Raw genomic sequence first — 226,229 nt, 5'->3', positions numbered from 1 at the left:
TTTCTACCTACTGTAAAATTTAGGCAGGGAGGACTCCAAGGCCCCTTTCTGCCCAGGGATTACTTTCTTGAAAATACTACCATTAATAAAAAGGTTTGTGTTTATGCAACAACTCTTACCCCCAAGCAAAGCACTCATGACTAATTAAATCCCATCTGGCAAGAACATGGCTGTTCAGCCATCATTGTACTGCAAGGTAGCAGAGAGAGTTCTCAACAGCTTCTTTCCAAACCAGGAACACAAACACCCATGGTAGTCTTCCTGCAGCCACAGGCAGTTTGTCAAGGTAAGTGACCCCACTGCAGTGCCACAGTTAAGTGATTGCAGGACCCATGCTCCTCTAACGCTACTTCGGGCATCTCTCTGCTAGTCACCTCACCACATGCTCAGTGTTCTTTGCCTGGACATTCAGCCTTCATCTATTAAAAACAAAAGAATCCATGTCCAGAAAAGCTCACAGTTTGATATTTAAAGGTAATGAGAGGGAAGGGAGGAGCTACAAGCAGTAGGTGGAAGGGTGAGGCAGGAGAGAGGGTTGCACTCTCCTGCGTGGGCCCAGGGACCGCAGTGTTCACCCATCCTCAGAGCTTATGTCGAAGGCATCTTGTGCGCACTTGCTTTCACAGTGGGCCCAGCAGTTGCTATGCAGGAAACATCGGGGCACAAACCCCTCCCTGCCTCCTCTCTACTCCAGTGTGTGGTGACTCACTGCCTGTAAGAGCAGAGCATTACAGTAACCCTAAATTAGTATATATGTACAGGCTGGTAGAGTTTTGGAGCATGCATGACCAGACTCTGGCTCTGCCATGCTCCTTCCTGCCTCTCTGCTTGATGACAGGAGGCAGCACTCATTCCTGCGTCACACGATCCAGGTAGGGCACAGGGAACGTTGTGGGTGGGGGGAAGGCTGGTATCTTACACTGATTTTAAAAATAAAGTCTTCTTCATATCAATGAATAATTCGCTTCATGCAGGTAAAGAAAGTAACCTTGCAAACTACAGCAGATACCACCCAAATGCACTCCTCAGTCCCACGGAGGCCAAAGCAGTTCTGCACAGGGGAAGAGAAGAGGTATTCGTCCAAGGAACTCCACTGGAGTAAAATCCTCTTCTGACACATACGTTGCATCCTTCTATGTTGATGTCTCATGAAATGACTGCTGGGAAGGTCTCATGCAATCTGGTAGTTTCCATCTAAAGCATTTAATAACCTGCTGTGGTCAGTTGACCCTGGCTGGAGGCTACATGCCTGACCAAAGCCGCTCAGTCACTCCCCACCTCAACCACACAGGGGAGAGAAAACATAGCAAAAGGCTCATAGATTGAGGTAAGGACAGGGAGAGATCACTCACCAATTACTGTCATGGGCAAAACAGATTCAATTTGTGGAAATTCATTTATTACCAAATTGGAGTGGTGTAATGAGACATAAAACCAAATCTTAACACACTTCCTCCCACCCCTCCCCTTCTCTCAGGTTTAACTTCACTCACAATTCTCTCTGCCTCCTCCCCACCCCCATCAGCACAGGAGGACAGGGAAAAGAGGTTTTGGTCAGTTCATCACACACTGTCTCTGCCGCTCCTTCCTCCTCAGGAGGAGGACTCCTCTCAATCTTCCCCTGCTCCAGAGTAGGGTCCCTCCCGCAGGAGACAGTCCCCCATCAACTCCTCCAACGTGAGTCCTTCCCACAGGCTGCAGTTCTTCACAAACTGCTCCATCATGGGTCCCTTCCACAGTGTTCTCATCAGATACGGAGTCAAAGCCAAATGGCCCAAAGCTAAACCTGAAGCATCTGAAATGCTCCTTGAAAGAAAGACCAAAAGATATTTCCAATGGGCGTGAGAATATATACCCTAAAGAAAAAGTATCATCTCCCTTAACTTCTCTCTTTATTACTTTATATCAGTGTTACAGCACTTATGAACAAATTCAGGTGGAGCACTCACAGCTGAGAATCATTTACTTGTGCTCTTGCAAAACTAGTCTTTCCAGCTTTTGAGAGAGGAATGCTTCCCTGGAAAAATTCCAGTATTAAAATTCATTAAAAATAATGTCATCATTGCCATACCCAAAACATGTTCCAATATAATTCTTCCTCTCCTCCTGCTCATGACCACCACCAAGTTTTGTAGCTGATGTTGTCTACCCTTAACCGCTGCTTGTTGAAGCCTCACAAGAAGGCTCTGGAATACAGTATCTGCAAAGCTTTCTGCAAGCCAATAATCATAGAATCATAGAATCATAGGGGTTGGAAGGGACCTCGAGAGATCATTGGGTCCAACCCCCTGCCAAAGCAGGCTCATCTCAATTACCCTGTTGCAAGCACTAGTTTCCCCAGCATGATCTTCAGATAAGCATATATCTAAGTGCAATAGGAGGCAGGTAGCAATAATAGCTGCATCCAATATCCCACAACTATCTCACAGGCCACTTTGTCACCTCCTGATAATCCAGGACTATAGAAATGCATGACTAATAGGGGATTTCATACCCTTGCAAGAGAAAAGTCTCTCTGTACCACCTGTGGGATGACAATGGGAGTTGGTCATCATTTAAATGCCTTAAACACAACACGAAAGGTAAATAACCAAGAACACAATAGAGGTGTTACAAAATGATAGCCAGGTGTCACATTAGAAATGCTCAGAATTAATAAATAAAGCAAATCAATAAACAAATGTAGTGTCAGATCTGTAGCTGGGGTTTTTCCCTAGCTCTAAGCCTTTCAGATTGTTTCCCTTTTTCTTTTCTTTAAAAAAAAAAAACCCAAACCAACAATTCCTTAAAACACAAAGCCTAAACAGACCTCCTCCTGCTGATCAAACAGGAGAGCAAACAGTTCAGATCAAATTCCAGTTGCACAATGGACCTAAACACAATCTCAACACACAAGGAGATCTACCAGGGATGGAAAGTGTCACTTCCTTCCCCATGGTAACAGATTTCAGTCCTAGATAAATTCAGCTTTTGCTGGATATTTTTTGGCATGCTATGAATTTAAAGCAAGTGTCTGGCATTAAAAAAAAAAAAAGAAATAGCTATAATTTACATTAATATAGAGGCATTTTATTTTCATATTTATCCATACAACACTTAAAATATCTCTGTCCTACAATACTCTTCAATAAACTTGATGTTTACTATCACATAAGGCCCAGAAAAAAGGAAAATCATAGAAGATGCAAACTGGACTTCCCAAGAAAACACTGTTGGAGAAGGTGATGGGGCACAGATTCAAAAAAACTACCTGAAAGTTTTTCCATCATCTATTTGTGAACAGGAAAGACCTTCAATCTGAATCTGAACCCCATAGAATGAAAGGTACATAATTAGTCAACTGGGGAGAGAGATTGCTCCAATTTATCAGGGCAGGGAGGGATTACGTGTTCTCTTAAGGCACTATTCTGATTATGATATATATGAAGGAGGACTTCTGCCTTCAAAAGACTATTAGGAAACTTGATTAAAATGACTCCACATGCTTTTGATAAGCTTTGGAGAGATAAAAATCTCACTCTGCCTACTCACTCATCAGAAGCAATTGGACAGTTTTGCCATCCAAAAACCATCGGTGAAGTATTGGCCCAGCCATCCCAAATACACGCAATCCTGCCTTCAGTTTTGTTGCAACAGAACTTCCAATGCAATCCTTGTCTCAAAAAGCATAACTCACAACCTTCATCTCTGTCTCTCACTCCCCCTGTGCTCTGCAGATCTCAGCATCCAGCAGCATCTCATTACCTTTGCAGGGCTACGAAGATGAAGGGCCTGGAGCATCTCCCCTATGAGGAAAGGCTGAGTGAGCTGGGACTATTCAGCCTGGAGAAAAGAAGACTAAGGGGGGACCTTATTAATGTTTATAAATATCTCAAGTGTGGCACACAAGGGGAAATGGCCAGCCCCTTTTCAGTGGTCTGTGGGGACAGGACAAGGGGCAATGGCTGCAAGCTGGAGCACAGGAAGTTCTGCACCAACATGGGGAAGAACTTTTACCCAGTGAGGGTGAGGGAGCCCTGGGACAGGCTGCCCAGGGGGTGTGGAGTCTCCTTCTCTGGAGAGATTCCAGACCTGTCTGGACGCCCCCCTGTGCAATATGAGCTGGGGAGCTGATTTGGCAGGGGGGTTGGACCTGATGATCTCTGGAGGTCCCTTCCAATCCCTGTGATTCTGTGAACAGTCTGAGGTCGCCTGACCTTCCCAGGTTCGTTTGCCACTTCACACACTGTTTCAGTAGCTTGCTCTCTTCTCTAACCCCATCACCCCACAGGAGTGAGGAATGACAGCAGTGCCAGCCCGTGCCAGCTAATTAGCCAATAATTCCTTTGGCACAAGTGTGACAAGACACGTAACCCAGGACCTTTACAGGGAAATCTTGAGCCAATTTGAATCAGAACCAATTCTCAGAATATCAGGAAGTCATCTCCTGTCACCAGCTATTTAAGGGGGTAACTTCATCTACACCCAGCCTGAGAGTTGTTTTGAGTCCTAACAGGAACTATGAAGATTCACAGCTAATTGCTTACAGGATCATGCCATTACATTTAGCAGAGCTTGTGTGACAGGTCACAAACAGGTGTTTTCAAAAAAAAATTGTTGTTGACCTACCTGGATCTTAAATAGAACAATTATGCCAATGCTGAATCAATTTGTAAAATCCAGCTGATACATCACCGAGCATCAGCTCCTTCCTTAAAAAAAAACAACAGCAGTGGTACTGAATGTCTTTCTTGTTATTTTTGATTAATAGCTGGCACACCACTCAAACATCGTTTCCCCTGTGCTTTTACATTGCCTTTCACCATCACATCCCAGGCAGGATCCTGAGGTACCACTGCAATGCAAACAACATGAACAGGTTTTAATAGGAGAGAACAAGAAACCTTTCCTCCCTCAGACAAGAAACCAAGTGAGTCCACTGTGGAGAAAACTCACAAGCCACCAAGGTAAGACCACCAAACTGGTGAGCATGAGCCTCATGCAGTGAGCCAGGTCCCACCTCAAACATCAGCATTTGTCTTACTTCCCTTCAAGTCTAAATTTCAACCTGCTAAGGCAGGCAGTTTGGGCAGCCTGAGATTCTTCAGTGACTTGCTCAACAGGCCAGGATTTCTTAAAATGTACTCCCTTTCCTTGGCCCATTGTAAAAGCCACCCTAATTTTCTGGATCTGATGCCAAAAACATATATCATCATCACCACACCTCAGGTGAGTAAAGCTGAAGACCCAGTGCCAAGTGTTGCAACCACTAAAAACCAGTCAGTGGCATACACCGGACACAAACAGCACTGGTACATCTTCCTGGAGCTGTGAAAGTGACTCTTGAAAATCTTTAAAATACTTAAAAGATACTTAGCAAAAAAAAATATATATTAATCAATTCTTTGAAACCTCATTTCATAATTGTTTAAAACCAAACTTTTTATTAATAAACTGAGCCATCAAAGTGACATCATCCTTCTTTGCTCACAGAAAATGGTGCCGTCTTACTAGTGAGACATAACATCACCAAGGGCAGGAAAAGAAGGTGAAAAACCAGCTTCCTGGTTAAGAAAGTCAAGTTGAAAAAGAAGTATTTCTCAGTAATGAAAAAAAAAACAACTTGGCCTTGACCTCAGTGCAAGAAGCAAGAAGTATTTGTTCCCAGATCACCTAACTAGCTGAGCTGAGTCCAAGAACTTAAAATAAAACCCATACTTCAATGATTGCATCTGTAAGACTCTTATTTTTAATGAGATTATGCACGGGTACCCATTGTTTCATTGGTAGCTATTACATTGTGTGTATATTAAGATCTACAAGAAAAAATAAGATCTAAGGAGCACCAGTTAAATATACTTTATTAAACAAGCATTTATCTAAAACTAGAATGAAAATCCCATGGCCACTCCCCTGTCTGTGTTTGGATGGCGGTTGAAATAAAACTGTAGTGGCAGCTGCACACTGATCATCGAAACATTGCAGAAGTCAAAGAAGATGACCAAGCAAATTTTTATACCATCACAAACATCTGTGAGCTTGCAGCAGATTAATAAATTAAGACATGGTTAAAACTGCTTTGCCAAATCCACTAAGTGTAGGAATTGAAACCTTAACTGCCCTCCTCAGCTTCAAAATCTACTTGGTAGGGAATAGTTCATAGAGAAGTTCAGGAAAAACAGATGCAGTCAAATTATTTTTATCAGAGAGTTGGCAAAACCATCAGGCTGCCATATCTGGATAACTCTGTGGTAGTCCATCAAAAGCATAGACTCAGTGACAGCCAAGCAGTTAAATTCACTGAAGGTCAGACTTCTGCCTAGCAGATGGGTACTGAGAAAACAGAAGGCATCATGTGCAGTTCCATTCTTCACTACCCAGCCTTTCTTTCCCTGGTGCAAATATTTTTGGTATCTGGTTTACTCCTGACTGTCACAAGCAGAGATGTGTAAACAAGGCAAGGCTCTGCGTGATCTTTGCTTTGGGTTGTAGTTCAAAGACCACATACAGTCATAATTCACATCCAAATCTAGCACAGACTTCTGTGAGGTTGAAGTCTCATTCTTTCACAGCCGCCTATCCAAATAGGACTCAACTGCTCTACAACTGCCTCTCCATTCCCTAAAACAGTGAAGAGAATTTTTAACCATAACCATGATTTGCCAATGGTTTTCATGCCAGAACCAGCATTAGTCCTCAAGTTAAGATGGATGCTGATTCTGTATGAATTCATGAATAATAATTAGTCCATTACCCAAACATTTGTCTATCTCCTGATGAGATTTGTCACAACATACTTTAAGATTTAGGCAACTGAGATGACAAACAGTTTTTACATCGCTTCTTTCGCTCCACTGCAGTTCGCAAAGCCTGAAGAATTAGATGTTTATTGTTCAAGATGTTGTAGCTGCACAGGTTCAGCAACTTGTTGAAGTTCTCTTCGGTATACGTAAGCAGCCCTGTGCCATAGGGAGAAATACAGTTGGACACATCTACTCTTCCTTGCTCCATCTCCGTGGGACTGCGCTCCACATCTGTTGAAGACAGAAAAGTTCAACATGGCAACGTTACTGAAATCACAGAATCACAGGGGTTGGAAGGGACCTCCAGAGATCATCAGGTCCAAACCCCTTCCAAAGCAGCTCCCCAGCTCGTATTGCACAGGGAGGCGTCCAGATGGGGCTGGAATCTCTCCAGAGAAGGAGACCCCCACGCGCCCCTGGGCAGGTCCTTCTCCTCAGAGCTCCTCTCCATCAGGTCATCCCCAGCCTTTACTCATTCAAATGGGAGACTCCTACCAGGCATTGCAAGATACACAGCAACAGCCAGGAGAAACTGAATTATCTCGGAAAATAGTTTGAGATGTAATTACTGTGTAGATACTGCATCTGCTGCACTAATAAAATCCACTGTTTCAACTGCTTGACTACGGTCACAACTGATCCAGAACTGACTGGCAGAACAACTTTTCCATGCAACACACTTTCATCTCTAAATTAAAGCTTTCCATCAGAGTAGTTCACTTTCACAGATTCAGAATTCAGTGTTTTTAACTTTTCCGTTGGGTACTGAGATGGCAACTGCTAAGCTGTCAACTGGTAGAAAATGACACCAGGAACCTACTGGATTGGGAATTCTCCATCTCAGGTGGCTGAGGTTTTAAGCGTGTGCAGAAATACGGCTTTTCCAGTAGCCTGGCACATGGATTTTTGTTCAGTTTTTGTGGAAAGTTTCCTGGATCATACTAAATTAGCAACAAGAAAATTGGAGTTGACACATGCAAAAGTATTTGCAAACTGAGTTTGGCACGTACTTTTTTCTGGTAAAACAAAAATACCATGATTTATTCTATTGCTGAAGTGAAGAACTATTTTTCTGGCAACATTTATTTTTAAATATATCAAAGCAGCTTGTTACCCTGGCAAATCCTTTGCTTCACTTTTTTCAGCACTTTCTAGTCTCAAAAGCAATGGGAGGATTCCAGCTTTGTTAACAAAATACACACAGTAGCTCATCACAAGACTCTTAAGTGACAGTATTATCTACCAGTGCATATAACTTAATAGCTGCCTCCTGTCCTTTATTATCAAAGGAACACAAACTGTTCCAGATGCCAGATAAAGGTGTTTACCTCAAGCTACAGCTATTCATGCTTTTAATTTTGAAACTCTTCAGTTCAACCCTAGATTAGTTGGCCAACACTATATCCACCACAGTAGGACTGGACCTATGGTAAAACTCAGAATCACAGATACACAAGGATGGAAAAGACCTTTAAGATCATCAGGTCCAACCATTCCTGTCCTAAGCTAAACCATATCCCTGAAGTACCTCATCTACCTGTCTTTTAAATACATACTCATCATATTTAAACTCAGATGACTAAGAAATCTGCCAGTCTCTTGTTTTACAAGAGGAACAAAAATCAATGGATAAAGGGCTGATGCTGCTGACTTACTCGGTGCCTTGTATTTTTGGAATGTATCACACACCAGTGGGAAATAGGCCAAGACAGGGGCTTCTAAGGTGTCCTCAAACACGTAGCACTCCTTCAGGTGTTCCCTCTCTTCCTGGCTTAGCTCTGTGCCAGGGAATGGGATCCCACGCTCCAAACAGTACTCTGAGAACAGGTCCAGCGGCTGGCTCAACAAACAGGAGGGTTGCAATCAAAAGAGAGGTTGGAATAAGGCTACCAAGCCCCATAACTGGTATTTTGCTGCACCAGACAATCTGTGATTGATTTATTTGTTTACAAATAAGGCTAACTATGCACTGGAACAAGCAAACCCCTCTCCATTTTCTTAGACTCTGAATAATAGAAATTTGGTTGATTTGCCAACATTCTAAATTTTTAAAGTAAGATTCATGTTTGCTGAAATTTATATGACTTTTGGATTTTTTTTATGGTTTAGGTACACAGTAGAGGAAATTTTGGTTACGTGTATCTCAGATCACAGGTTCTTGATTATTTGCATTCAATGTATCTAACAATTAATGCATTCATGTCCTCCTATAAATAAATTACATTAGCTTCAGGCATATAAGCCCCTCAATGTTTCTTCAAATACAGCAAAACAAAAACCTAACTGAAACTTAGGCAAACACCAAGAGTAAAACAAAAAAAATCCCTCCAAATTTTCATTCAAAAATAGCATGTGTTAACTAATCAACCTGTAAAAGTTATTTAACTATCAAGGAACTTGCCACCACAATGACAAATCTGCACAGATATACAAAATAGGCAATCTTCTATCTGTCTGTGTCCATGTGTGTCCCAGAAAGCTACAGAAAATATCCCTGATAAAGACAGTGACATTATGATCATGGGAAGTACTATCACTGGTATAATCATTTCAGTTAATAAAAACAGACCATTTTCTGGAAAAGAAAAGAGATAAATGTGATAATTCAGCTGCTGGAGTCATCTAGATAAAGATAAAGAATCACTATTTCAATACATCACCAGAGTCTGTGATCCTCCACTGTAATTTAAATGCAAAATGACATCCACTTTCCTCTCTGGCCTCAGAATGGGTGGGCAGCTGGTGTTGATGAAGAAAGCTGTGTCTACCAGCTTAAGGTAGTCACTCATTTCAATCAGCTGGTTAGGAGAAGAATCAAGCACTGTGTCTGAAATTCAAAAACTTATATTAAATTAATTACTGCAGGAGCAAGTCAAATATTTTTTCCAAATCAGTGTAACAAGGAAAGAAAGGAAAGACAGCCCACACTGTCACAAAGCTCACAGTTAGATGTTTCTTTGACACAACTTTAGCACCTATAGCTCAACTCTGAGGTCAGTAAGATGTAGCAGTTCTGAGACTCAGCTCCAAAGCAATATATTAAGCCACTTTTTCAACTGGTGTAAATCTGTGGTTATTTAGGTTCAGTGGAAGCTGCAAGTCATTCTTTTGCAGTCTTTCTTAAGAAGAGAATTCAAGCAATCCTGCTGTAGTTTCTCCAAGGCAGAAACAAGACCAGCTCAGCAATACCAATTCCACAAGCATATAAATCAAATTATATAATTCAAACTTTGCCTTTATGCTAAACCTTATCAAATACTTGTCTTCAGCACATATCAGCACTCAAATGACTTTCAAAGACTCATCTAAAGTCAGTACCTTTCCACATGGAAAAGCTCTCATTCTCTAAGTATTTGTTATGGAGCTGGAAGCCCTTGAGAAAGTTATGGTACGTTGAAACCACTGGCCGTCCAGTCATCATTTCTCGCAGAGTATTGGAAAGGCATCCTTTGGGAATGGATAAGCCAGTTGTGCATTCATGAGGCTTCCTGGGCAGAGCAGGCTGTTCCTCTGCAGGAAGAACGAGAAGAGGTAATATGTCTGTGGACGTTCAAAGCATTTCTCAGATTCTAACAACAGCTAAAAGAGGAGCTGGACAGCTAAACCACAGCCCCACCTGTGATGGAGTGTGTGCACTGACATGCAGACTATTCTGGACAGAGGTGGGTTTGAGCGTCACAGAATCATCTTGTACATCATCTGGCCTCTTCCTCCCCAAAAGGCCCGTGGTAACCCCCTTGTGACTAACAAAATTCCCCAGGGATGTTGCACAGTGAGCAGTGTGATATGTTTTCCTGTTTTCCAGCACAGCTGTTGCACTCCCATTTCTCCTTCATTCCCAAAGGCTTGGTGTCCCCTAACCCATAAAAAAGACACAAAAATAACCCCTTTACAGAATGTCATGTTTGACATTTCAGAGAGATGTGAAGATAATTCAGATGCAAGTGAAGAGTAGTCCCATTAACTAACCGATGTCATGCTCAGTGCCTCTGGTCCATCTGTGCCAGTAGTCCTCTGAACGGCCAGAGAGGTAGACAGCATCCATAAAACTCTGGGAAAATATATTACTCCATGTGCCTCGAATGTTAAAAAAAAAAAAAAAAAGGACATGCTTAATAACTTCGAATTTTCGAGCACAGTTATGGCAACGTGCTTGGATTCAGTCTCTGTGATTATTTAAATTAGCAGTTATGAAACATAAAATTTAGTACAGCAAATGCCATGCCACATCATGTCTGGCTTGCAAACAGGCCATTTTAGAAAGCTGGCTGTTTAGAGAAGTCAGACTGTGATTTTAACTACTTCAAAACATCAGTTGTAACGTGTGCGCTCTGTTTTGGTCTAACCTAAGATGTTTAGAAAATTAATTGTATCTGTATCAAGAATCTGCTTCCTCTTTTGTCCCTTTTGGCTGGTTCATTTGTGATTTAAATTGCATCAGATACATCATTTGGTATACAAGTTACTTGAAGGCCAGGAGTTATTAGATGCCAAGTCTGTGTAGGTATGTGATTATAAAGGAGATGTTTTTTCTGAGGTTGTAAATCACCTTCCAAGAAGCAGACGTTGGACTCTGGGATCTTCTTTACCAGGTGACCCATGAAGAACTCACTCCCAAAATCCTCAGAACGAACAAAGGCCCCGTATTTCAGGAAGCCAACTTCATATGGTGTGAACTCCACCCACTCTGCAAATAAGGCACAAAGGAGGACTTACTTTTATATGTGTTCAGACATCTGCAGTAACAGCTTAGAGGTTCAAAAGCTGGAAGACCAAGGCTCATAGCTTCAGCATGTTGGCAGCAGACAGTTCAAACCACCATGTTGTGAAGCTAACAGGTACCCTCCCATGTACTGTGTGTTAGATTGATGAATGCAAAAGCTAAATTCACCTCCTCCACTAATGCTGTGAAATTGCCCCTCCTCAGATCCTTCTCTGTCTGTAGAGAGCAGCTTCCTACTCTCCCCATTCCACATCTTCGTTTCTACTCCCTTCCCTCCTGCCCCAGCTCTTCACAGCTCTCATTGCCTAGGCAGGAAGTCCAACAGCTGAAAGAGGCTGTGAAGAGCAAGTGGGGATGAGACACAAAGAGCAGGTCCCAAGTGGTGGCTCTCAAGGTTGCCAGCAAAAGCCATCTCCATCCCTCAGAGGTATCTCCCAACCACATTATGAGGATGCATGAGTTTTGTCAAAGTAAGAAACCAAATGTGAGAACAGGGAGAGAAAAAATATTTAAAAGGCTTGGATTTACAGTTAAAGCCTTTTGCTTTTACCCAGTATCAAGAGAAAACTCCTTAGCTTTATCTAGGTGTGTATAACAACATTACCTTTAAAATCCAAAGTGCTGTATTCATCCTTGACATTCAGGGACAGGTATATGGGCAGCGGATTCTGCCCCTGATTTACTGCCAGTTGCTGATCAGAGAGCTTGTGAGTACTTTCCTGTTTATAAAGAACAGAAATCATCATAAAAGATGCATGGTCTTCCTATGGCCTATGGCATCTGAGCATAGGCTATCAATGAAACGCCTCCTAAGCTTCAGCAGACTTTCTTCCACATACTTCAGCTCTTTGACCACACAAATGTATTCATGTGTTATCTATCATCAAGCTTGGCCAAAGCATTATCAGTGAGGCTTCCAGGAATTTTGGAATGAGGGACAGAGTGAAAATGGCAAAGCTGTCTGCACAGTCACTAGGATATGACTTACTTCAAGGAAAGTTATTTATCTACCTTGCAGTGCTGCAGATAAAAGTCAACCAGCTTTGTTTGCTGGTATGGCTACAGATCGCTCTGCCTGAACTTATCTCAGTCAGAGCCACCTCTGTTCTGTATGTTACTAGAATCCTCATTTGATCTGAAGTTGAAGATGTAAAATCAGCTTCAGACATTTCCCCTGGATTCTCACATTTCCACAACAGAAGGAAAGGAAGCCATGCAGAATGATCTTGACAGGCTGGAAAGGTGGGCCTGGGTGAACCTAATGAGGTTCAACACTGCCAAGTGTAAGGTCTTGCACTTGGGCCGGAAGAATCCCAGACACAGGTACAGACTGGCAGAAGAGCTCCTGGAGAGCAGCCCTGCTGAGAAGGACCTGGGTGTCATGGTGGATGAGAAACTTCACATGAGCCAGCAGTGGCTCTTGCAGCTCACAAGGCCAATGGTATCCTGGGCTCCATCAGAAGAGGGGTAGCCAGCAGGGACAGGGAGGTGATTGTCCTTGTCTACTCTGCCTTTGTGAGGCCCCAGATGGAGTTCTGTGTCCAGAACTGGGGCCCTCAATACAAGAAAGATGTGGAACTGTTGGAGAGGGTTCAGAGGAGGGTCAAAAAGATGATCAGAGGGCTGGAGCAGCTCCTCTACAAAGAAAAGCTGAGGGAGCTGCACTTGTTCAGCCTGGAGAAGAGAAGGCTGCAGGGGGACCTCATTGCAGCCTTCCAGTCCCTGAAAGGAACATATAAACAGGAGGGAAATCAACTTTTTAAAAGATCAGACAATGGCAGGACAAGGGGGGTGGATTAAAGCTAAAGGAAGGAAGGTTTAGATTAGATATTGGGGAAAGATTTTTTTACAGAGAGAGTGGTGAGGGGCTGGAACAGGCAGCCCAGAGAGGTGGTGGATGCCCCATCCCTGGAAGTGTTCAAGGCCAGGTTGGATGGGACCCTGGGCAACCTTGTATAGAGCCAGGCCTGGACGTTGCCTGTGGCAGGGGGGCTGGAACTCTCTGATCCCTGGAGTCCCTTCCAACCCAGATCATTCTATGATTCTATGATTGGAGGCTGTGCTATTTTTCTTCTAAAAAGTCAAATGAAAGACTCCTCAAGTTTTGAGAGCCCTTCCTATTGCCGAATTTAGAACATCAGGCATGAAAATCTAGAAATCCTCTGGAATAAAAGACAGATATAGAATACCTGATGACGTAGCATACAATCAATGAAGAGTCCCCACAAATCTGTAAAGGACACCTTGTGACCCTCTTGCTTTCTTTCACAAAGCTCTTTTTCATAGTATTTCAGGTGATCCAATGAAAAACAGCACAGCTTGCTCTTGATCACATGCTTCCTGATATCACCAACTGGTCCTCTGAGATCTTTCTGTGACCACTTTGCGTCTTCATACAACTTTGCCATGGTCCTAGTAAAAAGAAACATACCATAGTTCCTCGCTGGGTACATGACAATTCATGAGCTCATACCACACAAGTGTTTTGTTTCAGGAGACATGGGGCTCTTACCCTTCAATTTTTACATAGGAAGACCAGTTCAAAGCTCAGGGAGAATTAAGACTCTACAACAGTATTTTTCTGCAGGGATACATTCAAAATCATCCTAGCTTGTTTCTTCACAGCATCATACATTAATAAAATGACACCCATAACGTCACAGAAGCTTTTACCATCATTAACATTTAATGTTCCGGCTTCAAGCCATAGCTTCTGTCCAAGGCCAATTCCATCTTCTATTTCCAACACTGTGAAACCTTAAGCAGGAGTTCAGCAGAAAACAGTAATTGCAACAAGTGCAAGAGTTCCCCTGCTTGGGTGAGCAGCAGGCAGGTCACCTCAGGCTCACGGTCACACACAGGGCCAGTCTACTTGAAGTTTCAGTTCCCAGAGCTGGAGCAGATTCCAGTCACCCCTGCTCATCCCCACCCCATTTTTTTCTAGTTCTGTCTCATATCCTTATTAGAGCAGCCCTCCAGAGGCAGAACATTTTAAAGCCCTAGAGCCCTGTTAGTCACATAAGGAAGTCACCGCTGTGTGTGACACTGTGTTTCTCAGGGCTTTTCCTTTAGATTCTCCTTTTCAGAGCTGCCTAAGAGTTGAGCCAGAGAAACAGTCCAAGAGGATTTCTGAAGTGTTACATGCACCTAGATGACCCAAGATATACGCAAAGGAAGGCAAAACAGCATTTCCCTACTTTCATTTCCTCATTGTTCTCAAAAATGCTTGAGGATCACATCCCTCTTCTTGCAGAGAGTCAAGTCCTGAGGACTCCAGCTGCATTGCTTCTCTTGCATATTTGCAGCACCTTCTGACTCATGATTAACATATAATTAACACCTGCACTGGCAATCAAAAGGTTTGCTTCTCCCCTGGGAAGCAATACACATTTCTTACATTTCCAAGAAAAGGCCAGCTTGTTGGCCTCTCAGGCCCCGTTGAATCCCTTGTTGACAGCCATAAACTACCACTCTTTGTTTCAAGTCAAACATTAAGATGCCTCTACCCCCCATCTTAACACAGGAATCTTTTCTCCCAGGTATTGGTGAGGCTGCACCTCGAGTGCTGGGTCCAGTTCTGGGCTCCTCACCATAAGAAGGACATTGAGGTCCTGGAGCGAGTCCAGAGAAGGGCAACCAGGCTGGGGAAGGGGCTGGAGGGCAAATCCTACGAGGATCGGCTGAGGGAGCTGGGGGTGTTCAGCCTGTAGAAGAGGAGGCTGAGGGGAGACCTTATCACTGTCTACACTGACATGACAGGAGGGTGCAGAGAGGTGGGTGATGGTCTCTTCAGCCAGGTGACAGGAGATGGGACAAGGGGAAATGGCACGAAGCTGCCCCAGGGCAGGGTCAGATTAGATGTTATGAGAAAGTTCTTCTCTGAAAGAGTTGTCAGGGCCTGGAACAGGCTGCCCAGGGAGGGGGTTGAGTCACTGACCCTGGGTGTGTTTAAAAAAAGGGGTAGATGAGGTGCTCAGGGATAGGCTTTAGCACAGGACAGGAATGGTTGGACTTGATGATCTTAAAGGTCTTTTCCAACCTTGTGATTCTGTGATTCTATAACTGGGAAATGAGAAGTGAGCAGTCATACAGATTTTTTGTTAAAAAATAACTTTTCCCACCTGTTCTCTGCACCAGGTACTGAATTAATGACAGAAGCAAGTCCAGCCCCAGGAGAACACAATTTGAATCTTGTATCTAAAAGAAATAAAGGCCACAGCCCTGGGCAGTCCCATGAAATGGGTGAGCAGCAGAAGGCAGCCAAGTCCCAGCCAATATCACACCAAGTAAAATCCATCTGGAAGGCAATATGCTTCACTAGGTTATCACTGTGCTGCCACAAGCCCAACTCTCCTTACCATGTTGTGGCAGATAAGCCACTGATGTATGAGATGCAGTCCAAAACACCTAACTCCTGGAGAGCCAGAAGACTGCCAAACATAGCTGTCATGGACCGCACTCCCCCTGCTGCGGTCGTGACTGCCACCACCGGCACCTGCTCAACACACAAGAGCACAGAGACGTTCATTACCAGACGGACTCAAGAAGCGATGGGCATGCAGAAGAACTAACAGCAACACCCTGATTCAGGTAGGTTTGGACTCAATTCATCCTCTTCATGGTAGTGCTTGGGTGTACGTTGAGTTGTGCAAACTTAACGTATGCTCAAAGCATCCTTCTGACCAGTGATGCTTTGGTAAGTCAGCAGCTGTAAAAGCATGGCCCTTACAGGGCATAGCCTATTTTCAGAGCTGTAAAGAGTCTGTTCTGGATGTTTTTAATTTTTTCCTCATGCCTTTCCCTCAAAACACCTTTTAAAATTGTGAGTAAAACTGAGGTCAGAAGAATAGAGCAAAAGCTGCCTGTGTAATTGTTTCTTCCATTAAGTTTCTTTACAGTATTTGCTGTTCTTCAAGCAGACAGTGACAAGCTTTGTAGATTTATTTTAGCATTATCTTTGTTACCGAGATTATCTCTACCTTCCCTGACATCAATGCTATATGCTATGGGGTCTCACTTCCCTCAGGGATTCAGCAATTCTGTTAGTCATTCTCCCTTAGCACTAAAGGTAGCCCTTAACAAAAACTAGGACAACATATTTATTTAGTTTTAGGAACATATCCTGCCATTACCTCCTATCTTGTCTTCATCGTATTCTATCATATATTTTGGGAGCTTTGATTTTTGGTCTGTTTTCTTAGTTTTTGTTTTTTAATGACTGTGACTCAATAACCCTTTATTTTAATTTAATAACAAGTCCTATCCTACTTGTTCTTTAAGTTCACAAGCACTTGGACTTGGTTGACAAATGCTGTCCTGTGCACAGCATCAAGGGACAGGTGTGCTGGGAGCCAAAGAAAGCAGCAAAGGAAATTGCATGCAGGCACATTCAGTTGTAAGAGGAGTGTCTGCCTGATTCCTGCTCCCAGCACCACAGCCCCATAACAGATTGTCCTGCAGCAACAGAGACCTCTGGGTCCAGGGATCCCCAAAAAAGGAGAAAGCAAGAGCTAACACACCAGACAGATGCTCCTGCACCAGAGTGCTAAGGAAGAGTCACAGCTTTGCTCTCTGAGTCTTGAGTGAGGATGGAGGTTGGCAGAGAATAAAGGAGCTATGATTGACCTCTTAATAATTACTTTTTCATCCTGTGCCAAAAAATCTTGGATTTGGTCTTAGGTCTAAGTGATAATCTGTTCTATACATTTTAGTATGGAAGATGTGGAAGAACTATATGGATATGGATAGGTCACGAGAGTACATCACATCCACCTTGTTCAAAGGTCCCAAGATGCTGTTCCACACACCTCATCCTCCTGCAGGTCTTCATCCAGCTGAAGAACATTTTTCAAGGCAGCAGCAACCACCTTCTTCCTTTTACAGATGAAATCTCTCTCCTCTGCACATAGATCAAACCCCAGCCGCAAGTCTAAATTCTTGCAACTAGAGCATGAGAACAGAGCAAGACATGTTACCTGCAAGCTTGAGGCATCAAGAAAAACCAGCAACAACAAAAGCCAGTTTAAAGAAAGGCTATTTCCATGCACAGGAAGGTTCCACTATGCTAATCAAAGTGGGTACATGGGTTTCACAGGCCCTGTATTTCTGCTGTCCTGTGGAGGTTTTAGACCAGAATCACATCCTGAACTATTTCATGCAATGACAAGGAAGTCAAATCAAACCATCTGCTGATGAAAACCAAGGAATATAACTGAATTCAAGCTGTTTCACACTGAGCTCTGAAATCTGGACACTTCACATTTGCCTGCTATGCACTTAAACTTAACGTGCTTTAGGCAAAATGGCCCCAACACCATTAGACTTATCTCTACTTGTGCTGTAAATACTTCAGTTAGAAGATGCCTCTTAAGCATATCCCTTCATACCTGTACATGATTATGAACATCACATGCATCATTAATTCTATAACTTTTATTTTCACAGGGATACTCTTTCAGGGCCTTTTTTTTTCCCAGCCAAAACATAATTTTGTCCCTTCTGTGACACAATTAAATCAGAGGTTTGTACTGAATATTATCATCTGGGTGCAATTAGTGTTCGCATTGTGGCTAACCAATCAGTAGGGGGCAATGATGCCCTCCGGAAAACTGCATGCCAGTCTACATTAATCACTACCCACTTCTTTAATTTACTAGAGAACTTAAGTATCAAAAGTAGGAAGCATCAACATTAGGAAAAACACTGTCACTGGTTATACCCCACGACTACCTACCACCTATTCTATGTTTAAGTCTTACCAACCAATTTTAAAGTGTAGAGCATTTTATTGGCCCTTCCCCATATTTTAGCCTTCTTTAGCCAAGTATAACCTTTATTCCTGATTTCAAACTTAATTAAAGCTGTAGCTTCCTTTCATCTAAAGACGATACTATGAAAGGATAAGAGATAGCCTAAGTAATCATTCAAAAGTAATCATTTACCCATCTTCTTTCTTCACAGACACCTCGTAAGATTCACCCTGAGAATCAAGAATGAAAACCCCATCAATATGAAATGGAATTGAGTGTTTGCAAAAGCAAGTCTGACATTACTACCAATTATTCAGATATATAGTCTGTGATAAATCTTTGGTCTCTTTGCAGACCTTGCACGCAAAGAGAGGCTGAGGGAGCTGGGCTTGTTCAGCCTGGAGAAGAGAAGGCTGCATGGGGATCTCATTACAACCTTCCAGTCCCTGAAGGGAGCAGAGAAACAGGAGGGGAACCAACTTTTTAAAAGGGCAGACACTGGCAGGACAAGGGGAATGGATTAAAGGAGGGAAGGTTTAAATTGGATATTAGAGGAAAGTTCTTTACAGAGAGAGTGGTGAGGTTCTGGAACAGGCAGCCCAGAGAGGGGGTGGATGCCCCGTCCCTGGAGGTGTTCAAGGCCAGGTTGGATGGGGCACTGGGCAACCTTGTGTAGATCCAGGCCTGGAGGTTGGTGGCCCTGCTTGTGGCAGAGGGGTTGGAACTCTGTGATCCTTGGGGTCTCTTCCAACCCAGACTATTCTATGATTCTATGATCACTCAGACCCTGCTTTTAAAATACTTCTAAAGCAATCAGCAATTCTGAAAATCACAGGAAAAAAAATAAAAATCACAAAATGCTGCTTTTTTCCCCCTGGATGGTAGTTATACTTTCAAATGTATGCAGAGCTGAGCAGACACATACTCAGCTGGTACATTTCTAATAACAAAATTAGTAGTGCATCAGGGATCACACAAATCTAGCTTATGCTTGTTGAAATAATTCTAAATGCTGTCAAAGGATACTCACTTTCATCACTCTTACTTTCTTTCCTGAGTCCAGAGAATGCAGAGGCACAGGGATTTCCCTCCTTGCTGAGCCACGCTGAAATAAAGTGAGGGGAAAAAAATCATTATAAGGAGAAAATTATTTACAACCCATAGGTACAGACCTACCAGACAAGGGCTAATTCATTGTGCTTCTTCCAAAAGTTACTTTAGCCACTGTCACTGTCCACAAGCAAAACATACACCACAGTATAAACGCTCCTTGGGCAGCATCACGTGCAGTCTGGGTTGACTGTGCTTGATGTAGTGGAACATGGTGATTTCGCTGCCTCCGGGGCAGCAGTGAGGACCTATGGAAATATCCTGGGCTTCTTCATAGGATCCTTTCATTGTGAAGATGAAATCTCTCCCTAAGAGCATCAAGCAAACCGCAGAGAAACATTAACTGCATCCAGCCATGAAAAACAACTAGAACACCCCATGTTTCAGCCTTAGTGCAGTCAATATTAAAACTGGGGGACAACTTTTTTCCTCCCCCATAATCAGTGTGAACAGCTTGAAAAGCAAAGAAGAAACCAGCACAGCAGGACCAAGTAGCACGGAACATGTGTTGTCAGTGGATGCCACTGGCAGCATTCACACCACCCAAGTTTCCACTGTAGTCCTTTTCCACTCCTGATAGCTGCATCTCCCCCCTTCCATTTTTCTGTTCTCAGAGGTATTTCCATTCCATCACATCACTGTGATGTTTCTCAGTGTCTCGGCCACCTCCACAGGCTACACAGTCCCATGACTGTGGGAGCCTATTAGCTCCCTATTAGCAAGCAGGGGACAATTCAGGAAATGCCTCAAAGCCCAAGGAGCCCTGTTACAAACAGAGCCTAAAATAGGTCAAGTACTTTGCTGCATCTCCCACAGCACAAAAAGCAGTGACCAATTATTTAAACCAATAACCTCACTTGAGTAAGGGCTCTTCCTTTTCATTTCAGCCACCTGTACTTCCAGACAGGAAACTTCACGAGCCTGAAAGAGTTAAGGAATAAAATCACCTATCACAGAAAACAGTTCAGGCTCCTCACTGCAGATCAACAGGTCCTGTGGAGACACCAGGCTTGGCCACGATGTCTTGTGAACAGGAAGAAGTCACAGAGGCCAGGTTGGATGGGGCCCTGGGCAACCTTGTGTAGCTCCAGGTCTGGAGGTTGGTGGCCCTGCCTGTGGCAGGGGGGTTGGAACTCTGTGATCCTTGGGGCTCCTTCCAACCCAGACCATCCTATGATTCTATGACATGGGATCCACTCCTTTACAAAGTTTCCTTGCTTACTGCCATTTCCTCAGTGACCAGCCCACTGGCACTGTGGCAGAGTACTGGTCCAAGCCCAATCCAACCCAGAGTGTGCTACAAGCATGACCAAACTGAAAATCTTACAGCCACACCTGTGTCTTCCCTGGAAAAGAATAAAGTCTATACCTAAAGGCACAGTTCTTACAACTACATCCTTCAGTTCTGCCCTACCATAAGAATATAAGCATTAAAAAAAATTATAATTAAAACAATTACCACTAGTACTCCATTAGTAGTGATGTTTTCAGATACACCTGGACTGCAAAGTAAAAAGGAAAAGGCTTATTTAAGGATGGGTATAGGAGCAATAACCTTTTATATGCATTTAAGTTTTGAGCTCAGCTTTTCTTGTTGTCAAGTGCACTTCTATCTTTCACCTCCATCTTGTGCTTGCTGCCAAGTCTCATTCCCACAGCTCCTAGGGACACTCCCTCCCCTTCTTAACTCCCCTGAGCAGCATCGTCTCTCTTTAGGCTGAATTATAAAATAAACACACACCTTCACCTATAAATAGTGAGGCTGTCACTCAGGGGGGGGATTGCACCAGATTCAGGAGAGAAAAGCAACCATGAGGAAGATGCCTAAGTGGGATGTCTGAGCACAGGTACATGGAGCTACTTCCCCAATGCTGCATTATCGCCCTCTAAAATGTCAAGCTTCCTGATGAAAAGTCATGTGACATTTAGGCTTTACTCACATGTTTTCTAGTAGAAATTCCACTTCTAGTTCTTCCTGTTTCTGAAAATAAGATTTATTTGTCATTTTAGGAAAAGGAACAAATTGGAAAGCTGGGGAGAGACATTTTCCAATTGCAAGCAGCAATACTGCTCCCTCCCTGGCAGTGTTCAAGGTCAGGTTGGATGGGGCTTTGAGCAACCTGCCCATGGCAGGGGGGTGGAACTGGGTGATCTTTAAGGTCCCTTCCAAACCAAACCATTGATTCTATACTTTTTCCTTTGCTAGAGCTCTGATGATTTTGCATAACCCTCCCTTGCAAAGCTTTGCTATTCCCACACCCTGTGTTGAAACAAATGGATGGAGTCTTCTTTGGCTACCCTTCTCTCTCATATCTCTCCACAGCTCTACTGTTTACAAACCAACTGTCACCACAAGGAGGAGAGAAGGTTGGTATCATGGAATACGGGATGAATGTCCCGTTATTCATTTATTAATAGGATGAGACACAGGTCAGTGTCAAGGATAACAGGTGAATAGTGTAGGAGAAGATACTTGAGAATAAATTGACTCAGGTGGTGAGCATGCCTGGGTTAAAACAAAAGCATTGGCAGAGCATAGTAACTAAATATTTTTTTTAAAGGGGGGAAAAGAGACCAACTTGGAAAATGAAAATTGCCAGGGTGAAGGGAAGATGGATGAGTGAAGACTGAAGCTGTGAAGGGAATACAAGGGAAAGAGGTCACAAAGGCTGAATAAAGATGGAAAAGGGGGAAGAACAAGGAACAGCAACAGAAGAGAGTAACACGTCAACATCATAAGAGAGACTGAGTGTGTTACTTCAGCCATGTGCTGGATCAGTACGTATGGGACTCAGCCAATCCAGAAAAGACCACACGAATAAATACACCAGAGAGATCTCCTGTATCACCCACAGGGAGGAAAATACTAATTAGTGGAAGATACAGATCTCTTTCTGACAAGTTGCAGTAAAATTTTTCATTCATCCTCAGAACAACTAACGTTTACTGCCAAACATTCTTTCAGTCTGGCTGCACAGCACAGTTGAACTTTGTGAAGAGACCAAGTGCCAAGTCGATAACACAGCTGCCAAGGTAATCAGCAGGGCAGGAAAGGTGAAAAATAGAGTATTTTTGTACCTACTGGTTCATGTCAGTAAATGAGACACCTCAGCTGGCTCCCCTGAGAGCTGGATCTATGGCATGTAACCCAGCAGCAGGTGGCTGTTTATTTCTCCCAAAGTCTCCAATTCATGAGAATTGGGGTTGTTGCAACAGTTTGTAACAGATGGCTGAGGAATGGAATTTAGAAAGCAGCCACCTTACAGAGATGCAAGACAGACTTTATCAAGCATTGGATTGTGACTACTTTGTGCTATTCAAACTCACTGACAGTCTGCTCCAATTTTGTCCAAAGAACAGCTGAAAGAATATTCAGGAGATTTGGGTTCATAAAATCTACCTAATTCTGCCTGCCTTATGTTCACATCCTTCTTATGCTGTTGTACACACACTCGTGCAAATTATATTTCCATTAAGCTCCATTCACATTCTTTTTGGTGAAAAACCTGGAGCAAAGCAATGGAAAGACTTACTGAACTACATGGTGAGCCAAGAGGTGCAGCCAGAAGCAATCCTGATGCTCTGATGTTGCCCATCCAGCCTCCTCAGTCCTCCTTTTTGAGACACTTTTGTAGATGAAACAAATCATTCAAGGCAGAGGTGGCAGTACTGCCTAAGGCTGCCCAGCACGTTCTATTTTCAGGTCACTTTATTAAAAAAATAACCCTAAGTGTTCTAAAAAAAAAAATCTTTGTACAGACCACAACCTGGAATGTCTCACGTGCACCTGAGTAGGAGTCACAATCCAAATAAGGATGGCTTGGCCAAGACGTTCCTGAAGCACAGCTCACCTTGTCTTATCTCCCCAACTTCCACTTGGCTAAACTGGTGGGTTAAGCCAACTCCACACATGCCTGGCAACAAACTCATGGCTTGAATCACACCTTGTTGGCCACAGTCACGTGAGGCTTGTTCTGCAGCAGGTATACTGAAATACTTAACGAGGATTTGCTTTCTAGAAGAGCAGGTAATAAACACTCTCCAAAGAAATAGCAACATATAAAACAGGCAAGAGTGAGGTTTCTTCCCAGATAGTGTCTGATATGGTGGTTTAGAAGTAAACAGAGCACACACAATTCCTAGGAGCTGTAAACTGCAGCCATTGTCACAAGTGTGAGAAAGCCTGAGTCTTGTTACCATGTAACCCCCCAGCAGAGGTGTTATATTTTGTGGAAAAAGTAATCTGAGTACGTGTTTTGCTCTCTTAAAAGAAGGGGGTGGGTCTTTTTGAAATCTCAAAAAATTATTTGGAATAGAAAAGACATTTTGCATCTGATTGGAACTGCAACAGAGGTGTGACTGTTTCTGATCCCTCCTAAACCCTAAGTAGTTAGTTAACTCTGGGATTTAATAAAGTCCTTTTAACAAAGTCTTTGCACATGAGAACACTGGTATTTCACATCAGTAGTAAAACAGGTCAAAATTCTGATCAAGAGTATTCTTTCTCTCCACTTAATTTCACTCATCTTTCCATTTCTCACCTCTGGATTCAACTCAAAATTCAGATGAACTTTTTCTCCAAGTTGGATTTTAGCTACATCAAAGCAAACAGTCAGAAGCTGGTCATCCGGTGTGAAAGTATCCTCATCGCAGACTGTCAGCTCCAGGACGTTCTGAGAAGAGAGGCAGAGAAGGACACAAGTGCTATACTCTGGGACTACTGAGCCCAGAAGGGAAGCCTATCAAGAGTCTGCACATAGCCACCTCAGTGTTAAATGTGACGGTGTGGTGCTCAGATGGCTGCAGGAAGCCTTCACAACCCCCCTGGCTCAGACTACAAAGTCAGGGACTAACCCTGGAAGAGGTAAAGCATCAGATTTGGCAACAAAGAGGAGCTCAAGTGAAAGGCTGTGTGACACGTGTGGTGCTCGTGTGCACTGGACAGAGTAGAGATCACACCCGCTGCTCATCACGATCCTTTGTCTGTGGCAACCTTGTATAGAACCAGGCCTGGAGGTTGGTGGCCCTGCCTGTGGCAGGGGGGTTGGAGCTCTGTGATCCTTGGGGTCCCTTCCAGCCCAGACCAGTCTATGATTCTACGATCCACATATATATACATATTTATACACAGACGAAGAGCAGATAGATATAGATATATATATATACACACACCCCCTATCCCTCAGCATAACTGAGACCAAGCTTCTACATAAACCTCAAGGCCTTCACAAAGAATCTGCTGCCAGTAGGTGACAGTGTCCCCTTAGTGAGCAGAGACTTTCTAATCTCAAGTGCATCTCCCACCTTTACTTCCCTTTGGATCAGGAAGTGGAAGGCTTCGTTCCAGACGGGGTTTCTGCAGTTGCGCACAGTTCTTGTCCGGGCTTCCTCACACGAAGCCGTTGGCAGCCACAGCTTCACATAGCAATCAGGGAGGCTCACTGCATTAACAGGATTTTGTACTGAATTAGCACAGCAGCATTTATTTTACAATGTTTTTTGCCCAGCCATGAGAAAAAAAAATTTACCTCTGAAGACTCCAGAATATTTCATTAGACACAAAGGAAAAAGCCTTCTAAATTTAGACTCATTTAGCTTTTCTATCTAAATTTATGTTGAATTTTTTTTTTTACCTAGCACTAGTGACAATGTCCAAGTCATTCCCAGTGAGATAGCAACGAACAGACACAGAAGCACCCAACACAATTTCCTGACTTTCCCTATGTCTTTCACAGAGCTGCCCCTTGCACAAAGGAAACGGGCAACCTGGGGACGAAGGGGCACTGAAGAATTAGGGAGCTAAGGAGTACAGAGCAGTCAGTGAAAGAGGAAAGGGGGGAAATGGCACAAAGCTGTGCCAGGGCAGGGTCAGATTAGAGATTAGGAAAGAGTTCTTCACTGAAAGAACTGGGTCTGGAACAGGCTGCCCAGGGAGGGGGTTGAGTCACCAACCCTGGGTGTCTTTAACAGATGGGTAGATGAGGTACTTAGGGATATGGTTTAGCACAGGACTGGAATGGATGGGCTCAATGATCTTAAAGGTCTTTTCCAACCTTGTGATTCTGTGATGAGCAGAACGTCATCTTTCCCAAGACAGAATTTCTACTGTATTTCATTTCTATTGTTAGCTGTTTCCTAAATTAATGCAATTGAGTCTAAAGAAAAGCTACTATAACCCTCACAGCATTATATTCAGATGACAGTGACTTCCTTGCTCTAATTATAAACACGCCATCAATACACCTGGGAAGAAATAACTGCTTGTATCAGTACAGACTGGGGGATGACCTGCTGGAGAGGAGCTCTGCGGAGAAGGACCTGGGGGTCCTGGTGGGTGACAGGTTGGCCATGAGCCAGCAGTGTGCCCTAGGGGCTGAGAGAGCCAATGGGATCCTGGGGGGCATCAAGAGGAGTGTGGCCAGCAGGTCAAAGGAGGTGATCCTCCCCCTCTGCTCTGCCCTGGTCAGGCCCCACCTGGAGTATTGTGTCCAGTTCTGGGCTCACTGGGATAAAAAAGACAGGGATCTCCTGGAGAGAGTCCAGAGGAGGCTACAAAGGTGATTAAGGGCCTGGAGCATCCCCCCTATGAGGAAAGGCTGAGTGAGCTGGGACTGTTCAGCCTGGAGAAAAGAAGACTAAGGGGGGACCTTATTAGTGTTTATAAATATCTGAAGCATGGGATGCAGGGGGAAATGGGCAGCCCCTTTTCAGTGTCTGTGGGGACAGGACAAGGGGCAATGGCTGCAAGTTGGAGCACAGGAAGTTCTGCACCAACATGTGGAAGAACTTTTCCCCAGTGAGGGTGAGGGAGCCCTGGGACAGGCTGCCCAGGGGGTGTGGAGTCTCCTTCTCTGGAGAGATTCCAGACCCATCTGGATGCCGACCTGTCCTAGGGAGCTGCTTTGGCAAGGGGGTTGGACCCGATGATCCCTGGAGGTCCCTTCCAACCCCTGTGATTCTGTGAATACTTACACAGGTCTGCTTTGCGGAGATTTCTCATGCTTAGAACTTTCACAGTAAGCCAGCACAACTGAGGCACTTCTGGCTGCAGAACAATGAGGAAAACACCTTCATTATTAGCAAGTAGCTCAGATGCAACTAACATCACCTATCCTATAGCATAGCAAAGGGGAAGACACCTGGAAAATAAGTAACAATAGGTCATTTTCACATTAATGCACTAAGTATATATTTTCACTGTAATTACTTGAGGCAACTTCTGAGAAGAGATTATTTCTCCTGATGCCACATAATGTCAGATTCCAGCTTTGTTCACTGACTGTTGTTTTTAAGGGTTTTTTTTGAAGGACTTAGGTTTTAGAGTTTAAGTTTCAATGCAGCGAGTAGTTTCCACAAATCATTGCATAGTTGCCATTGTAAAATCTGGCTATCTTCAAACTACAGAGCTTGCTCCTCAAATTTCAAGTTGAGCACAAGAGATTACAGTACAGCACCTCCTGGTGTGCCAGCTTGGAGACCATGGGTTGCCCTCCTTCATCTGGCAGAGACAGCTGCCCATCTGCCATGTGACATTACTGCAGAACAAGACACACACCCTCCTTTTTAGAATGCTCAAGGTATCACTGCTACTAGCAAATCTGGTTGTGTGATGGATGACATCAAAGCATCCTTCACCTTACCAAAATACAGGAGCCTTACATAGAAAAAGAAATATGAGTAAAAGGAGGACAGAATCGTTCTGGAAGTGAACAGCCCAGGATGGGACTCCACAGCTCGGGAGGAGGAAGGCTGAAGAGGGAGGCTTGGGATAAACATTCTTCCATTTCACACATCAGTCCAGCTCCCTAGAAGGCAGCTCTAGCATTTCAGTGCCACATGACATAAGGCAGAAGAACTTGTATTTTTAGATTGACATTGAGTAAAGATATCCTGTCATACATAGATAGGGTCTACATTAATTGAAACCACATTACCACAACGTGCAGAACTGATTTACGTACACAAACCAGGGGCTGGAGGAAAACCAGAACCAAAGAACGTAAGGAAATGGCAAGTCCCAAACACAAACTGAATTCCATATTTGATAGGTTGAGAGTAAACCCACCAGCATGCTAGACTGTGCAATTACACCAAAAAAGCAAGAATAAAAGCTGTCATTGTTCAGGGATTTTGCAACAATGAATGATTTTTAAGATAGGGCTGATCTCACTGATTTATCAAGGAGAAACACAGAGGTACAGTAATATACTGACATCCCATAGCATAGGGGTCTACAAAGGTGTATTGTGAAGGCTGCACAACCCTCTCCATTTTCTGTTTTCTCCCTCACATTTCTTATCACAGCTACACACAACCCTATGCTTGGTTACAGGAAAAACAAGACAAACTTGAAAGCATCAGAAATAAAACACTACATGCAGAAGCAGTAAGTCCATTAATTAGATTGAAAGGAGCAATTAAACTCTCAAAGCATCATGATTGCTGAGAAACTGTCTCCTTAGGATCTCCTAGCATACCTCTTATTTTGTTACGCCAGTCTCCTGACAGAAGATTAACCATCTAAAAAGTAAGTCATCAGGCCAGATGCTATTTAGAGCCCACTGGAAAATTCCCAACCCAACAGTTTTCTCTCAAAATATCATTTGAACAAAACCAGCAGGTTTAGAAGAAACCCAACAAGCTCAGCAGAATTTTTGGCAGCAGAGTTTATGAAACAAGAGAGAACGACGGAAGTCCCTTCCAACCCAGACCATTCTATGATTCTATGATTCTAAGTAGGTAAGAACTTTTCATCAGCTCAGTTTTTCATCCCAAAACCAGAGGATTAACATTTTATCCTTAGTTTTAGTAGCATTCATAGCCAGGAATTTGGAGAAAACTTAGTCCCTCAGCCATCTCAGAAATAATACACAGACACAAAACCAATTATTCCACAGTGCTTGTAGTGAGTTCGCTGCTGTCTTAGATCAAGTAAAGACTTAGCCTCGTACCTCTGCACTGAATACAGCCAGAGAAGAGATTCAGAAAACTCAGGGGCAAAACCCATCACATTTTACAGTTTGTCATTATTTTAGGCTATCATTTACTATCATTTAAACAGAGCATGACTAAGAAAAAGGAATAGTTTGCTACATATCCAGTACATACCACATTCAGTAACTTCCAACACCCTGTCACCAGTTCACTTTCATAAAAATTAGTGATCAGTAGTATTTTAAGTGAAAGACACCAAACAATCCATTTTATCTACTGATCTGTATCCATAAAAACTATTTGAAGACTAAGCCTTGGGTGTTATGAGGTATGACTACTGTCATGTAGTGAGGTCGCAATAAAACCAAGACTAAAATCCAGCCCTTCCAGTTCTTTGCCCAGCATCTAAACCACAAGTTTGTCACCTTCCTCCCCCTCCCAACCTCCAAGTCACAGTGAATGCTTTCCACTGTAGAGAAGGCACTCACAGAAGAATTAACTATTCCCCTAACTAACCATTAAAAAAATATCACATCTCATAATAAGAGGTAAGCTCAGGGCAAGATGGGAAAGGCTGATTGATGGAGAACTGCAGGTATCACTCATAACCTGCAGCCTTTCCCCACAGCCCAGAAGCTGCCCTCTGTACAGTACCTCCTCTTCAGCACCATGCAGTCTTTCATGATTCTTCCTCCTGACTGCAACCTTCCTGTGGGGGTTTGCTTGGATAAACCGATCCTGGGGACAAAGACGCAAGAGAGGGACCAGTGATGAAAGCCAGCAGCCAACAATTCCTAGTTTTTGATTTCTACTCATGTTTGCCATGGCAGCGGTAGGGGACCCTACCATTTCTCCTCTTCATGATGGGATCCCATCTCCATCACACCAAGACCATCTATCTGCTGCTCTTACTAGTAAATCTGCCCACTCCAGACCTATTAGATATTTAAGCACTAAAGTTCCCCGAGCATTTGTTTTCCATAAACCTCAACCAAGACAGCTGAAGAGCTTCTCCTGCCCCACTGACGCTTTTCTCTTACCAAAGGAGAATAGGCTGAGGATCCCATCAATGTCTCCGGTTCATAAAAGGCAATACTATAATGGTCCAGTCCGTGTGTCTCTCAGCTGGCAGGTGCTCCTGGACCACACTATTTTCCAACCAACTGAGGCAGGGAAGAAGAGCAGTATAGATTGACTCATAGCTCCACCTCCCACTGATTCAAAAGCATAAATTATGCACCTGTTCTATGCCACATGAAGTATTATTTTTGTTTGGTATTGGGGATTTTTAACCACAATGATTTAGGGCAACAGAAGGAAAGAGTCAAACACTTTATGGTACGCTAATCCCAAAATAAAAGAGCTATCCACCATCATAAGGTTTGAATAACCACACACCAAGCAACAGCCTAGAGCAGCTGCAGCTCTCATGAGCTAGAGAAGACCTGTCAGAACACTACAACTACTGATACCTACCTTTACTGTCTGTAGTCCTAAAATCCATACCTGCACTTTGGCAGCACCATGCACAGTGATCTGAACAGCTGAACAGCAGCATTCTATATCCCACCAGCTCCTCCAGCCAGATGTGCAACTGCATGGGTTCTCACCAGGCTCCCTACAGATTACAGGCACAGCCTGAAGGCTGGCTCTCATGGACTCGTCTCTATTACAGAAGGGATATTACAGGGTAAGCAGAGCCAGCAGCAGCTTTAATTATCAAAATGTTTTTAGCAAAAGTTCTAGCTTCAAGTAAATTCTCTAATTCTCTTAGAAACCCATGTAAGCATTAACACAAATAACCACAGGTGATTTTTTTTTTCAAAACATGAACATTCATGTTAAAATTAGCAAGCCTGATTTCTTTTTCACTATAGGAGTAATCCCACATTTTTTCCATGATAACACTCAAAACCTAGCAGCAAAAGTACTCAGTCCCATTACTGAAATACGATAGAAGCCAGCTATTGCCATAAACATTTTTAAAAATCTCTAACGCCAGCTGTTATTTAAGTGATAAACCACAGTTAAAATAAACCGTTTTTAAAAAATGAGCTTATTTTTTTTAGAAATCCCAAGTTTCTGTGTCAGCCAGAAAAACCCTTTTTGAAACAGAAGGACAAAATAATAATAGCAGTAGTAGTAATAATAATAATAATCATCATCATCTGGCTTTCAACCATTTCTAATATAAGTATCTGACTTAGTCCAACTGTCTTGTAGAGGTGAGCTGCCCAGAAAAAAGCTTCAAACAATAAACAATCATTGCAATTAGTCTGGTCTTTCATAGACTCGGGCACTGAATACACAAGAGCTCCTGCCTTGGGTTGTACTCTCCTTTGTGGAAGAAAGTGTGATGAGCTCCCAGCTACAGAGTTTTTTCTTGGGTTGGTTTCTTTAATTTTGCAGAGTAGTCTTATCACAACAGAGATCTATTTCACTCTGATTAGATGATAAAGCTTTCAAAGTAACACTCCCTGAGATTCAGCTCGTGCCGTTACGAGGCGGAACATGGCAGCTGTCACACTACTTACAGGCTCTGAACCAGTTTAATAACAGTAGAATTGCTCCAACTCTTCAAGAATGAGTTACCTGCCCAGTTAAATAATATACCATGCTCCCCACTCAAGTCCCATACTTTCCACAATCTCCACATCCAGGCCTTTTGTGGATCATCTAAATGAAATCAAGCTGTATTATCTGCTCAAGCAGCCACACTGCTATACTACACACACTCGATCTGCACATCATGATGAAGAGGAAATCCAGCTGAACAGCTCTCCTGTGCAACAGAAAACATACCCCAGCAGTAGTAGGAAGTCACTTGGTAACATGAAGTGTGCATCACAAGCCATGGTGGAAGCAAGCCAGAAGTCAAGGGCCTGCAGAGCAGAAGACAAGATAGTATCTCACCAACAGCACTGTGACAACAGAAGCCTTCAGCAGCACTCATATGGCGATAGGAGGGCTGGAGCCATAGACACATACCATGTAACTAACATCACATGTGGCTGGTGTGGCAGAGGAGCAGGCTGCTTGCACCAGTGCCAGCACGGGGTCTGCAGCCTCCAGGGGCAGCTGCGAGAGCTCGAGACTCCCAGCTACCACCAAGACCCCAGACCAATTTTGACAGAGACTCAGGATCACCTTCCTCACACAGAAATCTGAGACTGACAACCAGTGGTATCTCCAAATTCTCAGAGGGTTTCTACAGCCATTTAACACCTAATGTGAGCAAAGGGGGGAAAAGCCCTCAAAAGTCTGGCTCACAAACCTTGCAAGACTGCTCACTCAATCTCCCTCCCCAGCAGTAGCACAGGTGAGAGAAAACAAGGGACAAAAATCAAGATGACCCTTGGGTTGAGATGAAAACAGTTTAATAAGTGACAGGAAGAGGAAAAGGAACAGCTGATCCAAAGGCAATCACTCACCATTTCCCACAAGCAGAGTGATGCCCAGCCAGTCTCAGAGCAACTGCTACCTTGGACTACTTCACTCTCAAGCAAGGATAGATCTCCAGACCAGTGTGTCTTAACCTGCAGAGCCAGATTATCCACCTGACTTGAGAACAGATGCTCCCTAGCATTGAAGATTTCTGCAGGTGACAACAGTTAGAGTAATCCAAATAAGATCTGCATGAGTATCTAATGAAAAGACAACTGCTCTGAAACAGTAAGCATCAAGATTGTTTTGGCTTGAGGTCCAACTTCAGATGTCCAATGTTAAATAAAGAAAAATACAATTTTAAATTGGTGAAGGTTTTTTGGGGGGGATTTTCCTCATCTGGAGTGAAATGAAACATCACATCCCTAAATTCTTCTGCTTTAGGGTCAGAATTAAAAAGATACATCACTCAGAAAGATACAAGCTTTCCAGAATTGATTTCAGTTATTGTGACATTTCTTCCGTTCAAAGGCCACAAAAAAAGCCTGGAGAATCCAGTCTGGTATTCTGGGTATTTACAAGAAGCAGCCAGAGAAAATAATCCTCAGGGTGAATCATAGAATGGTCTGGGTTGGAAGGGACCCCAAGGATCAGAGAGTTCCAACACCCCTGCCACAGGCAGGGACACCAACCTCCAGGGCTGGATCTATACACATCATATTCATGTAACTATCTGGAGAGCATCAGCCAGCAGGAGGTACCAATTCTCCTGCTCCACTGCTACCAAAGGGAGAAAACAGTCCTGTTAGCAAAGTTTCAGAATTCAAAATGGTTGCACAGGTAGCATTAGTCGCGACAGGACCTCTGCTTGTGACTGCCACAGACAGTGCCTTGTAAAATGGCTGCTTTGTGGAATATTTTTAACATAACCACCTCAAAATTGGTACTCAAGAAGTTATCAAAAGGACAAAGTGATGCTCGTGCTTCTCTCCTCCTTCAGGAGCAGTGGATGATGGGTGCTAATGAAAGACAGAATCAATAAGGCAAAGTTTATTTTCCAGGAGTGTCAGTTAATCAGGGAACAAGTGTAGCTACCTGTCAGGGAGACAGGCACTAGCACTGCTAGAGAGCTGGTCTGAACCCACCTTCACTGGCAAGGGAATAGAGATACCTCAGCCCTCCAGACATGAGGAGCCATGGATGGCCATCTCCTCTGCCCCTTTACCCCACCCTAGAATAAATTCCCTAGAGTAAATGAGAGACTTCGATTTATTACAGCAATTTCAATTTTACCACAGTGAAATAGGTGACATAAAAGGAGAATTTAAGGAAAAAATTCAGATAGACTCAAGTGGTACCACAATTCTCCCTTAAAAATAAAGCAAAATCCACCGAAAATTTCCAAAATGCCACATAGTTTTCCCCATTATCCCACTAGCATTCAGTATATTCATAAATTCCTTGGGGAAAATGTCATCTGTTAACCCATATGTAATTTATAAACTGGTAGTAATGAGCTGATCCAATTTCAAAAGGGACAGTTTTCTTCATTTGTTAAACAATTATCACATCTCAGCCACCACTCAACCAGAATTTGCTTAATGAAGTCAGAGTGTGACTTCACATCTTACTAATTTTTTTAAAAAAAGAATTCTTGGGAGATGCAACCCCAAATAATTTATTTCTACAGAACTGAAGAATACAGACAGCATTTGTCATAGGAGGAGCATCTGGATTAGATACTCTGGACAAGCCAAAGTGTAAGACCTCCAAATAAAAAGCAGCATCTCTGGAATGAGGTGGGGTGAAGATCAGGCCCTCTGAACGAGTGCCATCTAAAGGCTGATTATAGGAAGACAAAGTGCCCAGAAACAAGAAGCATTTACGTGGCCTCAGAGTATCATGAATGATGTAATTTAATGACCATTGGGCTGAAAACAATTAGTGGATTCACCAGTATTTCAGAATCCTGCAAAGACATACTGTAGCATTCTCCTTGGGGATGGGCCATCATCAGCAATGGGAGCATTAATCAAAAGTCTCAGTCCTCTATTCAGCTATTTCCACAGGACTTCTAAGGATTTGTCTTTAATAAATAAGTCAAATTAAGTTGGGATCAGCCACAGATTAACTAAGTATATATTAGAGTAGAATACAAACACACAGGGAACATGATCTTGTAAATTGTGATGCCTTAAAAAAAGTCAGGAGAAAAAAAAAAGGAGAGAAACTCTCACAATTTCTTGGGGATTTCTTTCAATTTAATCCTATCTGTATTCCTAAAGAAAACAGCATCCACATAACAAGGCTTCTTGGGACACTCCCACAACAGAGCCTGGGGATTTCACATTGACCTCTGAGTCAGGGTCAACAGTAACAAGCAAGGGGCAAATACCAGATACTAAGGTTTAAGGTAGAGGATAAGCATACATCTGATGGAGAAGTGCATTAAGCATATATGTGTATATGTACTTTTGTGCCACCTGGAATAGAGCAGGATCCAAAGTACTTCTGACTTCCTATGATCTTTGAGCATATTTACAGAAACACAGTGATGGAGGAAAAATAAAAAGTTGTGTAGAGTCTTGCACCTGGGGAGGAATAACTGCTTGAATCAGTACAGGCTGGGGGATGACCTGCTGGAGAGGAGCTCTGTGGACCTCCTCTGACCTCCTTTGACCCGCTGGCCACGGTCCTCTTGATGATGCCCCCCAGGATCACATTGGCTCTCTTAGCCCCCAGGGCACACTGCTGGCTCATGGCCAACCTGTCATCAACCAGGACCCCCAGGTCCTTCTCCACAGAGCTCCTCTCCAGCAGGTCATCCCCCAGCCTGTACTGATTCAAGCACTTATTTCTTCCCACGTGAAAGTCTCTACACTTGCTTTTGAACTTATACTTGAAGGAGCTGATTTCCATTTCCTGCTGCGTACTGTGACCTCCACAGGACAGGGGTCCTTGTGCGTAACCCCACGTACGTGCCATCTGGCATCAGGTCAGACAGAATAAATGCTTTTCTGATTTCCCTACTGCCCTGCCCTGTTTCTTCCTGAGGCACTGCTTTAGTCCTATTGACATGTTTCAAATGAACCTAGGGTGTCAAGTTTTCCTTAAAGCATCATAATGCATCGCTACGCAGTTTCCAGTAATGGAGCCACAGCAAAGGCCAAGGTGAAATTCGCAGGTAAAACAGGCTTCAGCTTGTTGCATTTCACAACACAGGAAGGAATGCAGCTGTCCACATGCCATTTTATAGAGCTCGTTACAAAACGCAGGGTAACTTCTGCAGACAAAGCACTCATTAATTAGTTGTTAAATACATTCCCATCCTCTCAGAAGCTACAGAATCACAGGGGTTGGAAGGGACCTCCAGAGATCATCGGGTCCATCCCCCCTGCCAAAGCAGCTCCCCAGCTCATATTGCACAGGGAGGCGTCCAGACAGGTCTGGAATCTCTCCAGAGAAGGAGACTCCACACCCCCTGGGCAGCCTGTCCCAGGGCTCCCTCACCCTCACTGGGGAAAAGTTCTTCCCCATGTTGGTGCAGAACTTCCTGTGCTCCAACTTGCAGCCATTGCCCCTTGTCCTGTCCCCACAGACACTGAAAAGGGGCTGGCCATTCCCCCCTGCATCCCATACTTCAGATATTTATAAACATTAACAAGGTCCCCCCTTAGTCTTCTTTTCTCTAGGCTGAACAGTCCCAGCTTACTCAGCCTTTCCTAAGCCTACTCCCACACCAAGGTTCTCATTTCCAGCTCTGCTTTTCAACTACCCTATTTGCTAGCAAGTAATAAATAAAGTAAAAGCCTTTCAAGTTGGGAAATACCTTAACAGCAGGGATGCTCCATTCCTCTAGTGCTGGCAACTGTCTGTGTGGTGGAATGCTAGAGGAAAAAAATATCCCCACACCCTGCATTTAAAGCCTGAAGATGCCTGCAGTGAGTCTGACAGCTCTGACAGGGCATAATGATGCTGCAGTGGTACAATGGTTGCATTAAAGCTTGGGTTGAGATGTGTACAGCCGCTCCACGATGGGAACCCTCAGCGCTGGAGGTGGAAAACAATGTATTGTGAAAGTTTAGAGACTGGTGAACTTCAAGGCAACATTGAGGAAACCTGATTTAATTTCCACTTGTTACAAAGGAGGAGGAAATGTTTGTGGTGGTGGAGTTGCTCTTTATGTGAGGGAGCGGGTAGAATGTGTTGAACTCCACCTGGGCGAGGGTTATGTACCCATGGAGAGTGTGTGGGTGAGAATCAAGGGGCAGGCTAGTACTGTTGTGGGTGTGTACTACAGGCCCCTTTATCAGGAGGAGAAAGTTGATAAAGCCTTCTACAAGCAGCTAGAAGTAGCCTTGTGATCCCAGGCACTAGTTCTTATGGGGGACTTCCAATTCCCCAGACATTTGTTGGGTAAGATGCATGGTCCAGATGGTCTCTATCAGAAAGTTATCTCCAACACATTGCAGAGATGGTGTAGGAGCCAATGTGGAGGTGGGGATGGTATTGTATCTTCTTCTTACTAAAAAGGATGGGCTTGTTCGGGAAGCAAAGTTTGGGGGCAGCTTGGGACATAGCAACAACGAGATGGTGGAGTTCAAAATCTTGAATGTAAGAAGCAAAGCAAAAACAAGTAGGATTCTGTGGTCAGGTTTGGCAGGGCAGTAACCATAATGAGCCTTTTACTAAAATACTTCCCCCCCTCACCACTGGGGTATTGTAATGATATTTTTGTTTGTTTTAAAAATGAAGGTTGCATGTAAAATTTAATTACCTGTTTTGTCGTTTGGTTTTCTTTTTGTTTTAAGAGAAAATGGTTTGACTTTTCCTTTGCCCATAAATTTCTAAGCAGCTTCTATTCTCCTCCAAGTTATCACACCTAGTTAATTGAGCTTTGCAGCCCTACGTGTTTACCCTTAAGGTAAACCCAGCCTGATATTTACATCAACACCCTTGGTTGAAACTACATGAGGAATGAATCATAGCCTCCGTGGAATTCCCATCACAATTTCTGGTTTGGAGGACGTTATACAACTCTCAACAGAGCTAACTAGGGTGATCAGCATCCCAATAGCCAGTTCACAAAACCAAAAAGCAACAAAAAAAAACCCCATACACACTAACAGCACTGCTGAGCTGCTGAACAAAAGTGTAACAGTTAAAATCATAGTCATGATTACACACCCACAAAGCTAAAGCAGGGAAGACGGGGTGCAGACAGAGCTGGTAGGTAGTGATTTACAATACTTGTAGTCAGTAACAGAACATTTCCCAGGTCTCTCCAGTATTAACCCCAACTCTGAAATCCTTTGCCCTGAAAATTAAAGGTTCTTCTGTCAAATACAGTTCACTCCAGAGAGATTTGCTCAGACATTTGCAGGAGATAGAAGAATAATGAATATAATTTCATCATACATCCACTAAATACAGCACCCTACTCTTGCAACAGGCTACTGTAGTCACTGTTCCTGTAGCTCAAGGTCTTGCCTTATTATATTTTAAGATTATAAATACAGCAGGTGATGTTTGTTGAAGAGTGGGTGGAGAGTCATTGCAGAGTCATGTAAGAGAGCACTATCTCCCTTCAAAGCATTTGAAAAGATGTGATGGGTATGAAAGAGCATGCAGGAATGTGTGTCAGTGCTACAGCACAGACTGTATGATCCAAGGACTTCCAGGACAGTTTCACTCAACCACCACCAAACACCAGTGGTGGTGGCCTTGATGGGGGCATCTGTGCTGTGAAAATGAAGGGCCAATTTTTCTCCCCTCCTCCCAGTTTGATATGTAGGGAATCCACAGTCAGAAAATATAGTGTCACAAAGAAAAGAGTTAACAATATTACCTTATGAAAGATTGGAGGAGCAATCTCATGCTTTTATGCAGCTTTACTGAGCTCTGTTTCTGTTTCACCAGGAGAGACAGAAGTGGAGGAAGAGTTATTAGATATAATCTAAGTATTAGAATAGGTAAAGAGACATTTTCAAGTGCACTAATCTGCTCCTTAGACCACAAGAACCACAAGTCCTCACAGCAGTGCTTTAATTAAATAGTTATACTTCAGAGGGAGCAGCAGTAGGATATGCAGGATCACATTCCTTTGGATGGCAAGCAAGCTTAGCAGCATCACCATAAATTGCAAAACATAAGGTAATAAGTAAATTTACATTCCACAGCACTTGGAAGGCTCCTTGGCCTTCACCCAAGAAAAATTCCACATCCAACTCTAACACTTCTACTTTCTCTTCAGTGACATACACAAGCCACCTGAATACACGGTGCTCAACCTCAGGGATTTTCCAGACAGGACATGCTCAAACATATCTTTTACATTGGGTCTGGTCATCTGCTGGCGAAGACCCACTCCTGACACAGACATTATCTGATTTACATCCATTCCTTACTTATGGCCACGTCTCAACCTGTCGCCATCAAGAGTATCTTGCCTCTGAAAGACAGAGCAGGAAGGCAAATGAAACTGCCCTAGCGTATTACTAGATGAAGCAGTAGTAGTCTCTTTCCTCTCCATCATTCAGAAGGCAATACTTTCACCAAAAGAATCCCACCCAGCCACTCTGCAAAGACAGCACTCCTGAGATTACCCTCATCTAACGCTTCACATGCAGGGGCCACTGCGCTGTAGGAGGAGTATATTCACCAACTCGTCATGGCTGCGATTCTTAAACAGGACTAAGCTGAATAAGACTGGAAAGAGAGGAAGTACTGTCCTCAACCTGCCAAAAAGCATCCCGTTCACCCTATCAGCCTGCAGTGAAATGAAGCAGGAGCAAAAACGTGACTGAATTTCCATGTTAGAGCACAACTGAAGCAGTAAAATAAATGTTCATTTTAATTCCTGAACAAACCTTGCAGCAAGCAGAGACTTGCCCTAAAGCATCATTAACTCTACCAGTGTGAGAGATTTATATCTGAAGGCCACTGGAGCTGCAGATGCCTAAGCCAATACTCAGGCTTCCACTGACTTTGTTTCGCAACCCATCTCTCCCAATGGAAGCTAAAGCCCTCATACATACACTGCTGAGATAGACTACAAAGAAACTGGTGTGATTAAACATCTCATTTCTTAAAAGTACTATATTATATAGGAAGTAAGCCTTCCTACGTAAGAGTAGTCTGAGTAAAACCTCATCTTCCAAGTCCCTGGTCATCTATAGCTACCAAACATGGCCTTTTTTCTTACAGCAATAAAACCACTTTTTCCTGAAAACTCATGTTGGGCATTCGTATCTTGCTTCAGCTCCTGCAGTAGTCTATTTTAAGGAGGCTTCCTTTACTTATATAGACCCTAGGGAGATAACAGCATTTCTCTTCCTACCAATTGTTGATCTCTGATCATAAACCCAGAAGATACACAACAGAACACAGCTTAGTAACACTGACATACCTTTGTATAAACCATGTTATATCAACTCATCAGCTTCTACTCTAGATTAACAATTGTCAAGTCTTTCATCGATGCCACAAAACTCTGAAACTCATGTTCAGCTTCAGTTTCTTCCTTAACATATTTGTTCTCAGACTGATGTTGGCCGCCCAGCTTTATCTCCCTTCTCTAGACTGCTTTTATGAAGAGCAGACTTTTGAGGTCTATCCTCAGTTACTGCTGTGACATGCAAATCAACCTACAGTCATCTGGTGTCCTGTCAAATGGCAAGTTTTCCCTTTCCCAGACTTCCTCCTCCATGCACTTGCTATGAATGCATTTTCCTCAGACACAGATCAACACGCACTGTTCAACATGAGACCTTACCAGAATTTTCTTCAACAGTATTACTGGTTCCCTTTTTCCAGTGGAAACGTTTCAACCTCCAACACCTCTGGATCTCACTGCCAGATCGTATTAACAACGAGATCTAATTACATACTGCTGCCTGTGTTTGTCTTTTTCCCTTTTGAGGTGTTGAGAGAAATGTCTCACCAGGAGTCTGCCCTCTCCACTACCCCTTTGCACAAGATTCTGCTCCCTCCATTGCCCTGGCTCTGCTGTTTATCCAGTGCTGCCCTGAACAGAGGGAAAAGCTATCCTGAAGAACTGGTACTTCTTCCACATAAATTAAACTATTTTGGTGTGTAAATCCAGGTTCATTTAAAGGTTGATCATTTACACTGATCGTTCACTCTGAACATTTCTGAAGAAGTAGAATAACCGAAGTTATCCTGCCACAGGGCAAATACCAAAGTGGTGTAAAAACAAGTTGCTGTAACTTACAACCCAGTTTCTCCACTTCCTTTGACATCTTTAGTTGATTCCCAGAGTGCAGCCAGCACCCCTTCCACAGCTGTACAGTGGTGCAAACCTCTTGTCTCTATCTGCTGCTCTGACAACTGGCTCTGTCCCACTCACACAATTTTTGCCTGCAATCGTCAGGCATGCACAGCTCAGACCTTGCCTGCACTACAGACTTGCTTGGCTAGACCTCGAGCCCATAGCATGAATAAGAGTAAATGTACGTAAACCAGCCAAGTTTGAGAGCACTGTTTTCTGTTTGGAGTCCCTTGATGCCCTGGAGCTGCCCCAGCAGTTTCTGTGAGCCCAAAGCCAACCACCAGAAAAATTGGTCAGAGCCTGGACTACACGAGAACAGCCACCTTGCACTGGCCCTCGAGGTGAACTAGAAACTAGATGCCATCACCTGCTCTCCTTGAAACTTAGAGGCCTTGGCTTTTTCCTCCAGCGTGGTTCAGACTGAGATTTTGAGCAACACTTTTGAAAGAAAGGCAGAAGCCAGTTGAGTGAGGCTGCTTCCAGGAAGATGTAACAGTCAGGATTCTGTGCCCATTTCTGCAGCAGTGTTGCCATATGAATGACAGTAAATAAATTAGGCTTTTAATACTATTCACTATCAGCATTGTTGCAGAAGCCACCCCTGCAGCACCCCTGCAGCACCTCCTTCTCCACCAGACCCCAGCCACACAGTACTACAACACAACCCTATATGACTCACGAGCTACACACAATTTGTTCTTCTGAACCATGTGAGATGCAGAGGAGAGGAGGGGTAAGAGAAACTGAAACGAGAGCTCGGGAAGCACTCCTGGGCTACCAGTTCATAAAACAGTTCCAAGTTTTACTCTCTAGGGTAGATTATATGTAATACTTTGGATTATTTCACAGGATTCATCTGAAGACAAGGATGCTTAAACGGTCCAAGTTCCCTTCACTGAGAATACAGAGACAGTAAAAGATTTTTTGTGAGGTTTTTCCCCCCATTATCCAGCAATCTTTCAATGTCTATGTATCTACTCACAGACACATAAACACATTCAACTGTAGAATACAGAAATTCCCCTATGATAAGCCCTTTATGAAAGGCTTAACAAAAAGTGTTTCAATGGACCCTGCATTATATATATTTAAAAAAGACGGAAGGGAACATTATCAGATCCACTAGGTACACGCAGTGACACAATAATCTTAAAGAACAGTTACAGGAGCTTCTCTTTCCCTAAACCATCACAAAGCAGGGCCATAAAGCGTTTCCCAGAACCTCATGCTGTTATCTGCTTAAAATCAAGTCACAATTACAACATAGCAAAAGCTACAAACACACCATTTCATATACTACATCTTAACAAGATAAGGAAATTTGGCAAGTAAAATTCCACGGTGTTCCCAAGTAGTTCATATCCTACAGGACTCCATAGGACAGTGACCAAAATAAAGCTTCACATGTTAGGAAATTGCCTTTTGAACATTAACATGATGAGCTGTTAAGAATTCTTAGCAACTAGCCATTGTGGATCATGAAAGGGTATGAATCATGAGAAATTCACCATTAGCAGAGTGTGCTCTATCTCAGAACAATCAATTTTTACCAACCAGGCTTTCCTCGGAGTAAAACCAAGATATTCTAAGACAGGTTATCCTTCAGGTTATTTTTGTACAGGTCTTGTTTCACAGAATCACAGAACTTTAGGGGTTTGGAAGGGTCCTTAACAAATTTCCAGACTAACATGCAGCCTGCATGTTGCTCACACCTTTGTAGGCACCTCTGAGTTCTAAGACAAAAAAAAAAGAACTGTGCATTCCTCCCACTTTCAGGGCTCCTTTCCCATCAATACTTTTTGGAGAGAACTCTAGCCTTGGGGCTCAGAGGAAAAACAAAACAACAACACCTCAAAACAAAAACCCACAACCCACCCCACCCCACCACCCCCCCCCCCCACTCAATGCACACAGCAAAAAACACCAACCCCCAACTTACCTACTTCCCATTCCTTATGAATGCTCCTTTGACTTGGGATGCCAGGCTGATTTCTCCTTAACAACTTGGCTTGAATTTCAACGCCAGGACAAGAGACACATCCTCCTACAGGACAGGAAGCATTTTAACAAGACTGAAGAATGTGCTGTACAAGGAGTGCTTCTGAAATACTGTCCTGCCATAACATGGAGTTTCAAATGATGTGGGTACTTACACATCAGTTCAGGAAATTAAAACTATTAGGGCCCCATTACTTATTCCAGAAGAAGCCCTGGCACTATGGAAGATCTTACAGAGCAGCTATGCCTTCAAAGACTCCATTGTCTCCAGAGTGACATAATCACAAGGTTGGAAAAGACCTTTAAGATCATTGAGTCCAACTGTTCCCATCCTAAGCTAAACCATATCCCTAAGTACCTCATCTACCTGTGTTAAACACACCCAGGGAAGCTGACTCAACCCCCACCCTGGGCAGCCTGTTCCAGGCCCTGACAACTCTTTCAGGGAAGAACTTTCTCCTAACATCAGATCTGACCCTGCCCTAGGGCAGCTTCGTGCCATTTCCCCTTGTCCCATCGCCTGTCCCCTGCTGAAGAGACCATCACTCACCTCTCTGCACCCTCCTGTCAGGTAGCTGTAGGTGGTGATAAGGTCTCCCCTCAGCCTCCTCTTCTCCAGGCTGAACACCCCCAGCTCCCTCAGCCGCTCCTCATGGGATTTGCCCTCCAGCCCCTTCCCCAGCCTGGTTGCCCTTCTCTGGACTCGCTCCAGGACCTCAATGTCCTTCTTATGGACATACAGAGTTTTTGGTGAAGAAACATTTGGCTTTTCCATCTATATCCTGGTATCTAAGTACCTCTGTCTACAGCATCCATGCACCTCTGTATAAAGAAAATACCTCAAAACCAAGAACATCTACGTAAATCCATGTAGAACAGGGAAAAAGGAACAACTCAGGAGAAACAAAGGCAACTCTCATCTTACTACAGACATTCAAAGGCATGGCTCAGCAGCAGGTTGACAGGCAGCTGAAGCAAGAATCCTTGAAAACCTTGTGTGGAAAAACATACACAACTGACTCAGGAAATATGACAGATGTCCAAATCCTACAGAGCAGGTAACTGTGCAGCACAAGTTATGAAGAAACATGATAATATTAAGCTGCTGTTTCTCTGATTTCACTTTAACTACCAAGGACTACATCCTTCCGAATATCAAAAGGAAATTTAGTTATCCAGATGAAGTCAATGTTTAAAATATATCTAAAAATTCAGGTTTAGCCACACTTCCTCAGGGAGGAATCTCACAAAGAGGAGATTACTTTCTATAGCTGTGCAGGACCAGTCCGAGACGGACTCGGTAAGTCACTTTGCCACTGCCAGGTATCCCAAGGCAATAGAAGCTATGCAATGTAGTATTAAATTGACCTTTTTCCCTTATTTTTTTAATTGGAATAAAGAAAAATATATCCAGACAAGCGTTTATAAGAAAAACTGCCAAAAGCAATTAGCAAAACTAGTATTTATTAGAAGAGGAACATAAAAAAATACAACAAGAATCATACCCATTTGTAAATCTTTACATCATTTCAGAAAAAACACATTTCATGTCTCCACTGTTAAAATGCAGAGTCAGCATTCAGCTCAACCTAAAAGCCCCAAAAGTAAACAGCTCGTTTGCCACGCTGTGGCATTAGATCTTTTCCAACTGCTTAATTCAGTACTGTTCTCTGAGATTTCTGCAGAGTAACGTGAATTCCACCTCGCACAGTGGCATCAGCACACACAGAAATTCCTTGAACAAAGGTCTGGCTCCAAAGAAGCTTTCCTTCCTCTTACATGGAAAGAGGAAGATGAGATTGTTTACTCAAAAACATGTGGTTACCAAAGTAAGGCTCTCTTTATTGAACTTCTGGGAGACCAAAACCCATTATAATCCTTCAGAAGGAAATATCACAGGGACCTTTGAGACCATGAATTGCAGAACTGGAAAGCAGGTAATGACTGATCAGCCTTGAAAGTACATGGGCATCAGCCCAGTAGCAAGTTGAAAGCAAAAGGACACATTTCCTCTCCTAGTGCATAGTTACAATCTGTGGAGTTCCTTGCCAGATGATGCTGGAGTTCACGGAGGGAACTTCAACAATAGAGAGATGGAAGCACAGTAGTAGTCACCGTTTCCTCAAACACTGCTGCACCTTTGACAAGAAGGGGTGCTTCACTGAACAGAGTTTGAAAGGCCATTCTTCAGATGCTTAAACTGTTCAAATAGACCTCCACAACAGCAGCCACAGCAAGATGAAGTACTGGGCAAGAAAATTCCCTACTCTTCCCCCCATGACAAATTAACATCCACATGGTACTGCACATCCCTTTGGTATATGTAAGAACAACTGCATCTGGAATGAATTTTCAGTGTCACATGGGCTCCTCCCTTCCCAAGATGACAGTTTCCAGCTATTAGTTTTCAGCATTCTATCTTGAACAACGTGGGTTTCATACACCGCAGCTTGCCTGTATCCTCCGCTATGAAAGCTGCTCATGTATTGGATGTATTGAGGACTTTCTTCAACTTTCTCCTTTGCAGTGCCAAGCTCAGGCTTTTGAAGAGAGTGTCCTTGCTGTTCAGAACATTGTAGCAATTCACTTCCACCAACCTGCTGAAATCCAACGGCTCAAAGGTGAAGTTTAGCGTGCGGTAAGGAGAATCTGTTGCCTCAATGACAAAGTCACCAAAGGATTTCTCTTCTTCTGACTCGCGTTTAACCCCTGTAGCAAGGCATGAAAATAAAGAGGCACACAAGGAAAACCCAGCTGTGGTAGACTTGTTTTAGTTGGATTCTGCAGGGAGGGTATCACAGATAACTTTGTTGAACTTTAATTTTCTCCCTAAAGCTCCTCCTCAGAGATTTCAGCTCCTTCAGGATCAAAATGCTTGGAACTGAAGATAAAGTATTTATTCTTTCTACTTCCACTAGACTCCAAAATACAGGACTAAAACCCATTTTCACTGTGATAAATTGTTAGTGCATCTGTGATTATCACCATAAGATCGTGATAAGAATGTCAAAAAAATTCTTCCTGGAAGTGCTTTCCACACTAAAATACACCAACACCCAGAATTAAACTGATTTTAGGAGATTAAAGACTATTTAAAAATACTCTTTGAAATATGTAACCTGTGTTTTTAGCACCTGTCCAACTAAATTTAAATATTAAATCTTGAAGGATGAACATTAAAGTAATTTGCTAATCACTCTTCTGCTTGTTGCTATTAGAGAAATAGTATTCTTGAGCCATATTGAAGGCCAACACATTGAAACTCTTCATTGCTGATAAGGCAATGCAGCCAGGGCCTGGCATTCATTCTAGCATCAATACAGAGAGCATAAACAGAGTGCCTTACATGTCCCTTGCCTATGCCAGTCCTGCACATTCTTGTCTATGTATCCCAAAGGATTTCTTCAGGATGTTGCTTCCTCTGAGCACATAAGAAATAGGACAGTGCCTTTTTTGTCTGTCTCTTCTCACAGTACAGCTCAGTGTGCCACACTGTTGCTTGATAGACTTTGGTGGGCCTTACAGTCTACACTAATCACATGAAGTGAAACAAGGATCATTTATGACATGACATTACACTACAAGAGTGCAGGCCAGCTAGCACCGAGTCACATGACCTGACAGACTGGTCTCCAACACTTTGCTGCTTAGTGACGTTTTTATATTCAGTAAACAATTTTATTTAATCAATTTATAGCATTTTCCTATATATTCAGCGTAACTAGAAGTAAGCAAATTGGGTATTAAGGCAGAAAGGCCCTTAAAGAAGCAAAAACACTGCCTAATTTTTATTCTATTTATTCTAAACACTGCCTGATTTTAAAGTAACAATTTCATAATTACACTGTAATACTAAGAAAAACAAAAGGAGGGACACCAAACCCACTGAATTTTCCCCGTCAATACACCCAAGAAATCATAAAAATAGCTCTAAGATACAGCTCCCTCACCTGGAGCTTTGTATTTCTGGAAGGTGTCATTCACCAACGGGAAATGGAGCACAATTGGAGCCTTTGGATTATCATCATCCATAAACACGTAGCACTCTTTTGGCTTCTTTTCATCTTCCTTACTCAGTTTGATTTTTGGAAAAGGGATTTCCCGCTCTTCACAGTACTTCTGAGTCAGCTCCAAAACCTGTTGTCAAAGAACAAAAGGAGTGTTTATAGAATATCACCTAACACCTTGAAGATCATCTAACTACAATCCTTGAAGGGAGAGAAACATTCACAAAAAGAGTGACAGAAATCCAATTTCAAATTGGCAGAGAATAAATATATCTCTGGCTGATGACACAGAAGAACAAAAAAGCAGACCTGAAAACTGCTACCAAACAGCAACAGCTTGCAGCTGAAGCTTTTAATGTTTTGTTGCCCTAGATATATTCACCTTGACAGGTCTGAACTTAAAAATAAATATTCTTTTGTACAGGAAATAACTCGTTGGCATAAAGAAAAACACTTATAGCCACTTTACCATTAGAAGTGTGGATGTAAGTGAAAAAGGATCATATGAGGTGAGAAAATACTCTTAGGCAGCAATCTATATTGGCTTCTGAAAACTTGAATCTTACTGCGAGTAAGTCCAGAGGTGGGCCATGAAAGTGATCAAGGGGCTGGAGCGCCTCTCCTAAGACAACACCTTTCGAGAGCTGGGCTTGTTCAGTTTGGGGAAGGGAAGGCTCTGGGGTGACCTAATTACAACATACCACTACTTAAAGGGGTCCTACTTTAAGTGAGAGAGGGGCTGTTCACCAGGGAGCATAGTGATAGGACAAAGGACAATAGCTTCAAACTGAAAGAGGGTAGGTTTAGATTAGATGTTAGGAAGAAATTCTTTACTATGAGGGTAGTGAAGCCCTGGCACAGGCTGCTCAGAGAGACTGTGGAAGATCCATCCCTGGAGGCATTTAAGGCCAGGTTAGATGGGGCTTGGGGCAACCTGGTCTACTGGAGAGTGTCCCTGCCTGTGGCAGGGGGGTTGGAACTAGATGGTCTTTGAGGTCCCTTCCAACCCAACACATTCTGTCACTTTCCACCTTGTCAAGACATTCACAGTAAAAAGCATAGTACAATCATGTTTGAAACAGGTAAGGATTTACTTTAATGCCATCTTTCATTAGTGTTTGTTCTCAACATCAACTGAACTGCTGCCATAGTGAATGACTCTTTTCATGCAATTCAGCTAAATGTTTCACCTCAAATGGAGCTTCCCAGGAAAAATTGAATGACAAGATAACATCCACATCCCTCTCTGGCTGAACCACCAAAGGAAAGGGAGAGTTGATAGAAAAGCCACCATCCACTAAGTACAAGCTCTCTTCCATTGGGGTCAGCTGGTTGGGAAACGCATCCAGATGAGTTCCTGGAAGACATGACAAGTAATTATGATTCATTACACACCTCTTGGTACAAGCAACAAACAAAGCTTATGCTGGGTATATAAGAATAATAAAAAGAGATATTTCAACATACACTTTCAAATGAGACTGATGACTAAATTATGATGATGAGGTTGCTTTATATGATAGAACAAATATATTTCCATGGTGTAAGCAGGAGTAAATTCCCTGATTTCAGTGGAACCAAGACAAGTTCCCTTACTTTCCAAATCGACTGTTACAAAGTATTAACACACTATTTGATGTCCCAAATACAGGTTCACAGTGTGGCCAGCAGGGCTGGGGAGGTGATAGTGCCCCTGTACTGGGCACTGGTGAGGCTGCACCTCGAGTGCTGTGTCCAGTTCTGGACATTGAGGACCTGGAGCGAGTCCAGAGAAGGGCAATCAGGCTGGGGAAGGGGATGGAGGGCAAATCCTATGAGGATCACCTGAGGGAGCTGGGGGTGTTCAGCCTGGAGAAGAGGAGGCTGAGGGGAGACCTTATCACCACCTACAACTACTTGACAGGAGGGTGCAGAGAGGTGGGTGATGGTCTCTTCAGCCAGGGGACAGGCAATGGGACAAGGGGAAATGGCATGAAGCTGCCCCAGGGCAGGGTCAGAAAGGAGAAAGTTCTTCCCTGAAAGAGTTGTCAGGGCCTGGCACAGGCTGCCCAGGGAGGGGGTTGAGTCACCAACCCTGGGTTTGTTTAACAGACGGGTAGATGAGGTGCTCAGGGATATGGTTTAGCTTAGGATGGGAACGGTTGGACTCGACCTTTAAAGGTCTTTTCCAACCTTGTGATTCTGTGATTTACCTTTCCAAGTTACAAATTTCTTGATGTTAACATAATCTTTATGAAGATACAACCCCTGCATGAAATTGAAGGTTTCTCCACACGTGACCCGGGACTTGAAGAAATCCTGAAAGATTTGTAACAAGGGGCCCCCAGGTGTCACCAAGCGAGTCTTCAGCCGGGTTGGATCTCGGAAGTGGAACCTTCGGCAGTCATCTGCAGAAGCCACAGAAGAACTCAGAACACACAGAAAGGGCTTGTCCAGCTCAAACACTGCAAACAAACTTTTTTTCTCCAATATTTAACCTGTTGTCCTAAGGCTGAATTTTGCTTCTAATAAAAAAAGGATTGTAACGAAGTTGAAATGACCTGAATGTTCTGTAGTTGGATAATTTCACTTTGCTGCTTGAAGGGAATAGCGTTACTCATAAATCATTGTCTATATTTATTTCAAACAAATAAACCCCTTGTTACCAGATGGCAATCAATTCTCTCATAAAACAAGTCATCCACACACAGTAGCATTTACAGTTACAACAGAAGCGGAGGAGGGAGACTAGGGCTGCAAAAGCAAAGCAGGAAAATACTACCCCCCACGACTTAGGCTAAGGCTATAAACATGCACCTCAGCGACTCTCAACCTTTAATACGCTTCCTTTCCAATCCTAGGGACACACTGTACAAATGGAGAACAATAAAATCAGCTTATCCAAAATAACAAAAAAATAGGCCAAGGTGGAAACTGAAAACCTATTTTCCACCACCTCTTGTTTAGCAGTCCAGCTTCTATTCTTCCTCTTCTCATAATTAAGATCCCTGTACCACAATATGTGTAGCTCCCAGTACTAGCCCAATTTGATAGTTAGTCAGAATATTTTTTTAAAAAGTGAGGTAGTGAAGAACTAGAGTTATTCTCTTCACTATGCGTGTGACAGAAGGGAAGAATACATAATACAAAAGAGATCTTTCCAAATCTTGAAAATGATACACAACACATTTGAGTCATGTTATTTTATGATCATTTCAAAACCAGGAACCCTGTGAAAAATGCTACTGTTTTTATGTATATTCTTACCTACAACTTTGATAACGTCTTTGAAAGAATCCAGAAAGCTCAGTCCTATTCCAACCACCTTCAGGCAGATATCATCCAAGCTTGCAGCGAAGGCACTACCCCACATTCCTGCAGGAGGAACATGAAAGAATTTAATATTCAAAATGCTTTTCACAGTGTAGCTGGAACACCTAGTAAATCAGCTATCATGTGTCATGGGAGAGAGCTATTCTAAGGGGTGATGCTTCAATTTAAACCTTAGAGTTTATCATCGGACAAATTCTAATGCAATGCCATAATGCAAAAGCTTCTCCAAGAGAAAGGTTCTTACCCTCAAGGGAAAGATGGCAAGAGAACAAGAAGACTTAAAGCAGAAGTTTTTGAGAGGCAGCTTATAACAATCTTCGTTGAGCCTCTGGTCATGAGACTGTAATACTATGAACCTACACCCAAACCTCTGGAGAAAGACATTTTTTCTTTCATCAAATAATTTTGAAAAGATACAAAAAAGCATGGGTTTAATTTGACGAATCCAAAAAGCAGCATAGCTTCTTCCCCTTTCCCCATTTCATTTTCTTCATTACTGCAAGATCATACCTTGGAGAAAACAAATCCTAGGCTCTGGGTGTTTCCGGACGAGCCGCCCCATGAAGAACTCACTGTCAAAGTCCTCTGTTCGGACAAAAGCTCCGTATTTGCGAAATCCAACTTCATAGGGAGTGAACTCACACCACTCTAAGAACAAGCCAACAGGATTCCTTCTCATCTCAGTAAACAAAGACTGTATCAAGCATGACAGAAGGGAGTCTCCCTCCACTTCCACCGTCATTATTTCCCTGCTATTCTTTGCAGCGAGCCTCTTTCTTACACAGGATTAATAAAATCTCTTGCATGGGCTTTCACAGACCAAATACAACCTCCCTTCTTCCTGACTTTTCAGGGAAAAAAAACAAACACCAAAAGCATCTTGCTCCATCTTGACTTTGTTTCTGCAGAAATAGCCTGCCTATTTCACTTCCACTTTAAATCATTCCAATGGCTCCCTCTTCCATCAGAAATGGAAGCTACCTCACATTTCTCAGGCTGCTAAATCCAAATTAAATGATACATACTGTAAGGTTGACAATCGTTATTTCACATGGATCCTACACAAATTGATTATCTGAGACCATAAAAGAAATTCAGTCACCTAATTACCAAGGACTTCAAATATCTGATTCAGACACAGACTCAAGCTTTATCAGAATCTTTCATCTCAGTTCCTGAAAAAACTTCAGACAATTTCTAGCAAAGCACATGGAGTTGAACTTCTTTTCTCTGTTAAAGCCACGATGAAGAGATCTGTGCTCAGCACAGTAACACCATGCCAATCCATAACCTATTGCTTCTTGCAGTACCAACTGTTTGAGCCATACTTCCTGTTGTTGCTACACACTGCGCAAGGAACTGGATGAAAGGAATTTATGGATTCTAGCAAATAACAATAAGTTTGCCATGTTCATACCTGCAAAGTCACCGCCACTAATGTTGGGCCGCACATTGACCGCGGCATAGATAGGATAGGGGTTCTGGGCCCACTTCACTGCTGCTTGCTGATCAGACAGCTTTGATGGATCCTCCTGGCCACAAGCAAGGAAGGAGAAGCACACTTTAGTCAGGTTAAGTTCTATACCCATACTTGGAATGATAGTTTGAAGCTGTTGCTTAGCATTTCTTATCAACAATGCTACCAATTCAAAATCCCTTTTCCTCTCTGTCACACACATGGTTAGATTTTGCCAGAATATTTCTGCACTTGCATATTTAGAATTTCTTTTGTTATTAATTAACTAGTTACCCCTCTGCTTTCGATTAGCATAGCACATACTGTACAGACATGTCATTTTGCAAAACCAGCACTGTTCTTTCAGGTTTAACCTGCCCAATCCAAAAGCTATTAATTTAGTAACAGTAATTCTGACAACACACTAGGTTTTTCTTTAGCACTGCTTTATATGAATTCAAAATTCTTTAATAAAGACGGTGCTGGGAAATGCCAGACAGGAGGAGAGGAGAACTCCCTATGTTTACTCACACCACCATCTCTGCCCTGGGAACAGCTCACTTTGATAGAGAGTAATTGGTTTCTTGACACACACAATACATCAAGTGGGCAGAGCTCCCACCTGGAAGACAAAGAGCAGTACACATCCAAACATGAACTCTCTTACCTTCTGCTGCAGGAAATATTCCACAATAAGGCCCCACAAATCCGTAAAGGAAACTTTCCGACCACTTGTCTCCATCACATTCAGCTCCTGGAAATAGTATTTCAGTCGTTCTGGGGAAAACGCCCCTGCTTTGCTGCTGGACACAATACCCTGAGCTCTTCTGATTGCACCTTGAAGGTCCTTCTGTGACCAGTCAGGGTCTTGATACAATGTTGATAAACACCTGAAAATGCTTATATTAACGTCATCAGTCATAATGACCCCTGTGTAACAACCATTTTAGCTAGTTCTAATTAGTGCTGCAGCACTGAACTAAAAGCTTGAGACATCTAGCTAAAAGATATGACATTGCAAAGAGAAAAGAGTCCCTAACAGATCTCTGAATGCTAAAATGTGCTGAAAAACCTTAACACCTACAGGATAACTTCATCCTGATTGCTAACCTACCTTACAAGGACGTTCCAAGCACCGTATCCTAGCACGTATGTACCAATTCATCTATGCGAGTTAACTGCTGACAGCAAGAGTGCTACTGGATACAGCAGCAGAGGCCACAGGCTTCAGCAGAACGCAGGTCTGATTAAACAGAAACTCATGTGGAGTATTGGCTGTCCACAAGAACAGATGCCTACATTTGTTCAGAAGCCTGTCTCTGACTCAAGAGTGTCTGCCAGATCACAATGTAGTACCTAGATACAAGGTACGTAGGAGTTAATTTATCACACAAGGCACTGGAAGGGAGAATTACACTGTGAGGTTGCACAACTCCTCAGCGAAATCATTTCACAAAAAACAAAGTGCACTTATGAGGGGTGATCTCACCAGAAACTCCAAGAAACTGAATGACTGAAACATTTTAGCCATGCCTGATATTCAGCACACAACTCCAGTCTACCAAGCTCCAGGGCAAGCTGGTGCTATTCCTCCTGTCAGCCACATAGACTGTTTTGGAAGCTGGTGACATTGTGGCCCATGCAGATGTTTCCAGTGACTTGTACCACCTTAGTTATCTCCTCAGCAAGAGCAAGGAAATGGGGAAAGTTTTGGAAGTCAGAGCTCTGAAGGAACACAGAGCAGTTTTATTCATGTTCTAATATTCAACTGCCAAGCTCAAAAAAGCAGCAGATTCATAAATTTCGCCAGTAGTTGTATGGCTCAGAAGTGATTATGAATCTCTTAAACTCTTTAGGGTTCCCATCAGAACTCACAGGGTAGAGCCAATACAACATCTGACTTTGTTGTCTATCCACAGCACAAATACCATTTGGGCCTTATTTTACACCAACACTACTACACTCACCTGTAAGCTTCCGGAATCAACACTGCATGTAACTTACCACGTAGAGCCAGAAATCCCACACACATATATTGCAGCATCCAGAAGGCCCAGCTGCTGAAGCCCAGCCAGACTGCCATAGAATGACGTCAGTGCTCTCATCCCACCTCCAGACCCCAGTATCGCTACGACTGGAACCTGCAGACAGCAAACTCAGGAGTCAGTGCCACAGACTTCTGAACTGCAAATAAATTAACACAACTAATCCTATTTAATTCTTGTTCTTATAAAACTAAGAGACAAAAAATTTCTATTTCTATTTACATACCAAGTCATTTCAGGTTTGATGTCAACCAGAATTCCTTTATAATTGACATATATTGGTTACAATAAAACATAACAGCGTCACCTTAGAGTAGGTACAAGTAGAATACTACAACACTGGATTATTAACCAAGCACAAAGGATTTTACGTATCTCGCTATAGCACTGTGCTCAATACCTCATCTTTTGGAGGGGATTCTTTTAAGTGAAGAGTCTTCCTCAGTGCCTCAGAAACAATTTTCTTCCTTTTGTCTAAAAATTCTCTCTCCTCTTTACAGAGGTCAAAACCCAGGCGTATATCAAGATCCCAAGTGCTGAAATAGCAATTAAGACAAATTTTGAAGGACATGCATTTACCAGCAATAAGCAATTTCCACAAGCACAATTTAGCTGCTGATTTGAATCACTGGATCAAACTGTTAAATGAAGTTTCAGTGTATGTCTGTGCACCAGGTATTTTGTAGTTTAATTTTTTTCAGTCCCAAAAGCTCCTGATCACATTTTTCCCTTAGTGTTTAAATACCGAAAACTTCTTTCGAATTGTATTTGGATTAAGCTTCGGAAGTTTCACAAAGGAAGAAAAGATCCTCAGTAGGGGAAGACAACTGTATGAGGAGCAACTAAGATCACTGTATTGACATGGATGGAGAAATGAGAAAAGCAATTTGAAAACACAAGCTTCTGAATTTAAGAGACAGACAGGGAAACTGAATATCAATAAGCTTGATATTAATTTGTAAAAGGGAAGCTGGCTCTTCAGTTAGCGACTATGTAGAAAATTACTAGAACAACTTACTAGCTAACTGCATGGTTGTGTTATTCTTTCCTTATTACTCCTTTCTTGCATCCTTCCTCTATTTTATTGTTCAAGCTCTTCATACACTGAAATATCTTTTCCTATTTGCAGTAGCACTGCACGTATTCTGGGAACCATCTGTACCTAACAAAGCTCCTGCATAGTCACATCAGCTATTTTACACTGAAGCATTAGGAACACAAAATTTGCCCAGGTCAATGCCAACAGACAGTATCTGCAAAGTGAAGAGTCACAGCCTTCAGAAGAAAAATAACTACAATGCTTTTCTTTAATCTATCCCAAGATATCAGTGGAGACAATGGACCTCCCCAGAACAGCAGGGAGAGTCAGAGTCACTCAGCTCCTTTGTTATGAGATAAAGGCCTTTGGTGTTCCCACTCACCTCTCTTCAGTTTTCAAGCTCATATCCAAACTTTGTCCCTGTGGAAAGATAGAACATATCTTGTAATTGCTGTCAGCTACGTAGGTGGAACTACTAACTATAACTTTTGACATCAACAGGGTCACTAGATACTAAGCAGAACAGCACCCTGACCCACAAAACTATATCTCTGGAACAAAATGTGCTCAGTGAGCTGGGTGATAAAAGTTATTTCTTCCACAGGCCTCTTGCCTTTCTCCTCTGATATTTTTCTTTCACCCCCTAACATACTTTTTCCTTTGGGAAGCTATGAACTTTATACTTATTTTGCAAGACCCAGCTATGAAAACATTTGTGGAAGAACCGCACTGAGTAATCTCAGTATTTCATTCTACACATCTCGATGGAAACAGCACTTTAAATCACATGCAGCTTAACTTGCCAAATGCCTACAGGCATTGGGGGAAAATTAACCCAAGCATGTTAAAACAAGTGCAAAATACTGATGTTACCTCTCCCAGAGAAATGACTTTATCAACTTTTTGTCCAAGAGGAAGGGAATTGACTGGTAGAGTCCCAAATCCCAGAACTGTAGAGTGCTTTTCAATATCAGGGTTCACACCATCCTAATAAAAAACAAAATGTTATTTGAGCTCTCCAGACAAAAAGTTAAGGATATGACTTTCACACGTAAAACCAACAAGCAACCCTTAAGATCACTGTAACTAAGCATTTCCCAGAAGTCTAAGGATTTTCAAGATCATCCTGTTCTCTGACAGATCTTTGCTGGCATTATGTCTGACATTCAAACAGCTGCCCTTTTTTTTTTTTTTTTTGCCTTTCTTTTCCCAAATACAGCTGTCTGCCACAAGCAAAAAAAAAAAAAAAAAACCAAACCCAAAAAACCCCCTTCATTTCCATATACAAAATTTCCTCCCAAAATAGTTGTGCTCTGACACATGTTTGAACGGAACAGAGACACAGGAGGGGAATCAACCTTTCAAAAGGGCAGACAATGGCAGGACAAGGGGGAATGGATTAAAGCTAAAGGAAGGAAGGTTTAAATTAGATATTAGGGGGAAGTTCTTTACAGAGGGAGTGGTGAGGTGCTGGAACGGGCTGTCCAGAGAGGTGGTGGATGCCCCATCTCTGGACGTGTTCAAGGCCAGGTTAGATGGGGCCCTGGGCAACCTTCTGTAGCTCCAGGCCTGGAGGTTGGTATCCCTGACGCCTGTGGCAAAGGGGTTGGAGGTCCATGATCCTTGGGGTCCAATCCAACCCAGATCATTCTATGATTCTATGTCAGAAAGCTCACAAGCAACCTTGCATTCTGTCATCCAAGCAGGATTTGGAAAAGATTTCACAAGGTAACAGCATTAGACATTCAGAAAAGGTACCACAAAGTAGGAAATAATAGCCCTAGGAAGAAATGTGAGCATGTATTTAAGAAGCAGAGCAAATTAAACTTTGCCAGGAAATCTTTGTGTTTTCTCCCATGTTGTCCTAGCAAGTAGCAAGCTCTCAATGCACACTCATGTGCAGGTTTATAAAGGCACTTGTTTCTGAGCGGATTTATTCAAAAGGGGGTTGTGAAGTCTGTAACAGGCAGATGCTCTACCTGTAGGACAGATATTGTTTGCTCCAGCTCCACTTGCAGTTCTGGATGCATTTCTTTATCAGCATGAAAGACAAAAGAGGTTCCATAATCCTTCTCATCGTCTGGCCTCAAAGGAATGCACAACTGCTTCTGATACGCACCCGGAACAGACAGCTTGACCTCACAGCTCCCTGTGTGTTATGAAGAGAAATTCAGACCAAATTCAAATAAGACTTGAAAATCAGACACTTGTTAAGTGTAGCTGGAAGTACGAAAACACAAGCAAAAGAACTCTCACATGGTACCCAGTGGAAGCGACCCAATGTTATTTAGTATTAAAAAGAAAAGAAAAGATAATTTTAAGCAGCCCATTTTGTGGGCAGGAAATAAAACTGCACTCTGTATACAGAGCATCAAGTTTTCCCTCATTAAGGAATAAACATGCCGAAAAGTAGATCTGACAAACTCTGCAGGGCAGCCCTACCTTGCTGTTTCTCTTTTGTTTTTCCCTCCTTGTTGACAGTGCCTTGCAGAGACAAGCAAGGGTGAACCTATGAAAAGAAACCACCAGCTCCAGTTATAAGACTTTAGTTCACCTTGGTGAAGCTTAGTCCATCTACTACAACAGGTGCACGTTTACAGCTTCCAGAAAAAACCTCTAAGGATTATTTTGATCTTTCAAATAAAAAGTTCTGTTTCAGTAGGACAGGATTATTTACTCGTTTCAAAAGCAAAACCACCCCTGCCTATTGCAGTTATTTAATTTGGGGTGGGGTTTTTTTTGTTTTTTTTCTTTCTTTTGCAACCACTCCTTGGGAGTTACAAGTTCTCAGTACCTGAGCATCTTCTGTTGTTCCACCTTATTTCAACACACATACGAGTACCTGTCCAGAACCTTTTCAGATCTAAACAAACACTTCATAAATTCCACCATGACTTTCTGTCCTGGACTGTCCATGTCCTCATGAAATTCAGCATCTCACACCAATCATCAGCTTCCCTTCTAGGAAGCAGATGAGCTACTTCATTGGCCATAGTTTATCTAAAAGATGCAGAACTACTCCACTGCTTGAATGTAAGACTGATTTACTAAGGGGAAAAGGAACACAGAAAGACTTTCCCCTGTGAAATAGCTTGAAGAACTATGCTCTTGAATCACATCAATTTTCCATGAAAAAATGCTAAACTTGACATTTCAATAACAATGAACGCTTTCCCACCCTTTTCTCATTATTAAATAAATTCATCATTTCATTTGCTATCCTTTGGGGAGGAGAAAACAGGTGGTAACACCTGTATTTTTCATGTATAACGCACCAATTTTCTTAGACTGATTGCCTCAGGGGCACAGGCAAAGCCCTAAAGATGAAGCCTCCTATTCTCAGACCCAAGAGTTATCACTTACTAATGGCACTGAAAAAAGGTTAGAAATTGTAAGTATTGAGGAGGGGCACTATACCTGGCCAGCATCTAAGCTAGAAAAGAGTTCAACCTGCAAGACTCACTAGCCTCCCCCCCAAAAAAAATCCACAACCCTTTCTGTGAGCTGATCCCAAGTTTTTAAAATTGCTTTTTAAATCAGCAAACTAAAAACAGAGAGGCAGATGCTGGAGAATAGGAGCAATCTGGATGCAGGAGTTGAATTCTCAACAGTTCTTGTCCTCTCACCACTGAAAAAAAAAAAAAATCTTCCTCCAGGTCTAAATCCCAACACATAGGCAACTGAATTCCATATACTCACCACAAGGACTCCATTGGTCAGTACCTCTGTGGGAGCATCTGAGCTGTGTGAGAGAAAGACATTAAATGAAAATCAGTTTGTTTTAATTTGCTTCAACCTACTTTTCAAACTGCTTGAGTAAGGTGTGGAAGAAAGGTCCTCACTTTGAGATATCAGTGCGAAACTGGAACCAAATATATTTTCCTTCACAGAACAATAAGGGGGGGGGGAATACTAAAGAAAATATTTCTCTGCAAGAACAAGCATATGCTATGAGGTGTCCCATCTCAGTTATTTTTATAACATACAGAAAAGCTGAGGTCAGACTATCAGATTGATGAAGCTTTCAATTATTTATATTGCAAGCTTAACTGTGTAAGCTTTCCATTCTTAAGTAACTCACCCATAAAGTGTTCATTTCCTTTATAGCACTGCCAATCTCATGAGCTCTAACAAAATTTTATTCCTCTTGTGGTACACCAAAATGTTGGTAACTGGAGCTTAAGGATATTTGGGAACCATTAGCAAATCAACTCTAGCACCACAGAGAATTGTAAAGCATTCGCCTTTTTAGAGGCAACACTGTCCTTGTGCAGAAACAGCAACTAAGAAAACAGAACACAAGTAATCTGCAGAGCAGAAGTTCATGCAACTCTTCAGGTAAGACTCACCATTTTTCCAGGTAAAACTCCACATCCAGCTCTTCATTAGCCTTTGAAAATAAAAGTTGGACACGGGTGACCCCTGATCTTGAAAACAATGACAAGAAGTCTTTCCAAGAGAGAAAGCTTTCTTCCTGCTACAAACTATAGTAGCTAGCTTAACTGTAACTATTTAACTATGAAAAAAGCTCTCATTATATTTGGAAGGTTTAAAATTTTGCCTTTTTTTGCTCTTTAAACATTCCACACTTCCCAGGCATACCCTATACGAACAGCACACCTATGTTTAAGGAGACAAGCACACGCAATTCAGAGTTGACTCTTAGATCCATTCATTAGAAAACGCTCCAGCCTCTTCTAGCTCAAGTGCCACTGCAGCACCGTCACTGCAAATAGCTCCTACATGAGGCTTTGTGCTTTTATTGTTTCAGCAGGTTGCACTCTCAGCTCATCGCTATCTTGGTCTCATACAGACTTTGATCCAGCCATCTTGCCCCCAGCCACAGCATACAGTAAATCCTCAACACCAGACCTAACATACCTTTTAAATAACTAAGTAGAAGCCAGTTTGGGTAATTCTCTTCACTGAAGTTGAGGTTTTTGGTTCCACAATTACCAATCAAGATGATTAAGCATTCAGCAAACAAGATAAGAGTGTGAACAAAGGTGTTACTAAGTCTCTGTGATCAGAAGTCATAGAATCATAGACTGGTCTGGGTTGGAAGGGACCCCAAGGATCACAGAGTTCCAACCCCCTGCCACAGGCAGGGCCATCAACCTCCAGGCCTGGATGTAGATGAGGTTGCCCAGGAACCTTGGCCTGTGACATTGACCAACACTTCCCTGCTAACCAAATACCAGTTAGCTTCTCACCACACCAAAGCCAAATTTCTCAAGAACACTCAACCAGCTCACCTTTAACCCAGACCTACTGTAGCAACATGTCTGAGGCAGTTACAGAAAAAGATAAGGCTTGCAATACAGTTTTAGCTACATAAAACAAGCTGTCTTGTTGCAAGCCCAAAGACAGGTTGGTGCACAGGGACTGAGAGAAGCTGATATGCACCACTATCTCCCACATGAAGACAGCTGAACGCAACTGAGGGAAAACAAGGGTTTTTTTCAGGCTTTTGACTTATCAGAGGTAACCTTTGCAGCAACAAACTTCTTCACTGCAAACTGATGATGAATCACCCAAATTAGACAGTCTTCAGTCCCCAAACTGACTGCTGACAGTGAAGGCCTTTCATTTTAAGCCCTGCCTACACCCCTTTAGTCTCCTAAAGGGTGGTTTACCATCTTCTGAACAGACAGCAGTCATCCCAAGTTTCATTTAGCTGGGCGTCTAAAGGCTGTGGAACACACACACAAACATCACCATGGATTTTGGGAATAGCCACATAAGCTGTCATAACCTGCTGCAGCGTTTTCCCCCCTGTGTGTTGCAGAAACCGGAAGATCAACCAGCATGTAACTGCTGGATTTCTGTAATGATGAGCCACAGCTACTCACAGTAGTAGGGTTCAACTTGAAAGTTCGCAGCAAGGGCTGACCCAGCTTCATGCCTCCTACATCGAAGATGATAGACGTGAGCTCATCACTGACAAGGACATCCTTATCGTAGAGTGTCAACTCCAGAATATTCTAAAGATCAAACAAAACAGCCTCAGACACAGACAGAAACACTTCTACAAACCTGAGCAGCTGTATACAATAGACACTTTAGGCATTAATCAGTACCCTTCCCCCTTAGGAAGGGAATTCACTATTTCCAGCAGCACTTGCAGCATGGTTAAGCTAAAAGCTCCTAGTTAACGGTGATGAGGTAAAAGATTTTCTGGGCTTCTGAACTAGAGAGAGGCCCAGTTGAATCCACATGGCAGCACTTGCCACTAGGTTCAGGCTCAGATCTGCCCAATGAAGCAACACAAATTCTCACACTTTCACTGTGATTCAGTCCAGGATGCAACAGTGACCTATCACCTCCTGCTCAGCACAGTCTCACAGCAGGTAAGCCCAGCAGAAACTAACTTAGACACAAGGAGTACGTATCGTACCCAAAAAGACTAGACTGAATTTAGAGGTGTGCTGGTGTAGCCACACAGCAGTAACCAGACTGAGGCTTCACAAGCCTGTGGGGGAAGAAAAAGCTCCCACACTCGGAAGCATACTTGGCAATTTTCTCATCATTTAAGTCAATTACCATTCCACCTTTGTCACCAACCATTATGGAAAAGTACTCCAGTGAGGGGGATAGTTTCTTGTTAATAAGCACCTTGTTAGTAAAATCCAAGGCTTTATTTTAAAACCTTGGATTTTATTCACAGCTACAGTACCATACTAAACCTAATCTTTTAGAGTTCCCTTCCCTCTACCATTAGTTTCTACTTTGAGAATGAATGCTGACTGTCTGAAGACAGTACTCTATTAGGTTCAGTATTGTTCAATACTCTATTAGGTCTTGCTCAGACAGCACTGTCTCTATGAGCTTGAACTTTGCTTCCCTTGATCACAGGAGCTGGTAGCAAAACTTGACTGAATGAACCAAGTGGCAAAGTGTTCTGAAATTTAGTTCCCATTATCCTCACTCAGGCACCTGGCTGCGTAAGGCAAACAGAGCTACAAGTAGGCAACAGCCACTTTGTGAAACTAAAAGCAATCCTCAAATACAAGCCTACTTTATCAAGGCTTTCCATTCTGCTCTGCCAGGTACTGCCGTAACTTCCTGAATTGCATCACAAGGTCATTTATGGAAAATTCTAGCTGCAGTTGAGACAAGAGAGCAGTTACAACCTGCTGTAGTTATCACTGGACATGCATAGTACAGTTCTTCGTACAACTGAAGAGGACTGACACAAGCAACACTGGCTTTGAGGGTGAGAAAGACCTTTTAGTTTTAGGTATCTAAAGTAAGTCAGTAGATGAACACAGGTAGCCCAATCAGCTCCACAAAGCACCCTCCTTACCTTGATAGCACCATGGATTCGGTACTGGAAAGTTTCATTCCATTCTGGGTTATCAGAGTTGTCAACAACCTGTGTTCGGGAGACTATGGGAGAGGCAGTGGGCAGCTTCAGTTCCACGTAGCAGTCTGCCTTGGACACTACAGCAGAGAGCACAGACAGATATCAGAAGGACTTTATTCAAACACAGTCTCTCCCACAAGCTCCTTGTTTTCTAGAGCTCACTGCATCACAGAAATGTGCAAATTTAAGGCTGAACTTGTACAGCAGAAGACTTTAATGAAATACACCTCTTAAAACATCTGTAAATTGAACATATGTACCTACATTTCCCCTTTATCTGGTTCATCCAAACTATAGAGCCCTTCATGGGAGACTACAATTCAAAATGAAGATGATCAACTCTTTAAAAAGATTACTGCTAATACAGGGCCCGTTGCCCCTTGTCCTGTCTGAGTCTGAGAAGACTGAGAGTCTTCCTAACACCCTCCTTTCAGACACTTGCACACATCATTAAAACCCCCCAAGCCTTCTCTTCTGCAGGCTAAGCAGTCACAGATCTCTCACAATCACAGAATCACTGGGGTTAGAAGGGACCTCCAGAGATCAAGTCCAACCCCCTGCCAAAGCAGGATCCCTAGGACAGGTCGCACAGGGAGGTGTCCAGATGGGTCTGGAATCTCTCCAGAGAACGAGACTCCACACCCCCCTGGGCAGCCTGTCCCAGGGCTCCCTCACCCTCACTGGGGAAAAATTCTTCCACATCTTGGTGTGGAACTTCCTGTGCTGCAACTTGCAGCCATTGCCCCTTGTCCTGTCCCCACAGACACTGAAAAGGGTCTGGCCATTCCCCCCTGCATCCCATACTTCAGATATTTATAAACATGAATAAGATCCCTCCTTAGTCTTCTTTTCTCCAGGCTGAACAGTCCCAGCTCACTCAGCCTTTCCTCACAGGGTAGATGCTCCAGGCCCTTCATCATCTCCATAGTCTCCTCTGGACTCTTTCCAGGAGATCCCTGTCTTTTTTATCCCAGGGAGCCCAGAACTGGACATAACACTCCAGGTGGGGCCTGGCCAGGGCAGAGCAGAGGGGGAGGATCACTTCCTTTGACACGCTGGCTCTCAGGCTGTTTATAGCCAGCAGCCCTTCACTACTCTCTTCAGTGTCTCATAGCAGAGAGCCCAGAATTAGGCATAATACTCTGGATACAGCCCCACAAGAGCTGAAGAGAAGCACCACCTCCCTCATCCTGTTGGCAATGCTCCTCCTAATGCAGCCCAGGATACTGTTAGCCTTTCTTCCAGCAAAGGTACACTGTTGGCTTATGGTCATCTTGCTGTCCACCAGGACCCCCAAGCCCTTTCCTGCAAAGTTGCTTTCCAGTTTATCAGCCTCCAGCATACACTGATGAACAGGGTTGTTCTTCCCCAGATGCAGAGCTTCCAGGGCTTTCCTTAGAACTGCATACGGCTCCTGTCAACCCACTTCTCCAGCCTGTTGGGGTCCCTCTGCACAGCAGTGTGACACTTTGATGTACCAGTCATCCCTCCCAGTGTTGTAACGTTGGCAGACGCACTGAGGTCACAACCCCTCATCCAGATCATTAACAAAGACATTGAAAAACATGGGACTCAAAATTGACCCCTAGGTTATACTGCTCATTACTGGCTTCTATCTAGACTTTGTACCACTGATCACCACGCTTCTGAGCTCTACCATTCAGTCAGTTTTAAATCCAACTCCTTGTCTGCTCATCTAGCCCATATTTCATCAGCTTCTCTATGTGAATCTGATGAGTGTCTAAGTGAATCTGATGAGTGACAGGGTCAAAGGCCTTACTAAAGTCCCAGTGGGCAACATCCACCCACCGCTGTACCCTCGAGTATGACCAGGAGCCGAGCTTTCTGTTTCCATTGCCTGGAAATAACCAATTGTCTCAGAATCCTTCATTCCTACAGTTAAGGCCCCCTTTAGCAACGCAAGTAAGGGATCCATTCTTCACTTCAGATGAACAGAAGGACCATAAAAAGTGCCAAACCTTCTTTTCACAGAGCAATTCTAGCCTTCAGGGTTTTCCATCCCCTAGACTGTCATTTAGTACTCCAGCAGTTCAATACTGGACACTAAATATAAACTTAAGGCAGGCAGACTAATTAAAGTTCACATTAGCTTTAAATCTCCCAACAGCCCTGAGAGCTTTACTACACACAGGTGTAAGAGGAAGGGAATATATACCATGCTGTAAAAACAAGGGACAGATTAAAAGCAGTTTGTTTTGGAAACATCTACTTCCTTAAACAGCTTCAATGACATAAAACAGCAGGCACATGAAAGCAAGCACTACTAGAACTAAGGAAAAGTAGTATTTGGAAGCAAGGTTTGAAGAGCATTACTTCCAGGTACAAGAAGACTGTACAGCAAAACCTGGGATGAAATTTGCCATGACTCACAACAGGACACAAAGGGGCAGAGAAGTAAAGAGATACCAGAACTTACTTGATTTTGTTCTGCAAAGTAGCAGGGTTAATTTGCAGCTTGGCCTCACATCAAGCGTTTAAGACATCTATAACGCTTTAGAACAGAAGCTTTTGTTCGGACAAAGGCAATACACTCTGTGTATACACTCTGTGTACATAAGAAGTTCCATAACAATGCTACCATGGTACAAGTACGCACTGAGCAAGTCACTTTTCCAACACCTTGACTAAATACTTACACAGATCTGTACCCTTGATGTTTCTGGCTCGGAGAACTTTTACGGTTAGGTTGTAGTAAGGGTGCTTCTCCCACTGAAAAGAGAGGAACAAGCTTAGCACATAACAACTGCAATGCCTGTTCTGTAACCACACCAGAATCAATCCAGAGAAACGGATCAGACCAGTCAGCCCAAAATAAACTCTGAGTCGATAAAGGAACATAACCAGTGCTTTTCGTGGCCTGGAAGAAGACTAAAGGAGACTAGAATGAAACTAAACTCCCTTTCGGCACAGCGGTGAGTGATGTCTTAGGCCAATTCCTCACAGACTTCAGAAAATGTGTCACCTATTTAGAGTTTCCTCTAGTTATAGATCAATTTCAATGGCTTTGTTAGTTCATTCCTGCTGAAGGATAAACAGGCATCAAAGCTGTTGAAATAGCTTTAAACATGACTTGGCCAGCTTAAGAGTACTTCTCAAAGACACACACATGTTTCAGGGAGAGACACAGCATGGTCTAAAGACAGAAAGCATACACTGTTTACAGTGAGGAAAACCTACCCATTTTTTTGTAGGAACACATATCTCACAGCAGTCTGAGCAAGAGAAGGAAAAACCATTAATTCCTGTTCATTCTGGATAGCTACTGGTGTCAGCCAGTAATACAGTAATACACATGCCACTATACCAGCACAGATCAAAATGCAATCCTTGCTCTCGCAAGCCTCTGGAAGGTTATTTTTGGAAAGTAATATTAGTATCTAAATGCCTGGACATGAGGAGGAATGAAAAGCCTGACTGAATCCAAGAAGATCATGAAGAAGGAGAGGGAAGGACAGGGAAAGACAAAAGAAAACAGCTTGAAGGGATATAGTGCAGCAGCTATACAGAACCAACTGTGTAAGGCTCACAAACAGAATGGGATTTTGCCTGCTTTCCACCACTTATGACACAATCCTGGCCAGCTAAGAAACTTTTCTGTTCTTCAACGCCATTTAAAATGTTTTTTACAAACACTACTTCACATTAATAGTTTTCTACATGGTTGGCTTGAGAGCTGGGTTTAATTTCAGATACAATGAGTATTCACCTACTGCTGAATTCAACAGGACCTTTGCTTAGGACAAAATGCTGCAGAGTGCCAAATACGACACAGAAATACAGCCCTGGCATATCACCAACTAGAATCTTAAGGAAATCAGGGAACTATCAAACTCCTCTTGAATATTCCTTACCTAATAAATGGAACTTAACTATGTTTACTGAACAGTCACATACTTGGAGTTTTCCTTAATGCTTATCACTTTAACATACTTGCTAGCTTTTGCAAAACAGGGTTTGACTACCACAGTGAAACCAAGACACACACAGTGTACTGAACAGCTTCACACTGAGCACTATCCGCTCTGACCAAGAAGTGAAGGGTAAAAATTACACAGAGCCTAAGATATCACAATTTCAATTTGTGCAAATAAACTTCATTTATACTATTTTTATTCCTCGGGGTCTCTTATTTGCAGCATCTGCATGAAGATACTCCTTCCCTCATTTGTTTCTGGGAACACCACATGTCTTCACATCTAATCTCCCCACGAGCTCTACCCTTCAGACACTAGTTTTTCCTTTTAAAACCTTCCATAATCACTTCTGCTTTGCTTAGTCACTGACAATAGTTTCTCAGGCAAAGCCTGACCTTCTCTGTGTCATCAAGTTGGTAAATGGGCTCCAGACAGAAATTCAAGATTGCGTAAGTTATTCTCACCAGCTTCCTAAAAGTGCTGCAACTCTTTAGGTTGTTGAGAAATAAAGCTACATGATCACCCCTGCAAAGCAATCCTCACTTACGCAGCCTATCACCTGGAATTCAGGTGCAGAGGAAGCACAGGACACCCTGAAGACAGCATATCCTTCTTTTACCGCATGTGATCTATCAACATATAGTTACATGTTCCAAGGAAAGTCTTTGCCAAAGGTGTCTAACAACCATTGATTCTCAGCCATCACATTTTCCACACCCACATAATATAAGGGCATATAATGCAACAGACATTCAATTGTGAGCCTGTGCCGCCAATTATGGCAGAGCCTTCCCATGTGCCTTTTCTATTTATCTTTTACCCATGGCACAGCAGGGTCATAACACGTTAAAAGGCGAGCTTGCAAAGTAACGAAGCGTGAGGATATCAGATATCAGAAAAGCCAGGCAAGAAATCTTTAAGAAAAGTGAACAACAAATAGTCAGAGTTCTGCCTACACCAGTGTACATGACAAATACCAACATACACGACAGAAGCAAACAACCAATTCTAGTTTGCAGTTTAATGATTTTTCAGCATCATCCCTTTTCCAGACCTCAGGAAAGTGCATCTGAAGCAAAAAAAATTTTCCCCTTGAAATCCTCAAATGAGGGATACAAGACAGAATTCTCACTCAACCCTGTTAAAAACTGATTGTACCTTCCATCTAAACTGCAGGTGCTGATGCAGCAGCAACTGCGAAACAGGTTACCCCAGCTACAGGGCCCAGTAGTCTCCACACTTATACAGCCCAGAACACCCACCTTCTTAAAGTGCTGGGATCCACTCCGCGTATCTCCACAGACTCAATAAGCATTCTAATTTCATTACAGAAGCCTCAATAATAAAAGTGTAACTTCTAAGCCATATTTTGTGTTCAGTGCTACCAGGCAAATCAGATAGCTCAAAGAAACATCCAATTTACCAAGGGAGCACTTGCCTCTCACTTTGTTCCTGCCCCCAAGTAAACACTGCTGCCCATAATCCCCTTCCTCCTCATTTCAGCCACAGTATCACAAGTTTGCTTTTAAAACCTAAAGCTAACTCCTGGCTTTCCTAAGCACCCCATGGGTTTTCCCTCCTCCTCCAGAAGCACACACCCACAGTCACAAGAGACGACTTCAGACACAGCCATAAGTGCCACCGTCTCCTGGAAGCCCAGTTTTATACCCAGTCAGGCCATATAAGTACTACAAGCAGCTTAGTATCACAACAGCAGTGGCAAACACTGGGCTCACTCTCAGTTTGTGTTTTCTTTAGATGTATGAAACTAAGGGTAAACTTTGGAAAGTTAAGGAGGTCTATTATATTCAATTCACCTACAAAGGCAAAAGGTTGATCCACTGCCCCTTCCCTCCCTCAGTTGCTATTAAATAGTCAATACAAAAATCTCTCCTATCCAGCCAGCGCAACTTCACTGGGTAGTGCCTAATTTTATTTATGTAATGAGCACTTTGGGGGAAACTTCACATCCAGCAGTTTACTTGTTAATGGAAATCACATAAGGCTAACATGAGTCTCTTCTACCCTGATATCCCAAGTACTAAGCAACAACAACAACAAAAGTTAACAAAGTAATTTTTAGTCACACTCCAAGCAGAAGCGTGGTAAGGCAGGTACACAGCAAGCCAGGTTGTGACATTTAACGTTCACCTCAATTTTAAGCTGTACATTTAGGGGGAGACAGGTAATCAGAAAACAGATCAGATTTGTGTCAAGGCTCCTTCACAAACAGTTTAATGCAATTCAACTTTGAGGCTATTGGCCAGAACCGTTTCATACAATGGAATGATTATAAGCCATTCAGAGGGCAAACATACTGAAACCACTTTATCTAATGTGGTTGCACTGCATTATGAATGGCGGGTGAAGTCATCATTAATCTTTGCCTACTTTAGATTATTAAGCCCTGTGGGATAAGGGAGAGAGCAGGAAGGAAGGGAATAGTAATCAAGGATATTTTCAAAAAAACATATAACCAACATTTTGTCATTCCTGATAAGAATACCAGTATGTTGCAGTTTCCCCCAAAAAAGTACCTGGCATCAGATTAATTCTATTTCCCAAAATATAAGGAAACAGACCTTGAACCTGCTCTACACTGGTTCACACAGATCCCAAATTAAGTACAAACCTGGAATCTATACTAGTATAATTATCTAAAATTTTCACCTGATGATAAATTTTGATGAATTCCCACAGAAGTGCAGAACTGGTTTTCCACACGTGCAGTAACAGGGAGTCACTGCCTAACGCACGAGCTAAAGAATGTCATCTCAAAGACGGCACTACAATTTGTCTTACCCGCCAGTGATAGAAGCCAGTCTCTTTCCGCTCCTTCCTTTGGAAAAGCACAGCTGCCAGAAAAGGCAGCACTCTGGGTGGAAACGGGCCCCGCAGCACCTCTTGGAACATGGGAAAGACCTTCCCTTGCCTCAGCAGAAGACCTGACAGGGAAAGCAGAGAACAGCCGCCAGACGCTTGGCTGCGGAGGGCCGCTCGCCACAGGCTCGGCCTCGTGTTGCGCAGGCCGGGCTGCACTCCAGCTGCCAGCAGCGGAGGTGTGGCCCACAGTCGCCAAACAACCCAGTTCAAATACTCGCTGGCAGGTTTTTCAAACACTGGTAAAAGATAAGGGCAGCACCGGACAGGAAAGCCCTGGTTGGGGGGAAGCTACAACCTCAAAACCCCCAGTACACATTTTTGTTTGCGTTCCAGAAACCTGACTTAGGGCTTTGATTATTTTAAACCCTTTCAGAGTTTCAACATAGGCTCAGAGAGAATTTTTTAAATAGAAATTTGCATCTTATAAGCTGGTGAACGCAGCTATTCAGAGAGGTTTCAGGGAGGCCTGAGCACACATCACAGTTTAGATGCCTCAGAGTCTAGCCTTGACCTGCACAACTCCTCCCATTTATTGCCGTTTCCATGTAGCAGAGTCTTTGACTCCTGCAAAGTTTCTTAAAATAATGTAAAACAGAGAGTGCAGATATTATATGACTCTGTTGTGTGTTAAAAATATTTAAGTATTAAAGGAAATTGTTTACTGTAAGTGACTTAGTTTGTTTAAACAGCTGCCAATAGTTGGCTTTTCTGGGGGTTTCTATTAAAGAGCTTAAACTGAAGCAGCAGACCAAAAAACAAATTTAAGTGTTTCAACAGTTAGAAAGTAGTAGAGACCATATGTCAGCCAGCAATGCTGTGTGTCACCAGCTCCACGCAAACATGACAGTGTGACACACTCTCAGCAAGGCTCCATTCATTGATCATTTCCTGTCATTAGTGCCAGTCACGAGATCACAATTTAAGAGAATTAGTAAAGACATAAGCACTGACATTTAGAACACAAGTCAGCACTAATTAGTGAAGTCACAGACTTAAGAGTTGAGGCACTGGCAAAAAGCAAACACAATACCATTGCAAACAGCCAGTGGTACTAAATGGTACAGTCAAGAGACACTGGATTGAAAAAGCAATTCCTTTGCATTTCTATGTGCCGCTCCATTGAAAGGTTTTATTTATTGTAAAAAAAATTACAAACCCCAAAGTTTTATTTACTGGTGTTTAACCCAATATAACTCAATTATAAATTACTTGTGGCCTCACACAGTAAGGGAACATGGAGAAATCACAGTTACTATAAGCAGTTTATTACAGGCAGTATATAAACCTGTATTTTAGCTAGTGAGTGCCCAATTGCATTTAAAATCAAGCTTACCTGCCTTCTCTTGAAGCTTTTTCCTCTTCCACTGAAATCTCAGCAGAGACTTCATGTTTATAGAATTTCTCTTAAATTTCAAGAAAAGAATGCAAGCTTTTTAGAACATATGTTTAAGCAGTTTCATAGTCAACATATCATCATTAGCAACCAGTGTTTGTGTGCAGTTTTAGCTATCTATAGATACTATTGACAGACAACTTAATATCCAAAGAGAAGCTACTTACTTTTGTCATCTCCTAACAGACTAAGAGAACAAGCCAGCCAAATGGCATCAAAACATGAAGCAACAAAGATGACCTCATACCTCATAGTTCTACTTCCACTTGGATTAGAATCCCCATAACAGTAAAGGCAAATGTGTGTCTACATTTTGTTGTTATTTTTCTGTCCGCAAGTATGAAGAAATTACACCATCACCAACTATACTGCATATTACTTAAGAAGAGATAAAGATTCCAAAGGATGCCATCAAGGTTTAGGTTTGGAGGGGTTTTTTGGTGGGTTGGTCTTCTCCAGAAATACCGATGTATTCAATTTTCCAACACAGAGACAAAAGACTCTTCTGCAGTGCTACCTCCCATTTCTATATAATATAGATCTTCAGTTGTCCCATTCTATTTGTAGCACTAGTCTTGTCTATGACCTACAACTCAAGCAACCACATACCTGTGAACATGTCCTAATTTGGTCACACAGAGCTCAACATTGCTCCCCGTGCCAACATAGCACAGCACCTCTCAAATGAAATTCAGTAATTGTAGTGTTCTCTAATAAGTACATATTTAATGGCATAAGACTTTCAAAAACATTATGCAAAAGAGAATACAAAAGTGGGTTTAGTAGGACTGAGAACATTCACAAGCATACTATAAACTTCTAGATTTAAAATACAAAGTTGAAAAGTGATGCCAGCTCTCATATGACACAGCCTCATTTGAATTACACATACTAAAGCAGAAGCGATACTGGAAGCCCCTGGATTAGGTCTGACTTCCAGGAGAAAGTGAGGACTAATATATATATATATTTAAAAAAAAAAAAAAAAAGCCAACCACAGCAGCCCAGAGAAACTTAACTGCACAATAATTGAAACACACACTGGTTCACAATATTTATTACAATCTATTGCTTTAGATAAACCTGCTGTGTTGTTAGTAAACCCAAACCACATAACCAAAAAAAAAAAACCACCCAAAAGAGCTACAGCACAAACCACATCTCTGTAAAAGGTATGCAGTGCAGGTGAACAGAGGCACAACTTAATCCGTTTAAGAGCACAATGAATACCCTCACATGTGAATAGAGCTCTCCTGTAGATAACAAAGGTAAATAAAAGTTAGACTAACAGTACTAAACATAAGATAGGTAAAAATCCCAACAGTATCATTACATTTGTATATAAAGAATACAGGGACTTTTTAAATACCCTTCTTTCATTCCCAATGGCCTGTAAACACAACTCTCCCAAACCATCTTCCCTCCATTCCTGAAATAGTATATAAAGATCTATACAGAATGTGCAAATCCAATATAAGTATTTTTAGGCTCTCTTCTTCAAATAGAAGAAATACAAGGTTAAAACCACCACAGATTCTCCTCTACCCAGCCTCTGCAGAAAGACATCAGTAGCAATATTGCCCCAGACATCCAGGTATGCAAGTAGCAACACACAGGATCAAGACATCAGAAAGAAGGCATGGCATATGAACAATAAATACAAACACATGTGGGAAGGGAAAAGTGTTATCAAGAAAAACTAGTAACACTGGCAAACGAAAGTGAATTAGGACTCCTGTCAGCCTACAGCACATCTGTTCCCTACAAACCACATAACAATGGCTTAAATACATCCATGTAAACTAACAATTACACTTTAGGCAGACAGGCTTTATTAATTTATTTGTTCATTAAGGTCAGTATTTGGTAGTTAACATGCCATGCTCCATACTATTTAATAATTACTGATTTCTAAGTATTGGTAGACCAGGATGTTGGTCTAGCCACTCTACCAGGTTATTTGCTACTGCTGCCTTTTCATTAGTGCTGCACAGATTCTTTCTGCACTGATCAAACCTTTTAATATCCATCATACAAATCTGCTATAAAGTAAAGTTTGTGGAAAAATAAGTTAGACAAAAATATTACAGCGTACAAGGAGTATGGTACAATCTAGTTCTTGTAGTTAAGACAACTGGCCCAAGAGTAACTTAACAATACCAGCCTGACCAGAACAGTCCTAGACCATTTAAAAGAGATGCTGAAATAGTCTGGATTTTACTTCCATGCTGGAAGAGACCAAAGAATGTATATACACAAGTCTAAAGTGTAGTCTAGAAGCTCAAGCAGTAACTATAGTTCACTCCCTTCAGAAGTTACTTTACAGGGTGTTCTTTGCTTTTTGGTATGTGTGCAGATGTGAACTACTTAGAATAGCCTCTGAGCTTCCACTCATGCTAAGAGTGAACATATTCAGTGCAAACAACACACAAGTTAATTCAATTTACAGCTTTCAAACTAAAGTAGAAAGACAAAAAAAATTCTTACTAGTGGTATCTACTAGTGGTACCTACTGTTTGCCCAACTATCTCCTGTGGAACTTCTGATAAGAAGGTCAGGTGATAACACTGAACATCAATAAAAAGATTCCTTTGGCCAGCATTTCAACATGTCCATTACTGAGATGAGTAAAACTGTATTTATTTTCTAAGTCCAGAAATAGGCACAGAAGCCTTCTCTATGCCAACCACCTGGTGATCTCCATACAATACTGATACAGCTGCAAAGACTTTAAAGGATTGTTTTTTTTCTTCTTTTAAGAACTATTTACATACAAGGCCAAATCACAACATCGTCACCCTAAGGAGGTAAACCTTAGAGTAACTTGTGGTGAATGCTCAACAGTTGTCTAACAACTCATTTGCAAGGCTGGAGTGCAATACAAAACCCACTACAAAAATCTGTTTCTATTCTTCATCTGAGTACCAAGAGTTTCAGTGTAGTTGCTAGCACTGTAACATGGTTAAAGCCTTTTTCTAGTAAATAAACATTGCCAGACAGGTGCAGTCAGTCCACAGATACAAATGACTTCTATCCAGTAGAAGAAAACCTAGCAACAAGCCTCAAAAAACGTTATCTCAGGAGGCAGCAACTTCTTAAGCTGTCAGTTCTGAAAGCCATACGAACATTAGGATTATTGATGAGGACAAGGTCAGGTGTCCAACGCGTTGACTTCTTTGGAGCAGTAATAATGCATAACTACTGCATTAGGGTATCGAGCAAATGCACTGTAAAGAAACAGAACACAAAAATCAGCTGTCAAAAAAAGTTTTTCCCCTATTCAAACAAGAACATCCAAGTTGTATCAGAATCAGAAGGAGACACTTACATCAAAATGACACTTTCTCATTTAAATTACAGCCAGGATATGCTCTTGAGAAAACCAGACAAAAGAATTCTATGGATTTTGTATGAGCTTAGCTTTCAAACACCACCACTTATTTTCATTTCTAGAAACACACTTTACTTGGAAGTCACTGGTAACAAGTTAAAGACTGGGTAACATGCTGACATGCTTGCCCTTCAATACCCTGATTAGCATTAGAAAAATTCCTAGGCAACCAAAACAATACTGCACATGCAAACTTAAATTCTGATGCCACATGACACACACTAACAGCAAAAAAATTGAGTATGGACAGCAATAAGTATATTTAAACCTACGTTCATTGAAATATTTTGGAAAATAAACCTTTCCCTTCCATTGTGAATGCTACTGATACCTCAGAAGGGTTCACATCTAGAGAAACAATGAGTAAGCGAGTTGTGGCATTTCACTAGAGTTCAAAAAGGGCAAATAAGATCTGTATTCTAAATTAATCCATAATTAACTAATAGGAATGACAGAAAAAAAAGTTATTGGCATCCAGGAATCAAGCAAATTAGTTCTACTAATCAGGCTACAAAACATAAGTCAGCCAGGGAACCACAAAGCCATCAGATACAGAGAACTATTACACATGTATCTTAGTTTGAGATTCTTCATATCATCTTTCTTAATGCTAGTTCAGCAGCAGGCAGTAGGCAGTGTTCTTAAAATTTTCCCAAATTCATCATGAGAAGTGGTTTTATGTCTTCTAGCATTGTGAAGTAGTCTTGTGAGTTTCTCAAGGGATTTTGTTCTCTTTGTTGAAAGGAAGCTCAAACTCTTGCAGTGAACTTCACTGACTAAAGTTCTGGTGTTTTCCCAGTCACCCAGTTGAGCAACATCATCTTTAATTCAAACACTCTTCAAGTGTCTCCCCCTCTACTGCTGTTCTCTCCATGCAGATACACATTCCAAGTTTTCTAGCATTCTTAAAGCATACCAGATTCATATTGGATTCAGTTTCCCAAGCCTTAAGGTATATACTCTCACCTGTTGCCTATCTTCTTTTTACATACAGTGCACACCTTCTCCTCTGTAATAATGCACTTCACTTGCTGATGCAAGATCCGCTCCTCCTGGAACTAAAGAATGGAGGGGGGAGAAATTACTCAAAAAGCAGTGGCACACCACAGCTCCCTCCTAGCCAGTGGCTATATCTAAACTAGAGCACAAAAGCAGCGGCTCTGTAGAGCAGAGCAGGTGGTACTGAACACCCAACAGCCACACTATATGAACTGCAGGATTTTACTTCTAACTAGTCAGGTCCACAGACTAAGGCACTCAGCCCACTAAGGGGTGTTCAGGTGAAGCACATCACCTGGTTTAGTTTGTTTGAAAGATACCCAGTTCGTGCTCTGTGAGATCACTTCAAAACACGTACAAAGCAAGTCCAGACCCACAGCAAAAGCACACACCTCATCCAAACTAAAATGAAGGTACACAAAATCCTCTGAAAAAGGGATATTCAATCTACTTGATACACACCTACTAATTTCAGGTGCACTACAGCCCCATCTAGGGGACACACGTTCTGCATAAGGAGCAGTTAATTTAAAAAGCGAACATCTCTTTTAAAACAACATTCCCGTAAGTGACAGGTGGTAGGTACTTACCCTCAGGAACTCTGCATGAAGAAGATTCTTGAGTACTTGATTAAATCTCTTCTTCTGAGCATTTTCTTCAAGGACTTTTTCTAAGAAGATTCGAATCTCACTAATCTGCGTATTTGCTGGCAGTAGGTTTATTGCCTAAAGCAAAATATACTTACTTAGGACAAATTGAAAAGGAATACAGAACAAAATAAGACTAGGAATTCATACATCTAGCTTGACATTCTTACGATCTGTATCTATTTGCTTGCCTGCTCCACTACTTTTTAACCTTCTGCCAATAGTAGAGAAAAGTTAAGAAGTCTTCCTTACCTTGGTGGTATCCAGTTTGCTGTGATGTAATTCCAAAACCTGCAGAGCAGCCTGCAGGTTAGCTTGAGGCTCCAGCACTTCCATCTTGATTGGTCCCAGGCAATGAACACTAGGTGGGGAGAGATACATCCGGAGCAGTGACAGATAGACCTGTTACACACAAAAGGAAAGTTCTGAAAGGACTGCACACACCCACAACTGACAGTGCTGCTAGAACCCAGTGATAACACTAGTAAAATAGAAAAGTAATTCTAATCACACCTCCCTCATTTATCTTGCCCAAGTCATTTACAACCTTTTGAAACCAACGCTTAATTGCTTTTTACCATTAATTTTTCTGTAGGTGTACATGGAATACACACACTGTTCTGATGGAATTCAGAAGACACAATACTTTAGCTACAGAATATATAATGTATCCTCAACTCCAGTGACACAGTAACATCTGCAACAAATAAAATTTCAAGAGCCTATACATTGGTTCCTGTCCACCTACACACACTCTGACATAGTCTACACAGTGCAAAAACATTGAAGGACCTAACATGTTATGAAGAGGCTAATGCATCCTTACTTAAAAGGTAAAATGCAAAGAAGCAGCTACTTACGTCTTTGTTGCCATCTTTGTTTCTGTCATAATGTTTATGGCAGTAACTAGAACAAAAAGGAATCAAGTGAGATGCAGTTTTGGAACCCAGAGAAATAGTCTGCAGAAGCTACCATGCTTTGATTACTGAAGCCATCCAAGTTAGGTGACCGTACATGTGGTTCAGAATGATTTATCATGATACACAACCAAATTACACCAGTTAAAATACTGGGAGGGTTTGTACAAACCTCCCACTTCCAATCAACTGAAAATGCTCTCATACAGGAACTAAGCTTATTTCAGCTGTGCAAAAAGGGGAGGGGAAAAAAGTCTCCAATCAACACATCATAGCAAAAAATACACATGCAGATGTATCCAATTCCTGCACCCAAATCACAAACAGAAGGTGTTCATTAGCATATGTTGCATACTGGGGTTGAACATCCTCTAACAGGCACGTGCTGAAACTAGCTTTAAAAGGAGCTGCGTTGATCAGGCTCCAGTGTTCAGATACACCTGACAGTATCAGTTCATTCCATTTTCACCCAAGTACTTGGGTTTCACTCAGAAGATTCCCTGATGGAAAATGCCTTATCTTTACTGTGAGGATTCTGCTAACTGAAAGAGTTTGACTTTGCACTGGGGCTAGTCAATGTCTCTCCAAAAAGAGAGAGGAAGCCAAACAACATTCAGAAGTTCACAAGCAAAGGACTGGTGGAAACAATGAACTCCCTGGTGACATTGTTCTAATTTGTAGTGACAGAAGAGCACAAAAAGGTAAATCTCAAAAGGGACAGCATTGTCATCTGTAATGAACAGATACCTAGAAGAGCCCTAAAGTCAAGATAACATGGAAACCCAGAAGAACCTGAAGGCATAACAGAATCCATGCTCCACATACTGCAACATTTCACTACACATCCTACCCACAGGGCAGTGAACAGGCTGCCTTGCAAAATAAAGAAAAAAGAAACCCTTACTTCTCAGCCATGTTGGTGTCCTTCAAAATATGAACATAAATAAACAACGCTTGCTCATGCTTCCCCATACGACCCAAGAGCAGAGCACGTTCTTCCAGGAGACCTAGTGATAGCATGAAGGATTAGTCAATAGCTACACAAATGACAACATAAGCTCCACTTCTGACCAGACTAACAGAAGGAACTACAAACTGTGGTCTGAGGACAGGTTAAGGTTACAATAGAGACCAGAAGTCTACTTCACACTAGTCTCAAAAACATTTTATTAACTTTTAAGTAACCTTAAGGAACAACAAGCTTCAGAACTTGAGCAATTCAGCATCAAAAAGTTAGGCTAAATATTTAAGTGATGTGCAACACCACAAGGTCTTAGGGCAACAGTTACAAGAACCTTGCAGAGACTGGTAAACCCAACTGCAGCAGCAAAACCAGAGTTAGCATACACACCAGCGGCCTACAAGCATAGAACAGTCACCTCTGTTTCTAGTTACCATGATTCTACAGTAAGTGTGGAGCTTTTCCTGTACAATATGGTAAAGCTAGGGTTGAATTAACCTATGGAAACTGAACTCACCATCGAAGGGGAAGTCACTAATTAGTCGGCTGGGTTCATACCAGCTAGACTTCTCCAGAAAAAGCAGAAGCTTCTTCCGGTAATCCCCCAAGTCTCCTCCTTCCTCCCCAGCAGGCACTGGAGTTTTATCTACATGGAAGAAATCAACATAAGATGTAGTACTGCAACTATTTCACTACACTAGTACACAGAAGACACTACACAACCAAATTATGAGAAGGAACCAAATGCTGATGCAACTGCTACACGGGCTGGGATTCTGGTGCACCTGCCAAATTATTTCAGCTTCCTACACCACACGTGCCCTCCCACTTATCATGAAAACAAGTGTCACTTAAGATCTCTAGGGAGGCAGTAAACTAGCCTTCCCTACAAACCCTTGTTACTCCAGTTCCTTTACCACTTGGGATCCCTGTTCACATCCAGAAGAAGGTAAGGCTTACAGCGATACACCGTGAAGGCTTCCCTGTGCCGTCCCACGCCCCTAGTCTTCCCACCAGAAAAGGCTAAACTTACCTGCAGGAAAAGACTGGAGATACTCTTTCATTAAGCCCTGCACTTTCTCACAGTACAGCTGGATCAGACAGTTGTGAAAGTCTGCACCAGTTTCTTCCCAAACATGAATGATGTGTTCCTGCAAATACATGTTCAGGTTCAGTTACAGACTCACTTCCACAGGGAAGCAACAGGTCCATGCTTGCCTTTACCAAGCTTGGCTTCAGGATTCCACATAGTTTAACTTTAAGGTCTACACAACTTCTGCAAAAGCTGGCATTCTCTGAAACAGGCTCCAGGGCCTGGAGAACTATAGCTTTACATCTAACATGTACTGAATGTAACGCACTAGCAGAGATTGAGCTCTTACCAGATAAGGAATAGTCAAGCTTTTAAAGTTTTCTATTAAGAAACTAAGCACTTTATCTCGTGGCAAAGCTTCCACTTCAGGGAGGTCTTCTGTAAATATCTGTTGAACGAAATTTACAGAAAGGTGACTTTATACATGCTACAGTATATTTTCTCTGAGGCACTGAACCCCAATGAATCATCACATACAACCAAAGAGAGAGCACAAGTAGTATGAAAAGATCTGAGCAGCTTATTCAGTTACACAACCCTTTCATATGAAAGATAGCTTCTAACAATCATCCTCACTTCTGCCTTTGCTAACACTCCTCGTTTACAGTGCCCAACATCTCCCTAATACAGGGGACTCCCAACTCTGGATCAAAGGACAAGGCAAATTAACACTTAACATTTAGATACTCAACCAGGCTCTTACGCAGAAAGCACATCAATGACATTAAAGATTGTTCCTAGCTACTTATTACAAGGTAAGATATTCCAAGAATGGAAAAGCATAAGGAAAACTCAAAGGCTGTCCCTGCTCTATCTACTGCTCATCTTGCCACAGTATTGAACATAAAAAACCCGTAAATTATATATTTAACTGAATTTAGCATTAGCACATGGCTTCTTACATTGAATTCTCCCAATTCCATACACACCACTAAAAGTCGCAACAGTAAGGTCCCTGCTTCAACCACACCTACCTTCAGGCCATCTTCAGGAAAATCTCTTAGCACCCAGACAGAATATGAAAATACCAAGTGCAAGTTCTCTGTGCCTGGAATAGAAAAAGCAGCAGTGCTCAATGTTCAAATCCTGAAAAAAAAAAATCTATCTACTCATGACAAAAACAAATGCTTTCAGAGCCAGCAAAGCTTAATTTACACAAAGGACAGTTTTCTTCCCCTGCTCAAGTCAAAACCATCACCAATTCCAAGCTAAAACCACAATTTCACTACTTCTCAAACATTATTTCAATCAGAAACAAGAATTAACTCAAACATACCAATTGAAACCAAAACCAAACTCAGATGTCTTAACCACATTCCAAAAGTCTTCCCTTAGACTTTATTTATTGATTAGGGTAGAAGCAGCACTGTACTTGTCACTTGTGTAATTTCCTTCAGCCCATTTCCAGCCTGCCATTCTTACAGCTTCTGTAGCAAACGTTCATAGAATCATAGACTGGTCAGGGTTGGAAGGGAACCCAAGGATCAAAGAGCTCCAACCCCCCTGCCACAGGCAGGGCCACCAACCTCCAGGCCTGGAGCTGCACAAGGTTGCCCAGGACCCCATCCAACCTGGCCTTGAACACCTCCAGGGATGGGGCATCCACCACTTCTGCAGGCAGCCCATTCCAGCCCCTCACCACTCTCTCTGGAAAAAACGTACCCCTAATATCTAATTTAAACCTTCCTTTAGCTTTAATCCATTCAGAGGCTTCAGAACAAACAGTAAAGCAGCACAGCACTGAAGAACTGGCATAGAAACTATACAACAAGTAATAACTTCTCAGCTTTTTAAGAGAACTCAGGACCTGCCTCTCTTTAAAAGAGCTCTTCCATTTGGACAATTTGGTTCAAAGTTTATGAAGCAAGTTAGGAAAACATGACTTCCTCCTCACCCTCCTGATGGAACCACTGAGTCATTCAGTGCCCAAACAATGCAACCACACAACTGTACAAGAAACAGAAATCTGTACCAACCTACAAAAAGGCAGCTGTCATCTGCTTTTCTTCATCCCACAATATCAGAGGTAAAGTACTTTTAAATATTTAAATCAAGCAGCATCTTCAGAGTAGCAATATTTTAAAAAACAGATCACGACTATGAGCACTACTAAGTGAAACAACTAAAATAAGACTCAAGAGCCAGTTGCAAAGTTTCTGAAACAAAACAGGGACCTGGCAAATGGTACTGAGGTCGTGGGTCTGAACTTCAATTAACTTCCTGAATTAACAAGGCATTGTATGGTAATAGGTTTGTTAGCCTCACTGAGAGAATTTAAATAAAGGACAGAGCAAGTCATAGGAGCAAATTCTCATGAAGAACGAGAGACAGAGAAGACAAAGTCTAAATCCCTGTCCACAAGTGAGACATTAATCAGAACAGCTCCTTTCCACAGCACTGATCAATTTGCTGAAATCATGACTACATTAAAGCAAGTTACAAATCTCAAAGCACCCAAGATAGCACAAGCAGAAGAGGAACTCATCAAGTAACTACCAGCTTATAGGTCAGCATACTAAAAGGCCAACATCACCTCACACCACAAAAGAAAACTGACTCTCTCAGCATGTAACATGGGGATTTACACAAGTCACAGGATAGGATGTTTTGGACTACTAGAATTACAGCAGAATCACAGAATCACAAGGTTGGAAAAGACCATTCCTGTCCTGTGCTAAACCATATCCCTGAGCACCTCATCTGCCTGTCTGTTAAAAACACCCAGGGTTGGTGACTCAACCCTGTCCCTGGGCAGCCTGTTCCAGGCCCTGACAACTCTTTCAGGGAAGAACTTTCAACAATATGGCCATGGACTAATCCTTGAGGTTGGCATTATGCAGGAAACCAGATGAGATGACATGGATACCGTTTTGTTTGACGGTCTCTACAAAGTTGCTGAACAGCAGAATAACCACTAAGCCCACCAAGAATATCACCTTCACAAAAGCAGTACCCTCTACACTCACCCAAATGCTGCAGATACTGCACTGTCCTCTCGTGACCCTTCAAGGGAGAGTTGGCTTTCTTTGACTGATCCACTAGTACCTGCAATGCTTTTGAAAGAACAGACAGGTTCACTCCTTTTAAACACAAGTATCAACTCAAACCAGAAAACAATGCATTTTTCCTCTTCCGCTGTCAGAGACAAAACAAAAATTTCTTTTAAATGTATTTAAGAGATCAAAGGGGTAACAGGAACAAAGATAATTTACTCACAAGACAGACCAAAAAAAGTCTCTTCAGAATAGTCTATTCACTTAAGACAAGTTAAAATTCAACACTAGGAATGCATACTCCTATCCCTTCTCCTCTCCTCACCCCAACCTCACACTTACCTTTCTCATGCAGACCTTTCTTCTCATACAGTATTATCAGCTCACTATATTTGTGTGCCTTCTTTAGTACATGCTCACTCTCCTCAATATGGCAGTGATTGTTCTCCAGGCGGAGCAACGGTGCCACCAGCGCGACATTTGTCTGTAAGCAAAAAGGGAGCTCTTAACACACTTCTCTTGTGCACCGCCTAAGCTTGTAGTCCAAAACACCAATTGAGGTGGGGAAGGAGGAGACTTTTATCTTAAGAAATGACAGTTTAACATCTTAGAGCAAGGCCCATCTTCATTTCTGCAATTTACCGGGACAAACAGAAGAGACAACAAAATATATCAGAGCTATTCCCTTTCAAGAACAGAGCTCAGCTTTGAAAAACCATTGTTGACAGCAGAGATCATGATCTCCTGCATTTGACAACAGTTTAAGGATAGGTGAGAAGCATTCATTAGAGCCTCAAAACACACAAGCACGGCCATGTTCATTTGACAGAGGCAGCAATCAGAAACAGATACATCTGCATTATTCCATGAAGCTACTTACTGACCAGTAAGCAAACTAGCTAATGCAGGAGTTTCACAGATCATTTCTAGACCAAGGAGGTGGCTGTGCGTGAATTTTGAAGTAACTCCTTATCCTCCTTCAGCCTGAAATTCCAACAGAGCTTCATGGTACAGGAAAGGCCTCTGGGTCAGACTGACACTCACATGGAGGTAACACTTTAACAGGGTGGTATCAATGATTTGTAGCAGCTTCTTTTTGGATTTGATCGTGGGTGTTCCTTCCATGAGGGGTGAGGTACTGGATTGATGGTCAGAATCATTTAGCTTCTTCACCAGCTGACTTCTTTTCTGCAGGACATGAAATGAAATTTTAACAGGAAAAGGCCATGGATTTCTGCAACCCACCTCAGCAAATATTATAGCTCACCAAGTAAGATGGCTATACTAAGCTTGTTTTATCAATAGTTTCCTAAATAATTCTTATTGCTACTAACAATTCAGCACATCACCTTTCCAAACCCATTCAGGTTTTGCAAATTTACAGTTTTCCAAGACACCCCAAGTCTTGAGAAAACAGGTAGAATGAAATCCTATTAACCTGAAGAGAGGCACTTTAGAGATAGTCAGGAGACATGTAAAACATTTTGAAAACAACTTAGATTTTGAACTACTGGGCACAAAAATGATCCTCCTTCATATGCAAGCTTCCTTTTAGTCTATTATTAAGAATGGCAAGCGAACAATTGAGATTCCAGTTACAACAAAATACAGAGGACAGGAAGTTACAGTACCTGTTACCTCATGTTTTACATTTTAAAGCATGCTTCTGACCTGCCTCCCAGCTAAAGTGCCCTCCACAAGAAGTCACCAAGCAAAACCAAAAGATCAAGAGCTCAAGTCTTCTTCAGAATGCTACTAGAAATAAGATACTGGACTCATTCTGATGTGGTCCATCAGTTGTAATAATATTTTCCAGTCTTCACCAGCCACGGGAACATGGAACTTCACTGGTAACATGGGAAATCTCTCTGTCTGTGGGACACCTCACATCTTCCACTCCCACTGCTTTCTCAGGAGCTGGTGCCATAGTTTCCAGACATGAAGACAGCCCATTAAGGCTAGCCTGACCAAGCTGGAGTAGGCAGCATACTGCTTCCTGCACAAACCTAATCAACAAAGTATGCTAAAACTGAATAAACCTACTCTAAAAACAGACACAGAAGCACTCACTTGAGTTAGGTAGTCTATCAGAGCTAGATGTGCCTTCTCCAGCTCTGCCCCAGAGAGCCCTGGCAGGGGGTTGGGATACTGCAGCTGTTTCCTGTAATCTGTGGGCAGGAGGTCAGGATACAGACCCATCACATGAGTGGGATCTAAGCAAAAAAAAAAAACACCTCGTATTAGTAACCATTCATAACATTATTTTTATGAACTTTTAAACACATGTAACCTCTGAGTACACTTAGCTTTCCACCAGAGCCATCTGTACTCAACTTGTGTGCCCACAACGTTCCAGAAAATAGAATTTGCTTAGTACAGAAAAGAAGCTAAAACAAGGCAACAGGAGCAAGAGAAAGACTGTTTCAAAGTCCAAGCACAAAAAGTTTCAACCTGTGCACTTGGCACACCTGGAAGACAAGACCTTATTACAGCCCTTACTACTATTCTTGCAGAATCCGAACAGTATAAACTTGGACAGTAGGACAGGATGTCTAGAAACAAGCAAGGTTTTAAGAGAAGATTAGCTGTGCTTTTGAAACAAGAACTAATTAGCCTCACCTGTAACTAACAAGCACCCAATTTTATCGAGTTAAAGCAAATTCCAAACCTACTGCCTTCTAACTTAAGTTCAAAGTATTTTGAGTTCTTAGTCCTTCTCTTTCGTTGTGGATTTCCAAAGTAAATATGATGTTAAGTGTCATCAAAACAAGTAAAGTCCTAGGTTTAAATGCATAACCCACAATAAGAGAATCTGAGTCTCACTATTCTATGGTATGGTCCAGTCTTGAGGTGCCAAATAATCCTAGTACAAACCAGAGGAGTAGCATCAGAGACTAATCTGGACTTCCAAAAGCACAGAAAAGTTTCCTGGCCTCAGCATCTCGGTCCATTAAACAGAGAACAAGGTTAAGGGTCTTAGTTTGGTCTGAGCCCAAGGGATTAGCAAATCTACAAATGACATTTTTTTTGTTCCAAGCTACAAAGTAGACTTTTAGCAGCTGCTGAAACCTCCAATTCAGGGGTCTATGCAGCCTACAAAACCAACAGTCTAACACAGTCTCACAAAAGCAGCTAAACAGCTGCCTATGCTGTGCACCATTCACAGGGGACTGGTCTACACAAGACACCACTGTTCTAAACCAAAAACCAAACAGAAAAAAAAATCCACAGAATTATCTGTTAGACTCCTTTCATTCCTCCTAGCCTACATAACTCAATGCCAACCCAAGCATTTACCTGTACCAAGCTTGGCAAAAACTTGCATGGATTCATCAAAGCGCTTCTGGCAGAAGAGGTTGAAGGCAAATAAGTTCTTTATATGATGAATTTGTTGTCGCTTCTCGCTATCTGAATCGTCTTTCATTTCCTACACACACACAAATTAACAAACATTAAAAAAATCTTGGGTGTCTTAAACGAGTAGGAAAGATTCTACAGAAATAACAGGTCTATTATCCTTTGGACAGAGTAATAGCAAAAAGGCTAGTCTTACAAAGTAGAGACCTCTGATGGTGATTCTCAGATGCTGCGTTTATTTTGTCACTGAGATAACCTGGGAGGTTTGAAAACTACCTCTGGTTATTGACACCCGCTCAATCATAACAATCTTTTCACACATTTGCCTTTTCAAAAACTTTAGGTTTCAAAAAAAAAACAGTAAGTACAATATACTTAAACATAATGCTTCAGCATCTCTAAGGAATTATTATATTTCAAGAGTAATGTGGAGGGCCACTACAAAAAAAACAAACCCAACTCTGGTCATCTAACAAAGCAAAGCACACAACTGCAAGCTAAACTGTTCACAAGCAAGTCTGAAGACTTTGAAGTCAGTTGGACTTCAAAATATAAAAGAAGGTAACTGATGGGATCCTGGGGGGCATCAAGAGGAGTGTGGTCAGCAGGTCAAAGGAGGTGATCCTCCCCCTCTGCTCTGCCCTGGTCAGGCCCCACCTGGAGTATTGTGTCCAGTTCTGGGCTCCCTGGGATAAAAAAGACAGGGATCTCCTGGAGAGAGTCCAGAAGAGGCTACGGAGATGATGAAGGGCCTGGAGCATCTACCCTGTGAGGAAAGGCTGAGTGAGCTGGGACTGTTCAGCCTGGAGAAAAGAAGACTAACGGGGTCCTTATGAATGTTCATAAATACCTGAAGTATGGGATGCATGGGGAAATGCCCAGCCCCTTTTCAGTGTCTGTAGGGACAGGACAAGGGGCAATGGCTGCAAGTGGGAGCACAGGAAGTTCCACACCAACATGGGGAAGAACTTTTCCCCAGTGAGGGTGAGGGAGCCCTGGGACAGGCTGCCCAGGGGGTGTGGAGTCTCCATCTCTGGAGAGATTCCAGACTCGTCTGGATGCTGACCTTTGTGACCTGTCCTAGGGAGCTGCTTTGGCAGGGGGTTGGACCCGATGATCTCTGGAGGTCCCTTCCAACCCCTGTGATTCTGTGATTAATCAGTTAAGAGATATAATGGTTCACATAAACAATAACTCAAAATCGAAAACACAATAGATCATTATGGACAAATGAAAGCACAATACCAAAACCTCAGTTAAAAACTGCACAACCTGGTAAACTCCAGCAAAGAGGACAATAGGAAGACTAAACTCTCCAGGCTAGCTGTAGTCACACAGAAGGCAAACATCTTCTTGTGTTCTTCTGCACGAGTCCCTCCACTGCAAACCCAGAAGTTCTCAAGTACTTACTGCCAACTGCAAAGCCAACTCAAACTGCTTGTCCTGCAGAAGCTGCTGGATCTGTGTGGCTATGGACACCGGAATGAGTCGCCAAACAAAGTGGTTACTTGCCACATATATAATATTTGTGCTGTAATGAAGACAAAAAGGTCAGTTACTACGTTCCAGCACTGAGAAAGGAGAAATACACTATTTAGAAAAAACAACAAACCTGGTTAATACACACATGGATCAATCAGATACAAGGGAAACTTAAGCAATATTGCCATGCATAAAGGAGAAAAACATATCTCTGGCCATCAGAAATCCCCAAAGACACTCTGCTCCATCATTTACTCCTCAAGTTATGGCCTCTATCCATCTGTTTATGTAAAACCAACTGCTTCCATGCTACTTCTTAAGCCGAGGGAGTTCAAAAAGTTCTCCCAGTGTTTGAGTGGTACCAAACAGCCAGACAGCCCAGCAAAAGCAGTAGGACACGCCATACCCTCCAGAGGTGATGAAGCGCGGCCTCTGCAGCTCGATACTCTGTACCAGCAGTCGGGGTTCAAAAGTCCGGATCTCTACGTACCGTGGCAGAACAGCAATGATGTAGGGAGGCTGGTGTTCTGTTAGCAAAACACATGAAAAGTAAATTGATTGTTCTCAAGCATTCCTTAAAATAGCCATGGCAAAGTAAGGCTTCTCTTGCACACCACCCCTGCAGTGTGTCCTTTTTAGCTTATTAAAAATAAAACTCAATGCCCAACACTGACAGCAATTTACTAACAGACTACTACCAAGCTTCTTGGTCACCTTTAAACATAATGAATTTCTGCAATACTCATACCCAGAAGGACTACAGTACCTTAACATACAACCTTCTTCCATTTCAAATCTTGTCCCTTTCTAAAAGATACACAGTATGCCAATTTCCTGAGGAGATAAGCATGCAAGCTAGAAGCAAAAAAGAGGAGAATCCAGAAATAAACACATAAAACCTCCCACATTCTCAGTACAACTTGGTATGCTTTAGGAACTGCTATACTCCAAATCCAGCTAGTTTCTAAACAATGGGAATGTGATGATAATGTCATATACAAAAGAGTAAAGCACACTTAAAACACGCTCCTAGTTCTCACCCATGGCTATCGGAATATCTGTCCAATTCAAGGCACATTTCTGAGTACAGATCCCTTCTTCATTGAGCACAACTGTTAAATCATCTTGGCCAACTGCAACTTTTCCATCTGCTACAGGAGCTACCAACGGTTCCAGCTGCTTCCCTGTGGGAAACAGTTCTTTGATAGATCCTTTTCCATCCACCTAGGAGAAGAGAGAAAAAGAAAATCCCTGTTTTTCAAAATAACCTTTATTTCAAAGCCAAAGACTCCCTAGAGAGATTTACAACCCAGACTAATTACCAACGGAACAAGTGCAATTTTGAAGACCAGCAATAAGATTTTCCATGTATCATCATTTCTCTTACTTCTGTATCATTTGGAAACAAAGAATTCATTCTTTCATGTCTGAGATGATGTATTCCCATTATTGTAACAGTAGCTGAGCACATAGTTCATAAAGGTTTATAAAAAGCATAGCACAGCAGCAACCTCAGTTAAAGTGTCCAAATAGCACTTGGTGCAACCAGAAGATTTCATTTAGGCCAAAACTTAACATGATTCCATCCTGGCATGAGTGTTACCAAATAAACAACAAACTAAAAGCCAAGCTACCTGCTTAGCCTTTTTTCCTGCCACAGCCACACATTCCAGTGGCCACATGCTGTCTCCATGGAACCTGAATGCATCCCCTACAAAAAGAAATTCCAAATATCTGTTTCATGAGCTGATCTAACAACTCACTGCCACCAAAACACAGGATCTTTCTCCCTCAACTCTAGCTACACCATCCTGCTGCTGTTTCCTCTGCATTACAGCTCAAGGATTCTTAGGCATCAACAGCTAGTCTGCAGAAAACACCACCATAACAACATATGTATTTTGTCTGCATATTTAGTGAGACAAAGCCATTCCAGGATGAGTCAGTCAAGCACGAGAGCCAATTCCAAGTAAGCAATTCAACAGCAAGTCACCACTCTGGTTGCTTGGGCACAACTACTCGAACCAAGAGACATCTAGGAGAGGGCTGCAGAAAGGCAACACTTCTTGTGTGTGGTGTTAGGTGTATGGGACTAAAAGTTAATGTGCAGTTTTCCTGTTGACTATAGGAGTCTTGCCACCCATATACATACACACATGCAGGCATGGTGCACTTCATCATCTCACTTCCCTATAGTATCAGCAGAAGTCAATTGTGAAGGCAGAAAAGAGAATCAAATATAGCTGTCAAATGAAGCAGAAGTGGAAACTGCAATACTGAATTAACAATTGAGTTCAGAGACCTTCAAACTGAAACAACCTCAGATCAGCCAGAGAATCAGAAAAGAGGAAAAAAAACACAGTTAACCACCACTGTCTGTCACATAAGATGACCCCTATGGCCATTTTTCCCCATTTTAGAGCTATCTCCTTTCTTAACACATCAAAAAGCAAACCGAGCTTACAGACTGCTGTCAAACCAAAATACATCTTTTTCAATGCCTTTTTTCTGCAAGAGCTTCAAATATTGCTTTCAACAGTGGTAAATAGAATACAATTTCCTGACAAAACATAAGTTTAGAAGGACAGACTTAGAGTGCCCCTTCCAAAACCACATCCAGTGGAGTACCAGGTGCTCCTGTAATGTTTTGTAAACATCTGCTAGCTAAGTCTTTGAGCCAAGGAGCAGCCTACCATCCAAATCTCCTTAAACACTGTATTCCAAAGCCCAGACTTACCCGTATGAGGTAGTAGTCCCTCTTGAAGCCTACACAGATGGAGTTTTCACACCAAGCCATAGACTTGGGGACATCGGGTACACTCAAGTCCCCCTGAGGAAAACAGAGAAAACAGGTTAAAATGGCTACTGCAAAAGACAAGTCTATAAAGGTCAGAGTAAAACAGGCAGCACTGTTGTTGACACCATATTCCCCAGCACATGTGCAGGTTAAGGAATGGCAGTATTCAACTGAAAGGCCACTCATGCAAAGAGAAGGGATCTGCTCTGACTTAGCTGGTGGCCTCCTAGAAGACTAGCGTAGCTGAAAAATTCTCTAGCCATTTCTGCTGGTTGTTTTTATCATTCTGGTATTCACAAGTGCAGTTCTCCATGTCTGTTGTCAATAACTACCTTCTGACTTAATGATGTATCTGGAGAACTCTGTGTAGAGGCTGACCCACTTACAGAGTGTTCTCATTAGGTGCCTATTTACGGAGGCTACATGCTAATACATTTCACTGACTGACAAGTGTAGCACAGCCACAATATTAAAATATAGAACACAGCCTTTGATTTATTAAATTGCATTGATGTCATTAATTGTGATTTCAACCATGTATTTTCACTTTCATTTGCTGCTTCGTTGTTAAATCACTGCAGAACCAACTGGAATCGGTGCTCTGAAATTCAGTGGTGTCTGACTAATAGGGACAAGCAGTAAAGGGCAACCACACTCCCTGCTGAACCATGCTAGACTACAGAAATAACAACTCACCTGCAGTTCATGGAACTCTCTGTCTTTCCAAAAATAAAGTTGTAGCTTCTTCCTCACAGCCACACACATTCTTAGCACCTCTTCCCCTGTATCTGACTGCTGTGAAAACAGAAAAAACCTAACTCATAGGCACTCAAACTTTGAGGCAAGTAAGGTAAATACAAGACCAAAAGAATCCTCATCCTGAAGCAAAGCAGTCAGCTCAAGAGCAGCTTTGCCAGAAGGGCATTCCCTAAACAAGGGACTACAGAGAAGGGAGTGGGATACTTACAAATGAACTTCAGCAGGGACTGTGACACCAAGGAAATAAAAAAGAAAAAAGCAAAGACACACACACACAAACATAAGACAAGTCGAGAGCTACTAGCCCAGTCCTGAAGACCAGGATAAATACCTTGAATTCCATGAAGTATAGGAGAGGAGGAAATGAAACAATGCAAAGAGTGTGTTATACTGTCAGATAAAAGCATTAACAGCTGTTTAATGTTCTAGCCTACTGGAAAAGTCTTCTGACAAAAAAACACTGGCAAAGCTAAGTGCCTGTGCACACAACAAGGCACTTTAAAGTACCTTTAAATCCAGTCATTCCAAAGGACATAACTAGTTTTAACACCTGGAAGACCCCACATACTTATTAGAAAATGCTAAACACTAAGCTCCCACAGAGCAACGAGTTGGAACATGATGGAGAGCACTGACACAGCTCTTCTTGTTACAAACAAGATTTCTGAATGATATGGGTTGGTTGTGACACTTGATGAAGAGAACCACTGACCTAGCACACCAGCAACTTAGATTTTATTTTGAAAAGAACCTTTCAAAAAAGACAACAGGATAAGAATGTCCTGGAGCTTTCCATCAGGAGGTTAAAGATTACAGTCACAACAGGCACAGGAAGGTATCTTATGAAGCACTGGAAGAAAATTCAGGTGACTGCATTAAAAACTGTTCTGGTAACTACAGCCGCAACATTCTAGCACCCAAGCAATTTGCACATAACAAAAAAATCAACTAAACCTAACCTATCCAGCAACACAGAAGAGTCATTCTTCTTAAAAGCAGTAAGGATGTCTGTTTCATTGCGTTCCTCCTCTTACCTGAAGGTCACAAGTGAAGAGAGATGCACCTTTTGCCTTGGAAACCGTGGTGATTTGTTGAAATGTCAACAGGTCATGGACATAAATGTTATTTTCTGTATTAAACAAAATTGCAATTGTTATTCAACTTTTAACACTTGTAGAGCTCACTTAATTCAAGTAACTCATCACATTTACATCTATGTAAAAACAACTTGCAAAACTAAGAGGTGCAAGAAAGGAATATTTTCCCAGAAGCTGAAGAGTGCTAAGGCAGATACAAACCCAAGACAGCAAACGCCAAAGACAACTAACATCAGCCTTGGTAAAATTACACCAGGACAGCGAGAACAGGGGCTAACCAGGCAGAGGAAGCGTGAGCAGAAGAGACAGCAAGCAGGCCAGAGCAGAGCAAGTTCACCATAGAAGATTGTATAAACAAAGACCATGCTGAACTGGCTCCTGAAATGAATGGAAAGCAAACAGTTGCAAGTGGAGGGTGCTGTGGTCTAGTTTTTGTTATGCAAGAGGACGCAGGCAGCAGAAATCTACACATGCTGGAGTTGGAAGACCTGGGACAATAATAAAGAGCTGTAGTAACATAAGTAGAAAAAGACATAGGAAGATCATACGGTTAAAAAAATTATATCCAGAGACAAGCAAACTTAGATCTTCCACAAGATGGTAAAAAGATCACCATCTGCATAGAAACTGAATTTGGTTTAACACATCAACAGGAAGTTTTATACGTCAAACAAGCCTGAACAGAAGCTTTAGCCCCATCATACAGTGCACATACGCATGCATGTATGGATATATGCATATAAACACGTGCCAATGCAGACAAAGTATATATACACACACATATGGATACAGACACTTCAGTACATGTATGTATTGTTTCATTTTTAACCAAGAAAGTTAGTGTTACTACTTTGTTCTCCAAGATGGCTTACAACAAGCCAGGCTGCTTCTCAACCTGTGCCACACAACACTTCCTCTGCGAAGTCCTACACAATGACACTGCAACAACTAGACAACTAGACTGCTATGCAGGTGTGTGGAAAGGGTGCCACGTTCAGCCAGGTAACTGCATCCACAAGAGCTCCCTAATTGCAAAAACATTTTCTGCACTTACCTAATAGGCTGACCAGAATTTTAAACTGAGAAACAACATGGATCTGAAAGAAAGAATTCTATTAGTGATACCTCTGAACTCTTAGATGCTCTGACAGTAACACAAACAGCAACGCAGCTATCTACACACAACCCTCCTCCAGCTATTGCAACCCTGTTCACTTACACCCAGTTTTGACAAGCTAGCCATACAGCTTGCAACCTAAGATGGTTAAAAATGCTATAGTAAGCGATACGTTACTAGTACAGAAGTAGTTTTAAAGGATATGAAGGGTTGCTGAAAGAGGCTGCATAATCTCTGAGGTAAGTGCTTTCCTGAGCATCAATATAATGAAGGAGTTACCCAAAAAATTAAACCAGGACTAGGCAGCAGGCAATCAGTTACTTTAGGTCTAAATTAAAAATAAGAGAAATTACATGCAAATTCCTATAAAATGTTATCAAGAGTGAAATTATACTTTATAGTTTTTATTTTAACAAATATTCCCAGCCAAGGCAGCTGAAAGGTCACTGTGAATAACATTTCCAAAAGTCATAAATAAACCCCTAAATTCCAATTCTTTGCTTTCTGCTTTAGCAACCAAACCCATCTTAGTCCTCTTACGTGGACAAAACCACAGGCTGTCCCACCTCTAGAATAATCTATAGCTTTGGGGGAATCTTTTGTTAATTTAGAAGATTCCAAAAGTACATTTGATATTTAATTTCTTGGTTGAAAACACCAGAAATCTATTCCCAGATCAAGAAGATGGTATTTCCTACCTGCTGAATCTTTTTTGAGAAGTTCTTGTTGGATTTCTCTAGTGTTACTTCAAACCTATTGCAACCTACCAGAAAGATTTGAAAGAGTATGTAAACTGAAGTTGCCCTTAAGTTTACAGCTGAATAGATCTTACAATAAATAGATCACAAAGAATCACAGAACCACAGTTGGCAACTTAACACTAGAAGAATGACTCTTCTAATACAGCTGTGCTATCTTTAATAGCTAAATGCATCAGGTGGTCTGCACAGCAGAGTGAAAACGTAAGTTCCACTCATTGTACCCATCTGAGGGCCTCACCAACAGTTACTTTTTTACCTTGCTAGAATTTTAGATTACAAAAACTATATTTAAGCAACCTGAAGCCCAGAAGTACAGGTACCCATTAACACCCTATCCACACCAATCAAATGCCAGCAATTTCAATTGCTAGGGAGCATGCCATTGCAAAGTAGACAGTGAATAAACACTACACCACAAGGGTTTAAAAGGAGTTTTATGGATAAAGACTTACAGACACTTTCTGATGACATAACCTCTCCTGGCATTGATGCAAAAAGGGGGAGAAATTTATGACATGAGATAAAGCACTAGTAACTCAAGACCGGCACGTTCTGATTGGAATAGATGGCCTACAAGTTTCAGAAAAAGCCAGCTGAATTCAGTCTCTAGAATCCCAATAGCTATGAATTAACATCTTCCCAAAAGCTGGTGGACTTGGAAACATGTTTTTTCCTTTCCTGTCCCACACCACCCGACATCTCTGTGTTCAATAACATCAGTTTCTACATAACAGCAGATTGAAATATGAGACTGTTTACTGAAAGTTAATTTTAACTAAGCATTGAATAGTTTTATTTGTAGCATGGCCAGATTAGACTGTGCACACTTAATGACTCTCAAAAGAGGCAGGCAGAAGAGTATTATTTAATGTGACAGAACAAGTTAGGAGGGATCTCTCTTCCCCATCCCTCGATGCTCACGGACCCGCTGAATAAAGCTGCTTTTTCACTAATCCAGTCCTTTAACACCAGGCAAACATCACACTGGAGCAACGAGCACAGTGCACTGCTTCCATGCACACCTGTACACTGCATTCACAAACACTGCACTTACTATAAATTCAAGGATAGTGACCACATTTAAAAACCTACTTTAAAACGGAAAAAAGGCTATTACTAGTTCCTGTCTTTTCTTGCACATCTGATAAATGGTAAGTACACTTTCACCTGTGATCCCACTAAAATATTCATTAAACTTCAGGTAGGCAAATATCAGTAATTGTACATACTTGCATTAACATCACCACAACCTCTAAAGTGTAGGAAATAAAAACCACGTAATCAACTTGTTGTGCCATTCTTAAAATCAACTTACCTATGTCTTTCTTGATCCTGTAAAGAAGAAGATGCCCTTGTTTGGTACCAACAAGGAGCCATTCCTCTGCAAAGATGGGGGAGAAAAACAGTCTAATTAGTTTCAACAAAGGCCGCCCCTTCCTAGCCAAGTTACATTTATCAGAACACTTGGAAACTGCGTGTGAACCCAAAGAGGACTTTCTGTGACAACTACACACGTGACTCCTACCACCTCTCCGATGGAAGCGCACAGAAGTAGCTTTCATTCTCAGGTGACCATGGCTAAAGATCAAGCAGTAAAACAGGGAGTACAAACCACTGTGTGTTTTGTGCACTAAAGAGAGGCAATAAGCTATTTTTCAGGCATTGCTACCTCCCAGAGAGAAACATTGCTACATAGTGGAAGAGCTGTCAGTCAGAAAAAACAAGGAATTCTGTATGGGGTTGTACGCTGTCTTGGGGTTTTTTTAAGTCAAGTTCTTATAAGAGCCCTCTGAAATAGTCAGCTATGCCTAGGAAGTCAGTAGCAGCTTTAACTGCTTCTGAATTGCCTGGACAACCAACAGTCATTTAAGAAACCTTTTATATAGGAAGCATAAAAACAAGAGGGGAATCAACTTTTCAAAAGGGTAGATAATGGCAGGACAAGGGGGAACAGATTAAAGCTAAAGGAAGGAATGCTTAAATTGGATATTAGGGGGAAGTTTTTTACAGAGAGAGTGGTGAGGGACTGGAACAGGCTGCCCAGAGAGGTGGTGGATGCCCCGTCCCTGGAGGTGTTCAAGGCCAGGTTGGATGGGGCCCTGGGCAACCTTGTGTAGCTCCAGGCCTGGAGGTTGGTGGCCCTGCCTGTGGCAGGGGGTTGGAGCTCTGTGATCCTTGGGGGTCCCTTCCAACCCATGCCATTCTATGATTCTATGATATATAAAGTCCGTGGCTGAGTTTCAGACTCTCCCTATGTACAGCATTTACAGCATACAAAAAGCACAGAATCCTTACTGGGTCATCAAATGTGACTGAAACATGCTTTCTCCTTGCTGAGGATTGTACAGGAAAGAAATACATGCAAATATTTCTTTCTACATTTAATTCTCCCTCACAAGTAACTACTTTTATTTAAAGAAGAATCTCATTTTCTGTAACACCTTTTTCTACTCTTTGATACAAAAGCTGAGGAGAGTTAATTACACCTCGTTACACAACCATACAGGCACAGGCCTGGGGGCTTAGGCTTTCCTCTTCTTCAGCAAAATAAAGGCTTTCACCGATAAAAGATAAAAGCCTCAGCACAGAATCTTAACATCTTCCACAGCACGTATCTCTGGCAGGAACAACCCACATTCAGATACAGCACTGCTGTCCTGGTTACAACCTTGCTCTTCGGGTACGTGAAGGGGGTCAGGAGTCCACAGTGCTTGCACTACCTACTCTGTGCTAAGGCAGCACAGCTGCTGGCAACTGCCCGAGCAGCTGGAAAAGCCTTATCGATCCTCATCGTTAGGACAGCCGGTGCAACCACCTGACCGAAGCCTCGGCTGTCAACCCTGCCCAACAACACAGCCCGCAACACACACCGCCGGCACATGCGACCAGACCCTAAACTCCAGCGTACCACCGGCTTTCCATGGTCAATGCTGGGAGACACACGGGAAACGCTCTTTAGCCAGAGAACCCACGGCCACAGCCCTGGAAACGGCGGCAGGGCTGCGGCTGGCAGGGCTGGCGACCGCCGGCACCCCCGCGAGCGCAGCCCAGCCCCGGCAGCCCCCCCGCCACAGGTACGGAAGCCAACGCGACGAGCCAACCCGCAGCGAAAGGCTCGGCTGCTCCCCGCACGGCTGCGAGGCGGGAGGGCCACCACCGGCCGGCCCACGGCACTGCCGGCCGGGGGCCGAGAGATGCAGCCAATACCCCCTCCCCCCGCCGGTCCGCGCCAGGAGGAAGCAGGCGCGGCAGGCCCCAGAAACAGGTAGCCGGGCGTCCCGGCCGCCTGGGACAGAGGAGGGACCCGGGCTGCAGGGTGGCAGCGCCACGGCCGCCACCCGGCTCACCCCAGGCCGCCAGGCAGTCGATCTGCAGCGGCAGCTTCTCCAAGATCGGCACATGCTCGAAGGCGTCGTGCATGGCGGCTGCTCCTCCGGGGCGGCTGCCACAGCGCCCGCCGGCCGAAGGGAGGCGGGCACGGCAGGCGGCTCTCCCCTGCGCTGAGCCGCCGCCCTGCCGAGACTGCTGCCACGGCAAGGGAACTGCCCCGACAGAAGGGCCACCGGCACCAGCCCACAACCCTCCGCCCTTCCCAGCAGCCCCCGCGCCCGCCTCGCCACTTCCGCGCCAAGGCTCCGCCCCCGCGACCCGGCGAGGCCCCGCCCCACACGCTGTTCCCGCCCTCGCCCCGCCCCCTCAGCGCTGCTGCAGCCCTTTCACGGAGCGGGGCGAGACTGTGCCCGGCACAGCGCGGCTGGGTCTCAGCCCTGCCTCACGCCAGCAGCTCGCAAAACAAGGGCTCCCCCCGCCGCCGCCGAACAGCCCGTCCGAGCTCCCGGGGGCCGAGGCGCTAACGGGAAAGGCGGGTCGTGCCAGCGCCAACGGCCGCGCCGGGCCCTGGCGCATCTCCACACAGCCCACAAGAGGAGACGAGGCGTAAAGCGGCTCATTCTGTCTTCTCACAGTAATGCCAGAGGCATCAGGGCGCTGTTTGCTAAGCTGGCACGGAAAGTCCTGCTGTATAGACAAAAACTGACAGGCACAACCTCCAGAAACCTGGTGAGAACAGCAGAACATCCCTGGCAAGTGACACGTTTCCGTTTGGAGGCCCCAATTTTTTCTTGAATGTACTCATCCAGGAGGCAATTTGTATGTGTTACCTCACCCCGTCCAGGAGAGGCCACAGTGGCTGTGGAGAAGCCCAACATTGACAACCACCACCCAGGAAGCTAAACCAGCTACACCAAAGCAGAAAAAAGGACACAGTGCTGAGTTCTCAGGGCATTTTCACCAACAGAGACCACTGTTCCAGGAAACAGATTGAGGACATGCTGTGCTGGGAGATCGAAGCACAGGAACGGGACAACTCTTGCATCCAACTTCACTGTCAGGAACAAAAGCCGCCTAAAACATGAAACCATGTGAAGTAACATCCCCCCTGCAGGTGCCAGAACTGCAAATTGCCAGTGAAGTTACATCTCAGATATGTATCTGGCCTCCTCAATTCTACTAAAGGGATTCCTACTAAAGGGAGAGGGACATAGCACCGATTTAGTGAAAAGAAATGTGGATTTTGGTAACGATGACTTGACATGCAAATGGCTGTAATCCACTTTTACACCATGCAAATGAAGGATGAGGCATCTGCCTCTTCAGGTTTTAAAAGGAGAAGTAGCATACTTTCCCTTTAGCATCTAACATGCCATATAAAGTGAACAGAAGGACTTAAAAAAAAAAAAAAGCAGCCCACAAGCTCACACATGTCTACATCTGCGGAATAAGACCAAGCTAGCCTTCCCTACCACAGGTCTCATGATCCTGACTCACTCTGTGCTTATCAAGCCTGTTGCATTTCTTTACTCTACCATGTGATCTCTTGCTTCTCAGTCCTTCCTTTGGAGCTCCTAACACAAACATCTTGTCACTCTAATGAGAGGCTGGTCAAGGACTTAATTGTCACTATTTCTCTGTTCTCAGGTTTCTGCATGCACATGTTGCGACTGCATCAGTAATACCACAGCTGCTCCTCACAAACATATCTAAACAGAGAGCTAATCAGGCACAAGAACTCTAAAACTCCCTCTGTATTTGAATTCATGGCAGACAAGGTTTTTTTTTTCTGCAAAAAACCCTGAGGGTGCATTCTCTCAATTTGAGTCAGAAGCCAAATTTCCTAAGTTCAGCTTCTACACACCATTCTAGCCACTAAAAATTTAACGCAGATCTCAGACCTAAAAGTGGATACGTTTTCTCCCTTCTGCTGACCAAGTCTTCAGAGTAATCTGTACAGTGTTTTAAAATTACAACACCCACCAAGCCTTCCCTGTCTATGTAATGAAAAGGTAGGAATTCTGCAGGGTTTCTGGTGTCAGGAATTGTAGCAAGCTAGCTTGCTGATGAGGCTTTCCTGCTATTGACTTGTTGGGAATCAGGAGAGGTAAAAATCTCCCTGACAGAACAAACACATCTGACCAAACTGGCTGTCAGAGAAAAGGCCACGTTGGTGCCACTCCCTCCCTTTGTTCCTCACCCACGTCTCACGCACTGCTTTAGGTGCCTCTTCCGCAGCCATAACCTGGCCAGTGCCTGTGCGTGTGCCATCGCTCACGCGATGCTGTGGCAACTGGCCTCCCAGACAAGTTCTCCACAAGACCGAAAAGAGGGAAGTCGCAGCACGCCCCTCCTGCATGCTAGGCAGCAGATGCTGCCTTCCAAGCACACCAAAACCACCAAACAAGTGGAAAAAACAAGAAAAGCTCAGGAGCAATAACCCCCTGTAAAATTTAGGGCAACTTCAAATACTGAGGCAAATTACTACAGGGATGGAAGGGTAGGAAGTAGGGAGAACTGCTGAAATGTGCTGTAGTTACAGGCTGAAAGCACCACACTGCTGCTACATTATTTTAGTCTTTAAATTACTAACCTATGAATGCAATTAGGGAAACTCTTCAGATCTTTCACTTTTGCCCTATCTATATTAGCTTTTCAAATGACAGACTTCCACTCTCCTGCCAAGCTTAACAGGAAAAAGAGCTGATCAGGAATAACTGCAAAGTAAATGTGTAAGAGTGAGGGAACTTTGTGAGGAGGTTAACACTTCCTCGTGGGAGAGAGTAGGTAGTAAGACAGTGGAAGGACACAGTGTAAGCCTTTCTACTCTTTGCCTAACTTTTATTAAATAGTAGACACAAACTTTTGTGCTTCCAATAAAGAACATTTTTCCCCCCTATTTGTCTCCAAAAAAACCCAAACAACCCAAAACCATAGGACTTAAAAAAATTAAATAGCAAGTTTCATTTCGCTTTATTCCATAAAATTTCCTCTCCTCAAACAGACACGGAGGTGACGTTTGTTTCATCTATATCAATTAAGCATAGCAAATTATAAGTCAAAGTGTTTTCTAATTAAAGATTCTACCTGTGGCCTAAAAGGCAGGACAGAAGAGCTCCAGCACTTCCTGCAGAGGCAGACTGAGGCATTACAGCCACAGCGGTTTTTTTCTCGGCCCATCCACAGAGGGTTTTTGCCCCCACAATCCAGCTAGCAGAAGACAGTATGCACTTGTGCCTCAGCTACTCTACTGTAAAGTGCCACATTTCAGCACAAAGTGCTGATAAATACAAACTAGAGCTAAGCTACCAGACCTTACAGTGGAATGAACGAAGTATAGGGGCACGTTGACTTCTGATGCAGCTCTGAGGGATGAAACGGAAGAGCTGACTCCCTGTGCCATTCCACCAGCAGCCCCATCAGCTCCCTAGAAGTCCAGCTGCACTTCTGCCTGCCTGGTAATTATCAACTGTAAAGGTTATGAACCCAAATTAGAGTTTCTGTCACACAGTCCACAATGGGTTTTCAGGTGTTAAGTTATTGCAAGTGAAGCCTCTATAGCCAAGCACAGAATAAAAACAATACACTGTCCAAAAGCTCTTATTCATTTGAAAAGAAGAAACAAAAAGCAATTATCTAGAATAGAAACCTGCAACTTGGACTGAAACACAGTGATCTCAGGGTACCACTTGGCCATAGGGACCATCTGGGACAGGAAAGCCCACCATCAAATCACTTACATGGGAGGCAATTCTGAACAGACATTAGGAACAGAACTACCCCAGCACTCTGTACTCCCATTAAAGCCTCTTTCGAGTAAGGTGAGCAGTGCCTGCACTCTCTAGGAAGCAATGCCATCTTCCTGTAGAAGAGAGACAACCCAGTAGGAGATGTTACATGTGCAAGGACAAGAGTTCTGCTGAAATGTCTAGTTAATATCTGCTTAACTTGAGTTGTCAAGCACTTGTGAAGGAGCACTGCTGGAGTGTGTTTGGTTGGTTGCTTGCTTTTAAATTAAATCATGCAACATGTGGAAGGTAGGGGCAAATCATTGTTCCAGGCATCCACCACGTTGCTGGCAATGAGATGTGCCATGACAGCAAGTGTTAGATCTATGCAGCTGTTACCTATAGTCAATGGCATTTAAAATAGAAAATCTTTCTTACACAGCGTTATGAATAAAATTGCACTTGATTTTGTTAAAAACTCGTATCATTGTAACTTTTCCAAATATTTCCTTCCTGCCATCTTAATTTTCTTCATTAACAGGAGCTTTTCTCTCTAAAACCCTCTCATTCATGTTGGACACGTGGCATAAAACAGCGATAAGCCATTATCTACCAGAAAATGAGTCTGTTGTTTCTTCGGTTCTTCCTTCCATTTGTCCCCACCCTCCCCCCCAAAAAAGGTACTGGCAGTTCACTTCTCAGTGTCAGTTGTAACATCAAAATATAAACTCCTCAAGCAGACATTAGGAATTTTAGTTTCACAGATTAAATATTTGAAAAGTTACAGAAGGTGCTGGAATAGTACACATTTAAATTGCTTAAAAATCCAAACTTGCAGCAACTTTGTAAATTCAAATTTCCAAAAGGTTTATAATGTCCTTGTGAACTTCCACAGCAAGGCGTCCTCATGACAATAAAGCATCAAACTTCCAAGGCTGAGATCAAGAAACATGTCAGCAGGATGCCCTTGCTCCACCAAGCAACTTTAAGAGGTGTCTCCACTTCCAATAGCAAAAAGCAACTCCTTCATTCCATTTTGGACCTTTCAAAGTGTGTAATCATTCTTTCCTAGAAAATAAAATACCCAATGCTGTCATTTCCCCCCACAGGTTTATATCATTCAGAAATAAGGTGGTATAGCATTCACTACAAATGTGCTCATATGCACTCAAAGTCTAGAGTCCAACTTAGGCAGCAGATGTACCACTTCTTTTAAAATACATTTGTATTCTAAGAAGTTGTCGCAGTTGTACCTACTACCCCCCTCCTTGTAGTATTTTGCTGCCACACCGGCAAGATCAGAGAGTTCAGTTCTAATAAGCCAAGTCCTTAACATCTGACTCATGAATCGTTTATGTCAGAAGACTAATATGAACTCAATAATTGTTTACTGACCTCATCTGAATCCAGAAGAGCTGGAAGAGCACTGCAGGGAGGAATAAGAAAAAAAAAAGAAATAGTTAAGAGAATTAGAGCACCTACTGAGAGCTTATTATTAAAACTATTTCCAGCTTTATGCTTCCTCTTAAGCTTTTTAGGGCACAGGAACGCAATAATGAAGATAGACAGACTTTTCCACTGAATAGAAATAAATCAAAGACGCACAGGAAGAGCCCAAGGAGTATCCCCAATGACCTTCACAGAATTAAAATTCTTTTTTCTAAGCCTCTCATCACCAACCAAATTATTTCTAAGTTGCCATGAAATAAGCTGCATTCAAATGGGAACACCGCTGAACTACACCAAAGACATTCACAACACGAGACCAAATTGTAAAAATAGGTGGCATGAATCACACAAGTTGCACTGGTACCTTCACCTTTTCAGCTACAATAGACCTTTCTCCTATCTGTTGCTCTCTCATCTCTTCACAACCCTGATCAGCATACTCTCAGAAACAGAAAACCCTTCGGCAGACTACCTCAATGTGTATAGCCCTAGCTTTGTTAAGGAATCCTACTGTTCTTCAAAAAGTACACACTAGATCTGGGAAAACCAAATTCAACTGAGAAAAATGCACTTTTTCATCCTCTTCAAGCTTCACCTGATTTCTCGTCTTTAACTTCAGGCAGAGATTTGTACTGAAAACCAGAGCCTCTGCCAAAATTACCTGTTCAGATTTGTGAATTAAATTAATCCATGAAGTCCTGTTTTGCTATGAAGAATCGCAACACAGACACTGACGTTCAGAATAGATCCAGACTGTCTACATAGCTGACTATAGTGGTAGAAGTGTAAAAATGACTCAAGGGACATTCCAAATGAAGCTGAGAACTAAATGACACTATTCCGTGTTTACATTTGGCAAGCCAGTCAAAGTCACTTTTCAGAGCACTGAGCAGACAGCGTTTGTTTGTTCTTCGTTTCCTGGATTTGTTTAGTTAGCTTGAACTTCAGTGAAGAGCAAACAAATCAGTCTGTGGTTTCAGCCTGAGACAGCATTCTTTAAGTCAGCGTGTTTGAGGGGCACAAATCCCAAGACCACGTAACGCCAAGCGTAAGGATGTTAAGTAGTCAAAGGCCAACTTCAGGCTGAACTCAGCATCTGATCATGTTAAGTACAGCACAGAAGTCATGAGACATTCTAATGTATCTGCATTCCTGTGCCCAAGGAAGCCGCTTTTATTGTGACTATAAAAATACTCACACATCTGTCACCGATGAAGGAACATTCTCCTCTACCCACTTCAGGTCATCCTCCTGCTACAAGTACACAAATTAAATTGAAAACAAAAGTCAGTTTTCCTGAAGTGTTGTCACAGGCAAGCCTTTTTATTCTCAGCCTACTTACAAAACAATTTATTTATAATGTTAGTTAAAAAATTTGAAAAAAAAAAAAAGGAACAAACAAAAAAAACCCCACCACTACAAACAGAAACACCTTCAAAGTGATTTCTGGATTACAGAAAACACATTGTGAGAAAAAAGAAAACAAAAACCTACTTATAACTTACTGTCAACTCTGTAATAGTCGAATGGTGACTAGGAAAAGCAGACCCTCAGGACACTCAGGTTATAGACAAAATCTAGTTTAGTCTCCCATTAAAGCACATTATCTTTAGAAGACATTACATATAAAAATGGTTATGAAAAGCACAAGCTAGATTCCACAAAGTTTTTCTCATTTCTACCTGAAGAACACTTTCTAATGATCAAAAGACTACGAGGACAGAGAGTTGGGGACGTTCAGCCTGGAGAAGAGAAGGCTCTGGGGAGATCTTAGAGCAACCTTCCAGTACCTGAAGGCATCTACAGGAAAGCTAGGGAGGGACTTCTTTACAAGGGAATATAGTGATAGGACAAGGGGCAATGGCTATAAGCTGGAAGAGGGTAGATTTGGACTGGATAGAAGGAAGAAATCCTTTCCTGTGAGGGAGATGAGGCCCTGGCACAGGCTGCCCACAGAAGCTGTGGCTGCCCCCTCCCTGGCAGTGCTCAGGGCCAGGTTGGATGGGGCTTTGGGCACCCTGGTCTGGTGGGAGTTGGGACTGGGTGATCGCTGGGATCGCTTCCAACCCAAACCAGTTTATGATTCTACCATTCTAATTCACAACACGAGCACACTCGCTTTGAGGTCGGATAACTGACCCTTTCTGATCACCCTCTGTCCCAAAACAGAAAAGGTTTATTTTCATGTTATCCGTGCACGCAGTTGCAACCAACCTTTGAGAAGGGCAATGTTCTCTACCAAAAATATTTCAGCTAATATCATGAATTTCCAAATAGTCTTTCTGCTTTTAAATTTATGCATTACTTTCATGAAAAGATTCTGAAATGTGTTTTCTACCTCCTAGCTGAATGTCAAACCACCTCAGCTTATCAGCCACATGGAAGAAATGCAGGTATATTAAAATGTGCGACCCAAACTACTTAGGTAGCTACGTAGCGATATACATATACATCACCACATTTGAGTAATGAATCACAAATCTCAAAATTAGAAGGGCAATTACTTTATTTAAAATATGGCTCAGCCTCCCTCTCAGCCTGACAATCTCCGTAAAATAACATATTACTCATTATTGCAATACAGTATTACACAATTCTATCTATACCAGGGTGCACAGAACATTCCTAAACCAGACTGAATTCTGAAGCTACCATTGCACTAACAACGCCAAGTGTAGAGTGATGCATATGGGACATAACAACCCATGCAGCGCTACAGGCTTGGGGGAGACTGGCTGGAGAACTGTCAGGCAGAGAAGGACCTGGGGGGGTTGTTGCCAACTGAGTATGAGCCAGCAGTGTGCCCAGGTGGCCAGGGAGGCCAATGGCATCCTGGCTTGTATCAAAAATAATGTGGCCAATAGGGCTGGGGAGGTGATTGTGCCCATGGGCCGCACCTCGAGTGCTGGGTCCAGTTCTGGGCTCCTCACCATAAGAAGGACATTGAGGTCCTGGAGCGAGTCCAGAGAAGGGCAACCAGGCTGGGGAAGGGGCTGGAGAACAAATCCTATGAGGAGCGGCTGAGGGAGCTGGGGGTGTTCAGCCTGGAGAAGAGGAGGCTGAGGGGGGACCTTCTCCCCACCTCCACTGACCTGACAGGAGGGTGCAGAGAGGTGGGCAATGGTCTCTTCAGCCAGGGGACAGGAGATGGGACAAGGGGAAATGGCACGAAGCTGCCCCAGGGCAGGGTCAGATTAGATGTTAGGAGAAAGTTCTTCCCTGGAAGAGTTGTCAGGGCCTAGAACAGGCTGCCCAGGGTGGGGTTTGTCACCGACCCTGGGTGTGTTTAACAGACGGGCAGATGAGGTGCTCAGGGATATGGTTTAGCACAGGACAGGAACGGTTGGACTTGATGATCTTAAAGGGCTTTTCCAACCTTGTGATTCTGTGATTCAAGGAAATTAGATGAGAAAAACCCTGCATTTACCTTTGTGTAGAGGTACTGTAAACATAATGCTTTGACTCACCCCTACTCTGAAGCAAGCCATGACACTCACGTTTACAGGCTGAGCACTTTGCATCTTTGTGAGCTACTACTGGGGGGCAACCAAACAAGGGACATTGATCTCTATATATATCCTGTGAGACAGGGAAGGTGTACTCACAGCTTTGTTTGCTTTTACATTCCCATTTGGTTCTTGCTTTGTGCTTCTCATTTTCATTCCCTCTGAAGAAAAAAAGAAGGAAAAAATATTGGGCTAACAGTTATAATTCTTCATAGACTAAGTGAAAATGTTGAGTATTCATTCAGAATATTTCATCAAATCCAAAGAGACAGAGTAAGACAGACAAGTCATTCATACAGATAATGCTTTCCCGTTGAAAGGCTTCTATTTTTCTTGACAGGTGGAATCCCCAGTTTTTCATGTATTTTGCAATTTTACCTAGAAAATATCCTTTTCTAGTCCTTTCCTTTAAGCCAGACATAGCCAGCACAGAACTCAAAGACACAGTTGCCCAGAGAAAGTCATCTATCTAGACACTATTCTGGGCAACCTGTTCTAGGCAACCCTGCCTAAGCAAGGTGTTTGGACAGGATGACCTCCAGAGGCCCCTTCCTATCTCAAACATTCTGACACACAGGCAAGTCCCCAAAAATTATTTTACCTACCAACTGCTGACCAGCCACTTGGCTGACTTAAGAGCTGAGAGGTAACATCATCTCCCAGCCTGGCAGATGGCCAGAGAGCGCTGACAGGGCACATGCACCTACAAGATTACATGCTCCTCCTCAGCTCTTAAACAAGTGAAGTAGCACTGACGTATCCCAGAAGAATTGATCTGTGGACAGACAGCAGCACTGGGTATCTCACCCTACCTTTTACACAACTTACAAACAGTAGTGTTACAAAGACAATAGATGAGGTGGGTAGATGGGAAGCAGAGAAGAGAGGGAGGAGAGTGGAGTGGAGAGATGCAATCTAGTCTTATAAAGCAGGACTGTTTCATATGCAATTTCAAGACTATCAAAATATTCATCCATATGTTGCCACTAGACATTCCTGCATTAGGCCCTAATACAGAAAGTTAAGGAGACTGAAAAATTCACAGAACAGAAAATAAAGAAAAATCCTTAAAACGGATTTTAAGAGAACTGCAAATGGAACCACTGCCTAGCAACAGTATCAGAGAGATTCTCTGATACCCGTCAGCATGACTGGATTCAAACCTACAACTTGATATATTTAATAAAACAAAGTCCAGTGGACACAAAAAGCAACCACAACAGTAGCTGTGTGCTCAGCAACATCTGAAAACCCCAGAATTAAACAGGCAATGTACACAGTAAACATAAGCCAGCGTCTCCTCTATCACTGCATAAATCAGTGGCAACAGGGAGGCACTGACTGCTTTTGCCACATGGAAGAACTTATTGCAAGCAAAGCAAAGCAGTGTCCCTCCACAGAAGTGTCTCAATACTGAAATTTGGCAGGGAAAAATAGGGTTCTCTTACCAAAGCTTTCCTTTAGCATTGGCTCTTTCTGCTCATCATCATCCTCCTCTTCAGACAGCGGTGAGAAAGCAAACCTTCAGGAAGGAAAGGGTGAAAGCTGTCTTAGAATAGTGTCTCTTGCCAGTCAAGACACTCATTACCCTGTTATTCACATGACTTGATTATTCTGTGTAGCTCATTGTTTTTAAGACCGATGCTGAACTACACAATCAAAAGTTTAAGTCACTTCTTTGTAATTAAGTTTGCCACCAGGAACAGATTGAATGTTATCTCTGTGACTTCCAACACTGTTCCTCCAGGGCCTACACACACTGCTTAGTACCCTCATGGGTCAGTATATGGCAACTACACCAATCACCCACCAGTACTTATCCAGATAAATAAACATTTCCCAAAACCAGTATTTTTAAAAAGAGGTAAGAAAAGCTGAACCTTTGGTTGTTAGCAGACGGTCTCCACAGAATCATGATGACAAAAAGGATCATTGAAAACAACAAACGCCAGATGGCATCATCCACCCATAGCTCCTGCCAGTCCTGTCAAGAATAGCGGCATAAATAGAGAGAACTGTGAGGAAAAGGACTCCGTGCCCTCAGATCTTTCCAAGGTTGAACTACAGGCATCTGGCAGAGAGGTTCGTTTCCCACAACAGTGAGAATTTTAGCATGTGGTATATTAGTCTAGACACAATCCACAGAAAACTCATTTCCAGAATGACCAGTCTCACCTCTCACACTGCCAAATGTCAAATTATCAAGGGGCAGCAACTGCAGAAAGCATCCAGTATAAACTCACCGACTGACAGTCCACCAGCCTGAACTTCATGGTGGTCCAGATGATAAATACAATAGAGGCTGCAAGATTAAAACAAACAAGCTACTTATTACTACAAAGTATGCTAACCAAACAGACTAACAGGACTGTTTTTTCCCCAAAGACACTTTTTTTCCTAAAAAGTGAGTTCTTGAAAAGTTCGATTTATTGGCTTTGGAAAACAATAGGTTGATTTATTGCACTGAACTTGTGCGGTAGTTTAGACACTGGTCGGTATATTTTATTCTTGGTTCTTCAGAGACACAAGGCATAAAAGAGGTACTAAGTATTTAGCCAAACTCCTCATCCCTATTCACTATTCTTATATTACTTCCATCTCATCTCCAAACCATGGTTTCATTATCAGGTGACAAAGCCAACCCTGAACTCATCTTTAGCGATCAAATCAAGCCCTATGTGGAGATGGCAAATGTTCTTGATTAACAGTTTTCTGCTTACCTGCTACTGCCAAGATGAGTGTGTTGGTGAAGTGCCGATACAAAGAGAGTTTCACAACATTCCTTCGAAGTTTTAGGAGCTTCATTGTTTGAGTTAGGCTGATGAATATGTATGGAAAGTCAAGGAAAGCCTCTGAAGGGATAAGCTGGTCACAGATCTTATGATTAACAGCTCTCTCACCCACACACCTAGCCACACAAAGGTAGACCAGACTCACCAGAAGTTATTCCTATTGCAAAGGTGCTAAAGAGTAGGACCCATCCCCTTCACATTTAGTAACTGAAACCTAAAATTCCTATCACTCAAAGATGGCATCCAAGTATCTATTTTGGACTACTTCTCATTCTTCCAGAACCGTGTCAAATGTATTTCTGAGAAATGGAAAATCAAGCCTGAACCAGAGGTGAGTTAAAATCCAGTTACATAGTGCATACAGGTGTCTTCACCCTTTCACCTACAGTCTTATTTCCACTGTGAGAAAGCAAGTGCTTGGAAGAGACATCATGGCAAGAGAGAAATAGGGGCATCATGGCTGGGCAGCAAGTATTTTAAACAGAGTTTTGTGATTGACTTTTGCTAAAAACACTTGATAAGGATTTTGCTGTACATAGCTTTGAGCTCAGCATTTGACAGCAGCTGCTAAACTCATGTAAGATGATGAATGGATGTAACACGTCAAGACACCAAAAAAATAACATCACCCTATTTTGTCACCCAGCTACTTCAAGATGAGTTCAAATTTTACAGAAAAAAATACTTGGTTTGATGTTGCTAAAATCCTTCTCCCAAAACACAGGCTGAGCCTGTTCTCCAAAGATTACTACTATGGCATTGTTATAGTACCACTAGAACATATTAGTTTCACACTTCAAGAATGCAAAACTGTTAACAGACATAACTAGTCTACTGGTTTCTTAGTTCTCCTGACACTGGCTGTAGCAGCATCTTACCTGAACACTCAATACAGAGGTTTTAACAACTTTACTGGAAGTAGGAAGAACATATACTTGAAGCTGATTTAAAAAAAAAAAAAAAGTTCAGCCAAAAAGACTCCCAAAAAACCAAATCAGAAAGAAAATACACCCCACCAAGTAAAATAGTGAAGGATATCCACCAGCACAGGGCAGTATCTAGGAAAGCCAGGGGAATAAAAGCCAAGGAGGCAAGATCATTCTGGGCCTGGAGACAAAGAGAGAGCCAATAAGAACAAACTGAAAAGGAAACAAGGTGCAGAAGTAGTAGGGAGCATTAGGCTACTTTATAAGAAACTATTTAATAAGAAACAACCACAATGCTTCTGAGTTTTACTTCTCAGAAGCAGAGAGTTTGAACCAAGACTTTAGGCAAATGCACAAGAGAGGAACTGACAATACCACACTGTCAGTTCTCAGTTCTCCACCAGCAAGTAGTTTTCCAGATTAAGTCAATCCAGCACTGTTGAAAGGAGCCTCTGCTGAGGACATTACTGCGACAATGTGCTCTGACCACTTCCATTACAGAAAACTAACAGAGTGTTAGGCACGTAATAATTAAACCCAGTGCTCCACTGGCAACCATGAGTTTGACCACAGGTGGCAAAAATTGCCTTTGTGTCTACATCAAAACCCATTCAAAGCCCCAACTGAAACAAGCCAATCGTTTTATTCCATTCAAGAATAAGACAGAAATAAGCTTGTAACACACTGCAGTTTATGAAAGGATATCCACAAAATAATACAGGCATCGATCATGGATAGGGCCAAGTTGGCTATCAGAGCCACAGTGTCATAGAAAAACTGAAAAAGTACCAAATATATGACATGTTAAATACCTTACCCCAAAATACCAAAACCAAACCAACAGAATTCTACATCCTGAGATGCACTTCTTAACAAACCAAGTAGCCGCACCACTCACACACACTGCCTTGGGTACAGCCTCCAGAACTGGAGTGGTGGTGGTTTGGTGTTTTGTTTTAGCAGGTTTTTTGGTGACCCAAGATGTACATTTGTGTCTGCAACTAGTGTGGCCTAACTTGATGTATTAGATACACAGGTTTAGGCAGAATATGGTGTGTAAAACCTGACTAATCAAACATCTGTTACAATTACCTCAAAATACTCAGATTGTATCCTAATAAAGGATAAATGGCTTTTGATAACCCTTATCTATAGTGTCAGAGTAACTGCTTCACTGTCTCTGTTCCTTCTTTCAGTACAGCCCTGGGATTCTCCCTTAGCATAAGTAAATAAAGCCAGTAGCATCTGTGGCATATGGGAAAATTCAATCAGTTATTACTGACCCCTGTGACTCTAAGAACACCTTCCATGCCAGAAAATAACAGATAAAGGGCTCCAGCCATAACTACTTTGTGAAGAGTAACTCCAAGGCGAGGCCTGTAGGAAAACAAAGTGAAGTTTAGATTAATTGGGGGGCAGAGGGAGTAGGGGGAATAAAATCCATGCAAACTTGAGTCTAACATAAAGCCCAAAGCATGTGAACAGAAGGTTCTTGTGACAAGCCACTTGTATAATAAAATGCTTTCTCAATCTAGTAGTTAAAGCTTATTATTAATTTTGTCTTATGGTATGATGCAACTAAGGAAGAGACTGGTAACTGTCCTGTTCCTTATTTCACCTATTTTAGCTTTTTACAAACATTCCAAGAAGTCTCAGCCCACCTCCTCTTCACCAGTTCTCCCCCCTCCAAGCACACCCACACTTGCTAAACGCGGCCACTAGCACACAGCGTGCCATTCTACCATTGAATAGAGCTAGGGACAGACAGAGGAGGACCAGTCCTGGCAGTAGAGGCCTTTTAAAGCAGATCGCCTCCCCTGTTGATGATTCTTGACCTCCCCCATATCTAGAAGCTTCTCCTTGCCCAGAAGGTAGGCATATAAAGCTCCCATTCCAGTTAGTGGAGTGTCTCCACAGTGACTCAGAAACCTACCCAACAGCAGTACACAGAAAGGGGTGGGAAGAAGAGTAATCACCATATGGAATTGTAGGTCTCTATGAAGAAGTCTAGACCCATACAGCACTTAACTAAAGCAGCTAGCTTTTAAGTAGGGAGCACAGGGATATGAATACTGTCCTAACTTAATAAAAACCAGTAGTGAAAAGCCTTTTAGTAGAACAGAACAAACCCGTACAGAATTACTCACTTGACTATCCCATATCCCAGGCTGACGATGATGACCAGAGTTCGAGCTAATGAGCGCTTCACAGCGGAAAGCAGTTCTGCCAGTATCACTGCTCCTTGAACTACCAAAGGCAAAGAGGAGGAAGCTCAGTTAGTAAAATATGATTCCTGTTTTCTTAATTACTGCATGCAATTGGAGCATGAGAGTAAATGTAATTATTTTCAGAAAGCAGACTGTTAATGTGTATAATATTTTTATTACCTACATCTGGAGCGAGCTTTCAGAAAAGATGAGTCATTTAGCATTAAAAAAAAAGGCTACTGAAAAATTCTCCATCCATAGAAAGTGGAGAGTAAATGACCCATAAAAATGTTTATCCCTAAGATCAGCCTGGATGATCTTCCAAACAAGTCAATTAACAAAACCTTCTGTACCATGAGTATGGCTAATTAACAAGCCATAATGATGTTTTACTTGCAGTTTCATATCCGTGCATCCATCCTAAAAAAATGAAACCGTCACAAAATTTTCTGTAGAGAAACACTGAAAATGGATTATCAGCCTGAGCTGAACACCAAAAATCATCTGCAACATTGTTATGTTGAACAAGGAGCTTCCAAGTCTCTTTCCAAGGCCGACACCAATTGTCAGACACAAATTACAAGGTACACATACAAAGTCCTATTTTAAACTTCAAGCCAGCACTGCAGTGAATGCTCTCCAGATTTTTACATATCCAACATTTTACATCCCTAAGACACTACTTGGGAGTCAGAGAAACAAACAGTATTTCAGCTTTAGAACAGCACAGATCATCGTATTTACAACATAAATATAAACATAAAGCTCTGGTTCCCTTTGTTTTGAAACAATCCTCAAGTAATTAATATTCATCTGTCATCCCAGTTTAAAATAAGCCAGTAGTGCTGTGTCCTGTCAGTTAAACTGCACACTGCAATTGCTACCTACCAGACTCCCCTGTGTAGCGAATATTCTGGAACTCTGCATAGAAAACTGCTTTCTCCAGCATTCCCAGGAAGATAACAGCACCAATCCAGAACTGGATCCTCAGGAGATCCCGCCAGTAACAGGCTGACCACGCAAGCCACAGAACCCCGAAGAACACGTACACGATACACATCACCATGAAAAACTATTATACAAAAAAGAAGCAAGAAATAAGAGCCTCAGACATAGAAAAATCATTTCCTTGTTTCCACTCCACAGCTGTAAGACAGGTCAGTTTTCCCCCTGAGTATAGCAACTTCAATTTGTAGATACAAAAGCGACTACAAACAAACATTGCTTTCTTTTCTCTGGATTCTTTTACAGTGTCAGTCCACTGTCTCACTGACAAAGAGAATCAGAGTAATTCCATTTCTGAGCAATTTCTCTCTTGAAAAGCAGTCTACCAGTTTATTCAGAGGCAGTTTTCCTAAGGAAGGTATCAAGCACTACTAGCTTTCAAAAACTCTGATAAGAGCTCAGGCAAATCATCAAGCAATAGCAACCAGCCCATCTCACACATCGTATTACTAACTTCTTGGTACACTCACAGGACTCTCTGAACAAGCTTACAAGTCACCTTTGCACACCATTCCACAGAACAGAGATAAGCAATGGACAGCTGTAACCCCTTTGTTCAAATCATCTGACAACTTCTCTCAAAAGTTAATTTCCAGCAAACTCAGTTTTTGACCAATCTTTAGGTCAGCCAAAAATCTGGAATTGAAAGAGGTACCCAAACACTCCTTTAAATATTATCATTTTGCAATTTTCTTTTCCAGTGCAGTGTTACTTGGTTCAGAGTAGCTTTCAGGGTAGGTTCTCCTACAGCAAACAGTAAGTTTGACAATGCTGCTCCATGCTCAGTTTTCTCAATGACAGCACCATACCACAGGGAGTTAAGTTTTCAAAAAGGACAGCGAGATGAAGGCAGATAAGGAGAGCAAGACATTAAATGAATAGCAGGAAGTACCTAGCCAGAATGTAGGGCAGTAATAATCAGTCTCCTCCTGCAGAAGGCAGTGTTTAAACCAAGCAAGCACTGAAGTTAGCTGCTACGCAATCCATTGAAGCGTTCACCAACTGAAAACACCTTCCTCAGCTTGCTGATCCTTAAAGATTTTTCACCCCTGACTAATCCACATAGTTCACATGGTGAGGACCGAGGTGTGCTAGTTCACATTCAGATGCTCGATTACAGAAACGATTAGACAGAGATCATTTTCTGGGCCAGCCACGTGAGGATACTTGTGCTAGTGAATTATATGTCAACAAAGCTGAGGCAAGCTTTTTACTTCAATCAAGCTCTCCTATTTACAGGCCTCTCCTGCAAATACAGTCAGGGTGGAGACCTTATTTGTTAGTGATCCCCAGCTAAAACCTGCCTACACTACATATATATTTAAGTTCTTTTAATTTCTTAGCTTCCTGGACAGAAGGCAACTAGCAACCAAGTCAACAACTCCTTTGAAAAAAAAAGGGATCAGCTCTTTGTAGTTCAGTTATGCTTTCACAGTTAGGCAGTATTAAGGACCTCCTCATGTGGTGGTAAAACAGCTGGTGGAGAAGGCAAGATTAAGCTGTAAAAGAACAAAGAAGCAGTGACAAATGAAAGAGTAACTGTAAACAAAAGCATAGAACAGCAAATTCCCTAAGATATGAGCTAAGGAGAAAAACAGGCTCAGTTTAGAGCTAATGATGCTAGTAACTTCTAGAGCTACAAGTTGCCAGGCATCGAGTCAAAATGCCTGAAACCCATGGGTTTTTCCCCTACCCTGTTTTTCAGCACACAGAGAACCCCCACCACACACCAAAACACACCTCGTGCTCAATTATTTTTTCTGAGATGCTAGCATTGTGTTTCCTGAAGTAGGAAAGAAGAGTATTTAATTGAGATTCAAATCAACTGACAACTGTCTAGCTCAAAGAAAAGCTTTTTTACTCACAATCATCAGAGGATAGTCTGCAAGCGAGAGATACTCATATGGCCCCTTCAGTTCAACTGTCACTGTCAAAAAACAATCCAATAACCAAATTGAGCAAGAACAGAAAAGGAGGAAGCCAGGATAAAACGTTTAACTGACTTTTATACAAGTGTAAGAAATTTCAAGTCTTCATACAGCTTTTAAATCAAACTTTCACTATAATCAAGGAAGTGAAGACTCATACCATACTCAGCTAAAAGCACGCAATTAAAATTACATGGCCAGTTACCAGTTACTAATGGCAGCATTTAAAGTAAAAGTAGTTTGTGCTGAGCAGTCATGTGGAAAAGGTAATTTCAGAAATACGCTCCAACCAAGTTTTGAAGGGGACTTTCCAACTGCTCCAAAGTTCAGACAGGTTATCATTTCAATGTGACAATTATGATCTTTGCATTCTATGTGATTTGAGCTAATAATATAGATCAGTTGACATTTTTAAAACACAACACCAAGCCTCAAAACTAAGGTGCTTGGGATTCGTCTTTCCTGCCATCATTAAACTGACTGAGCAACCACCTTCGGATCTTCAAGACACTAACAATCACCTATTTTCTTACAAGAAAAAAAGGTTGTAGTCCGTAATACCTGTATCTGTGTGAAGCAAAAGACAGCGTGTTATGAAAATGAACCATACAGTATATATTAAAAGTCCCTTAGAATACCATCATACATATATATACATAGAAAGGGCACTATATTTTTAGCCTATTGTACAAACATCTATCTTACTTGTAAAGGGCTTATTTTGGTCTGAGGATGGCGTTGTCTTCTCCGTTCTTCTAACTTTGGCAGCAGAATCCTTTGAAGTTGTGATTCCAATTTGCACAATAAAGATGTAGGGTCCATCTCGCCAGGTTCTGATAACAGCATTCATTGCCTGAAAACAAAACATCTACATGGAGACAGCTCATAGGCAAGGAGACACAAGACAGAGGGAAGGCGGCTTACCACACAAGGATGATATCATCTATGTAAAAATAAAGGCTTAAAGCTTGGTAATAAATATTTCACACATACATTTTAAGTCTGTTTATTAGACATAATACTTAAAATGTAGTTGTTGGAATCCAGAAGAAACCTCAAAGACCTGGATGGTGATCAGAGCTTATTTGTAAATTTAACACTGGCAAGAGTGTTCTCAGAAGCACTGCAAAAGCTACAAGGAATTCAGCAAGGCATCCTAACTCCTTGTCTTCAATCTAGAAACATTAGGACTGTCACAGAGATGCTTCTTGCTTCCTGAAATCAATTATATGTAGCTGTGCTGTTGCAAACAGAAAAGCCAGAAAAGATAGTTGAGAAGTAAAAATGTTCCAGAGCAGTAACTGTCTGTGGCAACTGGACTACTGCCCCTGCAACAGTTTCCATACCTGTAGACCCACACCCTGCCAATGAACTAACAGAGGAAGCTTGCCCAGGTAAACATGTGCACCGTAAAACAAATCAGAGATTTCTTCCAGTTCCAGCATACAAAAGAATGAATTTCACAACTGAAGAAGTTCTACCCGCCTCAGAAGCTGCAATATTTACCAAGAGTTTCTAGGCTAAAGCTGTCTACATGTATGTACCACTCACATCAGCACTGCAAAACTACCAAAACAATTTTTTTTATAGCAACCTCTCCAAGAGAAATTAAGTATTAAGAGTTTGCATTTATTTTAATATATCTGACTGCTAGACCTAAAGCCAACAGAATTTTATGTATTTAAAAAACAACCCACCCCCCCAAAAAAGTTTATGCTGATACTGACTGAAGTTAAATGACTTGGTTAAAAGAAAAAGGATATATTTTATACACCAATTTGGCCTTTGAAGTATTCTCATTTCTTGTTGCACTGATTCCTTTTTTCACAGTTTCACACAGAGTTATTTACATTTTAGCATCAAGGTAAATTGCCCTGTAAGAACACAGGGAGTCAAATACATTTTCTTTGTTGGCCTCCAGGCCATTCAACTCGAAGTTCTTGTGACAATCATTCCTGGTTAAGGACTGAACTTAACACATAGTACAAATGCTAACAGATTTGAAAATCAAAAGTAATCACTCAGCCTGTCAGGTACAATGCTTTATAAAGTCAGACTAGAGACAACATCAAATGCAATCTCGAAATATTAGTCAGCACATAAAACAGATCCCATCAGCGATTTGAGAAGTTGAATCAATGAAAAAAGAAATGTATTTTTTCATTTATACCATCAATTTGAAAGGTAAGAGTTCTCCATTTCACATACAGAAGTAGTTACTCTGTATTCTGTTTTTCCACACAGTACTACCTAGTTCCAACCTTTACAAGAAAAACAAAAACCCCAACCCATGTATAAAAAGAAAAGAGGTAATTGTGTGACCCCTCTAAATGCTACTAGCAATTTCTTACCAAAAAAATATAAGTTAAAAAAACAAACACAGATTAAGACTGTGGGATTTCAAGCCATGTTGAAACTCAATATACATACAGTTTTATCTGTCACCATTGTGTGATTTCCTCCAGTCTCCTTCTTCTCTTTTACACCCTTAAAGAAAAACAGAAAAATAGTTAAATCAATATGCCAAAACTCTCTCCTCCATGCCTATGCTTGGTAGAAGGGAAAAAACATACCTCTTGTTTCTCAGGCGAGAGAGGCTCTGGATGAACAAATTCTTTATAGAAAATCTGCAAGATGGAAGAAAGATACAGCAGTTATAGGCATTTTGTAGCCTGATTCTCTGAGCAGCTGTATTAGAGAGCTCTCATTTCTCTAAATCAAACTGTCCATTTGTGGAGGGAGTCTTGAGTACTTGGATTAGTATTTTGTCATTTGAGAGCTGCTTTCCACCCCTTAGACCAAAGGTGTCTATTTTTAGAACTGGCCCCACAGACATAACAGCAGTGAAGTTAATTTTATTTTCCAAATATGAATCTGTTGTTTATCTCTCTTAGTAGATTGAGTCTACAGGATTTGGAGATTTCTGCCTTAATCTATGCAAAAACGTTCCCTAGATGAGTGGGGGCCTGTTAGAGGTCCAGAATTTGCCAACTATTCAGTTCATCATAGTTTGGCAGTTCAGCAATCTAGTGAAACTGCTATACTACAGGAAAAAAGCCAAACAATCAAAAAGGATAAACTTCAGAAGTTTGTATCTGAGAGGAGTGTATTTCATTAAAATTTCATTAGACTTTTCAATGGAATTGAAGGAAAAGTCAAAAATTTGTAAAACCCCCATTTCCACAACCTTAACTTTCAGTTAAATGCCCAAGTTGACATCACCCAGCTAAACCCCAAAATATCTTTTATAAAGCCAAGTAAATGCAGAACTGACACTTCTCATATAATTAAACATACAAAACAGGCAGCATACAGATTCTGAAAAGCCTTTCAAGCTATCTTCATATAGCAAAGGATAGTTAGGAGACATGCATACAGGATATTAAAAAGCCTTTTCAAGTCTTTTTCTTGAGGACAACTAACAACCCCCACACACCACTAGGGCCACCGGTAATGAGACATTTCCCAGCATTCTCTATCCACAACCCATTGTCAAAATAGGAAATGGCTGGACACAGATGCAACACTGCAAAACTTACCTTGAATTCTGAAGTACCCCATGCAAGAAAGACAGTATGTTAGACTGACATGGTCACCAGTATGACTGCAGAGCTTCACCTACTGATGCACAGCTGGTGCAGAGCCAATGTTTGCACAAAACTCCCCTATGCTGTTTTGCATTGTCTTCTCTCTTCCACTTGATTTGTTTCAAACTTCTTTAAGCACTATTTTTAACCTGCTATCAGTGCTTAAGTAATTAATTGCTCAACACATTCATTTCCATTATTATAAATGAACATTATCTGAGGAAAAAAGCCAACACACCAGTCCTTTATCAACCCAAATTTAGTGAGAACTTCACTCTCCTGCCAGAGATTCACACTTTACTCAACTACCAGTAGCCTTCTGTAAACAAAACAGAACAGAACCACAAAAAAAAGCAGCGCTGAACTTCACAGTGGGTCCTACCCCCACGGTGGGCCAGATGTTGAATGGAAAGCCACAAGTAAAGCAAAATTAAGAAGTCAGCATTGCAGTTTGGTTGGCACAAGCTGTTAAAAGCAAGTACCTCACAACAGTGGTACTTAATAAGATGCTAACACATCTAATAGGAACTACCACCTTCTCTGTATACTGTTATAAGAGAGGAAACTGTGAAGTTTCTACCCATACCTGAGGCCTGAAGAGCTCAGAGCAATTTGGAAAGAGGAGAGAAGCTGTGGCATAGTATCCTGACCAACCCGGATGCTCTTCAGATGTAGCCCCAAAGTAGCAATCTGCCTGTTCATCCTGCCAAACACAGAAAAGAACTTAGGATAGCATCCAACATGTCTAATGGGTCCTCAGTGAGCAGCCTGAAGACCTGGAGAGCACCATCACTTCCCTCTGTGCACACTCCTGAACAGAATTTAATAGGATAAAGGCCATCAAGACCACAGAAGACTGTTCTTCCTCAAAAATTTAGAAAGAAAATCCAAACCATATAGACTTGGGATCAGAATTGATAACTAATAAAAAAAAAACCAAACCAACAACCAAACATGAAATCCCAGTATTCCTGCAGTGGAGGTACAGCAGTCAGCATAAACTTCAGTCCACACAAATAAACTGTACATTATTACCTTCAAGACCTCAGCACTGTGTTTGGTTCATTGTTACAAATGCCGTAATAACATTTCAAACATGGAAAAGGTGCCATACAGTATAAGCCACAGTTATGTTCTACAACATTTAATAGAAACATCACACATTTTTTATAAATCACTAGTAATTACAATGTGCAAAGAACTGAATTTGTCTAAATATGAAAATACTATTTTTTTTTCCTGTCATTAAGCATTGTTGTAAATAATATTTTCATCTACCATAAACTCATACTTCAGTTAGAGTTGATACACTTACTTAAGCTTCTGGATTTAGGAGGAGTCTGACAAACACTTGTGATCCAGAAATTTGTTTGCTTCAATGGAGGGGTGTGTCTTTCAGGCCCAATGAGGATGCAAGTGAGACATCTCCAATCTCTTCACCCCAATATGTGCTTACCCCCCAAAATTTTAACCCGTTTTTCCATACAATTCTTACCCCAAAGTTGAAGACTTCATTGTAGCAGTCAGAATATCTTAAGTACCAAGTAACATTGTAACTTTGGGAGGGATCGCAAGATTTTTCATCCCCTTCAACTGAAAAAAAAAAGAAACAAACACAACAAACAAATAAGAACATTTAAGACCCTTTGTCCATCATGCTTTCCCTAGAACCATAGAATGTTGTGGGTTGGAAGGGACCTTAAAGACCATCGAGTTCCAACCCCCCTGCCATGGGCAGGGACACCTCTCCCTAGCCCAGGCTGTTTCAGGCCCCATCCAACCCAGCCCTGAACACCTCCAGGGAGGGGACATCCACCATCTCCCTGTGCAACCTGTTGCAAAATCAATTGGTACACACGTTTCTGAACATTTTCTGTACATGAAGCATTTTGCATGGAGTGCTCTGATCTCCATCCACATTGTCCTTTGCACTGCTAGCCACGAGTGGCAGTGGCCCAGAGTATCATTTTCATCCTGCACAGCGAGGTGCAGGATGACTGGAAGGAAAATCCTCAAACCACCAATTAAACACAAAGTTGAAAGCAGAAAAAACCCAAGTTCCTCAAATAACCCATTACTGCTCAGTGACAGAAAGCAGCATGCAGAAAACAGAATGGCATAAAGAAGTCACATCATTCTATTAAAGAGCTGAAAATTGTTTGGAAACTTTTTGTTCTCAAGACATCCACGGATATTTCAGCAACTGCAAATACCAAATGAGAACAGCAGTGACTCCCAGCAACTGCAGTACACAAAAGGATTTCCCTCTCCAAGGTATGTGGGACACATAGCAGGTAGAGAGCATCAGGAACAGGTTAATACTACAGGCAATTTGTACAGACAACATAAATATGCCAATATCATAACCAAGAAAAGCAATTAAAAAGGTAAGACTTTGTAAGTCAACAGCCACTCCCCCGCTCCCAAAAGGCAAACAAGCCAGTATCTATCATCAACCCACTCTGCCAAAGCTGCAACACTACCTCAGACAGCACTACAACAACTTTTCAATTCGATTTACTAGAGAACATGCACAAAAAATGAAGCACAAGACTTCTCCTTCTCCTTCCCACTCAGGAAAGAACGTGTGATTTGCGTGTTTCAAATCTCATTCTGAAACTAAAGCCTGATGAAGAGAGGTTGACATTAAAAATATAAGTTTCACCCATAAACAAAATGAGCAGAGATTATTCACAATCTTGTGAGGGCCACTCAGATGATTGCATCTGGGCTTTGCCAGTCAACAGATGGCAAAACTTTCAAGTTGACAGCATGCTTCTAGTGGCAAAGAAGTCCCCAGAGGGAACACTCATCTCAGAGCAGACACCCACAAATCTGTTACGCGTACAGAGCTTCTGATCAATGTTTCCGTATTGACCTCTGGCGGTAAAAAATGCAATTAGAAAAGAGACCCTGCCATGGAGTCTTAATCGACTAATCCCACTTTAAACCACATGACTACTGATGCACTCCACATATGCAGAGCTAAAAAACTCACCACTCTCTAACACCAAAGATTAAGAAATAAATAAATAAGGCTGGAATGCAATCACTGAAAAATAAAGAGTCTCCTTATGACACTTCCCGGGAAGCATGAGGACAAGGCACACATTCTCTGTGCAGCCCTAGGTGCTGCAGAGGGCACAGCAAGTTAAGAGGCAACACGGGTACTGCAGTGACACGGACAGACGGCAAATTCTTAGGAGACAAAGGCTCTTCTGATAAAACAGATCAAATTAAGTAAGATTATTAAAACTATATTCAGTATAACACCCACTGAAGGTAAAACGGGCCACAACTAAAACTCCAGTATCTGCAAGCATGAAAACCACAGAAACACTGAAAAGGAAGTACTCTAACAGGCAAAAAAGGCACCCATGGCATTTATTGCATTCAGCAACATGTAAACTGAAGTTCCCAGCAACATCCAACTCAACAGCAGTCTTTGTATTCACTTATAGAAAGCAGGATTACTACTAGGATCCTAGACAGGAAAACAGATGTTTTCTAGAATAGCATTTATGAAAACTTGTAGATAAAAATAATTACTGACAGTACTAATCATCAGTACAGTCTCCTCAGTCTGATGCAGAAAGCATCACATGTACACCAAAAAAAAAAAAATCAAGGGGGGGAGGAAAGAGGAGATGCAGATGTTCATCAAAAACTTCCACAACCCATGAGCAATCATGTTTAGCAAGAAGTCACATTGTCCACACAACTGCCACAGAGGAGACAGAAGAGGCAACAGGCAGAAGACAGACCAGCTTCCACACAGAAAAGAAACAAAGTTCAAGCTTGCCAGTATCACCTACAGTTCAACTATCTCAGCTGAGAAACTAAAATTAAGTTCTTAGCTTTTGCTCCTTCCTCCTTCAAGGATTCATCATCTAAATTAATGTCAATTTTTTAATCATACTGGTAAGTAAAACACAAATCTTCACTACAGAATTTTAAGGCTTAACAGCTGTTTAAAAGCTGACAGCACAGTGTAGTTTAAGTCCACATCAGGAGCCAAGAGATGGAATTCTTACTGTCAGATCTGCCGCAAACCTGTCTTCTAACAAACACATTTTATTTTCTCCATACCCAAGTTCCTTCCTTCTCTTGGTTATTTTAGCTGTACATCTCATGTTTAGCCTTACCACATACTTCAGGTACCCACATCTTAGATGCCACGCTAGCACAATTACACTGTTTCTATTAAAATATATACAAGAAAGCCTAACACCCACCAAAGATCCACAATGCCATTTCAAACCCCTCCTTCCTCTTCTCCAAGCATCAGATTTCTACATGTTGATCCTGCAGCTGCACACCTGGCAACTGTCTTGCTGCAAGCCACAAAACTCAGCATTTGAGCTACACTAGACAAGAAGGAAAACTTTAACCCTGACACAACAGACCTTCACTAATAACCACTTATTAGCCTCCTGTTTCAGATTCATGGAATATTAATTAACAAACAACCTCTGAAACACTGTCCCATAGGAATTAAACCTAAAAAATCATTAAGTAACAAACAATACAGCACAACATGCAATTTCACCTAGAAACATCAGCTAATCACCTAAATTTTCTCAGTTTAAAAAAAGAGCACAATCACTGCAGCAACTAAACCTTGAAGCAACAAGGACACAGATCTCACTATCTCTAAAGTTACTTTTATTTACTCATTTGACATAGTGCAGAAAGGCATTCACATGCACTGTAACTGTAAAAACTACCCAGTTAGCAGCTGGAGATTCAACAGCTCTCTTCCCCCACTACCACCCCCATGCTAAGAACTGGGGCAAACAACCCCTGAATGTGCTCAAAGCACAAGGGAAAGTTTTCAAGCCTTTCAAAAACCAGCTGGTCACTTCCATAAGCCACCTACACTATCTACTTGTCATCTAAACCCTGTCCCCATGTTCACAGATAATGGGGTATTTTACAGAACCCCTCCTTTGGGCAGTAACCTATGTAACACATAGCCCTGGCCAGATTAGAAAAGACCAACAAACAGAAAGAACAGGAAGGCTGAAAACACGTTTGCTCTGCAGCGCATTCACACTGTGATTAGGAGAAGAAAACAGCTCTCAAGAGAGCTCTGCCACAGCATGCAACAACATTCCCTTACCACTTCCAGAAGCATACAGCTGAAAAGGAAAAAAGGCCTCAAGAAGCACTGCCTCCTGCACACTGGCATCAGTCCCCCCACAATACAAATAGTTTCTGTCCCAGTCAGCACCAGATCACCCAGCTGAAGGAATTTAGCTTCCCAAACGTTAAAGGGGGAAGGTGGGGATGTGGGGGGTGTGTGCATATGTGTCAAGCAGCAGAGAAAGCAGATGAATCCCGTGTAACCACTTACATCTCAGGAAAATGGTGGTGTTGCTGAAGAGAATCTTCCCAAAGTTAAACTTCTTCCCCTGCAAAGACACACACAAAAAAAAAAAAAAGGACAGGATATCAGTGGGCTTAATGTCACCAAGCTTACATAAACACCATCCTCTCCTGAAGGGTTTTAAGTCAATACAGCAGCGAAAGCGAATGCCAAATCAGGAGCCAGCCTTACTGGATTTTCCAGTCATGCATCACTACCTCTTCAACCTACTCTTTAAAATAGCTTGAGAGACTTGGGGCTTTTTCTTCTGCAAAACTGAATCCATTTCATCACCTTTTGTTGAAGTGAATAGCAAGTTCTCACTGATGAGGCAGTCTGGACTACCCAGCAAACGAGCATTCACCCACCACCCTTTAATTTTGTTCCTGCAGCTCACCAGCTACACAGAAAACGCACATGACTCCCTTCCACAGCCTGGTAAAGGCAGGTTTAACGTGAAGCATAATAGTTTTTCTCCACACACCTTCAAATACGTACGGTACATCAGCCCCGCACAGGCCCCACTGAGGCTGGGCCCCAACCCAGGAGGCCACCGCCCTCTCCACACACCTCACAGGGGCCACGGACCCTCCGCCCCCACCAAGACCGTTTCCAGCAGCAGCATTCCCTCCACGGAAACCACTGCCGACCCCCCCGAGGGGGCTGAAGGGGCCTGGCTGAGAGCCACGGCAGCGGAGCAGAAGGCAGGGCGCGGAAAGGCCCCAGACAGGGGCAGCACGAACGGGGACACCGGCGTAACTGCGGGAGGGACAGGCCGCAGCCCTCCCGAGGGCCCCCGAGGCGCTCACACTTCCTCTCGCCGTCAAGGAGGGCGAGCCGAACAGCAGCGGCCTCCCACCCCCGCCGCGCAGACGTACGCTCCGACCGCCGCCACAACCAGCCGGCCCGGCGGACGCGGGCGAAAGCTCCCGGCGCGGCGCCCCGGCCGCCCTCCCCTGCACTCACCATGAGTACTGGCAGCCGCCATTTGGAACGCTGCCCAGCGCCCGCCGCCCCCGCCAGCAGCAGCACCGCCAGCAGCTGCAGCAGGCCGGCCTCGGGCCGCCGCCACCGCCCGGAACGCGGCGCCTCCGCCATCCCGCAGCACGGAGGCCGCCGCTACGCTGGCCGCGCCTCTTCCGCTCCCCGCGGGCCGACGCGGCCGCTGTGGGCCGGCGGGAGCAGCGCGGGGGGCGGAGCCGCACCCCGGCTGCGCCCGGGTGTCACCGCCCTCGGGTGTCAGTCGCCGAGCCGGTGACAGCGCAGCGCCGGGTCCTCCGGCACCCATCGCCGGAGCGGCGGGACCGTTACGGGAGGAGCGTCCCCACTTCCCCGGCTGCCGCCCCTCCCTCTGAGACCCCCCTCGGGCCTTGCCGCCGGCCACTCCTGTCAGCTCGGGGCAGCTCCGCCATGGAGACAGCCGTGCCGGGGGAAGTCAGGTAACGCTGCCTGGAGGCGGCTCCTCGGCCGGCTCTCTCCTCGCTCCGCTCCCGGTGCTGCCGGAGTAGCTCTACAGCTTTCCGCGGGGGCCGGCGGGGTGCGGGCCTGGGCCCAGAGTTGGCCGGGGGCGGGGAGCAGGCGGGGGGGGGCCGTGGCAGCGCTGTCCCCGCCGCCCCTGCCAGGTACCCGGCCGCAGGTTAGTCCGGGTGAAGGCCGCGCCGCTGAAGGTAGCCGACTTGCGGGGTGTTACATACGGCATCACCGCCCCACAGACCTGGTGCGATGCCTGAAAGTGCAGGTGTATCTTCAGGCAAAAATAGGAAGGGTTAAAGGGCTTAAATACATGGTTACTGTGAGATGTCTAATGATAACCCGTGTCTGTTGGTGTTTTGTTCACAGTAGTGGTGTTAATGCCTGCCATGGGTGTTTTATATGCTCCCTATATTAATAAGTGGTTACTACACATCGGTTCTCTGTCTGCCAGTTCTGATACCTTATCCTTGTCCATGTCTGTCGGAACTCAGCCTGTTCTGGGAAGTATTTGATAATAAACACTACTGGCAGAGCGTTTCTTTCAGGCAAGCCAAACATTTACATAATAGATCTGAAAGGTAGCTCAAGCCTAGAGATGACAGAGCTGTCAGCAGGGCCATCAGAAGCCCCTCCCTCATCAGTCCCACTGCAGGTAGAAGAGAAGGGTACAAGGTTTACCCTTTTCTGTCCGTCCTGCCTCCTTCTCCATTCTTGGAACACAATATTTAACTGTAGGACTGCAGAGAGAGATCTGACCCAAGAATTTGCTTGTGCTGAAAGCTCTGTTAGTTGCAGATTCAGTTGTTTGCCAGAATTACCAAAGTTTAAAAGGAAATGGTTTAACATGGAACTAACATCTTAAGAAAGTCTTCACCTATCCAAACGTGGTTGTTCAAAGTCCAACCCACTTTATATTACCACAGTTGTCTGCACTCTTTAATCCTTACCCCTCCTGAGGAAGACCCCCATCATCCAATCGCTCAGTAGCTGTTTGGTGAACATGTTTAAATTTTTTCTGTATCTGCTTTTTCTAGTGTCCAAGATGAGGCTGTGGGCAAAAGCACCTTTAAGGAATGCAACCAGATTGCTTTTTACAGGTAAAAAGAAGAATTATAATGTAGAACTTCAAAAAACCCCACAACCGAGTAGTACTAAAAGATATGGGAAGTAGTTACACATTAGTTTGGATAATAGCAAGTCTGCTTCTTTTGGGATTTATCTTTCAAGTGAGTGCTCCACTCACCTGGCAGCAAGCAATAGTCAGCATATTTTAAAAGGTGAAATCTTACATCCAATATGTCTTCTATTAAAATCCAAAGAGTCAGTCTTCTCATCTGACAAAGCACCAGCAATATTTTAACTCTAGGTCCACACAGATGCAGACTGCTTTCTTCATGTGAGTATTTCTTGGATGTCCGTAGTTCAAAACAACAGAATTCTCAATAGAAACCATTGGTCTGTGACAACATCATGCATGATTACAGTTCTGTTGAACCTTGGCCAGAAGTCAGCATCAAATCTAAATTCTGCCTTATTAGTTTCTTACAGGTGGCCTTAGCTAAATGGTCCTTCTCATCCGATTTCTAACTGAAGTACCTCTCCTCCACCTTTTTTTCCTTCCATCCCCCCACTGCCATCTATCATGTGCTGCCTGAGAGAAAGGAATGATGCCCAATGTTACACCAATTAGTCACTGATGTACTGAGTTATAGTTTCAGATGTTTATTTCTGTTCTGAAATAAATTACATTTAGAAAACCTGAAATAACATTTTTTCTTGTGGGAGCAGGTCTCCTTCCTCTTTTCACACCAACCCTCTCTAGCCCATCACCATTTTAATTTAACACGTCTAGTTTTGCAGCAGGAGGTTGCCACACATTGGCAAGCATCAGATCCTGTCTTTGCTCTGCTTTTAAAAGAAATCCTTCATCTGATTGCTCACATTTGTACAATATCTGTTTGCAAGGAAACAAAGTCAGCTTACTAAGGAAGACACTTTCCTTGAAGGTAGCCTCCTTATCTTCAAATAGTGCCTGAAACCTGGGCTCAGCAAGGAGCTTCCTACAAACAATTGAAAGAGCGTGTTACGGATTATTTAGCAGAAATTTCTAGGGTCATGGCAAGAAGAAGAATGTAACCAAACAACTGTTAGTTAGATGGTTGAATTAAAACTACTATTGGGTAAAAAGAAAACCTATAGAGGGTTAGGGGTGACCAAACTCCTCGAACATCTCATTCATAAACATATATGAACACTCAGAACTGTATTCCTTCTTTTTTCTCTTGAAGCACTGATAATGATTGTGTTTGAAAAAATTCAAGACAAAATTACTAAGTAAACATTCCTAATAATATTACATCTATCTGTGTGATATAAGCCACAACAACTAAGGAGACCAAAAATCATTTTCTGTCTTGACAGGCGTCAGAAACTTCTACACCCTGGAAAATCCTTGTATCGAGCATTGTTGGACTCTGTCACATTAAGTGATGATAATATCAAATTCCAAATTATTCATGAGGAGAATAAGGTGAGATCCTACCTAGCAGATGAGGGTGCTTACCAAAAGAACAGTGAATATTATTAACAAGACTGATAATATTTGCAGGTTTTGAGTTAGAGATATTTTAGATAAGATGCAGAGTATCAGCCTAAAGATGATCTTACTGGTCGGCACTTATTTGACACCTTGAGATTGCTAGAAGGACAGGTATTTTAAGGAACTTTAAAAAAATCTTTAGTGGCTTTTTGAAAAATCTGAATAGAACTCTCTTTATCTGAAAAAATAAGTGTTTTTAATTCAGACTTTCCTCCACTATTCCAGAGTAATGAATTATTTTTCTGTAATGGAATAAGATGTTCTGGCACTTCTAACTATACCCTTATATTCCCATGTTTGCTCAAAGGCAGCTTTTTGGGAGAAAAAAAAAAGTCTTCACATTTAGGAAAAACAGCCAAGAGGAGTGTCTTCTATTTCTCTGACTTAATAGCGTAGCTGCCAGCACATTCACTCAGAGAACAGGCAACCCAACCTGTCCTCAGACTGTGGAGTTTGGAACTAACATGCTGTAAGCAACACGCTGTGTAGATCATAGAATCATAGAATAGTCTGGGTTGGAAGGGACTCCAAGGATCACAGAGTTCCAACCCCCCTGCCACAGGCAGGGCCACCAACCTCCAGGCCTGGTTGCCCAGGGCCCCATCCAATCTGGCCTTGAACACCCCCAAGGACGGGGCATCCACCACCTCTCTGGGCAGCCTGTTCCAGCACCTCACCACTCTCTCTGGAAAGAACTTCCCCCTAATATCTAATCTAAACCTTCCTTCCTTTAGCTTCAGTCCATTCCCCCTGGTTCTGCCATTGTCTGCCCTTTTAAACATTGATTCCCCTCCTGTTTGTATGCTCTCTGCATGAATGTATTTTCTGTTACAGAATCCTAGACCATTGCAATCAGCATTGAAAAAGGAGCCTATTTTTTGTCTAGACTGAAAAGTAGATGAAAGAATGAAGGCTCTGTGGCTTCCTATATTGTTCTGGGGTTTATACAAAGCATGATGTAAAATATTTTCTAGGAAGCAGGATCTGGGACTCCAAATGAACTTTGTTACTCCCTCTGGTATTATCAATCTTTCATCATTTCACAGAATCACAGTATCACAAGGTTGGAAAAGACCTTCAAGATCATCAAGTACAGACGTTCCCTTCTTAAGCTAAACCATATCCCTAAGCACCTCATCTACCCATCTGTTAAACACAGCCAGGGGTGGTGACTCAACCCCCTCCCTGGGCAGTCTGTTCCATGCCTTTGAGGGATTCCAGGTAGAGGGAAAAGATATCAGGGCAAAATTCTTCAGCCAGTTTTGTGTATCAGGGGAGAAGATTAAGAAAGGATAAAGCGGGGGGGAGGGGAGGGGGCGGGGAGGGGAAGAACATGTGGTATAAAGGTTCCTCCACAGAAGTAAAAGGAGTCATTTTGCATGAGCTACATCAAAGTGACTAATGTAACAAGTTACAGTGGGTAGGGCAAGTGTTACACATTTTCTTTAGGTGTCTGTCTGTATACTGCCCCTGTTTTCCATCCTGCTTGTAGAGAGTGCTGCAAAACGATGGACATGAGAGACTTGAAGATAAGAGTGCACTTAATAGAGTTGCTTCTTCACAAGGGAGAAACAGAATTAGCTGGTATAAATTCATACGGATGATGATTGTTGCTCAGCAATGCTAAAGAACATTAAATCAGAAACCAGGCTTTTGTTTTTTTCCAGACAGTAAGTGTTTGGTGATGTTGAGTTGAAAAGTAAGCTGGTATTTTTTATCACTACCAGTTTACCTCTTTGTTTGCTTCCAGGTTCTTCTACAAGTAGAGATTTGTGAAATAGAAGGCAATATTTTCAGGTTTAAAATTGATGAGACATCTCCTCTCAGAGAAAGATACAAAGTTCCTGATGTTCTTATAAAGGAACCTACCACACAGAGGTAAGTGATGGGGAGATGATTTAGCACCTTATACAGCTTTATTTGTAAAAGTGTTTTCCTGTCTCCCTCATTTGTGCTACACTAAAGTTGTCTCTATACAAAACAAAGTTATTAGAGGAAGAGAAAATATAAATGTCTGTGTTTAATTTACTTCCAAAAATTAATGTTAACTACAGGAGAAAGTTTTGTCATTTACATAAGGAACTTGGGGCTATTTTACCCAATCAGAAAATAGCCTATATGTTACGATGCATCATTTTTACCTAAGGCATTACCTGTCAATGTGAAAGAAATAGGAACTCTGGATGTTTTCACAGCAATTCTGTCGGCACCTGTTGCACTGTGCAGTGAACCCAAAACACAACATGTATTTCTGGTGTTCACTGCCTCAACATTAGCCTTGAGGCTTTTATAATGTATGTGGATATTCTCAGCCCATCTTTGTTTGATGTGCTGCTGATTGAAATAAAGCTGTTGTTGCTTTTCATTTGCCAGACTCTTCATATCCCAGAAGGAGGCAGGTATTTTGGTGCTGACAAGTGCTAATGAGGACTACAAAATTCAAGTCACAGCAAACCCCTTCCAGGTTGAGCTACAGTTCAAGGGTGAGACTGTTCTGAGCATGAATTCCAATGGGTTGTTATATTTTGAGCACCTACAACCACCTCCCAATGATAGGTACAGTATCTGTCTCTTGCATCGTAGCATGTACTGATAGTGCTGTAAGAGAGCAATTCTGTGGAATTGCAATTATGATGGTAGAAGCTTTTATGCATTAAAATCTGCCTTTTTTTTTTCCTTCATGCCAGTAAGTACAGCAATGAAGCTTTAACAAAGAAATTCTTGATCAATTAAGCGCAGACTGTTTTGATCCCTTGCAGCAGCCATTGGCAAAGTGCTAGACTCATTTAATGGTCAATTCTGTAAAACACTGAAGTATCCTATTGCCCCTTTCTTTCTTGGGAATGAGTGATGGTTGTACATTGATGTTATTAGTTTAATCTCCTTTTATGACTAAACTTACTTTTTAGGTAAGTTTTGTTCACTACCTGCACTCTCAAAGTAAGGTCTGTTCAACTCACAGTGTGACATTATAGCAGCAAGATGTTACAGGTCAGTGCCACTGCAAACTGCTGGAAGGGTGACAAACCACGGTGCAGGGCATGTCATGACTAGAAAAAGAGCATAGCAAAGAGCAGTATTCCAAGAACTGGAATTAACAGAGAGTCCTTAACTAAGAATGACAAAGAACTGAGGATCTTCCGGGTAGGTAAAACACTGATGTAGATAGAAATAAATGTGCAACACCAAGAAGCCTAACTCAAATATGGAATAAAGGTTATTTTAAGTTATTGAATATTAAAATTATTTCCCAGTTAGAGCTCTCAACTTTGACATCAATTTTTTGAAGTGTCATCAAAATTCACATGTAAAGTTTAAGGCAATGCATAATGTTATATGGCTTTCCTGTTTGAAATCCTTCCTTGCATTAACAACAAACTGATTGTTTGTATGTATTTGTTTTCTCTAGAAAACCTACAGCAGAAAAGGAGAAGACAACAAGTGATTCCTCTAAGGTAACAGCTGTTTACTGCAATTCTAGCATAAACATTTTGTAGAAAAGAGTATTAGAATCACATGTTGATTTCATTTGGCACTATGTGTACAAACATAGTCTAGCCATTTTGGAGTGAAATCCATAAAGGACCCAGTATTTCATTTAGAGGTGCTTTACAAATTCATAGTTGAATAAAGGCTTATGTGTTTGACCTGTGTAGAAGGCATCAGTCAGGCAGATCTAGCTCAAAAATGTGGCTTTTTTCCTGTGGTCTTTTCATCTGTGGGCTCTTATTTGATTTGGAGTAGATGTGTAAAAGGAAGTCTTGTGGTGACATTTTCAAATTCCTTGTTCATTGCAAGAAGAATTCCAAAAGAACGTGACCTATTTTATAACAGTCCAAAAATATGCCTCCACGTGTATTCATGCTTAATACAGAAGTAACATTCTCTCTGAAAAAAGACCAGGTCCTGGCAGTGCATATAGGCACATACCAGTTTTTTCAGGAGGCTGAGTTATGTCCATGACATAATTTTAGCCTCCAGTAGAACAGATGGCTGCTTACTCCACCATCACGTTATAAATGTCAGGAGTTTCTGCTGCCTTCAGCACACTTGTGTCCGCACTCCAAGTTCTGCCAGGGAGTGTGCTTGCGTTGGGGGAGCCACGCAGCTGCGAGAGACCACAGCAGCTTACTCTGGGATGAATAAGAAGCCAAATGAGGTTCAACAAAAGCAAGTGTAGAGTCTTGCATCTAGGAAGAAATAACCACTTGTATCAGTACAGGCTGGGGTGACCTGCTGGAGAGGAGCTCTGCGGAGAAGGACCTGGGGGTCCTGGTGGGTGACAGGTTGGCCATGAGCCAGCATTGTGCCCTGGGGGCTGAGAGAGCCAATGGGATCCTGGGAGGCATCAAGAGGAGCGTGGCCAGCAGGTCAAAGGAGGTGATCCTCCCCCTCTACTCTGCCCTGGTCAGGCCCCACCTGCAGTATTGTGTCCAGTTCTGGGCTCCCTGGTATCAAACAGACAGGGATCTCCTGGAGAGAGTCCAGAGGAGGCTACAAAGATGATGAAGGGCCTGGAGTATCTCCTCTGTGAGGAAAGGCTGAGTGAGCTGGGACTGTTCAGCCTGGAAAAAAGAAGACTAAGGGGGGACCTTATTAATGTTTATAAATATCTGAAGCATGGGATGCAGAGGGGAATGGCCAGCCCCTTTTCAGTGTCTGTGGGGACAGGACAAGGGGCAATGGCTGCAAGTAGGAGCACAGGAAGTTCCACACCGACATGGGGAAGAACTTCTACCCAGTGAGGGTGAGGGAGCCCTGGGACAGGCTGCCCAAGGGGGTGTGAAGTCTCCTTCTCTGGAGAGATTCCAGACTTGTCTGGACACCTCCCTGTGTGACCTGTCCTAGGGAGCTGCTTTGGCAGGGGGGTTGGACCTGATGATCTCTGGAGGTCCCTTCCAACCCCTGTGATTCCGTGATCATGTTCAGCATCCAGAAGAAAGACATTTTTTTACTGTGAGAACAATCATTCACTGGAACAACCTCCCCAGGGACATGGTAGAGCCCCCATCTCTGGATGTTTTCAAGGACAGGATGCTAGGTAATCTCATCTAGGCTCTCTTTCCCACAAAAAACTTGGACCAGTTGGTCTTTTGAAGTCCCTGCCAGCCTGGGCTAGTCTATCATTCTGAGATTCTATCCAAGACCTCAGGTATTACTTTTTTGGTGTAGCAGAGTGCATGTATGCTCCATTAGCATGTGAGTTCTTCAGTGTAAATTCCTGCAGCAGGATCTGAACTGTGGATTGGGTTTATTTATATTAAGCATATTTGAAAAAAAAAAAAGCAGTTAAAAATGTACAAATGCCATGTAAAGAAACATATTTTTCTTAGAAATTCCTGCTATGTACAGCCATGTTTGCTAGGCATAGCTATTTCTGTTTACACAGGAGAAACAAGAGGATCTAGGTCTCTGGCAAGAGAAATTCGGCAGTTTCTTAGACATCAAAGCTCATGGTAAGTTTTAGTCTAGTTCTGAAAAGAGCTTTACTGCTTTGCAAACAGTACCTGTTCATTCAGTGGAGCAGAATCTGACTGGAGACCTGTGACTAGCAGTGTTGCCCAGGGCTCAGTGTTGGGTCCAGTCCTGTTTAATATCTTCTTTGACGACCTTGATGAGGGAATAGCATCCACCCTCAGCAAGTACCCGATGATACAAAGCTGGAAGGAGTGGCTGACATGCAGGAACACTGTGCTGCCATCCAGAGAGACCTGGACAGGCTGGAGAGCTGTGCAGGGAGAAACCAGATGAGATTCAACAAAAGCAAGGCAGGACAGGCTGCCCAGGGGGGTGTGGAATCTCCTTCTCTGGAGAGATTCCAGACCCGTCTGGACACCTCCCTGTGCAATATGAGCTGGGGAGCTGCTTTGGCAGGGGGTTGGACCCAATGATCTCTGGAGGTGCCTTCCAACCCCTATGATTCTTTCATTCTATGATTCTATGGTTCATAGTCCTGTCAAGCTTTCTGTTTAGCTGTTTAATGTGCTCAGTCCTTTTTTTAACTTGCCAATCAGGTATCAGTCACAGGTAGCAAATTTGACAAAAGTACTGGCAATATTCCTTATATTTCTGTTGGAAGGAAATGCATTCAACGTGACCCATTTCATCAGCTGCCTGTATGCCATTTCTGAAACAGCATAGCCCTATCTGCATGACTTCTTTTTATCATTATTGTTATTTTTATTATCACCACATAGCATCAATTTCATTTGTAGTTTATCCTCAGGATATCTCAGAAATAAGGATATCGAAGCATTAATAACAACTTTTTAAGTGGGGGGACTACAGAAGGAACTACTGAGCAGTTTTAAGGGATACTAAGAAGGTTATAGATACATGTAGGTCAACATAACAATTTAAATTACTAATTACCAAAATTTATGACCATCTGCTGGCTGTCCAGTTATATTAGACATTAATTGAGTTCATTAGCTTTGTCTTATTGTCACTTTTATAGCAATTAGCACTACACAGCAGCTGCAGCAGGGAGAGGAAAGTCTGAAAGAGCTTCCTTGTGGTAACAGGACCTGCCTTAGTTCACACTCAAGCCACAGGAAGCTGTTGCTCTTCTTGTTAAAATCTGTTTAAAACGTTGCCTCTGTAGTACAGAAGTAATGATGAAAGGGAAGTTGAAAGCCAATACGAGAGCCAATCATTAATACCCGTTTCTTCTGTTTTGTTTTCACGTTTCTTCAGCTCTGCTCTGTTGCTTTCAGCTAAGCCTGAGAATGGAACTCTGATCTGATGTCTTCTCTTTTGATGTTATTCCCACAGGTCCTAGTTCTGTGGGCATGGACTTCTCTTTACATGGATTTGACCATGTTTATGGAATACCACAGCACGCAGAAACACTTCTTCTCAAAAACACAAGGTAAAGGTTAGCTAGTGATAGCAGATAGCTAGTGAAAGCAGTGTCATTTTCCCAGAGAATTGTAACATTGTCTTAATAATTTAATGCAGGTAGCAGGTTGAGACACATGTATAAAATATACACATATATAGTGTATATTTTAGCTTAATGATACAGCAAACTGAATCATAGTCCTGTCTCATGGAGTAAGACGTCCTGCTTTCTCTTCCCGTGCTGCAATTTCATATTCTCTCTCAAGTTTCCTCACAGGTTTTTGCTGAATTGCAAGACTGGTCATGCTTAGGCAGAATTCTTAAATGATCAGCCCCATGGGAGAACAGGAGAGTTCAGAATGAGTATTTTAGGACTTGGAGCAAATGAACAGTAGTCTCACTGGCAGCAAAATTGTTTGAATCGGATAGCTAGGACCAAAGCAAAGAAGCAGTAATCTAGGCTGCCCACGTTTCAGCTCTGAACACTAAACAAAAGAGCATAATGCAGAGTTTTCACTGAGTGTCCCCTGAGTTTAGTGCAGTGGTGACAGAGGAAAAACTGGCCTCGTGCAGGATCTTTACAGGTCTTTTTGTTTGTCCTAGCGACGGTGATGCCTACCGGCTTTACAATTTGGATATCTTCGGCCACAAGATACATGACAAAATAGGCATTTATGGTTCAGTGCCCCTTCTCTTAGCACACAAGCCTAACAGAACTTCAGGGATCTTCTGGCTGAACTCTTCAGAAACACTGGTGGATATTAGTACAAAGGCAGTAGCTGAGGTGAGTGTTGCTCGCTTTCCTCAGAATTTTAATAATGAAAGAAGACACTCCAGGACCAGGAGAACAGGAACATAACATTATTATTGGAGATTTATCTTTTACTCCCTTGTGAAGAATTGTCAGTCTCTTCCTCCTGCCCTCTCTACTGCTAATTTTTTTTGTATTAAATCACTGAAAAGAACAAGGAGGTGACTCCTTTCAAGAGTCAAGTTATAGAAGTTGCATCTTACAGGTCTACAGGAGAAGGCTGAGAGGAAATATGTAGTGGTGGAGCAGAGAAAAAAAATCTACACAGGTGAATGTCGCAAACAGAAAAAAGGGTGGACAAAAATCTTGACAGTCCCTTGGATTTGAGAAATTTTTCTTAGTTTTTAATTTCTTGGAATTGCCACAGATTTGTTCTGAGCCAGCTCATTCTTCTGTGGAATGTAATTGACCTTCAAGAAACAATTTCTTCAGGAAATTAACTCGCTCTGCTCTTGAAACACAAACATATGAATTCTGTTAAAATTGAAACAGTGAGGAAAAAAAAAAGTCTTGTTTTATTCCAGGTAATTAATCCTTACATGGTTAAAATTAGGAATTTTCTTTATTACTTATGCTATAGTTTTAGAAGATAGTCAAAGATCCTACAGAAAATGCATAATCTTTAATTACAGGAAGCTTTAATTACTTTGTCCCTCATTACCTATTTTTCCTCATTAACTATTACTCTATTTTGGATAAGCAGTATGGCAGGTAAAGGATTTCTAAAGGATATATAAGAAACAGTATGTATATCTAATACCTGCCAGGTACACGTTGGGGAATTTTGTGGGTTTCCATCCTTGCCCCTTCATTGAACCAAAGTTTGGTAGAGATGCTCAGTTTTCCCTGGCTTTCCTTCAAAGCATACACCACCTGGATCTGCTGCAGAGGCTGCTAAGCAGAGAGCAGTGCCCCTGACTGATGTGCGCTGGATGTCAGAAAGCGGGATCATCGACGCGTTCCTGCTGATGGGACCCACTGCGTTTGATACCTTCAAGCAGTTTGCACAGCTGACAGGTACCAACTCCCACAGCTGGAGTCGGTGGGGCACGTTCACCTGGGAGATTCTCAGAGGGACCTGCTGTACTCAAGAGCGGGTTCATGTTTGCTGAGATCATTGTGTGCAGGAGACTGGTTGTTCCCCAACTGCAGTTTGTAGAGCCAAGGCTGGTGCGTTGTGAGGGCAGGCCTCCATCCTGGTTTTCCTGCAGCTGGTCAAACTTGGCCCTAACTGAGAAGCCAGCTTAACTACTGCTATGTGAAACTGTGCCCCTAGGTGAAGAGAGGAGACACAAGGGACTAAAACTGCCAGTCATCATGAAGACAGGCTGCCTTATAGTGAGAAAAGACTGGAGTTATGGAGGAATGTATCCTGGAGAGCAGAGAAAGAGAATGCATAATTGTCCTGTGTGTCCAATAGAGAAAGGAGCAGAGATGGCATGCAGATATGGGAAAAGAAAGAAGCAAGAGGCTCTGGAAGAGGCTAAAAAAAAGGAGGCTAGAGGATTAGCATTTTATGAAAGTGAAATCCTTCATCTCCTAAAAAGCACAGAAACACCCCTGGTGGTTCTTCAGTGTGCTAGCAATGATTGTTCGCTGCACAGATGTTATGGGGAGAATGTGGTTCTGCTGAACAGGAGTAGGAAAGTAGCCAGATTGCAGAGGATCTTGCCAAGTAGAAGTACACACTCAGGAAAGTTTCCCAGACCCTTTTTACCATATGCATGCATACATACATACCTACATACATACATACATGTTTTCTAATTTAAAAAATTCCTAACAATTGCAGTGTCGTGTTTTTCCTTCTACTTGCAGCGGTTTTGGGCCTGTTGACACTACTCAGATTCAAGCAATCACAGGAATTCCATTTGACTGATTCAAATCTATTCAGTTGTTTGTAGTAATGACAGCTCAGCTAGTCTTGCATTAGAGAAAATTAAAGAATGAAATTGCCTTGGATACTGGAATACCACTTCAGCATCATGGAACAGCAAGTTCCTTCTCTTCAGTTATCATTACAGCCTTCTGCTCTTTCTGGTTGTTGTGCTCTCTGTAATGTTTCTTATTTCCAGAGTTTAATCACTTTGTATGAAGAATGTGCTCTAAACACGACTTCAACCAGCATACCTTAGCTCCAGACAGATACATATTAATCATGTTACCTTTTCTAGAGTCTCTAGGTAAAATCCTGAAAGGCATTAACAGTGTTATCTTCATTCCTATACCCTTCCTAGGCACTCAAGCCCTGCCCCCCCTTTTTTCTCTGGGCTACCATCAGTGCCGGTGGAATTACGAGGATGAGCAAGACGTGAAGGCGGTAGATGCTGGCTTTGATGAACATGACATACCTTATGATGTGATGTGGCTGGACATAGAGCACACAGATGGGAAGAGGTATTTTACCTGGGACAAAAAGAAATTCCAGAACCCCAGAAAGATGCAAGAGCATCTCAGGAAGAAAAAACGCAAGGTAAATAATATAGCAGGGAGAGAGAAAATATTTCTTCATTGTGGGAAACTGCCCAAACTAACTTTAACCAAGGTACTTCAGATACTGAAAAAGGTTGACCACCAACGGAGTATATTAGACTGTATTGTGGTCTCCCTCTCTACTCTGCCCTCATGAGGCCCCATCTGGAGTCCTGTGTCCAGAGCTGGGGCCCCAATACAAGAAAGATGTGGAACTGTTGGAGAGGGTTCAGAGGAGCCAGGAAGATGATCAGAGGGCAGGAGCAGCTGCCCTATGCAGAGAGGCTGAAGGAGCTGGTCTTGTTCAGCCTAGAGAAGAGAAGGCTGTGGGGGGACCTCATTGCAGCCTTCCAGTCCCTGAAGGGAGCAGAGAAACGGGAGGGGAATCAGTTTTTTAAATGGGTAGACACTGGCAGGACAAGGGGGATGGATTAAAGCTAAAGGAGGGGAATTTTTTTTTACAGAGAGAGTGGTGAGGGGCTGGAACAGGCTGCCCAGAGAGGTGGTGGATACCCCATCCCTGGAGATGTTCAAGGCCAGATTGGATGGGGCCCTGGGCAACCTTGTGTAGCTCCAGGCCTGGAGGTTGGTGTCCCTGCCTGTGGCAGGGGGGTTGGAGCTCTGTGATCCTTGGGGTCCCTTCCAACCCATGCCATTCTATGATGCTTCCAGTGTGCAGGCTGTCTTGTTTCATTTAGCTCCTCATGTTGTTTTACTGTTTTGCCCATTGTTCTGGACCCTGACCATCAGGCTAAGCTTGACCCATGTGAAGCTCCATCTTATAGAAGCAGCCCTGTGCTGTCCTTGATAGGCACAGTAGAAAAATCTTTCTACTTAACACGAGCTTTCACCATTAGTAGTTACTCTCCTTGCTTCGGCTTCTCTTTGTATTGATAATATTTTATATTTTCTGGGGCTGTTGAAATAGCTTTGGAGTTTTACGATCTCTTAGTTGGAGCAATAGTACTTTCTCAGCTTTACAGCCAGGCAGCTAATGGCAGCAGAAAGGAACTGCAAAAGAGAGTATGTGGGTGTTTAAAAAAGTTAAAAACTTCTGGTGCTGTTTTACACTATAAAAACTAAGATATATTTAAATGCCTGAAGGCAAATGGTTTTAACCAGGGACGTGAACATGGAAGTTGGATCTTTGCCCATTCACAAAATACAACAGTTAATTAAACACGTGTTTTTTAGGGGTTGGGGTGCTTCCTTTTATCCAAAACAATGTTTTTGGCCCTTATTTTAGAGAGGTAGGCATGAATTCATGTCCTCCTTGCAAATTTGGTATGATGTATAAGTGTAGGGCAGTATATACAATGGTAACTGCTTTCCAAAATTAAAGACACAGCTGCCGCCTTCTACCTGAAGTGAAATCATTATGTGTCTTTTATCAAAAAGTGACTTTTTTCTGTTTATTTGGTACAGTTGATGCTATTTAGGGTGTAGAGAGGTGGGCGATGGTCTCTTCAGCCAGGGGACAGGAGATGGGACAAGGGGAAATGGCACGAAGCTGCCCCAGGGCAGGGTCAGATTAGATGTTAGGAGAAAGTTCTTCCCTGAAAGAGTTGTCAGGGCCTGGAACAGGCTGCCCAGGGAGGGGGTTGAGTCACTGACCCTGGGTGTGTTTAACAGACGGGCAGATGAGGTGCTCAGGGATATGGTTTAGCTTAGGATGGGATTGGTTGGACCTGATGATCTTAAAGGCTTTTCCCAACCTTGTGATTCTATGATTCTGAGATAATGATGCATTTTTCCTTTCTCACCCTGGCAGCTTGTTGTCATTGTAGATCCCCACATTAAGGCTGATCCTGCCTATACCCTTTATGCACAGGCCAAAGACAAGGGATATTTTGTGAAAGACAGAAACGGGCAAGATTTTGAGGGCATCTGTTGGCCAGGTAAAGAAAAAACAACCCCCATTCTTTCTCTTCATTTCAAGCTGTTTATTTTCAAAATTTTCCAGAATGGTTTAATTGGCACCCATGGAAGACGTATTATATTCTTACATTCGTTTCTTTTTTTGGTACGTATTCATAATCTCAAATACTTGATGGTTTCTTTGGCCCAGTCACGTTCTGATTGCTCAGCTATACAGCTCCCTCTGTTGAGTCTGTTGGATCTACACATAGTTCCAGTGCCTACAACTAAAAAAGTTGGGTTTGTTGATCAGAGTCATTCCCTGTTCCAAAGTTGTCTTGGGTAACAGAAATACAGACTGGTCTGTTGTGGTGAGCGCAGCTGATGTAGGCTGGATGAAATTAAGTAATCCCTGATAGTGAAGATTTTGATTCAGTCATAATAAAGAGATTTAACGTGTTCTCTTGTCAAGAAGATGCGTCACTGAGGTGAGGCAAAGGAGGTTGTGCCCCTTGTTTACAGACTGAAAGCTCACAGTCCTGGCAAAGGAAGGAATATGGGAAAAATCAAGGACATATTACAACTTCTGCTAACTTGGCAGGATGCAGTTATTCAGCTTTTCAGCCCCACTTCCCTGTGTGAGCTCAAAATACCAGGGATGCCATTTCTCCCTGGCTGCCTGTGCAAGTCTGAACTTATTTCGAAGGGCCAACAGTCATCTTGAAACGGTGCTGAGCTTCAGACCTCCAGAATGTACATGTGGTGGTCTGCAGAACATGGCAAGGCGTGTGCTGAGTTCCAGGTCAGTCTGGAATTTGCTCTTAAGCTTTTGTCTCAGAAACAATAATGACTACGTTATTGCTGCCCATTATGGAAAACATCCCAGCTTGAGACTGCTGGATTTAGGTGCAAAGACAATGCGTGCCTGCTGTTAAATAACTGGGATCTCCCACATCCTGCAGGATCCTCTTGTTACCTGGATTTCACCAATCCTGAAGTAAGGAAATGGTATGGAGATCAATTTGCCCTCAAAACATACAAGGTGTGTATTTATGTGCTCTTATCTGTGTACCATAGAGAGACTGAAAATGGAGGAAAGGGAGAAGATAAGCTACTAGCTAAGCAAGTTGGTGGTTTTCTTTGCTGTATTATCATAATGTAGAGGAAAATCTCTTGATAAACTGAAGTACCACAGAAGGATTTTCTCCATTGATTTGTCTACATGAAGGAAGTTGGAACCTCTTCGTCACCAGTAAACCTGCCCACTGAGTTGCACCAGTAGGATGGACAAACTGCAGGCATTTTAGCATCCCATAATCTACCACAGCTGTTGCAATTCCAGCTTTTACTACAGTGACAGCACACAGTGGCCACAGGAGTATAATTACCACATCTTGCTGGTGCTGCTGTGGCTACTGATAGCCCAGACTGGTCTGACACCCACTAGCATTAAACACGCTAAGTCACTGGAACTGCTCTGTTACCTCTTAATTGCAACCCTGTTCCATAGGGATCCACGAACATCCTCTTCATATGGAATGACATGAACGAGCCTTCAGTCTTCAAAGGGGCAGAACTAACCATGCAGAAAGATGCTGTGCACTACAACAACCGGGAGCATCGGGAAGTACACAACCTCTACGGATTCTACCAGGTAGAGTACCTGGAGACACAAATCAGCAGTAATCCTCATGGGTTATGTCTGGATGTGGTAAGTTAGGCAGTGGTAGGTGTTCTGTAACTTCCATCAGGGACCAAAACCATGCTGTGCTCGGCACTGCTATGTTTGAAACAAACTGTGTCACAAGAAAATGCAACGCCTGTGCCTTTCTACCACAGTAACATAAGTTACAGTGGCTGTGATTACATGATAGTAGTTTTGTTATTGTCATTCAATTTTCTAGTAACAAAGTGTTGCTTTAATAATAGGTATTATTTCTGAGCACAGATTTCTTCATTTTCCTGCGTTGGAAGGTCTACAAGGCAGTGTAGAAAATATCCTAGTCATAGAGTTTGTCTTCTTGACTTCTATATTAATGATTTTCAGCAAATGGCAACTGCAGAAGGACTCATCAGGCGTTCTGCAGGAAAAGAGAGACCGTTTGTCCTCACACGATCTTTCTTCGCTGGATCACAGAATTATGGTAAGGGCTAGCTATAGAAGCCTTTCATGCAGCTTTATTCTGCTATGTTTAGTGTATAGTAGCTGAGTCTAGAGAGGACAGAAGCTATCTTAGAAATACAGACATGGTAAAATCAGAAGAGTGCAAGCAATTAAAAAAATCCAGAGATGCTGGCAAAGTGTTTACAGGTTTAAGGCAGAATAACAACCTGTGCCTTGTGACAAACCACTGCCTACTTCTAGTGCATATATCAGGAGCAACTGCGGATAAAGAAATAGTTGCAATGAACACGTGTGTTCACCAGGAGTTCTTGACTGTTCTTGTCTTTCCTGAACTGCAAGAATAGACTGAAGCATACACCCTGCTTCCCTGTGTAATGCCGAAACTGGGTATTTCCAGGAGCAGTGTGGACTGGAGACAACACAGCAGAGTGGGGTTACTTGAAAATATCCATTCCAATGCTTCTCACCCTCAGCATGGTGGGGATTTCATTCTGTGGAGGTAAGATATTTAACTGGAAATGCTCACTATGTGTAAGTCACTGGTGCCACCGAGCTTATATCCCAAGATAGACTACAGCACAGATGGTGGAAAGCTCAACAATCCAGTGCATTTCCAGGCAGTTTCACAGACCGGTGTGGTTTCAGAAGCCAATAATGTGGCTCTCACCACTGTTTGTCCACTAACTCTTACATAGTGTTTGCATCCCATCTGGAGCAGCAGTCCTCAGGTGGTGCTCGTAGCATCACTGCGATGGAGTCCTCTGTCACCAGGAAGGCACTCAGCCTCCAAAACTTCTCTTGAGATTTTTATTAAAATATAACTTGTTACATGGGTTTTTCACTCTTATTTGGACAAGCAGCTGCCCAACAGCAGAACCATGAGCACGCTGTGAAATGCATGGATTTATACACTTGGAATGGTTGTTAGAGGAGAGCTTCACATTGTTCAGAATCATTTCCAAAAATGTGTGTTTTTATTTGTCTGCATCATATCTAGCTGATGTGGGAGGGTTTATTGGAGATCCAGAAACAGAATTACTTGTTCGCTGGTATCAGGCTGGAGCCTACCAGCCCTTCTTCAGAGGTCATTCTAACATGGAGAGCAAACGGCGAGAACCGTGGCTCTTTGGGGAGAAGAACACCCAGATCATCAGGGAAGCCATTAGAGAGCGCTACGTCCTCCTGCCATACTTATACACACTGTTCTATCGGGCACACACAGCGGCTGAACCGGTTATGAGGTAAGAGCACAAGTCAGGAGATTCAGGGATTATCTTCACGAAGTTACTTACAGGAGGGAAGTTAAATTACCATCTCGTTTGTGATTACTTAGTTAAGTATTGCAAAAAACCCCACCAAAATCACTAAATTCTATTTTCACAGAACCATGAGGTTGGAAAAGACCTTTAAGATCAAGTCCAACCATTCCTGTCCTGTGCTAAACCATATCCCTGAGCACCTTGTCTGCCTGTCTGTTAAACACACCCAGGGTCCATGACTCAACCCCCTCCTTGGGCAGTCTGTTCCAGGCCCTGACAACTCTTTCAGGGAAGAACTTTCTCCTAACATCTGATTTGACCCTGCCCTGCGGCAGCTTCGTGACATTTCCTCTTGTCCCATCTCCTGTCACCTGGCTGAAGAGACCATCACCCACCTCTCTGCACCCTCCCTTCAGGTAGTTGTAAGTGGTGATAAGGTCTCCCCTCAGCCTCCTCTTTTCATCCATTCTGCAAGTTTTGGGAGAGTTCTCAGAGGAAGATGAGGTGTTTGAGGGTTTTTTCCAAAGGGCACCTGGAACACACTAATTCAGTAAACACTGCACAGTCTTTACATGTGTGTTTAAAGTACTGTGTACTCCAAACTTCTTGTCATTATAAAGATCATTATGCAGTATTCTAACCCATGCTTAAACCAGTGCCTAATGGACTTTGAACTTGCTGACCTAAAAACATGAAGATCATTTTGCCCCTGATTAAAATATTTGTTCCTGTTTTTAAAGCTTGTTTCATTCTGCTCATCTGATCGTATCTCCACAGCATTTCTTAACATTTTACTTTAAGTAGAGAATGTAATAATCTCAGAAAAAAAACCATTAGAACATAACCTTTTCTGCTGCTCTCTAACCTCTAAGAAAGTGCCTCAGTGGAACCACATGCAACAGTCCTTTCAGCAAGACATGGACGTCACTAATCTCCTGGCACTGCTGTGCCTTCAAGGTTGTCCTAGAACCGTGTTTTTGCAGCACACAGAACTTCACTTACCCTCACACAAACACTGTACATCTCCTACATTTTAAAAACATAAAGGTCTTTTTGGCATGGGTTGAGTGGTTTGTATTTTGAAGACAATTGGTGTTACAGACACCATGAGGATATGCCTGCACACACATAGTCCTAGATACCTCTGCTGTAGGCACTGACACAAGCAGTGGGTTTCTGTCTTTCTTGGAATGAAGTGTATGTTGACACAATATTAAATAAAACTTGGATTGTGTTAAACTCCCTGCAGTAGGTACAAAATTAGAGAGGAAGCATGTTATGCTGGGCAACCTTGTGTAGCTCCAGGCCTGGAGGTTGGTGGCCCTGCCCGTGGCAGGGGGGTTGGAGCTCTGTGATCCTTGGGGTCCCTTCCAACCCAGACCATTCTATGATTCTGTGATTTTTCTCACTCAGACAAGCAGAAGAGCTTGTCTTGTTAGCAAGCACATGAACAGGGGGCTGCAGCGGACAAGCGGGTGCCTATGAGTGAGCAGGTGAGCCAGGCCTTTTCTCTAAAGAAATAAAGACCCTGTCTTAAAATTGTATTATCCTCTATCAAGCTTTAAACCAGATGGAGACTGCACTACCCTTTGTTGAGAAAGACTGAAAATGAACTTCTGGTGCAGGTTTTTCAGACCTGGCCAGAAGGAAACACACATTAGTGAGCTGCTGAGAACAGAAAGGACTATGCTGCAGAGCATAGCTCATCAGACATCAGCATTCCTGTGGGCTGGGATAGAAAGGCTTATCCATTTCTCCCCTTTGCTACAAGAAAGGGATAAGTAGTGCAAGTTTGTAAGGAAGAAGGCAGGAAAGAAGAAAGTGAGGCTGCAGAAGGCCAAACCTTAGGTATATCGGAGTGGCTTAACCCATGTGGTACTGGGATCTCTGATCAATGATTCAAAAGGGGGACTTTGAGGCACAAAAGAAAACCACCTTGTAAAATGTAGGAGAAAATGGTGCCTGAAAATGCTAGGCAGCCTTGAGCAGGCTGGAGGGAGAGGAGAAACTAACTGAACCCCGCTGTCTGTCTTTCTACAGGGCTCTCTGGATAGAGTTTCCAGGAAAACTAGAAACTTTTGGCTTGGAAAATGAGTACATGCTGGGTAAGCAGCTGTCTTCTCATTCTCTGGAATTGGAGTTAAATATTTTTTGAGGTGGTAATGTGTCACATGACAAAAGGAAAACATGAAAAGTCTGCTCAAGACCTTACAGATTATATAGTAACTGAATATGAAACTTGTGACCTCCTTGAGGAATCTGGCTTTAACAGCACTTCTAAAACAGGGGCATTTAAGATGCAAAACCTGAGTTCAGTCTCACTAGTCAGTTTGTAAAAACACACTCAGGTTTGACCTGAAACGTGGAAGCTCACTGTAGCAGCTCAGACCACAGTCTGCTTCAGAAATGACAGAAGCAAACAACCACTCTGCAAAGTTGATGATTTTTATTTCTCTTTAGCAGTGTGCCACAGTCAGTTTTCTCAGAAATTAAGCTTAAGAGATGAGTATGTTTACGTAAAGCACATCCAGCCCATACAGGAAAAGAGGAATGGAGGGGAATGTTGCATTTAAGTGTTTTTTTGTTTATCTCTGTGCTCAAGAGTGCCTACTAACAGCTTTCACACCGAAGTACATTCACCTCTCCTGCAAAAGTCTGACCAAGGTAGGCAGGACATGGCAGCAAAGCTAAGTGTGATGAAGCAGAGCATTTCAGAGGAGTTCAGCTTGCATCACCAGTGGGCAGGGGAAGAAGTTTGTGAAACTATACAGTCTGCATACAGTAATGTATTTTTTAGAAGAACCATCCCCAGTGTAATAATCACAAGATTTCTTTTTTCCCACAAAGACATTCCTGTTTTCTACTCTTTTAGTTAGAAAAGCATTTTTTTTTCAACCAAAGAGCAAACAGGTGGTCACCTCTTAGACTGTGAGGGACCCACAAGTCCTTCCAAGCTGGTGGGTATACAGTGCTACCCAGCTGCACCCCAGTGCCATAACAGAACAAGACCCGAGTAGCCATCAGCTCCCTACACATGCCTTTTGATTTTTCCAGAAGAAAGTTAACCTAAGGACACAGTGTGCCCAGGCATGCCCCTAAAATAGCTATGGGAGGCTGACAACCCCAGAGCACAATGGTTCTGTTCTGATGAGAAGCAGCCTTGAGGACTGCAGCCGTATTTATGTTGTTTTTTTTTTTTCCCAGGAAATGCTTTGTTGGTGCATCCAGTCACAGAGCAAGGGGCCAAGGCAGTGAGTGTTCTGCTTCCAGGGTCAGAAGAGGTGAGGATGAATATGAAGCTGTTCATCCCTGCCCTCGTGAGGGCCCATCTGGAGTCCTGTGTCCAGATCTGGGGCCCCCAATACAAGAAAGATGTGGGACTGTTGAAGAGAGTTCAGAGGAGCCACAAAGATGATCAGAGGGCTGGAGCACCTCCCTACAAAGAGAGGCTGAGGGAGCTGGGCTTGTACAGCCTGGAGAAGAGAAGGCTGCAAGGGGACCTCATTGCAGCCTTCCAGTCCCTGAAGGGAGCAGAGAAACAGGAGGGGAATCAGCTTTTTAAAAGGGCAGATACTGGCAGGACAAGGGGATGGAGTGAAGCTAAAGAAGGGAAGGTTTGAATTGGATATTAGGGGGAAGTTCTTTACAGAAAGAATTGTGAGGTGGTGGATGCCCCGTCCCTGGGGGTGTTCAAGGCCAGGTTGGATGTTGCCCTGGGCAACCTTGTGTAGCTCCAGGCCTGGAGGTTGGTGGCCCTGCCTGTGGCAGGGGGGTTGGAACTCTGTGATCCTTGCGGTCCCTTCTAACCCATGCCATTCCATGATTCTGTGATCCCAAACAAGTATGCTATACAGCAACCTTCCAGCTCCCCAGCTCATAACTGCTGAGCACATAATTGCCAAGTGCTGGTCAGCTATCCTGTGCCACTCTGAACCAACCTTCCTTACTGATGCTTGGCTCACTGTAAATTTCCTTTCTTTTCCAAGAGTTGCTGCACAAATCTCAGGTCTCCTATAATTTCAAACTCCCCTCAAGGCTTGCTGCTTCTCATGGAATATCAAAAATAGCTTCACTAAATTGTTGATTTCCTTTTTTTCCCATGTATTTTTATTTGGGTTAAACTTCTCTTGAAGAAAAGTTATATGGAAATCAGAGAGAAGCTCTAAGGAGAGTAAATTATAACAAGGAAATAGAAGCCTCAGTAGCCTGGGATGTGAGTAGCAAAAACTTCAACATATAGAGAAATCAGTTCCTCTCTGAAGACAAGTTATCCACAGGATGGCAGGGTGATCCACTCCTACAACAGGCATTTGGCCACAACAGCTGAGAGATGGAGGAAGGGAAAGAATTTGGGGAAAATAGTTCCTAAGGGAAAGCCTAAGACTGGAGGAGGCTCATGAGAGGAGAGACAGCTGGAAAGGTGGGAGATATGCCGAGCCTTGTGACTCCACTAATGCACCTGAGGACAGTTAGAATTCTTCTCAATATAAGGAGAAAAACAGACTAAGCTCTCCAGAAAATTTAAGAAACAATATTTTTATCAAGATCTTTGTGGAAATTGCCTGCCAGGCACACTGAAAGCCGTTAAAGCTGCTGGCAAGTGTGGTGCATGGAGGTTTCAGATGTAGCTCCTTTTTGTGAGCTGTTACTAACAACTTCATTGTTCATTTGCATTTAAATATAAATATGCTTATCCTGGAACTCAGTATTTCTAGATAGGTTGTTAGGAATAGCAACAGTAAGTTAAGCAGAAGAGGGACTGCATCTGCAGAAGGAACAGCTCTTGCCAGGTGTCATGCTCATTCTTTTTTCATTTTTTTTTTCTAGATTTGGTATGATTTCAGAAAATTTAAACAAATGGAAGATACAGGCACTCTGATGATACCCGTGACACTGGAGAATGTATGTTATTGTTTGAAAATATTACTTCCATTGAGGAGAAAATAAAAGAAAAAGCTTTTGTTTTGTCAGCGTTCAAAATCAGAAATGTGAGGTTTCAATATCCTCGTAGCTTTTGTAGAGAGGAAAAGTCCCATCTTCTTTGTTGTTAGATCGAACACTAACATGTCCTGGTGGTAGAGAAAAGCAAGATGATGTAAGGGTGACTTCTCCAAGCAAGTATTTTATTTGCACACATAGAGAAGGTTTACTATAATTCCCCATTGTCGAATGGTTTTCTTTATGTACTTGTGGTAAATGTTCATTTCTAGGCTTTGATAAGAGCAAGATTCAGTTATACCTGTTCCAAATTAAAATTACATGATCAGGGAATATGAACCTTTCTACACTGGCCTTGTTTGTTGTAGATTCCTGTATTCCAGCGGGGGGGCACTGTGATACCTCTGAAGACCACGGCTGGAAAATCCACTGAATGGATGATAGATATTTCTTATGAACTCCACGTAGCCCTGGACACAGAGGTACTCTGAGATAACTTTCCATTTACAAAGTTGTCTTTTAATCCATTTGGCTCTTTTAGGTCCTTGCTGCCTGTTCAGGGATCACACTGGTATCTGCATCTGTGTGCCCAATGGCTCTCTCCATTTCTCCTATTTTTTATTTTTTTTTGGGGGGGTGAGGGGGGGCTCCCATCTCCCTCCCACTATTCCCTCAAAGTGATGCTGTCTGACTATAGCAGAGGCAGAAGATTTTTCTGGCCTTTTTCAGCCCTCCTCTAGCCCCTCGGAGGAAAGGGCACTGAATGAGCAGGTCACAAACGTCCTCTTGGACACAGAGAGTGAAATTCCCACAACTGTCTTGTCTAATACACGAGGTGGCACCTGGCACTCACATCAGTTCACAAAACCAGGATTTCAAGTCTTCAAGCACTCTCAGATCTGGACTCTATGAGCCATGGTTGAGTAGAGGACAGGAATGTTTGGACTCGATGATCTCATAGGTCTTTTAAAAGGTTGGAAAAGACCTTTAAGATCATCAAGTCCAACCATTCCTGTCCCATGCTAAACCATATCCCTCAGCACCTCGTCTACCTGTCTGTTAAACACACCCAGGGTCGGTGGCTCAACCCCCTCCCTGGGCAGCCTGTTCCAGGCCCTGACAACTCTTTCAGGGAAGAACTTTCTCCTAACATCTGATCTGACCCTGCCCTGGGGCAGCTTCGTGCCATTTCCCCTTGTCCCATCTCCTGTCCCCTGGCTGAAGAGACCATCGCCCACCTCTCTGCACCCTCCTGTCAGGTAGTTGTAGGTAGTGATAAGGTCTCCCCTCAGCCTCCTCTTCTCCAAGCTGAACACCCCCAGCTCCCTCAGCCGCTCCTCAGAGGATTTTCCCTCCAGCCCCTTCCCCAGCCTGGTTGTCCTTCTCTGGACTCGCTCCAGGACCTCAATGTCCTTCTTATGGTGAGGAGCCCAGAACTGGACCCAGCACTCGAGGTGCAGCCTCATCAGTGCCCAGTACAGGGGCACAGTCCCCTCCCCAGACCTGCTGGCCACACTATTTTGATACAAGCCAGGATGCCATTGGCTTCCCTGGCTACCTGGCCACACTGCTGGCTCATGTTCAGTCAGCAGTCAGCCAACACCCCCAGGTCTTTCTCTGCCTGACAGCTCTCCAGCCAATCTCCCCCAATCCTGTAGCATTGCATGGGGTTCTGAGCCTTTCAGGGGGACAAGTCTGTCACTAAGAAGATAACATGTATTTTTAATTTCATTGTCCAGCACTACTAGAAGCCACTGTTAATTTGTACTCCATCTGGTGCTTTTCCCAGGCGTGTGCAGTAGGAGAGCTCTACCTGGATGATGGGCATTCATTTCAGTACCTCCACAAGCAGTTCCTGTATCGGAAATTCACTTTCCACAAGAACATTCTCTCTTCCAGGTAACAGCAAAAGCCACCACCACACTGTCACTGGAAATGCCCTTTGTAGTTCACGAGGCTGCCTTACAAATACAGAAGCATGAGTATCATTTACAGCTTAGTGAAGTCCCAGAGCACACAGAATCTGTCCTGAAACTGCAGAGGTAAACATGCTGTGCATGAACCTAATGGCAGCAGAACATGGAATACTGAGTTGTCTCATATTGTTTCAGTCTGGTCAAATTAGAGATTCTACAGATCTACTCAAACACAAAGAGAGCCATCAGCAAAAGTAAAGCCTACCAGAGAGGCAAAAGAAAATAAACTGGGAGATTTGCAAACAGGCAACACCTGGAGTTTTTGCGTTTTCTAAGATGCATTTTTCTAGGTCTTCTTCACTGAATGGGGGGTTGTCCACTGGAACACAGTTACAGGGAAGTGGTCAAGGTACCAAGCCTGTCAGAGTTCAAGGAACGTCTGGATGATGCTCTTAGCACGAGGGGACACAACCCACAAAGATTGAGCGAAGCAATGTAAAAGCAAAAAACATAAATCCATAGGTGCTTGTAAGGAAAGAGATGCTAAATATGTCACTAGGATACTTTACTGTTGAGGTATGTTGCCCATGGGGCATAAATGTTGATTTTATGGGCATTACTCTATTCATTCAGGGTTCAAGCCATGCAGGAGGTTGTCCTAAAACTACGAAATTTAACACAGAGCAAAATTGTAGACAGGCTTGGATAACGCAGTTAAAAGTGTGCTTCAAATCTCATTATCTAGAGAACAAAATTGGAAAAGCTAAAAAATCCAGGATGACAAAGCAAAAACCTTGCTAAATTGCAAATCTAGAAGTTGGAAAAAACAAATTTTAAGATGAATGATACTCTTTTCACTGCAGAAAGGCAACTTCATTTTGATTTGAGCTTTTTAATATATTCTTTACAAAATGAAAGAGAATTTTGCCTCAGATTGAAACATCTCACTTGAAAAATGTTCAGACTGGCTTTGCATTTACACTTTGGATGTTTAACTACCAGATGCATAAATCCAGAAGTTTTCTGTTTGTCAAAGCCATGCTTCTTGCCACAAAATAACTTCCCAAACTTTTTTCCTTCTAACTTTGTGGCATCTGATGCGCAGGGAAAAAACAGCTGATAACGGGCAAGAGTTTTATTTGTTCTGGGAAAGTAAATCAAGGAAAGAAACTGGAGCAAGCTGGAGCAGAGAAAGTTCCCTGTGAACATAAGGAGAAACCTTTTCACTGCGAGGGTGACAGAGCCCTGGGACAGGCTGCCCAGAGCGGTTGGGGAGTCTCCTTCTCTGGAGACATTCAAACCCCCCTGGGTGCGTTCCTGTGGGATTTAGTCTGGGTGACCCTGCTCTGGCAGGGGGGCTGGACTAGATGATCTCTCAAGCTCCATTCGAACCCCTAACATTCTGTGATTCTGTGCAAGGAAACCAGTACAGGGAACTTCCAGGGTCAGACTGAAGTAGCACTTCCTCTGGGTGATGCTGAACTTTTGTTGATGGACAGAAACTAATGTATGTGAAATACTTCTCTCTTTCCAGCTGCGCAGACGGAAGCGGACAGTACCACACTGCATGTGTGGTTGAACGGGTGATAGTTCTGGGATTTGGACAGCAACCCACTTTGGTCACAGCCTGTGCCAAGGGTAATGAACTGACTTCTCATTTCTTTAAATCCTCTTGCCGTTTGCTAGAGGTGGCACAGTGACAGCCCTCGAAAGGAAGCATCACAGCACAGGCAGCAGCTTAACTTAGTTTTCTTTGCTACTATTTGGATATCAAGGACAAAGTTTAGTGAACGGAAACAGGAGCTACTCACCACTAATACTACATGTAGAACTGAAAAGCGCTTGCTTTGTAAGACAATAGATAATTCTGAACCACTTTTACTGATGTAACAGGTTCAGGTAACTTTGTCCTGCACAGAACATGACCAGAGAGAGCATTTCAAATGAAGGACCACTTGCTTGGATCTGTCTTTCAGACAAAGCCAGAATTACTTTCCTGCTCTCCTGCTCATTCAGAAGTGTCTGGAGTTTGTGACTCTGTGGGGAGCTCTAGAAATTGTGATCACTTATGCAGCCCCTACAGAAAGGGTTTGTCATTTCTGGTTGATTTCCAGGCACAGCACTTTAGGAATTGTGCAGATGTGGACTTTATGCCTCCAGCTATCAATCTAAAGGACTTTTAGGGTACTTGGAGGAAAACCTTTGCTGAAACAAGGATTTTTTTTTTTCTTGAATAGTTCCACAGTTTGGTGTACCATCATTTAAAGTGTCAGAAACAAAAAGAAATCATTTTTATAATTCTGCTGCATTCTTAGTGTATACTGGCCAAGCTTGACTACAGTTTCTTCTTTATCCAGTCCTTCCTGCAGTAAAGGCTGAAGTGAAAACTGGAGGGAGTCATATGGCCAAGAAGGCCAATAGCGTCCTGGCTTGTATCAAAAATAGTGTGGCCAGAAGGTCTGGGGAGGGGATTCTGCCCCTGTACTGGGCACTGGTGAGGCCACACCTCAAGTGCTGGGTCCAGTTCTGGGCTCCTCACCATCAGAAGGACATTGAGGTGCTCAAGGGAGTCCAGAGAAGGGCAACCAGGCTGGGGAAGGGGCTGGAGGGCAAATCCTCTGAGGAGCGGCTGAGGGAGCTGGGGGTGTTCAGCCTGGAGAAGAGGAGGCTGAGGGGAGACCTTATCACCACCTACAACTACCTGACAGGAGGGTGCAGAGAGGTGGGCGATGGTCTCTTCAGCCAGGGGACAGGAGATGGGACAAGGGGAAATGGCATGAAGCTGCCCCAGGGCAGGGTCAGATTAGATGTGAGGAGAAAGTTCTTCCCTGAAAGAGTTGTCAGAGCCTGGCACAGGCTGCCCAGGGAGGGGGTTGAGTCACCGACCCTGGGTGTGTTTAACAGACGGGTAGATGAGGTGCTCAGGGATATGGTTTAGCACAGGACAGGAACAGTTGGACTTGATCTTAAAGGTCTTTTCCAACCTTGTGATTCTGTGATTGTGTAGCTGTGTCTCAGAAGGGTTCTTCAATTGTATAGTAACCGCTCTCATCCTGTGCAGATGGGAAAGGAAGAGAAGTGGCTTTCACATATGATACGAAGACCTCTGCGCTGACGCTGGAAAACTTAGCCCTGAGTGTTGATGCTGACTGGGAGATTTGCATCAGCTGAAAGGAGACACAATTTCACCAGAGAATTCAGTGAGAGGTTGAGGGGAAATAACATGGAGGGACTTCAAATATTCACTTGAATCCAATCAAATCAAAGAACCTATTTCACACCCATACCCCCAAACTAACATTTCCTGCAATTTTTCTTTTCTTTTCTACATTTTTCTTTTAAAGCACTAATTTACACATGGATGGCTCTTCTGTTTGGCAAAAGGAATATAGCTAGGATTGTGAGAAAAAAAGAGTTAAGTACTGTCTCCTCCAGGCTAGCTTCAGACCAGCATTAAGTTCTGCCTTCACTTGCACCAAAACCCCATGAACTGATAGGACAAGAGCGTGGCTCGTTGGCGTGGGGCTTAGTGGCAGTATTTGGAAACCCCACTGTGGAGAGACTGAAGTACTTGAGCAAATCTGGACCAGTTTGACAAGTGGCAGTAGATACACTGGGGAAGAGGTTATCATCAGAGTTGTGCCTGCAAGTTTCCTTGTGAAAACAAAGCCAGGAGAAGCCACCTGGGGTGGTTACAGACACTGCCCTTTCCAGTCCTTCTGACAATGCAAAATGAGGCAGCCTGTACAGGAGAGCAAGCAACAGGCTAGCCAAACAGGTCAGTCACCGACGGGAAGGGTTGGGTAGGTTGTGCCTGTCGGTCAAAGACAGTAAGGTGGGAGCGCAAAAGTCTCTTCAGTAGTTGGCTTTGAAACTGCTGCTTGGATTTGAGAAAAGCAGGGGTCTAGGTAAGTGCAATACTTCTGTAGGGTAGCAGCTAGACTCACATGGAAGCACTTCCCATGGTTTTGCTCCCTTCTCACTGCAAGTACTGCTTGTTAGGAAATAATTTACATTTTTGCATGATTGAATGTCATTGCTTAAAGTCAGCCCATTGAAGCAACTCTGCTATAGAGAGCTTTGCGTCTCCACATCTTCCAACTCTTGCCAAGGTTTGGCTTCCTTTACATTTCTTGGTCAGGTTTTTATTATCTGGCTGAGATTTGAGATTGGTATTTATGAAGCACAACTTTAATGGGATTAATTCTGCATTTAGTGGCCACACTTCATGCTTATACCCTCGTTCTCTTCCAACTCACCCTGATGTTCCTTTGCCTCCTTTTCCCACCATCTCTGCAAACAGAACTGGTGTGTCCTAATGCTGTCTTCCCTTCCAATACTAGGAGCCATCCTGAGTCCCACATCCCCTACATCCTGCTGCTTCCCACAGCCCTGTCGATACCAGCCATCTCTTTATGCAGGCTACTGTTGCTCCCCTGCTCAAGTTGTTTGCCCTTTCCAGTTGCTACATTTGCCAGCTATACTTTCAAAACCAGTTCTGCTTTGAGTCAAACCTGAGCATGTCATCACTTGGGTTTTGTGCATATGAAAGGGCAAAATTTACTTCATTTCTTTCAGCAAGACAAGGAAGTATTTTCTAAAAACATCAGTAAATTAACTCTAAGGAAACAGAGAAGGATGACCAGCGTTTTTGCCAGCTCACCGTAGCATAACACTCCATTTGTACTGTGTTCATCACCCTGAGTAAACCCTCCCCGAGCTTGGTTGGTCATTCTCACCTGCTGCTGTTCATCCTCTGCAGGGCAGATTTCTGGGAACAGCAAGTGAGAGAGCAAACTGACTACTCTGCTCTTGACTACCAGGTGCTGTTTGCTCCCCACCAAACCCTTAGGTTCCTTCTTTTGATTCTGCAGAGCTGTTTGTCAGCCCCTTCTAGCAGACAGTGTGATCCTTTGGTACAGGACCTGGCAGCCTAAATACCACTGTGCTTAATGTGGATGAGTTAATCCCAGTAGAACAGTAGCAGTAGATGTTTTATGTCTGTGAGAAGAAAGACAGAGCCTATTTTTGAAACAGAGCCTATTTTTCTATGAGCTTCTAAGCTTTCACTGATGACTGCTTCTTATGTTTAAGCATAGCAGTGCTTCTGACAGGATATACTTATTGTCTAGAGCATTTTAATGAACTGTTTTAATTGGTATTTCTGATGTTAGAAAGTAAGCAAAATAAAGGAACAGTGAAACAAGTTGTACATTTTATTCCTTCCAGCCTGCTTTGTACTGTTGAGAATTGCTACCAAGTTTTATTCCAAGGGTATCTGCTTAAGATGAGAGGCTAGCTTTTATCCTAACCCTCAGCATATCTGCACTACAGTAGGTCCTCCAGGGTCAAGTTTCTGGTAGTAGGAAGTACGTAACTTCAATGCATTGCCACAGGAATTAGGCACTGAAAACCTTAGCAGTTGTGTCTTTCGAGCTGTGAGAAAGCGATTGTAACTTGCAGTGATACGTGGAGCAGCTCACACGCTTTCCCACGTATTTATACCCTAAAAGAATAAATTTATCCTAGATCTTCACAGAAAAGTAATTTAACTCAATTAGTGAAAGCAACTGGAGATAAAACTTTCTAAAAATTAAGTAGATTACCATCCCTGTAGCTGAGTTGTGCTATGTCTGAACAGGTCTGCTAGTGGGGTATTTCTGCTTGCAAGAAAGTCCATCCCAAAAGGCGGCCTAATTCATAATGGACAAAGGGCTTGCTTTGCTGCTTACAGCATACAGCACATCCATTCTCTAGGGTAGATAGTGGGTTTTTAAAGACTGTTCTCCTTTTACTAGCAGCTACCTACAAAGACGACCTACAAAAAACATCTGCCCAGGAAAAAATACCAAAAGGAGAAGCTGGTTTTTGCATAATCACAAAGTATTCCTGAACATCCGTAAAGAGCAACCTTGGGTGAGCAGCGAGACACGCGTGTCCACTTGACAGTCCCTGTGCAGGTGCTAGCTGGACTGGCAGCTGTAGCAGCAGGTTGTACCCTGACACTTGGTGGCCATCCCAAGAATAAAAAATACCAAACCCAAAGCAAAATGCTACTTAGCCTCCTCAGCAGCCCACAAGGATTTTGTCAGATAGCACACCTGTGCTACTGACATTTTTACTGAAGCAGAGCTTTGTCTAGGAGACATAATAGATTAATTTGTGCATTGGGCCAGGAAGGAGGAGGATGTGAAAGCACTAAAATGGGCATTTTTGCTGAAGCTGTGCAGTGAGAGGTCTTTGGCATTGCATTTGAAGTATCCTAGAAAGCACCACACACATGGCTCTGCCAAGCTGCTCTGCAAAGTCATGTCAAAAATGAGACTTGCAGTCCTCACATCTAAATGTCAGAAGCCATCTATTCTGCACAGGGACAACCCACCCTGAAGCGACTGCATTCCTACTGCCACTCTCAGTCCTTTCCAGTTCCCTCGTTGGTGCATTCGTAATGAAAAGGGTTTAAGCCACCATTAGAAGACCGAGGATTAATATTCCTCGAGCTTCATCAAGCTTGCCAACTCTGTTTCCTTCTAGAAAAGTTCCCGTGCTGGAGGGGTGGTTTTAGCAACCTGTAGAGGTTGTTCCCTGTACTGTTTGATGTGCAGTGTGTAAAACCCAGCAAAGCACTGAGAAGGCAACAAGAATCAGCACGTTGGGAGGCACCGCAGCGTGAGTGCAGAAGGTCAGCGGTGTGTACGTGAGCCGGAGGCCAGAGACCGGTGTCATCAGGCAAAAAATAACACTGGTGTCAGTGTGTGATTTAAGACTTCCCAGTCAAAGAAAAAAAAAATCAAGGTGTTAAGGGGCTTTTCTTGACAGGTAAACAACGTCACCTTTTGAAGAACCGGGTTATAGAGAGGAGCAGTGTGTGTATCAATTCCCTGTCATGGGATTCCCTGTGAATTTGTCTCTTATCCCACTGTTGTCTGATAAAAGAAATGTATAAAGTCAGATGTCTCAGCTATGAGATCAGTGTATCCTTCTCTGCAGAATGGCCCAGTTTCCACACTGGGGGCCTTATAAACTTCTGCTCCCCTGTATGAAAAGGTGCCTTCTACACAAAAGGTGGCTATCATCAGAAAGATCCCAGAACTGGGGAGCTAATCAATAAAGGAGCCAAACCCTGCTGGCAGGTATTGACCTGACCTCAGTAGCATTGAATAATCACCACAATCAGGAGCACGTCTTCAGATAGTCCTCTTTAGCAGTAAAAATCTCTATGTGTCTTTTCTGCAGCAAAGGGTAGGAGCAAGCTGAGCCCAAAAGTTCCCCCAGGAGCGTCAGGATCAGTTTACTGGCTGGCAGTACATTCCTAAGTACATTCCCAAACCAGTGGGAGTTTGGCTTCCAGTGTCACTGCTCTCTCCTTAAGGAAAAGAGGAGCTGCTTGCACCAGGAGCCAGCCTGCACACGGAGCCTGTCCCAAGAACACGCCTGGCCTCGGCACGAGCTGTGCAGAAGACTGACACCACCACACTAACCCCCTGCCTCTCACTTTCCCCTCTCTCTCACTCTGCCTGGTGTTATTTTTAGCTTCCACGGGTTAAAGCGTGTCCCTTCTGGGCAGTTACACGCACAGGGAAGGCACCCATGAGTGCTGTAGATACTACAGCAGCCAGCAGATCAACTTGTTCCTCATCAAGGAATAAATTCTGATTTCTTATGACAAGATACCGCCCTTTGGGAGGATGCACGACATGCTCAACCCCATGGGATTCTGTTGCTTGCAAGTTTGAGTAGGAGACTTTCAACAGATAGAAAGAGCCGTTTGCACAGCAGCTTCCTCTTTTCTCCAATTTCCTTCCAGTTTGCAAGATCAGGCTCTTCTTTCGGCACTTGCCCTGAGCCCGGTTCCCATGCCATCTGCCATCAATGCAGCGGTGGCTCAGCAGACAGCCGCTGGGTCAGGTCCCAGCGCTACCCTCAGCACTACGACTGAAGGTGCGGGCGGGGGCACAGGGGGGATTTATTCTGCCATTATAAGTCGCAACCAGCCCATTATCAGAGTAAAGGAGAAGACCTACGAAGAGCTTCACAAGAAGTGCCTGGAGAAGAACATTCTCTATGAAGATCCTGATTTTCCGCCAAATGAGTCCTCCCTCTTCTATAGCCAGAAAATCCCCATCAAGTTCGAATGGAAAAGACCCCGTGTAAGTAACGTGCTTGCTGGGTGCCTGTAACTTTCTGTAAGGTGAAGCAGTCATCCTGAGCTCACATTTCTGCATGAAACATGTATCAGAGGAGGCTGGGGGTGGGGGGACAAGCTGGGTGTAGACCTTCCTTACCTGGAAAATACTTAACCAGGGCCGTGGAAGCTCAGGGAGGGTATATACAATGACTAAAATACAACAAACCAAAATGAAATGAAGCAAATAGATGGAATGAGATACGTAGAAAAAGAAATGAGGAACTTAATTTTCTTCATGCATGATTTGCCAGGAATTTTCATGTCTGAAACTGCCAAAGAAAAATTCTCCTCCTTCTGCAACAAGTTCCTGGGTTTTATGAGGCTTAACCTTTAACCACTATCTTATTTCACTTACAACTTTAGTATTCTCCTGATTTCCTAATCCATGAAAGTAAAGGGACAGGTTATATCCTGAAAGATGCTTTTATGCAATTGCTTGTTCCCAACATTGCTCAGTCAACTGGCAAAGGTCGTTTAGCGTATTACCTACCCCATGAACATGGGTGCTGTAATGACTATGAGGACCCACTCCTGCCTCCAATCCTGTTCAGTTTTCCAGTCCTGTAAAGCATTCCCCAGCCAGCCTTCCTTTTCTTTCCCACCCCAAGTCTCTCTCACAGGCAGAGGGCTAATTTCTCGATTCCCAGTTGATTCTTTGTCCTACCTGTCCTGGTTCTGGCAGGAGGAGGTACCCTCTTTCCCTGTCATTTCTGCTTCTCTCCAGCGAGGCAGCTCCCTCAGCCCTGCATTCCCCGTCCAGCAGCGAGGACATGGTTCTGAGGAGCTTCCCCAGCTCCCTCTCTGGAAGGTTTTGGCCACCTCTTCTAGATCTGCCATACTGCCCCAATACCCAAATCTGAGCTGCAAGGGCAGTTAGCCACAGTAGATACAACTAACCACAGGAATGCCATCCAAGAGCAAAAGACCAGGAGCTCTTGCAGGTGGCTGTCACAGGCGCAGAGGAAGGCCGTGTGCCGCTGTCACAGACACGTGAGCAGCCCAGGGGGAGCAACTTGACTTCCCCATCTGCCGTGTCCTGTGTGTACGTACTCTGTCATTCTTTCATCATCACCACGGCTGCATCAGCCCCTGGAAATGTGTGTGAGTTAAAAGCAGCCATGAGTCAATCACCTTAAAGAGATGGGATTTCCCCTATATCTACTGGGAGAAACGCGATATAACGGTGCAGCAGAGCGGTGCCACCCCCCTGGGGCAGACAAACTGCATCATGACTCTAAGAAAGCATCAAAACACTACAAACAAGTACGATGCAACCTCAGACTCACTGTATCTGGGCATGCACAGATCAAGCCTTTGGTTTTGGGACAGGTCACACTTCAGGGTCCCTATCCAAAGAGATTTCTTTAATCCACTCACTAACAAATACATGGGGAAGCTCAATACTTATTATTCATGGAGCAACAAAAGGCTAGGGATAGTGTGAGACTCAAAATACAACCTAAACCTCAAAACCCAAGCCGTTGGTGTTCTTTTGACCCAAGTGTTCAGTTACCTGGTGCACCCTTGGTGCCCGCTGCAGGTAGAGCAGAGGCAGGAGATCCAGGGAGCTGCAGCCTGCCCCTGCCAAGTCCTGGCATTCGGTGGGATCACAGATCAGCTGGTCATGACTCCGACAGAGACTGATCCCTTGAGAGAGGGGACACTGCAGGCCTGGTCTATAGAGATGCCTGTGCCAATGTGTTTGTTTTAAAAGAAGCCCTGTAACTCAGGCCACTGCTGTTTCCAGCAGATCCCCAAAGAGGAGACACGCACAAAGATAAGGCTTTCTCCTTTTACAGGGTGTCCCCTACCTTGTCACCCATACCACAACTACCAAGTGAGATGTCTCTTGGGTGCTGAGGCAAAAAAAGACCTGTATTTATTGGTGCTGACCTCAGGCTGACCCAGGAGTTTGTGGGTTATTTAGCTCTGATAGGATGACTTGTCTGATAACGTTATATACACAAACAACTAAAATAGACACATGAGGAGAACATCATAAAGTCAAATGAATGTAAAGTAGTAATATGATGCTAGAGAGTATTCTGCCAGGAGATTAAAGCAATCGTGGAAGCCCCAAACATAGATTCAACTGCACAGGCCATGTCTGAAGGAGTCTGCAAAGATATGGACAATTCCTGCTCTTCTGAAATTACAATGGCTTTTTTTCAGGGAAAAAAAAAAAAATGGCCAGTAGCTTATAAACTGTAGTCTTACAAAGTAATAATTTTTAATTGCTTTGAAATTCAGATCAAACTTGAATCAGACTTGATAATGCATTCTAAAAGAAAACAAAATACCAGGTAGTTCAGGAGTCCCGAGAGAACCATCTTAACACTGGCTTCACTCTAGATCCTTTCCCTGATTTCTATAGCAGGTTGTATGTGTCACATACCCCCCAAAATAGAAATGAACAGGAATCAATGTGCTCTAAAGCCTCATTTGAAACAGAGGGCTGGGAAACAGGCAGCCTGTTCCTGGCTGCCACCGGCTTTCCAAGTCACCTTAGTCCTGACACCAGCTTTGTACCCCAGCTCCTCATCAGCATGTGAGATCTATGGGTGAGAATATGATATACTAAAAAGGTGACCCCTGCCCCTGAATGTGCATTATTTATGATGCCATGAATCCACATGGGATTGTTGAGTGGGAGTTTTTCCAGAAGCTGCAAGTATTATTTGAAGAATGACAAGGTTAATGAGAAGGGCACACGTTGCCAGGTCCCAGCGCACTAACCAAGCTCTGGTAACTCAACCTTTTCCTCCAGGCTTCTGCAACTCATTAGGTGGTGAGAGGTGTCCAGCATCCTGCCTCATAGCTACTCCTTGTTCTCATGCGTCTGGCCCTACGGGCTCTTCTGCCTGCAGTCAGTGCTACCCAGAGGTCAGGTCCTCCTCTGCCACCTCCCCAAATGATTGGCCTCCGCTGCTGGGAGGGCAGTGAGGGCACAAGGACTGGTCTTGTGCCTTACCGTCAGAATGCCAGCTGCCACGCAGGGCAGCTGTGAGCCTTGGCGCGGGGACAGCGACAAGGCCCCTGTAATTCTACCCAGCTAATGCCACAGTGCGAACGCGCAGAGCGGGACTCCTAATGGTCAACTCGGGCAACAGCCAAGTGACAGCCCTGAAAGCTTCCCTGGGTAAAGACTGCAGGATCCATCCAGTGCTTCTGTTCAGAGCATGTGTGAGCCTGGGTTAGGTATGTGGAGGGAAAATAAATCCCTCTCAGTTAATGCATAAGATTAAATCATTCACTCGCCCATGGAAGGTAAGAGAAGCCCAAAGAGCCGCTCTCACCTGCACCAGGTTATATCCAGCTCAGTGATGGGCTGTGCTCAGCTTTCTTAACAGCCTCAGCCTCCCACACCTACGTTGTGTGCAGAAGCTTCTCTCAGCTGAGAGCAGGGACCAGGTCACCAATCCTTAAGAGTTGAGAAATACATATTATCACATAATGCAGAGCATGAAGAGGTCTTGCTGCAGTCCCGTTTGGCTCTAAGTGGCACTGGGGCATTACCAGGAAGGCTCTGCTGGGACACTGTGCTTTCAAATGCACCGTTGTCATTCTTGCTCACAGCCAGGAGGTCACAGCATTAACCACCACATCCGATGACTTCCCTATGGTGATCCTCTCTGTAGCTATGAAAAGCACCAGGAAGCGGTCTCTTTTCATAACAAATGCAAATAAAATCCAGTCAGCAGACAAGTGGATTTTGCTTAGAATAAAAACGATTCAAATCAGGTCTTCTGCTAGACAGGCACAAAGCTGTCTGAATTTACCAGTCACAAACGGGGTGCCTCTGCAGGCAGCATTTAGTGTCACCAAGGCAGGGTGTTCCAATGAGGGCAAGCCAACCCTAACATCAGCTTGGTGCCTGGCAGTGTCCAGCTCTACCTCGAGGTCTGCAGCACAGCCAGTTCACCTCATGGTATAGACCACAAGAGGCCAAGGGCGAAGCCTGAGGCTACCAATTGTCTCAGGCAGGCCCAAGAAGGTGGTTCCTCTACCTGATAGGATCTGTTTACTTAGAAGGCCACAGTTTACTAACAACAGGCTTTAAAGGCATGAATGCCTTTCACCGCACCAGCGTAAGATGACTGGAGGATTTTTCCTGATATGGAAGAAGAGCTAATGAAAAGGTAACAAAGGTCAAATGCCACTTTTAGTTGCATGCTGCCTTTGCATTGTCCAGCTATCTATTGTCTTCAACTATCTCCTTAGTACCCTCTGCCCAGAAAGCAGCACACACTACTAATGGGTTTCTCCTCAGAATCCATCTCCCTTGCTGTGATTTTAATGCTGTAATGAAATTGCAGCCTGAACTGAATCAACCCCATGAACACAAAGGTCCTTTGGACAGCATCAAGGCAGTCTGAGGCACCCAGACCAGGGGAAACTCTTTCTAGCTGAACCATTGCATCACTGAACTGCAGCCCACTGGACTCTTCTGTGATAACTTGACCTACAAGATCAAGAGCAATCCCTTGCTCAGCCAGGAAGACTGGAAGGACAGACTTGCCACACTTGAACACCAGGCTATCTTGCTCTGCTGACCGAGTACTTCTCATAAGCTTTGGAAGACCTTGAACCCTTTCCCTGTAGCTTCAGCTCTACTCAGCACAAGTAGCAGAGCTGGAGATGAATTACTGGAGCCATACAATCCTAAAAGCACATCCATAGTGTACTAAATACAGCTGGCCACCATCAAAAAATGCAGAAGAGCATTTCTGTCATAGTTAAATCAGCCTGTATGACAACTGTATTGTTCCATCCTTTGCATTCCTTTAGCAACCATCCTCTGATGAAAACAAGCCCAAGATGCAATCAATTGCACCCCAGAAAATTCCCCACTGTACATTTAATTTTCAGGAATACTTTGGCACCACCCGACTACCTTCATCTAAGACACAGCATGTTGGATTTCAGAGCTTGTTACTTCAACAAGAGCAGGACCAAGCTAAAACACAAGAGGCTGAAAGAAAACCTGAAAACCTGGCATGTCACAGCTCATTTTCAGGAGTCCACCACAGCAATGTGAGGAAGAATATTTTCCACAAAGCAAGTGGGTGGAATAAAGCATGAAGGCATCTCAAACAGCTGCCTTGACAGAGCTGGACCCCCAGAACAGCTGACCGAGGCCCAAAATAACAGGACAGTCCCTCCATGCCTTCCCTTGAGGAGGGCATGGGGACGGCTGGGGGGAGCCGGAAGCAGCCTCTCTCTCTGGCTATATGACTAATCCAAATATTTACATCAAAGCAACTCTGCTGATTACAGTGAAGGGGGAAAAAAGTGGGCTCAAGCCAAGTGAAACCACTAGACCTGAAATATGAGTCTGGGAAAATCCAGGGCTACCCTGATGACAGAGGAAAATAGCTCTGGACTGCAGAGGTAACGTCAGCTGCCTGTATTGCCGCACAAGCGACCATCAGTTGTTTCTTCTTTCTTCTTCCCACTCCAGTCCTGCCATCTTGCAGCAGATTGGATTCTTGGACTATACTTTGCCTTCTTCCCCATCTGCAGCTGCTCAGGGAAGTTGTCCTCAGGTTACAGTATCTTTCTTTCCTTACCCACACAAGAGAGAGGTCTAAAAGTTGTCTTTTTCTTCCCCATACCAAGTATTTGAGCATGAGAGATGGAATAAAACAGGGACTTTTTTCTCTGTAGGACAGACTATAGCTCCCTCTTCGATTTTCCATCCTGGTTCTGTTGAGGTAACTTAATTTCATTAAAATAAACTGGATTTCTTTTGTTCGTACTTAAATCAGACATCGACATCATGACAGAGCCCTGGAACAGGCTGCCAGGGGGGTTGTGGAGTCTCCTTCTCTGGAGAGATTCCAGACCCATCTCGACACCTTCCCTGTGTGACCTGTCCTAGGGAGCTGCTTTGGCAGTGGGGTTGGACCCGATGATCTCTGGACGTGCCTTCCAACCCCTGTGATTCTGTGATCATGTTGTTTTCTGATACTGTCTACACGTGATCTCCCTGTCCTATAGCACATGACTCTCCTCTCACTAGAATCTCTTACAACAATTTGGTGGTGTCCCTACCTGCTTGCTATCTCTAGCTCCTCAAGAATTCTTTTTTCCTCTCTTTTAGCTAATAAGAAACCTAAGAGACATGGCTTTCATATGCCCCATGGTTCTTTTCCCTATATAGAAACCCTGCAGTAGTCCCAACTCATTTGCTGGTAGTTCTCCATTGTCCTTCCCTCCCTACAGCAGTTCCTTAATGATTTAATGCCTGTAGAGCATCTCGTGCCCATTCTGTACTGGTATAAATACTGACAAACCCAGTACATTGTCCTTAGAGCAGGACAAAAGAAGAGCTGCTGTCTTGAGAGACAGACAGCATCACATTGCTGAATGCAGCAATTAAATACTGCAGCCCAGGGGAAAAGAACAAGATCTCTTAACCAGCAATTGATCATTCCTGAGAATTAAACATCTGATCCGGGGCAAATTTTGAGGAGGAGCATTACTGGGGTCATTCCTGATGCACCCAGCATAGGAGCTACTGCAAGTTGGACACCTCAAACCTGCAGTCAGATAAGATGTTAGGAGAAAGTTCTTCCCTGAAAGAGTTGTCAGGGCCTGGCACAGGCTGCCCAGGGAGCAGGTTGTGTCACCTTCTTTAGATGTCTTTAAAAAAAGGGGTAGATGAGGTGCTCAGGGATATGGTTTAGCTTAGGATGGGACTGGTTGGACTTGATGATCTTAAAGGTCTTTTCCAACCTTGTGATTCTGTGAAAACACTGTCGTAAAGCAGCCTTTATTTCTCTGTCAAACAGGCATCACAACACTCACTTCTGCTCATCTCCCTCTTTATGTTTTGAAGGAAATCTGTGAGAACCCACGGTTTATTATCGGTGGAGCCAACAGAACGGATATCTGCCAAGGAGAATTAGGTATGAAACTCTTCCTTCAACCCCCTGCTTTTTAAACCCTGCATCACTTAATTATCTTGTGCTTCCAACGTGACACGTGAAATCCTCTGGTTCTGTATAACTACACATTGCCTGTGCCTTCTCTCTATAGTAAACCCTTGGTATCTGCTGAGTAGCAATCTAGAGAAGAACTTTAAGCGGAAGGTGCTGCACAGGGTGTTTTGCTTTTTGTGAACTAACCCCCTGACAAAGCACCATTTGGCCTGCCTTTGGGGCTCTAATTAGCTAAGGCAAAAATAAGAGATAAAGAGAAGGAGTTGTTTGACAAAGAAAAATCTAATCAGCTACTGTAGTATTTTTTTTTTTACAGGTATATACAAAGGCTGAGGGAACTGGGCTGTTCAGCCTGGAGAAAAGAAGACTAAGAGGGGATCTGATCAATGTTTATCAATATCCGAAGTGTGGGATGCAGAGGGAAATGGCCAGCCCCTTCTCAGTGGTCTGTGGGGACAGGACAGTGGTCTGTGGAGGCAGTGGCCTCAAGTTGGAGCACAGGGAGTTCCACACTGATCTGGGGAAGAACTTCTTCCCAGTGAGGTTGAGGGAGCCCTGGGACAGGCTGCCCAGGGGGGTGTGGAGTCTCCATCTCTGGAGAGATTCAAGTCCTGTCTGGACACCTCCCTGTGTGACCTGTCCTAGGGAGCTGCTTTGGCAGGGGAGTTGGACCCCATGATCTCTGGAGGTCCCTTCCAACCCCTGAGTCTGTGATCCTGTGATTCAATCCTGTTATTTCCACACAAAAGAATCTGAAGGCCCCTGGCTCAGTGTGCCTTGTACTCAAGGACAACCTCTTTATTGAAGACCATAAAGTTCAGATGCTCAAAGATACTTGGATATGTAGAGCTGCTACTGAGGTGCAAGTGATTCCTCTGCAGCAGTCATCCACACAGCACTTGCTGAGCTGCTTTGTAAAGTCATTTCCCTGCTCAGCTTTCTCACGTCTTCCATGGTTTTACAAGTTCTCCTGTGATCTTTGTCCTCAGCCATTACATCTTCATGTGTGCTAATCTTGTCATTTAAGGGCATTTGGTGCTTGTGACTGTCTTCATCGGCTTCCCAGTACTTTTTTTTTTAAATCCTTTAGAGCTGCCTGCCTTTTTGAGGTGACTGGGATTTCAGTCGCCAAGGCGTGGATGCAAATGAACTTACACACATAAAATTCATTTAGATGCATAAGATCCAGTCTCTTTTGTCTTCCATTCCTTCTCCAAGCACACCTAGCATTGTTTGCCTTCCTGCTGAACATTGGGCAGTCTAGAAAACTTCTGTTTGCAGTAGACCCCGCATGTTTCCTAATGGGAAACAGGTAACTTAGAATGAACTGCTCTATGTACAGAGTTAGCTTTCCAAAATAAATACACATACATATTTTTGCTTGTTTTATGACTCCAACAGTTCCATAAGTTTTTTACAATCCCCTGCAATCAAGTTTAGTTTTCCCTGCCTCTTATGATTCTCTCACATGACTAATTCACGCTTCTCAGGCAAGCCTATACCCCCTTTGACAGTAGCAGTTGGAAGGTTCCAATTACGGGTTGAGGCACCCTTTGCTGAACACAAACTACCATGGGAAGAAAGTCACTTTCCCAGCGCTCCCCCAGAGGCAGCAAACTTGTGCAAGAGCCTGAAGGAGGAACGGAGAAGCGCTACAGGGGACAGCAGTTACGACAGCAGACACACAGATTCAAAAAGGGGAAAACACATCAGGGCAATGAAGCAGGAAGGAGGCCCCACAAAGTGGTGACTGGGACAGCGGGCTGTCTTGAGAGCAGAAGATGAACATGAGAGACTGAACCTCAGCCATTCAGAGCTCCACCTGGGACAGAGTTACCTCTCAGCTGTCCTGTGCCCTAAGCTTGGACGAACTAGCATAGGAGATCAGATTGGCCTTTACATGGGACAGGGAAACCTTAATACAAGGTTATGCTTTTACCAGGAATGTCATCTATTCAACAGGTGTGTACCTAGTCACAGATGATGCCAATGAGCATTTCCAGAGCTCAAAGAAACAACGTGTTAAAGTCCTGCAGAGCACACAGAGAAGAGCCCTTTCCTCAAAGGCAATGGTGTGCTCTGCTGAGCATTAACGTGCGACCTCACAGCTCTCAGGTTTGCACTTCAATTGCAGTTGCTCTATCCCTCTTCATTTTGTCTGCTGCTTCTGCTCGTTTCCAGGTGACTGCTGGTTCCTGGCTGCCATCGCTTGCCTGACACTGAATAAAAAACTACTCTGTAGAGTCATACCTCATGATCAGTCCTTCATACAAAACTATGCTGGCATCTTCCACTTCCAGGTGAGTCCCTCCCTCTAGCAGGAAGCAGATGTAACTGTATTGACCTGAGGGAGAACTCAGCTCTTGGGTGCACTCTTTCCTCTTGCTTCCCAACCCTTCAGAAGCGTGAGCAACAGCACAGAAGGAAGAGGGATTGAGCTGCCTTCACCCTAACCTCTTCCCACAGAGCAGCCACAGAAGGGCCAGCCCGTACAGGCAATTAGGGAGCATTAATCCACCAAGGAAGCATTTAGAGATCACCATGTCCTGCGTGTAAGGGATAACAACAGGTGCCTGGTCCTCCCTCGCTGCTCAGATGCAGCACTACAGCCAGCACAGACACACTGGTAGTTGGCAAGAGCATCTATTTTTAGGCTCACAAGCAGCTGGTCTGTCAAAAACAAGTTACTGAAGAACCATGTCTTCAGAAAAGATTGACTGCTTTCCGTATTTCCCTCAGCTCTTCCAAGGGATCTCTGCACACATTGCCTGGGGGAATTCAGTCTGGCTGTCTCACTCCCAACAGCCATTACTTTTTTGCTATGTTATGAAGCAGTTAATTTCCACTTTTCTCCTCTCTCCTCATTTCTTCCTCTCCCTACAACCAAACCAACCCCGATTTTTTGTTTTCCTGTTTGCTTTCATTCAGTTCTGGCGCTACGGAGACTGGGTGGATGTCGTCATTGATGACTGCTTGCCCACCTATAACAACCAGCTGGTCTTCACCAAGTCCTCCCAACGCAATGAGTTCTGGAGCGCCCTCCTGGAAAAGGCTTATGCAAAGTAAAATTGCCCCCTGGACCTTGCTGAGCTCCTGGCTGAGACTTTGGCAGGGAAATGGTTAAATTACTGCGTACAAGACCTACCATGAGCACACAGAGAGGCTCTGAGCATACCAGTGCCTTTTGCCATAGATTTTCCTGTCTCAGAACTGGGGATGGGGTAAAACATTTTCTAGGGGGTTGTGCTACTCACTCAGATATCTACAATTGATTCTCATCACCTCTCCTTTCTTTTCTTTTCCCAACATGTGCAGATGGCACATTTTAAAACTTTTAACTTGAGGGTCAAAAAATAGATGCTTTGTGTGTATTAATAAATCTGTATTTATATGCACAAGACAAATCTATATGATGTATAAAAATATATAGGTAGGTATCTTTACCTGTGTAAAAGATAATCTTTTTTTCTTTTCTCTTTTCAAGACTCCATGGGTCATACGAAGCTTTGAAAGGAGGCAATACCACTGAAGCCATGGAGGATTTCACAGGAGGTGTCACAGAGTTCTATGAGATAAAGGATGCCCCCAAAGATATCTATAAAATCATGAAACATGCTATTGACAGAGGATCCCTCATGGCCAGCTCCATTGATGTGAGTCCACATCAACTTTGCAAGAGCCATAAGAAAGGGCAGAGGAGAAACACCTCTCTCTGTAATTGAACACACAGCAACTTTTGGAACTGCTTCATTCAACTGCTAGCATCCATTTCTAGGAGATGGAGCCATCTCCACTAGATACCACACATTAGCCAACACCAATTGCCAAAAAGGAAGCTAAGAGAACGTGGGGGTGGGAAGAAGGGGTGCCATCAGCAGAAGCTGCACCCATCCACCCCCCCCACCCTCAGTGCTCTCACCCAATAAAATGAGGTTAGTAGTAGGGTGCCACAACTCAAGAGACAAATCTTTATGGCAAAGATGCTTCATGTGCAAATGCTTGGGACATCAACCCTTCAACTGGCAACATAGTTTTATAGTGCCTTCATTTACTGTGGTTGATTTAAAAGTTAAAAAAATAAGCTTCAGTACCCATGATGGAAAATGAAGTTGCAGCGAAGGCAGAATGACCAGTGCTATCAACCACTGTAGAGAAGTATTGACCTTCTAACACACAATGAGAGGGAAATTATCTAGCCTGTCTTTTACCCCTCATCTTTCTTGTGTCATTGCTCCTCCCTCTCTCTGCCTCATCTTTCTGCATGATGCTTTTCTCCCATTCTCTGCACAGGATAACCTCGGCTTTTCCTACGGATCGGCTCCTCGGAGCGACATCGGGGAACTGATTGCTCGCATGGTGAAGAACCTGGAAAACGCACAGATGACCTACCCCACTGTAGACCACCAGGGGATAGATGAAAGACCAGCCTGGGTTCGTATGTTTCCAGAAGTGGTTGACTTCACAGGGGGGATTTAATCACAGGCAGAACAGTTAGAGAAACAAGTCATCTATGTTTTTAAATCCTTACTTGGCTTCACTGAGTTCTCTCAACACTACGGACTTGTTTTTACAGATGTGATTGGACATGTTTATTAAAGGATGACAGTCCTTTCAGATGCAGCGACTGAGACCACGGGGCTTCGCTGATGCTCAGGCAAAGGGCTGTTGGTTTGTGGCAAAGGCTTAGACTTTCCACAGCTTAACCATAGTGTAGAAATGGAGAGCAAAGAAATCACACGAAGCACATCCAAGCAGCACATTGGTTATTGTAGTTGGGAATCGGACACGAGATGTAGATTTTGTAAAGCCTCTCACTTGCAAACAAGGGAGAGAGAAGAATATACTCGCTCAATTACATCCTGGAGAACTTCGGGTTGCACAAGCTGCCTTCTGCATTTGCGACAGAAGTAGCTGGGTTTGCCCCTTTTGATACCCTTAGTCTTCCTAAAAGCCTGAAGTGGTGAGATTCTTCAGGAAGACCCAGTATGACCATCTCGTTTTGCAAGCATGTTTTGGGAGGGAGTTTCCTGTCTAGTCACAGAAGGTTGGAAAACTCTCTACAGTTGCTGCCCCAGTGGCTGTTTTGCTGTGGGTTGTTACACTACACACTCCTGAGCCACCACCAGAAAAAACCAAACCCAAACCGAAGTCTTGATGGAAAGAGGCAGGCAGTACAGACTTCAGAAGCACTCTAGAGAAGTAGCCCATGACACCAGCAGAAGTTAATATTTCCTAAACATAAAAGAGAGAAAGGGGTTCTAATTGGTAATGATGGCAACAACATGAGTAGAAATGAAGAAAACTGAAATAGATCTGAGGTTATATGCATAAAAAGTATGGAAACAGGAGGAGGGAAAAAAAAAACCACCCAAACCAATGAGGAGCAAAAGGAGATAATTGCCACAGCCAGGAGATATTTGGATGAGATCTTCCCTGTGGAAGCTGAGAATGTATCTGTGGAACCTTACTAACCCTCCATTTCCAGCCCTGCCTTTCTCATGCCCTCAGATGTCCCAAAAAGGGATGGCAGAGGTACGGGCAGGGCCTTGCAGTCATCTCTCGGTGACAGCCCTAACGGAGGAGGGGAAGTTTCACACATGGTCAAAGTGCACACAGCAGAGCCTTCCCTTCCCACCATTCTCAGTGACCTCTCCTGCACACACTGTGGACCATGCACACCTGCCATGTCCCCCTTAGATCTTCAACTCCCAAACAACATTCTGAGATTTGAACAGTTAAAAAAAAAAAAAGAACAGCAAAGAAAAAACTCACTGTGAGACACACTAACAGGAAGGCCCAGAAAGGCTCTACTAGTCTTACTGATAGAAAAACTAATTAATTTTGATTAAGCATGCTATGTACTAGCATTTTCTGAGAGCAAAAATCAGTAACCCACACAAAAGGAATAAGTATACCACAATATTCAGTTCTGGGCTCCTCACCATAAGAAGGACATTGAGGTCCTGGAGTGAGTCCAGAGAAGGGCAACCAGGCTGGGGAAGGGGCTGGAGGGCAAATCCTCTGAGGAGCGGCTGAGGGAGCTGGGGGCGTTCAGCCTGGAGAAGAGGAGGCTGAGGGGAGACCTTATCACCACCCACAACTACCTGAAGGGAGGGTGCAGAGAGGTGGGCGATGGTCTCTTCAGCCAGGGGACAGGAGATGGGACAAGGGGAAATGGGCTCAAGATGCGCCAGGGCAGGGTCAGATCAGACATTAGGAAAAAGTTCTTCACCAAAATGGTTATCAGGCATTGGAAAAGGCTGCCCAGGGTGGGGGTTATGTCACCATCCCTGGGTGTGTTTAACACAGGTAGATGAGGTGCTCAGGGATATGATTTAGCACAGGACAGGAACAGTTGGACTCAATGATCTCAAAGATCTTTTCCAACATTGTGATTATGTGAAAATGTCCTTTCCTATTGATATTATTCATTTTCTGCTTTTGCATGAAGCTTCATGCTTCAGTCCTCTCTAACAACGTTAATTCTGTGGGCACCAAGCTTGGCCACCTTGGCAAAAGCAGAGATGAGACAAAAAGCCGTGTGCCATGAACAGTGTCCCCCTCCTTCCAGAAGCCCTGGGTGGCCACAGCTGCCTTGGAGCATCTGCCTGAGCTTCATGTGACACTTACAAGTTTTTATCTTGTGTCTAACAGACCATAGTGCCAATGCAGTATGAAACACGGATGTCTTGCGGGCTTGTCAAAGGCCATGCCTACTCTGTCACAGCTGTGGAAGAGGTATGTACAGTCCCTTTCCCCCAGCTATGGGGAGCTGTGGTCTCTACTGGCCTAGAGCCATGCATGTCACCAAAGCTACACAGTAGCAAAAAAGCAAACCAAATTATGAGCTAAGGAAACAAAATTTGTATTTAAATAAAGGAAAGCCAAAACTTGGACAGGTTCATCACTGGGGAAATGGATCTGCTTGAGCGAATGTGGCCACCACCAGCCACCTCCAGGTCTTAGCAGCCTTCCCACACTCACCCCAAACAGGTCAGGCTGGGTGATGGCCCACAAAAGCACCATCATTGGAGGAGCTGGTATCAGTGATTTGGCAGGCAAAATGTTTCCTTTTGAATCTAATCTCAGCCTATTCTTTGTGTGTTCTTTTTCAATTAGACAACATTTAAAGGGGAAAAAATACGTCTGGTAAGGCTGAGGAACCCCTGGGGGCAGGTGGAATGGAATGGAGCTTGGAGTGACAAGTGAGTAAATGGAACTTCACCTGATTTGAAAAGAGAAATTGCAGCTCTATTTACCCTTAAGGAGCTTGTGCATGACCCTAACATTTAATGAGGATGTATCTGAATTGTTGTTGCTGTCACTTTGACACACGCTTAGACGCTGAGTCTAGAAAAGGGAAAGAGTACCTAAATAAGGGGTGTTGTGGGGCTTCAACCAATGGAAATAGAGAGAGCACCCAGTCAACCTTATTTTAGAGTCTATCAAGTTCAGCAGTGTCCATTTTCAAAACAAGATGCAACAGTAGAAAAATCTTTTAAGTTATGGAAGAGCTGGATGAAGCAAGTACATGAGCAAGTTTGGATAAAGCTTCTCATTAGGTTTTCCTTAAAGGAATTTCATTAGCTGCTCCAGCAATGAGACTCTGCAAACACTTTTGTCTTCAAGCTTAATACAATGAACACAGTTCAGCAGACTTTGGAGAGCCAAGAGGAAAACTGATGGGAAGGTAGAGAGGAGTAGGACAGTTGCTTCTTTATTTGGGCATGGAGAGAGGAGGTGGCATTGAGAACAAATAGTTGCCAACAAAACTATTTAGGTGGATGTAACAATGTGACTTCTTTCCATTCTACGAGCAGTAAAGAAAAGTAATTTTAATGAAAACTGTATTGCTAATCGTAATCTAACTTTGGCATTCTTTTGAAGGTCAGAGGAGTGGAACTTCATTAATGAAGCAGAGAAAATCCGCCTGCAGCACAAGATTGTGGAGGATGGGGAGTTCTGGTGAGAATGTCAGTCAAAAACCTGTGTTCCTCTAGGAGATATGCAACTATAGGAAACATTAATCACACTTCACTATGAAAACCTGCTAAAACCATTGCAGGAGTCCCTATTCACCTTCACATTCCCAATCAGCCCTGCTCTCTGATCCCCTCATTCTCCCACCAGGCATTATTGAGTGCCACCAGTACCATTCTAATTTTGTTACACTTCCACAAGCTCTCCATTGCCCATCCTATGCACCATCTTCTCAGCCCAGCGTCCCCCAGCTTGGAGCTATGCCTGTGTTAACTGACCAACCAGCAGGCCAAATGCATTAGAAAGTCAGGACACTCCCACTGCAAACTTCCCATAAGAGCAGCAGTACCATGGGTCACTCTCCTCCACCCCACCGGGATCTTTCAGACAACCACCCACCACGTAAATCCATTTGGGTTCAGTTTCCCCCTAATTCCTCCAGGATCTCGTTTGAAGACTTCATGAGGCACTTCACAAAACTCGAGATCTGTAACCTCACACCTGATACTCTGGAAGCTGACAAACTCCAGACCTGGACTGTGTCAGTCAACGAAGGGCGCTGGGTGAGAGGCTGTTCAGCTGGAGGGTGCCGCAATTATCCAGGTAAGAAAGAGTCTTAAGAGAGATAAGGCCTCTTTGATGGAGACTGTATTAAATCCCACAGGTTAAGTCATACCACAGCCTGATCTGTGCTCGACCATAGGAAAAGCCTTGCTTCATCAGTAGATGAGACACATAATTTTGTAGAGGGAAACCCTCTGTCACTAGGTTTGTGACAGCACCTTGTAAGTCCAAAAGGCAGGCCTGGCAAAGATAAATCTTTGTTCAAATACCTCACCACACCTCGAGTAAGACAAGAGAGATCAATTTTGCTCCATCAGTTAGATTTCATTTGGGAAATCCACCTTTGGTAGCTTTAGGCACTTGGGAATTTTGTCAGAGACCGATTCTTCTCCTTTGCACTCCTTTGCTGTGCAGTTTCATTAGACCTACGTAAAACTCCTATCACTTAAAAAAACCCCATATATGTATTAGCCAAGTTTTAACCTCTCAGGAGCTCCAGTTCTCTTAAACTTAAAAGTTCTCTTTGATCAGGAGCATCGTTAGAAAACTGAAGCTTTACATGTTTGCTTTGGGTTGTTGATGGGATTTCACAGATACATTTTGGACCAATCCCCAGTATCGCTTGAAGCTTCTGGAGGAAGATGATGATCCTGAGGATGAAGAGGTTATCTGCAGCTTCCTTGTCGCACTGATGCAGAAAAATAGGAGGAAAGAACGCAAGCTGGGAGCCAACCTGTACACCATTGGCTTTGCCATCTATGAGGTACCAGTTCTAGACTTTGTTCTTAGCACCACAGTTGCAACCCTGACAGTATGCCTTGACCAAGAGAGTCACTCAACCATTCAGCCTGACTACATGGATTACAGATTTTACTTTGCAAGGAACTTGGAGAATACCTGGAAGAAAGGAAAGAAATGCAAGGCTTTTTAACCATCCAGCCTGTAGTAACACCAGGGTTCACTGCATCCATAAGTAGCACACTTGTTAAGTGTTTATGGTGACTAAATATGGTGACCAGACTGTAACATATTCTTTCCCATATATTCTTCAATCTCCCTTTCATCCTTGCTGAAACAAAATGTTTCTTTAACTGAATAGTGTATAAAAAAAAAAGGGGGGGGGGGGGCGGGGGGGGAGGAGGGAGGAAGGAAACAAATGTCCAAGATGCATAGGTAGTGATGATTAACCTCTGTCCCTACCATTGACTTAAATTTATTTAGTCCCTTACACAAACATATTTAGTTCTAGACCTTAGTGGATCTCACCCAGGTCCCAACAAATCTAAAGAGGAAGAAAGAAATCTCTTAGAATAATTATATAAACTTGGGGCAAGTTATTTACTGGCTGCATCCCCAGAAATCCATACAAATGCCCTTCTGTCTGATCTATAAACAAGTGGACACACCTAACAGCTCTAATTGCTTCTTCTCTTTGTTCCTCCCAAAGGTGCCCAAAGAGGTACGAGCAGAACGGCGGCCGGCTGATGTCTGGGTGTATGCTCACGGCTAGAGCTGCTGCTGGGCCTGAGTCAGCAGGAAACTGTCTAGCCAACTTTGTTTTGAGGGGTGTAACAGAAGTGAAAGCACTAACCTTCCTGCTTTGAGTCTTTATTAGTCACATTTTGAGAGTCATTTTTAATTTCTTTCCATGTGCACCATGTTTTCACCCACACCTTTTCACTCAGCCTGTCTTTTCTATTCATCTGTGACCTGGCCACGGCTTGCATGGTCAGTCGGTGGCCTAGGCTAGTTTGGTTTGATCAGCAAGCACTTGGCCATTACACCCCAGGCAAAAGCTCCCTCAACCACTTCCATTTCGTCCTGCGGCCTCTATTCTGCAGCCACAGAGTTTTCTGTGTAGTCTCAGGAATCTGCGTGGAAAACAAATGTTGTTCTCAGCCACTGAAGAAAACGTACTAAAAATACATAGAGGAAGTTTTTCTGAGCCTGACAGTAACCGAATCATTGGCATTGCAAGTTTGACAACTGAGCTTACCTGAAGACTATGTTACCTGGAAAACATGAAGATGACAGTTCGAACGCTGTCTCTGCTGCATACTTTACTGGTGGTTGGTTATTTCTGCAGCAAACAGCTTGAAGTTTGCTTAGCCCACAAGTTTTTACTTAATTCTCTTAATTTTTGAACAAATGCAGTGATTAATTATCAGGTGTCTTTAGCAGACACAGAATTCACGTTTAGTCCAGGCAAGGACACATTTTCACTAAAAACACCTTCCCCTTGCCATGCTGCATGTCAGAGTTTGCATACACCATCCCTCCAAGGGAAGTAGCTGAACTTCAGTTACACACCACTTAGCATCCCACCGTCAGATAAAAGCGCCTACGCAGCACAAGTCAGCCAACACTCTGCAGGTGAGCCCTGGAGTAGCCCTCAGAAGCCAGGTAGACCCAGCCAGTAGCACTTTCAAGGTGACAGTCCCTGCATCCTTTCCCAGCTAGCATCCCTGGCCAGCTCCTTGCTTGCTAAGCTGCTGCTTTCTTTGTGTTTTTGTCCCAACCATGTACCGCCTGCACAACAAGCCACCCGGGGAGTGGGTGAGACTCCCTTGAAGACGAATTGACTCGTTTGTTCTGCAGATGCATGGTACCAAGCACCACTTGCAGAAGGATTTTTTCCTCTACACTGCCTCCAAAGCCAGAAGTAAGACCTATATAAATATGCGAGAAATCTCTGAGCGCTTCCGGCTGCCTCCCAGCGAGTACGTTGTCATCCCATCGACCTATGAACCCCACCAGGAGGGAGAATTCATCCTGAGGGTCTTCTCTGAGAAAAGAAGCCTTTCAGAGTAAGTCACAGATGCATTTAGCTGGGTGTAACGGCAGCATTGAACTTGCTAATCTGTTATAGTCGTGTCCCCAGGTTGCTGCACCCTGCTTTTAATTTTCTTAACCTCATTACAAACTCCAAGCTGCAAACTCATTTCCCTGAGCTTCTCTTATGGCCTGACAAGAGCTTACTTCAAATTGTCTTTGGAGAGGCTTACTGCTTGCAAGATATACTTTGTAAAAGATCAACCCACTAACCATTTTTAATAATGAAAATGAACCTGTTTGGGTTTTATTGTTCTATGCTTTCAGCTGAGGTTTTAGCCAGATAGATCATGCAACCAGATCTAACTTCAGTCAAGTTGTTGCTTCTTTGCTATCCTGCTCTTCTACTCAGCAAACTAAAGCCAGGATCACTCCTGGAAGTGGCACTCCTGGAAGTGGCACTCCTGGAAGTGGCACTCCTGGAAGTGGCACTCCTGGAAGTGGCACTCCTGGAAGTGGCACTCCTGGAAGTGGCACTCCTGGAAGTGGCACTCCTGGAAGTGGCACTCCTGGAAGTGGCACTCCTGGAAGTGGCACTCCTGGAAGTGGCACTCCTGGAAGTGGCACTCCTGGAAGTGGCACTCCTGGAAGTGGCACTCCTGGAAGTGGCACTCCTGGAAGTGGCACTCCTGGAAGTGGCACTCCTGGAAGTGGCACTCCTGGAAGTGGCACTCCTGGAAGTGGCACTCCTGGAAGTGGCACTCCTGGAAGTGGCACTCCTGGAAGTGGCACTCCTGGAAGTGGCACTCCTGGAAGTGGCACTCCTGGAAGTGGCACTCCTGGAAGTGGCACTCCTGGAAGTGGCACTCCTGGAAGTGGCACTCCTGGAAGTGGCACTCCTGGAAGTGGCACTCCTGGAAGTGGCACTCCTGGAAGTGGCACTCCTGGAAGTGGCACTCCTGGAAGTGGCACTCCTGGAAGTGGCACTCCTGGAAGTGGCACTCCTGGAAGTGGCACTCCTGGAAGTGGCACTCCTGGAAGTGGCACTCCGGATGCTCAGCTCAAGCTGAGAAAAGCTGCACCTAGCGCCAGCAGCTGCGATGCTTGGAATCCCAGTCACATCACTGTCTGTTTGGAAAGTTCAAGTGCCTGGTTACAAACTAGTTACAGAAGCAAGCAGCATTGGAAGCAGCCACTTCCCTGACTCACTGGCTTTCTGTTTCCATCTAGGGAGGTCGAAAACATGATCGAGGCAGAGCGTCCATCTGTAAGTACTGCCCTGGGCCCCTGCTGTGTGTTAACAGAAGTAGGGAGGGGAAGAGCATCACACCTTGGGAAGCCTACAGCAGGAAATGATTTGTGGCCACACGAATAAATCAATTCCCCCACTTTTTCCATCAAGATACTTCTGTCTACACTCGCTTTATATACATCACTTTCTAAATTGGACAGACCAAAGTCTTGCAGCAGATTTGAAGTCTGTTCCTGGTAAAAAAGAACCTGGATGCTAAGCCTTGCCTTTGCACCCATCAATTTATTCGTTTCCTGTGCTCTAAGATGCATCTGCAGAATTGGTATCTCATCAAACAAAGAAAGTACCACTTTATTTTGAAGTAGGTGCTTTCTGAAAAGAGATCCTAATTATATTCTGAGTCAAACCAACAAATTCTAATTCTTCAAGCTTGGGGTTTTACATGTCTGTGTGGGAATATACTACAGCTAACAATGAAAAAAAAAGCCTGAGGAGACGCACAGAACAGAGTGCCACCAAAGCTTGTTCTAAAGCTTTCCACTTTTGCTTGCTGTCATGATAAATTAGCTGTCCAGATCTGGTGGCATTTAGTTGCCACTTCAGATGACACTGGTCTAGGGGCACAGAAATTCAATCTCTACTGCACCTATGGGCTGGGGAAAAGAAAAGAGTCGGAGCTAAAGGTACAACACAGATTTTGTTCAAGAGGACAAAGCCCCAGATGAGATGGGACACTGTCTTGCTAGGATTTCTGCAATTTCTGTCCTTCAGCATGCCATTTCTTGGAGGGTATATTTTCCCCCCAGTTTCTGAGATTTGAAAACTTTTAAGAATGGAAAAAAGGGAGAAAAGGGAAGAGAAGAAAATGACACTTTATCCTCAGCTCTGCATAATGTGCATAAGATCTATGCTTCTGCTTCAAAGCCACTTCTTTTTCAACTTTTGTCTCTTTTTTGTACAGAAGAAGAAAAAGGGCAAGGTAGGTACCCGTGCAACGCGCTGAGCGCCCGCATGACACAGAGCACGTGCAATGCATGCAGCAGAAGCAGCGCTCCTTGGGTTCCTTGGTGTCATTAGGGACCTCTCTGCATCTGGAAACAGGACTGGTTAATGAAGGGCACCAGATAAGGGCATGTTTGTCAGCAGCAAAGATTTTTGTCTTCCAGCACTAAAATCTAATGAGATAGCTAAAACATCCGGTACCCCTCTCACTCGAGGGGGTGGCAAAAGGGTGACAAATTTTACAAGCTCAATCGTCCGTGTTGCTCAGCTGCCCGTCCTGCCTGCCCCTCCACAGGCACAGTCCTTTCTAGTGACCATCATCCCTCACATGTCCTCACATTCGCTTTACGTGTCCTAACGCTGCTGCTCCTCCTTTTTGAAATCTCCACTCACCAGAGCCCAGGATTACTCCTGTCGGTTCCACACAACACGTTTAGGACCCAGAAAATATAGCCAGGGATTTTCACCTCACCACAGGCTGACCACAATTAATAGTCTGGGGCAACACATCTGCACCCCTATTTCAAATGCAATAAACCAGAAGAATTGCCTGTGGCCACCTACAGCTGAATGTCTCAAGAACAAACACAGAGAAAACTGTAACGTAACCAACAAGTAACTGCACGTAACCAACAAGCTCCCAGACAAATCCTTTCCGCATCAGGTTGTGTGCTTTCAGCGCTACTGTCCTCCACAGGGGGTCAAGTTTATCCGTTTAGCTGAGAATCAGGAACCTGGGGGGCTTATTTTGCATTTTAATAAAACCAAGGTGGTTCCCGTCTCTCCGAAAGGGAACTGGAAGCCAGAGATATTTCGCCAAATCACAGTATTGTTTGCAAAAAGGCTTTTGTAGCTTTTTTTAACATGAGGGGAGCAATAACTTCAAGATTTTATTTATTTTTTTTTTTTTAAATTTCATTCCCAGCTTCGGCTTCTCCAGGCACATTCTCATAGCAGGAGCTGTTGCTGCATGTGCTTCACCACAGCATGGGTGTTCTACCTGCTTTCCCTTCCACTACTTTTTGTGTGATTTCCACTTCTCTTTTGCTCTTTTCTTTCTTCTTCTAGCCTATCATCTTTGTTTCTGACAGAGCAAACAGTAATAAGGAGCTGACAGCAGATGAAGACGCTGGCAAAGATGGTGAAAAAACCTACGTACATGAGAAAAAGGTTTCTGCAGCAAGTGGCAAGGAGGAGAAATAGTAACCTGAGTAACTCCTGAGCAACCCCAGGACCTCTTGCACCCCTCCTCTTTTCTCTTGCTAATTGGGAGAAGGAAAATGGGGTAGTAAATTTGGAGCTTCTGATTGGACATGGGTGAGGGACATGAGATGTAACAGCTGGATCCTTCACCCAGGCTTGTGATGTCTGGCTCCTTGCAGGGAGCGCGCTGCTCTGCTGCACAACTGCCAGAGTGTGCAGGAAGGAAAATCAGAACCCCCCTTCACATTCCTCCACATTTAGACAGAAATAAGGAAAAAATTCACTTGGCTTCATTACACAAATCCTCTAATATCTTATTGGGGAGGGGGGAAGAATAAAATAGTTTCCTTTTTCAGTATAAGCCTCAGGGTTCAGGTTTGCTCTTTGCATGTGTCCAAGAAAGCTTCACTTCCAACCTTTCCTTCTGTCTTATGCTATTTGTGTCCAGCAAGGGGCCCCCACATTACAAAGAGCTCTCAAGCCTGGGTCCCCGTGGTCAATTTGTTGGCTAGAGGACAGCTATGGAGCAGATACACCTCTTCAGCTCCACGTTTCAGCTTTGTAATGTTTTGAAACAAAAAAAATTAGAACATAAACACTTGTCTGTGAAAGTAATTGCTTAGGCTCCTGCCAAGAAAAAGGAAAGTGGTGGGATGAAGTTAAATTCTCAGCAGTTTTGCCAAGGAACACGTACCACCACAGAAAGGAGAAAGGAACAGGAGGATGGTCCAACCTGTTCCTCCGCAGAGCTCCAGATTCACTAAGAGGCTCCTTCAGGCAAGGGCAAGTGATCCCCCCAGGCCTCTTCCCTTCCAGGCAAAGGTTGCATCCCTGCTTTTCTCTTTTCAGCGTCCTTCAGCGAAAGCTCATGAGAAGAGTGAAGAGGAAAACCAGTTCAGGAGTATCTTCCGGCAGATTGCGGGGGATGTGAGTATGCAAACGGTACCTGCGTGTGTCAGCAAAGCAGCTCAGCCACAGCAGCACCAGAACCAGCTTCTTGACAGATTGAAACCCCCCAAATTTTAACATTTCCTTCTATCAAATTGCCTTTGAGATCTGAATCTCAGGAAAATCAAATCAAAATCCAATTAAGCACACTCCTGTCCTCATCATACAAGATGCTAACTTGCATAGCACAGATCAGCAAGTTAGAAATACAATGCCCTCTGGGATGTTTAACAAGGGCAGTAGTAAGTCAAACCAGATCAAAGAACCACATAAATCACGAGGCTGAAAATGGGTCACTGGGATTCTGAGCTTGGACGGTAGCTTGAAATCACTGGTTGCAGTTTAATAAGCACTATATAGTGTCTTTAGACCTCCCTTGTACTGCAGCCTCAAGAAAGATTTGGACTAACTTTCACATGAGCCACGATGCTCTCTAATTTGGAGCATGTATATGACACAGTGAGAAGTGACCAAAGACTTCATACTTGTGGCACATCCACCCATAAAATGTTCTGTTTAATAAAGAATGCTGCAATTAATGATATTCTCATCACATTTTCCACCAGGACATGGAGATCAATGCTGAAGAACTCAGGAATGTCCTCAACAATGTCGTAAAAAAACGTGAGTTTAAGCATGTATTTCAGTAACCCTGGACAAGGAAACAGGCAATATAACATAACCCTTCACCCTATTTATACTTTCCCTTGTACTATTTATAGTTTCCAACTCAAAAATTCCTAGTTAAATTTCCACAGACTTTGCATCCAAGACTTTAGTGAGTGGAACTCTTCCTAGAGATGCTCTGTACAAGTAATCAAGCACTGGTAACACAGAAATGAGCAAACGCTCCTTGGAAGCACTGCACAGGGTAATGCAGCAGTTCTGGCTGTCTGCAAATACCTGTTCCAAAAAATTCTAATGGAGATCCAGAACTTTCTCCCCATTTAGTAAACTTTAACCTACAGACCCTGGGCTTCCTAAGGGTTAGGGTTAAGAGAGAGTTGGTTTTAGAGGTTGTATCTCTAACTCACAAGCAGTAACGTTACCTAGAGAGTTTTCAGATTTCTCATTTCTTACTGGATAAAAGGAGTAGGTCTGGCTTCCACTTTTAGTAGAGTTACACCTAAGAAGAAGAAACGTTTGCTGACTGACATGATCTGCTTTCACCTGCGATCATATATTTCAGATAAGGACCTAAAGACAGAAGGATTTGAACTGGAATCCTGCCGCAGCATGATCGCTTTAATGGATGTATCCTTTCCTGGTGGAAGAGAAGTGCTTGATACTACACTAGCTGTATTTCCCACCACTACACACACCCAACTTAGTAAGCCAGGGAAGAAAGGCAGTGCGGTATAGTCTGTAGTCGAATAACACAACATTCCTAGTTTGGCACATCATAACTCTGGTCATCTCAATGTTAATGTAGCAGGTTGATGAAAATATCCCAAATCAGAAAGCTACAAAAAGGGTCAGTCAGTACAAAACCCTTCCTTAGGTACCAGCAATGGGCCAGCTCAGGTACTAAAGGATGACTTTTCTTTTTAAACCAACTCAACAGAAGTCCAGTTCTTGCCAACAAACTTAACTGTATTTCTCTCTTATTTTTTATGTTTATAATGTATTATACATGGCATTGTGTACTTAGCACACAAGGCATACAGAAACTGTCTCAGAGCAAGTAAAAAAGAACCACACGACGAGATGCTACATGGGGTTACCTCTGACAGAGCATCTTTCAGCTTTCTTATTTGACATAATGTGTAATTTGAGAGCACATAAGCACATCCAAACATGACCAGAACAAAACCATAACTACAACCCACAGCTGGAGCGGTTGAAGCATAAACACTTTTTTTACACGGCTTTAGTCAGCACTTTGCTTAGTTGTCAATTGATTTTAAGCCAAGCAGAAAAAGCTTCACTCTAGGATAAAGCTCAGTTGTCTTAAAAACACTGGGTAAACATCACATTTGGAGGTATTTGGAAAGGGTCCTCTGAAACATCTTGCTCAGGTATTTTTTAACAGCTCCAAGAGCAAGCCTCTTCTCTACCACACACTTGGTTCCTCACACACAGTAGCACTTCACCCCTGGAAACAAAATACCCAGCACAATAACTGAAGCGTTCACAAATATTTTACTGTGCAGCTCAGCCAGCTTAAAGCCAAGGAGATCCAGAACTCAGCTTCACATCCACTCCTTCACCAGCAGCCGCAACCTTAAATAATTTCCTCCTAAGAAATAGCATAAGTTTTTTACCTGAATGCATGCATCACAGACAGACGGCTCAGGGAAGATAAACTTCGACGAGTTTCGACATCTCTGGGAGAAGATTAAAAGCTGGCAGGTATTCCTGGCATCCACAGTGCTGCTGTTCTTCACAGTTTCTGCAACATAAAAGCTCAGGGAAGAAAACCAGACCTCTCTATGCACACTACAACAAAAAGAAAAGCTGTAAAAATTGCAGATTAGCTTTTGAAAAGGAAAACAATGGCTCTTCTCCTGCTCCCAGCCTAAGCAAATAACCTGAATTGCTTAAGCTCCAGCACGTATCTAAGAACTTCCCCCATGGGAATAACATGGAGGCATACAGATTGGTGGAGGAGGGTGAAGGGAACTGGAATCAGGCCTTGCAAATCGCTTAATTAGGTCAATCACGAGAGAATTAATAGCAAATAGTCAAGGCAAACAAGGAGAGTTTCTATTGGAGAGCTCCTTGTTTCTCACAGCTGGGATCTAAATTACTTTACATTGTGACAGAAAAGTGCTAACAACCACGACTGCCTGGTAAAAGGCAAATGACAAAGCCATGGGGCACCTGAGGCACATATCCATTACCCACTCAGGCCATAGTTAACAGAAGCACAAGTTGTTGTTTGTGTTGTGTATTTATGTTTTATTTATCTCTTTCTTCTTCTTCCAGAAAATCTTCAAGCGTTATGACACAGATCATTCAGGAACCATTAACAGCTACGAGATGCGCAATGCAGTCAATGATGCAGGTACCTCTCCTAGCATTCCATGAAACAACCAAAGAAACCTTACTTAGGTTGCTTATTTCAGTAGAACCCGGAGCACAGCACAGCCTTTTAAAAAGAGGCCCTGCAGAAATACAGAAATCCCTTCTTCCCCAAATGACCTCCTCAAACATCCACATGGCAAGTATATCTTGCCAACAAAACAGATCTTTTAGCTCTTTAAACTTTCCAGTGAATTATGCTGTCTTAATGATCTCCCACTTGGGGTCCTGCTATTTTGGGGGACCAGCCAGCCCTGATACCATTTGATTTCATTTAAGCTGTGGATTGTTTGTTTGTGTAAAGTAACAACAGCAGAAAACCTTCAACCCAAGTCTATAGGTACTGAAACCAAAGCAGAGCAGATAAATGCCCAATTTACATCGGAGGCTCCTGGACAGACCTTTCTTGAGTCCTATTCATGTTTGTTAGTGGCATTAAGCCACCGCAGGCTCAGTCTCCTCTGCTACTTGTGTAGTACAAAGAAAGTATTCTGCAAAAGGGTCAGTTAATGAAGTTTGTCCTGCAAAGAGAGGCTTTTGACTTTTCTTGCTGCTTGTCTCAAACACGTTGGCTTGCTGCTTTCCCTGGACAGCAGGCCTCCCCCAGCCCTGTGTTTCTCTAAAGGAGGAAGATGGCTTCTTTAGTCAGAAAATCTGTAGCATCGCTATAAACCTAAATGTAATGATTTCGGTGACTATATCTTCAGTAGCATTTTGGCACATCACCTACCTCTTCTACAAGGAACAGAAACAGCCGACTACCTTGTATTTTACAAAACATCAGTGATCTGATCCTTTGCCAAGGACAAAACTATATGTATATGGACTCCTGCTGGAGTAGAAATAGAGGTCGTTTTTATTTTCCATGTTTCCATTCTCACCAGGAAATTTGTCAGTGTAAAACAGAATAAATACAATAAATTATCTCCTTCCCCAATTTCAGAACTAAGAACACATTTTGCAATGAAAATCTCTCAATCTTGCAGGATGCAGGCTGCACATCACCTTGCGCTCAGCAACCAACCAGCAGCACCCGTAACAGGACAGGCCCTTTAGGAAGTGCAGCCACACGCTGCAGCAACTAGTGCCGCAGTTGGGTAACACCATGCCACGGAGCTACTGCTTTATCTATTTTTTGACCATTGTGTAATTGTGTTTTCGTAGCAACTTCCTCCTGTAGTTCTGTTGCCCAGTTATTGCTCTGCTGTTATGAGGCTCAGTCAGGCCTCAGACTCCTCAGTGCAGGACTCTTTTCCTTGTACTTACAGGGTGAGGTAACGGGTTCTATTGGCCCTTCTGAATCATCATTTAAAAATGTTAACTCCTGTTTTAAGAAAGCAGCTGGATGCAGGGAAGCCCTTTACAGCTATACTTCATTTTGTTTAGCGGCTGCAGAGGTGCCCTCGAGCCTGAGCCTTGGCTGGGCCCAGGAAGCACCTATGGCCAAGCCTGTCCTGAAGACCTGACCATCACCAGAGCTTCCCTCTGGCCTCAGCCAAGCTGTGTCCCATTTCTGGTCTTCCGCAGGGTTTCGGCTGAACAACCAGCTCTACGACATCATCACCATGCGTTATGCTGACAAGAACATGAACATTGACTTTGACAGCTTCATCTGCTGCTTCGTGCGCCTGGACGCCATGTTCAGTGAGTAGCTGGCCTGGTTTGACCACGCTGCCTCCCATCTGAAACACACTTGTGCTCAGAGCATGACAGCCTACATAGAGTTTTAATAATTTATATGCTGTGGGAATCTGAAAACACAATAGCCATCCCGTAAGAAAGATAAAAGAAAATCAGCCATTGCACTTTACTTTGTGTTAGCAAAGGAAAAACAGCAGAACGCTTTGCTGACCATGTATGTACCTGCAGAAATTTGCACAACACAGCAAAAGCACAATTTGATTTGCTGCCTGGGATCATCTTTACACACATAGTAATATAATCTCCATATACTTGTGTTTCCCTGCTTTAGGGGCATTCCATGCCTTTGATAAAGATGGAGACGGCATCATTAAGCTCAATGTCCTGGAGGTAAACTGGCTTATGTCATATTTCTAACCCAAAGTCACAATATTAAGGTTTATTTGTATCATTCATTGCACGTGTTCAGAAGGCAGCCTGTGAGAGCTGGTCTGAAATCACCAAGTGGCAAGAGCCCACAAAGCTTCTTAAAAATGTTGCTGCCTATTTTACACAGAAAACATCAGCACCATGATCTATCTGCCAGCAACAGTCACTCTGGTTGAAGACTCCAGTTAGTGCTGAAGGGCACAGCTCTGGACTCTTCAGATCAACTTTAAAACGCTTCAAAAAAAAGAACATTTGAGGGTTTTTTAAATGAGGCAATTTAAATCAAATGTACTCTAGTTTAAAGACCTTAACAGTTTTTTAAAAATCTTATTGAAGACTTAGGCAGTTTCAAAGTAAAGTATGTCTTCTGCTAAGGAGACCACAAAAAAATCCCATCACTTTTGGTAAGGGAAGGAGGAATAGGAGCAAGAAACTTCTAAGACAGTTCTCTGTGGCCAGTATGTTTTGTACTGAATCACCAATGTCTAAATACAGTTTATTTGGATGATGCCCCCAAAAAACTTTCATCCCTTAATTCTAACTCTTCTTTCAGTGGCTGCAGCTCACGATGTATGCATAACACCAGAGCCAGCACCTGCCTTCATCAAGGAAAACACTCAGGACTTGTGTTTTGCATAACTAGCTCCATGCATCCCCACGTGCAAAGAGGAGCACTTCTTCACTGTGCACTTCGCTCGCTGAGATAAACAGCACATGGGAAGAAACCCTTGGAGAAAGAGGCAACCATACTCTAGCAGGCAAACCAGTGCACATGTTGTGTGACTGCTTCTGTAACTTCCTGACACTTCCCTTTGGGTAACAGGGTTTAATTTATTGATAACTGAGTTAAGCTTTTTCTGCAGGGTAATGACATGGAGCATGCATCGTCATTCTGCTTATGCTGAGGACTGGAAAATTTTGCCTCACGTCAGGCAAAACCAGGACTGCATCTGAACTGTGAAATAGTCAGGGGTGTTTACTACCACCTTGTAATCAGTCATTAGCTCTTTGTGCTGCTTTTGATACTACCATTTCAGCCTCTTCATAGTGTTGACCAACTATTTCAGATGAGTTTGTCCTAGTTTACATTAATACTATGCATCCCAATCACTTGCCTTGTTCTAGATGTGAATGGCGCTCTGCTATGCTAGAAATGGGGAGGTGAAGTACAACAGACTGTAACAGTGAGGTGCAACTGGGTCTTGTATCAGACCTGAGCAACGTGCTCTCATTTTTACTAGCCCCCTGCTATCTTCGTGTGTAAGAACAATTAGTTTAACCGAACTGAAAATAAAATCCACTAGATTTTAGGGTTGGTTTCTTGGATTTATTTCAAAAGAACTTCTGTAAAGCCAAACTGGAAGAACAAATCACAGTGTCCACCCAATGTTGTTCTGGTAAGTAGCACATTTAACCAAAACATAACTAAGAAACAGAAGACATTTCGACTATCAAGTTCTAAATGTTGTCTCATGTAGTAACTTACTCTGAAAGAATAAGAAAATCCTGTAATTTATCAAAAGAAGGGTTACTCTCCTCTGAACTCAAGTTCTGTTTTAACCCAATTAACATTTTTAAGATGACTTAAGAACATCAGGAGCCCTGGGTTCCAGCCATGAGGTAGCCCTACTAAGCTATATTTTCCATAGAAAAATTATAGCAGGGATGCTCTTAGTTGCAATGTGCAGAGAAAACCAAAATCTATCGGTCGAAAGAGCCAACTCAGGATTTTGGATTGTGCTGGAGCTTCAAAGTGGCCTGTCTGGTTTTATCCATCCCTCTCAAAAAAGGGAAAAAAAACCCAGAACAAAGTCAAGTTTCACCAAACCTTGTGAAAGCATCCACCTATTCAAAACAAAGAAGAATCAGACTGACAAACCGTAACAATATAAAGAACTTTTATTTATTTTTCTTCTTTTTTTCTTCTTTCGCTGTGTCAAGTCTCGCTATCACGCTCACAGCTTTGTACCAAAGTGAAAGAAGAAACCCGAGGTCAAACTGTGCACATGTTCCACACAAATTATCAGACAGTCAAGCTGGATTATTCCACTTCCATTCTTCACAAAGACTGTTAAACACTTACAGCAAAATGAAAATGAGAAGCTGGCAGGCGTGTATAACAGCATATATACCCACACAGTTTGCTCTTTCACAATTAAATGTTTTATAAACAGTAACTGAAACAGTTTCCTTATCCTTTCTCACATATTCCACAACTCAGGAAAATTTAGACCGTTTGAATGACAGTACCTTAAAAAGCCTGGAAACCAGGATTCACACGTACCTGTGTTTTAATTCACAAGAAGGGGAAAATGCTTTCTCAACCCATTTTTGTTTCTGGGAACCTATAGGTTATGGTGAGTTTTGAGTTATTGTTTACCTTGGTCTGGGCTTATTGCAGCAGGGTTTGAGAGTGTGCAGTGGGAACCGTGCTGACCTCAAACACTGCACAGTCTGCACAGGCAGTGACAGCAGGTTTCAAGTCTGCAATCCGCGAGTAAGTGACACAAGGCAAGCAGAAGCTGGGATAACTAATGCAGGTTTCCCTCCAGACCCTTCCACACACAGAAGCAGCAGCCCTCTTCAGCAACTGCCTTGAGAAGTGAGTGGCCTTCAGCAAAAGCTGGCTTGAATTCCAGCTGAACAACCAGAAAACCTCCCCACAGGACTCTAGAGAAGCCTGGGGACATCCACAGCTGCACAACTTCATAGCAAATCCTTTGAAGATACTCCCAGAGCAAAGCAGTACAGCATTTTCCTTGGAACACCTGAGTAGTTTTTAAAATTGGTTCTAATTTGTGAAGCAAAATTTTGAAAACACTCATGCAGATCTGCTCTTTTCCTGCCTTTTCTCCATTTTAATATTTTTACAATATACCTGAAACAGAGCAAAAGCTATCACTGATAAAGCTGGATCTCAGGAAGTCCAGCTCAGGAGGATTGTTTTCAAGGACAGATGAGGAAATGTCATGGACTACAGGAAAACAAAGTCTGCTTCCACTAACTTGAAAAGATAAACCCAAGAGGCAATCACGAATGCAAATACAATGTAGTAACTGTGTTTATTGCAATACCTAGTACAAAAGATCTCCAAACGTTCCTGAAGACAGCTGAAAGAATGTGAAGAATTCTCAAGGAAGTAGTAACAAAAATCTACTCTCAAACCCCATTTTTCAGAATGCTACAATCACTCCACATGCCTTGCCCTCAGGACACACACCTCCACAGCTTCACTTCAAGCACAGTCCATGAAGGGACAGCTTGAGATATTCACATTGTTTATGCCACGCTCTTACATGCTCCCTCATTATGGTGCAAAAAAAAAAAAGAACTCCACAATCAAACTCAGGAAAACTCTTGAACACCAGTAATTTTGGAAATGGTTTAAGTATTAAGCAGTCTTCTGCCTTTAGGTCATGAAAAAAACCAAGCACTATTGAAGACTCTAGAGCAATACAGCCTGCACTAGAAAAAATTTACACTGCTCAGAGATTTCCCTGAACTTGATTGTCTCTTGAATTGCTCCATCAGACCACAGAAAGAAAGAAAGGAAGGAAAAAAAACCCCAAAACCAAACCAAACCAACCCCACAACTCACCAAGCAACCAAAACTACAAACATACACCACATGCTCCCCCTGCCAAAAGCTCAAAACACCCCTCAAAAGAGCCTGGGGGGCTCAGCCACACACTGGGGGGGGTGTGGGGGAGGAGGTGTCTTGTCCACAAATAGCTTAATTAAAAAAGAAATCAAAAAATTCACCACAAAAGTACTGGAACCACAGAGATTCCCATGTCTCTGTACTAGGATGCAGCTGCATCTGATTCCAGTTTTACTCCTGTCTCGCAACAAATGATTCATGTCAAGCAATTACACAGAAGTTATTCTTGTCTGCTAAGACCAGTGTTCTTCAGAGACAGCCCTGAAGGTTCCTTGATTTGATGGCAGACTGGAACATCCATGGGCTTCCCTCAATCACTTTTTACTTGGCCTGAAAGAATGAGGGTATAAAACTTATTTGGTCTGTGGTTGGCATACCAAGACTCAAAGTAGTGGTGAAAGAAATGCCCAGTAAAAATAGTACTTTGAATTAATTTGGACAGCGCTGAATCCATTTATAAGCAGCTCAGTTTGGACACTGGGCTGTCTACCTTCTGTCAAGAGTTTAAGGAAAGCTCAGCTTTTCTTATCCTGAGCAGCAAGTTAGGCAAAAGTGAACACCAAGCTCCTTGCTAGATTAGTCTCATTAATTAACAGAGCTCTTTGCTAACTTGTTAATTCAAATTCAAGTAATACACATCACCAACTTAGCGGGTAAAGTTTTTTTTCCACCCCAAAAGACAGCAGCAGAGGAACCCTGAAAAGCAGAAACAGGCTTCACCTCTGGACTGGCTTTTCTGTGGCACCTTCTATACATTAGTACAAACAAGACTGTTCCATGCAGTATGCATTTTGTATCCTCAGCTTCTGCTTGAGAACCACAGACTTTAAAAACCTTTAAAATCTTGCTCCGTTCTTTCTGGCTGAGTTTTTGTGAACCTGACACAGCTCAAGCCAATTAAGCCAGTTCCCAACAGGAACAAGACACTACCTAAGTGGATGCACTCAGGCAATGCCTCTGCATTTCCCTTAGGTTGCTATGTCATGAAGATACGGGACTGCAGAGCTCAGTCACTACAATTCCAAACACAATCAGGAAAACAACTATAGTGTTGTATCAAGATAGCAGTGGTTATGCTGGTATCTAACTAAAAAGCCAACCCACTTCTTTCCTGTACAGAAAGACTCATATTTTAAAGGACTGCAAAAACAAAGGACATGAGCAGAGCCACGGTTCTGGCTGTTTTGGTGTTGCTGGCATAGCTTTCAAGAAATAACTGCTTTCCTCCAAATAAATGAAATACCCCAGGAGGTGTAATATTATTGCAGTCTGTCACTGTACATACGTGCCAGCTATAACAATTTTTCCACAAGGAATAAAAAATAAGTTACAATTAACATTAAAAAACCAAAATAATTTATTCCAGTTCTCCATAAAACACCTTTTCTTTTTATGAAGAAAGTAAAAATGTACACTGGATAATTCAGGTTACACTGTTAACATCTGTGATATTCTGGTCTGCAGATTTTTTTTTTAAATCTGCTTAAAAAATGGATACAACATAAAAACAGACAAATCAGACACTTAAAAGGCTTCAAACTGAGTCTGCAAATGCCAGCACCTATTGTAAAGTAAGTTCTCAACACCCCTTCTGGACTTTTGAAAGACTCTCAGACTATGCTTACTAAAAAAAAAAAAACAAAACCCACAACAAAACCACAGAAAAAAAACAACACAAACAAACAACAAAAACCCTAGGCAGACAAGAGGAGGGAAAATTCTTATCTTTCAATGAATTAAAAACTTGCAAGATTTTTCCATTTAGGCCAAGTGTTGACCAACCTAATTTCCACAGAGTGCAACGCAACCTGCAGCCTCTGTAGTTTCAGCCCCAGTCCATTTTTTGCATTCCAAGTAGGAAAAGAAAGAGGAAAGACTGGAGTAAGAAACTGATGTTATTTGGAATAATTCTGACATAAAAAAATTACTTCCCAATGTGGGAGGTGAAAAACTTCATGAGTCAATCCTGCTGTCATCCTCAGCATGTTTTTCAATGTGTCCTACAGCATCCTAGGAAAGAACCAGAGAAGTCAGTTAATAACAGGAATAATAAAACACCACTAAAGACCCCAAAAAACTTTGCAAAAGATTCTTGAGCCCTCAATGAAACTGACATAGTGGATAATACACTTAAAGCTTCTAAAAAGTAAATTCAAAAGATCACGCCAAACTGTTAAATTACAAATGTGAAGTATCTCACATTCCACATGCTTCAAAGCAAATAAAACCAGTCTCCTCTCTGATGATAACAGCATATCAAACAAACACATCATATCTGAAAAGCCAGCTCTTGAAGACAAATTAAGGATTCTACTTCTGTTTCTTAGCTCTCAAAGAAACTTCCTTCCATTGTTTTAAAAAGCATTCAACAGGAAGGTAGTTTATTCTATTACAAGTATAAAACCAAAAATAAAGTGGATTTTACTAGCCAGTCTATAGGTAACAACCCTCTTTCCCCAACTTGAACCCTTTCCACGTACTTAATCCAACTGGCATCCAACTCTTATGCCTTCCAAATCACAAGTTTGGAAAAGACCTTTAAGATCATCAAGTCCACCCGTTCCTGTCCTGTGCTAAACCATATCCCTGAGCACCTCATTTACCTGTCTGTTAAACATACCCAGGGTCGATGACTCAACCGCCTCCCTGGGCAGCCTGTTCCAGGCCCTGACAACTCTTTCAGGGAAGAACTTTCTCCTCACATCTGATCTGACCCTGCCCTGGGGCAGCTTCGTGCCATTTCCCCTTGTCCCACCTCCTGTCCCCTGGCGGAAGAGACCATCGCCCACCTCTCTACACCCTCCTGTAAGGTAGTTGTAGGTGGTGATAAGGTCTCCCCTCAGCCTCCACTTCTCCAGGCTGAACACCCCCAGCTCCCTCAGCCACTCCTCATAGGATTTGCCCTCCAGCCCCTTCCCCAGCCTGGTTGCCCTTCTCTGGACTCTTTCAAGGACCTCAATGCCCTTCTTATGGTGAGGAGCCCAGAACTGGACCCAGCACTCAAGGTGCAGCCTCACCAATGCCGAGTACAGGGGCACAATCCCCTCCCCAGACTTACTGGCCACACTATTTTTGATACAAGCCAGGATGCCATTAGCCTTCCACACTGCTGACTTATATTCAGTCAGCAGTCACCCAACACCCCCATGTCCTTCTCTGCCTGACCGCTCTCCAGCCTGTTTCCCCCAAGCCTGTAGCGCTGCATATATAATACAGTTATCAAGATTTCTTCTAATATATGAAGAATTTTACCGTGTCCATGTACGATTTTAGGATCAAACTGGTTTAAATTGAGAGTACCTCAAGTTACCACACTCAACTGCACTCTTCATCTGTCACACCCTATGAGTAACTGTAACGCAGCACAGCATGCTAGGCTGGAGGAATTGAAGCCTTTTCAGAGAATCAGGATCACCTCCCACAGTTACAGTGATACCAAGTACTTTATACTACCAACTACAAGCGTGTCAGTTCAACCACAGACCTGCTTGGAACCTTTCCGGGAAGTGAAGAAAGCATCACAGTTCTTCCAACGACATTTCAGGGTCTGAAAATTTGGGTTGGTGTGGTCAGTTAGCAAGTGTTGTTTCAGATGGTCCACGACTCCAAAGATCAGTGAACATCCATGCCACTGGGAGCAGAAACATGACAGAGTAAGTCAGGGAAAAAGGAATTCCACCCCTTGTAACTTTTTAACCTTCTTATTCCTTTTCCATTCCCAATGGTCTCGATTGCTTCAATTACAGCTTTACAACAACTCTTCCTGTCCCTAGCCAAGCCTAGAACATCAGCCAGAATGACAGCAGGAAGAGATGAAGCCTTTACAAAATTTAAGTTTACCTGAGAAAGAATTATTGGGAATGTAAATGAAGTTGTTTAGCAGAGTAAATCAGGTTTCTAGCTCACTCATCTGAAGCTTTTGTTTTTAAACAGTTGTGTATCACTACCAAAAAATGGCCAGAAAGAAGAATAATTTAAGTGCCACTATCAACTTTCCCCAAAGCACACACATATACTAAAGACCTTGCAAAGTGGAACTAGTGGTACATGATACGTTTAAAGTGTACATTTACAAACAATACTGAATTGTAATAAATCACAAGTCAAGCTATCCACCCCCAAAAGTTAGCCTAGAAACTACAACATAAGGTCAAAAACATTGTTCTCCTTACCCAGCAACGATAATTCTGCATAAGATTAAGCCTCACAGCTCTGACACTGCCATCATAGCATCCAGTGTAGATCTAGTAAAAGAAACATTTCTAGATAAGCAAGCTGGGAATAACAGAAAATAATACTAAAACGAACTATGAAGGAGGCTTCAGTGTTGAGTAATAGTTGAACAGCAATAAAACATCAACAAACAAGGCTTTTAAATTAAAAAATGGTCTAGCCTAATTATTTTAAGATTTGCATTCATAGTTTACAAACAACTACTAATGACTAAGAATTTTTTCAGTAACTTCTATGATTGATGTGTGTAAAAGAAAACATTAAAACATAATATTACTATCCACTGAAGTGAAAAAAATTCAGGTTTAAATGTAAACAGTATTTCCAGGACTTAACCAGTTGCATGTATATCTAAAAAGGATGGAGAGGAAGGGCGAAGGACAACATCTAGGTTTCAGAAAGAGAAGATTGGTGCAGATCCTGAAGAGGCAGGCAAAACGACATCTTAAAACCCAATTTCATTAGGCAAATGCTCTACACAAAATTGCCCTTGGGAAAGAAAAGGATGTCAGACACTTCCCTAATTCCATAAAGAACATTGCTTGTTAAAAGAAGTCCTCATATAATACAGAAAACCCTGCAAGCTGAATATTTCATTTGTTATTTTTATTCAATTCTTTTTGTTTCTTGGAAATTCATCACTAGGCTTTAAAAGCCAAGCTGCTGCCTGTCAGAGACTGTATATCACTGAGACTACTACAGAAAATCACCATCTTTCACTTGTCACTAAGCTTCTCATCTGATTGCTTATTTGAGAATGCCTAAACCAGACTATTGCTGAGGGACAGATGAAGCCTCAGCCTGTAAACACAAAGCCTGGGTGCACTTTGCACTCCATCTCACTCATGTAAGAAGCAAAGCATGGGCAGCATGTATACCAGTTAGCAGAAAGACAATCAGTTCAGTTCAACTTGATTCATCTCTTACTACAAGATCATAGAATGGTCTGGATTGGAAGGGACCCCAAGGATCAGAGAGTTCCAACCCCCCTGCCACAGGCAGGGACACCAACCTCCAGGCCTGGAGCTACACAAGGTTGTCCAGGGCCCCATCCAATCTGGGCTTGAACACCCCCAGGGACAGGGCATCCGCCACCTCTCTGGGCAGCCCATAGCAGCACCTCACCACTCTCTGAAAAAAAATTCCCCCCTAATAACTAATCTAAACCTTCCCTCATATAGGTTCAATCCATCCCCCCTTGCCCTGCCATTATCTATCCTTTTAAAAAGTTGGTTCCCCTCCTGTTTCTCTGCTCCCTTCATGGACTGGAAGGCTGCAATGAGGTCCCCCCGCAGCCTTCTCTTCTCCAGGCTGAACAAGCCCAGCTCCCCCAGCCTCTCTTCATAGGGGAGGTGCTCCAGCCCTCTCATCATCTTCATGGCTCCTCTGAACCCTCTCCAACAGTTCCACATCTTCCTTGTATTGGGGCCCCAGTTCTGGACACAGGACCCCAGATGGGGCCTCACAAGAGCAGAGTAGAGAGGGACAATCACCTCCCTGTCCCTGCTGGCCACCCTTCTTCTGATGGAGTCCAGGATACCATTGGCCTTGTGAGCTGCAAGAGCCACTGCTGGCTCATGTGAAGTTTCTGATCCACCATGACACCCAAGTCCTTCTCAGCAGGGCTGCTCTCCAGGAGCTCTTCTGCCAGTCTGTACCTGTGTCTGGGATTCTTCTGGCCCAAGTGCAAGACCTTACACTTGGCAGTGTTGAACCTCATTAGGTTCACCCAGGCCCACCTTTCCAGCCTGTCAAGATCTCTCTGGATGGCTTCCTTTCCTTCTGTTGTGTCAACCACACCACTCAGGTCATTACTATCTCTCTTATTTTACAATCCAAAAGAAAGGTTGCACATTCCTATGCATGCAGACAAGTGCTTCTAATGACTATCTGAGCAAGATATTTATCCAAAAGCGCTTCTGACACCTATCTTGCAGTGCAGATGCATGAAGAAACCTGAACACCTTAATACTTTTGTTTAGGTTCTATCTAAACTTATTAGAGGTTTGAACATGGGTGTTTAGCATCTGTGTGACTCTCAAGTAAGTCAAACAGGCTTGATGCTTGAAAAGAGGGACTATTTTACACTACTTTTATACTCTTCATTGTGATCATCACTGAAAACAAAACTAATGTTTCAAGATTACAGTAAGCTAGAGGATAATTTTTCCCCAGGCAACAGTATTACATGAATACAAAGCTGTTACAGAAACATGATGTTTGGGCTGACATTTCTAAGTTCGTCTGTCATAGTTTGACAGCAAGTTGATTTCATGACGTGAAAAAATTAACCTCTTATATGCTTGCAGAAATGACAACCTCCCCTTTGAGACCAGTGAAAAGAAGAAAGTTACCATGCTCTTATGGATGGTCATACACATGATCATGTCTGTGTGGCCTCCATAGACTTGCAAGCGGTCGTGCGACTTGAAAGAAAGAGAAACAGACAATTAACAGCATGAGAGTTAATAGCCATTCTTCACAGACATGCAAATGACACTGCTTCCAAGAGAAGTTTCCTGGGTAGCAACTGAACTCCTCTAGTGGATTCCAAACTTCATAGCCACCTTGAAAGCTCAGTTTTGCTTACATTACTTTTGTGTGTCTTTTGGTCCAGCTAAGCATTTGGTCTTTCAAGCAGATAGAATTAACACTTCCCCACTTCCCTGAGTTGTCATTATAACTCAGGTTCTTGGAGAGAGAGAAAAATAATATGTTTAGGTTATATTCTTTAAAACCTGTCTGGTGACAAAACGGAGGGACCAGGAGACCAGTAAGCACAAAGATGATTTCCATTTGACTTCAAAATCATTAACACAGACTAGGTAAGACATCACTAGCAGCCATGTTTTCTCACCTGCAGTTCATAAACACGAACGAATTTATCCAGACATGCTGTCACCATCACCTTCCCAAGAATGTTCACAACAGTTACTGCATGGTTATGGCCTTTGTAGATCCGTACCAGCTCTCCAGTCTGCAGCAATAAAAGGCAAAGGCAAAGAGGTGTTTGTTTCCCTTCTTTAAAAAAAAACCCAGCAAACCAGTTTGATCTAAACTAGACAGAGTAGCTAACTTGAATTGTCCCTACTCAAAAGCCCTCCAAAAAATGCTTGCTACTCAAATCCCCTTTATTAAATTCCCTTTCCTTAGAGGGCACTCCTGGGTTATGATTAAATACTACTAGTTTTCTTTGCCCAAGCTGACACAGAACCATCCCAGTCCAAGAGAAACACACGTCGCTCTGAAAAGCCTCCACTTCTCTTTCCATCCTTAGTTACATGTTTCCATCTATCCTGCAACTACTACTGTGCTATCAGCACTAGCAGCTTTTTTCTAGCCACAAGGATCTGCAAGCAAATGTAGCTGAAGACATAGAAATATACAATATTTTTGTCAAAATTTAACTCTGATAAGTTTCTTAATCTAACTTGTTGCATAGCTACATGAATAATACTTCTGCTAGCATAGGGGAAAGATGGTGTAACAGAGGAAGAGAGTGAAAAGCTAGAGACAAAGCATTCAGGACAGGCTAACTGCTTTTCAAACAGCTAGTCTGAACACTGTATTCCTCAGGTTTTCCCTATACTGAAGAAACTCTTTCCCCACCAGAACACCTCACATGGCTTTGCTCTGAACCCTCTCCACATTATCAGCACACTTGCAACAATATTTTCAAAAACAAGATCCCCAGATAAAAAAAGCACTGCATATCATACTACAAGGTGATCACCTGTTTATGTTTCCCTAGGTATTTCATCCCCTGCATTCCTCTTTAATTAGCTAAAGTGCAAAGTCACATTGACAAAATCGTACGACTTCCTTTTTTTGGAAGCTATTCTGCCCCAACAGTCAGTCAAAAATTCTGGAAATACTGACTTTATAGCACAGGAATTCATTGCCTTAATTGCAAAAGTCATTCCAACGTTATATGAGAGACTTACGTGAATGTTGTGGGCATGGACAGACTGATCGCTGGAGCCGCTGAATACCAGATCATTCACAACCTTTGGGGGACAGGGGAAGAACAGTTTTATTTTTGTTACAAATATGGAAATGGGCAAGGAAAAACATTATCACACTGTTGGGTTTAAAGTCACACTGTAGTATTTCCTAAATTTGTCAGTCTTTAAAATCAACAGAGAGTATGGGAAAAAAATGCTCTGAGCTCTTAGGTAAGAGTTAGAAAGTGTACTGTGCTGTCCTAACGACACATCACAATTGACATTAGAAGCTGTCAACGTGCAGCCCACCAGGCTAACTCATCCTACTTGCAGACTATTCTCAGGGACAGCTCAGCAACAGATCAGGGACCAAGCAAATGCTGCCCTGCCCATGCACAGTAAAACACACCATTTCCTGGAAATTGTGGATGTGCTGTGCACGTATATTCTGGTCACCTAACACAGACCATGGTCCTTACAAGTACTAACCTAGAAAGGCAGTTGAACAGATCTATCATGGATCAAGAAGGAATCACAATATTCTGCCATGCAAACAGGACTAGGATAGTCCACAGGGCAAAAAGGCTGCATCACTGCAGTAAAATGTCTAAGGAAACGAGCACAAGTCATGCAAGTCATCCCCTATCTGTTACATGACAGTGGTCACAGCAAAGCTGTCAGACATGTATGTGTTCTAGCTTGTAATCTCAGGAGCCAGAAACCTGTAAATAAGTGACAGATATTCTTAAAACAAAAAGGAAGAATACTTCTCTAGAATTACATTTTCTGTGCAATCAGGGAATGTGAAAGCTACCTTCAGCTTTTCCCCAATGCTCCTTGGTTAACTCACATTTCGAGATGCCCTGACTCAGATTCTAACACCACAAAACAAACACGCTTCCTACATACACACCCCCAGTGGTTTTGCTGGGAACATGAGATACGGCAGCCAGCCAGAGACAATTTTCCTACCAAATCACTCTGGTCTTTTCATTTAAAATATGTAATTTCTCATTTCCTACCACAATCTGCTCAATATTAGATGAGGAAGAAAAAGACCACAGCATTTTAAGCATCGTTTATCAAAACCAGAGACACTTGCCTTCATGCAGAGTATAGTCTTGCTGTGTCCTTCCAGGGTTCTGAGGAGCAGCCCGTTCCTCGCATCTCGCACACTGATGGTACAGTCGTAGGAGCCCACTACCAACAACTTGCGTGCTCCTTCCTGAGCTGTGGCTAGACAGCTCACTGCTCTAGGGCCGTGGCATTCAAAAGTATCAACATGCTTGTTGTTCTGTTGGGGGAGGAAGGAAATAAAAAAGGTAATGAAGAATTAAAACTTTGTTATGACACTGGACTAGACCACCGAGGCCTTTTTGTGTTGTTCTTGTTACAGCACCTGATTTCAGTTCAGTAACGCAGGTTTCAGCAGTGGTAAGAGTTGCATCTTAGCGATTAAGTTTACCAATCAAGCAAGTAATTCCTTATGTTTGGCTTCCATTTTCTGTCTTTTAAAAAAATATTTTATTGTGTAGCAAAGGGCCAGTAAATCCTCCTTCTGAGTTAGAATATTGAAAGGAAACAGCGGTATGAAAAAGAACAACCTAAACTATCTGCAAGGCAGAGTAAATCTGTAAGAATAAACTGGATAAATTAGTCCAGAATCCATGAAAAGAATTACCAGAAGTGTAATTTATTTAAATAATTATTTTTGTTCACTTTTAAATATCATGGAAACTGCTAATTAAGCCTCTGCTAGAAAACCATGTGACTGAATCTCTTCCACAGCTGCAAATAGAGCAAGCAAAACCAGCAACACATTGAAGTCTCTTTGAAGGCCAAGAAAGGAGGATTTGCAAGTAATCAGGTATCAAAAATTTCTTATATCACCTGACTTGTAGGCCAGATGGAACCTTAAAAAAGAAGAGGGACCATACAACAGTCAGAGGAATGAAACAAACAGGGAAGGGGAGATGAGACAGCTTCATGCGCTGACAAAATAAAGGACCCAAAGAGGCTAATAGTGACCATTTATACCAAAACACCAATATTACAAATATGCTTACTACTTGAGAATGGAACGAAACACAAAGTGGAGAGAAACAGCATTGCAACAGTCTTTTAGGTGCCAATATTCAAACAAACTAACCTTTATGCTGAACGTAACCACGCTGCCATTGGCAAGGCCTGCATAAAGGATGCGCCATCTACTGTGTAAACAGAGGACTCGATCTTCCAATTTAAACTGCTCCATGCACTCTCTGGTCTGGCAACAGAAAGAAGTTATTTCAAGCTTTTCATTAACTAGAAAGAATTCAGGGAGAAAAGCCTGAAGTAAAGGATGACTTCCACCTACAAGCTACATTTTTTTGAACCAATGGGGCTGGGAAAAAACATCTGAAAGTCTGGTGTCACGTGGCAGTTAGATCTGGCTGTTAATCAGCTCACTCCCATCTGAGATTTGACTGTGCTTCAGCAACCAGTTGTAACCCTAAAAGCTTTATTCTAGTCACGACCTCGAATACGCAACTTTAGACTTAGATCATATATGTGTATATATATACATGCACACACATACATACATATATATATATATGTGAAAAACCCTGTAAAACCTCTTGAAGTGGAGGAATCCCCAGGAAGTCCCCCACAGGGAAGTGCACTGAATGATCAGTTTAAGAGTTAAATACCTCTGGCAGTTCAGCCCGACACAGATACTTTCTAGTCCTTCAAGCCACAGGTTGAATAAGCTTTTCTACCATTTAGCTTCACAGCATCTCAGTCTGCTCTTCTACCTGCCCTCAGAATAACAACATGTCTATTCTCCCTATAGCTGCGCTACAAAGAGCACAGTACTTTCCACAAGCAGAAAGCATAAGTTAAAAATACAGCAAGATAAAATATTCATGGCCAGACAACCTCCTGAGCTTTGGTGTTCTCAACACTTGGGATCCCATCATGCTGTTCTGACAAAAACTCATGCTAACAAGCTGGCCAAAAGATTAAACTATTAGTAGATCAACTAATAGTTTGGTGTTTGGTTTCTCCAGCTCCACTCTAATGAGTTATGAAGTGGGGCTCATACCCTGCTCCTATGGGGTTTGAAAGGCTTTTTTCATTTATATTTGCACAGAAACACTCCCATAAAAACACCGTACACATCAATCAACACCGAGTTTGAGTACCTTGATATTGTAACAGTTGATAGTGTGGTCGCTTGAGCCAGTGTAGAGTGCAGCATTCTTCCCATTTGTCTGAATGACCAGGAGGCAGTTCACTTTTGAAGTATGTCCTTCAAAGATGGCCACACACTTCCTGCTCTAAAAACAAAAGCATGGGGTCTGTCAACATAAAGGCCCATAACGCCTCTTGGGATTGGTGCCTGACTGAGAAGGATAGCTAACAAAAGCAGGACACACACAGCAGTCTGTCTCCCCTTACCCTTCTCACAGGGAGAAGGGGCTGGGGATCAGAAGAGAGGGAGATGTTTGAAGAAAAAAAATAGCATAAAAAAAATTGGAGGTTGAAAAAGCAGTGGCTACGAAGATCATTAAAGGACTGGAGCATCTGCCCTACGAGGAAAGGCTGAAAGAACTGGGGCTGTTCAGCCTTGAGAAAAGAAGACTGAAAGGGGATCTGATCAATGGTTACCAATATCTCAAGTGTGGGACACGGGGAACTGGCCAGCCCCTTTTCAATGGTCTGTGGGGACAGGACAAGGGGCAATGGCTGCAAGTTGGAGCACAGGAAGTTCCACACCAACATGTGGAAGAACTTTTACCAATGAGGGTGAGGGAGCCCTGGGACAGGCTGCCCAGGGGGTGTGGAGTCTCCTTCTCTGGAGAGATTCCAGACCCATCTGGACACCTCCCTATGCGACCTGTCCTAGGGAGCTGCTTTGGCAGGGGGTTGGACCCGATGATCTCTGGAGGTCCCTTCCAACCCCTATGGTTCTGTGATTCCTTAACTACACAGGAATGCTTTACAAAGAGAGAATTGCGACTTTGTGACTGCAGTTAATGAAACACCATTCCCACACCCTTACTTACAACCAGGTTGTAGGCACAAACAGTTTTGTCTGCTGAACAGGTATATAACAAATTCCCAAAAATCTGAAGAGCATTCACTGCAGCCAGGTGTCCCTCAAAGCTTCCCTCTGTAGGTTCTTCATCCTCACCTGGCTCTGAAGACACTTCTGTAGGACAGAGACATGTACTTGATTATGGGAACACGCTACTGTTGTTCGTATTACCAAACAGCAGAACGATTTGGTGGGCTCAGCACTTTAAAGTCAGGCTGGGGATCCCAGCTTGAGCCTGTAAGTGGCAGAAGGCAATATGAAATGCCAGAAAGATCTTTATAACATGTTAAGTCCATGTTAAGTTCAAAAAGATCTTTAAAATAGGGAAAGGATTGTATTATTGTTTGTCCTACCACTCTACAGACACTGTGGAGCAGAAGTGTTTGTGTGACAGGGGGCAGGGGGATGTGGAGGGGTCAATGCACAAAGCATTCAGTGAGAGATGACATAAATGCACGTTACTTCCCACTTCAGTTTTTACTGCAAGTTTCTATCTTCCAAGTAAAATTCCCCTCTGGAAGCAGTTTGATCAAGACTTAACCCAAAGTCCTGCAAAATACTATACACAAAGTATCAGAAGAGAGACTCAAAAGATATACCTGACGAGTTCTTTGATCCTCTTGCTGATGATATGCAAGTCTGCGTCTCAGCCACACTAAAAGAGATAAAAAGTAGCAAGATTGTACTTTGCAGGTTCATTTTCAGACACAATGCATTTTCAGACAGGATACAAGACTCCATACTTGGCAGAAAATAGGCTGTGACCAGTAAGCTCAAACCCAAACTTTCCACAGAGGCCAGCTTTGTTCTTTCATTAAGAGAAATTAACAGGTAACGAGACACATTTATTTCTTGGACCAGAAAAGAAAATTCAACTTTCATTTGCTTCTGTGTTTCGCTTCTGAATGAAATTAAAAGCTACTGATGTTGCAACATTTCTGAATGGGGAAAAAAAGTAAAATAAAGAGAGAGAGGCCTCTTCAGAACATTGTATTGTGCTTTTACTTTTGAGAGACCTACAATAATCTCACCTTCTTTTCTGATCATCCCCATAATTGGTACCAATCTCACTGGTGGAGCTCACTTCATCATAACCAGAGCAAGACGCCTCTAAGACTGCTTGATCAACAGAGCGGCGCGCAACCCTCTTTGATGGGCTGTCTGGTTTCTCATCTTCTGACTCTGATGAACCAACATCAACTACTTCACACTGGGGTGCCAGAACTCCCACTAGTTCCAGAGAAGCATCACTATCATTCTCATCTTTGTTTCTTGCTGTTTGAGCACCAGCTCCATCCTCTTGCTTTGTAGGAGTGGATGTCGTAACTTTTTCTCCTTTAGGAACTTTTCCACCCTTGACTTTCCGGACAGGCTTAGAGTCAATTATATCCTGTTCTGTATCACTGTTCTCTGGCACGTGAGCTGCCCTGAGAGTTTTCTTCTTCCTTAACTTTCTCCTCCTCCTGTTCCCCTTGTCTGCGGGGCCTACGGCGGTTGCCACCTGCAGCTCGGATGGTTCTGCTAACAATTTGGGGGCTTTATCCACTGGCATTTCTAGGAGGACCGAGTGCTTCTGAAGAGAAGCACTACACTGGCCCAGTAAAAAGCTTTCAGTCACAGCATCGTTTGCTTGTCTCTGGCTGAAAACAGACAGTGAATGAGAAGGGTTCTCAGGAAGTCCAGCCTTTCCCCCGTCTGCAGCAGGCTTGTGAACATCGTGATTAGAATGCTGGAAACACGCTGCCAGCTCTGACAGGGATATGGTTGCAGAGATAACTGGATACACTGAACTTCTCTGGTTGGTCTCTTCTGAAGAAAACAGACTAGTGTTACATACAATCTGTACAGCAGTACTTACTTATGCAAAATTGCTTTTCCTGCATCTTCCTGTTTATACTTAATTAGTGTATAGAAAGTACATATCCCTACCTGTGTAAAGCTTTACATGTGTAAAGTTCTTTACATGGGGAGTGGTGAGGGGCTGGAACAGGCTGCCCAGAGAAGTGGTGGATGCCCCGTCCCTGGAGGTGTTCAAGGCCTGGTTGGATGGGGCCCTGGACAACCTTGTGTAGCTCCAGGCCTGAAGATCGGTGGCCCTGCCTGTGGCAGGAGGCTTGGAGCTCTGTGATCCTTGGGGTCCCTTCCAACCCAGACCATTCTATGATTCTATGCCTAGCACATCTCAGTTGCTCAGTATGTAGGTGTCCCACATTTAAAATGAGTGTCAATCATCACATAAATTTGGCAATTTAGGTGGTAAATAAGCATTTACTACATGATAAATTCTAAAATGGGGGGGGTGTGGATTCCCTCTGGGGGCAACCTACTTGCTTTCAGGGGGTCAGACGTGGATTGCCAGCTTCCCTGATTGAAGCTGTGAGATGCTGCCTGTGCTCTTAGCCTGTCTTGGTTGAGAGGTTGAATGATTTTGTTCATATTAGCTTCAAATTAAAATGACAGGGAGAATATGTTTGCCCCACTGCATAGACCACCAGAGATGAGCTAACAAAGCTTACCCTGATGGCTTACAGTGCTGTCGTTACCACGATGGAAGGTGCAATGCTGTGGAGTGGGTTATATGTGACTCCTCTAACTTGAGTAAGGCCCAAATAACTTGGTAGAAATAACTAATGTTGGGTTAAGCACAAGGTCCTCAAACAACATCACTACAATAAAACTAGAAACCTGTAGATGCCCATGACTACAATTTGTATGTGCTTAACAGTTTTTACAACGTGGAATCTATTTGGATGTGTTGTAAAGAAGGTCCCAGCTTCTAATGCGATGAAGCTGACAAAGTCCTACACAAGTTGATAGGAGTTCAGCCCTGCACAACCAGCTGCAGTTTGAGACCCATCTTATATCCCTCTGGAAGAAAAATAATCCCTTATTTTCTTAAAGTCAGTTCCCTTAAAACAATGAGAAGCTACACATACCATCCTTCTGCTCTACCTCTTCAACTTGCGAAGCACACGGAGAGCTCTGGAGTCCAGAATTCACATTTTCTTCTGAGGCTTTTGGAGACACAGGTTCTCGTTTAATTTGTACTGAAGAGTCAGGAGGAGGGAGTGATGTGATGTCAGAAGACTGGAATGGTGAGGGCAGAATGTCTAAAGGCAGGAAGGAGCCTGCAGGAATTAAGTCAGCTGCTACCTGAGATTTGCTATTTCTTCTCTCATGTAAAACACTGCATGGAAGTTGCTCTGACAGTTCTGAAGGTTCATATGTTTCTAATGGCAAAAAAGAAGAGACAAAAAAACCCCCACAAACAATCATAAACCACCCCACAGAAAAAAGAAGTTCACACTTTACTGTGAAAATTACTGGTGCTGAGTTCATTCATTTCTTGTGGACACAGCCACGGAAGGGAACCTATAGAAAAGCCACTAGATGGCACTACCAAAGATGACATCACACCTAAACACTTTAGACTTCAACATGGAAAGCCTGCAATCATACTGCACGTTTTGAATGAGTGAACTCAGGGTAAATGCAACTTTTACAGGATGCTGAGTTCAACCCATGTGACAGTCAGCATCCCACCGTTGTGGTTTTATGGTATCTCATACCTTGTAGCCCCTGCAAGACTTGGATTCTTTGACTTCTCAGTGTACTCATTTCCATGGTTATCTGCAAAACAGTCGTGGTTTCAATCAGTCCTACTTAAAATAGGTTTTCAGGCTGTGAACTTCCAGTTCAGAGAGTCTCAAAAACTCACTGTTACCTGTTGCTTTAATACAAGGAACCGTTGAACCTCAACATATGCAGCCTGCAGGGCAGCCCTGGCCTGCAAGAGACTGTTGTCCACATTGTGCAGGGACTTGCTTAGCTCTTCTTCCCTCAGTGAAATAGCCAGTAGCTGGTCTACCTGAGAACGTTCTAAAAAACCCCAAACAAAAGAGAGTATAATTGTACTTAGCTGTGCATTAAAACACATTACACATGATAAACACTTTCACTTTAAAGCATGAAAATGACATAAATTAGGTCAAGCATCAGTGGTCATACAAGAAGCTGAACAGAAGCATCTATGCAGAGGAATAGCCACATCTACAACAAAGGAGAGCACTAGGGAGTAGTCCTCTTTACAGGATCTCAACTTTGACTCTAGTAACTATTTCCATCAGAGCTTTGCCAACACTGGTTTAGTTTAGTTGAACAAAGACAATCTCTTCCACAAAGATCTCTTCTTGAATTACACATGTAGATCAAGTACAAATAAGCACTTCCATTAATGTAACCAAAAAGGCAGATTTAAGATAAATAAAATTTAAATTAGATAATCCATAAGCCAAAGAAAGGCAGTTTAAGAGAAAAAGAACTGAACATTCAGGGCCTGGAACAGGCTGTACAGGGAGGGGGTTGAGTCACCATCCCTGGATGTGTTTAACAGACAGGTAGATGAGGTACTTAGGGATATGGTTTAGCTTAGGAAGGGGACGGTTGGATTTGATGATCTTAAAGGTCTTTTCCAACCTTGTGATTCTGTGATAAAAAAGCATTTACTTTACAATTTTTGGCCGTGAGAGTCATGTTTGCTATCTCTTGAGAGAGAAAAATCTCAGAGCACTGTACTAAGTAGAAGATCCTTCTCTACTATTTTCTAAAGTCTTCTGGCATTAGAGATTATCCTAGCAAATTAAGTTCCAGATTGAGCACTGCTTAGTTTCATTCTGGTTATAATTTCCTTTATCAGCTTTACTGCAATGATAATGCTGACGCAGAGTAATGGGAGAGATTTTCATAAGCCAAATGTGTTATTCATCTCCATAGTAGACACTGGTTATTGAAGATAGAGACGGAAAAAAGCCCCTTCTATTCACCTTTTCAAGCAGTGAAGCATTAGATTCGACAAGAAGATCCATATTAATTGCCCTGCATTCCAAATAACTCTTAATATAAATAAATAGATTTTTAGAAAGAAGATAAATGGAACACATAAGAGCTATTTTCTGGACTCCAAGGCTCCCAGATGGTGATGCAATGATTTAGTTCCCAAAGAAAACCTTCTGCCTAGAACTCAGATAGTTCATTTTGAGTCACAGTGATGAGGATGCGTTAGGCATGTTTGAGAAAGACCTGTATAATGCCGGGGTAAGAGTTTTCTTTACTCAGGAAGAAGTGAGACATCCCACTTTCATTCCGTTAAGGACAGGGAAAAAGGAGTCAAAAGATGAGATGTCAAAACCACAACATGGCTCAAGTTATGCAGTGTACAACTTTTCTGGCAAGGAAACCCAGAAGTAGAAAGGGAAAGCTGCACAGCTGAATTTACAAGGTGCTTCTCCCTTCAGACCTTTCAACCAAAGAGGAAACAAATGCCTCTTCCCTGAGTAGAGGAAAGCAAAGGTCCCATCTGTGCAATGGGGAACATGAACTGCAGGCAAAAGGAAGCACAAAGCCTTCACTTAGAAATAACTTCTGCCAAATTAAGATGAGAATCTTCAGAGAAGAGCGTGTTGCACACTTGAGAGCAGTCTACCCAGGGACCCAAGAAGCACCGAAGTAACACCAAGGAACTACCATTTTAGCCAAGTCAAGATACTACGAGGTGTTTATAACCTCTATATCAGATGCACATACGCGTGGTATCGACTCACCTTTTTTGCCTTTGATTTTTCTTCTCTTATTCTTCCTTTCTAGACTAGGGATTTCAGGAGAAGATCCCTCCTGCAAGTAACAAAAGTTACAAGAGCAATTTTGCCTAAATCAAAAAGTCCAGCATCTGCTGCCTTTTCAACTGTTACTTGTACCCACAGAGAAGAACCGATAGGAATTTTTGCACATTCTCATGCAACTCATCCTTCCTTCTGCCCTTAAGAGAGAGAGGGCATCAAAAAGAGTGCCATGTTTTCATCTCAGATGGGAAAAAATATTATACAGACAACCTTCTGCTTGCTCAGATGTTTAAAACCACACTTAGGTCAGATTTTCTGCTCTAGAGTTTTAGTTGGAAGGCCTACACATTTAAATTGGTTGAGGAATAAAAACTATTGCTTTCTGCATGCAACAAAACCATTCCATCCAACACATTTCTCCCTCTTGCCTTTGCATAAGTACAAGACAGGACAGCAAAACTAATTCAGATTTGGGGATACAGTTTTAGGTATATAATTTTGTAAAAAAACCCTTTGTTTTTCATTACTTAACCATAAAACCAGGAACATTTAAGGAACACAAATTTCTGTTACAGCCTAGCTTCCATTTAAGTTTTGAAACACGAAGATCCTTGCTACAACACCAAGTGCTACCACAGAAATACCTTCATAGTTCTTGCTTACCGGTATAGCATGCCAGTTAACAAATGAAAATTAAAGAGTATTTGCTGTTCCTACTAATAAAAACTGATTAAGCAGGAGTCCTGCACCAGGAGGGCAGAAACAGAAAAGAGTCTTACCTAAAATTAAGTCAAACAAGCAAACTACTTTGATGCTATCAATATACAAACAAATGAAGCCTTGCAGAGGTCATTCCAAAGCTGAATGACCATGGACAGTGAAAAAAACATGTTAGCACACTAAAGCTTGACAAAACTGCACACTTACTCCAGTTGCTCTTCGCTTCTTCCCAATTCCTTGGCTGTCATTCTGCTCAGTACCAGATGTGCAGCTACTGTCAGTAGCTGCATCTATGTTATTAGACACTGCAAGAAGTGAAGGATTATTTGAAGCCAGATGATTTTCTCCTGAGATTTCTAGTACGTTTTGTTTTTCAAGAAGTGGTGTTCTCTTCTCCAGGCTCTCCTGGTCTTGTTTCATGAGACCTGTGACCTCAGAGGTGGTCTGCAGGCTGTGTCTCCTTCCACTAGTCTCAGTTCTTTCAGGCATAAAGGGTGACAAAGGAAGACATGTCTCCTGTTTCAAGTCAGCCTCAGCGTGAGTGCTTGCCTCATACCCAGGCGTTATGTGATGTGAATGGCTGGCTGTAATTACCTGCATGTGCCCATTCTCTTTTATTTTGGCTTGTTCACTGAAGAAGCTGTAAGCAGAAGGATTTCTGTCTGCAATGACACTGCTTTCAGAAAAGCTACGTTTTCTGGCTGAGCTAGGCACTGCTAAAGAAATCCCTTCCCACTGGAATCCTTCAAGAGTGGAGAGATCAGATTCTTCACCAAGTTCTAAACCCTCTTGCTCATTCTGAATAAGAGGCACCATTTCTATGCCAAACCTTTAACAAGATAAAAAGAAAAAATAAAGACACATGTAATGAGCCAGCTAAATGTAGGAAAAAAAGCCCCCCACCCCCAAACGTACACAACATCTTTAAGAGCTCTGGTAACTCATTAAACTGACATTCTGTGCTTTCTGTCTCATCTGGCAATGGAGTACCTTTTGTGTATCACAAAATTGTATTTAGTGGCAAAGAACTGACAGCACAATTTCCAAGTCAGAAACGGTATTATTATAAATTACTCCAAACCAAGTTTGGAATAAGCACATACAACATATTTTCAAGGTGCTTCAAAACCTTCAGGTTTAAAGAAAGTTTCCAAAGGCAAGTATTATCTAACTGCTACCTCTAGACATAACCCCAAGCTGCATATCAGATTAAAAGATTAACAAATGAAGAGGGATTACTTGTTCCACCTGCAGTGATGCAAGCATTTCTTATAGTTCTGAACAAATTAATAAGCAACTATCACAGCACTCATTGTTCACATCCTGATCCAATTCTTACATTCTTCCACGCACTAGGCCTTGGAAAGTTCTATACTGCTAGTGTCCAAATTCAGACCAGAACCTTTTCTGAGCAGCAGACTACTTGTCCTGTTTTCAGCTGGGATAATCTTCTTTCAGGCAGCAGGTATAGTGCTGTGTTTTGGACTGAGGATGAGAATAATGTTGCTAACACACTGTTGCTTTGCTTCTTGCTAGGAAATGTTTACACTAAGTCAAGGACTTATCAGCTTGTTGTACCGGCCCAACAGCAAGAAGCCTGGGAGCCCACAAGAAGCTGGAGGGAAGACGGCCAAGACAGCTGACACACAAACCAACCAAAGGGACACTGTATGACATCATGGTCTGTATATAAACTGGGGGAAGCTGGCTGGCACTTTAGACCACAGTTCAGGAACTAGGTCTGTAGGTAGTGAGCAACTACGCTATGCATCACTTGTTTTGTAAATTCCATTATTATTATTCTCTTTCTTTTCTGTTATGTTAAACTGTCTCCATCTCAACCTACTAACTCATAGACCTTTTTTTCACCAATTCTCTCCCAGGGGGTGAGAGTGAATGAACACCTGTGTGGTGTTTTAGCTGACTGCTGGGTTAAACCACAATACTATGATCAGCACTAAGCAATCAGGAAAACTCTAAATTTATAGATTGTGGTATAGCAAGCTTCAGTCAGTAGACTGAGTTTTAGGATTTTAGAATTCACTTCACATTGTGAAGAAAAACCCTCTGCCCTCAACACACACCCACAGAGGCATGGTTAGATCTGGAAGCTACCAACCTTGGTAAACCTTTGCCAAGTTCCTGTTTCTTCCTGGTTACCTGCTGGATTACTTGATCCCAGTTTACGTTTCGCCTGGAAGCACTGAGAATCTGCCTGAGGGTGGGTTTCAGACCTGACTCCTTCTCAGTCTCACTCCTCCGATGGCCACTCACATTCCGAATGCGCCGGGCGTTATTGAGATTGGGCTCTGGAAGATGTGTCCCAACTTTACTCTTCAGACTAATATGTCGTGTCAGGTCTCTCTGCAGGGAGGCAGGGAGGCCAAGTTTGCTTAAATCGGTAAGAAGGAGGCCCAGTGACTGGCTTCCTCCTTTTTGCAGCTCATGATCTGAAGGATTTTCAAACCCTTCCATTTCAAAGTGATCATGTGCCTTGACACGCTCTTCATCCTCCTCCCCATCCTGTGATGAGGTTTTCAAATCCACATGCAAATGGTCCTGAGCGCTTGATGGAGAAGCCATGGATTCCATCTGAAAAGTAGAATCTTTTACATCAGCAGAAGCAATGCTTGAAGCATCAGGCTTTTCATCATCTTCCTTCTCAGAGGTGGCAGGTTTAAGTTTTGGAGAGTCACAGTGTAAACAAGAACTAAGAGAAGGACCCAATTTTTCAGCTCTTGTTTCTGACTTCTCACTTCCCGTTAAATCATCCTCACTCACGCCTTCTGGTGAACCTAGTCTGATCTCATTCTTTGGCGATGCTTTCCCAGTTTCTTCCCTATTCTGATCACCTGTATCCTTGCAAGAGCTTAAGGGAGCCTTTTGCAAGGAATGGTTGGGCTGGACATCTTTGGGATTTTGTTCTGCTTCACTTAAGTTATTTGCAGACTCCCCAAGGTTTTTACCAAGCACATCTTTGCTGTCTTCCAAGTTACCAGCACACGCACCACGTAGCTTGGATGAATATAATGAGCTGTTTGTTTCAGAATTCAGTGCATTCAAATGATTCTGCTCTTTGCCACTAGTTGAGGATAACAACAGCTTGACATTTTTTAGGAGACCGTTTGTGTCCTGCTTTGGGGAAGACAGCTTCCTATCTGTGATATTCAGAAGAGGGGACTTCAGTGATGGCATCCTACTCGTTCTCCCATCACCTCTACCACACTTTTCACCAGTGGAACAGTCTTTCATTACCTTGCAAGAATCAAGGTGATCTGAGGTTCCATTAGAAAGGGAAGATGCTTCCTGTTTTTTAAGTTTTGAAGAGCTACCACTGGCTTCACAAGTTTTCCCTTTTGTTGATGAACCAGTATGAGGCATAAACGCAGAATCCATTTTATCTGGAGTTTTAGAGCCATTATCTTCAGACCATGGCTGCTGCTCTACTGCTTTCTGGAATGGGTAGGGAGTCCAGCGATACATTCTATCTCTGGAAGGACTGCCACTTTTTCCACTGCCTCTTGAAGTTTTGCTTTCTGGTTGCTTTGATGTCCCAAAATCCAGTGCCCCTTCAGAAGGCAGTTTATCACTAGTAAAATCAACAAAGTCATTCCTATTTTTTCGATCTCTGTATGGTAGAACATCCATATCTTTCTCATGCCGCTGCCATGTATATCTTTCCTTATTATATTTAATTGGCTCTACCGAATATGTATCTCCTGAGCTTCCAAAATTCCAGTCATTTGTACCATGAGTAGTAGATTTCCAGTTTCCTCCATAGCTCTTGCAATTCCAGCTAGAAAAATGACCTGTTCCTTCTGAGTGCCAAGTAGAACTCCTCTCCCGGGCACTGTGATGCCAATTTGATGTTCCTCCTCCCCGTCCGCTTGGATGCCAAACATTTCCAGAACTGCCATAGCTATGCCGATTTGAAGAGCTTCCTGAAACTTTCTGGTGCCACCCAGAGCGTCCCCTCGGGCCACCTGGATGTCTGTTTATATTAAGATTCCTCTGAAAATGTAAAAATTTGCCTTGCCTAGGATTAATATAATCATCTTTTTCCCACTTCCAGTCCCTTTGCGATGTATTATGATGATGCCACGATGACTGATCGTAAGCTTCTCTTTCTTTGTAAGTTGCTCTTTCTTCTCGCCTTCTCTGGGATCTCCTATCATCACATTCTAGTTCTTGTTTTGCACAGCTTGGTTCAGCTTGCCTACAAAACAATTTGAGAGAAACCTGAATTGTGATGCTATTCCACTGGAATCCCAACAGCGCCCAAGCCTTGTGCATTTCATTTGCGCTGGGAAGAATTCTGTATCTTTTTATTATTTAAAAAAATAAACCTAAAGAGAGAACATTTAGCTGCTTTACTGTTCAGGCTTCTTTAGTGTTTGACTTTCAGAACTAACATCGTGCCTTCACTTAAATATGATAAGTCAAAATTGCTCTTGCAGGATTGGTGCAGGGCCAGTTCAACAGGCTACTTCTTAAATATTTCTGTTTCACTCAAAAGACTCAGAAGGTAATAGTCCTTTCTGCTTAGTAGTTATCTCACCAATAAGAAACAAAGAAAGTTTCTTTATGTTGTGTAACCTCCGCAATTTGAGCAATCTTGATCGATGAAAAATTCCTTACTAGAGAGATAATTATTTTTTCTGAAGACTATTGTTCATGTTAGATGGCCTAAGCAGTGCAAACTGATACAAAATAGATGAAAGGTTAGGCTGAGAAAAGCAGTTATTCTATTTGCTGAACAACTGAGATCATGCCACAGTTTATAAAGCTGAAATGCAGATGTAAAACATGCACAGAAGTTATACCTCAGATAAAAAAAGTATTTTGCCTTGTTTGAACCAACAGATCAACCATCCACAGCACACAATGCTGCGTCTGTATGAGCCTCCCAGGAGCACTATCTACTGCCCTTTGGCTAGTACTTGTGCTGGCAGCTTAGCATGAACACGTGGTAAGTTATCACGCATACATTTAAAGATAAATGGTACCTTAAGACTGACAGCTATTCCCAGGGTCAGCACTCTACACTGTCTAAGCATTTATTCTACTGAATTAGGAATTCTTACTAAAAGCTTTTTTCCAAAAACTGATCACAGGAGAAATACATTCCTTTTACATCCTTGGGCAAGCAAGACAGGACACTTTCACACTACTGCTCAAAAGCAACTGACTTCAGTAAACTGAAAAAAATCATATCATGTCACTCTTTAAGCTTTCAACATGTTCCAGTGTGCATCTTACTGCATAAGATAAAGTGAGCTCTAAGACAAGAGCTCAAAGAGATGTCTAAGCAACACCGTAAATTTTAGGAGCTGACTCAACTAGATTATGATCTAATGGAACAATTCTGCTGTAGTAACTTAAGCCACGTACTTGATTTTTTTTTTCCTTCTCCCCAAGCCAGCATTCATCAGAGACAGGGAGATTTTAATTGCCTCAGGATACTATAGGACAGTATTGTTCCTTTACCATAAAGCTGGGAAAAGTGACAGTGCTGCTAACTACATTGACCAGTATGCAAACATGACCATCACACAGTACAGGGACACCCTAGGATGACAGAAGGGTATCAAAAGCAAGTAATCTCAACAGATTTGTGCACTTGGAGATTGAATATTCTAGCCACAGCAAGGAAGAACGCCTTTCAAATATCACAGACCTTTTAAATACCAGGGCATAAGTCTAGCCAAACAACATATATTCCCAGCAGGAACACCACATTAGCAATGCACACTTGCAGAGTCACATGGAAGATAAAAGGCAACACTTATTACTCTCCGCAGTATTGTATTTCACAGTGAGCCACTAGAATTAGGTTCGAGCAGTAAGATAAAACAGGTAAGAAATTTCACTCAGAGATGGCAGCATTTCAGCGTGACACTGACAGAACAACTCAATTCCGTTAAAAAATTCAGATTAAAGTTTTATAACAGAAACTGTTGCTTTAAAACGTGCTTTAAAAGGAGGCCAGGTTCCCAGACAGCCCCCACCCTCAAACAATATTAGCACTACTGTCACATTTAAAGCCCTTGACTTCAATGGGTATAAGATATTAAAATAAAAACACTAGAGTTCTCAAAACCCAAAATTCTACACTGGGGACAGCTTTTATCCATAATGGAGGGTAGCTTCACTTTTTTACTAGTTTCAGCTCAAGAGCATTCAACAGAACCATGTTTACATGCTGAAACTCCAGTATTCACAGAGGTCTTCTGGATTATTCTCATAACAAGTACAGTCACTATAGGCAATTTATGTTTCATTAGCACCTACAGCTCAGAAGCATATCCTGTTAAAAGCAATTCCATGACCTACGAGAAGGGAAAACCCACCTGTTCTGTTCCTTCCGTTGTTTGATGAGTTGAATGAGTTCTTTGTCGAAGTATTCTTCTTCTGCCTCTTCTTTCTCTTCCTCTTTTCTGTCATGGGCATTTATGTTGTCTTTGTGCAGCTGGCTGGAGATGTGCTTGGCGTATGCTGACAAACCCACCAGTGTCACCCTGCACACTCGGCATTCATGGTTGCTATCCCTAGGAAGAGAGGCAGAGGGTGGACTTTCAACTCTGCCAACAGGCATGGTAGGTATCTCTGGTCTTACTTTGTTTCCTCTGAATGTGCTTGAGTTCAAGGTGACTAGATTTTGCTCAGTATATTTAAGTTACTTGAATTCTCTGTTGTTTTTTTTTTCTCAAGGTCTTGGTTCTTTGATGGTCAGTTTTTAGAAGATTTTTTTCCAACAATCAAGAGGTAAAAGACTTGGTAATAAAGCTGAGTTAACTGGGAGGAGGAATTCTTCTTGAATTGTTGTACTCAAAATCTTTTCAGAGGAAACATAGTGAGCGAGGAGGCAGAGTGGAAGGCTTACAGAGCTAGCAGAAGCTGCTCTGAAGCTCATCCATGGTGCCAGCTGCACTGGGGAAGCCTGGTGACAGCTTCTACATTTAATCCTTGTCTTGAGCCTTCCCCCAGTGAAATTTAGAAAAGGGAGGAGGCAGGACATGGATACAGCCAATCCTGACACAACATAACCTAAACTGGGACAGCTGAGACTGCCGCTTGGAATCCAAAGACTCTGCAGCACAGTGAGCGATGGGAGGGTGTCTTCAGTTCACTGTACTTTATTTGGTTCAAGTGTGCATGAGGTCTGCTTTCTACTTTAGAGGACTTATCTTAAAAAATACAGAAATTATTTCAGCTGGAGGAAGTTGACAGCTGTGTCAGACAAATGGCTTTACTCATGTTTCAGTGAATACTGGATTAAGGTTACAACTTTTTTTTTTTACCTTTTTTTAAAAATCAGATTTCTAAAAATACCTTATTTGTTCTCCTGACAAATCCTTTCAATACTCCACTATTAAGGAAATATGTTGTTAATAATAAACCTAAACAAGGAAAATATGTTCAGCATTTAAAAAAAAACCTCAAGAAAAAAAATTAACAAGAGCACAGACTAGTAGAAATAAGTCAGTAGGACCCAGTTAGTACTCACTGCCTGCCTCCACAACGCTTTCTTCAATTCTACAGTGTAATTCATAAAAGCAGATCTGCATAACCCCACGGCACACCTGAGACTGAAGTCTTAGAACAGCAGCACTATAATGCCAACATACAGTTCACTACTGCAGATGAAAGAACAGGACCCAGAGAGGAAAGACAAACATGTATCCTTGGGGTTTTAGAGAAAAGCCAAAAATAAAATCAGAAAAAAGATCAAAAGATTCACCTTCACCCAAGATATTAAGCAAACATTCTCACTGAAGCAGTTAATGAAGTTTCAGCAGCTATGTTTTATTTATCCTGGAAATCTATGGGTTGAAATATTTAACTAATACAGTCATTCAAGCACAGCTAGAGCGTGTTGTATTTAAAACATAAATTCATAAAAGTGACACTTTTTACATTTAATTACTTTGTATGTTGCAGTCTAAGTAATTTCATATGACACACTTTGATAAGTTTAATCTAAAAAGTCAGCTTACAAATTTACCCTGCATTTTCCAGAGAGCTGTGTACTTCATTCATTTTGTACACCTCACACTTACAGTCTAAGGCCAGATACTATATATCATACTGTGGGCATTAACCCAATAAAGATAAGCAATGCAATCAGTATCTTTAATTAAAGCCATCAGAAGAATCCTCTCCAAACTATTACAAGGCACAGCTACACACTGATAATAAGACTTGTTTTTAACTTCAGTCATCACACAAGCTAAACCCCAAAGAGAAAGCTGGTTTCTTGCTGAAAAAAGGGTTACTTTTTACATAATGTTTCACTTCAATAATAAGGACACTTCAACAGAGCAGTGAGGTGCTGGAACTGGCTGCCCAGAGAGGAGGTGGATGCCCAGTCTCTGGAGGTGTTCAAGGCCAGGTTGGATGGGGCCTTGGGCAACATTGTGTAGGTCCAGGCCTGGAGGTTGGTGGCCCTGCCTGTGGCAGAGGGGTTGGAGCTCTGTGATCCTTGGGGTCCCTTCCAACCCAGACCAGTCTGATTCTATGATTCAATTAAAACCATACCTCAGTGGTACTAATTAGGTTTCAGAGAACAATCCGAATCCTTCCTAAGGACGTGTTTCCATTCCTTCATCAAACTGTCCCCATCCTCATTCACATACTATCTAACTAAATGCAAAGTTTTACTTACTTTGGGCAAAACCAGCGTGTTAGCAGCTGGCCTAAGGACAAAGAACTTGGCACTCTCACTTGCAACTTTTGAGTTACTAATTACAAAGCTGCAGCTCAAAAGCAAAGACTAAAGTGAGTAGTGATCAGACTTTCCTGTCCTGCTCTTAATCTGCATGAAGGCAAATTAAAAATTACACTATTTTCTTCTCTAGGAAGAAGTGATTTAATTGAAGATGAATTGAAGATGAATTGGCCGGGACTTCAGTCAGTTACTCTTAAGAGATTTTAGATTTCCTTTAGTTCTTAGCCTGAGGGGAGACCTTATCACCACCTACAACTACCTGCCAGGAGGGTGCAGAGAGATGGGCAATGGTCTCTTCAGCCAGGGGACAGGAGATGGGACAAGGGGAAATGGCACGAAGCTCCCCCAGGGCAGGATCAGAGTAGATGTCAGGAGAAAGTTCTTCTCTGAAAGAGTTGTCAGGGCCTGGAATAGGCTGCCCAGGGAGGGGGTTGAGTCACTGATCCTGGGGGTGTTTTAACAGACGGGTAGATGAGGTGCTCAGGGATATGGTTTAGCACAGGACAGGACTTGATGATCTTAAAGGTCTTTTCAAACCTTGTGATTCTGTGATTCTTTCCTTGCCCTATAAAAATCAGTGAGAACTGGGCATGCTTTGCAACCCACAATGATGCTGTCTATGCACTTCCCTACCATACAGGAATACCATGCAGCCTTATCTGTTCAACAATAAAGCCAAAAGCAGTTTTAAATAAACATGACAATAGCATTCTTAGCATGAAAACACCCAAGAGCTTTATTTACAGGATGTGCCCTTCTGATCAGAGACTCGATTATTTCACTTTTAGTTAAAAAAACTAAATTAAAAAACAACACTAAAGATTTGTACTTGACATCCAATTCTCCTTACAGATCACATGGAATAAGACTTAAAGAAGACAGCCTAAAATGTTTCAGCAAACTACTCTAGCCCTTGAGATTACTAAACTAACTTTAAAAGAAAAGAACCAACCAATGCATGCATTGCCTTTACCTTTTCCTACAGGAAGCCTAAAAAGTGACTGACTTCTAGTTGGATGTTAAATTTAAAAGTTGTTAAGGTGCTGATGGTATTGTTCTGTTATACAATTCAACCACACTCATGAGGCTGTTGCTTGTGCTTCACATTTTTTACTTGGGAGCACCTTTTGTTTTACAAGGATGTAAGATGCCTAAAACACTTCTTCTACATTTAAATTAGAGAAGGAAGGAGAGGTACAGGGGAAAAGAACAAGACTGTTGCTGCACGGTGAAAAATGACATTCACTATTCATTTGGGAAGCAAGTGTCTTCATTACTTCTTTCAGAAGAATGCATGGAAGATAGTTAAGTATTAGGAAATGTAATGATGATGGAAAAATTTTAATGTAATGTCAGTCTTATGAAATGGGAAATGGAAAACCAAGAACTGTCAGATCACTTGCAACTTCTAGAAATTACTGTTACTTTTCAAAAGCATTAACTAAAAAACCCCAAAACAACCAAAAAACCCACAACAAAAGGCCAGAAACAAGATGTCAAAAAGAGTATTTTCATCTCAGAATCACTGTCAGAAGAAAGTGCAGAACAGAAACGCACTCTACAGAGTACAGAACTCTACAAGTTAGCTGACCAGAAGCCCCAAGTCAGCTTCAAGTGCTGAGGACGTTCGGGTTCCTAAGCAAGCCCTTCCCAGCTGTTTAGTAACAGAACAAAGCCTTTTCACACTCAACAGGCCCGATAACGCATAGCACCACGCGATGTTCTTGATCCCAGGCACATTGTCAGAATGTCCCTAGCTCCCCAGACCCAGTTGTGTGGGGCACAGCACAGAAGAAAAAATTATCTGGATTTTTTTGTTTTGTGTTCTTTTATTTTCTTTTCAAGCTTCTGAATTCTGAACAAACAGCAAGAAGAAGAGGGTGGGAAATGTGGGGAATTTATAATTTTTATGGCCTCCATCTTTACTACAAAGCAATTCTTATTTGAAAAAACTGAAATAGCTTCCAGAAGCTGCTTTCATAGATTTTCTCAGTATGACACAAGAACATCTTTGTTAATCTGGACAGCTTGAAGATTTTCTGGATCCCACTAAACCAAATTTAATTTCAAGAGGGAAAAAATAATTCACATTTCTTTCTGGCCTATTTTAACATCTTGATAGTCCTCACAACTCCAGCCTAAAGACAAGCTAGGCTGATGACGAAGGTTCTGAAGAGGGAAGGTCTTTTCCCAGTTTACTAACCTGCTGTGAAACACCCAGTTTATCAAATATTAAAATTAGAAGACAGACAACAGAGGTTCTTGACTGACAATTAATATGCACCTCAAGGTAAGCTAGTTTCTTTTTACTTACTGTCCTGCAATAAGGGTTATATTTTATTTTAGAGGGAGAATTTGAAGTGTTAGCAGATACAAACATATGCTACAGATTTTCTGGAAGTCAATCTAAAAACATTTTAAGGTGCTAAGCAAAGCAATACTTAGCAACCACGGCAGTAGTATAAAAAAACTACAGCTGGCTCAAACAAATGTCTTCATCTGTGGCATGCATGTAATACAATCTTGTTCTCCAAACACGGACACTTTTCTGCAGCTATAGATATGCTTTTATGCTTTGCTTATAAAAAGTTACTGAAGAGAATTAAGTTTCTAACTTCCTCTAGTTTTGAAACATTATAAAACAAAACAGTTTAAAAGTTTTGCTAGAATTCAACCTGGCACAACTTCACTACATTGGCATTAGTATCAAGCATAGTATCCATCAGAGTCTTAACTTTATTCAGCCTTTCTTTAAGTTAACTCTTGTATACAGGGGTCTGGAGCTCTAACAGCTGCTCTCTATACAAAACAACAGAATAAAAACCACAGGAACAAAAATCTGGTATGTGAACACAAGCAGTGTACAATTTTTCTTCCCTGGATATAAGATAGATATCCTGACAAAATGATTCTCTCACACATCTGGCAGCCAGGATTCTCATAATTCTCAAGTCCCACAACCTTACATCCCTAGACCTCTAGGTGAGGAACTGGGGGAGTAAATCCTCCCCTCCCCCCCGCCCCCCATAAGGGCAGAGCAAGTCCAAGACCACCTCATGAGACTGAATGTCTACAAGTCTATGGGGCTGGATGACATGCATCCCAGGATCCTGAAGGAGCTGCTGATGTGTTTGCCAAGCTGCTTTCCATCGTATTTGAAAAGTCGTGGCTGTCGGGCGAGGTCCCTGGGGACTGGAACAAAGGCCACGTCACTCCCATTTATAAGAAAGGGAGCAAGAAAGACCCAGGAAATTACAAGCCGGCGAGCCTCACCTCTGTGCCTGGGAAGATCATGGAACAGATCCTCCTGGATGACATGTTGGAGCACATGAGGGATGAGCGTGTGATCCGGGACAGCCAGCACAGCTTCACCAAGGGAAGGTTGTGCCTCACCAATCTGGTGACCTTCTCTGATGGAGTGACAGCATCGGGAGATAAAGGGAAGGCAACCAATGTCATCTACTTGGACTTGTGCAAGGCCTTTGACACAGTCCCCCACCACATCCTTATCTCTAAATTGGAGAGATGTGGATTTGATGGGTGAACCATCCAGTGGATAAGAAACTGGTTGAAAGAACATAGACAAAGGGTGGTGGTCAATGGGTCTATGTCCAGGTGGAGGACGGTGACAAGTGGGGTACCCCAGGGGTCTCTCTTGGGACTGGTTCTCTTTAACAGCTTTATCAATGACATGGATGATGGAATTGAGTGCACCCTCAGCAAGTTTGTGGATGACACCAAGCTGAGTGGTGTGGGTGACACCCTAGAAGGAAAGGAAGCCATCCAGAGGGATCTTGACAGGCTGGAAAGATGGGCCCAGGTGAACCTAATGAGGTTCAACACTGCCAAGTGTAAGGTATTGCACTTGGGCCGGAAGAATCCCAGACACAGGTACAGACTGGGAGAAGAGCTCCTGGAGAGCAGCCCTGCTGAGAAGGACCTGGGTGTCATGGGGGATCAGAAACTTCACATGAGCCAGCAGTGGCTCTTGCAGCTCAGAAGGCCATTGGTATCGTGGGCTCCATCAGAAGAGGGGTGGCCAGCAGGGACAGGGAGGTGATTGTCCCTCTGTACTCTGCCCCCGTGAGTCCTGTGTCCAGATCTGGGGCCCTCAATACAAGAAAGATGTGGAACAGTTGGAGAGGGTTCAGAGGAGCCATGAAGATGATGAGAGGGCTGGAGCACCTCCCCTATGAAGAGAGGCTGGGGGAGCTGGGCTTATTCAGCCTGGAGAAGAAAAGGCTGCAGGGGGGACCTCATTGCAGCTTTCCAGTCCCTGAAGGGAGCAGAGAAACAGGAGGGGAACCAACTTTTTAAAAGGGTAGATAATGGTAGGACAAGGGAGATGGATTGAAGCTAAAGGAGAGTAGGCTTAGATAAGGTATGAGGGGTTAAGTCCCTCAATGAAACAACTGAATCAGAGTGGTAGAGGACAAGACAGTCACTTGAGCAGACACCGACTTTACATCCAAGATACCAGTCTTCTCACAGTGGTTCAAAAGGTCAAAAGTTATTTCTGTACCTTAAAAAAACCCACCACATTTTAAAGTGGAGAACAGCAGCATTCCTAATTCTACCAAGGGCAGAATTCTAATGCTTCCGAGAAACCAAGCATGAAGCTGCCAAGACCTAAAAAACTCATTCTTCAATTTTATTTAACTGCAGTCCCAAAAATACATGAGTTTTCTTCCACATCATTTGCCTCCTGAGTTTTTGACATTAAGGGAACATGTTCATTACCAGCTTTATCACAAGGCATGCAATTAAGTGATGTATAAAAATGAATTGTGTAATTCAGCTTGCATGGGAAACGGGGCATTAAGTTCTTCCAGAGAGTGACATACAAAATGCACAGAGGAAGGATGCCAGATTGTTCTCCTACCTTCCCTTCAGGTTTTCAAGTTCTCTGTGGTGAAGCATGCTTCTCATGTGTTCCTCCATCTCCTTCAACATGGCAAGGGGAGGGGAAAATATTGGTTAAAACAACAGAAAATGGTGCATCATATCTGAAAAAGCTCCCTGCCTTGCATGAAGGCACACTCTACTCCCATAGAGCTGTAGCAGTTGCCATTCCCATTTCTATGTACACCAAAGCACAGTCACACTCTCAGGAATTCATATGATGTTACCTTTCTGAGGAAGGAAACGTGGGAGACACTGGAATTCAACAGAAGGGAAGCAGAATTCCAGGAGAAGGACAAAGACGAGTGCATGCAGCAAAGCTTATCAGTACTTAAAATACTATTTTCCTGCATAATCTGAGCTGTCTCTCCGCATTTGCATTACAGCAGAGCTGTAATTTCATCATCGTTCTATTTTACTCTGCTAGATGCACTTCAGAAACGGAGACATAAATAACACATCAGTTGATTGTTTACAGCAACCTTGATCCATGAACCACAGTGCTGTTATAATTTATTGCTACTCAAAGAGAGCTGCTGGAAGAGAAAGAATGTTCATAATTCAGTGAAAGGAAGCAGCACAGAAGATTTTACTTCCTCTTGGAGCTTAAGCCAAAGCGTTTGGAGAACTTGAAGGAACAGATTCTATCCTCTTTAATCTTTGAAATCCCATCTCCAAAGGGAAACCAACATCTTCATCCTTGAAGAGTTGTGTGAATTAATACATTGGCATTTGCAATATATACATGTGCCCTGTGGCTAAGCAATACACAAAATGCTCCTGTAGTGCACAGAGGATAAATGCTAAATTAAGGCATTAATGAAAACACATGCTGTGCTGCATAACTCCATGTTCTCCTCCCGTATGAAAACACAAGTAACCCAAAAGGACTTTGAAAAATAGTGTATTACATTGTTCTTAACATATCACAATTTATAGGCAAATGAATTTCAGTGCTTTTTGCTTTAGTGTGTTCATAGCACGACAAAAAGAACTTGAAGACCTCAATATTTTCACTATTCAGAATCAAGCATGCTGCAGCACAGCTCGTACCAAGAAAGATGCTCTAAAGCACATGCAAGTGCATTACGTGCTTTGCGACACACCTAGATCAATATAGCCCTGGGAGAGTGAAAATCTCTTGTACTTCACGCAATTTTTAATTGCAAGAATTTCCTTACACACATTTCCTAGTAGTATCTACAGAGTTGTAAAGCATTAATTATTTACCTTTTTTGAGTTGTACACAGTGTGACATAATATGCATTTTCGTTCTCGCACCATGCTTCTTACTCTGGAAAGATCTTATCCCATACCTGCAAATAAAGAGAATTTAAAAAGAGCCAACATTCAGGATTACTTTTATTTTCCTTACTCTGTTTTAGTGAGGAAAGTAAAATAAGTTACTATACATGAAAACACTTGTACCAAGTTTCTTTAAGAAAATACAAACCTCTTGCGCATGGTCAATAGTCTTAAGGAAATAAAAGTAGTTTCAAACAGTCATCTAAACCAACTAATTAAAAGTAGGTTTCCCTTTCTTTCATTTTGTTCCTTGTGCTCCAAGATGAAGGGATGCAAAGGATTAATGCAAAGACCTTTGTGAAACCAACTGTAGCTAGAATGCAACAAGAGCCCGGAGCAAGCAGCACATCCTAGAGAAAGGATATCAAAAGTATCTGAAGTGTGGGAGACAAAAGGAAATGTCCAGCCTCTTCTCAGTGGGCTGTGGGGACAGGACAAGGGGCAATGGCTGCAAGTTGGAGCACAGGAAGTTCTGCACCAACATGGGGAAGAACTTTTACTCAGTGAGGGTGAGGGAGCCCTGGCACAGGCTGCCCAGGGGATGTGGAGTCTCCTTCTCTGCAGAGATTCCAGACCCATCTAGGCACCTCCCTGTGTGACCTGTCCTAGGGAGCTGCTTTGGCAGGGGGCATGGACCCGATGATCTCTGGAGGTCCCTTCCAACCCCTACGATTCTGTGAAAGATGCGTACATTGATTGTTAACATACTAACAAGAAAGCTATGAATTAGGTCACTTAGCTTAGCAAAAGAAAGGCCCTGAGGAAGAAACTTTGTAGATAAGCAGACTAAGAATTCTTGCTGTAAATGGATGGATGCACATCTCTCCATGGGGAGATAGAACCAACCATGAACTTTAATAAACTGAAGAATGTGATGGGATGAAGCTGCGACCCTCGAGGAAGACAAGGATGAGGAAGAGTGCCCCTCAACTCAAATTAGTTGAGAACTGAAACACCATAGAAGGAAAAAAGAAGGTGGAACCCCCAATTCCCGGTATAGCTATGAATATGTATTAGATTTCCCAGAAATTTTTTGAATACATATGCAATGCTGGTATATAAACATGCTGCACCCACAGCTGGGCGTGCCATAGGAGGAATGATCTGCCCTGAGCACCCAGTGCTGTAGTAAAGGACACCTGCCTGACAGTTCCATTGGACTCTGACTCTTAAGTGAATTACCACGTCTCAAAGACATGGCACTCACCCTACAAGAGGAGATCTGTAGGAATCCTCTCAGGTGAGGATCTGTCTCATGGAGATGAGGAATTGGGGAAGCCAAGCAGGGCAAACACAGATCTTTATTTTGGTACACAGGGCAGCTAAAGTAAGATTATTTAAGGCCCTAGGAAAATAAATCAAAGTCCATATATAGCATCAAAGACTGACAGCCTTCAAAGTTTATTGGGCTATTTATTCACCATAAAATAAAACCTGAAGCAATTTAAACCCACTGTTTTTCTCATTAACCTTCACACACAAATGTGTGTACTGAGACACTCAATTTAGACAGCATTTTAAGATACATTCTCTAATATCATGCTCTACAGGGGCACCTTATATATTTGAATCATTAACAAAGCTATCAATTTCCATTGATTATTCCAAACAACATTATTCAAAACTTTGCACTGGAATATTAAACATTCTAACACTGAACTACTTAAGACTTGCATATATATACATGAAAGCACCAGCAGGTCAAATTAAATGCCATGTGTATTTTACCATCATGTTTAATTCATAAGGAGAGCAATTAAATTGGAGTGATATGTAACAGTCTAGGTTACAATACAGACATGTCTGCATAAGTAATAGGGTATAATCTTGACTTTTTTTTTCTCCTCTTAAAAGACACTGAAAAGCATAATGATCAAGCATTATAGTAATTTGTTACTGACTTGATAAATGCAGTTCCTCACCCTAAAGGGGAAAGAAATGTATCTTGTTCAAGACGACTCAAGTATTTACAGAATTTGTTCTGCAGAAGGGTGAAACTACAGCATGAAAAGCAGGCCAGTAAAGTATGGCAACTTGCTGGCAGTAGTCAGCATGCAACATCAAAAAGTGGTCACAGGCAGAGTTAAGGTTACACCTGTTTTGGTTAATTAAAATGTATAGTAACTATACACGATTACAGGAAGAGTTTTAAGCTAACTGCCCAATCAACTGGCCATGAGAGAGTACTAAAAATACTAGCAGAATGCAAATGCTATTGGATGTTACTAGGAAAAGTGAAGCTTTCACCTCCACAGAGAGAAACTCTTGGAGGCAAGGACTCAGAAGTAAAGAGGCTCATTAGATGCTACAGGGACTGGGAGAAGACAGACCCACATTTTATTTCCAGATCACCTCCTGACTTACTGTCTACATAGCGATAAACCACTTCCCGTTGTTCCTAGCTTCCTCCCAAATCCTGCTATAAAACCCACCAGCTCACTTTAATGAAGTATTTCAATTTCATTGCAAAAGAACTTTCATGAAGTACTTTGAAAAACCTTATACATTCAAGATATCCCCTCATTCACGATGCAACAGCGACAAGAACCAGACAGCTTTTAAGCCCTGGCATTTCATTTCATCATACCCTAGTTTGTTTAATCACAAAACTTTCAGACCAAGGAAATTTGAAAACAGAGGTTTCTCTAGATAAATGCAGCCATACTTAAACTCCTAAGGAAAAAAATAATCCTATACTTTAAACACCAAACCACCTTCCAGCTTTTATCAGCTTGAACAGTTTAAGCTTTTCAAATCATCAGCTTGCTGTGTATCATCCAAAAATACTTTTTACAGGGCAGTAAGAGGAAAATTAACTACTCTAAACCAGTCAGCAAACTGCAAGCAAAGAGAAGATTCTGCCAAGACAATCTCACCACCATGTAAAAGAAACACATTTCAGCAGCAAAATGTAAAGCCTTAAAAACAAGTGGGGTGTCATGCCAGCTTTCTATTTTGAGGGACTGTAACTGTTCAGTGGGTGATTTTTTTTAAATGTTTGTGTTTAAGGAATGCATTTTACAACTATGTGATGTAAAAGCAACTTGCCCATAGCCTGCACCTGCCCAGAGCTTAGAAACACCACACGGTTTTAATTAACTTAAGCAAGTCTGCCGCGGAGATTTTGGAGAACACTCCTCACAAGTAAAAATAGTCTACAAAGAAAATAAGGCATTAGACCACTTCCTGCTACAACATCCATTTGTCTGGAGATATTCAACCTAACCGGATAGCATACATTAAAAATGTATGTCAAGGTTAAATCTGCTACATATCAGTGGCTGAGCACTGACTATATAAAGCCACGAGTGCCATGGAGCAGGGCAGGCAGCCCAGCATTCCAGCTGCCTAGAAATCCTCAGGAGGCCTCAGAGAGATCAGCAGTGCTGGCCTGTCTAAAGGCCTGCCTAAATGCTGCACGTCCCTACACAGAGCAGTGGAAACTCTACACTTGACAAGAACAGGCATCTACAAGTTCAACCACGGTAGAATGCTCTGCAGCAACACGCTCCTCAGGTCCTCACAGGGATGTCATTCCTATGACTTCAGTGACTCCTGCAGCAACCGATTGCACATGACTTAGTTGAGTTGTAGAACAGTATTACAGCTGCTGGACATAAAATATAGAATGATAGACTCTCCTGAGTTGGAAGGGACATGTAAGAATCATTGAGTCCAACTCCTGGCTCCACACAGGCCCAGCCAACTCAAAGCATGGGACTGAGCACAGCATCCAGACACTTCTTGACCTTAAGTCAAGCTGGGAGCTGACACCACTTCCCTGGGGAGCCTGTTCCAGTGCCCGACCATCCTCTCAGTAAAAAACTACTTCTTAATATCTAACTAAACCTCTCCTGTCACAGCTTCATGCTGCTCCCTCGGGTTCTATCACTGGTCACCGAAGAGAGATCAGCACCTGCCCCTTCACTCCCCCCTGTCAGGAAGCCATAGACTGTGATGAGGTCTCCCCTCTGTCTCTTCTCCAGGCTGAACAAAGGCAGGGACTTCAGGCCCTCCTCATAAGACTTCTCCCTCCAGATCCTTCACCATTCTCCTTGTCCTCCTCTGGACCCTCTCCAGTGGTTTCCTGTCCCTCATACTGTGGCACCCAAAAGTGCACCCAGTGTTAGCAGCTGCAATTGCCAAGAACTTATCTTTATTCCAGCACTATGGAACACGGGGGATAGCTCCACTGAAGTCATGTTCACCAACAGCTACAAACACCACATATTTATACACATTTTTAGCAGAGTCGGTGTCCAAAATTGCACAGAATGCTCGCTTCTTAATTCCACCTTTGCATTGATTGGCTTTCAGTTACCTCACCTTACTTATATTCTTATGCTACAGAAGTCACTGGTTAGCTTTAATCATTGCTTTGAATACAAAGAGGGGAGGGCAGTGATTAGCATATTGATGTTATTTCCTGGAAGCTTTTATCATATGGAAATGTCCACAACGCATGCGTAGTTGTGTTCAGCAGGTGTCCTCTGGTGGTCATAGATAATCCACTGATGGAACCCCACCCTTGAGCACGCTCGTTTCATCTTTGTCTGATCTCCCAAACCAAAACCAGTCTCTGCTGGTACCTATTGTCTAGATTCAAGGTCCGTAACCAGTAACCATTGTCCTGCTTCAGAGCTCATAACGATTCCCGCAGTGATCAAGGCACACCCCATCCTAGTTACCTATTCCTAAGGGCCTTTTAATGTGCTTTGTGCTCTCACAGCTGCTGTAACTCCTTTAAAATCAAAGTCATATTCTAAACTAAAATCAAAATAACCTAGAATTCGAGCTATTTCATCAGGGCAACTGTAACACCAGCACTCAAGGTTGAGGCCACACCAGCGCAGTGTAGAGGGGCCAATCCCCTCTCTGGACCGGCTGGCAATGCCATACTGGATGCACTCCAGGATATGGTTGGCCCTCCTGGCTGCCTGGGCACACCACTGGTTCAAGTTTAACTCACTGTTGACCAAGACCCCTAAATCCCTCTCAGCATGGCTGTCCTGATCCCCCACCCTGTATGTGAGGCCAGCTTTGCCCCTTCCCGGGTATAGAATCCAGTGCTTGCCCTTGTTAAACTTTATACCAGTGGCAATTGCCCAGCTCTCTGGTTTGTCTATATCTCTCTACAAAGCTCCACCACCCTCAAGAGTCAACAGCTCCTCCCAGTTTTCTGTTGTTTGCAAAC

At 43.0% G+C, this 226,229-nt stretch overlaps 7 protein-coding genes across 8 annotated transcripts; 2 read left to right on the top strand and 5 right to left on the bottom strand.

Annotated features, from left to right (window-relative positions):
- Positions 1 to 6,777: 6,777 nt before the first annotated feature.
- On the bottom strand, positions 6,778 to 29,365 carry LOC311197028 (cytosolic phospholipase A2 epsilon-like; the record flags this gene model as incomplete). Its single annotated transcript, XM_084270714.1, has 20 exons — positions 6,778 to 7,013; positions 8,438 to 8,618; positions 9,443 to 9,609; positions 10,101 to 10,292; positions 10,752 to 10,859; positions 11,332 to 11,469; positions 12,110 to 12,224; positions 13,695 to 13,917; positions 15,864 to 16,003; positions 17,313 to 17,448; positions 18,447 to 18,484; positions 19,506 to 19,672; positions 20,222 to 20,285; positions 20,824 to 20,866; positions 21,305 to 21,345; positions 23,906 to 24,037; positions 24,669 to 24,805; positions 26,337 to 26,409; positions 28,953 to 29,036; positions 29,339 to 29,365. The coding sequence occupies 20 exons, from the start codon at positions 29,363 to 29,365 to the stop codon at positions 6,778 to 6,780; spliced, it is 2,442 nt and encodes an 813-aa protein (XP_084126840.1).
- A 15,084-nt stretch (positions 29,366 to 44,449) lies between these two features.
- On the bottom strand, positions 44,450 to 68,043 carry PLA2G4F (phospholipase A2 group IVF; the record flags this gene model as incomplete). Its single annotated transcript, XM_084270432.1, has 20 exons — positions 44,450 to 44,679; positions 45,921 to 46,107; positions 47,168 to 47,334; positions 48,170 to 48,364; positions 49,224 to 49,331; positions 49,800 to 49,937; positions 50,707 to 50,821; positions 51,413 to 51,635; positions 52,750 to 52,886; positions 53,191 to 53,326; positions 54,212 to 54,249; positions 54,703 to 54,816; positions 55,809 to 55,978; positions 56,272 to 56,338; positions 57,529 to 57,571; positions 58,179 to 58,219; positions 59,682 to 59,813; positions 61,136 to 61,272; positions 63,853 to 63,925; positions 67,933 to 68,043. The coding sequence occupies 20 exons, from the start codon at positions 68,041 to 68,043 to the stop codon at positions 44,450 to 44,452; spliced, it is 2,562 nt and encodes an 853-aa protein (XP_084126558.1).
- A 2,142-nt stretch (positions 68,044 to 70,185) lies between these two features.
- Positions 70,186 to 95,197, bottom strand: VPS39 (VPS39 subunit of HOPS complex; the record flags this gene model as incomplete). Its single annotated transcript, XM_084270605.1, has 26 exons — positions 70,186 to 70,659; positions 72,533 to 72,633; positions 73,764 to 73,855; positions 74,387 to 74,521; positions 74,696 to 74,845; positions 75,304 to 75,349; positions 76,265 to 76,367; positions 76,839 to 76,967; positions 77,355 to 77,472; positions 77,704 to 77,802; positions 78,389 to 78,462; positions 80,381 to 80,467; positions 80,750 to 80,891; positions 81,452 to 81,595; positions 82,478 to 82,620; positions 83,705 to 83,834; positions 85,175 to 85,295; positions 85,653 to 85,773; positions 86,287 to 86,470; positions 87,984 to 88,076; positions 88,740 to 88,838; positions 89,837 to 89,931; positions 90,954 to 90,996; positions 91,715 to 91,779; positions 93,093 to 93,158; positions 95,125 to 95,197. 25 exons carry the CDS (start codon positions 95,195 to 95,197, stop codon positions 72,558 to 72,560), a joined length of 2,628 nt encoding a protein of 875 aa, XP_084126731.1. The 3' UTR covers positions 70,186 to 70,659; positions 72,533 to 72,557.
- Positions 95,198 to 99,569: 4,372 nt separating this feature from the next.
- TMEM87A (transmembrane protein 87A) lies at positions 99,570 to 122,701 on the bottom strand (the record flags this gene model as incomplete). The annotated part of the gene is made up of 20 exons (XM_084270636.1): positions 99,570 to 99,903; positions 100,231 to 100,261; positions 101,483 to 101,538; positions 103,890 to 103,951; positions 105,239 to 105,312; positions 105,671 to 105,774; positions 106,034 to 106,092; positions 106,511 to 106,619; positions 107,621 to 107,689; positions 108,792 to 108,885; positions 109,656 to 109,755; positions 110,604 to 110,787; positions 112,586 to 112,647; positions 113,354 to 113,501; positions 115,079 to 115,135; positions 115,222 to 115,275; positions 116,822 to 116,938; positions 117,731 to 117,828; positions 121,592 to 121,649; positions 122,570 to 122,701. 20 exons carry the CDS (start codon positions 122,699 to 122,701, stop codon positions 99,862 to 99,864), a joined length of 1,710 nt encoding a protein of 569 aa, XP_084126762.1. The 3' UTR covers positions 99,570 to 99,861.
- A 312-nt stretch (positions 122,702 to 123,013) lies between these two features.
- Positions 123,014 to 151,180, top strand: GANC (glucosidase alpha, neutral C; the record flags this gene model as incomplete). Its single annotated transcript, XM_084270584.1, has 24 exons — positions 123,014 to 123,042; positions 124,111 to 124,173; positions 125,498 to 125,606; positions 127,426 to 127,553; positions 128,049 to 128,231; positions 129,085 to 129,130; positions 131,065 to 131,131; positions 132,450 to 132,546; positions 133,122 to 133,302; positions 134,193 to 134,346; positions 135,567 to 135,802; positions 137,573 to 137,699; positions 138,621 to 138,700; positions 139,169 to 139,312; positions 139,706 to 139,802; positions 140,181 to 140,282; positions 140,781 to 141,024; positions 143,083 to 143,147; positions 144,247 to 144,323; positions 145,870 to 145,944; positions 146,349 to 146,462; positions 147,770 to 147,879; positions 149,431 to 149,534; positions 150,958 to 151,180. 24 exons carry the CDS (start codon positions 123,014 to 123,016, stop codon positions 151,065 to 151,067), a joined length of 2,742 nt encoding a protein of 913 aa, XP_084126710.1. The 3' UTR covers positions 151,068 to 151,180.
- A 4,303-nt stretch (positions 151,181 to 155,483) lies between these two features.
- Positions 155,484 to 185,640, top strand: CAPN3 (calpain 3). 2 transcript variants are annotated; one of them, XM_084270742.1, is made up of 23 exons: positions 155,484 to 156,046; positions 162,926 to 162,995; positions 165,210 to 165,328; positions 165,957 to 166,090; positions 166,513 to 166,681; positions 167,319 to 167,459; positions 169,683 to 169,766; positions 170,148 to 170,233; positions 170,916 to 170,993; positions 171,451 to 171,611; positions 172,166 to 172,335; positions 174,171 to 174,379; positions 175,575 to 175,611; positions 176,558 to 176,575; positions 177,667 to 177,768; positions 178,651 to 178,728; positions 179,316 to 179,373; positions 179,939 to 180,003; positions 181,033 to 181,101; positions 181,678 to 181,756; positions 183,301 to 183,417; positions 183,746 to 183,804; positions 184,397 to 185,640. In XM_084270742.1, exons 1-23 carry the CDS (start codon positions 155,753 to 155,755, stop codon positions 184,421 to 184,423), a joined length of 2,424 nt encoding a protein of 807 aa, XP_084126868.1. In that variant the 5' UTR covers positions 155,484 to 155,752; the 3' UTR covers positions 184,424 to 185,640. The 2 variants fall into 2 exon arrangements, with proteins under 2 accessions (XP_084126868.1, XP_084126867.1); XM_084270741.1 differs by lacking the exons at positions 155,484 to 156,046; positions 162,926 to 162,995; positions 165,210 to 165,328; ... (6 more) ...; positions 171,451 to 171,611; positions 172,166 to 172,335 and adding an exon at positions 173,024 to 173,031 and having other exon boundaries at positions 184,397 to 185,639.
- Positions 185,641 to 185,724: 84 nt separating this feature from the next.
- On the bottom strand, positions 185,725 to 221,029 carry ZNF106 (zinc finger protein 106). The gene is made up of 21 exons (XM_084270740.1): positions 220,961 to 221,029; positions 219,711 to 219,772; positions 212,451 to 212,648; positions 208,220 to 210,316; positions 206,308 to 206,929; positions 205,363 to 205,432; positions 203,487 to 203,641; positions 203,332 to 203,392; positions 202,699 to 202,992; positions 200,794 to 201,571; positions 200,362 to 200,417; positions 199,731 to 199,876; positions 198,867 to 199,001; positions 197,831 to 197,947; positions 196,784 to 196,975; positions 195,682 to 195,744; positions 194,595 to 194,714; positions 194,092 to 194,163; positions 191,677 to 191,748; positions 190,989 to 191,135; positions 185,725 to 189,514 (listed from the first exon to the last, which is right to left on the bottom strand). The coding sequence occupies exons 1-21, from the start codon at positions 221,012 to 221,014 to the stop codon at positions 189,458 to 189,460; spliced, it is 5,568 nt and encodes a 1,855-aa protein (XP_084126866.1). The 5' UTR covers positions 221,015 to 221,029; the 3' UTR covers positions 185,725 to 189,457.
- Between the last annotated feature and the right edge of the window lie 5,200 nt (positions 221,030 to 226,229).

The sequence above is a fragment of the Gallinula chloropus genome, assembly GCF_964237585.1.
Source record: "Gallinula chloropus genome assembly, chromosome: 14".
NCBI classification, from domain to species: domain Eukaryota; kingdom Metazoa; phylum Chordata; class Aves; order Gruiformes; family Rallidae; genus Gallinula; species Gallinula chloropus.
This window is presented reverse-complemented; position numbering and strand designations above follow the sequence as displayed.

Bases quoted from the DNA above. Each gene is read 5' to 3' on its own strand.
- ZNF106 (XM_084270740.1), bottom strand. From the start codon at position 221,014: ATGGTGCGAGAACGAAAATGCATATTATGTCACACTGTGTACAACTCA. The intron at 210,317-212,450 runs GTGGGTTTTCCC...ATTGTTTTGTAG, and splicing joins CAACGGAAGGAACAGAACAG to GCAAGCTGAACCAAGCTGTG. The intron at 202,993-203,331 runs GTATGAGATACC...TTTTGCCATTAG, and splicing joins AGTCTTGCAGGGGCTACAAG to AAACATATGAACCTTCAGAA.
- CAPN3 (XM_084270742.1), top strand. From the start codon at position 155,753: ATGCCATCTGCCATCAATGCAGCGGTGGCTCAGCAGACAGCCGCTGGG. The intron at 162,996-165,209 runs GTATGAAACTCT...GCTCGTTTCCAG, and splicing joins TATCTGCCAAGGAGAATTAG to GTGACTGCTGGTTCCTGGCT. The intron at 183,418-183,745 runs GTGAGTAGCTGG...TCCCTGCTTTAG, and splicing joins GCGCCTGGACGCCATGTTCA to GGGCATTCCATGCCTTTGAT.